Consider the following 288,358-nt stretch of genomic DNA (forward strand, 5'->3'; position numbering starts at 1 on the left):
GTGCCCATGTTCTTCTGTTTTGTTTCTTAAATTTCATATATGAGTGAAATCATACAGCATTTTTCTTTCTCTGACTTATTTCGCTTAGTATAACACACTTCTAGCTCCATCTTGTTCACTTTTGAAGGATAATTTCACTGCATGGATTCTAGTGTTTTTTTTTTTTATATATATAGTTTAAACATTTCACTCCAGTCTCTTCTTATTTGCATATTTTTATTTACAAGAAATCTGCTGTAATTCTTATCCTTGTTCCCCTATAGGTAAGGTGTTTTTACCTCTGGCTTTTTTTTTTTTTTAAGATTGTATTTTTATTTATTCATGAGAGACACAGAGAGAGAGGCAGAGACAGGCAGAGGGAGAAGCAGGCTCCATGCAGGGAGCCCCACATGGGACTTGATCCTGGAGACCCAGGGCTGAAGGCGGCACTAAACCACTGAGCCACTGGGCTGCCCTTACCTCTGGCTTTTAAAAAGACTTTATCTTTTGGGGTGCCTGGCTGGTTCAGTGGGTGGAGCATGTGACTCTTAATCCTGGGGTTGTAAGTCTGAGCCACATTTTGGGGGGTGATTCTTTTTTTATTTTTTTTGGGGGGGTGATTCTTAAAAATAAAATATTTTGTTTTAAGTTTTTTTAAATTGATTGATTATTTATTTTAGAGAGAAAGAGCACACATGCAAGTAAGGGGAGGGGTAGAAGAAGACGGAGAGGCAGAGAATCCCAAGCAGATTCTGGCCTAAGTACAGAGTCTGATGTAAGACTCAGTCTCACGACCTTGAGATCATGACCTGAGCCAAAACCAAGAGTTGGTTATTTAACCCTACTGAACCATCCAGGTGTCCCCAAAATAAAATCTTTTAAAAAAAAGATTGCATGTTTTTCCTTGGTTTTCTGCAATCTGAATGATATGCCTAAGCATTGTGGTATTTCTCTTGCTTAGTGTGTTCTCTGATCTTCCTGGATCTGTGATTTGGTGCCTATTTTAATTTTTAAAGGTTTTCAGTTACAATTACTTCAAAAATTTCCCTGCTTTCTCACTTTTTCCTCTTTCTGATAATCCAATTATGCACCTTTTGAAATTGTCCCACAGTTCTTAGATATTCTTATCTGTTTTTTTTTTTTTTTTAAGATTTTATTCATTCATTCATGAGAGACAGAGAGGCAGAGACACAGGCAGAGGGAGAAGCAGCCTCCATGCAGGGAGCTGGACTTGGGACTGGATCCTGGGCCCCCAAGACCCCGACCCGGGGTTAAGGCGGCGCTAAACCACTGAGCCACCAGGGCTGCTCTAATCTGTTGTTTTTGTTTTTGTTTTCTTCATTCTTTTTTTTTTCTTCTGTATTTCGGTTTGGAAAATTCTATTGCCTTATGTTTGCATTCACTAATTCTTCCCTCAGCTGTGTCAACTCTATTCATCATCACTTAGAAGGCATTTTTCATGTCTGTTATAATGTTGTTTTTTTTAATAAATTTATTTTTTATTGGTGTTCAATTTACCAACATACAGAATAACACCCAGTGCTCATCCCGTCAAGAGCCCCCCCCAGTGCCCATCACCCAGTCACCCCCACCCCCCACCCTCTTCCCCCCCTAGTTCGTTTCCCAGAGTTAGGAGTCTTTATGTCCTGTCTCCTTTCTGATATTTCCCACACATTTCTTCTCCCTTCCCTTATATTCCCTTTCACTATTATTTATATTCCCCAAATGAATGAGACCATATAATGTTTGTCCTTCTCCAATTGACTTACTTCACTCAGCATAATACCCTCCAGTTCCATCCACGTTGAAGCAAATGGTGGGTATTTGTCATTTCTAATGGCTGAGTAATATTCCATTGTATACATAAACCACATCATCTTTATCCATTCATCTTTCGATGGACACCGAGGCTCCTTCCAGAGTTTGGCTATTGTGGCCATTGCTGCTATAAACATCGGGGTGCAGGTGTCCCGGCATTTCATTGCATCTGTATCTTTGGGGTAAATCCCCAGCAGTGCAATTGCTGGGTCATAGGGCAGGTCTATTTTTAACTCTTTGAGGAACCTTCACACAGTTTTCCAGAGTGGCTGCACCAGTTCACATTCCCACCAACAGTGTTTTGATTTCTATCATTTCCTTTTGCTTGGAGTTTCCATCTTTTGCTTACATTGGCCATCTGTTCCTACAATTGTCTTTTTCTATTAGAGCTTTTAACAAGTTAATCATAATTATCTTAAATTCCTTGTCTGATGATTCCAACATCTGTATCAAGTGTGAGTTTGGTTCTGATGATTTGTCTCTTCAGACTGCTTTTTTCTTGACTTTTTCCATGCCTTGTAATTTTTGTTGAAAACGGAACATGATGTACTGGGTGACAGGAACTGAGGTAAATAGGCCTTTAGTGTGATGATTGATGCTAGTTTGGCTAGGGTTATGTTGTGTTAAATGTTTGCTGCAGTTAACAGGACCAGAGGCTTCAAATTCCTCTAGTGTCCTTGTTTGTCTTTCCCCTGTTTCTTGTGAGATTCCCTAGCACTCTTACTCAAAGAGAACCTATGTTTTGCAGCAATTTTAATTGTTTTATTGGAGCCCTATTTATGTGGTGGTGTGTTGTGGTGAAGAGTGTTTTCTAATGTTCCAGTTAAATATAGGCCTATGTCTTGGGCTGTGTACCTCCAACTGTATTTCTAGTGATGTAGCTCCCTCACCTCCACCCCAGCTCATACTCCTTTCCTCAGCTGTAGGGTTCTCAATCTATTCCCTCAAAGTGCTAAACCTTTTTAGCCTGTCTTCCCTCATTATGTGAGACAAGAAAGCTGGAGGGGGCTGGAGTGGGAGGAATTCGCTCTGGTAGCTTGGATAAACTCTAGAAATTCTTTTCTTTGGAGAGTAGGCCTTTGTTATGAAGAAGGCTCTGGGCATATTTCACAGTGATTACTCTTTTCCTTTTCCTACCAGTGCTGAGGGGGGCAGATATTTCTTGGATTTTCACCCTGTGTTGGGGCTCCTGGCAGTAAAGCCCATGAAAGTGTGGGAGCCCCACTAAGACTGTAGTCCCCAGGAGCTTCTCCCTCTCTAGTTCGTCCACAATCAGCATCCCATGATCCATCATAATTACTATTACATGTTCCTACCAGCTTTTTAAAAAAATATTTTATTTATTAATTCATGAGAGACACACAGAGAAAGAGGCAGAGACACAGGCAGAGGGAGAAACAGGCTCCATGCAGGGAGCCTGACGTGGGACTTGATCCTGGGTCTCCAGGATCACACCCCAGGTGAAAGGTGGCACTAAACCACTGGGCCACAGGTACTGCCCTGTTCCTACCAGTTTTTAACTCTTAGCATCTTCTGCTCTAGCCAAGCACATCTTGGCTATGTCTCTTTGGATGAGGTGGCATTTTGTTCTGCAATGTCGGTTTTCAGACATGTCCAGAAATCATTGATTTTTAGTCTATCCAGCTTTTTCTTGTCATAAGGACAGAAGTGATAACTTTTGTGCTCTTTACACATTGGAACTGAAAGCAAAAGTCCCAAATCTCCTTTTATAATCAGACTTACATAATATCCCACTATGATTAGTGGACCAGAGTAGTTTGTTTTGGATCTGCAATATTTAACATTGTCTTAAACCAGGTTCCAGTAACCGCCCAAAGTCTGGGTATTTTCCTTTTCTTGGAGTATTATTCAGTATTCTCCAGAGAAACAGAATCAAATATATATAAGGAACAAATTCAGCTGTCAGAGGGTTTCAGTGAAAGTTGGGGGTTCAAGATAATCAAATTCAATCCAAACTACCAGAATGTTCCTGTTCTAAATTAAGATTTGGTTTTTAATTAATCCCAAACTTTCACATGTGAGACATGATAAAGCTGTGAATTCAATTTGTATGATAATTGGGCAATCCACAGGATCAGACATTGGGTCTGAGTTGTAAATACCTTCTCCCTGCAGCTAAAGAAGTTAAGAGATTCTTTTAGAGTGGTGAAGCTCTCTAGTTCTCTGAACTATCATTTTATCCTATAAATCTCCAGGGCATCTGGAAGCCATAAGCGCTCCCTATAGTGCTTGTAGATATCATTCCCACCACAATGGTCTAACCCAGCAACTATTTGGTCTAGCAAAGACCTGCCTTCAATAGGCACTTAATTTCCCATTGATAATTTAATTGTTTCCATTTCACAGCTAAGACCATCATGATCTAATTTTCCACTAGTGACAGTGTTATCATTTACTTTAAATAGAACCAGGTCAGATAGCTAATCTCAAATTCCAATCTTTGGGGATCAGTTTCCTAAAGCAACTTTTTGGCCTCAGTTGCAGTCTCTGTTAAGGTTTATTTCGAAAACGTTGAGCGTTTCAAGCAGAGGAGGATTAAAATGCCAGGAATAGGTGCATATAAAACCACTGCAAGGACTAGAAGAACAAAAAATAGAGTAGATAGACCACCATTACCTTCAGGTAAACCACTGAAGTTCTAGTCTAGGACAATGAGAAATTCCTGATGGCTCCTATGTTAGAAAACCAAAAGACATTTCCATTGAATGACATAGCTGCCCTGTTGTACCAACATGGGTGGCTGGTAAGAAAGCACTTCATGTCTGCTACCACTCATGCATCCATCTGCTGCTGCCAGGGAAATAAGAAACTGATTTCTGCTTTATTCCATTTTCTAGTTCTCATACAAGTCTATCTTGTTGACAGAAGATTAATAACATCCAGAACCCTGGAGCCAAAAGAATCTGGGAATTATAGTGCTCTGGCTTCCAGTCTCTGTGACACACAGACTGTATAGAAAGGAATATGGATAAATGCAGATCTCTGCCCCATGGCATCGCAAACTGATGGTATCTCCCAACTTTTATGAAGGCTGTAATTTCCTTTTTTTAAAATTATTATTTATTTATGATAGTCATACAGAGAGAGAGAGAGAGGCAGAGACATAGGCAGAGGGAGAAGCAGGCTCCATGCACTGGGAGCCCGACGTGGGATTCGATCCCGGGTCTCCAGGATCGTGCCCTGGGCCAAAGGCAGGCGCCAAACCGCCGCGCCACCCAGGGATCCCAAGGCTGTAATTTCCATTCCAAATGAATGAAAAACTGCTCAGAGACATCTAACCCCAGCCCTTCTGGCTCACTACCTGCTCCTGCCTGCCATACACACACATTTTGCTTACTGTTTTGTTTTATACTTTCCTGTCTCTCTGCCTAGTCTATGTGCCTGTCAGGTACAGAATCCAGAAATGTGCAGAGGATAATTGAAGGGGGAAGCTTAGAGGGAGAGAGAGCGAAAAAAAAAAAAAAAGATTCTACTTATCTGTAGTCTAAGTAATGCTCTGATGACTTCTGTCCTGTGCTCTTCCGCATATTAGAACAATCACAATTTTGAAAATTCATTTTTTTTAAGGATCTTATTTTTAAGTAATCTCTACTCCCAGTGCTGGTTAGAATTTACAACCCCCAGATCAAGAGTTACATGCTGTACAGAGTGAGCTAGCCAGGGGCCCGAAAGTTCTTTGATTTATTTATCTATTTTAGAGAGAAAGAGAGAGTATGAGGGAGGGAGGGGCAGAGGGAGAGGGAGAGAGGAACTTTAGCTGACTCAGCACTCAGCACCTGAGGGGCTCAACCTTACCACCCTGAGATCAGATCTGAGCCCAAACCAAGAGTTGGCCGCTTAACTGCGCCGCCCAGGCGTCCCTAGAAAGTGCATTCTTGATAAAAATCTCAAGAGATAGTTGGAGAGCTTAGATGTACACAATTTTACAACTAGGATGATAGTACAAAATATATACCTCAGTATCTTTTGCGTTTCCTCCCTCTCCACATATCTATGGGGAGAGAGAAAGAAAGAGAAGTGATTCAAACCTACTGTTAGGGCAATTCTTTCAACATAGTATTTCTTTATCCCAGCTGAGATGAGAAAACTGAAGCTTAGGTTGACTAACTGCCCACAATCATAACTATAAAAAAATCCACCTACCCATCTTGGCTTTCATGAAATATGACCGGGAATGATACCCTAAAGTCAATGAATGGAGACTAATTATTTGAGCCTGGCTTCCCTGTCAAATCATCTTCCATCGCAGTGGAGCCACGCGGCCCCTTCGCCCGCAGCTGTGCAGCGGGATCCCGCGCCCGCGCGGCGCCCGACCTCGGGCCCGAGCGCAAGGATCGCCCGGGTCTGCGCATCAGCGGGAGAGCGAGCGGGGAGGGGCGCTGAGCACCGCGGGGCTGGGCCGCGAGCGGGGCTCCGCCGAGGGCCGGGGGCGGGGCGGGACGGGGCGGGCAGGGCACACCCCGCCCCCGCCCGTCCGTCCACTCCCATTGGCCGCGCCTCCCTGGCCCCATCCCACCGCCCGCCCGCAGGGCAGCGCTTAAAGTGTGCGGAGCAGGTGCCGCCCGAGGAGCCACAACTTTGCGCGCGTGTCCCGGCGGGGCGCTGCCCGCGCGTCTGTCCCGCTGGTCGTGCGCCCCGAAGGGGCTCCAGGCCGAAGGCAGCCGCCCCCGAGGACTCGGACCCGCAGAGGCCGAGAGCGCGGTGACCCGCCCGGGCCGGGGCCGGTGGCCGCGACCATGCAGACGTGCGCCAGGGCCTGGGGGCTGCGCGTGGGCTGCGGGGTCGGGGGCGGGGGCGGGGGCGGCCGCCGCCTGGCTGCGGGGGCCGGTCCGCGCTGGGGGCCGCGGGCCCGAGACAGCAGCGGCCGCGGCGGGGACAGCAGCAGGGCTGGGGACTCGCGTCTCCTCGAGCGCCTCCTGCCCCGACACGACCACTTCGCTCGGAGGCACATCGGCCCTGGGGACAAAGACCAGAGGGAGATGCTACAGGCCCTGGGGCTGGCGGTAAGGACCCCGCGCGGCCCGGTTCCTGCGGGCGCGGCCTCCCGACCCGGCGGGAGCTGAGCGGCGCGGCGCGGCGCGTGGGACCCGCGCTCGGGTCTGGGGCCCTGCGTGGACGCGAGCCCGCGAGTTCGGTGCCCGCGCCCCCGCCTTCTCTCTCTCACCCGTTTACTTTCTCCGTCCGCTCTTCGCGCCTCAGAACCTTGTTTTTCAACCCAACTTGCCCTCCTGACGAACCCTAACTTTGCACAAGGAGGACCTCCTGGTGTAGCCGATTCTCTCCGGTTGCTGAAATCCAGCCTGGAGTGGTCGAATCACTAACCCAGTTCATTTGCTTTCCTCCAAGTGATCTCTGGCTTGCTTAGAGTTCCTTTCTTTTTAGAGGAAACCCTAATTAGGCGATTTAAATGAGGTTCCCACAAGCCTTAGTCGATGCAAAAACGCAGAAGTGACTCTTTTAACTCAGAAGCACTTTCCTCGTCCGTTAGTGTTCATGGGTTTATGTTTAATTTTAGAGCATCGATGAATTGATTGAGAAGACGGTCCCGGCCAGCATCCGCTTGAAGAGACCCTTAAAAATGGAAGACCCCGTTTGTAAGTTGCCGGGAGGGTTCCCTTGGAATTCGCTTGCTCTGGCCTATTTGTCTTACATGGTTTCTGAAAATCCAACTCCGGGTTACGATTGCCCAGGACTGGGAATACGTTTATTAAAATGAAACAGCGGCGTGTACCTCAAGGGGCGGGAGAGGATGGAATGCATAGTTCGTGGAGCAGTCAGGTCTGTAGCCCACGTTGGAGTCCGTGCCTCACCTTCGGAGGTTTTTATCCAGGGGCCAGCAAACTTCCCCGCAGAGGCAGTGCACAAAGGTGCGTGCTGGAGTCCCGCTTCCCGGGCGTCCATCCCAGGCCACGGTTCTCACATCCTTTGGGTTGAGAGGTGTCCTCACTTCTGTTCAAGTCAGGATACCCTGAAGGGAAAAAGGAATTGCCTGTGATTATACAACTGCGGAAATGACAAAAATGGGAGGAGATGCAGACATGTGGTCTCCCAGCCCAAGGTTCTTTATAGGACGACAGCTTCAGATTCTTTTTCTTTTTAAAAAGATTTTATTTATTTGACACAGAGAGAGAGCGAGAGAGAGAGAGAGAGAGAGAGAGAGAGAGAGAGAGAATAAACAGGGGAGCTGCAGGCAGAGGGAGAGGGGCATGCAGGCTCCTTGCTGAGCAAGGAGCTCCATGCAGGGCTCCATCCCGGGACTCTGGATTCATTACCTGAGCGCAAGGCAGACACTTAACCTGAGCCACCCAGGCACCCCTTCAAATCGTTTTTTTATTTCACATCCAATTTTTTCATTATTTATATCTAGTGTAAGGCAGCAGTACTCTTGAAATTCAAGTGATTTTTATAAAGAAATGTGCAAATAAGATCCATGCTTGGTTAAAAAAGCTTATTTACAGAATTAGAATTTTGTTTTACATTTAAATATTTTTGATAGTCTGAAGACTGACTTTCAGAGCTATTTTTATGTGAGCACTTGACTTCCATGGGCTTAGGCAAGAATCTACATGTCAAAGGCTCAGTCAGGCAGAGCTGAAGAGCAGTCTCTAAACCGGAAAGAATTCTCTTGGGAGGTTATCTGGTTTTGAATCATAGAGGTACTGTCTCTTTTTTTTGGAGTCAGGTGAAGAGAAGGGACTTTGTTTTAGGTTTTAGGAAAAAAAGAATAGATAGATGGCAAAATTTAATTTTTTTTAAGGTTTTATTTACTTGAGAGAGCAGGAGAATGCAAATGCATGAGAGGGAGGTGAGAGAGCAGCAGACTCTGCTCTGAGTACAGACTAGGGGTTTGATCCCACCAACCTGAGATCGTGATCTGAGCAGAGTTCCGACGCTTAACCCACAGAGCCACCGACCTGCCCCTCAACTTGTTTACTTTATTTTTTTTTCAACTTGTTTACTTTAAAACAAAATAACGTTTGCGGCACTTGAGTGGCTCAGAGGGTTAAGCGTTGGACTCTTGATTTCTGCTCAGTATATGATCTCAGGGTGGTGAGATGGAGCTGATGAGATTGACCCCACGTCAGGCTCCCATGCTGAGTATGGAGTGTGTTTTAAGATTTTCCTGCTCCTTCTGCCCCACCTCCTTCCCCCAAATAATAAAGTAGACAACTTGAGGTATGAAGCCAGTCTAGCTCTAGCTCAAGCTGGCTAGTGCAACTCAAGCTATGATGAGGACTGTATGCCTGGTTGGTTTCAAATCTGAACTATTTTTCCTGATGGCAGGGACCTTGCCTTTAGAAGAAAAGCTGCACATTTTGTTCATTTGAACTGATTGAGACCTAGGGATAGCTGGAAGCCTTACCTATTTCAAATTTTAGGAAATCATATTCCTGATTTTGCTGGATGTTTAAAAAGTAAAGAGTTGTATATGTGCATATATACATTAAAAATATATATATTTATGTATTTCTAAAGGGGAAGGGCAGATGGAGAGGGAGGGAGAAACTCAAGCAGATTCCCCATCACAGGGCTTGATCTCACAACCCTGGGACCACAACCTGAGTGGAAATCAAGAGTTGGTCACTTAAAACAGCAGTGCCACCTAGAGACCCCATGATTTGTATATTTTTAAAGCAAGTCTTAGCTAATGCCTTTCTGAGATTTTCAAAGTCAGAAAATATTTAGGTCAGCCCTTTTTTTACAGTAAACTCTAAGATGTTCTTTAAGAGCATTAGAGCCTAGGAATCCTGTCAAAGTTGTCTATCTAAAAAAAAGTTCAGCTAGTAATTTCCAGCTGAATAATGTGAACATCGGGGGATTCCATTTCTCCTCCTTTTTCTCAGTGGAAGCAGGCTCCTGATAAGAAATTTGTAACTTACCTGTAAACCTTAACCCAGTGGCTTCTGTGAGATTTGTTTTGGGCCTGGTTCCATCTGGTTATTCTGAGGTGACTCAAAGAAATATTGTAGTCAGGAGGCTCCCCCACCCCCAGCCCTGCTACTTCCTTGCCTGGAAGTGGACTGGCTCTTCAACAAAGCTGGCTTCTTAGAAGAGTGAGCTCTGGTTGGAGGCCGACACAGACTGCATCAGAAAGGCATCAAAGTTTTATTCTGATGTGTGCATATGTCATAGCTAATGAATGTTCCACATGGGGAGAGCAAATTGGTCCATGTAACTTCCAGAAGTAGCAATTCCTTTTAATAGTGGAGCAGCAGGGGAGGATCCCTGGGTGGCTCAGCGGTTTAGTGCCTGCCTTTGGCCCAGGGCATGATCCTGGAGTCCCGAGACTAGTCCCAGGTCAGGCTCCCAGCATGGAGCCTGCTTCTCCCTCCTCCTGTGTCTCTGCCTCTCTCTCTCTCTCTCTCAATCTGTGTCTATCATAAAAAAATAAAAAAAATAGTGGAGCAGCATTATCCAAATGGTTTAATGTTGAACGCCTGTGTTCTATTGTAGTCGGAGAGATATTCTTGACCCATTATGTGTTCACTGTATATACAGGAAACTAGGATGAGCTAGTTATGAGTCTTAAATGCCCTCATTGCTGAATAAAAAGAAGACAGAGCTGTATACACCATGGAGATACTTGGGTTGTTCTTAAACATACTAATGTCGAACATTTATGAAGTGCTTACCATGTACTGGGCACTTTAAAAAAAAGTGCTTTTCATGGGTTAATTTTGTCCTTAGTACAACCCTAGTAGGTAAGTACGATTATCTGTTTTAAAGCTAAGGATACCATGGCATACGGAGGATATGTGGAGGATATGTCGTAACTGGTAGTGGAGACAATTCTCCCAGTTCCGGTCCACCCTCCCAACTACTAGCCTAAGCCACAGTTCATTGTTTACAGATATGCACAAATCTAATCATACAAGGCTCCCCCCTGCCATTTGCCAACTGCTCTGTTGGCAAATGTGGTGGCATATTGAGAGTGCAATTGTGGGAACACTCAGGGCACTGCCAAGGAGAGGCAAGGGGTGACAGGTGCAGGACTCTGGGTGGGTATTGAAGGATGAATAGTGATGCTCTGCTGAACAAGGCTGGGGCGGGGGGAGGCTGCTGCAGGCAGAGGGACCATCATGTACAAGACAACAGTGGCTTGAGAGAATCAAGGAAGTACAGTTGATTCATCTGTCCTGAGGATGCTCCCCTCGCCTTAGACATTTAAGTGCCTTGAAAGAATACCTTGATTATCAGTTGTTCTCAGTAAATCATGCTTCAAAGAAACAAGGAAAGCTACTCAATTCAAACCTGTTCAAGTGAGTCCACCATCCCTCACCCACATTCACACATAAAGAGAAAAAGAATGGAAAGGATAAATGTCAATGGGAGGATTCATTTTCCTGGGTGGGCCATGATGGATGATTTTACCTTCTTTTTATTAGATTGCTTTTTCTAGATTTTCTACAATATAACTATATTTTGTAATTACTATCAAACTTAAAAGTACTTTATGAACCAAGCCAATCACTTTTAGCTATGGTATATGCTTTTCAAGTGAAGTCATCTCAAGGTAACCAGACTGTATTAGCTCATAACTTCACAGAAGCTGCAGGATTTAAAGTTTACTAAAAATTGCACTTGCTTGTGAGAATGCTTAGGAAGAGAAAGGAGAAACTAACCCCTCTAATGTTCACATTATTCAACCAGAACCAAGCAGCTGAACTGTCGCAATGAGACTTTGATGGACTTGTGGGAAGTTAATGTTCTAAGCCACATCATTAAGAGTGGTATTTAATAAATGTTAATGGAGGGGTGTTGTGTGATGCAGGTGGTGACTGTCACCTAAGTGTGATTGGGCACTGACCTCCGGGACACCTAAACAGAACAGCTGTTTACCCGGCGGTGAATGTCAGGTGTCTTTCAGAGGGATGATACCAATCATCAGGTTTTGCCTATAGAATCCTGAGTTTGTGACAAGGCTCTCCCTTGGCCTATTCCTGATCAAATTCCCAGCTTATGTGAATTCATTCATCTTTAGGATAATACCAATGGATTTTCCTTATATTTCTGGTGGAAATAAATGAAGGCTAACCAAATGAAAAAAGCAAAGGCTATTTATTCTGAACTTGTTATATCAAGGGAGTCAAACTTTTGTTTTGGCAGAGGAATGGGAAAGGCTTATAGTAAAATAAAGGAAAGGCTTCAGGTATGTCCATGTTGGGGGCTATTGGCATGTAGAAGATGTAAGGGAGCAAGTAGAAACAGGGGAACCTGTGTGGTTTGGTTAAGGATGCATATTTGGCTTTGTATGGTTGGTTCTACATTGGAAGCCAAGACTAAATTTCAGGAAGCTGTCAGTTATTAATCAAGTCCTAGCCAATAGTTTTGGGCCAATTATTACATAAGTTAATGTGCAGTTTGCTGGGTTGTCACCAAAGATAGCAATTTGGCTTTCTGCAGGTCTAATGTATAGTAAGCTGGCTTCTGGTGGTGTTTGTTTTAGAAAAGGTGTTGGTTTTTGGAGTAGGTTGCTGCAGGTTGTGGGTAAAAGTTATGTGGTGATATATGGTCTATCCATTGTCTGTTTGTACGTTCAGTCTCAATAGAATCTGTCTGGTCATTATATTTTTGTCATTGATTCTTGTTAGGCAGGCAGCTGCTGATCTGAGCGATACTTTGGACAATCGGTCTATTGCCTAAATTGCTAAATGTTCATTGGTCATCCTAGTAGATGCAAAACACTGTGACAAAAACGTGAATATACATTGTTAGCATCTTCAAGGAGCTTACATCTTACCTTAATATAAATTATGCCAGAAAGTTAGTCCCAGGTGCCATGAGAAGAACTATGAATAAAATACCGTGAGTGCTCAGAAATGTGAAGTTTGATAGAGAAATAGCATTTCTGAAACAACTTGAAGAGCAAAATGCAATATCTTTCCAGACTGTTTTTGGTGTATATATGTGTTATATAAGGAAAATGCAAAGAAATAAAGGCAATATCTTCACTGAGAACAAAGGCAAATGCAACATGGCAAGCACAATCAGGGAAGTATTTTAATATTGCAGTCTCATTGATGGAATCTTATCAGAATATGAATGTATGTTCCAGTTCAAATACCACTAAGCAATTCTTCAACTGGGTATTCTACAAATTTAAAGCAATCTGACACTATCTACCTGGAGATACCATCAGATCCTTTAGGTTCCAGGAAACTGTTCCTTCTTTAGATGCCAATCCCAAGTCTACCTGTGCTTCTGACCAATAAGCTATATTTTGGATGTTACCACAACCCCTTCCTTGATTTTGATTATTTTGCTAGAGGAGCTCACAGAACTCAGATCAATATATTTGATCCATATATTTATCAGTTTTTTTAAAAAAGATTTTATTTATTCATGAGAGACACACACAGAGAGAGAGAGAGAGAAGCAGAGACACAGGCAGAGGGAGAAGCAGACTCCATGCAGGGAGCCTGACATGGGACTCGACCCCGGGTCTCCAGTATCACACCCCGGGGCTGAAGGCAGGCGCTAAACCACTGGGCCACTGGGGCTGCCTTATCAGTTTGTTTTGTTTTTTTTTTTTTAATTTTTATTTATGATAGGCACACAGTGAGAGAGAGAGGCAGAGACATAGGCAGAGGGAGAAGCAGGCTCCATGCACCGGGAGCCCAACGTGGGATTTGATCCCGGGTCTCCAGGATCGTGCCCTGGGCCAAAGGCAGGCGCTAAACCACTGCGCCACCCAGGGATCCCTATCAGTTTGTTTTAAAGGGTATTGTAAAAGATACAGATGAACCTCCAGATGAAGAAGTACATAGGGCAAGCTCTGTAAGGGTTTTGAACACAGGAACTTCTTTCCCTGTGGAACTTGGGGCTCATCAGCCTTCCGGCATGTGGATGCAGTAGTTGTTCCAGAAACCCATGGAATCTTGTTAAGAGTTTTTATAATAGAGTTTAATATGTAGCCTCCCACCCCTAACCCTCTCCTTCCCAGAAATCTGTGGGTGAGGCCAAGAAAGTTCCAACCCTCATATTGGTTTTTCTTGGTCTTTCTAGCCAGCCCCATCCTGAGGCTATGTGAGGATACCACCCTAAATCACTTTTATAGTGTGTTCAAAAGGGCTCTTAAAAAAGATTATGTATTTATTTATTTGTGAGAGAGCTTAAGGGGGAGGGAGGGGCAGACGGAGAGGAAGAAGCAGACTCCTCACTGATCAGGGAGCCCAACCTGGAACAACAAGATTCCAGGACCCTGTATCTGTGACCTCAGCCTAAGGCAGACGCTTCACCAACTAAGCCACCCAGGCGCCCCTCAAAAGGGCTTCTTAGGAATAACAAAAGAATCCTGTTACTCAAGAAATTCCAAAGACAAAGACCATGTATATATTTTTTTTTATTATGCCACAGGGATATTTCAGTTAAATGTTGGAGGTATATCCTGATAGAAGTGGAGTAATGCACCCTAACATTAATTTTAAAAGAGGTACATCCTAAAGTAAATTATCAATTTTTTCCCTTTTTAAAATTAGAATACAAACTGAAATCTCAGTCTTTGTAAGTTTTTATTTTTAGTATTAAAATGTTTTGGGGGCACCTGGGTGGCTCAGTCGGTTAACTGTCCAGCTCTTGATTTTGGCTCAAATCATGATCTCAGGGTTGTAAGATTGAGCCCCATACTAGGCTCTGCTCAGTGTGGAGTCTGCTTGTGATTCTCTCTCTCCCACTCCTCCTGCTCTCTCTCTCAAATAAATCTTTTAAGAGTAAAACAATATGTTTTGGACTTCCATATTTTCTGACATAAAGGATACAAACATGTAAACTTACAGTGATGAAAGGCCAAATAAAATAGGTCCCGTGACTGGGACAAAGAACATAAAATGTAAAAACAACTTTTTTCCTCTTTATCTTGCTAATGGATCATGGAATTCATCCAGTATCATCAAATATATTTTATATATATGAAGTTCTTGAATATTATTTTAAAAACTGACTTTTTGGGGGGCCTCAGAGGGAAGCTATTATATCCATTAACTCTTGCTGCATAAGAACTTAACTGCAAAACCCCGTGGCTTAAAACAACCAAGAACATTTGTTAATCCTCATGGTTCCTGTGGGTCAGGAATCCAGGAGCAGTCCATCTGGATGGTTCTGGCTCAGCATTTTTCATAATATGTGTTCACACTGGAGGATATTCATCTGGGGCTGGAGGGGCCATGTCTCCAGTGGTTCTCGCAGTTCCGCTGACAGTTTGGTGCTGGCTGTTAGTGGGAGTGCTTAGTAGCTCCTCACATGGGCCTCTCCACGAGCCACTTACGTGTCCCCACGTGGCAGCTGGATTCCCTGAGTCAGTGATTCAAGAGAAGCTTGATTCAAGTGATTTAAGGCAGAAGCTATCCTTTTTATGACCTACCCTTGGAATTTCTCTAGCATCACGTAACACCACTTTCTATTGATTAGAGAGTCATTAAAGTCTGGCCTGAATTCAAAGGAAGAGGAATTAACTTTCACTTAAAAATGTTTTTAATTTGAGTTAAGTTGGCATACAATGTTACATTAGCTTCAGGTGTACAAGTTGATACGTTCAGCTACCTCACCACAAATGTAACTACCATCTGTCACCATATAATGCTGTTACTATGTTGTGCCTTTTATTCTTGTGGCTTATTCTGCAACTGGAAGCCTATCTCCCACTCCCCTTACCCATTTTGCCCATTTCCCCACCCTCCCTACTCTCTGGCAACCATCAATCAAATTCTCTCTATTTATAGCTCTGATTCAAATTTTTGTTTTGTTTTTTAGATTCCACTTTATGAATGGAATCATAGGGTATTTGTCTTTCTCAGTCTGACTTTCACTTAGTATAATATATCCAAAATATATAAAGAACTTCTACAACTCAACATTAGAAAATCTGATTAATTAGTGGGTACATGACCTGAATATACAGTTTTCCAAAGAAGATATGCAAATGGCCAACAGACACTTGAAAAGATGTTCATCATCCTTAATCAAAGGGGAAGTGCAAATCAAAACCACAGTGAGATATCACGTTACACTTGTCAGAATGGCTAAAATAAAAAAAAATAAGTGTTGAAGATGTGTAGAAAAAGTACAGTGTTGTTGGGAATGCAAATTGGTACAACTTCTGTGGAAAGCAGAATGGAGTTTCCAAAAAAAATTTAAGAAATAGCGTGTGATCCAATAATTGAACTACTGGATATTTAACCAAAGAAAATGAAAACACTAATTTCAAAAAGATGTATGCGCCTCTGTTTATTGTAGCATTATTTTTAATAGCTAAGATGGAAGCAACCTGTGTTCATGGATAGAAAAATGAATAAGGAAGTTGTGATATGTATGTATACACACATGCATACATGGTAGAGTGTTACAGAGAGGCATGAGAGAAGGGTGAGGTGAGATCATACCATTTATAACCATGTGGTTGGACCTAGAGGATATTATGCTGAGTTTCCAACTTTTGAAAGGAGGATTGTAAAGAAATTTGCAGATGTATTTTTTTACTAGACTTACTTTTTTAAACCAGTTTTAGGTTCACAAAATTTAAATATAAGCTAGAGAATTCCCACGTATCTCCTTCCCCCAGAAAGCTTCCCCCATTATCAATAAATCTACCCCCCCCCCAGTGATACATTTGTGACAACTGCTGAATGTCCCTTGACGCATCAACACCCAATGTTCATAGTATACATTAAGGATCACTCTTGGTGGTGTCCATTCTGTGGATTTGGAGAAATGTATAAATGGATACATGTATCCATCTCTATAGAGTATCATAGAAATAGTTTCACTGCCCTAAAAACATCTTGCATTTTTTTCCACTGCAGACATTTTTAAAATTACCACATTCATCCAATTTGCACATACTTCTTATCTTTTTTAAACAACAGAAGTTTTTTTTTTTTTAATTTTTATTTATTTATGATAGTCACACACAGAGAGAGAGAGAGAGGCAGGGACATAGGCAGAGGGAGAAGCAGGCTCCATGCACCGGGAGCCCGACGTGGGACTCGATCCCGGAGACGCGCCCTAGGCAGGCGCCAAACCCGCTGCGCCACCCAGGGATCCCTTATCTTAAATTATAATGAATTTTATCTAGCTTTTAAAAATATTCAGTGCTATCAATGAAATCAATCATTGTATCATACATATAGTGTTACTTCTAAGGAGTACAAAGGCACACAGAACCATTTGCCCTACACAGTAAATGTGCCAGCCTACTCACATTTGTTAGCAATGAGTTAAAAGGTACTATCATCAAATCTATTTCTACAGCTTCCTCCATCTGCTTCCCTTTTTCATTTACTGAGAAGCTTCTATTGGAGATAAGATACTGTTTCAGGCACCGAAGAAAGAGTCAAGAGTAAAGGAAGATAAAGATGATTCTTGACTATAGGTTATAACTAATAGGGAAATAGATATTGAATAGCAATAAGGCCTGTAAGTAGGATGAATGCTTTGGCTGAGGTTGAGGCATGAGCAGAGGCATGGAAGTGTAGAAATACATGGTTATTTCAGTGATATGACCATGTGTGTAGAACATCAGTCTGCAGAAAGGCTCATCAAACAAGATATGGAGGTCTCAGGGCCATAATAAGGGGTTTGTTTTTCTCTGTAGTGAGAAGACACTAACAGTTTTTTTTAAAAAAGATTTTATTTATTCATGAGAGACACACAGAGCAGGCTCTATCTATGCAGGGAGCTCGATGTGGGACTTGATCCCAGAACTCCAGGGTCATGCCCTGAGCCTAAGGCAGATGCTCAACCAATGTGCCACCCAGGCATCCCGAAACTAACAGTTATTACAGAAGGAAATGACATGATTGTCCTTTGCAGAGTGCCTCTGTGATCAGAGGCAAGGAGACCAGCTGGAGATTGTTGGAGAGTTTAGAGGTGAGATGTTAAATGTTCATTAGTTCAGGTCCACCCGGAAGTACTCATCAGGATGATATAGATAGGCAAGAAACTGAGAGTGGGAACAGGAGAAGGCATGGGGAGTCTTTAGATTGCAATGGAGGTCTTACCCTGGTGGAAAGGGAGAAAGAGAAGGAGAGGAATGGCTAGGAAAATCTTAAGACTGTGAGCACAAATCTAAAGTTTTGGTCAGTTCAAATGGGAGTCTTTGAGCCAAAGTTAGCCAGGAAGGGTCCCACATCTTGCAAGGATGGGTCTGCATATTAGTTCTCTTGCTGTTCATAGTAATTGGCTGGGAGCAGCCTCTGGAGATTGTGGTTTTAGTTAAAAATGCTGATTGATCCAGAGGGGCAGCGAGTTAGCTGTCAGTTTCTAGGCTGAGTGTCTCAAGGTAATGGTAATATCATTAGCAGAGTGAACAAGGAGGAGCAGAAGGTCCTGGAAGAAGGAGAAATTGTGATTGTTGTTTGAGTAGAATTGTTTGAGGTGTTCATGGAATATGCATTTGAAAATGTTGAAGCAATAGGGGGAAATAATGAGTCTAGAGCTCAAGAGAAATGAGAGAGTGCCAGATTTAGTAAGTCTTCTGAATGAATTCATAGGAGTGAGATGTCCTAAGGATGGAATATGGGGAGGAAAGCAGAAGTCAGGATGTTGGGAAAGAGCATGTAAAAAGAGGCAGAGCTGTCTGAAGTGAAGTGTAGAGGCTAGAGGATAAGTTTTCAGGCAGGGTGTTACGGACTCTACTAGCATATCCTGAACCTTTCTTAGGCTTAAGAGGGAATAAAGTCCACTTGAGGATATAAGGACATTCTGAAGCAAGAATTGTTGAGAGGTTGCCTGTCTGATGATCTGAGTGAGAGACAGGAGGTGTGAGACGGGACAGTAGAGAAAAGTAGGTAAGTTCCAGAACAGCTATTGTGAGCATCCAAGTACTGAGAATGTAGTATTTTTACTAAAAAAAAAAAAAAGTTTTTACAAAAATGCAGACAGTTTTAGTAAGGATTCTCAATGCCTAGATCATTAATATACTGATTAAACAATGAAGAAATAAAATTTCTAAAATTCTGAAATTATTGCATTAATTAATGCATGTGTTATTTCACAGAACTTGTGTAATAGCTGAGTTTTCATTTATAAATGTTTCTCTGAAGCCCATACTTTTAGCGATGCAGTTGAACTAAATGTGAGAACAGTTTGTACATTGCTTTGTTATCATGAGATTCTGTGATGGGTGATTATTGTGACTATTGAGCTAGCCATATGTGGGAGTTGAGGTGAGTTTTCATCCTAACACCTTGATTCACTTGTATTTTCTGAGCGCCTACTATGTGCCTAGCAACTTGCTATGCCCCTGCTCACAAAGAGATTATAATTTAATGGATGTGATTCTGGGTTGGATTTAATACTTTCTCCCTATGCTTATTCCAATCTAAAAAATTATCTCTTTGCTGCAATCATGTTAAATTGAGTTGGGCTTGTAGAACATATCCTTCCCTTCTTGTTTTTGCTCTGCTGGCTATAACAATGTCCCCACAGGGCAGAAAGAGGAAAAACATACTCCAGGACTTCCACCCTGATTCTCATTTCAGACTAATCATTTGTCATAATTATATAGGTAAACTGCTCTTCCAGATAAATATGAATTGCAATATTTCTCTGTACATTTCTTTTAAAAATGTTCATAGATGAAATGAAGAGAGGTGGTAGAGGAGGGCTCCCACAGAAAGTAGTGTGACCCAAGACCAAGGGGAAAATAAGAAACATGATACCTCTTGTCCCCATTTCTCCACTGTGAGATGTTATTTTGGTTTTCTTACAGCTGATATTCAGATCTTGAACCTGTATTTCTTTTGAGTGAACAGGAAGAGCTGTAGGGACTGCTCACTTCTTATGGAGATGAGTGACCAAGGAGCCATCACAAACACAAATTGGACATGTCTCAGCTCTGTTTGGCTTTGGAGGTGCCCACTGGAGGACTTTAACCCCTGGTGGGGGGTAGTGAGGGGCTAGGTGCAATGGGGTATTAACCGAGCAAGAGCATGGGGAAGACCCTGGCAGGATTAGGGCCAGATGGATCAGAGCCCCAGGTCAGGCCTGCATGGTCCAGTCCCAACCATGTCTTGTCACATAGGATGGGAGCCCCTCTACTAGTCTCGAAGAGGTTCCTATTCAAAGAGTTTTCATGTCACTATTCTACACTACACAGAGCTTACAGATTGGTTTACCCTTTTGGAATGAAGAAATTCTATGATTGCAGACTTGGTTACAGGTTGTGAAACTGTCCTTTGTTGGGGGAGGAAATTTGACAAATAAGAGGGAATAGGGCCTATGGGCTGGGTAAGTGGGTTTAAGTCTGGCTGTTACAGGGCAGGGAGAGGGGTGCTGCAAATGATTAGGTGATACTACAGAAAGGCTACACATAAGGATGGAATTTGTATGCAAATTCCAGGTTCCACTCAGAAAAATCAGAAAATTTCCTGACAAATGCTCTATCATTCATGGCCTGTTTATCTTGATTGAGATCCTTAGCTCCACCCCATGGTTTTCGGAGCAGCTTTGAAGTCTAGGAGCTGCAGGTTGGCAAGAAAAATATGCTAAGGCAGTCTCTGTCCTAAACATTCTGGCCCCGGCTTTCCCCTTCAGCCTCTGGCAGAAAAAGAGCTTTCTGGACGAATTCAAATATGATTGTGTTGGTTTTCAGTCCTGATGATTTCCTTGGAGATATAGAAAAAAGCAAAACTTCATCTCCTCCTATCAGTTTCTGAGAATCATTCCAGAGATATTCTGTTAATATATAACATTCATATGTATTTTTTTTTTTAATTTAAGATTTTAAAGATTTATTTGACAGAGAGCATGAGTGGGGTGGAGGGAGAAGCAGGCTCCCCAATACAGAAGCAAGCCCAACGCGGGGCTCAATCCCAGGACAATCCCAGGTCCGTGGGATCATGACCTGCACCAAAGGCAGACATTAACTCGCTGAGCCACCCAGGAGCCCCTATTCTTTTTTAAAAATATAAATGGCAGAGGGGATCCCTGGATGGCTCAGCGGTTTGGTGCCTGCCTTTGGCCCAGGGCACGATCCTGGAGTCCCGGGATCGAGTCCTGCATCAGGCCCCTTGCATGGAGCCTGCTTCTCCCTCTGCCTGTGTCTCTGCTTCTCTCTCTGTCTATCATGAATAAATAAAACCTTTAAAAATATATATATAAATGGCAGAATCATATATATTTTCTGTGGAGACTTAGACCTAATAATTTTAGGTTACCAAAAAATAAAAACAAAGCATGAATAAATTTTTCACATAATCAACACAAAAAGTAATCATGGGGTTATGTGTTAGGAATAATAGTTTATTTATTTTTTTAAAGGATTTTATTTACTCATGAGAATACACAGAGAGGAGAGAGAGAAGCAGAGACAGGCAGAGGGAGAAGCAGGCTCCATGCAGGGAGCCTGATGTGGGACTCGATCCCGGGTCTCCAGGATCACACCCTGGGCTGCAGGCAGCACTAAACTGCTGAGCCACCCGGGCTGCCCAGAAATAATAGTTTGAAGGTGGGGAACAGGTATGCATACATATGTGTTTAGTATAGCAGGAATATTGACCCATACAGCCTATCTATTCTAATGACATTTTTCCAGTTCTTGGTCAAAATTCACATACACAGAAAATTAAAACCCATGGATGCCTGGGTGGTTCAGTGGTTGAGTATCTGTCTTCGGCTCAGGGTGTGGTCCCAGGGTTCTGGGATTGAGTCCCACGTCGGGCTCCCTGAATGGAGCCTGCTTCTCTCTGCTTTGTCTCTGTCTCTCTCCATGTCTCTCATGAATAAACAAATAAAATCTTAATAAAAAAAATTAAACCCTGGCCTAGGTTGCATTGATATTTAATAGCTAAATTGGCTTATTCCTGTTAACAAGTATTTATTTGGTGTAGTGGTTGGTACAAAGACCTGATTTTTTTTATTTATTTTTTTTATTATAAATTAATTTTTATTGGTGTTCAATTTACCAACATACAGAATAACACCCAGTGCTCATCCCGTCAAGTGTCCCCCTCCGTGCCCGTCACCCATTCACCCCCACCCTCCTCCCCTTCCACCACCCCTAGTTCATTTCCCAGAGTTAGAAGTCTTTATGTTCTGTGTCCCTTTCTGATATTTCTCACACATTTCTTCTCCCTTCCCTTATATTCCCTTTCACTATTATTCATATTCCCCAAATGAATGAGAACATACACTGTCCTTCTCCGGTTACTGTGGCCAAGTTAAGTGCTGGTGACAAGGGAGTTGCTATTGGAAAGTCTCTTATGTGGAATTAGGTAGGGAGAAAGTGTTCATTCTGAATTCTGCGAAGAGGAACAGCGTGAGATCCACCTGTGAATTCTTAGATAGTGATGCTGAGGCCACTGAACTCTGTTTTTGGTACATTAGAACCAGGGCATTCATTATGCAATGCTCAGAGGCGGAGGAATAAACAAGGTCAGAAGCAGGCATTTACTCTGTAAGAAAAGAACTTATTGCTTGATAGAATTCCTGAAGGAACTGCTTGAGGACTTCTGTGGCTGGGGGTGCACAATAATGCGCAGTGTCTGACTGGCTGCCCTGTGAGGCTGTAGACAAGCATTTGGAGAATGACACATTGTCTCCAAGTGTTTCTTCATGGGCACTCCCTTTCTTTTTGTCTCATTTCTGCCCTGGTTAGTTTCAGGGCCATGCATGGTAAGGAAGACAGTTACTGGAATTGGGCCTCTTTACAGGAGGAAGCTGTTTTTGTCAGGTTGGAAGAGTGTGAGGAATGTGCAGAGCTGTGGGATTTGCTCAGGAGGAAATGGGAAGCATTTCAGAAACATGGCCAAGATGACTCTTACTCTTGATGACTCAGGAGTACCCATTATTAGCTTGGTGTACAGAGGACTGCTCATTTGTTTAACTCCCTTTGTTCCCAAAATAAGGTAAATAAGAAAAGGTCAAGCTTGAGAATCAAGGCTTGTTGGTCCTATTTCTGTCACAAACGGTATTCTCCTCATATGTGTTGTTTTATGTCCAAATTTCCCTTATTTTATAAGGACACCACTGAATTAGGACTTGCCCTAATATAGCATGAGTTCATCCTAACTTGATCTGATCATTTAAACCCTATTTCCAAATAAGACCACATTCACAGGTACTGGGGGTTAGGACTTCAACATATTTTTTTTTTTTTTAGAGGACACAATTCAATTCACAACACTCCTTTGTCTGTCTCCTCCTGGACTAATATACTAGCTTCTTACCATACCTCCCTGTTTCCAGGATCTCCCTTCTGACCTAGTGACAGTATCAATAGAATTACCTTTCTACAATGCAGAAAAGATCGTATTATTCAGTGCTCTATTATTTCTAAAGCTTGAACTCTTAATTTGACAGATAAGCCCTTCACAGACCATTCTCATTTGGGAGCTAGACCTTTAGTCCTCATGACATGCTGTGGAATAGGGGTCTGTCTCTTTTGCACAGGATCTTAACTGAAGCTGGCCTTGCTGATCATGTGCCTGCCTGGTACTGCAAGTCAATCCCAACTCCCAATGGGCTTCTCAATCACCCTATCCTGAGAAGACTTTGGGAAGTGATTGGATTTCTTGCATTATTGCTTCTAAGGATGGTGTACTGCATATCTCAGATATTGGTTTATTGAGCTTCCACTTATATTTCCTAAACTTTCAATGGAAGAAGGTAAGATCATCATAAGGCAGTTGGATGATATTTACTCATGCTTCTGATACGTACAAAACTATCTTCTCTTTCCTTAACCTGGCCTGGCAAAATGACCCATCTCTTGTGAATTTATTTCTTGTGAAAGTACGCGGAGTGGGAGGGTGGGACAGAGGATAAGTGTTTTCACTGAGGATAAAGAAGAGTTAATGAGAGTAATACTCACATAGAATGCAGTAGGGTTAAAACAAAGTAAAGCATCCTCTTAGCCAGTTTGCCATTTGAGACTGCTGTATATAGATTTTTCTCTGATATAATAGCAATAAAATCAGACAATTCTAACATTTAAGTGACGAAGTCCCTGAGAAGATCTTAAAGGATCCAGACATTTGTCCAAGCTGTTAAATTTTTAGCAGCATGATATATCTATATGCCGAGGCATAGAGAATGAACCATGCATAGTCATTTATATCAGAAACTATCTTTCAGCATATGTGCTATACCTGTAGCAGGTCTGTACCTGGCCCAGTGGGGGAAGTATAGAATCTGGAGTTAGACTAGGTTGTAACCATTCAATTTAAAGCTATGTAGCCTTAAGCAAGTGATCCTGTTCATGTCTCATTCCTAAGCTGCATGAAAAGCATTTGGTACAATTCCAGGCAAAGAGTAATGCTCAAATGTCAGATTTGGTTGTTATTATATGAATGACCCCAAATAGGTCTCATCTGTGTCTAAGAACTTTTATGATTCCTTCTTAATTATCAGAGTGTCCTAATGGGAATGCTGGTTAACACTGCATCATTTATAACAACTGATACTTTACACTGTTGAGTGAATGGCTTTTTATAAGTAACCACAAAGGAAGTGACACAAAGGAAGAAGCATTAATTAGAAGAGATTTAGAGGAAAATATAGGTCTTGTGTTTAAGACTTACACCAATATTGGTATAAGGCAATTTAGAAGGGAAAACAATAGAAAGGAGGCAGAATTTTTTTTTTTAAGATTTTACTTATTTATGAGAGAGGGAGAGAGAGAGAGAGAGAGTGCAAGGGGAGGAGCAGAGTGAGAGGGATGAGCAAACTCTGCTGAGTGCAGAGTCCTACATAGGGCTCAATCTCACAACAATGAGATCAACACCTGAGCTGAAATCAAGAGTCAGATGCTCAGCCAAGAGAAGCAGAATTTTTATTTGTAAATACCACTGAAATGTAAAGGGAACAAAAGAAACTCAGAATGAGGCAAGTATTAAAATTGGGCATTTGTAACAAAGCCAAAAAAAGAAGAGCCAAAAAAAATTGAGGAACCAAACTTGAGGGATAATTGAATGCTGTTTGGGGATTTTTGAGAGTTGCTGGGGGATTCATTATATTTTCCATATAGCTGTTTTCAAATATATTCAAACAAAACAGTGATCTTAAACTCTAATTAGAGCTCTCTTTTAAGATTGTTTTCTGTCTGTAATATTTCTCTCTTTCTTATCAGGTGAAAATGAAATCCTTACAACACTACATGCCATTTCCAGCAAAAACCAGATCTGGAGATCGTATATGGGCATGGGCTATTATAACTGCTTTGTGCCGCAGACGATCTTGAGGAACTTACTGGAGAATGCAGGATGGTAATGTATTACTCAATTGAAAGCAGGAGTACTTTGTTTTGATTTGCATGATTCTCCCATTTTCCTATACCCTCTTCCCCCTTAGAGTGTCAGAACTTCTATATTGACAGGTATACTCCCGTGTTGTCTCTAACCTCCAGGAACCTACCTGGCTTTCTCTGGCTTGGGAAATTTCCTTATTCAAATGTAGAGGAAATGTAAAATTTCTTTCCACTTAAATTTCCATAAACAATTTTAGAGCTCTAAAATGTGGATACTGGTAATCTCGTCCTTTATTCTGTCTTTGTAAGCATATTGAGCAAAATGTTAACTTGTAGGTGGGCATATTCAAGGCTTTATTCTTTGGAGACCCTGGAGTTTTAAGGCTCTTTCTTTTCTTTTTCTTTCTTTCTTCTCTCTTTCTCTCAACTATGTCTGAGCTTGGTCAGTGAGTCATAATCTTGGTCCACTGTCTTCTCAGGATTTTAGGAGTATCCTTTACCTGGTTCTCCCCACCTCCTACCCCATATTCTGGGTACATGACCAACTGAAAAAGCAGATGTAGGGTCAGGTAAATGGAGATTAAAACATCAGCTTTATTACTTAGCACTTTGTAGAACGAAAATATACGTATTCTGTGAACAGTCTCTTCTAGAAACAGTAAAAGAAGGGGCTAAGCTGCACATACTCAGTTGCTTCTTCTCTTCTCACCTCACCAATCAGGAAACTCATTCCTAGTCTTCTAGGTGTGTGTGTTCTCATCTCTGCCCACTCTGGCTGCTACCGTTTGCACAACCTTGAAAGTGTTTCTCTAGTACTTAAGGAAAACCCCCAAGTGTACTTCCATGCTGTTTTGCTATTTTCCATTGCAGCTGGCTGTGTGATAGAATAAAACAGGTTCACCTCTCAATACTAAACAAGAAAAGACATTGGATATTTTTGACAGGGAGAGGTCATAGCTCCAAAGGTGCCTGAGAGCAGACCAGGCCATCTGCTCCTTCTGCACACTGGGAAATATTGTCTGGTTATAGAGGATGAAAGATGGGGACTCCTGGACCTTTCTTTTTTCTTGTTTTTGGATCAGTGACATTATATACACCAACATCTTTAAATTGAAACTTTATTTCAGTTGATGACTTAGTCTCAAAAGGAATGTGTACACTTATTTCTAGCATAGAAATGGAATGGGGAGGCAATGATAATTCCTAGATGACTTCTTTTTTCAGTTAGTTGGTGTAAGAAACAACTTTTTTTTTTTCTTTTAGCTATGCAGGAATGGATAACAAATATGCAGATGCAATTTATTTGGTCCATAAGTACAGTATAGTTGTCTTTGAGTTTTACAAAACATCAAATATAAATAACCTGAAACTGTAACAGTACACAGAAATTGAGTGCTTACACAGATATACCAGGCAGTATAAGCTGAAAAATTGAGTAAATTAACATTGTTTTATGTTAATATACACAGTGTCAGTTAATTTATCTATCTAAGATTTTATTTATTTGGGATGCTTGGGTGGCTTAGAGGTTAAGTGCCTGCCTTTGGCTCAGGGCATGATCCTGGAAACCCAGGATCGAGTCCCATATTGGGCTCCCTGTGTGGAGCCTGCTTCTCCCTCTGCCTATGTCTCTGCCTCTCTCTCTCTCTGTGTGTGTGTCTCTCATGAATACATAAATAAAATCTTTATTTTAGAGATTGGCAGCATGAGTGGGGGAGGGGCAGAGACAGACCAGGAGAGAGGATACCAAGCCAACTCTGCTGAGCACAGAGCCCCACATGAGGCTCCATCCCAGGACCTTGAGATCATGACCTAAGCCAAAATTGAGTTGGACGCTCAATCAACTGAGCCATCCAGGCACCCTAGCGCCAGTTAACATTTAAAAACAAGTTTTGGGGAGGCCTGGGTGGCTCAGCGGTTTAGCGCCTGCCTTCAGCCCAGGGCGTGATCCTGGAAACCCAGGATCGAGTCCCACATCAGGCTCCCTGCATAGAGCCTGCTTCTCCCTCTGCCTGTGTCTCTGCCTCTCTCTCTCTCTGTGTCTCTCATGAATAAGTAAACAAAATCTTTAAAAAAATAATAATAATAAAATAAAACAAGCCTTAATGCATACCACTTGCTATAAGAAGTAACTTAAAAAAAAAAGAAGTAACTTTAATTTCTAGTACAACCAATATTATGTGAGGACAGAATAAGCAATTGCCTCTGTAATTCAAAGGTAATTATAGCAAGATTTAAGATCCTTTCAGGTTAGCATATATAAAAAAATCAACCTTAGTAAAGGGGAGGTAAGCTTGTCTATGGGAAGTCATAAATTGCCCCCACACAAGCTTTTGAAATGCCCAAGTACATCATCCACAGTAATAAATCTTAAAGAGATGCCAAACAGTTTGCTGAAATATTTTATTTAATAAATTTTGTTAGATTTAATTTTAATTCTGTGATGAGAATTCTTATTTTCATATAATTGCTTTATAAGAAGCTCTCCAGTTGTCATCCTAAGACAGGCTATTGAGACATCCATTAGTCCATTTTTTTACCTTAAAAACAGAAATATGAAAAAAGAAAACAAAAAAAAAACCCCAGAAATATGTAAAGTACTTGGAAGAACTCAAAAGCTGCCAAAACTATTTACTATTTTGTTCTAATTAACACCTGAAGATAGGGCCCTCTCAGCCTCTGTGGGACGGTAGGAGCCTTACTTCTATGAGTACTAGTTACGAGCACTAGTTAGCAAATGCAGATGAGTTTCATACTCCTTCCTGATTTGTGTAATTTTTCATTTCCCTGAGTCCACTGAGCTGCTCACCCCTCCCTCTCCCTTCTTGCTCATTCTCTCCTTAAAACATCTAGCCACCTCTAATATACACACATACACACATATACACACCCGAATATGCAGACTCAACTAAGAATACAAACTTTTTGACAATTTTGGCATTTTTAAAAGTAAACCCGATACCTCACTTAATCTTTGCACAAAGTATTCTTAGTACCAGGAATAAACCGCTGTGGCAACTAATAACATGTGAGCTTATATTCACTTACTCTCACACCACCGATAAAGCATAATTGGTATTCCGTGTTTTTGAGTCTCTGAGGAGTAGAAGTTGTGTTTGGCTGTCAATACAGCCTGTAGTTTGGCCGTCAAGTCCAGACCTGTAGTTCTGAGGCTAAGGCAGAAGTTAACCTGGATGGATGGGAAGCACAGCACCTTTGCATCTTTTTCTGCTTTTGAATAATGCAAAGTAGTCCTGGTTAACCAGAGTGCTTTGTCCTAGATGACATTGCTCATGTCCCATCATTACAGAATTCAGATCTGTTGGCCTAACCACGCCTGCCTTGCCATCCCTGGCCAGAGCTTTTAGTTTCAATATATTCCATTTCTTCATTAGTAAGAGAACAGGAAAGAGCCACCGAAGAACTAGCTTTTGTTTTATTTTTTTTTTTTCTTTTGGTATATGTTCAAATGTATTTGCATTGCTGAGGCTTCTTTTCCACTGTGTTATTGATACAAGTTTGAATGGTTGAGCTCCAAGTTTGATTTCAAAAGCCTTTCTCCTTACAAAATAAGCCTCAAAAGTACATGAATGAGCTGCAGCATTTCAGCTGTCTGAATACTGGCCAGCAGTCTTCACTCTTGGTGGCCATAGAGAATATTCACCATATTGCTTCCTGGCTGTGAGTGGATGTGTTAATTTACTTTAGGAACTGCCAGTATTTTGGGAGGGGAAACAATGTTTTTGCTTTTTGGTTCTGGTTTTTGGGCGCATTTTAAATATTGTTCCTTTCCATTCACTGAAAGCTGATTTGAACCAGAGGGTAATATTGTACCTCACCAGCTCTGATAGGGAGGGCTGTGCACATGAGGGTGAGATTTCACAGTATCACCCTTCTGAATGGTTTCCATAGAGACGGAACCAACAAATTCCGGTGACGTGAGGTGAAAATAAATAGACAACATAGCTTCAAAAGAATACAAACATTGGGGCTCTTACAAGAAAATTCACATCAGATCCAGAATTTTATTTTGTGGGGTCCACTGTTACAAATATTTGACTGCTAAATAACAGTAGTCACTAATATAAAAAGACTTATATTTTCTTTGTGGCTATTTCTGTTTTGTGTAACTTTGGCACTGAGATTAAAATGAGAGAATCTCGTGAATGTTTGTCCTACTGCACTACCTCTTTCTCTCTCAATCCCACAAAATCAGCCCAAAGTCATAGAAAATAGTGATTATTTTGGAATAAATGTTAATGACATGTTGAATATGTCAAACATCATGTTTGAGCCAGACAAAATACCTTTTTGGATGTGTAGATGCTTTAAAATATATATTAAAATACATTTAGAAACAAATGAATTCAGTTAAATAGTCAGTTGAAATATAGAAAATGTAGGGTTGCCTGGCTGGCTCAGTGGGCATGTGATTCTTGATCTTTTTTTTTGTTGTTGTTGTTTATTTTTTTATGATAGTCACAGAGAGTGAGAGAGGCAGAGACACAGGCAGAGGGAGAAGCAGGCTCCATGCACTGGGAGCCTGATGTGGGATTCGATCCTGGGTCTCCAGGATCGCGCCCTGGGCCAAAGGCAGGCGCCAAACTGCTGCGCCACCCAGGGATCCCGATTCTTGATCTTGATGTTGTGAATTTGAGTCCCATATTGGGTGTAGAGAATATTTAAAAATAAAATCTTTAATTTAAATAAGTAATAGAGAAAATGTAGATCACAGACACATTTTCTTAATCACCACATGTTGCCTAATTGAGGCAACTAAATGCATGTATGACAGCAGGCCCTGTGTTAACATTTTTCTTCTGAAATGAGGGTTTATTAGTGTCCTTGGGCCTCAGACTCACTGGCCTGAGGTTTTTAATAGATGCTTGTTAAGACCTTTAATATCTGTTGTTTTAGTTGTGTAGAAAATGTATAGATTATAAAACAAGTTCACAGGTAAAAGAAGTGGGATCATATATTCATTTTTGCAAGAAAACAGTTATAAAAATCTATCCTTAGTAGGGCTAATTAGGATCAGTCTAAGTTTGGGCTTATGAAAGTGTTGAGCAAGGTGAGAAAGGCTGAGCAAGGGAAGAGAATATTAAATCTCAAATTTGTTATCAAAGGAACAGTGTGGTCTCAGGTATGGAGGACTGTGCTTGGGAGGTTAGGGTTTTTTTTCCTGCAGGTAATAGGGTGCCATCTCCATTTAAGCAGGGAAGTCAAATACTAAACACATCTGCACCATAGATATTCAGTATGTTCCTATTTTAAGCATAGCTCTAACTAGGGCAGTAAGGCAACAAAGAAAAAGCAGTGGACAGGACACTCGGGTGGCTCAGTGGTTTGGCGCCTGCCTTTGGCCCAGGGTGTGATCCTGGAGTCCCAGGATCAAGTCCCATGTCGGGCTCCCTGCATGGAGCCTGCTTCTCCCTCTGCCTGTGTCTCTGTCTGTCTCTTTGTTTCTCTCTCATGAATAAAAAAAAAAAAAAAGCAGTGGAAATGGGACATTGGAAGGAAGACTAATGGGAATTGATCATTATTTGGGCTCAAAAAACCTCAGTTTCTACCTTGTGAATTGGCAGAATACCTTTTGATAAGGAATAAGAATATTCAGGAAGAGAAACTAGTTTGGGGATCTAGGTGGAGGAAGAATAGTAAGTAAAATGATTTAATTTTACTTTAACCACATAATTTTAATTTAACCACATAATAATTAAAATTGTGTTGTTGGGCAGCCCGGATGGTGCAGCAGTTTAGCGCCACCTGCAGCCCAGGGTGTGATCCTGGAGACCTGGGATTGAGTCCATCAGGTTCCCTGCATGGAGCCTGCTTCTCCCTCTGCCTGTGTCTCTGCCTCTCCCTCTCTCTCTCTCTCAATAAATAAAATCTTTAAAAAAAATAAAAAATAAAAAAATTTGTGTTGTTGAACAATATTAAAGTTACTAGAAATTGTCCATGGCATAATGTTAACAAAATCAGGCAAAAAACTTTACATCGAGTATAAGATTATTTTAAATATGAATATGAGTGTGATGTAGAAAAGAGTAAGTTAATTAGCTCATTTGTGGTAATCATCTAACAAAATATGTACACAAATCATTATATTGTACACTTTTTATTTTTTAAGTAGGCTCCATACCCAAAGTGGGACTTGAACTCACCACCCTGAGACAAGAGTCAGATGCTCTACTGAGGAAGCCACCCAGGTGCCCCTGTACACTTTAAATATATACAGTTTTGTTGATTATCTCAGTAAAGCTGGAGGAAAAAAAAGAATTATAAAGTCACAAATCAACAAGGGACAGACAGCACAACAGAAAGATGGGTAGCATACTTGAGTGTGCCTGTCATAAAATAGAAAAAAGAAAAAAACATTGGAAAGAAATGCATGGGGGCGCCTGGGTGGCTCATCAGTCAAGCATCTGCTTTGGGCTCAGGTCATGATCTCAGAGTCCTGGGATCCAGCCCCATGTCATGCTCCCTGCACAGCTCCCTCCGCTTCTCCTGCTTGTGTTTTCTTGCTCTGTCAAATAAATAAATATAATCTTTACATATAAAAAAAGAAATACATGTAAATCATAATTGTTATCTTGGAGTTTAGGAAAAATAGGTGATTTTATTTTCTCGACAGTTATGTGTTTTCCAACTTTTTACAATAAACTAGTGTAAGATAATCAGCAAAAATGGCTAAAAATAAGTTCCTGACACAGAAAATGGTTAATAAATGGTAGCTGAGGTCTTTTACCATTAAGAATACAATAAAAATAGAAAGTAAAATTACTGTTAATTGTACCACCCAGGGAAAAACTATTTACACTTTGTTTCATTTGTTTTTACAAATTTACAAAAATGGGGTCATGGTATTTTACACTATATTTTTAAAAAATATATATCCAGAGCATCTCCATGTCAGGAATTATTCGTTTATACATCGTTTTCAATAAATGCAGTATTATGCATGCATAACTTCTATTTAATCATTCTCTTTTCAGTGGACACTTGGTTTTGTTGCTCTTTTTTGTTATTCATTTTTCAATATTCAGTGTTGTGATGAATTCTTTGGAGCACTGCTCTTTCTATTCCTATTGTATATTCTATGTCTAAGGGTATGCTGAATATTCCCCATTCATTGGATGGACTAGCTAATAAGCATATGCTTGTGTGCATGTGCAAGTTTGTGTGTCTCTGTGTAAAATAACGACTGAGTAAAATCAAAGTTTCATGTTAACCAGGCAATCTAAGCATGTCTTTCTGGTGTCAGGCTATGCTGTATGTGAAAGTCTTATCTGATGTGAGGTTACAGTTGCTCCTTGTCTATGCCTTTTGTGTGACTCCATTTCTATTTGGATTCCTTTTCTACTTTGTCTTTAACATGTATTGTGTGCCTCATTCATTCCAGTTCATCACCCACTTAGAATTTGGCAAATTGATTTACAGTTGCTAAGTCAAGCTGTTCAAGGAGTTAACTGAAGCAAAAAGTGTCTGCTCTACACACACACACACACACACACAATTATACATATACAAGTTTTGGGAAAATTATTTCAAAGAATGTACTGCTTAGTAAGGCATGTTCCCCCACCCATTCCCCCTCCAACATATGAAGTATTGATTTCAAACCTTTCAAAAAAAGAAATAAAGTATGGAAATAGCCTGCATATGATTACTAGAGCAAGAGAGAAAGGATAGGGCTTGAAAAAAATGGAGGCAGGGGGGAGAGACACAAAAAGCCGACATCTAATACTTTTCTGGCTTAGAAGAACAAAAACAATAGTTAGGAAACAATGTCAATCACAAGGGGGAGCATGACCTAATCGGAAACACTTTGATGGTAGATACAGAATGGATTCATGGTGTAAAGATAAAAGCTGTGTCACAAGCCCTCAGTTACCCTCTATTGTATCACCTTCCTTTCTTTTCTTTAAAATATCACTCTGAAATGATTTTATTTATTGTCTCTTCCCCATAGTACAATATATTCTTGAGATAAGGAACTGTTATTCATTTGCTTATGATGTGTCATCAAGCAGAACCTATCCTAGTTCTTGGCACTTAGTAGGCATGTAGTAATATTTGTAGGACAAGTTAATGAAGGAATGAAAAAAAGGATGAAGGCACCAAGTGGGTTAACTCAAATACTTAAAGAAATATTTTTGGCTAATAACTAGAGGATATAAGATTAAAACTCATGTCTATGCTGCCTTCTAACCATTTGAATCCTTGAATTTTGATATCTATGGAGTTAACTTTTCAGACTTAGTAACTGGTTAGTGAGGATTCTTAATAGACCACTGTTTATTTCCTAGGAGCACGTAGAATTTCTCCTGGTTAGTACAAAACAAAGATCCCCATTAAACAAAAGTTTTGAGTATTAGATAGTAGGTTCTTAGTTGCTTTCCTGTTGTGAATTGTGATTGGGCTAGGCGTTTAGCTAGATGAAAGATAACAGGAAGTAAAGTTTTTGTTTAAATTACCATAGGTAAGCTCAAGTGGATTTTAAGAACCAGCTTACAATAAAATACATAGATATAATAAGGTTATTAAAATAGAAGTGTAAGATTATAAAGTAACTTAAAGAGATAGAAATGTAAGTACTGAATGTGCCCAAACAAAAGATAATATTGTTACAATGGTTTTAAGCTTCCTTACTGATACACAACTCTCCGAGAAGCTTACTTGTTCCCAGTTCTCAAAAAAGGCAAACTCAATTTTCAGGTACTGAATTCCGAAATGAAGACATTTTGTGAACCTTTTTGAATAGTGGACTTAGTTTGGACATGGCCTTTTGTGTCTCTCACAGGATCACCCAGTATACTCCATACCAGCCAGAAGTATCTCAGGGGAGACTGGAGAGTTTACTCAACTACCAGACCATGGTGTGCGACATCACAGGCATGGACATGGCCAATGCATCCCTGCTGGATGAGGCCACAGCAGCTGCAGAGGCAATGCAGCTGTGCCACAGGTGAGAGGCCCCCAGGGTGAAGGACATTCTCTAGTGTGTCCTGTCAGTGCCCAGTGACTCACCTCTTTCACAAAAGCTCACACACACACACACACACACATTCACAAGCACACAGTAGTGTTATACCAGTCAGCTGAGAAAACAAAGTGACCACTTTTTAAAGCCACCATGTTTACCGCGTAACATTACACAAGAAAAACATTTGGGTTGCCTCTTCCATAGTGTTAAGTTCATGGATGTTATAGGAACCGAGATAGTGTCAAGCTCTCTTCCCTCTGTGCCATCTTCAGTGTGAGGCTTTTGTCCTCATGGTCACAAGATGACCGACTGCTGGGGTTCTAACCATGACCTCTGCACCCAGGAAGAAGGAAGGGGGCAGGGTAAAGGGTGGTGCTAGCTAAATAAGTCCTTTTGAAAGAGTTTTTTGGAAACTTCAACTCAGCAAGTTTATGCTTCATTGACCACCCCTACCTACAAGGGACTTGGGGAAATGCAGTTTTTATTGGGTGGGCACATTGCTGCCCTCTACATATTGGGGTTCTGTTACTATCGGTAAAGGGGAGAATGGATATTGGGTAACAACTGGCAATCTGTATTGTAATAGATAAATACCATCTTTTATGAAGTATATTGTATTTAAATGTTTTATACCATAGTTTATGTAACCTCACCACTATTGTTACACACTGACTTCGATACAATCTTTGTTACTGATGCTACTGTTTTACCTCTTTAGAATCAATTTTGTCAAAAGTTTTGATAATTTCCTGAGGATGCATTTCTAGTAGAATAGCTGGGTCAAGGTATCTAGTTAACAACTGCTCTCCAGTTCCTTGAGTTGCTTTGTTCTTTGCTTGTAAGTATGTTTGAGTTCACCTTCCTGGTGGAGTTCTCGTAGATGTCACCCATAAATCTGCCCATGTTCACGTGTGTCTCTGGGGTTTTGTGCCTCTGGCCCTGAACGTCCACGGTACTTTCTTTCTTGGCTTCCAGAGACTTAGGGGTATGCCGTCGGTTCTGGCACCAGTTCCAAAGTGTGCACGGAGGTGCCCCGCACCGACAAACAATTCTTCCACAGCAGTAGGGCTGCCAAGGATTCAACTCAATTCTGACGCAATCTATCTGGACTTGGCGTCAGATTCCAGAGGTTCAGCGTTGTTTGACAAGACCGCCCCGCCCTGCTCTGCCCTGACCCCGTCCTCCAACCGGCTTCAGAGCTGAGGCCAAACTGATTAAACCACTGGCTATGAAATGGATCTCAACCCTTTCCTCTGCCGGGGGTCCTCTAGGTTCCAGCCCTCCCAGCCCGTGCTTGGCTCCCTGCAATGAGATCCCATCCACCAACGGTTCCCAAAAGTCACCTAATTAACATAAAAAAGATATCTTTATATTCTGCACAGTAGGAAGTTTGGGGGGCTATGAGCCAAAAACTGGATGAAGACTCAATATCTATGAAAAAATGTATTTTGGTCATCTGAGTGACTGGATATGTATCTCTTATAAATCACAACATTTCAGGAGTGAGAGCCCCAAGCTTCCTGGCAGGTACAGAAGCTTCCACATTTCCAGCCACATGTGATTCTGCTCCCCGCCCCCAGCCTGGGCCCTGGCCCTTCGTCCTGACCCTGGCTGGACAGCCAAAAGGAATGCCTCTCCCAGCTGTTACGTTCATCTTCTCTCCTTGTCCACCTTATCTCCCCCTGCCTCTCTAAGAGCTCCCACTTCACACTTGGAGAAGCCAAGGCCTTTCTGCTCCGAGGTTCAGGAGTTCTGTCCTCAACTGATTTGAGTTTAATGAGCTACAGCTCTGCAACTGCTTGATTTGCTTCCTCTCTCTTGGTTCTCATACCTTCGGGCCTGCATTTAGTGTGACCCTTAAAAAGCAGCCTTGTGATTTTTTATCTTTAGGAAAATGTTCCTTAAAAAGTAGTGTTTTTGTTGGTGGGAATGTGAACTGGTGCAGCCACTCTGGAAAACTGTGGAGGTTCTTCAAAGAGTTAAAAGTAGAACTACCCTACAACCCAGCAATTGCACTGCTGGGAATTTACCCCAAAGATACAGATGCAATGAAACGCCGGGACACCTGCACCCCAATGTTTATAGCAGCAATGTCCACAATAGCCAAACTGTGGAAGAAGCCTCGGTGTCCATCGAAAGATGAATGGATAAAGAAGATGTGGTCTATGTATACAATGGAGTATTCCTCAGCCATTAGAAATGACAAATACCCACCATTTGCTTCCACGTGGATGGACCTGGAGGGTATTATGCTGAGTGAAGTAAGTCAGTCGGAGAAGGACAAACATATGGTCTCATTCATTAGGGGAATATAAAAAATAGTGAAAGGGAATAAAGGAGAAAGGAGAGAATTGAGTGGGAAATATCAGAGGGAGACAGAACATGAGAGACTCCTAACTCTGGGAAATGAACAAGGGGTGGTGGAAAGGGAGGAGAGCGGGGTATGGGGGTGACTAGGGTGACTGGGCACTGAGGGGGGCACTTGGTGGGATGAGCACTGGGTGTTATGCTATATGTTGGCAAATTGAACTCCAATAATAATAATAAAAAAAAACAGTAGAGAAAAACAAGTGAAAAAATGTAGCAATGTTTTTGTTTCCATCTTAGGTCATTTAGGCTCAGGTGGCTCTTCCAATTTTTTTTAATTCACACTGTGAAGAACATTGTTCTTTGGATAATTAATCATCTTTCTATCTAGCTAACTCTACTTAATCTATTAAGTTTATGTTTATTATAAAAATACCTGTTCAGAGTGGGAAAACAGAATATAATGAAGTGAAACCTGTTTCTCAGTCCTGTTCCACTGAGAAAGCTGTTAACTGGTCATTATATATCTTTCTGGGAAATTAAAATGTATATGTGTTCCCCCCGGCCCCCCTTCTTTTTACCCAGATGTGCTCATAGTACACAACTGTTATGTATCCTGTTAAAAAAAACAAAATTCGACTAAGTATATTTGAAGATCTAATTGGCTTTATTATTAAGTGATTCATAAATTGGGCAGCATTCCATTTAGTAGGTAGAAAGGCTCCCTGAAGAGTTGCACAAAATGAAAGCTTTTTCACAGGAAGGAGGGTGGGGCAAGAACGTGATAAGCAAAAGAAAAAAAGATTTGTTCCAGGCAACATCACCTTCCCTTAGGCGAAAGAGCAGGGGGTCTTATTATGCAGATTACCTCATCTATCCTCTGTTGGTTGGAGAAGGCCCCAGTGACAGATTTCCCCCTTTCTGCTTATCAGAAAATTCCTGACTCACAGGTAAGACTACATTTCTGGAGGACATGAAACTGCAATTAGTTTAGATATTAAGGCTTGGTTTGGTGACTGAGTCTGGCCTAGGAAACACCATTTGGTGCTTATGGTTTTCTTTTTAACAATCTCCATCAATTTTGTTTCCTGAAATCACGAACTTTTAGAAAACTCCCAGGATTTAGATCCTTTAGTAGCTGTGTGGTCCTGCCAATGTCACTTCTCTGAGTACTTTTCATCTATCAAATGAAGATGTTTGGTTTAGATAATCTCTAACTACTTCTTTGGCAGTAACATTCTCATATTTTTATTTCAAGAGTTAGTTTTTTATTTCTACTTGTGTCCAATCAAGTTTTTATTGCTTTGATTTGCTAGAATGTTTTTTAAAAATTTAAGCCGGTTTAAGATTTATTTTGCTAAATGAGGTTGGCATAGTATTAAAAAAAGCAAAATTCAACTGAGTAAATTTGAAGATCTAATTGGCTTTATTCAGTCTCATGAATCGGGCAGCATCCTAACATCCCACCTAGCAAGTAAAGAGGAGTGACAAAGGGCTGCAGAAAGCAAAGGCTTTTCTTTTTTTTTTAAACCTTTGATTTAATTTAATTTTTAAATTCCACTTAGTTAACATACAGTGTAATATTAGTCTTAGGTATAGAATTTAGTGATTCATCACTTAACAGTACCCAGTGCTCATCACAAGTGCCCTCCTTAATCCGCATCTATTTAGCCCCCTTACCACCCACCTTCGGTTTCTTTGTAGTTAGGAGTCTGTTTCCTGGTTTGCCTCTCTTTTAACACTTTCTAGCTTCATACACGTTATTGCAAATGGCAAGATTTCATTGTTTTTTATGGCTGAGTGATATTGATTATATATAATATATAATATATATATCACATCTTTATCCTTTCATCAATGGACATTTGAGCTGTTTCCATAATTTCCATTATTATGTTTCCATAATTTCTATGATTTGGAAATATTGTTGATAATGCTGCTATAAACATCAGGGGTCCATGTACCCCTTTAAATAAGTATTTTTGTATCCTTTGGGTAAATACCTAGTAGTGAAGTTGCTGGATTGTAGAGTAGTTCTGTTTCTAACTTTTTGTGGAAACTCCATGCTGTTTTCCAGAGTTTGCATTCCCACCAACAGTGCAAGAGGGTTCCCCTTTCTCCACATGCTTGCCAAGATCTGTTGTTTCCTGTGGTGTTGATTTTAGCCATTGTGTCAGGTGCGAGGTGATATCTCATTACAGTACTGTTTTGTATTTCCCCTGTGATGAGTGATGTTGAGCATATTTTCATGTGTTTGTTGGCCATCTGGATGGGATGTCTTTGGAAAAATGTCAATTCATGTCTTCTGCCCATTTTTAAACTGAATTATTTGTTTTTTTGGATGTTGAGTTTTACAAGTTCTTTATATATTTTGGATGCTAACCCTTTATCATATAGGTCATTTACAAATATCTTCTCCCATTCAGCAGGTTGCGTTTTAGTTTTGTTGATTATTTCCTTCACTGAGGGGAAGTGCTTTATCCTTATGAAGTCCCAATAGTTCATTTTTGCTTTTGTTTCTGTTGCCTTAGTAAGAAGTTGCTATGGCCAATGTGAAACAGTTTACTGCCTGTGTTCTTGTCTAGGTTTTTTATGGTTTATTTAGAGCAAGGTCACTTTCCTTTGGGTACAAAAATGGTCTTATTAGGTGAATTACCTCATTGGTGCTTATCAGGAAATTCTAGACTGACCAGGTAAGATTATAGTCCTGGGGAAGGTTGAAACTATAATCACATATGTATCAAGCCCTAGTTTGGTCACCTGATCCTAGCCCAAGTGACTATTTTGGGCCTGTGATTTTCTTTTAAACAATGAAAATTGGATTTCAGTAGAATTCTGATCAGTAGAATTAATGACACATTTTTATGCTGTGCTCAGAGTTCCCCTTCACCCTTGATTTGCATTATTAGAAGATGCGTTGATTTCTCTAACGATTATGTTTGAATATGATTTCCTTTTCAACAGACACAACAAGAGGAAGAGATTTTTTGTTGACCCCCGTTGCCACCCACAGACAATAGCTGTCGTCCAGACTCGAGCCAAGTAATTAATTTCATTCATATTTTGAACTCAGGGATAATATCATGCTCATATCTGTTTTTTATCCTTTTTACTTCCAAAGTGCCCAGAAGTGAACCTGGTTTAAATTGAGGTTGTTGAGTTTTACTTTTCCCTCCCACTTTCTTACTGAGATGTTGCTGGGAAGTAAAGTGTGTCAGAATTGAGAGAATACAGAAGTGGCTTTAGTTGCCTTTGCTTTACATTGAGTTACCATGTTTGTTTTCTTTTTGTAAAAATAAAATTTAAAATATTAAAATAATTTCAGCAATGTTTTGGGAAGTTTGAAAAGCAGAGGAAAAAAATGGAATTCTCACACAACTGTTAGCTTTTTGGGTGTAGTACTGCAAACATAGTTTAGGGAATCCATATAAAAACCTAGATGTGGTGGGATGCCTGGGTGGCTCAGTGGTTGAGCACCTGCCTTGGGCTCAGGGCATGATCCTGGAGTCCTGAGATCAAGTCTCCCACATCAGGCTTCCTGCATGGAGCCTGCTTCTCCCTCTGCCTATGTCTCTGCTTCTCTCTCTGTGTCTCTCATGTATAAATAAATAAAGTCTTTAAAAATAAATAAATAAACCCTAGATGTGGTATGATATAGATGAAAGCAAACCTACTATATTTGTTTAGTGCTGTAATCAGATAAACACAGCAAAACTATCACTTGCAAATGTGTTAATTAGCTTTCTTCTTGTGAGAACCAAGCAATATTTCCCATCCGCATAGCACCATTCCTTCAGGAGTGTTGGAGCTGGATGGTTAAGAAAAGAAAGATCTTTGTCTTTGACTTATTGATTGATGGTTTTCCATTCCCTTAATGCTGAACCTTGCTGAAAGTGGTGACTGCCCTGTAGTTGTAGGAATTGGTTCTTTAGTCCTAGGAATCTATGTTCCTGACCCTCTAAGGAGGAAGTTCTGGCTGGAAAAGGGGAATGGGAGTAGTAAGGGTGGGAGACAGAAACAGAAGTCAAACTGTTGGAAGCACTTGAAATGTTAAGCTGTATAACCAATGAAGAATCAGGTGTGAGATGGGTGTGTGTGCATGTGTGTCAGGATGAGGTGGGGGTGGGGGGCAATGAAGGAGGACACAGAATATGATTGCTATTATCACTAAAAATAAATTGTAAGGGATTTTATTTTGTCTTGAAAACCAAAAGCATGATTGCTCTTTGTCTTCTGTCTTTCTAGATACAATGGAGTTCTCATTGAGCTGAAATTGCCCCATGAAATGGACTTCAGTGGGAAAGATGTTAGTGGAGTGCTCTTCCAGTACCCAGATACTGAGGGGAAGGTGGAAGACTTCACAGAACTTGTGGAGAGGGCCCATCAGATGGGGGTAGGCAAATCTCTCCATGTGGGGGTCCACGGAGGTGTGTCCCAACTTTGAATTATGATTCTTTGATGCATCTTAGTTTGTATACCTATATCACCTGGTAAAACTCTCTCCTTTCTGCCTCCTTTTTTCAAGTTTATTCTGTTCATTAATGCCTGGCACATACTAAGCACAATAAATGTTTTTCTAAAGATTTATTTGAGAGAGAGAGAGAGAGCATGAGCAATGGGGAGGGAGGGGCAGAAAGAGAGGGACAAGCAGGCCGTCAGGACCCTGAGATTGTGACCTGAGCTGAAGTCAGATGCTTAACTGACTGAGCCACCCAGGTGCCCCTCAGTCAATATTTTGGAATGAATCAGTGTAAAAATGGAATTCACAGGATATAAAGCAACCTTGTCTGTCTGCTTATATTGGAGATAATTTGCTACATTCTCACTGCTCTCTGAGGAGGGTCACAGCCATGTGCACTTTCTCTCTTGTGTTCTTTCTAGAGTCTGGCCTGCTGTGCTACTGACCTTTTAGCTCTGTGTATCTTGAAGCCTCCTGGAGAGTTTGGGGTAGACATTGCCCTAGGCAGCTCACAGAGATTTGGAGTGCCACTGGGCTATGGTGGACCACATGCAGCCTTCTTTGCTGTTAGAGAAAGCTTGGTGAGGATGATGCCCGGGAGAATGGTGGGGGTAACAAGGTAAAGCAGCTCATGTTTCTGCCCTTTGCCTGTGCTTATTATTTTCCCTGTTCCTTCTTCTGATCACAAAAGTTGTTGATTTTTCTATGAATTTAACTGGGCCATGCACAATAATTTGCAACGTGTTTGTATTGAAGTCATATAAGTGAATTTAATTAGGTTGACGAAAGAGTTAAGAGACGGATCATTTTTTTTTAAAGATTTTATGTATTTATTCATGATAGACAGAGAGAGAGAGAGGCAGAGACACAGGCAGAGGGAGAAGCAGGCTCCGTGCCAGGAGCCCGACGCGGGACTCGATCCCGGGACTCCAGGATTGCGCCCTGGGCCAAAGGCAGGCGCCAAACTGCTGAGCCACCCAGGGATCCCCAAGACGGATCATTTTAAGTGTGTTTTATATCTAGCCACTTTCATTCTCAAGCATTATACCACACAGGTAAAAGATAAGCACAGTGAGAGATGACCACATTTACATTATAATCTACATTACTTCCTAGTGGCCCACCACTTATTTATTCTAGCAATTTCTAAATGTACTTTCTTGAGTGCTTCTCATTTTATTTTATTTTTTATTGGAGTTCAATTTACCAACATACAGCATAACACCCAGTGCTCATCCCGTCAAGTGCCCCCCTCAGTGCCCATCACCCAGTCACCCACCCCCCACCTCCCCTTCCAACACCCCTTGTTCGTTTCCCAGAGTTAGGAGTCTCATGTTCTGTCTTCCTCACTGATATTTCCACTCATTTTATCTCCTTTCCCCTGAGTGCTTCTCATTTATATGCTTCCTCAGATTAGGAATTTAAGATGAATGTCATGATTATTACTCAGTTAATTTAGATCTTTTAGACCTTCCATAGAAGTTGGACTTAGTAGCCTAAGTGAAGAGTCAATATTAGTGAATGATGTGAATTTTTCAAATGCAGCTTAACACATAATATAATGAGGTACCTCACTTTTTAGTGTAAAACTAAGTTTTTTCAAGTATTCTTATTCATTTATTTTAGTGATGTGACTTCACCAGGCAAGATGAGGCAGTTTTCTTTTTTCTTTTTTAGATTTTTATTTGTTTATTCATGAAAGACATGGAGAGAGGCAGGGACACAGGCAGAGGGAGAAGCAGGCTCCATGCAAGGAGTCCGATATGGGATTCAATCCTGGGACTCCAGGATCACGCCCTGAGCCGAAGGCAGGCACTAAACTGCTGAGCCACCTAGGAATCCCGAGGCAGAGTTTTCTAATTAAAAATAATTTGATATATTACTTATTGTTTGCTAATTTTTATATTGAACTTCTTATCTTTCTGAAAAATGGACCCCATAGCTTGATGAAATAAAAAATAAGACTGCTAAATATTTTGATTATCCAAATTCTTTTTTTTAAAAAAAGTTTTATTTATTTGAGAGAGAGAGAACAAGTAGGAGGAGCAGAGGAAGGGGGAGAGAGAATCTCAGAGTCCCATTCTGAGCTTGGAGTACAACTCGGGGTTTGATCCCAGAACCCTGAGATCACAACCTGAGTTGAAACCAAGAGTTAGTTGCTTAATTGACTGCTCCACCCAGGTGTTCCTCTCCAAATTCTTAATTGTATTAGGAAAGAGGGAAAAAAATTTCTTAGAGACAAGTAGTAAGATTATTAACACTCATTTTATAGGTTCTTATTTAAATTCCAGTTAACATTCAGTGTAATACTATTTTCAGGTGTACAATGTAGTGATTCAACACATTCCTTTTCTTTGTGCAGTATAGTTGCTTTAGATTCCACTGCACAAGTTATTCGTTTGTCACATATTTCCCTCTTTCCTGTGTCTGCCAAGTAGCTCATAGTGAAATTTAATTCTCCCTAAATTTAATTTTAAATTGAATCAACCATTCACCATCATTATATTAGTTTGAGTAATTCCTGGGAAGTTTCCTTTCAAGGTTGCTCGTCTTACTGTGTATATCTCAGTTCCTCCGTCAAAGTACATACTAAAAATTAGTAGTCCTATTCAGAAGAGGATGGCTTGGGAATTGTTTCTTTCTTTCTTTTTTTCTTTTTTTAAAGATTTCATTTATTTATTCATGAGAGACATAGAGAGAGAGAGAGGCAGAGACACAGGCAGAGGGAGAAGCAGGCTCCATGCTGGGAGCCCGATGTGGGACTTGATCCTGGGACTCTGGGATCACTCCCTGGGCCTAAGGCAGACACTCAACTGCTGAGCCACCCGGTTGTCCTGGGAATTGTTTGTTTATGGCCCTGCAGCCTCATAGCTTTGCTGGATTCCCTTCAAACTGGGAAGGAAAGAAACAGGTTCATTTGTGACCACCCTTGGTGCTATGATTATTATGTGTGTTAACTAGATGTTTTATTCTTGGGCCAGAGATGCCACTGGGAAAGAAGTGTATCGTCTTGCTCTTCAAACCAGGGAACAACACATCCGGAGAGACAAGGCTACCAGCAACATCTGTACAGCTCAGGTACATCACATGCCTGCTCTCCCCACCGAATGCCTTATAATCTATAGCAATGAGCTCATGGATTCACTCAATTGTCTTTTTGTCTGTTCCCCACTTACTGACACTGTGTACACCAGAAATGGTGTGATCTTATTGGTAGAGAAGCCCTGTGGTCTTGTCAGGACCAAAATATAATGTATTTTCCTGGATCTCTGTGTGTGGATGTACTTCATACTTCAGTGTCTGTAGCATTCTTGGCCATAGGGCAGGTCCATTATGGGTGGTGGGTGATTTGGCACCTTAGGGCTGAAATGGAAGCCCTGTAGGAATGTGGTGAGGAAGGCAATATGACTATGCTTGAGATATGACCAAGATTGACAAGTTGGTGGTGGTTGTGGGATACTCTTACTGGGGACTCAGGACAGTCATTCCTGAAATGGATGGAATAAAAGGGAAGCCTCCCAAGTTCCTCATAATCTTGGAAGTTGCCCAGGGCTCATGTCCGAGTGAGCAGTGTTTGAGACACAGCCAGTTTCCAGGCTTAGGCAGAGGACTGTTCCTGAGCATCCAGTCCATTCTAGGTCCATGTTTTCTATTCAGGGTGAGAGAAAGAGATCTGACCAACACCTCAGTGGGCAATACAGTGCTTTTTTTCTCTCAGAGCATTGGCTCAAAGCACCACCACCAAGTTTTAGAAAGACTCCTCAGGGGCAGTAGATAAAGTCTTCTTTTAGGTGGTTCTATAGCCATGGGTCTATGGACTGATTTCTTCAATACTGAAGAAATACTGATTTCTTCAATATCTATAGGTTCAATAGATAATACAATAAAGAATACAATCTTTATTGTATTATCTGTTGCCTCAAGAAGGTGTCTGCTTCTTTTCAGCAAAGAGCTCTTCTATTATCACAGGAAGGGACCAGATTTCAAGAGCTTTTCCTATGTTGACAGCAAATTGAACTTTATTTGATGCTATTTCTTTCTGTAGTTTACCCTTTATTTGTTGAATTTTTTTGTTCAAACAGCAATCAGCTGTCTTGCCCTTTCTGCTCATGTTCTTCCAAAAGATGTCGATCTGGTTATAAGTGTGTTATAGGGTTTTCTGTTTCAGTGTTTGAAGTTAATTTTGTAGATGAACTTGGGCTGAATTAAGGTATCTTTTTCAGCAATTATTAAAGTGATGTTTGCCCCGGAAATAGCCCAACTCAGTCTTCTCCATTGTTTTTTAAACATTTATTTACTAATTTTAGGGAATGATTGAGGGGAGGATAGAGAATTGCAAGTGGACTTATGAGTGTGAAGCCTGATTGGGGGCTCAATCCCAGGACCCTGAGATCACAACCTGAGCTGAAAGCAAATCAGATGCTTAACTGACTATGCCACCCAAAGCCCCTGTCTTTCTTCTGTATTTTTATTTTCTTATTCTGGATTGCTTCCAGCTACACATTGTCTATTTCATGTTGTGAGTTCTTTAAAGCAATTGCTCATAACTCCATTGTTATTCTCTATAAGCATGTAATTAATCATTTTTGTTAGGAGATGACTGATCTTTTGAGGTGCTTCTTAAGCACTCTGACTTTAACTCCAGCCTTCTGCTTCTTATAGCAACTGCTCCATGTTCCCAGGGCTGCCCCTTTCCTCTTGAGCATGCATACTAGGCTCCACACTGGACTTTTCTTAGTTTTGCATCATTGGTTGCACAGAGCATTAAAAAAAAAAAAATCTCTGAATGTGTGTTATTGAATTCTTTAAAAAAATTCTGTGAACTTGTGATATTTCACAGATCCCTGAATTTGCATCATATCCTGTTTTTCTTTTTTTTTTTTAATATTTATTTATTCATGAGAGACACAGACTGAGAGAAAGAGAGGCAGAGATGTAGGCAGAGGGAGAAGCAGGCTCCTCACAAGGAGCCTGATGTGAGACTCAATCCTGGATACTGGGATCATGACCTGAGCTGAAGGCAAGAGCCCAACCGCTGAGCCACCCAGGCGTCCCATATCCTATTCCTTGTATTTTCTTATTTCTTAGGTACTACCACAAGCAGTCTTTTCATTAGCTTTTTCTAAAGTCCGGTGTGTTGAGGTATAATTTATAATTTACATTTCATTAACTCTTTCACTGAGATAAGATTTGCCCATTTAAAGTATGCAGTTCAGTGGTTTTTACTATTTTTATGAAGTGCTGCAATGATTACTAGCTTTTCAATTTCATCATCCCCAAAAGAAACCTGTTCCCATGAAGCAATCATTCCCCATCCTTCTCCCCTCCCTGCAGCCTCTGGGAACCACTAACTACTTTCTTTCTATATGTATTTGCCATTCCGGGCATTTCATATAAATGGGATTTTACAATATATGGCCTCTTGTGCCTGGCTTCTTTCACTTAGCATAACGATTTCAAGGTTCATTCTTATTGTAGTATGAATCCGTGCTTCTTTTTTTTTTAATTTTTATTTTCCGTGCTTCTTTTTTTAAAGGCTGAATAATATCCCATTGTATGGACATACTACTTTTTGTTTATCCATTCATCAAGTGATGGATATTTGGGTTGTTTCCACTTTTAGGTACCTTGAATAAAGCCACTACACACATTCATGTACAAGATTTTGTGAGTCGATATGTTTTCAGTTCTCTTAGGCATATACCTAGGAGTAGAATTACTGGGCCATATTATGAACCTACACTGAGGTAGTTTTGAGGAACTTCCAGAGTGTTTTGCAAAGTGGCTTAATTTTGTATTTCTTCCACAAGTGTTACGAGGGTTGTAATTTCTTTCTCATATTTTAACCAATGCTTGTTATTGCCTGTCTTTTCAGCTATAGCCATCCTAGTGAGTTTGAAGTGATATTTCATTGTGGTTTTCATATGCATTTCTCTTAAACTAATGTGTTGGGTTTTTTTTTTTTAAAGATTTTATTTATTCATGAGAGACACACACAGAGGCAGAGACACAGGCAGATGGAGAAGCAGGCACCATGCAGGGAGCCTGATGTGGGACTCGATCCCAGGGTCTGGGATCACACCCAGAGCCAAAGGCAGATGCTCAACCACTGAGCCACCCAGGCGTCCCAAAACTAATGGTTTTGAGCAACCTTTAAGCACGAGCTTTTGATTATTTTTTAAAAACTTTTAAGTATACTGATTATATTAAGTTTGTCCAAATTATCTGGGAAATTTGAATTTTCTTGGTCTGTATTTCCTGAAATTTCTTTGGAGTTCTTTTTATTTTTTATTTTTATTTAAGATTTTACTGATTTATTCATGAGAGACAGAGAGAGAGAGAGAGAGAGACCGAGACATAGGTAGAGGCAGCGGGAGGAGCAGGCTCACTGTAGGGAGCCAAATGTGGGACTTGATCCTAGGACATGAGGATCATGACCTGAACCAAAGGTGGACGCTCAGCCATTGGGCCCCCAGGCATCCCTTCTTTGGAATTCTAACATCTTTCTAAGATTTCTAAAAATTGTTTAATATTTGTCATCAAATTGTTGGCCAGTCATTTGATACAGTCTCCTGTTTGTGGAAAAGAATCATCTCTACATTAAAAAGGGACATGAACCACTCTCTACAAGGTTGTTGTGATAAGAGGATTCCAGAGCACTCTGAATATCAGGCCTGAGTTTTTTGTTTCCCAGCAGTAGTTGTAAGCATTTGGATACACAGTGTCATGGATTGTTTGATTTCCCCTCTCCATAGCTGGAAGGTGTGGTGGTGCTTCTGTATTTATTTGTTATACTGAGTCCACAGAGCATCTATACTCTCGGAATTTTGGTCCAAGAAAGTCTATTTTTGTGTTGTTTGAGCCACAGTCAAGAGTCACTTGCTTAACTGAGCCACCCAGGTGCCCCAGGGGTCTTCCTTTCCTCTGCGTTGTCTTTATTGACTGCGGGCTTCACCTTCTAGCATCTTTTGAGAGCTGTTTCTTGTTTTGCAGTGGTTCCTTGGATTCTTTTTGGTAGCCTAGCAGGGAAAATGTGTACCTAACAAAATAGAACCTATATTGAACATCATCCAATTTTAAAGCACTATGTTTTCTGAGATGCCCTTCCTACTCTGGGGTGATTGGCTGGGAAGATGATTTTAACTGACTTAGGACATTAGGAGAAAAGTACCTAGTGGGACAGGAAAATTCAGAAACTAAAATGGTACTGGAGCAGTAAAATGGGAATGGCAGTGGGAGAATAGATTAGACGGGGCAGGAGAGGAATCTGAGACTTGAGTTGGGACCAGTTACCTGGGGGCAGGGATGATACTGCCTGGTTAGAAGATTGCTGATTGGCAGGATGTAGGGTGATAAAGAAGATAAGGGAAGGGATCAAGACAAGCACGAGATGAGCCTCCATCCTTTTTTGCCACATTGTCACTCATTTGGTCTCTAATCATAGCCATCCTCTTTTTATCCTTTTCCCTAACTCAATATGCCATCACAATGAGGCCTTTCCTTGTTCCCCATGCAGGGCTTCCTCACTGAAGCATCCCTGGAACTGTCTGTGCTCCTTACCTCTGAGAGATTCTGGTCGATTCCTTTCTATTTTCTGTTACACAAAAAACACACGCTTCCCTGTAAATGTTTTTGCGAAACCTCAATCCCGTAGTCAAGGGAGATATCTTTACCTGAGAAAGTGACCTTGCTTTGAGCTAGGAATAACCAAGAGGCTCTGATTTTCTCTTTCTAATATAAGTCCTGCCAGTTCATTTTGGTTTTATTCCCTTGTGTCCTGCATTTTCATTTTTGGTAGTCCTTTGCCACACAATCGCCATTCATCCCTTGGTTGGCTGAAATTCAGCTTCTAATGCTGCCCTGAGTTCTTGTGTATTTGAAAATTAACTGTTGCTTTTATCCTTAAAGACCGGTTTAACTGAATATAAAATTCTTGGATCTCATTTTTTTTCCTGACACCTTTATTGCTCCTCTTGTCTTTTCAACATGAAATACTGCTTCTCAATGTTTAATGACAACCCTATCTTCCCCCTTACGTGTGACATGATTATATTGCATGGATGAAACTCCTCCATTATGTGACCAAATCTGAAGGTTTAGTATCGTGACTTCAGGGTATCTTGGATGCTGTGTTTGCTCCTGAGATAGTCAGAGGTTATAAACAATCGTCTACTATCATAGAGAATGCAGGAAATCTGATCATTTTGTTTTGTCTCTGTTTTCAATTTTGACACTTCAAGTGAAAATAATACTCCTCCCCACTAATTGTGTTCAACACATTGTTGAACGTGATTTCTTAATGTTCTTTGTTGTTTTAGGCTCTCTTGGCAAACATGGCTGCCATGTTTGCAATCTACCATGGTTCCCGTGGGCTGGAGCATATTGCTAGGAGGGTACATAATGCCACTTTGATTTTGTCTGAAGGTGAGTCACTTATCTGTTTAATAATTTTGGGACATAACAAGAGTGATAAGCCTGAGTAAGTAAAATAGAAAACTCACTGTATGTCCAATGCTGCATAAAAAAATTGAAAGAAACTTTCTACATTTCTGATACACTAGGCATTAAAAATTTTTATTTATTTATTTTGCATTAAGATTTTTTTTATTTTTTTAAAGATTTTATTTATTTATTGATGACAGACACATGCAGAGAGCGAAGCAGAGACACAGGCAGAGGGAGAAGCAGGCTCCATGCAGGGAGCCCGATGTGAGACTTGATCCCGGGACTCCGGGGTCACACCCTGAGCCAAAGGCAAACGCCCAACCACTGAGCCACCCAGGCTTCCCCTGCATTAAAAATTTTAATATGAAGATATCTTATTTACTCCCTAACCCCTTAAAAAAGGGATGATCACTCAGAAAAATAGGCAAAGGACTTAAATTGTATTTTTATTTTTTTAATGATTTATTTATTTTATTTTAGAGAGACAGAGAGAGAGAACTAGGAGGAGGGGCAGGGGGAGAGGGAGAGAGAATCTTAAGTGCAGAGCCTGACAGAGGGTCGGATCCATCTCATGATCCTGAAGTCACAACCTGAGCTGAAACAAAGTCAAGTGCTTAACTGACTGCATTACCAAGTACCTAAATGTAATTTTAAAAGAAGCAAATATAGAAATAAATGGCAATAAATATGTAAAATTTCAATCTCACTATTAAGGAAGTGTAAATTGAAACAATAGTGTTTCCTCATTACTTTGGTAAAGACAAAAAGAATGCTGATGTTGGTACAAGTTTTATGAGGGCACATAAGCAATACATATCAAAAGCTTTTAAAATGTGCCTGTAGTTTGAATAAATCTGTTTTTTTTTTTAAGATTTTATTTATTTATTCATGAGAGATAGAAACAGAGAGACGCAGAAATATAGGCAGAGGGAGAAGCAGGCTCCATGCAGGGAACCCAATGTGGGACTCAATCCAGGGACTCCAGGATCATGCCACGGGCTGAAGACAGGCACCAAACTGCTGCGACACTCAGGGATCCCCAAAAATTCTAATTCTAGAGATGTATCTAAAGGTAATAATCAGGGAAGGATGTAAAGGGTATTCATTGAAACATTGCTTATAATAAAAAGGAAACATTGTTTATAATACCACAATCTTAGAAACAGTCTAAATGCCTGATACTTGATTAAATCATGTTACGTGTATATATTTGAATTCTATTGACATTAAAAATAATGATGGATATCAATCTGTAGAAAAGCAAGATATTCATTAAGAATTTTTTAAGGTAGGGACGCCTAGGTGGCTCAGCGGTTGGATGCCTGCCTTTGGCTCAGGGTATGATCCTGGAGACCGGGGATCGAGTCCTGCATCGGGCTCCTTGCATGGAGCTTGCTTCTTGCTTTGCCTGGGTCTCTGCCTCTCTCTCTCTCTCTCTCTCTCTCTCTCTCTCTCTGTCTCTTATGAATAAATAAATAAGATCTTTAAAAAAAATACCCTTAGATCATAACCTGAGCCGAAGATAGATGATTAACTGATTGAGCCACCCAGGTGCTCCATGCATCCTGCTATTGCTTTCAGCTCAGGTCATCTCAGGGTCGTGGTATGGAGCCCCACTTCAGGCTGTGCACTCAGCGCAGAGTCCACTGGTCCCCCCTTCCCCCTGCTTGTGCTCTCTCTCTAAAACAAACAAACAAACAAACAAACAAACAAAATCTTTAGAAAAAATTTACCTCTTTATTTCTCTGTAAAATGTCAAGGGCCGAGGAACAGATTTCTATATTGGGGACTGGTGGCTCTCCTATCTTGTCTAGGTCTCAAGCGAGCAGGGCATCAACTCCAGCATGACTTATTCTTTGACACTTTGAAGATTCAGTGTGGCTGCTCAGTGAAGGAGGTCCTGGACCGGGCCACTCAGCGGCAAGTCAATTTTCGGCTCTTTGAGGATGACACAGTAAGTAAAAGTTTTCCATTTTTACAGTACTCTGTAATTTCTTGGGCAGCCCGGGTGACTCAGCGGTTTAGTGCCGCCTTCAGCCCAGGGTTGTGATCCTGGAGACACAGGATCGAGTCCCATGTCGGGCTCCTGGCATGGAGTCTGCTTCTCCCTCTGCCTGTGTTTCTGCCTCTCTCTCTCTGTGTGTGTCTCTCATGAATTTAAAAAAAAAAAAATCTTAAAATTTCTTGACTTGTTAAAAATTTTCTTCTTAAAATCAGTTTTGGAATCTTGGGAACAATCTATACTTTATAAAAAATTTTCATTTCCAACTCATAACATTGTGACTTTCAAATAAAGAATAATTCATTCTTAGTTTTACTTAAGACTGTGATTTCGTGTATGGGACTCTTAGGCACATATTTTGCTCATAATACCCTTCACAATATGACTGATGGTAATGACTATGATAAGTGATAAAGTTAAGGGAAGAAAAGGGTAAATATATCTAGTGTCAATAGATGTGACACTATAGTCAATGTGAGAGTCTAGAAGTGGCTCACAAAACTCTAAATTTTATTAAGTCTGGTACTAATCTAGTCATCTTCACCTAAGGTCCAAACTTGGATATAATGGCACCCAGATATTTTGGAATAACTGGGAGTTTTATCCAGCACCTAACTCCCATTGACCTCTTGGGGTTTCTCCACTGGTGTTGGTGATTAGGGCTAATATTTTCCTTTTATTTCATTTCTATAGCTTGGGATTTCTCTTGATGAAACAGTCAATGAAAAAGATCTGGATGACTTGTTGTGGATCTTTGGCTGTGAGTCATCTGCAGTAAGTATATTAAGAAGATGCGTTTCTGGGGTGCCTGTGTGGCTTAGTTGGTTGAGCATCTGTCTTCAGCTTGAGTCGTGGTCCCGGGCCATGGGATGGAGCCCCAAGTAAGGCTCCCTGCTCAATGGGGAGCCTGCTTCTTCCTCTCTTCCCTGCTTGTGCTTTCTGTCACTTTCTCTGTCTCAAATAAATAAAACCTTAAAAAAAAAAAACATTTCTCATAATGACTGTTTGAGGTATTGTCAAAGATGATTTGGCCTCTTGTGGCTCCAGTGTGACATTGGGTGGCCTGCTATTACAATATATCCCTGACCATCCCTGATAGCTATAGTCACTGCTGTGGGCCCTAGCCAGGCTATGTGGGAGCATTGTTAATGGTATTCAATTGAAACTGTCCATGATACAGAGAATTATGGCCCTGGCATCTTGGTTATGTCTGTTCTGGGAAAATACTTGTTCATGTAACATTTATTGAACACCTTTATTGAGTTTGTGGCATTTATTGAATATTTATTGCGTACGTGGCAGCTACTATACTCGGCCCTGAGGATGGTGCTGAATTAGACATGATTCCTGCCCAATAGAGTTTATAGTCTAATGGGGACTCAGACACTCACAAGATTCAAATCCAAGATGATGATAGATCATATGATAGATGATATCCAAAGATGCTCTGTGAGCACAGAGGAAGGGCTTCTCACCAAGACTTGGAGAAATTGTCCTAAGCTGAGTTCTGAACAATGATGGGTAGGAGTTCTCCAATCTAAGATGGCATAGTTGAGGAACAGGGAGGATAGGGTCAGAGGTGAGACACTGGCAAAATAAACAATAAAAGCTTAGGGACGAAGATTACATGTGAACTAGGGGTAGGCAGTTCAATGTGACTGAGTTCATTTCTAAAACCAATGAAAAACATCAGGGCCACATGAGGAGAAATACTACAGTTCCCTGGGATGAAGATGGAAAGATGGAGCAGTCATTACATACGTAACCAGGGGCAAGATGTTAATCACAACAGTCAGGGCCCGGTGCACAGGAAGCACTCAATGAATATGGTTGAATGGATCAGTGGAAGGAAATGTTTATTATACCAGTGGTTCCAGAGCACTGAATGGTGGCATCCTGGTTGTCAATGTACTCTTTAAGAGAGGACTTGAGTACCAGATAACAGTTGTAAATCATCAATGAGATATCACACTGTATTAAGCCTTAATTAATAAATAGGACTGAATAAGCCATCTTCTCCCTAGAACTCTATTAAATTTAATCACAGGTTCCATGCATTTAAGGGAAATTTATAGAGCACCCACCAAGGGCTCTTGGTAGCTGTACTATCAGCCTGGAGCAGAATTTGCTCCAAGCCATTGTATTTATATATTCTGGATATTAAACCCTTCTTAGATATGATATGCAAACATTTTCTCCTGCTTTGTGGGTTGTTTCTTTTCTTTTTTTTAAAGATTTTATATATTTCTTCATGAGAGGCACAGAGAGAGAGAGAGAGAGAAGAGAGAGAGGCAGAGACACAGGCAGAGGCAGAAGCAGGCTCCATGTAAGGAGCCTGATGTGGGACTTGATCCCGGGTCTCCAGGATCAGGTCCTGGGCTGAAGGCAGTGCTAAACTACTGAGCCACCTGGGTGCCCTTGTGGGTTGTCTCCTTTGATATATAAAAGTTCTTAAATTTAATTGAAGTCCTCCTTATTCACTTTTTCTTTTGTTTCTTATGCTTTTGGTGTCATATTTGAGAATCCAAGATCATGCAGATTTGTCTGTTTTCTTCTTAAGAGTTTTATGGTTTTGGCTTTTAAACGTAGGTCTTTGCTTTGAGTTAGTTTTTGTATATGGTGTAAGGTGAGGGTCCAACTCACTCCTTTGCATGTGGATATCCAGTTTTCTCAGCATTGACTGTTGAAGAGATTGTCCTTTTTGCTCACTGAATGCTCTTGGCACATGTGTTTTATTAGAATTGTTCTCGAAGATAAAAGCAGGGTCAAGTGAGAGTCCCCGCTTGAATGTTGTCATCATTACTTTTTTAAAAAAAGATTTTTCTTTATTTATTTAAGAGAGTGAGTGAGAGAAGGAGCAGGGGGAGGGACAGAAGGAGAAGCAGACTCCTCACTGAGCAGGGAGCCTAAGGTGGGGCTCTATGGGCGAGCTCCATTCTGGGACTCCAGGATCATGACCTGAGCTGAAGGAAGACTCTTAATCAAGAGCCACTCAGACACCCCATCATAACTGTTTTTTAAAAGATTTATTTATTTGATGGGGGAGGGGAGAGTGTGTGAGTCTGTGCAATGCAGGGGGGTGGGGCAGAAGGAGAGAGAAAGAGAGAATCTCAGCCACCCTGCTGAGCACAGTGCTGGAAGTAGGGCTCAATCCCAAGACCCTGAGATTGTGACCTGAGGGGAAGTCAAGATTTGAATGCTTAACTGCCTGAGCTACCCAGGTGCCCCATCATGACTTTTTGATAGCTCTTTAAAATAACTTACTGGAACTTGCTTCATTATTCAAGGAACATGCTGGATAAGTCTTTTGGGGGTGGAATACAATAAAAATTCATTTTTCCTCTGGCAAAGGTTAATAGAATTTAAAAATGTTGCTCTGAAAAATTGCCACAATTCGTGACTCCTGATACTTGTTACCTCACCAGGCCAAATGCTAGGGGGTTGGGCGGTGGTAGTAGATCTCTAGTGCTTTGTTGGGATACGTGCCAACTAGAAGCCTGGATCTCCACATGTGCTTGCAGGCATGCTTCTTGCCATTTAGTCTGTGGTCTCTCCAAATAGGAGCTGGTTGCTGAAAGCATGGGTGAGGAGCAGAGAGGTATTCCAGGAACTGCTTTCAAGAGAACTAGCTCATTCCTCACACATCAAGTGTTCAACAGGTTTGTGTGGCTTGTGTGCGGTGGCTTGGGAGTAGGATATATAGTGGCTGCTTTTTTTTAAAAAAAATTATTTTAAATATTTATTTTAGAGAGAGCGAGTGAGAGAGTGTAAGTTGGGAGAGGGGCAAAGCGAGAGAATCTTAAGAAGACTTCCCACTGAGCACGGAACCTGACATGGGGCTTGATCTCATGACCCATGAGATTCATCACCTGAGCCAAAACCAAGAGTGGGGACTCCATCAACTGAGCCATCCAGGCACCCTAGAGTGTGGCTTCTGGATCCAACTATGATGTGGTTTTGGTTATTGTGGCTCAGCTGTGGCTCACTAATAAAACCATTACCATAAGGATTCCATTCCTGATTTTGGCAAAGCCACCCCCTGGTATGGCTCTGCTCCATTGGCAGTGTAACCCCTAAGCCCACTCGTAAGGAAGAGGGGAGTATGGATGCCTGGTTGCCAGATTGAAGTTCATATCCAGGAACTCAACATCCTCTTCCCACTCTTCTTCCTCTTTTGCCCACAGAAGCTTTTTGTCCTAGTGTATCCCCTGAGATTGGGCGGGTTGGGGGTGAGGGTTCCATGTCCTTCCTTCTGATGCTTTATTGGCATGTTGCCCCTGGCTCACTTTGATCTGTATTTTGAAGGTAGATCTGTGTGTCTTAGCTTTCATCAGGAGGATGTATGTGGACTCTTATCTCATTATAATGCCCCAAATCATGTGTTTTGTGTTTATAGCTATCACTCAGAAACAAACATTGTCCGATATATGAAGAAATTGGAAAACAAAGACATTTCCCTTGTTCACAGCATGATTCCACTGGTAATTGTTATTCCTACTTTATTCCTACTTCGAATCCCATCGCTGGTCCCTTATCTTTGGGTTGCAAAAGACGGATGAAGGGGTGGCTGTGTGGGGGGATAGAGGGTCAAGAGGAAATAACTAACGTGATACATTTTGGATGTCCTTAAAGGGGTCCTGCACCATGAAGCTCAACAGCTCATCTGAACTCACAGTAAGTAAGACACTTCTTAAGAGGGAACTTATGAGGAGCAGTGTTCTAGCTTGTACCTAAGTAGATAACTAGAGAAAGTTACTAGGACTGTGATTTAATAACTACCCGAATAATTCTTTGCCTTACTATTCTTTTTTAAAAAATATTTTATTTATTTGCATGAGAGAAAGAGAGAGAGCACTAGTGGGGCAGGGAGGGGCAGAGGGAGAAGAAGCAGGCTCCCCGCTGAGCAAGTTGCCCAGTGAAGGGCTCTGTCCCAGGACCCTGGGATCATGATCTGAGCCAAAGGCAGATGCTTACCAACTGAGCCACCCATGCATCCCATCTTTACCTTGCTGTTCAATCTTATGAGGAACCCCAATTTTGTTGCAACTTGATCATTTAAATTTATAAGTAAAATTATCTGAAACTAATAATACACTTATGTTAATTGAATTTAAATTTAAAAATTAAAAAATTAAATATATAACATTTATGCTTTCCTGTTGCCCTGTTTATTTATTATAGATTTTATCTTTAAGTACTCTCCACACCCATTGTGGGGCTTGAACTACAAGCCTGAGACCAAGAGTCACATGTCTAGTGACTGAGCCAGCAAGGTGCCACTCCTATCCCCCCTCCTTTTAAGACTGTATCCGTTTATTCATGAGAGACAGAGAGAGAAAGAGAGAGAGAGAGAGAAGAGAGGCAGAGACACAGGCAGAGGGAGAAGCAGGCTCCCTGCAGGGAACCTGATGCCGGACTCAATCCCTGGACCTGGGGATCACAACCTGAGCCAAAGGCAGATGCTCAACCACTGAGCCACCACCCAGGTATCCCTCCTACTCCCCCTTTTAAACCTGGATGTAAAAAGCTTTTAGCAACCTGCAGTTGTTAAGCTCAGTAGAATTTAGAACCTTAAGACTTCTTTCGAGAAATCCACTCACAGTACCAGATGGGTAGAGATTGGAGGTTTTCATTTATTTCTTTTATCAACAGCAGATTTATGTAACCTGCTCTTGTGGTTGCTAAGTAGCTCTACTAGGCTAGGATCCATTTTAGCAAAACTGTCTTTTTCCTTTTTTAAAAAGATTTTATTTATTTATTTATGAGAGGGGCAGAGACATAGGCAGAGGGAGAAGCAGGCTCCATGCAGGGAGCCCGATATGGGACTGGATCCCGGGACTGCAGGATCACTCCCTTAGCCGAAGGCAGTTGCTTAACCACTGAGCCACCCAGGTGTCCCTTTCCTTTTTTCCATAGGATTACTCTGATATGACAAATCATATCAGGCAGAGGATCATTTTATATTGTGATCAGAAGAGTTTTCCCCATTTGCTTTTGTTTGTGTCTTATTCTGTTCGTTGAAGAGAGAATAATATGTGTGCTGTATATGAGTTCAAATAAACTACCTGAAACAACTCATTGGGTTTCATGGATACAAATCTATCTGGGGACTTTTTGTTCCTGAAAAAATAGAAAAAGTTTGCATTTTTGTCTAAGTTCCCTTTCTAGGCCTTTGTGACCCACTTATAAAATGAAGGTAGTAATAGCACTTGGTAAAATTGTGGTGAGATTTAATGAATTAATGTATTTAAAGTGCTTAAAACAGTGCCTGGCACAGAGTCAGCACTTTGTCATCATCATCATTATTAAGTTAGTATTGTTATTACTGTTACAATTGTACATATGCATGTGTTTTCTCCCCTGTTGTTCTTCAGCCTATCACATGGAAAGAATTTGCAAACATCCACCCATTTGTGCCTCTGGACCAAGCTCAAGGCTATCAGCAACTTTTCCGAGAGCTTGAGAAAGACTTGTGTGAACTCACGGGCTATGACCGAATCTCTTTCCAGCCTAACAGGTACGAGATGTCTTCTCTTGTCACTTTAGCTATCTCTTATGGTATAATACCCACCTCAAAACATTGAGGCTTGAAACAATTTTGTATCATTGTGATAGTCGAGTAGACAGTTCAACTTCCCTGGGGTGCATGGCTGGTAGGTCCAAAGTAGCCACATCCACATAGTGGCAAGCTAACGATGGGCTGTTGGCTGGGAGCTCAATTGAGGATGTTGACCCGAGCCTTGTTTCTTGTTCATGTAGACCTCTCCATGTGGTTTCTTGAGCTTTATTCCTCCCTGAATGATGTCTAGGTTCAAAGTGGAGTGTTCCATGGTGGAAGAATGTGGAAGCTGCAGACCTCTTAAGGCTCAGCCTCTGAAGTTTCACAGCATCACTTCAGAGCATTCTATCAATTAAAGCAAGTGACAAGGCCAGACCAGTTTGAATGCAGGAGGGGCACAACACATGGTTGTGATTGTCCAGAGATGTGATTTATTGTGGGCCATCTTTGGAAACTAGTTACTATATCCATCAATGACATAGGACAAGAATCAGAATCCAGCACAAATGTTAACTCCTAACAAGCAACAATGTTTCAGTCCAGTAGGGGCTGGAGAACTATGTACTGGTTTGTTCTGTCACTAACTTTGAAAGTTCCCTGCCTTTCCTCTGGCTTCTGTAAAGTAAGAACTTCTACAAATAGTGGTTTTTATTTATTTATTTATTTATTTATTTTTTTTAATCTTTTTTTTTTTAATTTTATTTATTTATTTATGATAGTCACAGAGAGAGAGAGAGAGGGAGGCAGAGACACAGGCAGAGGGAGAAGCAGGCTCCATGCACAGGGAGCCCGACGTGGGATTCGATCCCGGGTCTCCAGGATCGCGCCCTGGGCCAAAGGCAGGCGCCAAACCGCTGCGCCACCCAGGGATCCCCTGGTTTTTATTTATTTTTAAGCAGAGGGCTCTAGCAACATTTCCTGGATTCTTGTTAAAGGTACAAATGTCTGTGTCCCATTTGAGGCCTACTGATCATAATTTCCAGGGCTTAGGACTAAGAAACTTCATTTATTTTTTAAAAATATTTTATTTATTTATTCAACAGTGGGAGAGAGAGAATACAAGCAAGGGGAGTAGGAGTAGGAGGAGCAGGCTTCCTGCTGAGCAGGGAGCCCAATGCGAGGCTTTATTCTAGGACCCTGGGATCATAACCTGAGCCGAAGGCAGATATTTAGCTGACTGAGCCACCCAGGTGCCCCAAGAAACTTTATTTTTAAAAGCAAAATGGTATACAGCCAATTTCAAATCCATTGGGTTTTTGTGATATGTCTTCATGGGAATAGATCGATGGATAGACAAACTTTTATCAGCATGAGTTCACATTTTAAGTATATTCAGAAGAAGAGTTGCATTTCTGCCACTTTCTTCATCTTCCACTACTCAACGTGTAATTTTCTACCAGCAGCCTCAGCATTGACATTACCCAGGAGCTTGTTTTAGAAATCCAGAGTTTAAGATACAAAAATCAAATACTTTTTTATTCATTTTTATTATTTTTTTAATCAAATGATTTTTTAAGAGCTTTATTTATTTGAGGGGTGGGGAGCAACAGAGAGAATCTTCGAGCAGACTCCTTACCAAGTGAGGAGCCCAATGTGGGGCTTGTGAGATCATGACCTGAGTTACAACCAAGAGTTGGAGGCTTACCTGACTGAGCCACCCAGGTGCTCCAAAAATCAAATAATTTTAAAACAGACATTTATCTTCTCACTCCCTGAAAAAGAAAGTAACCAGATCTTAGATACAATCAAGTCCTACCTCCTGTTTGGCAACATAAACTATACAGCAAAGCCATGCACTTTGTAAAAACAGCGTAGCCTACAAAATATAAACCCTATTGGAAGGGAGCAAATAGCAAATAAGGAAGGAATGACATTCGTGAAAGTCAGGCTTCATACCTTCATTAAAATATCATCATCCAGCACCCCCACCCTCCCTTTTAAGAAAAGAGGAACCTGAGTGAATTATTAATCTGAGGCAATAATACCTTAATTAAATGTTGAAAATGAAGAAACTTCGCCCTCTAGTGATGGCATAGGATCACATCTTCTGTGTCATATGGGAGAGTAATTGTTAGGACTATCTTAACTTTCGTAGCTCAATTTGAGGGCCCAGCCAGGGTCCTGAAAGACTGATCTAAGAATGAGGACGCAATGGTTTCCAATCTTGACTGGAAATTGGACTCATGTTGTGAATTTATAAGAAGATTCTGTTGTCCTGATCACAATCCCAGATTGAATCATAATCTTGATAGGGAAAGACAGGGGTGAGGGAGTCAACACAGGCATGACTAGTTCTTTAAAGCTCCCCAGGTGATCCCAGTTGGGAGGCAAGGTTAGGAACCACTGTCTTCAAAGTTTTTCTGTTGTTTTTCTTAATATACCTAACACTCTTTCTCTGTCCTGCTGAATTCACTCATGACTGGCAGTGAGATTCAGTACCCCATCGCAGTCTTATAGGAGGGAAGGAGATCTTCTGTCAGCGATGCCTTCTCCACTTTTACAGATTCCCAGCTAGAACACTCATTTCCAAGAGTCAATTTGAAAGTGATAGGAGCTGTCTTATAGGAGGGAAGGAGATCTTCTGTCAGCGATGCCTTCTCCACTTTTACAGATTCCCAGCTAGAACACTCATTTCCAAGAGTCAATTTGAAAGTGATAGGAGCTGTGCCGGAAGTTGAGGCTTAGATGAAGGGTATTTCATGTTCTTAATAGGAACTGCTGTGGGAGATGAGGAAATGACCTCTCTTTTGTTGAGAAAATAGACCATGCTTCCAGAAATTAAGGTTTGGGGAAAAGAGGAAGGGATGCACCATATATTCTATATGTAAGGGAGTTTATTTTTATCTTGTTCTAATCCTCTTCGTTTATTTGTGCTAACCTTCTCTCTTCAAGTGAATGATATATCCAGGTTTCATAATGTATATTCTAAGTTATTATTAGTCTACCACAGGGTTATTTATTGTTTAATTCATCTGATTTATTGCTGGATAGTGACCACTCCAATCCAAGGTGCTGATGTAGGCTTCATAATCATTGTAAAGAGAAGTACAAGTTTTCTTGAAAATTTTGTACAAAGGGAGAATTTTCTGTATTATGTCAGCCACTGAAATTATACCTTTTTTTTTTTTAAAGATTTTATTTATTTATTCATGAGAGACACAGAGAGAGAGGCAGAGACACAGGCAGAGGGGGAGAAGCAGGCTCCACGCAGGGAGCCTGATGTGGGACTCGATCCCGGGTCTCCAGCATCCGGCCCTGGGCTGAAGCCAGCGCTAAACCGCTGAGCCACACGGGGTTGCCCTGAAATTATACTTCTTAAGTATGCGGTGCAGTCACAATTATCATTCAGGGACCATTTCCTGGTGTTTTCATTTCTATTTAATTGGAGTCGGTCAGTATGTCTATAGAGTTCTAGAGTCTAGTCACCAGAAAGTTTTGCATCTAAATGTTTCTTTTCCATTTTTGTTATCATATGATATTTAAAAGATAAAGGCAAAATTTTAGTAAGTAGCATTAATAATATTTTGCAACTCTAAATTTTTTTATCGTGGTAAAATACATAGAACATGAAAATTTGTCATTTTAACCATTTTTAAGAGTTCAATAGCATGAAGTACATTGACATTGTTTTACAGCCATCAATACCATTCATCTCCATAACTTTCTGCCTTCCCAAATCAAAGCTCTGTATTGATTAAATAATAACTCCTCATTTTTCTCTTAACCCAGTGCCTGACAATCGTGATTTTATTTTCTGTGGCTATTAACTTGACTACTCTAGGTATGTTATTTAGGTGGAATTATATGTGTCCTTTTGTATCTGGTTTATTCCCCTTAGCATAATGACTTTATCCATGTTGTAGCATGTGTCAACATTCCCTTTTTAAGGCTGAATAATATTCCACAGTATGCGTGGGCCACATTGTTTATCTCCTTGCTCATTGATGGACATTTGGGTTTTCCACCTCTTGGCTGTTGTGGATAATGTTGCTGTTAACATTGGTATACAAATACCTGAGTTCCTGGTTTTAATACTTTTGGGTATATACTCAGATGCAACATTGTTGGATGTATGGTAACTTTAATTTTTTGAGGAATGGCCATACTGACTTTGATATATCAATGCAGAGGTATACGTGGGAATAGGTACATGAATAGAAGAACATTTAGTTACTTTAGTACTTTTTGTCCTATGCTTTTTTTTTCTATTTTTATTTTTCTCCTCCCAAGTACTTTTGCTTTTTTAGATTATTAATCTTTTTAACCATGATACATGTTAATATATAATGTAAAAATAAGTTATTTTTATTGTGGGAACATGCATATTATGACACAAGTAAACACAGTGTAAGATGCTTGCAGGTTCATTTCTCCCCTGTGTCTCCTGATCTCAGAGGATTTCTCCATCAGCCAGTGGCATGATGAAGCTGGCTTTGACACTTGCCCTGGGGCTGGAGGCAAACCACTACTGCCTCAGTCTTAGCAGCAACATAGAACTCAAACATAAAGTGAGAAAGTCTTGCAACAAAGGGCAATGAACCCAGCTCTGCAGAATAGAATAATATTTAACACCATGTAGATTCGGAACACAGCTCTCTGGTTCTGAGATGACTATGTAGGAGAGCTACAGTTGTCAGGCATGAACTTGAGTGTTTCTGCACATGGCCCTGACTGCTCCATCTTGTTTGGATTTCTGGGCCCTTCATACTGTCTTCTAATCCAGTACAGTTCTACATTATGCTCATGGAAGGCTCTTGTTCTTTCTCTAATAGTTCCTGCCTAGATATAGACTGCCATAGGACCTTTCTCTTCAGTGGATTTTTTTTTTTCTGAAAGGGAATTCAGCAGCTCAGAGGAAAGATTAGCACCCAGGATATTGAGACCTCTACACGGCTTCTTCCTTAGTCTTGATGTGGGTTTCTCTCCCATAAAGCAAGAAAGCAAATGCAATGTTATTGATCTGATTGAGGTTAAGTTGAGGAATGACCAATAATTACAGTTGATAAGGGATTTAGTATGATAAATTCTGGCATGAAATTTTTCACTTGTGGCTAAACTTTTACATGATCTATTTCCTAGGAGTGTTAGATTCTAAAGGTGTTTAAAAGACTTGAAACAAAAATGTCAAGCAACTTGTCCCCATTTCTCCTGTTTATTTGCTCCATCTACAAACCTGGGGAGCATTTCCAGTTTAGTGAAGAAAATAACTATGCCCAGCATGACTTGTTTTGACTTATTTCTCCATAACACTATGACACTCTTAAAATCATTCAGCAGCTCACAAATACACTCCAGGAATTGCTCGTTTAGAATTATGATGTAATGTTTAAGGCAGACAGAAGCAGTAATTAACACCTTCCACGGATATCCAAAGTGAAAGACAAGCCAGAATTATTATTAGCTCCTTGGTATGTAAGAGTAAGGAAGTTGTTTTTGTCTTTAAAAACAGCAAACTATGATCTTGAAAGTAGATTGAGCTGTCAGTTGCTTTCCCAGAATCTCCTCTTGGAAGGTTCTTAAACAAACATGGTGCAATCTATGGATCTCAAACTTCATCGCGCATGAGAATCACCTGGGTGGCTGGTTAAATTGCTAAGCTTCACTGCCAGAGTTTCTGATTCAGTAAGTCTGGGTTGGGGCCTGAGAACTTGCATTTCTAACAAATTTCTGGATGATGTTAATATGCTGGTTTTGCTACCATACGGTGAAAACCACTCGGGTTGCCGGTATTCAGAGTCCTGGCTGCTTATTAGAATTAGTTGGGGGTGGGGGGAAGGATTGGGAGCCTTTGAAGAATATTGATACTCTCCTTACCCCACAAACTAGTTGCATCAGAATTTCCTCTCGTGTGGGGGGAGTTGAGGAATCAGGGTTTTAATAACCTCCTTAGGTGACTCTGATGTGCGTCATTGGGTTGGAGAGTATGTTGCCCGGAAGAAACACCAAAAGAGGAAGGTTTAGTTAGAGGACTAATATCTCCTAGTGGACTGAGCTTTGAAAGTGCCCTTTGAAGACTAAGTCACTACCATCATTTGCCCATCAGGCAGTTTACAGTTCACCATAAGGAGAATCAAACGCCTGATAGTTGCCACGTCACACACTCCCTTTCTTGACCTCATGATTGATGTTACTGTTAGCTCTATAATGACTCATATTATTAATAATCTCTGATAATGCTTTCCTACTGAGCTTGGTGCAGCTTCACAACCCTCCCCTCAGAGAACTCTGGGAGGCCAAATAGCAGAGACCCTCTTTGGTTAAAAACTGATTTCCTAAAGAAGCACTCAGAACACCAGGAAGAAGAAAAAGAAGGGTGAAGGATGAAGAGAACCATCTTTGGCGACATAGAATGCAGTGAGGTGGAGGACCTCACCTTCCTCAATTTCCTTAACTCTCTAAAGTGTATTTCGATTTTTGCAGTTTGTAAGACTTTTGTAAGCAGCCATTCTTAACACTTGATGACACATGCAGGATTTTCTGATTCATTACTTGAGAACTTGACATTTCTATCAGGTTCCCAGGTGACGCCAATGCTTTGTTTGGGAACTTGGAATTTGAGAACGGCTACTTTAAGATACTATTCAGCTATCAGAATGGTTAGAACAGCTGGATCTATTCAGATGTTTTTTAACCAGAATTAGAAGGTTAAATATAGAATTCAGTTTATGTCAAATTAGATGCAGAATAGTAAGAACATTCCAGAATGATATGTTGAGAGGTTTTTATTATAAGCTCATTGGAATGGAGATCCAGATAGTGTTTGGGTACTCAAGGTAAGCAACAGAATTATATTGATGAAAATCCCACTGCTTCCTAGGTATGTGTATTGGAAAACTGTCATTCACCCTGTTTATTCCATTCATAAGATAGGAATCAGTACCATTTTTTGTTTTCTAAGTTTCTTTTTCTGGGAGTGTCTTATGATGTTGCCATGGACTAAAGTGGGTCATTTTGACCCAGTAGCTGTATTGCATCTTACTAGGATCAGTTTTTTTTTTTTTTTTTTTTTTATAGGATCAGTTTTACCATGTCAGTTTCTTAGCTAATGTTTCACTTGGATTACTTGGTCACTTCCTGAGCACTTGATGGTGGTATTTTTAAAATAGTGTCGGGACGACTGAGTTGCTCAGTGCCTTTGGCTCAAGGTGTGATCCTGAAGACCCGGGATCGAGTCCCACATTGGGCTCCCTGCAGGGCGCCTGCTTCTCCTGCCCGTGTCTATGCCTCTCTCTCTCTCTCCCTCTCTCTCTCTCTCCCTCTCTCTCTGTCTCTTGTGAGTAAATAAATAAAATCTTTTTTTTTAATAAATAAAATCTTAAAGTAAAAATAAAAATTTGTTCCAAAGATCTAAAAATTTAACCCTTCTAGATAGAACTAAGTTGTAGTACTTATTCTAATCTCTTTGAACAGGATTCTTAGTAAAGGTAAAATGATAATGTTTGACGTTTATTGTGTCCTTAAACTCTTGTTTAGTATTGCAAAGAGCTGAACTATCACCCTGACTCTGTCATGTCATCTTAAAATTCCCTCTTTCCCCATTCCCCTTTTTGATAAATTCACAGTGAGTACCTGCCTGATATTGCACTTAGGATGCTACACTGATACTAATAGAATCTCGGTAAAATCGTTCCAAAACTGTTGAATCGCATCAACTGTATCTTATTTTTACCTTGTGGGACATTGCACTTGTTCTAGCTTCTTCTAGTCTATAGAATGAGTCTGGGTTTTGGAGGAAGTAGTCTGCTAGATTTCACTTGTTATGTGTTAAGCAGTATAATATATAGCAGTTCTTTCATCAGCCTAAATAAATGCCATGATTGGAGGACCTTCTTTTTCTAAGACACTTCAAACTTATACTCACTTGGTGCTTCTGTGGGTCTAAGGCTCCCCACCCACTGGTATCCTTCTTTCTGTGGCCAGGTCTGCAGATCCAGGCCACCAACAACTTCAATTTAAATAGATGTCAGAAAACCACTATCCTTGGGGCTGTTCCACATGTGGGAATTTTCCACATGTAGACTCTCACTCTGGGTTATGGAGTCAAGCAGCTACTTTTCATATTTTTCCAACAACAGGTGGCACTTATAATGACCCTTTAAAAAAATTTATTCATTTGACAAGAGAGAGAAAGAGTAGCAGGCAGAGGGAGAAGCAGCCTCCCCACTAAGCAGAGATCCCCATGCAGGGCTCATCCAGGACCCCAGGACCGTGGGATCATGACCAGAGCCAAAGGCAGTTGCTTAACTGACTGAGACACCCAGGTGCCCCAATTCCCCTTATTTTATTTTATTATTTTTTCCCCTTATTTTAATAGAACCCCAGTAATAAGACTTCCGTGGCCTTTAGAACGTACCTTTTTTTGTACTTAGGAGTTGCCACATCCAGCATTTGTGATCAAGTCTTTAGCATATTACCTTTCTCTTAGATTACTGGCTCATAGTTCCAGTCTCTCTCATTCCTGGTCTGAACATTTTGACTGGCTTTCCAATGAAACAAGATGAGCAAAAGTTGTGAGAAAAATACAGGGCCATTTTTTGAGGACCCTTCTTATGGGGGAAGGGATTTCAGTGTTGCCTGCCTGGGCTGAAGATGGGAACTCAATGTTGAGCAAATTTGCTTTGTATTTATAGTAGAGCTACTCCATGCAGAGTACTGTTCTATATATTCTGAGACCTAGATCTCAAGCTTACGCTCTGAGATAAGACAGGCACACAAAGTAAATGTGAGCTCTACAGTCATTTTCAAGGTACATACACGTATAAGATTGTATTAACAGAATAGTGAGCAGAATACCACGACGGCATATGGGTACAATTTATTATCCCTATTTTAGAGATGAGAGCACAGAGGTACAGAGAGGCTAAGTAACTAGTAGTGTGGGTGGTTTGCTGAAGCATGTTCATTTTTCTGCTCCCAGAATAAAAACATGTGACCTACCACTGTTTTCTTTCTTTTTTCTTTTTTTTTTAAAGATTTTTATTTATTTACTCATAAGAGAGAGAGAGGCAGAAACACAGGCAGAGAGAGAAGCAGGCTCCATGTAGGGAGCTTGATGTGGAACTCGATCCTCGGACTTCAGGATCACTCCCCAGGCTGAAGGCAGCACTAAACCATTGAGCCACCCGGGCTGCCCAGTTGCTTACATTTTTAATGCTCAGCTATTCACTGAAACTTTTTTGTTAGGAATTTTTTTTCCTGCCAAAGGCAGGCATTAAACCACTGAACCACCCAGGGATCCTCCCTGCCACTGTTTATCTAAAGCCAGGAAAATGGAAGACTGGTGTCTGCCTCTCTCCTGGAAGAGAGCAGAGGCAGAGCTCGCTTGGTGTAAGCAAGGAGGAACTGGGTGCCCCGGGTCTTACAGGGACAGGTCTACTTTTATGTGTAGCTAAACCTCTTCATTCTGTCAGTCAGACAAGGGTTCTGTGAAGGAAAACCACGGCTTGGAATCCTTGGGGAAGCATGGGAAGTATGAGCCTCCTTGAAAGGTCAACTTGTGCTGACGTCTGAACCTGCCACTGGTGACCATGGCGTCCTGTCATCCTCAGACTTCAGCTTTTTCATGTGCAAAATGGGGGCAATGGTATCTGCCTCATGGGGATATTGGGAGGATTAAATAAGATGATGAATATGCTTGGTGGCAGCCACCACAAGGCCTACAGTTTCCCTGTGTTTCCTCTGTGCAGAGTGCCTGGTAAATAGGTAGTGCTTAATTAACAGCGGTTTATACTTATTACTATTACTTAGCTCATCGGCCCTATTTTATTGCTCTGCAATCACCACTTTCCTTCTCTTTCTCCAACCACACTCTAAGCTCTTCACCTCTAGATGTTTTCCTATTCTCTGCCCTCTCCTAAGCCCTCAATTCTGCTGTCTCCTGATACCAGATCATCCGTGTCCCCACAATAATTTGCAAACATTTCAGATCCAGCTGGTTTTGTCCTAGCGTTCCCTCAAATTCCAGTGCTCAAAATTGTAGTTTTTGGTTTAGAAATGAAAGTTTATCTAGTTTATTCGTAAGCCTTGTGCTTATAGAGTATGATCTCAATATTGCAGGGTGATTAGAAAGGATGAAATGCCAAAATCATTAGGCCTTCTACAGAGTTAAAGAATGGTATAATTTTGCGAAATAGTGGAAATATGCGTTTTGAATAGGATTTAAAAAACTATTACTCACTTCGTTTCCTTCCTGCAGAGATTACTGAGAACATTAAGTAACAGTTTATGATTGACTGACTCAGCATCACTCACTGGACTGTTTGTCATTAACTGTGCTCTAGAAGTGGTGCCTTCAAGGACTGCTTAGTTGGGTATGGCCAGCCTCTAGCAGCCACCTTCTTGTGCCTGAGAAGTCTCACCCAGGAGACTGACTAATGGGAATGTTGCCACATTCAAAGTGCATAGTTCCTTTGGAGTAATCTGATCACTGACTAAAAACGTGGTGGTATTAAGAAATTGTGGTTTTTGGTGTAATGATTGGAGTTATATATTTTTTTAAAGATTTTATTTATTTTAGACAGAAAGAGCGTGCACTTACATGTGGAGGGGAGGGGTAGAGGGAGAGAGAAACCCAAGCAGACTCTTCTCTGGGGATCTTAAGCACCTCATCTTCATTCCCTGTTGTAATCTCTAACTTTTGAGTGTTGTAGACTCTTCCTTTTGGACTTAACTCTTTTTTTTTAAGATTTATTTTTTGAGAGAGAACACAGAGAGGCAGGGAGCAAGAGTCTAAAGCAGACTCCCCACTGAGCATGGATCCCAATGTGGGGCTTGATCTCACGACCCTGAGATCAGACCTAAGCCCAAAACAAGAGTTGGACGGACACTCAATCAACTGTCCCACCCAGGAGCCCTTGTAGTTATATTTAAAAATAATTTTTATATTTAAAAAATACACACTGAAGTTTGAATTGATAAAATGATATGGTATTTGAATTTTGCCTCAAAATAACATAGTTTGGGGCACCTGGCTGGCTTAGTCTGTAGAACATGCAACTCTTGATCTCAGGGTTGTAAGTTCAAGCCCAATGTTGGGCATGGAGCCTACTTAAATAATAATCTAGTTCCGATTGGGGGGTAGTGAGGGAAACGGTTAGGAAAAAACCTGAGAATTGTTCAAGCTGAGTGATAGGTACATGGCAGTTCCTTATATTCTTCTATTTCTGTATACTTTTGCAATTTTCTACAATAGGAATGAATTCTTAGGTGCATAGTCCTAAGCGAGGCTTGAAAGGCTCATCTCTGAGTAGCAGTGTGTGAACTTTAGTACACAAAGTGCCATTCTGTGGTTGTTTGAGTCCTTTTAGGCTTGTGCAGATCCTAGGTGAGCTTTCCATGGTGTTGGGTAGTGTTTTTGTGTCTGTCACATGTTGAACGTGTGCCCAATGAATACTGAATGAGTAAATGAAAGCAAAGACACTCAAAGCCCTGATGCTTCTCCTTCTTATCTTTGCAGCGGAGCCCAAGGGGAATATGCTGGGCTGGCCACTATCCGAGCTTACCTCGATGGGAAAGGAGAGGGACACAGGACAGTGAGTATGGACACATAGTGTGGTTGCTCACCACCAGGTGGCAGTGGGTCTAACTCAGCATCCCTTTGTTTTGTGGTACACTCCCTTCTTAAAGGCAGGGAACAGGTAATCAAGAAACAGATTTCTTTGAACTGGCCATTACAGTCCTTGCCCCCAAGATATTTCACTGGACCATCTTAAGGGAGACCATTTGGAGATTAAAGGTTTTTGTTCAAACCGAGTCTTTAAAAGTTGGCCAGTTTTTAGATTCTTCATAGTAAAATACAGGCAACTAGCCACGATTAATCTTTTGGTTGTAATAAAACCAGAAATGGACTGAGATTGGGCCACCACCTACTGTACCTCATTTACTTGGGCAGCATGAATGAGCCTGACACATTTTTCTCTAACTCTCTTGGGAGCAAAGGAAGGAAAAGACAGGAATATTACCATTTCAGGTCTCCTTTCCCTGGTTCAGCCCTGGCCTTAGGCCTGGGCAAAGGACAGAGACCAACCTTTAATTGTTCTGTAACTCTTACTGTGACTAGGCACAGTTCTCATTTCTGTATACTCAAAAAATATTTATCAAGGGGTACCTGGCTGGCTTAGGTGTGTAGAGCATGTGACTCTTAATCTCAGTATCAGGAGTTCGAGCCCCATGTTGGGTATCGATATTACTTTTAAAAAGTAGAGGAAGAGGAGAGAGTGAGAGACAATCCCAAGCAAGGCTCCAGGGCCAGCATGGAGCCCAATGTGGGGCTGGATCCAACCACCCCAAGATCATGATCTGAGCTGAAATCAAGAATTGGACACTTAACTGACTGAGCCATCCAGGTGCCCCATAAATTTTAATAAAATATTTACGGAGTAATTAAATTCCCTTCCGAGGACTGTCATCTCTAAGCAGCAAAAGAGGAAGTGGAACAGAGTTCATGGTTCTGCTTCAATTTTTGCTTTAGGCATGAGAGTCTATCTCCAGGGTCCAAACTGCTCATCTGTGCCCGTATAGGGACCATCAGGTGCTAATAGGCTTAACTGGGTTCCACTAATCCCTAGACTCAGGGTTTCTAGCAGTTATCTGACATAGGTTTCAAAGTATGGTAAAAGACAGTATGGTTCTGAAGTCTTCATTTTGGTGATGATTAACACTAAACTAGAACTTCCACTGAGCTGTGGACTGGAGTTCTTAGAGGGAGCAGTGGGTAGGGGTTGGGAGCAGGACAAAAGTGATAGGTCATCCCACGAGAGTTAGAGAAAAATGTGCCAGGCTCATTCTGGCTGCCCCAGTAAGTGAGATACAGTAGGTGGTGGCCCAATCTCAATACATTTCTGCTTTTCATTAAAACTAGAAGTGGGATCCCTGGGTGGCTCAGCGGTTTAGCACCTGCCTTTGGCCCAGGGTGTGATCCCGGAGTCCCAGGATTGAGTCCCATCACAGGCTCTCCTTGAGGAGACTGCTTATCCCTCTGCCTATGTCTCTGCCCCTCTCTCTATTTCTTTCATGAATAAATAAAATCTTTAAAAATAAAAAAACAACTAGAAGATTATTTATGGCTAGTTGCCTGTATTTTGCACCGAAGAATCTAAAAGCTGTTTCACTTCCCTTTCAAATAAGGAGGAAAAAACAATTTTTTTCTTCCCCTTCTCCTGTGTCTATCCTGATTCCACACGTGTATTTTTCCCAGGCCTTTATCCTAGTTAAGGAGTAGAATTGATTTTTAAAGAATTTTGAAAAAGAGATCACTCACTAGTTGAATAATTATTCAGTACTGGTCACATACAATGTACTATGTGTGACCTTCCAGAGTTAAATCAGGTCATAAATCAGACACACGTAGTCCCTGACACACCAACTTGGTTTTTTAGTGGTTTTGAATTCTTTAATTTTCTAAGGAAAGGTTCGTTTAGAACTAGAATTATTCTCTGGACTTCAGGCTCAGTCAGCACTGTCATAGTATCAGAAGGGAAACACTGAAAGTCCTCTTGTCCAGGGAAAGGATGCCAGGTGACTGACATTAAAAGTCCCCTTTATGTTTTTCTTCTTTGGCTTCCTCGTACTGAGGTAGCTCTTGGAATTCTTCCTTGTTCTACTCTTACCCACAAGTTATCTGGGGATCCTGGGAAGGGATCCGTTCATCCTGTGTGAGCATCTCCACATTGCCTCCTTTGCCTCATGCCCTACCTGCCCAGAGGCCTTAGAGAGAGGTGGCCTCTGAGATCTACACTGTGGTACTTCTGGAAGGCCAGTGATGAGCTAATAACAAAGGGCCAGTTAACATCCAGGTTTTGTCCACTCTGATACTTCCCACCCCTCATTGTTTCTTAGTTCTCCAGCAGGACTGACCAAAGCAGCTTGGTCTGTGAATGTCCAGGAATTGGGGACCAAAGCAGAAAGGTCAAGGAGAAAAGATTTTGAAAGAACTTTTGACTGGACCTGGGCAGAGTTCTCCTGACTCATGGATCTTTTCTTGTTCCATTTCCTTCTCTAGGTTTTCTAGCCCTCTCTTCTCTCTGTCCCCCAGTGTGTGATGTTTCTTCACTGACCATTGTCCACACTGCCATCATCAGTGTCCTTGTTCTGTTCTGAAGGACAGAGGGAAGCTAGGACACAGCAGTTGGGGGAGGGCTGAGGGAGAGAGAGGCAGAGAAGGCCACCCAGGCTGTGAGCTTGTAGAAATACAGAACCCTTAAGTTTTGAAATGTTGGGATCCTTTCTAGATTAAAGATTTTAATTAAAGCCAACGTTTTCAGTTGGAGAAGAAAATGAGTTATTGCTCAAATAATCAGGGAGGATTTTTCCACATCAGAGAAGTCGAAGGCAGCTGTTCCTGCACAATAGACTCTAATGGGATCCAGTAAAATATACCCTTTTTTGAAAAGGAGTGTAGGGAAATCATGTACAATAGAACCTCCCAGATTCCTTATGCTTCTCTTATTTCAAGCTGCTTTGGTCAGTTATTTTCACATTTGTCTTAGGTTAAATTTCAGACGTTGCTAAAATGCAATAGCCACTGATTGATTTACTACATTAATTTGGGAGAATACAAATTTATTTATTTATTTATTTATTTTTATTTTTATTTTACAAATTTATTTAACAAATACTTACCAGGCACTGTCTTCCACCCTACATAATTAATAATTCAATTTGCTAGTCAAATAGTAACTCAGATTGCTGATCAGAGATGAAAATAAGCTCTAGAAAACACCAAAACCCACTCCTGCCTGCTAATTGTGTATGGGAATATTTTTCTCTTCCCAACTGCCTGAGACAAAGTAGTAGCCTTTGGTTGTTAGATTTTATTAGTAGTAAAAAATTTATTTCCCTTGTAAAGGAGCACTCATTAATACTTTGTCTGTTGAACACAGACTCATCCAGCAAGTGTTGGAGGATGAGCTGTGGGTTGAGTCTACGCTGGGTACATTGGGGAGTTGGAAAAATAGAGCATCTACCTAAACGGGCATGAATGCATGAAAGAGGATTGTTTTATATAAACTAAAGAATCAAATCTGAGTCCTATTATTTCCCTGACCTTTGTGACCCCACAATTTTAAAGTGAGGAAAGATTAACATTAAAAAATTTCCCCCCAAATTATTAAAGTTCCTTACTTCCAGACAGAAAACCAGAAGTGTATAATAGCAACATATATATGAGTCATGATCAAAACCTTATATTTTTTCTTTCTGCTGCCTTATATTAGGATATGTATTAGTTTCCTGTGGTTGCTGTAACAAATTCTCACAAACTTCGTGGCTTGAAAAAACAAAAATTATTTTCTCCGTTTCAGAGTCCAGGAGTCTGAAATTAGTTTCCCTTGGCTAAAATCAAGGTGTTGGCAAGGCTGGCTCCTTCTGGAGGATCCAGGAGAGAATCTGATTCTTTGCCTCTCTGGAGGCTTCCTGTATTCGTTGGCTTTGGGTCCCTTCCTGCCATAATTCTATCCTCTTCTTCATTCATGAAATTTTCTACTTACTTTGTAGTCAAACCTCCTTCTGCCTCCCTCTGCTAAGAATACTGGGGGATATATTTAGAACCCAACTGATAATCCAGATTTCAAGATCCTTAATTTCTCATTTCAAGAGCCTGAATTTAATCAAGTTACAAAATCCTTTTTGCTATAACGTGACATCCACAGACTCTGGGGATTAGCATGTGGACTTTTGGGGGGCCCATTTTTCAGTGTACCCGAGGATGGTTGACATTTTGTCTTGAATTTTTTTACTTCAGCAGAACTTCCCTGGTATAAATTCTTAACGTAGGCTTTGTATCAATATTTTATATTCATTAAAATTTTTAAATTTGAATATAGTTGAATATATTCATTTTTAATATTTGCCTTTTCCTTCTTGATCAGTGTTCTGCCCAGAAGGGATCCTTTTATCCAAAGGTCGTGTGGGAGAATAAAAATACTTTATGGGAAAGGACAAGTGACTTTGGTTTTGAGAAATTAAAGAAATTCAATACAATAGGGAAGCATTTTTTTTATTTTTTTAAAGATTATTTATTCATTTATAGAGACACACAGAGAGATACAATAGGGAAGCATTTATTTTTTTATTTTTTTAAAGATTATTTATTTATTTATAGAGACACACAGAGAGAGAAGAGAGAGAGGCGTAGAGACACAGGCAGAGGGAGAAGCAGGCACTATGCAGGGAGCCTGATGTGGGACTCCAGGATCACACCCTAGGCTGCAGGCGGCGCTAAACCGCTGCAGCCACCGGGGCTGCTCAATAGGGAAGCATTTAAAGTAGAAAAAGGATTTGAGGACAACACTGAATAACCAGCGTGAGATCAGTCACAGTTCCAAAGAGGCACAAGCTTTCTGTCAACAGAAGAGTGACAGCTTGCCTTTGTGTGCACACGTGTTTCCTTGAGTAGACAACTTTGCTGTTTTGGAGGAAATAGCTGTTAGCGAAGGTTTCCCTTCGCAAGCCCATTTCTATAATGCCCTAATGCCCATCCATTTCTCTCCAAGGGGTTGCAGCACTACTGGCCCTGGGATTCAGAAGAAGGAGGATTATTTTCAGGGTGATCATTGCTTTTCTCCTTGTTGTTTTCTGTTGGTAGAAACTCTGTGATGCATTTTCCTGTAGTGCAGCATCATCAGATCTACCAGAGCATGTGTGTTTGCTTGTGTTCACGTGATTTGTAGGAGGACATAAATGATTTAAATCTGGGAATTCTAAAATTGTACCCACCATCCACCTTCTGCAAAAATTCAGCTCATCTTTAAATGCTAGCTTAGGCTGTGGCTCTTGAAACATTTCCCTTTACCTCTTCTACTGAAGTGACACCCCCTTATTCTGAATTCCTGTGGCACCTGTTTATACATTTGCCAGCATTGTTGAACACAGGGCAGGGGTTGACTGGTTTTCATGTTCACTTTGATTCTTGTGGCAACTAACAATTCATTGCACAGAGTAAGCATCCAGTAAACGTAATTGATGTATCAGCACTGAAAGGCCTTGGACTTAAGTCTACCATCATCATCTCCCCTGGACCTTGGCAATGCCAAGCCAGAGCACTGAAGCTGTGATGTGGGCACTTGGGTCCTAGCGTTTAATTTCTAACTTTGTGTTCTTTTTTTTTTTTTGTTTTGTTTTAAGATTTTCTTTTCATTTATTCATGAGAGACACACAGAGAGAGGCAGAGACGAAGGCTGAGGGAGAAGCAGGCTCCCTCTGGGGAGCCTAATGCGGGACTTGATCCCAGGACCCCGGGATCAGGACCTGAGCCAAAGGCAGAGATGCTCAGCCACTAAGCCACCTAAGTGCCTCATAACCTCATGTTCTTATAAGATGCTTTCTACATATTATAGCTGAGGCAGGGTCAGAATAAGCCTGGGTCTGGTTTTTGGTGTGCTGAGTTGAGGGAGGAGAGTACTAATTAATACACAAGTCTTTAAATAGTAATATTTGTGGTTTCAATATTTGTTTTTTTTTTTTTTAAATTTTTATTTATTTATGATAGGCACACAGTGAGAGAGAGAGAGAGAGGCAGAGACACAGGCAGAGGGAGAAGCAGGCTCCATCCACCGGGAGCCCGACGTGGGACTCGATCCCGGGTCTCCAGGATCGCGCCCCGGGCCATAGGCAGGCGCCAAACCGCTGCGCCACCCAGGGATCCCCATATTTGTGGTTTCAAATGCAGAGTCCTCTTTTGGATGTTGTTTTATGATACAGTAATAATGAAATTGTTACAGATTTTAAGGTTTAATAATCAGTTTAAATAGAGCACGTGGTGCCTATTTAATCTGTGCTCCAAGCATGTTGTAGGACTTTTCTGCCATGGATAACATGGTGATAGTTTTTTCTCCTTCCTTTCATTCCATTCCTAAGGTTTGCCTCATTCCAAAATCAGCACATGGGACCAATCCTGCAAGTGCCCACATGGCAGGCATGAAGATTCAGCCTGTGGAGGTGGATAAATATGGGAATATCGACACAGCTCACCTCAAGGCCATGGTACCCATCTTCCACTAAACAGATGGGCGAGGTCTGGGTTGGGAAAAGATGGTGGGGAGAAGGGACTGGATAGTTTAGATCAATATTGTCTTGCTTTGCATTCTAATGGAAAGACTGCACTTTCCCCTCTAAATGGGTCTGGGGAAAATGGCATAAATGAAAACCTAACCATCTCTATTAGAAAAATAAAAAGCAACAGTCACATTTTTGGTCCATAATAAAACCGAACATAGTCTACTTCCTTCACTAACAGGCAGAAGGTCTTTTAAACTGCAATCCCATCCTCTTAATGCATATGTAAGAAACTAAATGAATTATTCATGGGTAGTAAGGATACCCGTTGCAGCGCCTGCCTGCCTCCTCCTTCCTGCCCAGCCGTTCCGTTCCCTTCTTCCCCCCATTAATAATAAAACTGGCAGTCACAGTTATTATCGATCTTTGTGGTGGGAATTAAAACATAAATGTAGATTTTGCAAATGGATGTGACTGTCCCAGCCATCACCTGCCAAATTTCGGACCACATGCCACCCTCCTTCCTGCAACACCAACCCCCATTCCCAACCTCACAACCTCCAGGAGGAGGTTGCCTAGCAACTGTATCTGCCTTCCACTGGTGGACTGGAGGCTGCATCTTAAGAGGGAAGGAAATCGGTTGAATAGCAATGTGATTTTCGTTGGGATTACTAGGCATGGAGTCCAAGAACTTCATGTAACTACCTTCAAAGGAAGGTGAAAACCCACAGCACTGCTCATCTCTCTCATCCATCTCCACCCTTCCAGAGCCCCATGAAGGTTTTACTAATAGATATCCTGGGACAGTAGTTGTAATTGTTAAGTTTCCCCAATATAGGATATGACCTTTAAAAAATGGTTTTTTTTTTTTTTCGCTTCCACATGAGTATGCTCTGACTCACTGGCCAGAAAAACAGGAACGTGCCTCTTATGTTTGCTTTCTGTGAAAAGGAAACGTAAGGAAGATTTCTTTTTACCAGAGCAGAACACTCCTTTATGGGAATTCTAATTTCAACAGAATGAGAGGGAAATGGAATAGGGGTGGGTTTGGCAAGATGAGCAGAGAGAGATTAACTGTGAGAACAGACATATCTGGAACCAAAAAGATCTAAAATAATTATTGAAAAAATAAATAAATAAATAAATAAAATAATTATTGATTTGACTAAAACCAAAGGAAAACCTTGGGGAGTTGAGTCTAAAATACTCCAAAATCTTCCTAATAGTCTTTTAGGTCTTGATCATGGAGACTTAGCCTGAATGGGATTTTGTTATTTCTTGGAATGACTTAAGAAAGTAATGGCAGTTAATCTTTATTGTCATCATATCTTGAGATAATTCCAGAAATGAAAAGACCAAGACTTCATCTTTCCCAATCCTTTAAAGAAAAACAAAGGGGTTTGCCAATAAAGACATTTCCTCCTTTGTCTCCCTCTGCTCTTTTCTTATCTTACAGGTGGATAAACACAAGGAGAACCTGGCAGCAATCATGATTACATATCCATCCACCAATGGAGTGTTTGAAGAGAACATTGGTGATGTGTGTGACCTGATCCACCAAAATGGGGGACAAGTCTATCTAGATGGGGCAAATATGAACGCACAGGTAGGCAATGCAAGAGGGACTTCCTGAAACAATGGTTAAGTCAAAAAAAGATTTTTTCCTCTGACTTCTAGACAGTGTCTTAAACATGATACTGAATTCAAACTGGTGGTTGACTTTTTTTATTGCCAATTTCAAGCAAAGTACTGCAATTTCACTGAGATTAGATTTGATGGAAGTGATGGAGCGGTTGGGGGAGTAAGTAAAGAGATTGACAGGAAGCAGGGAATGAGAACTGTGTCCTCAGTTTGTCAGAGGTTATGATCTTTCTCAAGGTGCTACCAGTAAGAAAGTTACCTGACTGACTCCCTTCCTAAGGGATCTCAGACCCAAGTTCTGGTCACTGGATTTTGGTCCCCCACAACATGGCATGACAATGGATAAGGCTTTAATCTGGCTTCGACTTGCTAAGTGTATAGTGGCTGAATAGTTCAGTCCTTGAAGGGCGAATCCTGATTATGTGTATATGTGTATATGTGTGTGTGTGTGTAAGAGACAGAGAGACAGAGAAGAGAGAGAGGAGAGAGGGAGAAGGTTCTGTGTAATGCACACCACTGAGCGAATGCTGTAGGGGCTATTGGAGTAGAAGAGGTCATCATCTTTCAGAGTTTTCCTCACTTCTTGGTCATTGTTGTTGTGGTTATGATTGTGGGTTGTTTTTGTTTTTTTGTTTGTTTGGTTTTACTTTACCATTTCAAATTCTTTCTTCTTTATTTCTTTCTGATTCCCTTTTTAAGTGTGGTTCAGAGATTGTTTATTGCTTCAATAGCATTAATGCACTCTTCATCTTTGACCATGTTGAAAATTAGCCCTAATGCCAAAGTGGCAGGAATGCCTGTTGAATGTTGTGGCTGGTATTAAGTTGGCCTCAGGAAAACTATCAGCCTTCCTTCCTTTTCCTTGGCTCAGCATCCCCTCAGCTACCCAAAGTGCATGATACTCAAAGCTAACCATGCAACGGGTGGTGCCATTGCTGGGGTAAAAATAATCTGTTTTTGCAGCAAGGAGGTACTTCCCTTTCTTTCGCTCAGTGTGCTTCCTCTCCTCCCTCTTGTGGTGGAAAATTAGGAATTGAGGATATACTCAAATCTGTATTTTAAAAACTAAATTAGGCTAAATGGTCAGTTGCTGTTTCCATAGAAACCATAAACCAGGCTGCCTATGGGATGCAAGGTTTTGACTGCAGAACTTGGCCAGAATTGAGAACATTTCTGTGAAGAACTCTGAATGCCTTTTCTCTGAGGGAAGAGACTGCAGCAAACAGCATGGCTGCCTTTCTAGAGCACCCTTTCAAGCTCTTGACTTTTGATTTTGGCTCTTTCCCTTTATGGTAGGTGGGAATCTGTCGTCCTGGAGATTTTGGGTCTGATGTCTCACACCTAAATCTTCACAAGACCTTCTGCATTCCCCACGGAGGAGGCGGCCCTGGCATGGGGCCCATCGGCGTGTGAGTTCTGGGCTGCTTGTTTCAGAAAGGTTTTAGAGACTGAGGATGAAAGAATGACCCCAAAATCGCTGTTCCTCTCATCAAGGTCTTCAAGTGTCATGGACACCTTCAATCTAGTATGCCAGTGGGGGCTGGGAGAGAAGCAGTGAGGGTGATTCAGGGAATGTCCAAAGAAGAGCATAAGTAGATTTTACTAACCACAGTGCTTGACTGGCCACACTAAGCTCCCAGTCGTGCAGTTTTGTTAACAGAGCAATGAATAGGGTCTTTTTTTCTGGAGCATTATGGATCTGAACTGGATTATTAGTACCTACAGGGACCTCTTAGACTTGAACTTAGATTGCCAAGCAGCCCTTTTTTTTTTCTTTTTTCTCTTTTTCTTTTCCTTTCCTTCCCTTCCCTTCCCTTCCCTTCCCTTCCCTTCCCTTTCCTTTCCTTTCTTTCTTTCTTTCTTTCTTTCTTTCTTTCTTTCTTTCTTTCTTTCTTTCTTTCTTTCTTTCTTTCTAAAAAAGAAATCAGCTGATGGTTACATTGAAAGTGAATTATCTATGACCAACAAAACAAATTCATAGGAGAAAAGTGCTTGCCAAGGACTGGGGAACAGGGACGTGGGTAGGGTGAAGTTGGTAAAGGGTACAAACTTTAAGCTATAAGATGTCTAACATGGTGATTCTAGTTGATAATACTGTATTGTATACTTGAAATTGCTAAGAGAATAGAACTTTAACTGTTCTGAAGGAAGGAAGGAAGGAAGAAGAAGGAAGGAAGGAAGGAAGGAAGGAAGGAAGGAATTGGATGTAAAATGTTGAACATTTTGCAGCCTGGATTCTTATTATATCTGAGATAAGTAAGGAGGAAACAAACCTCATTACTAGAAATAATTGGATGAGGTCAGAATAACACTAAAGTAATATTTTGTAGTTGCTGATAACTTTTTACACTGTGAAGTTGAATCATCTTCTGAAAACGATGCTGAACAGCCATTTCTTAAGTTTCTTCAGTTTTCCAAAAATGAACCAAAGGGGTCCAGTCTTCAGGATCCTGGGAGGCTGGCCCTCTTGCTTTTTTTTTTTCGCTTTTCTTTTTGATTATTATTTATAGCAAGTAGGGGCGCCTCAGTACCTCAGCTGTGGGGGAGGTGGGTGAGTGATGTTCACATGCTGGCCTTAGATATATATAGGCCCATGGGCCTCCTTCTTACCAGCATTGTCTATCCCTTAGTTGTCTTGGGAAGGAATGTGGGGGTGTGGGGCTGGGAGGTCTCCATATCTTGGTGAGTCCATGCATTGCAAGGTATTTCATGGCTGCCTATCTCTGCCAAATCCTCTGCCATAGTTCTAGGGTGAGCCACTGGGACACTGATGGCTGGTGAAGAGGAGGGAAGGAATACTTCCTGAACATATATTTCTTAGCAGGTGTCAATCCTTTAGTTCCTCTGCTAGGAATAGAGCTTTCTGGGAGGACTCAGCCCTTGCCTGTTTGGTTGGTCTGGATCTTTTTTATATCTTCTGAATTTGCATTTAAAAATAACAGGAAGAAGCATCTTGCCCCTTTCCTGCCCAATCATCCCATCGTTTCGGTAAAGCCAAGTGAGGATGACCGGCCTGTGGGTACTGTCAGTGCAGCCCCATGGGGCTCCAGTTCCATCTTGCCCATTTCATGGGCCTATATTAAGGTGAGGCCTGTGTCTATGTTAGGTGGGCAAGGGATGTGATATGTGGGTGGAAAACTAAGACTGCATACTTTCTCCTTAAAAATGAAGAAATCCAGGGGTGCCTAGGTGGCTCAGTCAGTTAAGCATCTGACTCTTGATCTCAGGGTCTGAGATTGATCCCATCAGACTCTCTGCTCAACTCAGAGTCTGCTACAAATTTTCTCTCTGGCTGACCCTGCCTCTTTCCCCTTACTTTCTTAAATAAAGAAACAAATAAATAAAATAAAATCTTTAAAAAAAAAAAAAAGAAACCCATGATCTGAGATGTGGTTCAGTGAAGATTATTGACTTAGGTGGAAGAAATCTTAAAGAGATCAGTTAACTTTATTTCATCTCTTCTTCGTGATGCTATTTCCTTTGCGTTCTCATAGTGGGTTTAACATCACAGAAACTGAGATGCCAGATATATTTTTCCATGAGTCATATGGATGTTCTGGGTATGTCATTTAGTTTCCTGTAGGATTTGGATAGCTTTTTGTAGGTAAAAAACATATACTAATTATTACACTTGGTTGAGATTCTGGGATAAATTTTAGGAAATAAATCTCACTCTGCTTTATATTTTGTAGGAACATGGAGGATAAGATTAAAAAGTAGCAGAAATTTTGCTTATGTGGTAGTTTCCCAAAGCTCTTTGCCCTTTAGAGCCTGTGGAACTGTAACTCTCCAGGGTAATTACACTTTGTTAGAGAACGGCTTTCGTTTCTTTGTGTTTCTCCAAAAAACTCTAGGGCCAGAGTTTCTTCAATGCAGCTCTTGTTCAAACTGGCCTGCCTACCTCCTGGGCTGACAAGACCGTGCATTGGATAGGAACACTTGTTCAGCAGCTAATTAGGGCAGCTTTCCCAAACTGGCTTCCCTCCTTAAAAGAACGTGGCTTCTGGTGAAACAAGACTCCACAACTCAGCTATGCAAATCATGTTGGAGGTTCTCTGGGGCTGGCTGTTATTTTTAAACAGTGTGGCATTTATGATTCTTAATGAAAACTTTCTGGGAGGCTGGAACAACAATTCTGTACCTCAGAGACTAAAACCTAAAACAATACTTGAGTTGTTTTACAAATAGTAACAACAAAAACTATCATAATCAAGGTCTGCTTCTTTGCAATTAGAATCTTATTCCCAGGTTCCTTTCAGTCCTTAGATTGTATAAACTTGGATTATTTGTTATGGATGTATTTGGGTTAGAGATTATTTCCCACATACAGAAAATAAATGCCCCAAAGCTGGTTTGGCCATATGCCAGGAATACCAGACGGAACCTCAGTTAGGGAGCCTGGGTGGCTCAGTCAGTTAAGTATTTGCCTTCAGTTTAGGTCATGGTTGTAGAGTCCCAGGATCAAGCCCTGCATCTGGCTCCCTGTTCAGCAGGGAGTCTACTTCTCCCTCTGACCCTCCCCCACTTCTCACGTTCATTCTCTCTCTAATAAATAAATGAAATCTAAAAAAAGAAATGAAATAGGTTTTAAACTACCCCTCTGACCTTGACCCCTTTCTTTATTTCAGGCTGTTGTTACTGGTCACTTGGGCTCTAGAATTACCTTTTTTCCCTGCTGCAGTCCATCTCGGACACTCCCTAGAGGGCTGCAAGATTTCCCCTAAGAGCTCAAGTTATCTTCTGGTTTCCTTTTTTGCCTTTACTGCTCAGTCTTAGTAGCCTACACAGAATCCTTAAGGGATTCTTCCCAAAGTGCACATGCCTAGGCCCCATCCCAGAGAGAATCACACTCAGCATATGAGGGGTAGGGCTTGGGCCATCAAACTTTCCAAGTGACTCTGATGCATGAGTTAAGAGCCACTGGCTGGCTAAACCCATTCCAAGTTCTTCATAGCAGAGGTTCAAGGCTTGCACAAGGTCACACAGCCCACCAGCCTCTACAGTAATCCCTGGACTGCTCTTGTACAGCTGGGTTTTTGCCATTCATCTCACCTGGAGCACCTTCCCTTTTCTTTTTGCCTCTCAAATTCTACCCATTCTTAGATTTTTTTTTTTAAGATTTTATTTCTTTGAGAGAGAGCGAGTATGAGCAGGGGGAACAGCAGGCAGAGGGAGAGGGAGAAGCAGACTCCCCGCTGAGCAGGGAGCCTGATGATGGGGCTCCATCCCAGGACCTTTGGATCATGACCTGACCCAAAGGCAGACGCTCAACCAACTGAGCCACCCAGGTGCCCCCATTTTTAGATTTCCACTCAAGTTCTAACTCTTACTCTGGGAACCTTTCTTTGTCTAGCTTGGCAAGATATGTCCTCTCCTTACTTTGTACTTTGGTGTCCCTGTTTCATTTGGTGCTTTCTCACTTGTTTTATACTAGTTATTAATACATACCCAGCTTCCATCATACATGAAGTATTCTGGGAGGAAAGTAGTAGGCAGTAAAAATAGGTGCAATCCTGATTTTAAGCTCCTTGTCGGTGATAATGTTTACTCTATATAAACACAGGGATTTAGAAACTACCAGAAAAGCGCAAGATTAAACCTGGCAGTTGTCAAACATATAAATAACCCTAACTATGGACAACCAGAAGACAAATTATACAAAATTGATTTAGTGGGGATTTTGGTCAAGATCCCTGGAGATTCCTGGCAATTATCAAGACATCTCAAATTTATAGTAAACAAACAAAATCTCCCCCCAAAACAGAATCTAAGATTCTTTTTCCTCTTTAGATTAGTCAGCAGCCAATTTTGACCTATTTTAAGCTTTGTTACTTTGTTCCTTGTTGTTACTTTGTTACTACTTCGTTATTTTTATAAGAAATATAAAGTTAAGTTCAGAGGAGAAAACCAAAATTTATTTCAGTCTTAGAGAAGACTGGCAAACCTCCTTGTTGGGATTTTATACCCATCTATAATCCACAGTGATGGTGGGCTGATTCCCTTTATGGGTGGGATTACTTGGGGTCTGTCCACTGGGTTTACCTGTTCTATGGTTGATGGCTCTTTTTCTTCCTGTGGCAGATGATGGGAGGCAAGGGCCTTAAACAGGCCACAGAAATTGCTATATTAAATGCCAACTACATGGCCAAGCGATTAGAAAAACACTACAGAATCCTTTTCCGCGGTGCAAGAGGCAAGTATCATCCTTAGTTTACCATCACCTTGGGTGTTTTGGGGCCAAGTTTGACCTAGTAGATGTGGTTTTCTGCAGTGGGTAGGAAACTTCTGTGTCTTAGCATATACTACAGAAAAGCATTGATTTTTTTTTTTTAAAGATATAACTTCCATTTATATGCACACAGCCCAGGTCAACAAGGAGCCACACCACTGGGAGACATATACATAAATATTGCAGGCTCATTACCTCACAAAGTGCTACGCAAATTCCTCCAGAAGAGTAGAGTAATTCAGAATAGGCAGAAGGACAGAATAATTGGGAGATCCTTCTGGGAGGAGCCATTCACGATGAGCATGGAAGACAGAGGGGCAGACCCCAGTAAACAGAGATACTGGAGCAAGCCAGGATTGTCGTGGTGGAGGCTTTGGGTGGTTGATGGATGGGATAGGAGGAGGGAGAGCACATGAAGAACTAAGCTGGAGAGGCAGCTTAGGGCCTTGAAGATCTTGGAAGGCTCTCAACTTTACCCTTGAACCAGATGACAGCCACAAAAGGTTTTCTTGAGCAGGGGAATGACTGGATCAAGAAAATGTTAGTCATTAAGGAAATGTCAGGGGATGAACATCCTGCTAGAAGTAGAATCAGTAGGACTCAGTTACTGATTATTTGAGTGTGAAGAGAAATTCTATGTCATTCCCTTATGTTTATAATAGAGGTATAATAGTAGGAATAAGAGAAGGGGGAACACAGTCACCCTGGAAGTGATGGGAGTGGTTGGAGCCAGACTTGCAGACATTTGGCTAGGGGCACAGAATCTAAGAGCAGACTCTTAGAAATGGTGAAACCTAAGAAAAGAGTTTGGAGAAGCTAGAGCACAACCCCTCCAGCAGATAGCTGTATTGAAAGGCATGAGCAGAAAAGGGGTACCTGGTGAGGGAGGGCCCCATGCTTGAGGCAGCTTTACAGCCCCTGCAGCATTTGTCACAGTGCCCCTCCATAGTAAAGCCCCTGTGTGTCCTGTCAGTTGCTGTTCTACAGGCCTTTCCTCCTCCCGGAAGCCTCCTTTTCCTGGCAGAGAGAATTACTCCCTCTTGTTGGCTCCCTCCTCTTCTGAGGATTTCTCCCAGTCCGTTTATTATCTGGCTCTGTCCATCAGACCTCGAACTCCTGCCAGTGGAGACTGTGCCTGCTTCTTTTCTCCAGCACCTCTACCTGTTGGTCAGGCTTGGTCCACCATAAATGTGTGGGGTGTTACGCAAAAGGGGGAGACAGACTGGTCTTATGAAAGTCCTAAAAAGAACTTTGGTTTTAACAATTAAGAACACTTTGGTCACCTTTGAAAGAATCAGGGTAAAAATGGTAAGACAGATGCAAAATGGGAATGAGCTGAGAAGTGGACTGAGGTTGGGGACAAGACAGGAGAGGCGTTTATGGTTTGGCGGAGTTTGGTAGTGAAGGCAGGGGGACAGGTAGGTGGGAGCTGCTCCAGGAAGATGCAGTTTTGTTTTGAAATAAGAACATGATTTTGAACTGCCAGAGAACAGGCTTTGAAGAGGGAGAGTGAAGCTAAAATAGAGGGAATAATAGATGGGAGAACAGTCATCCTGGAGGTGATGGCAGGGGGTGTCTGTAAGAGCCGGGCAGACACGCAGCAGGCTTGCTGTGGGCGCAGGACTGGGGCACAGGGGCAGATGGGGACGTGGGGATGGGGGCAGAGAGGCAGCAGGCAGTAAGCAGCATGGGCCGCAGGAAGACGGCTTCTCTTTGGCTCTTTGTTTCTCCAGCTCAGGCGGAGAACACCCCTACCTCTGTGATCTTTAATTTAAAGTCTGGTCTTGCCTTAAACACATGCATCCAAAGGCGTGGTTCTGGAGTTTGAAAATAGAAAAGCGCTCAATAACCAGAAGCTCTGGTTAGGAATGCTCCCCAGAGATTAGGAAAGAAAGTTGTGGGCAATATGTCTCTAAGCAACACAATAAAAATGCTTCTGAAGTGGGTATTAAAGAATCTACAAGAACAACTAATTCATTCATTCAAATATAGCTCTTGCCCTGTGAAATGCGTCCTGCTTCTGTGTCGGCCTTCAGGATTAGTTTAAGTGCTTGTTTTGTCTGGTTATATAAGTAATGTCTATATGCTCAACATGGAAAATTTGGAAAATAAAAACCATGAGGGAGGAAATGTAAATGATTCAGGGTTGCATCCAGCAGACATAACCACTACTACTATTTTGCTGTATTTCTTCTCACCTTACTTCTATTTTTTAATTTTTAAAATTTTAGTTATTTATTTATGCGAGACACACACACACAGAGAGGTAAAGACACAGGCAGAGGGAGAAGCAGGCTCCATGCATGGAGCTCGATGCGGGACTCTGTCCTGGGACCCCAGGATCACACCCTGGACCAAAGGCGGCACCAAACCGCTGAGCCACCGGGGCTCCCCTTATCTTACTTTTAGACCATTGAGATCATATTACAAACGCAGTTTGTATCCTGTTTTTTAACTTTATCTTATATTGTGATTATATGCCCATATCATTAAATGTCTTTTGAAAGTAGCTACATTGATTGTATTGTATGGATATACCAGGATTTAGGTAATTCTATAATGTTTCCCCCCTAGTTGTTTGCTTTGCATTTGTAACACTTGCAACAAATAGCTCTTATTTAGATGTTTAAAAAACATTTCTGATTATTTCCTGAGGTTAAAGCTGTAGAACAGAAATTGTCTCAGAGTGTGAATACATTTAAGTTCTTGGTCGTGTGGCCTGTTTGTCCCCACAGAAACTCACCAATGTATTACACGCTAATAGGATATGAAGTGACTATCACACCAGGGCCTAGTGAACACCAAATGCAAGTCTAAAAAATAATACCAACCCAAAACAAATGTCTTTGCCATTCTGGTGGCTGAAAAGCGATCTTTTTGCTTTAATTGACAAGGTTTATGTTTCTTCCCCCCCCCCCCCCTTTTTTTTACGGTATTTGAAATTTACTTCATTTGAAAACTTTGAGACAATTCATATACCATACAAATCACCCTCTTTAAATGTGCGATTCACTGATTTTTAGTGTGTTCACAAAGTTGTGCAATGCAAAATTTAGTTTTTTAAAGCAAAAATGCGTGTGATCTGGACCACAGGGGTTTGGTGGCAGTCCAGCAGAAAGGAAAGTGAACAAGCAAGCCTTTCTCAGGTGCCTACCGTGTACTTAGCATTTGAGTGACTGCTTTAAGCAGAGACTCTCTCAGTCCTAGGGGATTTGCAGCACAAAATGTTAGATGCAGTTTCCATTTGTTTTGACATTTTATCCCAGGATCAAATAATGAATCGTATTTCTAATCTCATGCAGAGATATATTGGTATTACAGACTTTATTACCCCATCCCAAAGTTCATGAAATAAAAAACTGTCTCGTGTTTGGTCTGGTAAACATATTCATTATATAATTTGAAGCTGAGTGTTCTAGGGCCTAATGAAGTATTAGCACTACACCTCCTTATGGCCCCAAATAGAAATGTTCTTAATAAACACATTGTATTCTGAAATGTCTAATGACAATATTAAAAGACGATTATTCATCTTAATCATATTTACTAGCTCTATATAAGACTTTGGAATTATAAATGACTATGAGGAAATAATTTTAATGAACTCGAGGCTTCCCTTTATGAACCATTTCTTTGAGAGATTTGAAAATACCAGCTAAAGTACTGAGACTTATGGTTTTGTGAAACAAGGAAGTAGCAGGCAAGAATTGGGATGGGGAAAAAGCAGTAGGATTTAGGATGAGGACAGAAAGGAATTACTTCAGGTAAGATTGTACCTTTTTGTTTTAATGGCAAACTCTTATTTATTGAAAGACATCCAGTTGAGAATTTTTTTTTTTTTAAGATGATGAATTAAAAAATTCACAGATGCTTACTTTTGTGGGAGGCCAAGCTCACTGTTTGATCTAAATGGAGTTCCTGTCAGTGGAGTAAGCAACTTTGTTAGTACCCTGATATTTTATTTAAATTTTAATTTCCTAAGTGCCTATCAGTTTTGGGCCTTAGACAGACCTAGTGTTGCCTGGAAATTCCAGTTCCTGAATTGGTTTCCCAGTGACCTTTATGGTCAGACATGGGCCTCGGCGGCTGGGCCTTCACATCTTCAACCAGGATGCGACCTTCCTGAGGCCAGAGGGCCCCCCACCTGACCTCATTACTGGGGAAACATTCAGTTTTGTTCTATTAGTTATGGTTCCTGGATTGCAACTGAAAAGCTTGACAAAGTACTGATTGCCCGCCTACCTAAGCTTTGTAGAGTGATTGCCAGTGAGTTCCATTTATCTTTAGGCAGTCACTCTAAGGATGTGGAGCAGGAGGGAAGATGTTCCAAGTTTAGAGCCAAGCCTCTTTTATTTTGCTTTGCCATCATGCCACCCCTCCCCTCCTTGTTCCTTTGACTTGGTACCTTTGCAGACTTTCAGCTATAGTCATGGTTAGGTCCAGCAGGAACACCTACTCAGAGGAAATTAACACTTGTGCTGATCAGTTTATATAATTTCGACTTCAGATTGTCTTGACTCACCATATTGCAATAGAAGGTTTGTGTATCTTTTCTCCTTAAAAAGCACAAAGATGAACATCTTGGGATCTGGCCTGTAACAGCCACCAAGTGTCAATTTCACCCCTTTGAAGGCTCAAGTACAGAAAGACAGAAATATGCTGAAATTCCACCATTTTCATTTGAACACATTAGGATATGGATTTAGAAAAGAACATCTGCACCTCATTTTGAAAATGGAGCTCTTCCCAAACCGCCTGGCTTGGGTGGGGTGGGGGGTTGCAGACGCTGGCTTTGTGTTAGCAGTGCCGAACTGGGTTCCGCGTGACTGAACTTCTCCTTGGAAGACTGCCCTCTGCCTACCAGCAAGAGTGACTCCTTTCCTCTGTCATGGGTCCCTCTCCTCTGCCCCTCCTAGATGCCCACTGAGCATCGTTCAGAGCAGTGAGCTTCATTAGCCTTCTTTCTTATGTCACCATCACAGTGGTGGGGTGGATGCTCAGAGAAGAAAGGTCAAAAGTTGTGGCTGGGCTTCCAAAATGGGGTAGGGATAATTGGGTATGTAGGATTCCTAGATTTAATTGATCTCACCATTCCCACCCCCCAATGCCCATATTCCAAGTGGTCATTCCTTTTAGGTACCTTTCCCCTCTGACTTGACTTAGCTGTGAATACAACTTTCTACATTTGAATCCCACTCCTTACAAGTGTATCCCATCATTGTTAGAAAGAATATTTTAAAAATATTCAGTGACAGTATATTTAAAGCTTCAGGTTCTCATGCTTTTATTTTCTAACAAAACTAGTCCTTATCTATTCATTGCAACATAAGAGCAGAAGAGTCATAGGTGGTCTAGGGCTCTTACTGACTGGAGCTATTCTTCTCAGGCCTGAGGAATTATATCTGCTCCACGTATCTGTAAGTAGATTCAGTGTTTGCTGAGAATTAGGAAAGTGGGTTAAGAAGGAGTACATTAGGGGTCCCTGGGTGGCGCAGCAGTTTGGCGCCTGCCTTTGGCCCCGGGCGCGATTCTGGAGACCCGGGATCGAGTCCCACGTCGGGCTCCCGGTGCATGGAGCCTGCTTCTCCGTCTGCCTATGTCTCTGCCTCTCTCTCTCTCTGTGTCTCTCATGAATAAATAAATAAAATCTTAAAAAAAAAAAGTACATTATTGTCTCATGAGCAGATATTTTCCTAGAAGGAAATTCATCAGTTGTGTGGGCCATGTAATTTGGAAGGCCTCCAGAAATGTTGTTCTATTTATGAAAATGCTGACTCAGTTGATGGTTTATTTCTGCTGATGGGTGGGTGGTCAAATAGCTCATGCTGGGGAGATAGCTGCATGGGCCTAGACAGGCAATCAGTTTACCAACTAGAATAAAGTGAACTGACTCCCAGAGACTTTGGCTTCATCCGCTTCTTCCATTTTGTGGTGTGGTGTTTGACAGCCTCCATTTCTAATTCTCAGTTTGAAGCCTGAAACCAAAACCTCAAAAGCCCTTTTGAAGAATCACATCCAGTTATGTAGGTGCCTTAGAGATATATGTTTTCTATATATTTACATACATGCAGATGGAAGTTATTTGATTCAGGGGGCAGAGTTACTAAAAATGGTATCAATGGATCTTTAGCTCTAGAAATAATTTGTAATTAAAAGGTCAGGCCTGTGATGATATGTTGGAAGTGTTGGAAGGAGATTTTATAACCTCAGAGTAGAAATAATTTTATCCCCAAGAATCTCTAGGCAAATGTTGTTCGAGCATTGTATTGGCAGTAAAGTCCCATCTCCCATCAGCCTCTCAGCACTAAGGGTTGGGCACATTGGCGTGACATCTTAAAAACATTTTTATTTTTACGATTATTTTTACATTTTATAATTATTAATAAAGTAGATGACATCTTTGTTGCCAAGTATAAATTTGCCAAGTAATCACTGATATGTGTTCATTTGCATGGGTAAAACAAGCTGATGCTAATCTTGAGCTGAAACAATTTTCCAGGTTACGTGGCTCATGAATTTATTTTGGATACAAGACCCTTTAAAAAGTCTGCAAATATTGAAGCTGTGGATGTGGCCAAGAGGCTTCAGGATTATGGTGAGTGACCTTGTGGGAGCAACTCCTTTTTAGGGCAACCCAGGTTGTTGACATTCATGCAGCTGCCCATTCTGGCTATGGGCCACTTCCTCAAGGCACAAACCAGATGTGCAGCCACCATAGTAAACTGATCCATAGCCTAAATGATGAGCCCAGGGTTCTACACGACCTTCAAAATGATAGAGAAAAGAACTTTCCCTGTGACTGCATTGGTAATCCCTTTAGAAAGTTATTAAATCATACATCTTGAATCCATCGCCATCCAAGAAGTCTTTGTAATTTACAGATTTAAAAATCCCAAAGAAAATGATTGCTGTCTCCTGTGTTTTTCTTTTTTTTTCTACATTTTTCATGAATTTTAATTCCATTACAGTTAACATACAGTATTTGTTAGTTTCAGGTGTGCAATATACTGATTAAATAGTTCCATCCATTACTCAGAACTCATCATGATAAGTGTACTTTTTGATTCCCAGCACCTATTTCATGCATCTGACACCCACCTCCCCTCTGGTAACCATCAGTTTGTTCTCTGAAGTCTGTTTTTGGGTTTGCTTCTCCTCCTTCCCCACTCTTAGTTCATTTGTTTCTTAAATTCCACATATGGTTGAAATCATATGATATTCTTTTTCCTACTGTTGTGCTTACCATTATACTCTGTAGCTCCATCCATATTGTTGCAAATGGCAAGATTTTATTTTATTTTTTTTTATGGTGGACAAATACTCCACATACAACATCTTTATCCATCCATAAGTTGGTGGACATTTGGGCTTTTGCCATTATTTGGCTATTGTCAACCATGCTGCTGTAAACACTGAGGCACATGTATCCCTTTGAATCAGTAGTATTGTGTCCTTTGGGTAAAACACCTAATAGTACAATTACTGGATTGTAGGGTAGCTCTATTTTTAACTTTGAGGAACCTCCATACTGTCTTTCAGAGTGGCTGCACCAGTTTGCAGTCTCACCATCAGTGCAAGAGGGCTCCTTTTTATGCACATTCTTGCCAACACTTGTTGTTTCCTGTGTTTTTGAGTTTAGCCGTTGTGATGGGGTATGAGTGATATCTTGTAGTTTTGATTTGCATTTCCCTGATGACGAGTGATGCTAAGCATCTTTTCATACGTCTGTTGGCCACCTGGATTTCTTTTTTGGAGAAATGTCTGTTCATGTCTTCTGCCTACTTTTAATTGGATTATTTGGGTTTGTGGGTTTTTGTTTTCATTGTCTTGCCTATGTTTCTGGTATATTCTTACTCCTGTTCTTTGATGAAATGAGTTGATATAATGGTGAAAGAAGTAGAGCAGGTAGCCTTGGAGAAGTGTTAGAGACGAAAGGCATTTGAGTTTTATAATCACCTCAGACATGGGGCATGGCTGTTTCAGCTGTTTTTATAGATGTAGGAATAGGCACATGTTGGTTTCATAAAGACCGTGTAATTTTCCTGGGAGAATTTAGAAAGATGCAGGACCCTTCATGGATTCGTGGATATTCATTCAGCTCAGTCCTTATTGAAATCCATGTTTTAGTGACATTATCACTAATATCAAAGGCCCTTCAATTATCAGAAAGACTAAGGTAGGGAGAACTTTGTCTTTCAGTGGGTGGAATTCTATCTGAATTTTAATAATTTGGGTAACTTCTTTTAATAAGGAAAGTGTAAGGTTCAATAATTTAATAGTTTTACTACTGTATCACAATGGGAGTTCCACATGTGGGACTCACTCATCTCCTTAATGCAAGGTCTGATTATGCAGAATTATACTGATAAAAAATGGGAAACCTAGAAAAAGTTTTCATTGATGAAATTAGCAATTATCCCTTCAAAATCTCTTGGTTGTTTCTGTAACCTGACTCAGCCTCCTGGCTAATGGCTGAATGATGGCAGATTCAGGCAGGCTATAGCTTCACTTGAGATGTGTTGTCTGCCTCACATTTGATGGCAGCAGCAGCATTTGCAAGGGAGGGAGGGGGTGGGTGAGGAGGGAGTTGTAATTGAAGTTATGACTCAGTATTTCCAAGTCTTGGTCTATCTCCAACTTTGACATGATTCTGATGTTTGATAGAGTGATTGCCACACTTGGCTTAAGTCTAGAATTGTACAGGTGCCTAGCACTTAGTAAGCACCTCAGAACTTATAGTGAGAGAATGGGTTACCTGGCTGGCTATTCGAGGAACATGTGACTTTTGATATTAGAGTCAAGAGTTCAAGCTCAGGGTCAAGAGTTTGAGCTACACGTTGGATGTAGAAATTACTTAAATAAAACTTTTTAAAAAACTGAGAGAATGAATGAATGGCTAAGTAAAAAAATAAATAAACAGCAATTGAGAATGACAACACAGATTCTTAATCACACCTACTGAATCAGTTTCCAGGGGAGAAGCCTTAGTAACCTGTATAATTAACAAGCATCCAGTGGATGTGGGGCACATTAGGTTTAGGGCAGAGGTTTACAAACTTAGCAAGTGATTAGAGTCACCTGGGGAGTTTTTAAGACTCCTAGGTTTCTGAGCCTTACTTTGGACTTCCTGAATCAGGGTGAAGATTCAAGAATCAGTCTTCCCAAGACAATTCTGATGGTTTCAGATATGCGAACCACTATAGCAGAATATGTTGGGCTGAATTTTCTCACATGAAATTGAGGTTGGACTTAATGGGTAATGAGATTAGCTTGTTTTTTTTTTTTTAAAATCCCTTTCTGGTTTGAGTCCCATAGTTAATATGTATTGGTCAAAACTTACTAAATGATAAGTTTAAGATTTGTGCATTTTTCTGTATGTGAATTTTATCACAAATACATGTGAACAGATAATGAAATTCTAGTTAATGATACGCATGCTAAAGTATTTAAGGGAGAAGTTACTGATGACTGAAATGCATCAAAAATCATATGGATGGATGAGTAGATATGTGATTAATCAAACAACATCATTGTAGAATCTAGGTGAGAGGTAATATGGGTGTTTATTCTTTCAACTTACTATTTGAAATTATAACATGTTTAGGAGACAATCCCTTAGCATGCAGGCATGACCCTAAAGCACCCCATGTGATTTACACAGATTAGAATTTGGGAACTATTTAAACTTAGCTAACAGATATATCAAATTTGGGGCTCTTCGTCATCTTACAGTTAGTTTCACAGAAAAATGGTAAAAAAATGTGAAAAGTTCGTTTATGGCTTTTGTCCAGAAAATCTCTCTTGAGCATGTGTCTTGTTGATTCATCTCACATATGAGAACTTTTGGAAACAAATATCTTCAGCCTGTAATCAGTATAAAGACAAAGACTTTCCATGTACTAGCCAAGCCTCAGTTTCCTCTGTAAAATGGGGATAGTAACACTTACTTTAGGCTTATGGTTGCTATCTCATTATTTAACTTTTGATAGACTATGATTTAATTTCTCTTAATTGCAAATAATAAGCATTATAGAGAGATTCTGAAACAAAATTAAAGTGAAATAAAAATCCCATTCTCATATTTTGGTTATAACCCAAGTTAAAATTTTAGCATTTATTCTTCAAGGTGTCTTCCCTCTTAAGATATATGTGCATAAACACTTTGTCAATTTTTTTTAATAAAAATGGGATGTCATTATATAGTTTGCTTTTTTCACTTAATATTTTTAAATGTTTACCCAATTTAGCAAATATAAATTTAGATATTTTTGAATGGCCACATATCTATTGTATACTTACCCTGTAAAACTTCCTAAACTGATTCTCCATTGTTTGATGTTAGTTTATTTCCTAAGTTTTTTTCTTGCATAAACAGTACTGAAATGAATCCATGCATATAAAATCCATAAATGTATAATTTGCAGATATGATCACATTTATCCAGTGATTTCCTTAGGATAAATTATGAAGTGGGAGGGTTTCTTCTTCCAAATCAGGGAGGTCAAATTTAGTGACACAAGTTCCCCTATCTCCTTTGCAGGATTTCATGCCCCTACCATGTCCTGGCCCGTGGCAGGGACTCTCATGGTTGAACCCACTGAGTCAGAAGACAAGGCAGAGCTGGATAGATTCTGTGACGCCATGATCAGCATTCGTCAGGAAATCGCAGACATCGAGGAGGGCCGCATTGACCCCAGGATCAATCCACTGAAGGTGCGTAGGCACTGGTACTTTATCCAGAATGTCCCACAGAGAAGATTGGATATGAACAGTGTGCCAGGAACCCCCTGAACTCCTATCAGAAAATGGTATTATTCTTGCCTAGAATAAGACCATTCTTCTGAAAAGATAAATTCATTACTTGCAAATTTAAATCTTCTTGAATATCATAGTAGCAGTTACTCAAGTATAATGTGGATGTTTTGCTATATGTTTTAATTTTGTTTATGTAGTTCTTTTTTAAAAGATTTTATTCGACAGAGAAAAAGAGCAGGAGCAGGGTGGGGGAGCAGGCTCCCCACTTAGCAGGGAGTACAATGTGGGGTTCTATCCTAGGACCCTGCGATCATGACCTGAGCTGATGGCAGATGCTTAACTGACTGGGCCACCCAGGGCTCCTGTGTAATTGTTTTGTCATTATGGGAGGTATACCTCCCACAGGTACCCAACTCGCTGCCAAAGGAGGGAGCAGAGGCTGAAGAACTCTATCTAGCTGAGGAAGTCTTATTCTATATCTGTTTGATGCACTCTCGTGGATTATTTACCTCACAGAGTCTGGATAAACACAAGCTCTTGTATTGGAGCAGTTATCTCTTAGAACAACTAATTGGTACTTGGCTTTTTGCAATGTTATGGCTTATTTTGGAGAAAATCCAAAACATGTTTGTTATATACCTCCTTGTGAGCTGTAAGTCTCTTGTTAGGTCCAGACATTATTAAGCTGAGGGAATCATGAATTGAATATACTGTGACTGGTTATACTACTATGGCCAAGCCAGAGAACAAGTCTGAAATGCTGGGGGAAGCTCAGGCAAGTTCCAAAGTGCCCAGCGGAGGGTGGAGTACAGGGGCCAATGGCTGGTAGGAGAAGGCATCTTGTTTATTATTATTTCTCTTTTCTGTGAATACTGCTGATTCATTAAAGATTTAGGCTATTTTTTAAAAATGGCAATAGATATCTAAAGAAGATAATACTGAGTTACAAAAACAAGTGGAGAATAATAGAGGATGATGGTAAGATTCTAAAATGTGCCAGTTATGCTATAATCTGTCTATGATATATACAATAATAGTATTAAAACACAGTAAGCATGGTGAACACCAAATTCAAGATACTGGGTATCACTGGGGAGTAGGGTAAAAGTTGGGATGGAGGGGATATATTGGCAGCTTCAACTGTGACTGCAATGTTTGTTTTATTTTTTTAAAAAAGATTTATTTATTGTGAGGGAGAAGGTGAGCACAGTGGGGGCAGGGCAGAGGGAGAATCTCAAGCCGACTCCTCGCTAAGTGAGGACAACACAGGACTCAATCCCAGGGCCCTGAGATCGTGACCTGAGCCAAAACCAAGAGTCAGACATTTAAATGAGCTGTCCAGGCGCTTCTCTGCAATGTTTATTTTAAAAGGTCAAGCAAATATGACAATGTTGATTTATCTTGGTTGGGTGATAGATGTGCAAATATTACTGTGACTTTCTGATATTTTAAGTATTTCACAATAAAACGTTTCATATCACAATCACTTTCACCCTCAAATTGAAATAAAACAAAGCAGTGGCCCTCAGTCCCTGGGCTTCCATCAGCTCATAGGTTGAAACAAAGCACAGGAATAGGCAGTGCTCTACTCTGATCCCTTTCCATTTGTGTGTCTGTCCCAGATGTCTCCACATTCCCTGACCTGCGTCACATCCTCCCGTTGGGATCGGCCTTACTCCAGAGAGGTGGCTGCATTCCCACTTGTAAGTTCTCTGAACCCGAATGTGCCGGCGGCTCTTGTGTTCACGTGCGTACGAAGGGCCATCACCTACCTGATGGGGCCCCTATCCTTGCAGCCTCATTATAGTAACTTTATGTGGGACACCTTTTTAAACAATAACAACAAAAAAAAAGATTTTATTTGAGTGAGTGTGAGTGTGTGAGTCGGGGGAGGAGCAGAGCCAGAGGGACAAGCAGACTCCGTACTAATTGAGGAGCCCAGCATGGGGCTCAGTCTCCTGACCCCGAGATCATCACCTGAGCTGAAGTGAAGAGTTGGACGCTTACCTGTGTGACCAAGGTGCCCCTCTGTGGGATACTTTCTTTTTTATTTCTTTTTCTTTTTTAAAGATTTATTTATTTATTCATGAGAGACACACACAGAGAGAGGCAGAGACACAGGCCGAGGGAGAAGCAGGCTCCATGCAGGGAGCCCGTTGTGGGACTTGATCCCGGGACTCCGGGATCATGCTGTGGGCCGAAGGCGGGCGCCCAACTGCGGAGCCACCCAGGTGTCCCTGTTGGATGCTTTCTTAATTGGGTCATGACACGTGATGCAGAGCATAGGAATTGACTTTCAGAGCTCTGAGGTCAGAATGTCAGCCACAAGTTTGAGAATCAGCTGGGTACAAGTAGAGGAAGACCAATTTAGAGTCCTCGTTAAATTTCTACTATCATCCAACAGGGAAATAGCCCCAAATGCACCAAATAGAGTCTTCCTTTCCTTTCTGATTCTTACATTTTAAAAAAAGTGCTCGTTAGTCTGTTTGGCAGAGTGGAGCCAAGGGTCAAAAGTTGGATTTTGGGGGACAATAATAAAGGGGTGGCTTTTAGCTTTTCTTTTTTTTAAAAAAGATTTATTTATTCACGAGGCTGGGGGGGTGGTAGAGACACAGGCAGAGGGAGAAGAAGGCTCCATGCAGGAAGCCTTATGCGGGACTCGATCCCAGGACTCCAGGATCACACCCTGGGCCAAAGGCAGGCGCTAAACTGCTGAGCCACCCAGGCGTCCCATTTTTTATTTTTTTGTATTGGAATATGGTTGACACACAATGTTATTAGTTGCAGGTGTACCCTATAGTGATTTGACAACTCGATACATTCTGCTATGCTTACCACAAGTGTAGCTACCATTTGTCACCACAAAAAGTGCTACTATAATAATATTGACTATATTTCCTGTGTTGTACCCTTTATCCTCCTGGCTTACTCATTCCATACCTAGAAGTGTGTACCTCCCACTCCCCTTCACCCATTTTCCCCATCCCCCACACCCCTCCTGGCAACTATCAGTTCTCTGTATTTATGGGTTTCTTTTTCTAATTTTTAGATACCATATGTAAGTGAAATCATATGGTATTTGTCTTTCTCTGATGTATTTCACTTAGCACAATACTCTCTAGGTCCATCCATGTTGTAAAGAGCAAGATCTCATTTTTTTTCCCATGGCTGAGTAATATTCCTGTGTGTGTACACGTGTATGTACATACGTGTGTGTATATACATATACATACACAACATCTTTATCACTTCATTTATTGATGGACACTTGGGTTGGTTCCCTATTTTAGCTACCATAAATAATGCTGCAATAAAAATAGGAGTGTGGGTTTTACATTATACTTTTTGGAACTTACTAGGCTGTGGGGACATCACTGCAAGCTCCTCTTTCCCCAAGAGAAATGTTTCAGAATACCCCAGAACATTTCCATCTTTTGTCCCTTGCAGCCCTTTGTGAAACCAGAGAACAAATTCTGGCCAACCATTGCCCGGATTGATGACATCTATGGAGATCAACACCTGGTTTGCACCTGCCCACCCATGGAAGTTTATGAGTCCCCATTTTCTGAACAGAAGAGGGCCTCTTCTTAGTCCTGAACCCCTAAGTTCAAGTGACTGACTTGATGTCTTTCTCTGGAGCATTTGACAACTATATAATTTTCCATCCCAGACTCAAATTGGGTTTTATATACTGTGTATATTTTTGTAATCTCTGTCAAGGTAATTGTAAATACCATTAGCATAGTGAGTGGAAACTCACTGTTGGAAGACTGATTTGTCTCAGTGCCTGCTTCCATATGTAGCAGTTGATGTTCAAGTTGCCTTGATTGGGAGCCATTTAGTTTTTTGCATAGAAAATTTTGGGTGTGCTAAGAAGTTGAGACATAATAGAGGTTATATCGTAGACTCCGACAGATTCTTGTTCCAAATAAGTCCTTGTGGACTGTGCCATCTGTGAGGAATCCCAGGGCAAATGTTTACATTTTGTATACACTGAAGAAAATTTTTCTCTAATTTGCCTAATCTGTAATAGCATTTCTGAGTGTTTTTCTTTTCCCTTTGTGTTTTTTTCTTTTATTTGCAATTATTAGTATTCTAATAAAAGCAGTTCAGTTTGAAGAATGTCTTCTTGGTCCATTTTTCAATTTTATTTCCATATGCCCTAGGTTCAGAGGTATTCGAAGGGCAATGAGAATATCCAACCCAATAGCCATTTTCACATTATCAGTTTTGTCTAGCAGCTTTTCTCATTATACACTAAGTCCAGAGATAAGCCACAGTCTAATGTTCCTTCAGTCTTCCTGTTCTGCCTCCCTTTGTATACCGTCTTCACCCTCATCATCTTAAGATGGCTGCTGCATATTGACAACACATAATCATTCTAGATAGAAGAAAGGGAGAAAAACAAGAGACAAAAGGCAGATTTTTTTTTAAAGATTTATTTATTTATTCATGAGAGACACAGAGGGGAGAGAGAGAGAGGCAGAGACACAGGCGGAGGGAGAAGCAGGCTCCATGCAGGGAGCTTGACCTGGGACTGGATCACAGGTCTCCAGGATCAGGCCCTGGGCTGGAGGTGGCGCTAAACCACTGAGCCACCTGGGCTGCCCCAAAAGGTAGATTCCATCCATATTGACTTCTTTTGAAATGAGTTTCCACAGATTCCACCCAGTAATTTCTGCTTGCTTTTATCTGGTCAATTGTTTTACATTGCCAGTTCTAGGTAGTATAAGGTCTTTTACCTGGGTATGTTAGTGCCCCAAAGAAAATCAGGAGTTAGATAAGTAAAAAAGGGGAAAATGGTTGTCAGGTAGGCAACTAGCATGCCTGCCACAAAATAACTTTTCCCTAGAAATAGCAAATGCTTCAGATTTTGTTCCCTGATTGTGAGCACTTGTATGATTCCTGATTACTTGGTTCTTTGCATGGCTGCTCACTCAATCAACTGATAGTCATCTGGAGAAAGGTCTTAGTGCTGTATTGAGTACTCTGCAAGTGGTCCACGTATTCTCACACTTAAAATGTATGTAGAACAATTTCAGCCTAAGCATTAGAGAAGTGATGGGATCCATGGTTTCTTTTTTACATTATAATTAGTTAATATTTATTGAGTTCTTCTTGGGGGTCAGGTACTATTCTAAGTGTTTAAGGTGTATTATCTCATTGGAACCTCACAACTGTCCACTTTTACACATGAGGGTATGGAGAGATGCCTAAGGTCACACAGCTGATTAGAGGGAGAGCTTGAATTTGAACCCAGGTTGCACAACTCCAGTGACAGCTGGTCAAAACAGGTTATTACACTGCCATAGTCTCTATATAGCTGGTGACTCTGCCCTTCCTGAGGTGGAAACCAGGGTCTCAACACAGACTAGCCATCAGGCTTTTCTTTTTATCAGACCGTAAAGTATGTCAGAGGCAAATGCAGGTGATCAAATATTCAAATTGTACTTCACTGTTACATCAATCATATGTTCACCTGATGTTTGTGCCCATGTTTCCCACCTCTGGGTCTTTGCCCATGTGATGTCCTCCATGTGGAGTACTCTCCACTGCTACCTTTGCTTTACTGGCTCCTGTTTGTTCTTCATTTTAGCATTTCCTCAAGGAGGTCTTCCACACATCTGTGAAACATGCTATTATTTTGGCACTCAGCTTGTTTTCCTTTACCCTTAGCACAATTAGTAATTACTCCCTTTACTTGGCTTTTTTCTCACTAGGCTGAGTTGCTTGAGAGCAGGCACTATATCTCACTCATCATTGGATTTCCACGGCTGAGCCAGGATCTTCCACATTGTATTGCTCAACAGCAATAAACGGGAATAAAGGAATGATCTTTTATCTTAAAAAAGGGACACTGTCAGAGAAACCAGTGTTTCCAATGTGTGCTGAGAGTAAAGTACAAAATGCCAGGCCTTAAAGCAAGGCTTTGTATAGGATCCTCTCCCGCCTCCTACCTCATTTTTATTGTGGTAAAGTATACATAAGTTACCATTTTAAATTACTCCATTCAGTAGCATTAAGTACTTAAACAATGTTGTGTAGAATTTTTTTAAGTTTTGGAGATGAGGATCCATGGTGGACATGTGCATACTTCATATAAATGGGGCATTCCCATCTGCCTTCTCCAGCCCTAGACAGGCCACTGTTGGAGCCATCATTGCCTTGCCGCTGTGTAGGATAGAGGGCAAGGGCCCAGGAGGAGAAGCAACCAGCTCTTTGGCTCTCTGATCTGTAGGCTTACTCTTTTTTTTTTTTTTTTAAAGATTTTATTTATTCATGAGAGACACACACACATACAGAGAGAGAGAGAGAGACAGGCAGAGAGAGAAGCTCCATGCAGGGAGCCCAATGTGGGACTTGATGTGGAACTCAATCCGGGATCTCCAGCATCAGGCCCTGGGCGGGAGGCAGGCGCTAAGCCACTGAGCCACCCAGGAATCCCCATGGTAGGCTTAGTTTTACCAGCATTGCATCAAGGATCAAGGAAGTTTTTTTTTTTTTTTTTTGAGTTCAAAATTGGTTTTTAGCAATAAAGCTGATTAGCAAATAGTGTTTTAGTTAAGGCCAGGAGGGCTTGCTCTCCAGTTTTGTCCCTCTGATGCTTGGCCAATCTAAACTTGGGATATTCACTCAAGGAAAAAATTTTAGTCCGTAGAGCAGATGCACCAGTGCAGAACTGCTGCCCTATGCTGATCCCAGGTGAACAGGAAAGATTCAAAGGCGGGGGGAGGGGTCTCCCCAGTGCCAGTGGAGTGACCGGGATGAACGGATGTCATCAATTGTCTCCCCTATGGAGAGCAGTGAGAAATAGGCCAGGAGGGAGGAGTGTCACATTACCTGAGGTCATTCCATGAAGAAAACAAAATCCAGGAAGCAGGAGTTAGTGCTCAACACACAGTATACCACTCTTCTATATCTGTTTATAAAAGGGTAGTGAGGAGGGATAGCAATCAGAGTATGTGTTCTGGAGTCAGATCCCAGCTTCCCCATCTTAGACATATGACCCTGGAGAAGATAAATGGCATCTCTCAGGCTCCGTCTTCTTACCTGTAAAATGATATTACCTACCTCTCCTAGGTGAAGTTTCAATATATTGCTCCAAACAGTACCTGACACAAAGTTAGTTAGCTCTTATTCTCCTCTTCACTTAGGATCTTGTGTCTTTACTGTAAATCCCTGCACTCCCTGCTCCAGAAATGGAGCTCTGATCCCCATTTGGCCTATCTTGCATTCAGATCCATTTCCTTTCCTTTCCATTCCTAAGCACCTCTGGACAGCCGGAGAAAGTAGAAGGAACACAGGCTATGACTATGTACAGATTTGGATTAAATTCCCAGTATGCCAATTATTTTGAGACAATAAGGAAATTCACTTATTTTTTTGCACTTCAGTTTGTTAGGGTGTAAAATAGCAATAATGAAGTACTTTATCAGGCTTGTTGTAAGGATTAAATGAGGTAATACAAAATGAGCACTCAGCATGGTGTCTGGCACCCAGAAATCACGAACTTATTTTGCAAATCCTGACTGAGCCATTTTGTGCCAGGCACCATTTATTTTTTTTAAGGTTTTATTTATATATTCATGAGACACACACACAGAGAAAGGCAGAGACACAGGCAGAGGGAGAAGCAGGCTCCATGCAGGGAGCCCGACATGGGACTTGATCCCAGATCTCCAGGATCACGCCCTGGGCTGAAGGCAGCACTAAACCGCTGAGCCACCTGGGCTGCCTGCCAGGCACCATTCTAACTGATACCTCTAATCATGGAGCTTCAATGCTAGATGGACAGACAACACATCAAGACATCAATGTTAAATATTCTTTACTTTTTTTTCAATATTCTTCAGAAAACAAATCAAATGGTATGTGTGTGGGATTTGGAGCCCTTTTACATTGGGTAAGTGGGGAAGGATTCTCTGAGGATGTGATTTTTAGGCTAAAATCTGAACAAGAAAAGAAGCCAGATGTGGGGAAAGGGTAAGGGGAGTGTTCAGGAACAGCAAGAAGCATGTTTGAAGCATATTAGTATCTCCATTGCTGCATTTGGTTATTTTCATATGTAAAAAGTTTTAAGAATACCTGGGAAATATGGAGGGGAGAGAGATGAAGAATAAAAGCTCAGGTTGGTTAGAGGTGTGGGACTCCTAGGAGTTAGGAATGGTGAAGACGTGTTTTTAGCCTAGAGTCAAAAACACAGGGACTGAAAATACAGTTCAGAGCAGAAAGGGACCCTGACTCAGGTGAAGGACTTTGAGGAAAAAGAAACAGAGAAAAGAAATGGGGTGGGTGGAGGTCCTTGGGTCAGGAAGAGGAGGAAGGATCTGTAATGGAGGACAGGCAGGCAGAGAGTAGGATAGAAAGTGGGAGAAAGATGCAGGAAGGAAGTGGGAGAGGAGGTAGAGAAGGGCCTCTAGTATGGATGGAGAGAAGGAAAGGAATAAGACGTGGAAAGAGAAAGAACATTATCAGCTCAATGACCAGACAGAAGAAAGAGTCAGGAAGTGGCATAGGAGAGATGGGAGAAGGTTGTCCACAGTGGAAGTAAGAAAAGGGAGTCAAGAGGATGAGAAATAAGGCACAGGTCAGGAAGTGAGAGAGAACTCCATCAAATTAGAAAGAGGACAGAGAACAAGAAGAGAATGGGGAAAGGGGAAGGTTAAAAAGTATGCTGAGTGCAAAAGTCTGTGAGGGGCATAGGTCAACAGCAGGGTGGCCTCTTAGTAAAGAGGTAGAGGGAGAAGCCCAGGATTGGAAGGGAAAGATACATGAAAGGGGAGGACCCTGAGAGAAGAAAGAAGGGAAGTCTTTTTTGGAAACCAATGAGGTCTAAACTTGAGGCCAGAGGTAGGGAAGTGGGAGTCAGGGAAAGGAATGCCCTGCATTCCCTAGAATGTCTGCAAAATTGAAAACTGAGCCGATTGCAGTGAAGCCCTGAGGATAGGGCTTCCCAGGACCATTGCAGTAACCCAGAATGGGAGGCTGAAGTGCTGGAAGACCCACTTACTTTACCCTGCCAAACTCTAACCACCCAGTTTTGTATACGTTGTTCCTTTCATTTAGAGCTTTTCCCATAGCTCCTCCCCACCTCTCATACATACAACTCACTGGGGATGGAGATAAGTCTCTGATATTAAGGAAGTTACAGTTCATGATCTCAGATCACCCGTCTCAAAATTTGGAAAGATGTAGTTATTTTGGGACAGGGGATGGACTCTCATGCCTGGGACTGGCAAGGGATACTTTTTCCATAAAAGCAGTTTTGCTAAATTATGGTTTAATAGGCTTTTATATGCGAATCTGGGAACTTACTCCTTTTCTCTGTATCATTTCTTCCACAGGAAATGTTTGCACAAATTCATACAAATGAGATTTTTTGCCTTTTCAACCTACATCATATCAAACATCATGGCCATCATTCTTATACAAATTCAGTTCTAAAATGCATGTTGGAGATTGCCTGTAGTTTCTTCTAAGTTGAATAGAATTGATGGAGGGTTGAAAAAAATCAACTACATTTTTTTTTTTTTAGTGGACCTATATATAGGACTCTTGGGGAGTCTGGATCTCTTTTAAAGTAGAGGCCTAGGGTTTTCAGAACCAATGGAAGAGAAACTGTAGTGTGCTTTTGATCTGTTTGTTGCACTGTGCTGTAACTTTACCAATAAAAGTGTTATCATTCAGGGTGTGGCATATCTACAATACACTTCTGAAGATCATTTGAGGGATCCCTGGGTGGCGCAGCAGTTTGGCGCCTGAAGATCATTTGAGGGATCCCTGGGTGGCGCAGCGGTTTGGCGCCTGCCTTTGGCCCAGGGCGCGATCCTGGAGACCCGGGATCAAATCCCACATCGGGCTCCTGGTGCATGGAGCCTGCTTCTCCCTCTGCCTGTGTCTCTGCCTCTTTCTCTCTCTCTCTATCATAAATAAAATAAAATAAAGACTTTATGAAGATCATTTGAAAAAAAAAAAAAAAACAAAAAACCTTGGTGAGACTCTGAAGATTTAAGTGCTCTAAATAACAGCCAAAGTCATAAATTTTCAGAAAAAAGAGTGTAATCCAACCTTTTAGGATGATGTCAGTCATCCTAAAAATATGCAGACTATCCCCCAACAGTGCTGCCACTGGGAACTTGATCCAGAACTGCTACTCACTGCGGTAGGAGCAGCCAAAGTAGAAATTAGATGCAAACAGATCCTTTCTTTAAAGTCTGGGCATAAAGAATGGAAAGAAAAAAAATAATTTGCTTACGTTCAAGATATTCTATCCAATGTGAACTACAGAGGAATATTAAAGTTCCCCAAAATAGAAGAACTAGATGTTTTTATTGGTTAAAGAAGTTGCTTCAAATGCATTCCAAAAGACAATGAGGAAAATACTTTCCATGGAAGGAGACAGCTGGGTAGGCTGTTAAATAAACTTGCAAATAGCAAAGGATTGAGTATAGTATGTGGTGACAGCCATTTTGAGAGGGAGAGGGTGGATTGTGAAGGGTTAGCACTATTTCTGTATTGTGTCAAAAAGACTTTATTTAGCCTGGGGCAGTACTTGCCATTCAGAAAATTGCTGTTAATCTGAAGTCTAATGCTTCTAAAAGAGGCAGTTTTGGGAGGAGAGGCTGAAAGGTGTCACAGTTAAACAGGCTCACCACAGTTCTTAGGACAATTTCATTATTTCCTAGAAATTAGTTGCTGTTAATGAAATCCATGGTTTTTAGAGTATGAAAATGAGAAGAGGCTCTAAAAGAAGTATGCACCATGCAATAACCACTTGGATAGTTTTAGATGAAATTCAGTTAGGTTGCACATGAATTCTCTTATTTATTTTAGAGAGAGAGAGAAAGAGAGTGAGCAGGGGGAGGGTGGGAGGGAGGAGAAGCAGACTCCCTACTGAGCTGAAGCTCAATGTAGGGCTTGATCTAGGGACTCCTGGTTTCATGACTTGAGCCAAAGGCAGATGCTTAACTTCTTAACCAACTGAGCCACCCAGGTGCCCCTTACATGAGTCCAAACCTAGTTTTCAAAGGGCAAAGATATATAAATTAAAAGTAAATAGTGCAGTAAATAACACAGTGAAGCAGGAAAAAGTAGTAGAAAGTAACACATAGCCTTGTGTTTAAATTTTATCTGCTGCTGACTCCCTGTGACTTAGGGTGAATAACTCGCTGAAATCACTACCTTGTCTGTAAAATGGACATAATGCTATTTACCTCACAAAGTGTGTATGAGAAGTGAAATAATGTATGAAAAATGCTGACAGCACTCTTCTTTTGGGACACAAGTTCCACAGATGTGAAAAAAAGTACTTGGTGAGACTCTGAAAATTTCAGTGCTTTAAATAAACAGCCAAATGGATCCCTGCTCCCATTGGATATGTTGGTAAAATACTCTTCTTCCCCCAATTAAAACAGAACAAAACAAAACAAAAAACAGGAAAACAAAACTGGTTAGCAAGGAGGAAATGGAAACCTCCAGGTGGCAGAAATGAAGAGGGAACCCATAGGGCTTGAGATCAGCTGGGCCATGGAGAAGGCTAGACTAGATGTGTGTCATAGGATTGGGATTTCACTGATGCCAGGGAATGAATGTTAGGAATTAAGGAGCATTTATAATAGATAGTATGGAGCAGAAATGGGGCATGTTCAGAACTGGGGAAGCCTTATTCCAATATGAGGACTGAAATATCAGTATCTGCTAGCCCAAGGTCATAGCAGGAAATAAGCTTTCCATACCAGACCACGGGTGGAAACAAGGATTCAGTGATATGTAACAAATGGTTCAGTTTCAGGAAGCCTATAAGGGCCCCAGAGGAAACAATCTAAAAATTTCTCCAAAGGAAGTGACTGCACACAGAAACAACCCATAAAGAAAACCCTCTGAGAAGAAAATGCCACAGAAGATGAGCTCATAAATTTACAAAACAATAAAATTCATTGTTAAGCACCAACAAATGGCAGAATTCTTTTTTTTTTTAATGGCAGAATTCTTAAGGAAACAGAAATGAAAGAAAACAACTTTGAAATAAATATATTTCAAATGCTCAGAGAAAATGGAAAGACTAAAATCCATAAACGAGAATAGGAGATCATGAAATGAAAACAGATAAACTTGAAAACAAAATTAGAAGAAAATAGTTAAGATATAACTTATTTAGATGATAAACAGTAAGTTAGACCAAAAAGGAAAATTCAGTGAGTTAAAGATATGAGAAATCACCTAGAACATAGCACAGAGAGGGTAAAGAGATGAAAAATACAAGAAGTGTTAAGGTAAAGCAGATCAAGAAGGTGACAGAGGAAACAGGAAAAGTACAATGTTTTTAGAAGAAAGTAAAAAATTGCCAGAATAAAGACATGCATTCCCAATTTAAAGGTATTCAATGAGTTCCAATACAAGCAAATATAAACTAATCCATACACCTAGATGGATTTCAGTGAAATTCAGACGCTATTAGAGAGGCTATATCCTTCAAAGAAATGACAATCAAATTGACATCCAACTGTTTTCGGCAACAAGAGATGTCAGAACGCAATGGAATGTCTATAAGATGGTGAAGAAAGATAACTAGCAACCAAGATCTAAACCAAACCAATTTTTCTTTCTAACAATGTGAAAAGTAAAGACATTTTCAGACATGGAAAGATTGAGAATATTTACTGAAAATGGACATTCTCTAGAAGGTCTATGGTACAAAAACATTTTTAAGTATTCAACAAGAAATAGTGAGCAAAGAAATAGACAAAACTTGCCAGTAAATCAGTAAGTTACACATTTAAAAAACAGCTCAGGTTTTAAAAAGTTCTAACGAAAATAATAAAACATTAACATGGAAAACAGATCAGAAGAGGTATTTGAAGTGTAATAAAAATAGGGCAAGATACTTATTCAGGAAAGAACAGAGACAATGGCTATTTTATAAATATTCATATGCTCTAAAGTATACAGGTATGTTAAAAGTTTAAGAATGAGAACAAAATTGGGATGGCTGGATGACTCAGTCGGTTGAACATCCGACTCTTGACTTCAGCTCAGGTCATGATCTCAGGGTCCTGGGATGGAGCCCTGTTTTGGGCTTCCTCCATGTGAGGAGTCTGCTTGTCTCCTGCTCACTCTGCCCCTCCCTCTGTTCTCTCTTTCAAATAAAAATAAATAAAAAGGAATGAGTAAAAAATAAAAACTGATTTAATAAGTGAATAACTTTTAGTCAGTGCAAGGGGAAGAAGGCAGGTTCAAACCGTCTTTGATAAGGTAAGGACAAGAAGGAAAGGCAAGAAAGGAATTATATCTACCCTTTTCATAATAAAGATAAATAGAAAACAAAGTGCAACGAGAGGGGTAAGTTTAAATATTTCAGTATCACGCTGAATTTATTTTTAAAAAAGAAAACTATCCCAAAGCATAAAGTTGATGAAAAAGCAAATTGCAGAATACATACAATATAGCATTTACATAAAACTTGACATTTGAAATACTCCATTTTATGAATACATATACATGAACACATAATAAAAAGTAAACTGAGAAAGCATCACTAAATTCAGGGTGATTTCCCGGGTGGAGGAGGGGAATATGGGCAGGATGACCAATGAAAGTTGTCAACTTCATTTTTAATATTTTGTTCTTTAACTTATTTAAAACAAGTATGTTAACAATGATTGATACTGAATAGTCTATATGCAAGGTGTCTGTTACAGTTTGTCATTTTCTTTGTATTTTAAAAATAAGCAGGTAGGGGCACCTGGGTGGCTCAGTCAAAACCAGTCACTTCTGGTTTTGGTTCAGGTATGATCTCAGGTTCCTAAGACTGAGTCCTAGGTTGGACATTGGACTTTGCACTCAGTAGGGACTCTGCTTCTTTCCCTCTGCTCTTCCCCCAATGAGTTTGCTCTAATAAATATATCTTTAAAAAAAAGAAAAAAAGAAAAAAAAAAACCCTAACAAGCATAGAACATGGCACAGTTCTTTCCTTTCCCTGACTCGAGTGTGTTTTATAAATTAAAAGGACATTATCTTCTTTGTTGGTCTGTTTGGAAAATTTTAATATTTCTTGGTATAGTGTCTGATACATAAATGCTTAATAAATGTCAGGTTCCTCTCAAATGAGTCCCTTTAATGTTAAATGTGTTTTGGTTTCTTAGTAGAAAAAAATTCGGTTTTGAAAGGCTACTTGGAGGACTTCAAGTTTCACACAAGATGAAAGAAGTATATCCCACTCTATCCCGGCTGCTAAATATAACTAAAAACCCTGGATGAAACATGCAAAGCAACAATCAAAAGACTGAAAGGTGGAAAAATGAAGGTAGCTTGCCTAGGCAGTATGGAACTTAAGGAGTGATCTGGCAATAAGTTTCCTGGGGTTTTTCTTTTGCCTTTTTATATTCTTTTAGTTTGGGTAGAAGGGAAGTCTACAACCTAAAAACATCTGCTGCCCCAACACCCTCCTGCTGCCCCCACACCCCCAAAAATGTGCTCTCAAAAAAGGCCAAAGGAATGGGAAAAGGGTGACCTATAGGAAAAACTCATTTGATTTTACCTGTCCCACTCCTGGTGAACACCCAGCCCCTCAGTCACTAATGTGGCCAGGCCTATGGGAAGGAGCCTTGCAGACCATCCCTGCCCTACCCTGAATGACCAGCTGCAAAGAGGCAGCATCTTGACCATCTCAGTTGGTGATTGAGGGAGGATTACAGAGAGAAGGGAGCTGGAGAAAGGGTTCCTTTAAATCTGTATATGAAGTCTTGGGGAGTTCCTCAAGCAGAGCATACATAAAATTGACCATAATCAATACAGCAAACTGGACTATGAGTGGACTATTGCCCAGGTTTCAGATTGGCTGCTAGGTACAAGTGGATACAAACCAGAATAGCAATGCAGAAGCTTAGAAAATTAAACTGACGAACTCACATAAGTGAGACAGGATATGCATTCTGAACCTAAATGGTTTGACTGTCTCATAAAATAGAAGATTTAAATAGGGATAAGAGTTTCATAATACTCAAGTGTCCAGGATACAATGCAAAATTACTCATCAAGAACCAGAAAAATCCCAATTTGAACAGGAGATAATACAGAAGACCCAAACATAAATTTTAGAACTAAAAAATATAATGACAGAGTAAAACAAAACACAAAACTTACTGATTGGCTTAGTAGTAGAATGTAGATGACAGAGGAAAGAATTAGTGAACCTGAAGACAGATCATTAAAAATTATCTAATCTGAACACAGAATATAAGTGGAGTAAAACAAACAGTTTCAGAGACTTGTGGGACAATAGCAAAAGAAGTATCATTTATGTTACTGTAGTTCCAGAAGAAGAGTACAGAGCTGAAACCCTATTGGAAGAAATAATGGCTAGAAACTTTCTAAATTTGACAGAAAGTGAACCCAAAGCAAGATAAACCCAAAGAAACTTATGCTCAACTGTATCATAGTCAAATTTCCTAAAGTTAAAGACAAATCTTGAAAGAGGCTGGAGAAAAACAACACATTACCCACAAGGTAATGCAATATGAATCAACAGATTTTTTACCAGAAACCATGAAGGCCAGAAGAAAACGGCAAGATATTTTCAAGTGCTAGAAATGCTAATCAGAATTCCATATCCTGTGAAAATCTCTCTCAGGAGTAAAAGTGAAATAGACATTCTTGGATGAAGGAAAATAAAGAGAAGGTGTCATCAGATGATCTGATCTATAAGAATTCTATAGTAAGTTCTTCATGCATAAGGGAAATAACAGAAAAGTGGAAAATTAAGCTTGGAAAGAACAATGTAAGGGGAAAATATCTGGGTAAATGTGATAAACAATGTTCCTCTAGAGTTTTAAAAGTTGTTTAACCCTAGAAACATTACCCATGAAATAAAAGATTCATAAATTAGACTTAATCAAAATTATAACCGTTTTCTCTGAGAAACACTTTTTTTTTAAATTTATTCATGAGACAGAGAGAGAGAGAGGCAGAGACCTAGGCATAGGGAGAAACAGGGTCCTCGCAGGGAGCCTGATACAGAACTCGATCCCAGGACCCCAGGATCACGACCTGAGACAAAGGCAGATGCTCAACCACTGAGACACCCATGATTTCCTCTGAGAAACATTGTTACGAATGAAAACATAAGTCACAGACTGGGAAGAAGTATTTTACAAATTACATATTTGACAAAAGACTCAGAATATATTAAGAATTCTAAACAAACAGCAGAGACAATCCAGTTAGAAAACAGGCAAAATGCTTAGACACTTCATGAATATACAGGATGGCAAATAAGCACATGAAAGACTGATTGATTAAATCATTAGCCATTAGGGAGATGTAAAATAAAGCCATGATGAGATACTCCGACACATCTATTAGAATGGCTAAAAAAATTGACAATAACAAGTACTGACAAGAACATAGAGCAACTGGATTCTCTCAGGAATAAAAAACGGTACAGCTGGAAACCTGTTTAGCAGGTTTTTTTTTTTTTCTTTAAGAATTATTTATTTATTCAGGAGAGACACAGGCAGAGGGAGAAGCAGTCTCCTCATAGGGAGCCCGATGTAGGATAGATCCTGGGACTCCAGGATCATGCCCTGAGCTGAAAGCAGACGCTCAACTGCTGAGCCACCCAGGCATCACTGTTTAGCAGTTTCTTATAAAGTGAAACATACATGTATCATACAACCCAGAACTGTGCTGCCAGGAACGTATCCTAGAGAAATGAAAACTTACATTTATATATATTTTTTTTTGTTTTTTATAGGCAAAAACTAGAAACAACCCAAAAGTCCTTTGATCAGTTAATAGAAGATAAAACTAAATACTACTCAGTAATATGAAGCTATTGATTTATGCAATGACTTCATACTATGGGGAAAAATGCCAATCTCAGAAAGTTACATACTGTATATTTCTATTTACTTAACATTCTTGAAATGACAAGATTATATTTATGGAGAACAGATTAATGGTGGTCAAGAGTTAGGTTTAATGGGAGGGTGTGAATATTTAGCGGGTAGCATGAAGCAATTTTTTTGGTAATGATGGAACACTGAAGTATATTTATTGTGACCGTTACATCTGTATACATATATAGACAAGTCTCTATAGATTTGTCTAAATGAGTTCAGGTCAAAACTAGTGAAATTTGAGTAAGATATAGTTAATATTATTGTATCGGTGTCAAATTCCTGGTTTTGAAAGCTTATTATGGTTATATAAAATGCTATCATTGAGGTAAAGCTAAGTGAAGAGTACAGAACTGTACCACTATTGGAACTTATCAGTGTATAATTAATTTAAAATAAAAAGTGAAAGTGAGTTTGGAGTATTATACTCTATAAAACTGAAGTATTTTATAAGGACTTATAGATTTGTTAAGATCATATGTGTTTGTGAGAATTTTTGGTAGAGAAATATCTGGGACCCAAATTAAAACAGTATATGTAGGGGAAAATAGGTAACTTTAGTGACGGCTACAAATTAGCTCAAAAACTCATGCAAATTTTACTGATTTCTTATTAGACACCAATTAGGCAAATTCTGAGTAAAGCATCTCAGCAACATAGTCCATGATCTTCCACACAAACAGAATGAACAATGGATGTATGTGAGAAATAAAGCATACCTCAAACTTTTCCTAGTGTCTGGTAGAGATCTAATTAGAAGTTGCTTGGAGACCATTTCCAGGCAAAATATTCATGGGATTGCTATGCTTTCCACCAGTATCATTTCTCATCATGGAAATTCACCAGAGATTTTAAAAAATACCTGTAATTTCTCAAGGAGAGAATGTTATTAAGTTAAATTCTTGGGTATGAATGAAAGAATACTTTTAGAAACAGAATGAATTCAAGGTTAGGTCATTAGAGATTTATTTATATTTATTTATTTATTTATATTTTTAAGTAGGCTTCATGTCCAGCGCAGAGCCCAAGGTGGGGCTCAAACTCATGACTGAGATCAAGATCTGAGCTGAGATCCTGGCTAACGCTTAACCAACTGGGCCACCCAGGCACTCCAGTCATTAAAGACTTAAAAATTTATATATATATATATATAGATATGAGAGAGAGAGAGAGAGAGAGAGAGAGAGAGAGAGAGAGAGAGAGAGATAGTTTGGAGAGGAGAGGCAGAGGGAAACACAAGCAGATTCCCTGCCAAGCATGGAGCCCAACTTGGTGCTGATCCCATACAGGTCACTAGAAACCTTAATGGAGTCTATCAATATGATCTTACCCAAACTGGAACACTTTATTTTTTTAAAAAGATTTGTTTAGAGAGTGTTTGAGAGCTAGTATGTGGGTGGGGAAGGGGCAGAGGTAGAGGTAGAGAATCTCAAGCAGACTTCCTGCTGAGTGTGGAGCCTAAGGTGCACCTTGATCCCACGACCCTGAGATCTTGACCTGAGCAGAAATCAAGAGTTGGACACTTAACTGAGCCACCCAGGCAGCCCTCAACTGGGGCACATTATTTTTAGATTTTATTTAAATTCTAGTTAACATATAGGGTATTATTAGTTTGGGAGATAGCATTTTATGATTCATCAGTTGCATATAATACCCAGTGCTCATCACATCAAGTGCTCTCCTTAGGCCCATCACCCAATTACCCCATTCCTCCAGCCACCCTGTTTGTTTCCTATAGTTATGAGTCTTTTATGGTTTGCCTCCCTGTTTTCATCTTATTTTCCCTTCCTGTATGTTCATCTTTTTTTGTTTCTTAAATTCCACAAGTGAAATTGTATTTTTCCACTAACTTATTTTGCTTATGCATAATACCCTCTAGTTCAATCCACATTGTTGCAAATGGCAAGATTTGATTTTTGATATGTGTATATATATGCATATACTGTGTGTGTATATATATATATATTTGATTTAAATGTGTTTACACATATATGTATATACACACATCCCCACACACATCTTCTTCATCCATTCATCTGTCAGTGGACATCTGTGCTCTTTCCATAATTTGGCTATTGTGGACATTGCTGCTATAAACATTGAGGTGCAGGTGCCCCTCTAAATCACAATTCTTGTAGCCTTTGGATAAATATCTAGTAAGACAATTGCTGGATCATAGGATATTTCTACTTTTAGCTTTGAGGATCCTCCATATTTTCCAGAGTGGCTGCACCAGTTTACATTCCCACCAATAGTGCCAAGAAGGTTGTTCCCCTTTTCCTACATCCTCATCAATACCTATTGTTTCTTGTGTCAATTTTAGCTATTTTGACAGGTGTGAGGTGATGTCTCATTGTAGTTTTTATTTGCACTTCCCTAATAAACAGTGATGCTGAGTTTTCATGCGTTTCTTAGCCATTTGTAGATCTTTGGAGAAATGTCTGTTCATGTCTTATGCCCATTTCTTGAGTGGATTTTTTTTTTGGGGGGGTGTTGAGTTTGATAAGCTCTAGGATTTTAGATACTAGCCTTTTATCTGATAAGTCATTTGCAAATATCTTTTCTCATTCTGTAAGTTGCCTTTTAGTTTTGTTGACTTTTTCCTTTGCTATGCAAAAGCTTTTTTATCCTGATGAAGTCCCAATAGTTCATTTTTGCTTTTGTTTCCCTTACCTCTGGAGATGGAAGTTGCTCTGGTCAAGGTCAAAGAGATTGCTGCCTGTATTCTGTAGGATTTTGATGGATTTCTGTCTTACATTTAGGTCATCCATTTTGAATTAATTTTTGTGTATGGTGGAAGAGTGATCCAGGGGCACCTGAGTGGCTCAACTGGGGGAGAATCTTTTTTTTTTTTTTTAAGATTTTATTTATTCATTCATGAGAGACACAGAGAGAGGGAGAGGGGGAGGCAGAGAGAGAAGCAGGCTCCATGCAGGGAGCCCAATATGGGACTCGATCCCCGGTCCCCAGGATCATGGGGCCAAAGGCAGGGGCTTAACTGCTGAGCCACCCAGGGATCCCAGAGAATCTACTTCTAAGCTCCCTCCTGTAGCTTTAGGATCTTACTGGCTGTTGGTCTGAGACAAAGTCTCTTGCCATATGGGCCTCTCCATAAGGTAGCTCAAAACATAGGTAGCTTCTCTGAGTGAATAAAGTGGAAAACACATTAATTTTAACCTAACTTTTGAAGTGACATCCTATCACTTTGGCTACATCCTATTCATTTACCAGAGTAAGTCCAGGGGTGCTCTATGCTCAGTGTGGAGTTTGCTTAAGACTCTTTCCCCTCCTCCCACCATGCTCCCTCTAAAATAAATAAATCTTAAAAAAAAATAAGTCCAGCTCACACTCAATGGGAAGAGATTACTACAGGAATGAAGATGAGGTGCTGGAGATCATTGGGGACCATCTTAGAGGTTGCCTACCACACCACAGCCAATTTATCAATAGCTTGTACTCAACTGATTTAGATTAATAAAATTTAATTTGAACACAGTGGAAGTTCTAGTTCCAAATTATTAAAAAGCCACTTAAAAAGTTCAATTCCTTGGGGCATGTGGCTGGCTCAGTTGGTTAAGCCTCTGCCTTCAGCTCAGATCATGATCCCAGTATCCTGTGATGGAGTCCCATGTCAGACTGCCTGCTCAGTGGGGAATCTGCTTCTCCCTCCCCCTGCTTTTGTGCTCTTGCTTGCTTGTTCTCCCTCCCTCTCGAATAAAATCTTTGTTTTTTTTTTTTTAAGATTTTATTTATTGATTCATGAGACACACACACAGAGAGGCAGAGACACAGGCAGAGGGAGAAGCAGGCTCCATGCAGGGAGCCCGACGCGGGACTCGATCCCGGGTCTCTAGGACTATGCCCTGGACTGAAGGTGGTGCTAAACCGCTGAGCCACCCAGGCTGCCCAGAAAATGTCTGTTTTAAAATATAAAATGAGGAACACCTGAGTGGCTCAGTAGTTGAGCATCTGCCTTCAGTTCAGGGCTGAGTTCCACATCAGGCGTCCTGTGAGGAGCCTACTTCTCCCTCTGCCTATGTCTCTCTGGTCTCTCTCTCTCTCATGAATAAGTAAATAAAATCTTAAAAAAATATATGTATATATATATGAAATACTCTGTGATTAATTCTTAAAAATATGCACTATTAGCCAAATGTAAATAAATGAAGCAAGATGAGCTATTTTTCTGGTCATAAAATATTTATTAAGGTATACTTTAGGGAATATAGTGAATATAAAATTTAGGGTCACAATATGAAGCAATTTCAGTCCTCTCAAAAGTCAGCCCAGCCCTCAATGCTCTGCAGATGTAAAACCACTGGTGAGACTCACTAAAAGCAGTTTGACTAGTACAGAATAGGCTTTCATGAAATTTACAACTAGAGCATCTGAATACCTCTTGTAAGTGCAAAACCACACCACATTACACTAATGCAGCAACAATGCATTCATATTGTTCTCATTAGTCATTAGTAGTCAACTTGCATAAAACACCAGAAAAAAGCACAATGGCGCTCACAAAATGGGCTAAAAAAATGAACCTGTCCTTGCAAAACACATTGTAATGGAAGAAGACATTAAAAATGTATTATGCACAATACAGAAGCTGCGTTCCAAAGATCTTGAGTGTCATTTCCTTTTCTGTAAAATCAAATTACACGAACCAGGCACAACTAATATTTGGGAGGCAGTGCGTAGCTAAAATTTCATTTAACTAATTACTCAATGATTTAAAAAATCCCCATAAGTCTTTTCTGTCCTGAGGTAGTTGCAAAATAAATCATAACTTGGGTATCAACTAGAGCTGAGGCTTTGACTTCTTACTCATTTAAAACTAGTTGTTACTGACAGGAACTACCTTTTGATATTTAAAAGACAGTTGAGAAATGGGCCTCTTACTACACAAACAACATAATGGCTATGTAGGAAAGAGGATTAGCTGCTTCAGAACGTGAGAGATATGGTCCACCATTGAGCTTCCACCCTCCCCGCTCCCCCCAACCATTTTAGATTCCTTATTGTCCAAAAAGCCATCAAGAGCAACACAGTAGAAGTAGACAAATCATCGTCCTTTGCTGTAGCCAGGGAAGAAAAGGTCAAGTAGAGTCTGCAGAATCTCATTGGGAATCATGAGATAATTCTGGCCCAGATCATGTCGGCAAGCAGGGCAGGAGAAAACTTGAGCCTTAAAGGAGCGCTGTAAGCAATCCTAAGGCAAAACCAAAAACACAAGAACATACCCAATTTCATCAGAGTAATAGTATGTAGAAAAGTCGATGATTTATACTTTTAAATAGGAACTAGAAACTTAGGATAAATCTGCACTGTGAAAACTTGTCTACAGACACAGATTCAAGTTCTACTTCTAGCACACATTGTGAGACTTTTGGTAAATGACCAACTTTTGTGTGCTTTCATTTTTCCTCATCCAATGAGTGTTAGAATTCGTGTATGGTTTCCACTACCTTTATCTTCCAGGTTGGATTTTAATCCTGTTCTTTCATGATAGAACACCTAAAAAAAATTTAGGATTCCCTTGCTCAGAACTAAGTTATACATTTCATCAAATCACCAACGTAGAACGTGTCTTCCAGAATATATAGGTCAGGCACAAACATGTATGTGGAGGGTTTATTACTTCCATTTTACTAAAGAAACTAAAGTTCAGAAGTTAGGTCAGGGCACATAACCACTGAGCTGTAGAGCAGGACTCCATCCGTGGTTTGAATAAAACTCAGTTTTTCCCTTCACACCACACTAATAATATAATGTTCAACTCCTCTGGGCATGCTGCCAGACAGCATCTGTTTTAGATTCCATTAAGTGGATGCAATTATTTCAGTTTGTATTATAATATAGGAAACCTATATAAGCTATAACGTAAAAAACAGCAATGACACCACACTTTCTTCTCCATTTCAACCTCTTCTCAATAACTAGAAACATGATAACATACCCCAACTATACATATTTGACTATTACTGCAGAACTAAAACAAATATTGCCACCAAAATGTAATGAATTAATTCTTAACTGACAAGGTTACACAACTGTTCTGCTGCACAGAAATATGCTTTACATGCTAAAAACATGTTTGGGGGTTAGTGTATGCTTTCTCGTCCTAACAAGGGAAAATGAGAAAGAAATCTACTTACTTTACAGACATTATGGAGGCAGTCTGTTGTCACTGGCTGGTAAACTAGCTCCTGGCAGCAGACACACATAAAAGATTGTTCCAATTTTTTCAGAAAATTCTAGAATGATACCCAAGGGGAAGAAAAAAGGGTTAGCATTTCATAAAATAGTATTAAGATTTTAAGTAATTAGGGAAAAAATGTCTTTGTCACCATAATACATTTTCTATTAAAAAAATGATGGTAACCATAAGCAAACATATAAAATAAAATTGAAGAAACTCTATTCATTCTATTAAGATATACACTTAGTTTTAAACCTTAGAATTGGATTGGAAAAGGTGCAAAGTCAAAATATACAGCATTAAAAAGTGAACGTTCCCCTTAAACCTCACATTCCAGAGATGACTATTATCCCCTTTAAAACAATCGACATATGTTAACAGACTGGAATTTAAATAAAAACCTGAAAAAAAAAAAAAAAAGAAACAACCCAATCATGGACAGCTTGTCTCAAAGTCAGCACATACAGATCTTTTTTCAAAAAACGCTGGTATATTCTAGTATGTGAACATATATTATTTATTCAGTCTTTTGCTGTTATCATACTTCAATATATATTTTTTAAGATTTTATTTATTCATTCATGAGAGACACAGAGAGAGAGAGAGAGAGAGGCAGAGACACAAGCAGAGGGAGAAGCAGGCTCCATGCAGGGAACCCGACGTGGGACTTGATCCCGGGTCTTCAGGATTGCGCCCTGGGCTGAAGGCAGCACTAAATCACTGAGCCACCTGGGATGCCCTACTTTAATATTTTTTAAGCTAAAAAAATAAAAGTACTAATACTCTGTATCTAATGCTTTGTGAAGAATCAACATTTATTTTCATAGGATTATCTTCTGTGGTATTTTGCCTCAAATATTAAAAAATCCCATATTTTCCTAATGCCAATCTTTATTCAAACTGGGACTAAATTATAAAGTCTAGTAGAGCCATCTTGGGGCCCCTGGGTGGCATAGTTGGTTTCAGTTCAGGTTATCATCTCAGGGTCTTGAGCTCAAGCCCCATATCAGGCTCTGAGCACATCAAGAAGTCTGCTAAAGCTTCTCTCTCCCTCTGTCCCACCCTGTGGCTCGCCCATGTGCTCACGCTCTCTCTCTCAAATAAATCTTTTTTTTTTTTAAAGATTTTATTCATTTATTCATGAGAGACACACACACACGGAGAAGCAGAGACAAAGGCAGAGGGAGAAGCAGGCTCCATGCAAGGAGCCTGACGTGGGACTAGATCCTGGGATGCCAGGATCACGCCCTGAACCGAAGGCAGGCGCCAAACCGCTGAGCCACCCAGGGATCCCCCCAAATAAATAAATCTTAAAAAAAAAAAAAAGTCAGAGCCATCTAAAGCAAAGATGATCAAATGGGTAGGTACTTTTATGCTCATCAAAAGCCATTACTGTTCCGTTTTACCCAATTGTTTCTTTTAAACTAGAATGCTAAGTAGTTTTTTTGAATAGTCACATGCTAATCTTCCATTCAGTTATTTTGGGTAGTACAAGAATATATATTTTAAGATTTTATCTATTTATTCATGAGAAGGGGAGGGGAGAGGGAGAGAGGGAGAGAGGGAGGGAGAGAGAGAGAGAGAGAGAGAGAGAGAGAGAGACAGGCAGAGAAACAGGCAGAGAGAGAAGCAGGTTCCACACAGGGAGCCTGATGTGGGACTCAATATCGGGACTCCAGAATCACACCCTGGGCCGAAGGCAGGCGCTAAACTGCTGAGCCACTCAGGGATCCCCACAAGAATATATTTTAGGTCTGTTTTTTTGGTCAATAAAAAAGCAGAATGTCCAAGAATTTCTGGCAAAAATTAAATCAAAGATCTCATTTCGAAGTTTTACCTTGGAACTTATTGATGAACACTATATAAATTATCAACAAAGTATTACACAACACACTGAAAGAATATACCATTTAGAGGAGATATGGAAAAAACTCAAACTTTAATACCAGGTACCCTTGTCCGTGACACACTACTTTGTTAATGACTGATAATTTCTCTGGTATCTCCATGATATCTCTAACATGTATTACAAATATTATGAGTTCCTATAATGTGTCAAGTACTCATCTGTGTAGTGGTGATAAAAATGCAAAGTCTGTATTTTCATGGAACTTTATATACCTTTCAGCAAGCAGACGAAAAAAATCAATTTCAGATTGTAGTAACTGAGCAAACAAAGCAAATTAAAGCATGAGTAAAGAGTGGCTGTTTCTGAAAGGGTAGTCAGGGAAGGCTTCTCTGAGGACTAGTATTTTGCAGAGACTTACAGGAATGAAGGAGTGAGCCACAAGAAGGTGTAGAGAAGCAGAATAGGTATAATGGCTTAGGAGCAGGAACAGGTATTTATATAGCACAGAGGTCATTGTAGCTCAAGCAGTTTTGGCCTGAGAGGGTAGCATATAAAATATATGCATTTATTTAAAAGTCACCATTAGCTAATACTTGAAGTTTCCTGGTTTAATGGATGTGTTCCTGGTTATAAAATCATAAAATCTACCCACGACAATAGTATATAAACATCCAGAATAACTACTAGTAGCAAGGTCACAATCATCTCAGGCAGTTAAGATCCTGCCAATAGTGGACAGCCTACCGAATATTTTGTCTTTTTTTGGTGGTTTGAAAACTGTCAACTGGTGACTATTTCATAGAAAAATAACACTGAAAGAGTTGACAAGTGTTGATTTGCATACGTTTGCCAAGTCTCACAGGATACAATTACTTCAATTTTTTTTAACTGATAAACAAGATATACATATTAAAAGTCTCACACTAAAGCCCGAATACACATGTCCAATCCAGTCAACAGATGTGCCAAAGAACTTCCTTCCCAGTACACTTATGTGGCCTTTTCCTTCACCTATATCTACTACTTTGTCTCCTGCCTACAAAAGAGCTGGAACTCACCTGAGTTATCCCTAACCAGCTGTATCCTCTCCAATCAGAATAATTAGACTATGATCAACAACTGTTGGCTGTATCTTGCTTTCTCTAAGTGAAAATGACTTACCAGAATCAGATTCTCATTATGCCTGGGTCTCTTGGCTAAAAGCAAGTTAACACTTCACATAGAACTAAATTAATTTCCTTCTGTCCTCCAAGCATGTAAGCCTCATTTACCAAGAATAACCCAACATTTCACTTTTATAAGTAAAGGAAATGATGACTCCAATATAAATCTAAAGAGTATTTGAAGGGTACGTGCCTGGGTAGCTCAGTCAGTCAAGCATCTGACTCTAGATGTCAGCTCAGGTCATGATCTCAGGGTTGTGAGACTTGAGCCCGCATCAGGCTCCCCCTACTGGCTGTGGAGCCTACTTAAGATTCTATCTCTCTATCCTCACAACAACCATGGTGCTCTCCTTTAAAAAAAAAAAAAAAAAGTATTTGATATATCTCTAAAAGCTTAAAAATTAGGGGCACTGGCTGGCTGCCTCAGTCTGTAGAGCATGAGCCTCTTGATCTTGGTGTTGTGAGTTGAGCCCCATGTTAGAGGTAGAGATTACTCAGAAATAAATACATACATAAAATAAAAATAAATAAAATAAAATGAATAAATAGGGGCACCTGGCTAAATCTGGCTCAGTTGGTAGAGCATGTGACTCTTGATCTTGGGTTTTTTGTTTTTTTGTTTTTAAAGATTTTATTTATTTATTCATGAGAGACACAGACAGGCAGAGGGAGAAGCAGGCTCCTCAAGGAGACCCTGATGTGAGACTCTGGGATCACGCCCTGAACTGAAGGCAGATGCTTAATGCTTACCTGCTGAGCCACCCAGGCATCCCAATCTTGGGGTTCTGAGTTTAAGCCCCATGCTGGGTATAGAGATTGCTTAAAAGTAAAATCTTAAAAAAAGCATATATTTTATATGAATATATAAATATATATTTAAAATGAATATACAAATGTTTAAAAATTGTACCAGGGAACGTTCTTCCTTAATATTGGTGACTATTTCTCAAATAAAAAGCAACACAAAAACAGAGTTCTCTCTAAATTTAGACAGAGGGAGAACTAACCCCATTTCAGACACATGAGAAGTTCTGTATTGCACAGACAGAAATAAAGGGAACACTGGAAAGAAATTACTAGAAGATGACAGAATAAAAATTCAAGAGGCTAAAGCTCACTCACAATAGTTGCACAGAGGGAACAAACCCAGAAAAGTAACTATATTACACCTAGCAACGGGTTGCTATCTAATAAAATGGAATATTCCAACTTCGAGCATAATTAAAGACATAATAAAAGTGAACCAAGAAGGAATAGACAATTCACATTTGAAAATTCCAGCTTCTAGGATTTGATAAGCATTTGCATAATACTGCTTAACAAAACAAAATCCACACATCAATTTTAATTTCTTTTCACTTTAAAATTTCATGACTACCAAAAAGTGGGAAAAAAATCCAAAACATATAAAGTATTTAAATAAATCAACATTATTTTTTTGTTTTTTGTTACTACCAGGTTAAGCATGTGAATTGCTTAAGACTTACACCATAAGATAACTTTGAACTACAGCAAAAAATTTCCTGATGAGTTTTAAATTAAGTGTGCTATACAAACTTAAAATTCTTCCCATGAAAGGTGCCTTCAACATAAATGATTAGGTTCAGGCACAGAGAGGTCAAATCAACAAACTAAGAGGCCTAAAATCAATTAAAAAGCATTTAAAAGTTTTACTTTGGATTATTTCTGAAAGGTAGTGGCCCTGGATGAGATGATTACATAAAAACAGAGTTTTGACTGACTTGTAAGGATATTAATTTTCACTATTTGTTAATATTACATTATTAAAAAAACCTTTACATACTGGACCTTCCACAAGAGATGCAAGCACTTCATCCCATAGCTTCTGGTTTTGGTGATCTTCTCTAATTAGATGCTGTTGTTGAGGGGTTAGTTGGAAAGCCTCAACTGCTTCTGCTGAATCTGATGTTTTTAACACTTTGGAGGCACTTGGACAATCACCTAAATTTATTTAAAAATACATAAGCAGACTTATGAGTGGTTCCAAGCAGAACTATGAGATCAAAGAGTTAACTGGCACCAGTAATGTTTAATTTCTTATGAGTTTCTCAATTTATTGTCTTAATATTTTTACCAGTAACTATGTTTTACAGTATTTACGTTCATAATCATTACCTACCATCTGTAGATGGCCTTTTCGAGGCCTCACTGGCCTGCTTCTTTGACTGTCCTTTAGTCTTCTTCCCTTCCTTATCTGAAGGGTAACCTACTGGATACTGAGGGGGGGGGAAAAGTACAATATAGATTTAAGCTTCACAGAGAACGGGGTGGTTTCTAGATGCTGCTGAGAAATTAAAAAGGGGAGGGGTAGGAGTATATTTTTCCTAAACTGACTTTATATATAGGAAACAGACATTTAAAGGACAGAAGACCATCAATATCCCCAATTCAGTGTAAGACCATGTAGTTTTGACTGTTAAGATATTCCATTTCATAAAATAATGATCTTAGTTTCAGCTCTAAAAGAAACACAAGTTTTCAGCAGATTTGCCTAAGTGGCTTAAAAAGTTTAAGAATCTAGATATAAAGTGAAGAGATTAACCAGAGAGCACAGGATAGTCCTCATACAGATGGTATTACACTCAGTTGTGGATCCAATCTTTAAAAAAGAAAACAACTCCCACCCTCCCAACATTAAGGGCCAAATTTCTTATCTCCCAAAATAAGAGGGGAAATGGGGCTTTTAAAAGACCTAAAGCCACTAAATTACTGAATTCTTTATCAGCTAAAGGTCAGATTTTAAGGAATAAATTCTACCTATTTGTGTTTTATTGGATACCCGTTTTTTTTTGGGGGGGGGGAGGACATGCTTTGTAGATAACCCTGATATTTAAAGGTTAACATGTTTCAGGCCCCATCAACATTAACTTATCACAGTAGATGGGCTTACATGCTTCTGCTTACAGTTTCACATCTAACCTTTCTAGAACATTGCTCTGCTGAACAATGAATCTAAAAAAATCTTTTGAAAATGGATTTAATAAGTTATAAAAAGAATTATTTTGGCAGTTATTTTAGCAGCTGATGGGTCTCATTTAATTAATGAAACAATTCTACAAGTTTAAAAAGAAAACAAAGACAGACAGACTTGCACTAGAAAACACACACTCACCTGCCTGGGTGGTCAGACACTTGCCCATAGTTCAGCCCCTACACATGCAGTGTGGGCAGAGCCAAGGGAAATGAAAAGCTGGTAGTCTTTACAGGAAGCACAACAATGGGGAATGATGGAGGATGAACTCAAACCATGCTCTGAAGTCAGTGTCAGGGACAGTCTAGGGTGCATAGGCAGTGGATGGGGAATGTAGCCATACCATCCATTATGCACACAAAACCAACAAAGTCTTATATGGGTTAACAGCTGAACATGGGCAAAGGGGAAAAAAAAGGCAAAGCACTAAAGGTGGTGACAGGACAGGGAAGCAGCTTTGAGGGGGAAGAGAAAAAAAGGGGTGAGGAAAAGTGAGAAGGGTAGGAAGCAGACCACTCTTTCAAGCCACCTCCCCGTTCCCCTACCAGAAACATACCCCGTGCCCTCTAGAATACATGTCCCTTCTTAAGGCCTCCTTTATGTAAATTTTATGTACCCCATCTCCATCATTCTTCAAGTCATTTCCAAATTGAATTGGAAATATTTTACTTTTCATTAAAGGCCCAGGTTTTCCCAAGCACAATGGTTGGTCTTAGGGGAGTCTTGACACCGAGAATGCTACCTTTTTACTTGTTTTCCTCCTGCATACTTGCATGATTTCATTCCTCACCCCTTACAGTCTACTGATTGATTGCTGTGAGTTGTATCCAGTGTTAAGGCACAAAGATACTACAGAGGTATGCGTTTTTGTGAACATACAAGTAGCCTAGACAAATGTAATCTAACCTGTAAACGTAGACAAAGTCTCCTTGACCGTTCTATTCCTTCTGAGGTCCAAGGAGCAGGTTCAACATCATCTCTTCTTAAAAGGTAGCGCCAAACCAAGAATCCATGGCTTGATGAAATCTCTGGCCAGTATTTCACCACCTAAATCATAGTATTTTGTAGTTTGAGATTTAATATTTAAGCTTATTCATAATGTATTATTAGTTTACACTTGACTGAACTAAATGCAACTTCAAAAGATACTTGCTTTGCTATAGGAATAGTAAATAAAAGATTTTTTTCAAAGCACTAAAACATTGCTTTGACTTTATTTCCTAATTAAGATAGTTTCCATTTAAGTACACATTGCTATAAATTTGAAATATTAACAGGATTATGCTTACTAATAGAATCTTGCATAACAGTAGATAAAAATGGTGGCAGTAAATGCTTCTGTTTTTTAAACAAAGAAAACAACCTATTTTACAAACTGTAACATGCTTGGCTTTGAAATCTATTACAATTAAAATAATTATAAAGATGTAAAGAATCAGTATCTACAATGGCCACATTATGCAAATAGTTTTATCATAGAGAATATATACTTGTAACCCCAAATTTAATTCTGCCCTTATAGATTTCAAATAAGCATTAAGGGAAAAGCATCAAAGTTAGGAGGCTCACTTTGTGCATCTGTTACATTTCTAGAAAAAGTAGAAATACCAACTAAGGTGATCTACCGTTTCCTTTAGCCCACCCCAGTAGAGTAGTTCCCCATGGCAACCCTGTCTTGAAAGCCCAGGAAGAATGACGAACAAGATGTCATGCCAGATAGAGCACCTTATAAATGCCATCATATCTGTTGCCTTCTTCAGGAGCATATTTGCTGATCTTCCTCCCTTTAAAACTGCGTATCACTCTGACTGGCTTACCAGCTCTCCAATTCCGAGACTCTGCTCCAATTTTATCATCCAATGGAGCATCACAGTTTAGGGCCAATGCCCTAAAAAATAAAACAAAGTCTTTATACCAAGTAATCTTTAAGTATATAATCACATTATTAGCTCAATTAAAAGGTGAATTATGCCTTACCTGATGGTTAAGATTCTATGATTCTTTCCATATTATTCCAGATAATAGGATTATGCTTTCCCCCACCAGCAGAGAAGACAAATCAGTTTTCTGATGTCACCCCCAAGCCAGGGGATTGGTTCTCAGATAGCCTGTAGGGTTCTTCTGAAAGTAATAACATCTGTGCCACGTATAATAGAAAACAACTAGAAATACATGGAATTTTTTAAAAATAACGTTTGTTGAGGGAAGGGAGAAAGTTGGAAAACTAAAGCAAGTGATTGTTGTAGTATTTATTTTTGATAAGGGAGTGAGGTAAATTGCTGGAATAATGTAGAAAGAAATTCAGGAAAATAAATTTGTCAGCAAGGTACAAATGACCTTTCTAAGTCTACTTTCCACATTCCAGACGAGAGAGATTCCTTAATGTTTAGAAGCTATTAAAGAACAAATTTAATATGAGAGTATCGTTTAAAAAGACTTTCAGTAAAAAGTTTAAATAAAACTGAAGCATTCAAATGCCTGTATTAAGTCATGACGATAAAGATTTTTGGCTCCTCCAGATCACTATTTTTACAATGACACATGAACAAGGAGGAACACTGAGGGCGAAGCGCCTGATTTATTTGAAGCTTCCTTAGTATGTGTACTCACTTAGTAATTAATCAGTAAGGTTATGTTAGAAGACCTTTCTTGGGAGAACTTAGTCCTGCCAAAAAACAAAAACAGCAACAACAACAACAACAACAACAAAAAAAAAAACCCAAAAACAAAACAAAACAAAAAAAAAAAAACCCACCAAACTAGAATCTATTTAAAATTTTCTTCTTCTCAGATATCTACTTCCTAACTTCAGTGAAAAGAAACTACTGAGAACATATAAGATTAAAATACACACACACACACCCCGAATTTGGTAAATTCAGATATGATACAAAGTACTTTTTCAAGATATAATTCTTTTTATGAAGGCTAAAAAAAAAAAAAAATAAAAATAAAAAAAAATACAAAAAACAAAAAAAAAAACAAACCAAAAAAACCACAAAAAAAGGCCTCATGACCAAATGTCTAATCTACTCAAATCTCTTGATCAGTTATATTGTTAAAGTAAATGTTTTGTTAAAAAAAAAAAAAAAGAAGTCTTATTAAATGTGGTCAAATAAAGTTTACCAAGCTATCATTTTCATCTCAAAGGGAGATCCATTAAAATCTCTCAGAGGTAGAAGAAAATGTAGCCAACCTTCTAGGGCTAGTATTCCATCTTATTAATGTAATACCTATTAAGATATACATGCTTCATCTCAAAGAGCTAGGAAAAGGACAAATACTCTTTTGATATTAATGAGGGGAATACTTTGGTGCTTACAGGCACCTTCATTCAGAATGATTGTCACCGCTAACTGGCATAAATAACTCACTTCTAGCTTCACATAAGTATGTGAAGAATCCAGGAAGATCAAACTAGGTGAAACAAGGCTTTTTCATAACTCTACAGTTCAATCAATTGCTTGTAACTGCCCTGATAAAGGAAGGACAGGTTACCTTGCTGCCCTCTTCAGTTTCATAAATGAAAGAGCTGAGAAGAAATAGGAACAAACTTTCAAAGCAAGAAGCAGGTGCCAAACTACTTTTTAGTGGAGAAGCAAAAATGAACTTGACCATATATTAGGAAAGAGTATAATATGTGTCAGAACTAAGGGTCTTTCATTTCAGTTTTCATGTTTATAAAAAATACAGGTATCCTTGCCCAGAGGTCTTTACAATCACAATGTGTACTCAAAGCTTTTCATGTATTAACTTACTGAATGGATGTCAGAGTCCCTACGATAAGTCAATCCTAAATGGTTTGGAGTTAGTATTTTATATTTACTACCTTCCTTTCAATATAAATATTTTTACTACTTGTCAATTATTTCCTAATAAGATTATATAACATACGGTACACAGGGTTATACTTGATTCTTTAAAAGCTTGGAAAATATTTACCATGTATATTACAAGTACAGGTAGTTAGTAAACAAACTTCATTCAAGCAAAATAATTATTAAAAGATAAATATAATTTTCAGATTTGACAACTTGAAAAAGCCCCTTTGCAAATTCAAGCCCTTTTGCACTTTCACTGACAAAAATACATCAAAATATCTCTAATTACTTTCAAGATCATTCCTACTGAAGAGCTGCTATTTTGCTAGAAAAAGACTAGCTAGGGACTGGATTCCTGCCTCAGGAATGTTTTCACCAGCAAATCTGACCTGTCTCCTCTGCTGGTTCAGTTAAATAATCCTACTGTCAGAAATAATATAGAAGGAAGACATAAAAAACAGACTGTATATAATTTGGTATGCAACAAATTCTTGAAATCATACTGGCATATTCTTTACTTCACACGGTAATCGGAAATTAAGGGCACACTACTTAAAACCGAGTGATTTAGACTCAAGAAAGAAAAATACTCATTTTTACTCAATAATCCATAAAACACCTTTAACAATAGGATATAGAAATGTGAACTTTATGAAATTGATCAAAAAATTATCAATATGACAAGTTATAGTATGGTCATTGCTATATGATGATTTGGTTCACTTTATTATTGCTACTAGCATGCATATAAAAACATTTTGAAGTCATTTTTTTTGTTTCCATGAAGCTGGAATATCATTAATACTCCTATAGAACAAAGTTGCACAAGGTGGCTCTTTTCGTAATGCTTTATGAGTATTTACTTAGAAAAGGTCACTTTTATAACTAAGCATTCTCTTTTATAACACTTAAAAGACAGTATTATAAATTCTAAAAGCACCCTGAGCGTGGTTCTGATTAAGTTATCTGATGTGGCTCCCAAAAATAAACGTATTTCACTAGTGAGTTTCCTTTAAAAAGAAGTTTATTACTTTAAAAGATAAATCTGTGTTGAGTAAAACATAACTTTGACCTATGGGGTAGTAGATATGCCACCTTGTCCTCAATTTCAGTTATTAAGGTTCCCTTCCTTCAAATGTTTTAACATGTTTTCAAATACAAAGCACATATATTAAGACTTGGAATTATGTCATTTAAAAAACAGTATGAAGACATAAGTTAGAATGCTTACATAAAATTATATAATAAGGTAATGGGATTTTAAATTTAGATCTTTTAACTCTTAATTTAAGATTCTCCCCTACAGTCTAACTTACAAATTATATTACTATAATCAAACTTTTATACAAAGCCCAAATAGTCTTTACAAACTCTAATAAAGAGTACCTGTTCATGTTTGTTAATGTTTGATCAGCCGACGGTGCACCGATTCTTTTATTACCAGCAAGATTTTTACCACCACTCCCAGTATATGTGAATTCATCACCTCGGTCCTACAGGAAAAGATTTTCAACATTAAGATACCTAAACCCAAGTATATTCTTGCCGATTCTCATTTTACAGTGAGAACATCTGGTCAGGATGTTATGAATTTACACATTCTCTCAAGGTATGTTGAGAGATATTTGCCAAAGTATCTCAAATGCAGCTGTGTATGTAGTATATCTTCAAGTTATATACACTTGATCATTTTAAAGTTAGAACTTCCAGTACCTCCAAATGTGGCCATTCTTATATATATAATTGAATAATCTCTAGAATGTTACAAAATAAGATCTTACGGATTAGGAATATTGTTTCATTTAATTCAATGTATTAAACATCAATACTATCTTATAGGTTTTTATAGACTACCATTTTAGTAAATACTTCATATCTGATTTCCTGTCAGCAATCTATGCCATACTCAAGTTTGCTGTTAAACTTCCAAATTAAGAAAAAAAAAAAAAACTTCAAAATTAAAATCCTAACAGCATAGTAAATTCCCACATTTCATACTGTATAGGTTCACTCAAATTACCTTCAAGTGAAATAACTGCCTATCATTATAAAGAACGTTGGAAAAGAATTAAAAAAGTAAAATTTGTATAAAGTGTCTACTCAATATGAGAAAAAAAAACGTGCCAAAGGAAGTAGATCTTACATAAACTAGGACAAATACCTCTGTGATAGCTACAAATTTATATTGATATTACTAAGTCTATTTGATTCAGTACTCAAAATGCGTTAAGAGTAAGAGTATACACAAATTAACTCTACTAACATCAAAATAGTGGTTTTTTTTTTTCTGATTACAGTTGATGCACATTGTTAGTCTAGGTGTATAACATGGTGATACAAGTGCATATATTCAATATGCTATGCTCACCACAAATATAGCTACTGTCACCGTACTGTGCTATTACAATACCACTGACTGTACTTGTTATGCTGTGCCTTGTATTCCAGTTATAGAAAGAGGACCTCCTACTACTCCTCTTCACCCATTTCCCCCACCCAATAGTGCTTCTTCTTCATTTCAAGATTTTATTAGGCTGAACTTAAGATAACAGAATTTTCCCTAAGTCCTTGTCTATAATAAAGGTCAATTATTTTGCATCTTTTTTTCCTTTGGATTAAGTCATAACTAAAATCTCATGTTTTTTTTTTTTTTTTGTAAGATTTTATTTATTCATGAGAGACACACACGCAGAGAGAGAGAGAGAGACACACACACACACAGGCAGAGGGAGAAGCAGGCTCCATGCAGGGAGCCCAACGTGGGACTCGATCCCGGGACTCCGGGATCACACCCTGGGCCAAAGGCGGCACTAAACCGCTGACCCACCCAGGCTGCCCAAATCTCATTCTCATGGTTTTAAAAATGTTTTTATCTATCCAAAGTCTTGACTTCACTTTTTATTCATCTAATATTGAAGACTACATTTTAAAGACTAAGGCATTAAGGAATTTCATATTTAGTGTGTATTCCATTTGAAGGAAACCTGATAAACTACAAGCCCAGAACACTTCTTAATCAGAAACAGTCTTCCAAATGGTATCTGGATGGACTTCACAAAGTTCATATTCATAACCCTGTCAACTTACACTTGTTGTAGCTATAAAGGAAAAGGTACTGTGACTAGGAGAGCAACCTAAGCTCAGTAGTGTTTAAAACGAAAGAACAAAAATGAAAGTTTCTGATATTGTTTTCAAAACACAAATAATCAAGTAAGGGTACTTAAAATTCTATGTCATTAACTCATCTATACTTCAATCATCATACTGACAGAAACCCTTAATTATTAGGGGAAAAAAGAATTGTTGGACTGTCGGAGCTCAGCCAATATATTAGTTCAGATTAATTTCCCTAAGGAAAAATGATCAGCCCAAATTTGTTACTTATTCTAGTCCATGCTCCACAAAGTTGTATTTCCAGATAAGCAATCTTCTTTAGGCTATAGCCTAAAGAAGATTGCTTATCTGGAAATACCTCATCACATAAGAAGACATCAGCTATTAGGAGATATACTATATTGCCCCAGAGTGACTCAATTTCCCAACCTCGACTCTTCTCTCAAGTTGTAAAGTAGCTGCCTAACACAGTAAGGTGGATGCTCCCATTCCTGTCATTACCTTTATCAAGCAAAAGACCTTTATCTCAATCTTCTCACTACCTGTGACCTAAGACTCTAAGGTAAATATCCTAAAGCATAGTTAAGATCATTAAACTTTTCCCAGACACCTTTAATGATTCCTTAATTCAAAGCTATCTAGAATACAGTTTTAATCTCTGCCAGTTTCTCTCCTAATATCCCTTATGTTTGGGACGCCTGGGTGGCTCAGTGGTTGAGTGTTTGCCTTCAGCTCAGGGCGTCATTCCGGGGTCTTGGGATTGAGTCCCAGATCTGGCTCCCTCCAGGGAGTATGCTTTTCCCTCTGCCTGCATCTCTGCCTCTCTTTCTCTGTGTCTCTCATGAATAAATATATATTAAAAAAAATATGCCTGTTTGCAAAACTGGATACTACCACTACTACTGATAACAACACCCACCTAGCATTTACTCTGTGTCTGTGTGAAGTTAGGCTAAGCATTATACACATGATTCTTTTAATATTCACATTAACCCTATGAAGTAAGTAATTTTTAATTTCCCTCTGCCTTATTTTATAGATGAGGCAGAGGTTCATTAACTTGGATAAGGTCATTTAAAACTAGTAAGAGATGGCACCAGGACACAAACCCAAAGAGTTTGGTTTCAGAATCTGTTCCTGATCACTGAGCAAACTACTTCTCAGGACAATTGTAAAAGGCAGATCATCTTTCTGGGTCCTCATTCCTCATGTGAGGTCACCCTAACAAAGGGCAACTAAAACTAGCATTTGATTGTCAAATTACTAGACTAAAATATTAACTAGTTTATCAACAGGTATTCAGTAGTTTCACTTCCATTTATCTGAACAGAACAAGGATCATGGGCTCCATGAATGTTATACTAATGGTTTCAAAACAAATTTTTTTCTCAAATGAGAAAAATTTATTCACATTTCCTTCTCCTATTTCTGTAGATATGACCTGCCTGCACTAAGAGATCAAAAGATTGAAATTGCTTATAAAATATATTAACATCTCCAGATACATGTTAGCTGGCAATCTAAGCCCATGTGTTTTAGTTCCAAAATGAATTACCGTTACATTATTTGACAGTTAATTGCTTAAGACACATAATTAAAAGCTCAACAGTACTTTTCTCTACAAATGTTTAATGTTTGACTAGTAACTATATTCAAAAGATAAGGAAAACGGGAATAATAACCATCCCAATTCAACTTAGTACTTGTTTTTACTTCCACCTGTTTATATTTTGTATATTAAGATAAGCTTCTGCTACAGACAATACAATTGTTTGAATCCTTGTTATATACTAATTCTACATAAATTACCTCATTTAATATCAAGAATTCTGATATAAAATGGTGATACTATTTTTTTCTATTTTACACAACGGGGAAACTGAGGTTTACTGGAGTAAAACAATTAGGCCAAGGTCTCACACACAAATGTCAGAGCCCATATCAAACACAACTGACTCGATGCTAAAATCATGTTGAAAAGATCCCACTTTTAGTTGGCTTGTCTCCTTAAAAAGCCTTAAAAAAAAATTGAGTGCCAACTGTAAAAAAACATACGACATCCTTGTATTTCTGAAAAATACAGCTTAAAAATATGCATGTTAAATGAGTACTCAAATAATTACCTTGCATATTTCCATCTTCAGTTTCCTTTGCCATGCTAATGTAAATATACTGCCAAATCTGCCTGTCAGAAAAATGGCAAACTTTTCTACCTTTGTCTGAAAACATATATCTTAGCCTCTACATAGTTGCTTTAATTCATCATTATAATATACCATTGAAACAAACCAACGAAACAGACTGTGAGAAAATACCTGCAAACTACATATTCAAATAATACCAGAAAAAAATCTAAATATGTCTCAATCAGAAAATGGGCAAGATAAAAATATATCACCAAAGAGGCTATACACATAGCAAAAAAGCAAATCATGTCCATCATCACCAGCCATTAGGGAATTATCAACTAAAACCACAATGAGATCTCACTACATATCTATCAGAATGGCTAAAGTAAAATAAAGCAACAACACTGAATGAGGGCAAGAATGCAGAGAAACTGGATCACTTACAAAACAGCTAATAGGAATGTAAAGTGGTACAGTGCTCTAGAAAACAATTTGGCAGTTTCTTAAAATACTGAACATTCAACTACCTTATAACCCCATAATGCACTTCTAGGCATTTATCAGAGAAATGAAGACTTATATTTATTAAAAAACCTGTACCCAAATGTTTATTGCAGTTATTTGTAAAACTCAGAAACTGGAACAATCTGAATGCTCTTCAAAGAGTGGTTAAACAAATTGTGGCAGACCTATAGCATGGAATACTACTCAGCAATAAAAAAGAATAAACTATTAATATATGCCACAATTTGAGAATTGTACTGAGTGAAAAGTGCCATTCCCAAAGGTCATACACTATATGATTCCACTTATAAAAATTTTTTAAAAGATTTTGAGAGAGAGAGAGAGAGAGAGAGAGAGAAAGAAAGAATATGTGCACCCGAGTGAGGGAGGGGACGGGGCCGAGGGTGAGGGAGACTAAGAATCTCAACCAGACTCTCCACTCAGTGCAGAGCCCCACTCAGGGCTCCTCCCCCCCATGGCCCTGAGGATCATGACCCAAGTGGAAATCAAGAGTTAGATACTTAACTGAGTCACCCATGTGCTCCTCTACTTATAAAAATTTTTGAAGTAACAAAATTATAGAAATGGAGAACAGATTAGTGGTTGTCAGGGGTTAAGGAGAGTTTAAGGGAGGGCAGATATAGTACATGTGGCTATCAAAGGGCAACATGAGGGACACGTGTAGTAAGGGAAATTTTCAGTGACCTGAAATGTATTAATGTCAATATCCTGTCGTGATATTGTACTACAGTTTAGCAAGATGTCACCACTGGGGGTGAAATGGGTAAAGGGCACCTCTGTAATATTTATAATGCTACATGCCAATCTACAATATCCCAAAATAAGTTTAAGATGAACTCTACAGAGAATGTATTTTCATTGCCACAGTTACCACAAATGTAAATAAATCAGAACATATAAAGATTAAAGACTGCCAATTGATTTATCTTGTAATTTTTTTAAAAATTATTTTTATTTATTTTTAAAGATTTTATTCATTTATTCATGAGAGAGAGAGAGAGAGAGAGAGAGAGAGAGAGAGAGGAGGGAGGGAGGGGCAGGGACACAGGCAGAGGGAGAGCAGGCTCCATGCAAGGAGCCTGATGTGGAACTCGATCCCAGGATTCCAGGATCACGCCCTGGGCCAAAGGCAGACACCAAACTGATGAGCCACCAGGGATCCCATTATCCTGTAATTTCTATAGAAGTGACCACTTCAACATAAAAACTATGCTAAAAATAAAGATGGGATTTGATATATGCGAGAAAAAGCTTCTGCATTTTACTGAAGGATCAGGACAAGTTCTAAAGAACAAACTGTATCATGACTTACTACTTCATCTGCAAATCCACCAGCAAGGACAAGAGAATAAGCCCCATCGTTACTTCGACCATGAATTCCACCAACATGTGGCCGATGGACACCTGCTTCGCTCACCTATGAAATAAAGAGAGTCTCAAAATACGTTTGAATAGTAGCTATATTTACAAAATGTTTTCACATGTATTCTTGGAGCCTAAGAGCCTCCAACTAAGAACTGAATGTCATTTACAGTTCTTTTCTGCTCACCAATCTTATTTTTTCCCCAACCTATATCCCTTAGGTACTAGGCTGATGACCTTAAAACTGCTCAGACCCAATATCGAGTTTCAAAATAATTATTAAATAATTATCATTTAATGTCTACTGGTCAATACAGCAAAACATGGATAAAATAGAATTTGTTATCAGTGGTCCAGATGCCTTCCTATCTTATTTCTTCTCCTAATTATGGCACTGCTCGCTAGCCACATCAGAAGGCCAAGAATCATTTTCTTTTTTTTTGTGAGAGAGAGTTCATATAAGTGGGGGAAGGGGAGAGGGAGAGACAGAATCTTAAGCAGGGGCTCAGTCTCATGACCCTGAGATGATGAACTGAGTCAAAATCAAGTAATAGGATGCTTAACTGAGGATCCTGAGCAGCCCAGTCATCCCAGGCAACAGTCATTTTAGCCTCATTCTTCTCTACTATTCTTCAAACCTATTTTGGTCACAAATACTGCTGATTCAATCTCCTAAATCTCTCAAATACATCTTTTTCTACTCAACTGCTGTAATCTTAGTTTGAGTCATATAAACATCATTTTTCATTGCCTCCAGTTTTTCCCTTCAAACCCCATTCTACCCATTACAAACAGAAGGACACTTTGAAGAACAAATCTGCTTTTTAATATTCAACTGCTTAAATCATAATTAAATGGTCGTATTGTATAGTAAGCCCCAAGTATTACATATTACCTTCTCTCAGTCTGGCTCCTATCTACTTTCTCAGCCTTAACTCTTATCCCAGCTTTTCCTTCATAGAACATATATGTTTGAGCCAAAACTATGCCATGTTACACACACATGCTTCCTAATATGTAAAATGTATTCATGCTATTCTATTACTCCACTGGCCTACTGCTTCTTCCCACGTATCTTCAATTTTGGTTCACTAAAACAGTGTCACTTTGTGTACTTCAAAATCCCTGAGATAAGTATTAGAATTATTTATCATATTATTGTTCTTAGAGAAAAAGAAACTGAAATCCAAGCCTGCATAGTGGGGTTGGGAAAGACATACATTAGAAGCCAATGAGAGCTAATAAAAGCATTAGAACCCAAGTTTAGACCTTGAAAACACCAGGTACTCCAGAAGACAGGACCACTTGATTCCCAACCTCACCAACTCTGATGAAAATAAATCTAACTCTTCCCCATTTCCTAAATGGCAAATCCATCTTTGTAGTTGTGCTCAGGCCAACAACCTTAAACTCATCTAAGACTGTATCAATAGAGCTTTTAGAGTTTGGGAATAAATTAGTAACAAGGATACAAAAAAATGAAGCAAACAAACAAGGCAATTAAGAATATACTAAGTGTACTTTTTATTCTATTTATATTTCTTTGTAGTTTTTTTTTTTTTACTGTATTTAAAGAGCTAAAGTCATACTATAAAACATGCTTATGGATTTAGCCAAAATTATAACCATTGCAAGGATGGGAAAACAAAGAATGTGTTCAACTAAATGCTCATCTTCCATAGAAAAAAGTTCATAAACTAAAATATGAAGACAAAAGCAGTAGAAACAAGCTATTTAAAGTGGTTATCTTTGAAACAAAAAGATGAAAAACTTTTAAGTTCTCTATAATGATAAAACCATTCTAAACAAGAAGTTAGAAATGAATACAATAGAGCCTTCAAGATGAAGAGATAAGTAATTTTATCCTTGGGTTATCTGGTCACTTCCTCTGATCAATAACTTAACATTCATTCAAAAGGATAAGCCCCAGGCAAACACCTGAAGCAAGCTTTCTTGAATTTCAATGATATTAAATGAGAACTTACATAAAGAAAAAAAATTTAATATTTTCAAATATTAAATTCTTAGCAAAAAAAAAAAATCCTCTAGAAAGCTTAACAATAATGTTAACTTTCAGAACGTTAAAACTAAGTGATGAAAAGGCATAGGTGATGCCTAATTCCATAATGTATGGCCCTCTGTCTTAAAGTATAAGGAAGAGCTTACACATCCTATAGAGAATCTTTCATTCTAACACTATTTAGTCCACTTCTAATCAATAGATACTGACAATGCTACAGTTTTAACTATCTCCAACTTCACCCTTTCAAAAAGCCAATATAAAACATACCTGAACTCTAAATCTCCATGTCGATCCAACAGGAATCCCAGGAATAGGTCCATAATGATTAGAAGGAACAATAGTACATTCTCTAGTGCGACCAACACAGGCCATTCCCTACAAGTTAACAAATAAGCTGTTTGAGAAACTAGTTATGTCAAATATTAAAGCTCTTAGTTCCCATAAAATGAGAATAAAATAGAAACCTACTGATACAATTAACATAACAGTTATAGCAAAAGTAAGCAATACAGTAATTTATTAATCTTTTTGAGATAGAAAATGTAATTTATATCACTACTACTGTTGGTATTGAAACGTTATAACTTGCATTATAGTTATAAACGTTACAACTAGGAGGAAAAGGAGAATTTCTTCTTTACCCTGCCCCAGTCTCTCCGGCTTTCAGTACTAGCTGATGGCATCTTTGCTTTCTTTTTACTCATCTTGAGTCCTTCACCAGCCTTTACAACCTCACTGGAATCAGTTTTACAGGAAGGACAATACCTTTAAAAGAAAAAGGAATTTTGATAATACCATATTATTAAAGCAATGACAGAATGGCCTTTCTAGGTCAGAACAAATTTTAAGATGTAATACTTGGTGCATATCACAGATCTTCAGGTGGCATTTAAATATTAAACTTTTCAAAATATTTACATGGTTAAGCTAGCAGGAAAAAAACCCCAAACCAAAACCTTATCATTCCTTTAAAGAATGTAAAAGATTATTCAAAAGCCAAAGCTGTCCAACTCAAATAGTACTATAAACTCTGATCTTATCATTAACCTGGAGAATAGAATTTATTCATTTGAAGTTCCTAATTATTAATACAGAAGTAGCAAGAATAGATGATCCTAGACTGAATATTTAATGATGCAAATGAATTGGTTATATCTCCATCTAAAACGGTTATTAAAACTCTCAAAGTCAAAAATGTATAATCTATCAGATGTAATATACAGGATCCAAGGATGCTTGTTTATATTAGCCGTATCTCTAGGTTCTATTTTAATTCCTATACTTTTTGTCTTTTAGCCTATTTCCAGTTGGTCACATTACTATAATTTATCATTATGAGCTACCTTAAATCATTCCTAAAAAGCAAAGTATAAATAAGTCTGTAGAATCAGATGAAGCTGCCTATATCACCAAGGAATGCAAACTTGAACAAAGATCAACTGGCCACTGCCCCCCTCATTAATCGTTAATGTGCCTATGCTTTCCATTTTAATTATTTTTCCATATAGTCTCTAGAGCAAAAAAGACATCTATGCCCACCAGTAATTCTGACTGCTTAATTACAAAATATTTTGTTTAGTACTAGAGGAAAGAAAACCTAATTCTGTCCCTGATTCTAAGAAAATTAATTAGGTTGTAATATATAGATGCAAAATCAAGGCAAAAAATTAAAATACAGGAGAAGGTAATAAATATTAAGTAAAACCCCTTCTAATTGGGAAATCAGGAGGCTTCAAAAAATTAATTTGTTCTTAAGACTAGATTTTACCCAATGTGCTAACCTCTAAAACTATAATTTCATCAGTGCGTGTAGGGGCAAAGCAGATACCATTTCTGGTGAGAAAATCAGTTCAGAGGTTGAACATGTGAACAACTGGATTTGGAGAAATAAAAAAAGATATATCAGGCACCATTTTGGTGCTGGGGATAACTGATCAGAATGTTTGTACAGAATAAAGAAAACTAGTACATATAGTGAAACAATTTCAGAAAGTTCTATAAAGGAGATACATCAGGGTTATGTGGGTGCTAAGAGTGATTAGAAATGGTATGTGTTATTATTTTTTTGTATATTTTTTTAATTGGAGTTCGATTTGCCAACACACAGTATAACACCCAGTGCTCGTCCGGTATGTGTCTTTAGATAGAGTAGTTTGAGGTGCTATTACAGTTAAGACCAAAGGAAATCAGTCCTATGAAGAAGCCAGGGAGTGCATTATGGGCAAAAAGACATCATCAAGTAGAAAAGTCCTGAGAATGGTATGCTTGAAAAACATAAAGGTGGGTGGGTCTGAAGTTTAGCAAAATAAACTGCACAGAAATAAGCAATGAGGTTATACAGCAGGCAGGGCCAAGTCTGAAGAAAACCTAAGCACATGCCATCTCAGTGCAAGAGGAAGACATGAGGGGGTTTTAGAGAGAGGAGTAACCTGATTCAGGACTTAATAAGATCGTGCTGCTGCTATGGGAGAAAGTATAGCTGGTAAAGCAATGCATAGTCAGGCATTTATTATGCAGTTTCAGGGAAGTGCTGGTTTGGACTGAAGGGGGAGAGTGGAGAAAGAGGACAGAGAACTGACAAGACCTACTCATGTATTAGATGTAGAATACATGAGGAGGATGAAGAGAGAATCAAACATGAAGTTTAGCTTTTCAGCCTGAGTAAGTAGATAATTACAGCATTTACTGAAGACTGAGGAAGAAGCAGGATTTTAGGGGATGTGTTTTATGGAAATCAAGATCTCCACTTGGACTAATCTTGTGATGCCCATGAAGTACACAGTTGAATGAATACAGGAATAAAGAGCTCAGGGAAGATTAGATACAAGGATCTTGAAAAATTTAAAACCTTGTTAGCTTGATATTTAAAGTCTCATGACTGGAGGAGGTCATCCAGGGAACAAGCACGGAGACAAAAAGCCAAGTGAGTAGTGCTATGGAAAACTCAAATCTGATAGGAGAAAACAGATGAAGGAGGACAGGCCAAGTGAGTATGATGAAAATTAGGTCATATGGTATCATACAACCTATAAACACAGGGAGCTGAGAAGTACAAGTAACAAAAGGACCTAGAAGTGACCACTGGATCTGGCAACACAGAAAGTGTCTTGAAGGCTAACATAAATACAGTGTAGCTGTGGAAGGAAAGTCCAACTGGAGAGCCAAGGTATGAATGGGAAGAGAGGAAGTAGAAATCAATGCAGAGAGCTCTTCAGAAGCTTTGCCATAAAAGGAAGCAAAGAAATGGGATGAAGAGAAGAGGGTCTGTGTGTTTGGAATACAATAGATTCCAGGATACTAAGGAGAATGACCCACTAATGGCAATTTGAGAACTACAGTAGTGAAGTTCCTGAAAATGTAAAATTATGGAACTGTGAGAGCAGGTAGAGGAGTTTACACTGTAAAGAAGAACAACTATCCTAAACAGAAATAAAAAGTAAAATATATGAGACTTTAGAGGAAATATAATTACAGTTTATAGATGGTAAAATTCAATCGATGACCATGCAAGGTAGAGGTAGGGAATGAAAGGACTGAGTTATATGCCTTCCCTTCTCCCACCCTTACAGCCTCTGTGGTAATACAGTAACCACCTTCCCAGCAGGTGGGGAGAGGCCAAAGGAATGAAAACAATCTATTCTTCACAGTCATACCAGCTACCCAATTGTGAGGTTATTACAGGCACACCTCATTTTATGGCACTTCACAGATACTGTGTTTGTTTTTTTATATATATAAATTGAAGTGCACACAATGTAGTGAGCACTGGGTACTACATGACTGATGAATCAATCACTGAATTCTACCTCTGAAACTAATAATACATCATATGTTAACTGAATTTAAATTTAAAAATTAAAATTAAAAAGTATAAAAGAAAGGAAAATAATAAAATAACTGGGGGGGTAGAGGGGACCCCCCCCACAAAGGTTTTCCCAGTTGAAGTCATAATTAAGTGAGAACCTGAAGGATAAATATCATCCTGAAGGTTAAGCAAAGATGAAAATGCTTCCAAGAGAAAATGTGTCAAGTGTAAAAGCCCAGAGGAGAGAAAGAATACAACTTACTTAAGGAGCTGAAAGATATTTAATCTGGCCAGAGTATAGAACATTTGGGAAAATGAAAGAGGAAAATGACTAGAAATACATCTGGAGAAATCAACTAAAAAAGTATGCAAGGCCCTGTAGGGCGACATAAAGCCTCTAAAGTAAAGGAGTTTATGGCAATCTGATTTGCATTTTTGAAAGAATACAGACTCATTATTAGAAGAAGGACTGCAAGGATTGAAAAATGGAGCTACAGACCAGTTCACAAGCTGTTGTAATAACCAAATAAAGTTGTCAATGCCAAGTAACCACTGGCTATAAAAGTTTTCAGATCTTTAACACACATCATATATCTTCAGAAATTTCCTTTTGGTGGTTCAAATACATATTTCACATTCAATTCTTAACACAGTAACAACAACAAAAAACCCTGATGATCATACCAGTACTCCTCTTCAGGGACCTTATCCAAAGGTGGATTCAGGCAGTAAATATGATAGGCCATGTTACATTCATCACATAGAAGCTGCATGTTGGGTTCCTGTTTTCCACCACATATATGACAGGAGCAAGAACGGCAGTTCTTATTTGGATCTCCACCACAAATGTCACACTCAGGATCATTTTTCCCTATTAATAAAATTGTAACAAGCCCAGTCTTAAGATAATTTTTACATCTATGAATCTTATAAAGAAAAACACATAAAATAGCAGACAGCTTTTTTAATGAATAGGGAAAAACTACAAAGAATAATCAAGAGTGAGACTTTAAGAATAAATGCCTGAGCTTCATTCTATACTTGTATACTCTTGCCTTTAAAATTTGTGTTGACTCGACTGAAAGTTCCAGGGGCAATGCAGTGAACTCACCAGGGCACCAAAAGGTATCTTTAAATTTCACGGGAATACAACATTCTGTGGAGCAAAGTTGTTTGGGTCAAACTATTTAATAAATGGAACTATTAAATACCATGTATTCTCCTCAGACCTAAACCTTTCCTTGAGTGGGCTAACCTAGGAGGAGGAGGACCGATTTTGTTAAGAGTAAGCAAGCCCATTTCGAATCCCATTCAAGCTATGCCCCCAACACACTTTTTAGGAGTAACAGAAATAGCATTTCTAAACTCAGTTGATTTTTATCTTATTTGTCAACTGATTCAAACTCTGGCAAGTGAGAGGTGTAGCATTTATTGCCCCCCCCCAAACTATCTAAATACAAACACCTTTGTCAAAGTGTTCCCTTGAAATTCTAAAATATACATATGCACATGAAAAATTTTCATGTTTGCAATACCAAAAATCAAATTTAAATGTCTAAAGAGAAATGGCTGGAAAGATTTTATTAAAAATAAGATAAGTTTACAAGAACTGTAACACAGAGGTAATCAGATATCTAAAATTCAAAAAGGGAACTGCAGAAATTTTATTTTTAATACACAAAGATGAATTATGTAGATAATGGAAGATGTCTACAATGATATACATTGCTAGGGTGATTACATCCTAGGAGTCTTATATTTAAATTACTATTGTTCTAGATTTTGAATTTCTGACAAATGTACACAATACATTTATAAGGAAATTTACCATATTTGAGCTGATCTGGCATATATGTGAGAAATGGGGAATCATATGGGGGGAAAAAAAGAGGGGGAGGGGAAAGGCATGGATTTCAGTACTCTCTTTGAATGGTCACTGCTATTCTTGCTAATGAATGGCAGATGATAACTCTGTTTCATTTCCACTAAGGGAGCCATGATAACATATAAGTAATGGATGCATAAGAGATCTACAAACATGCCTTTGACGTGTAGATTTCTGGTATGGAGAGTGATGTGATCAAAGACAGTCTGGCTGTGGCTTTGAAATGATTTCTTTACATACAAGTTTAAAGTTGTGGCTATTCTGTAATTAGTATTAGGCAGAGGAGAGATATGGACAATGAGAGAGAGCAGAATACATGCAGATGTAGCTGAGAGAGAACAAAGACAAAATAACCCTCATCTATCTTGGTTTTCTATTGTGTTTTACTGAGAATGACTAAGTCACATTACATTGGTTTACTCAGGGACACCAGGGTGGCTCAGTTGGTTAAGCATCTGACTCTTGATTTCAGCTCAGGTCATGATCTCTGGGTTGTGAGATGAAGCCCTGCTTCAGGCTCCAGGCTCAGGGGGGAGTCTGCTTGAGAAATTCTCTTTCTCTGCCCTTACCACACCCCTGCACTCTAAAAAATAAAATAAATAAGTTTAAAAAAAAAAGAAAAAGAAAAAAAGAAATAGGTGTACTTAAGTTACCTTTACTTCTAGGATATAATCATACAAGTCCTCATACAGAGTATGCCTGAAGGTTCTTAATTCAAATCTAGATATATCAGCGCTGCAGTCTCAAAAAAAAATATTGTCTTGCTGTAATCTTGCAAGGTTAAACAAAAGGCTTTAGTTGGGAGTATTTTTCTAAAGTAATACTAAGATATTGAGGCTTGTGGCTGGCTCAGTTGGTAGAGCATGCGACTTTTGATCTTGGGGTTGTAAGTTTGAGCCCCATGTTGTCTGTAGAGATTACTTTAAAAAAATCTTTAAAAAATTAAATATACTAGATATTGACATATGGCACAAAGCCAATAAATTGCTTCCCACAAAAAATCCAGAATTAACAGAGTATGAGACAGTAATCTATTTGGAAAGATAGTGATTGAACCATGACTTAAGATCCAGAATCTAGTCTGTTATCAACTAGCTACAGGATATTAAGCAAATACAATATGTACAATGAAAAGGTAGGGCTACATTCTAATATTCTTACAATTGTTTAAACTTCATTTATTACCTCCTAGAAATTTAAGGCTCAACAATCCATTACTGTCAGTCAGATTCTATCTACTCATATAAAATAGGTCTCATTATGAAAAATCAATCTTAGGTAGTCACAAAATTACCAAATGGGTTATTTGGATAGAATCTACAATCAAGGAACCAAGAAAATGTCAATAAAATGCCGAGAAAATATTTTTTTGAAAACAAATTTTGCCATTTGAGAAAATTCCATTAAATCCATTAAACCAAAATGGATCTTACATCAAAATTATTGTCTTGAAAATGTTTGTATGATCTACAAGTTTTATATTTTCTCAAAAGTTATTTCCTGGGTGGTTAAAATACCAACCAAATACAACATATGTACTCTAAATCCACAAGAAAAATCCATACTTAAAAACTTTCCATCTGCCAACGACAGGGGATGAGCTCCAGGTTTCTCGATCTTAAATATTTCATTTACGAATCTTATCTGGCAGTCATTTAGTTTTCCTTCAGAACCCCTGTTTAAAAAAAGAAGAAAAGTTAAATTTTGCCAGCAAAATCTAAGCCATATACAAACAATTAAGAGTCATTTGGGAAACCCACTGAACTTTGTTGATTTAAAATTGGGATTGTAGCTATTCTAAATCACTTTGAGCTATTGTTTCCAATGGCAGGAAAAGTCCAACAGTGATTAGTTACTATTCAAAGTTAAGTGTGATTTTAGTGTAATATTAGGAAAAAAGTTACAGACTTCACCAAGATTATCTGGCTTGAATTGGTTATGTAGTAAATTTAAACACTAGATGAAATGATTATCAACCAAAATAAAAGATTTCTTTACAACATATTTCTAGTAAATATAGTCTCTGGGTAAAAAGAGGACATTAAAATGAAAAGTCCTTCAGATACTAAGTCATATTCAATATTTTGTATTGAATTTACACCTGCTTGCATATGCTTCTTCAAAGTTTCCTGCTATTATTATGGATATTATATATAGATTTCTCCTTTTACTCTGTCAACTTTGGTTATAGATTTAGGATTTTTTTTTAAGATTTTATTTATTTATTCGAGAGAGAGAGAGAGAGAGAGAGAGAGGCAGAGACACAGGCAGAAGGAGAAGCAGGCTCCACGCAGGGAACCCAACATGGGACTCAATCTCGGGTCTCCAGGACAGGCCCCTGGGCCCAAGGCGGTGCCAAACTGCTGAGCCACCCAGGCTGCCCTAGATTTAGGATTCTTAAATCATCTTATGAAATGTCTCTACCTCTAGAAATGCATTCTGTATCACAAGTGTACTTTTTTGGGGGTTAGAATGTGCTTGGTGAACTTTTACATATTTTCACATGCAACACTTTTAAAACTTTTAATGTCAAATATTCACAAATGCAGACAACTGCATAAATGTATATAGCTTAATCAGTTATAAGGTATACATCCTGTAGTCACCAACCATGAGGAGACAGAACAGTTTACCGCAGAAGCCCTTGACAAGCTCCCTCTCAATATCAATCTCTTTTATTCCAGGAGTTATATTTACCTTAATTTTCCTCAGTCTTACCACCTGTCTTCCTAAGCATATCATATAGCTTTGCCTGTGTTTTAGAGACTATCAATTACCCACATTAGCTTTTTCTTTACAACCTGAAGAACCATCACCATTTGTCCTATAGAGTTCCCTCTATATTTTATCTGACAGTCAAGTCTTATCTTGATTTTGGTATTTGCATTCCCAAAGCATAATTTAAGTAGATTTTTTTTGATATTTGTATTTTCAGTAAATTGATAGCTGTATCCAGAGTAGAGGTTGAAAACCCTGTTCCACTGCCTGTTTTTTAAATAAAGTTTTACTGCAGTACAGCTACACCTAACTCACTTATGTATTCTCTATGGTTGGTTTTGTGCTACAATGGCAGAGTTGAGTAGTTGTGACAGTGGAGACCATTTGGCTGTCAAAGGTTAAAACTACTATCTGGCCCTTTTTGCCAATCCTTGCATTTAGAAATGTTTCATCAAATCCAGGTTCATGTTTTGGTGATTTATAGGTCTATTCTATTAGGAAGCACCCAGTTTATTTAGTTGTCTTTTCCTATGATGACAGCAGCTATCTATACTCAATGCTAAGATTAATTCACCGGGGTTTAAAGTGTTGATGTTCCAGTTCTAGCATTCCTTTCTCATTTATTTGCTAAAATTCCATAAAAGGAAACTTGACCCCATCAATTATTTGGTGACTCAGTGATACATCATATAAAAAATATGGATTAAGTGCTTTCTTTGGCAACTTTAATAAACAGCCTCTAATGTCCTATATAGGTGACCAATGAGTTTCTTTTATATTACTAAGAATTCACATACATACTTGAGGTGCTTCAATCCAACATAGTTATCTTCTTTGTTGATGTTCCAACTATCTTTGACCAATAGGAACTTCCAGTTGACTCCCAATCTTTCTAACAACTTAGCAGCCTGTGGGTTTCCATGTTATCCCTAAGACAAGATGTGCCAAGTTCATCTTGCACATTTTCTGTCTCTACCCTGGAGTCCTATCTATAAGGAAGCCCAGTTTCTTTTGGGTGGAAATAATATTTCAAAATACTTCAGGCACTAGAAAAACTTAGTGCAACTGGGCTGATCACTTTGAGGTGGACAGAGCTACAAAATTTAAACATATACAGGAATATAAGTACAAAATACTTCATGAGTTCACACAAATATTTTGTTCAAATTCAGGACCAAAGGGCAAATATACTTTTTAAAAAACAGTTATGTCTCTGTTTCTCCTTTCTCCCCCATTAGAAAAAAGTAGTTATCAAAAACACCAGGGATGTCTAAATTAGAATGCTACAAATACTTTGCCTTATCCTACATTACACACAGGACATTCTTACCAGTTGTCATGATTACTGAAAACAGTTTTAAATTCTCTTGTGTATTTCTGCCATCTTACAGTTGTATCTATGATGTCAGATCATATAATCCTTACATACTATACTTTCTCCTTTATATACCTCCTTTAGTCCTAACTTCTAAATGTAAAAATATTTTTTAATGTTTGTCACTACTCTTTAGGTCAAATTTTCTTCAATTATCCTAATGGCCTGAAGCTAATTCTCTAGAACATTCCCCAGGAAGTGTCCATGAGAACAGCTCCCCTAGTTCTTCCAAGTTAATAATGGGGTCTCCAGCCTTTATTCTGCAGGCCAGTTTAGCTACACTTAAAATCCTTGGTTCATCTTTTCTCGACTCATGCATGTCTTTCTGGGAGACTCTCCTTAAAAGGAATGAGGATTAACATCTTTTTTTTCCCCCTTTTCTTCTAACTTAATATAATTTTAAAAAGGCGTTGATGTCAAATTACATATCTCTTGAACCCTTAGAGGGTATAATTTCACTTAGCTCTACTAGTTCACAGCTACCAAGTCCCATAGAACTCACTTTCTTTAATTGTTATTTTTTTGAGGTGTATTCAAAACCATAATGTATATAAGTGTATATATATATAAGTGTATATATGGCTATATACACTTGCCAATATTCACTTAAAATATTACATATTGCTTCATGTAAATTATGCCCCAAATTATTTTTTTAAAAAAAGGTACTATGGAAGCTTACTTCTTGAAATCTCCTAGCTCTATTCTCCTTCCCTATTTTTAACTAAATCTTTTTTCTTTTGTCTTCATTGTCCCTATTCTAGTCAATTTGGATTGCATTTCCAGTAGTTTTTCTGTATGGGGCTTTGTCCTGAATAGTTTTAGCTAGGTTATTTTGAGAGCTCGCTGGACTCTAATCCTTTCAAAATCTTACTGCACACTGCTTGTACTCATCTAAACTGGTGTGCATACCCCTTTTAGCTTTAGTCTTTGCTGTCACATAACGAGTCATCCTAAAACTAGCAGCTTAAGACAAAAATTACCTCATAGTTTCTGTGAATTGGGTATTTGGGAGTAGCACAGCTGGGTAGTTCTCGCTCAAGATCTTGCACAAAGTTTCAGTCACGCTGTTGACCAGAGTTGCGATATCTAGATCTAAAGGCTCAAATAGGGCAAGACCACCAGGATGTATGAATCCTCACAACACGGCAGCTGGCTTCCCCAAAAGAAATGATCTGGGAGAGCCCAAAATGGAAGCTTCAATGTTTTTATAACTGAATCTTGGAAGTGGTAAACCAACACTTCTGCCATATTCTACTGGTCACAAGAATAACCCTAAAGAAAGATGTGGGAGGGTACGGTGTGAATATTTGAAGTAGGAATCACTGGGGGTCATCTTGAGAGATGGCCACCATAGTTGCTCTTCTCAAAACCGTTTGCTCAACTAGTTTTATTATTTCAGAGTTCTTGGGTCCAGCATATATCCTATAGTTACCCTTTCCTACCTCTTGCACAGGTACTGATACAACATTGGTCTTGTAGTTTTCAGCTTTATCCCACCAGCTATTTTGATGTTTGTAGGGGATACTATAAATACCCTGAATGGTTAAAGATGTTGCCCATGAGGTTTGGATTAGATATTTTAGTTGCCCTATATGTTTGCATAGGGACATTCAGGGAGATTAAAAACCTATGCTGTTGTCATCTACCTGGAATTCCATCTATCCTTGTAATTTTAACTTGTGCGACTTCATATTTTAAGGAGTCTTTTGTATAAATAGCATATGAGTTTTTTTTTGTTTTAATCCTGTTGATTTTTGTGTTTACCAGTAATATCTAGCTCACATTTAGTTAATATAAATGGCTGACATCTGGGTTTATTTCTACTCTTTTGCTATGTTTTCTATTTTACCTACCCTTTTGTTTCTTTTACTCTTAACTGCCTGCTTTTTTTTTTAATTTTTTTAAATTTATTTACGATAGTCATACAGAGAGAGAGAGGCAGAGACAGGCAGAGGGAGAAGCAGGCTCCATGCACCGGGAGCCTGACGTGGGATTCGATCCCAGGTCTCCAGGATCGCACCCTGGGCCAAAGGCAGGCGCCAAACCGCTGCGCCACCCAGGGATCCCCTAACTGCCTGCTTTTTGATTAGTCCATTTCACCCTATTAATTTGTTAATAGCTTAATATTTACATAATTTTAATGACTAAAATTTTAATAATTTTATTAATATATTTTAATTTAGTGGTTCTTAGAGAGAATATACCATGTAAATAAACCCTAGAAATCAATCTAAGTTTAATTTCACTACTTCCTTGAGGTCAGAATTTCATAGCTTCATTTTTCAACCCCCATCTTTTGCATGGTTGTCATGCATTTTATTCTACACAAACTTTACTACTGTTGTGAATAGTCTTGTCTGTACTTACTCATATAGTTATCCTTCCTCTGTTCTTTCATTCCTTCCTGTATTTCTATGTTTCTGAGATCACCTTCCTTCTGTCTACAGAACTCTTGAGTATTTTAGGGCAAGTCTGTTGGTACTGAATTCTTAGGTATGGTTTGATTACCAAAAAATGAAGCCAAGATAGAAATTTCTAATGAAAACAGGTAACATCTCTGAGTTTTTTTTAGCAGTGTTTCAGATGCTGTTCCATTGTGTTCTATAGCTTATATTATTTCTAATAAAAACAAAAGGAACATGAGCTGAGTTTTCATCTTTAGTTTTCAGCAGCATTATTGCAATATGCCGCTGTGTTTTCTTTGTATTTATCCTGCTTAGGGTTCACAGGACTTCAATCTGTGCTAAAAGCTGGAAATTTCAAAAGTAGGATGATTTTCAAATATCGTTTCACCCTTCTCTTCTTCAGGAACTACAAACAGATGTAATGCGTATCTTTCACCAGGTCCCATACGTTCAACAGTTTTTTCTGTTGTTTCTCCTAGTTTTTTCCAGGTTTCACAATTTGGATATTTTTCACTAACTTGCCTTTGAGTTCACTACTATCTTCTACTGTTAAGCCAATTTAATGAAGTCTTACTTTCAGATATTGTATTTTTTAGTTCTAGAGTGATTTCACAGATTCCATGTGATTACAGATTCCAATTCTCAGTTGAAATTCATCTTCTCATCTATTTTCTGGAGCATATTAATCATAATTATTCTAAAACTCCTGTCTGGTAACTTGGGTTATCAAGATTTTTTTTTTTTTTTTTTTTAAGGATTTTATTTGAGAGAGAGAGAGAAAGCACAAGTGGGCAGAGGGAGAGGGAGAAACAGACTCCTTGCTGAGCAGGGAACCTAACTCTGAGCCTCAATCCCAGGACCCTGGGATCATGACCTGAGCAGAAGGCAGACGCTTGATGACTGAGCCACCCAGGTGCCCCAAGATAAGCTTCATTTTTATTGTTGGTTTTTCTTCTAGTTTTTGATTATGTAGACCTGTCGTCTTTTGGAAGCATGTTTTTGGCTTCATGGCAGGATGAATATAAAGAAAACACAATGGCATATTGCGAATAATGCTGCTGAAAAACAATAAAAACAAAGAGAATATGAACTAAGTTTTCACCAGAAACAATGTAAACTAGAATACAATGGAACAACATCTGAAAACACAAAAAATTCTTTAGAAATACATTTCTAATGAAAACAGTTTGCAAAAAAAAAAAAAAGAAGAAGAAGCCAAGATAAAGATGTTACCAAACCAAACTTAAAATTCAATATTATAAATATAAAACATTCAGATGTTTCTATGCCATAGGAGGGAACAATCTTCCTTCTACTGGGGAGATAATATGGTGTTTCAACATCTTCATCAGCAACCACGCTGAGGCAAGGCTTGTTTACAGTCTTGGTAAGGCTTAGTCTACACAGCCACAGTTTTCAACTAAGAGCCTTTTTTGTATACTCTGTGGGACCATTCCAACCACCAGTGATCCCAAAATCCATGTTTGCTTTCTAAGACTGCTGAAAATTCCACTATCCTGTTTACCTAAATTTTTAGCCTCCCTGCTCAGCAAAATGCCAGTATTCAGCAAAAGTCATGTGAAGAAAACAGGTCATCCCAATTAACTGCCCAAAGCTCTGATTTCTGTCTCTACCATGCCCCTAGTTGCTTTAAACTACATCTGCTCTGCATCCATTACTAGCAAAGTTCCCAGGGCAAAAAGCAACTATAAAAACCAACTAACTGGCTTCTAAAGTTCTTTCCATTCCAGAGTCCTAGGCCCTGTAGTTCTCCTTGCCTCTCTGTTGCCTTCAAACAGATGATAATGATATTCAATCTGGATCTTCTGCAAAAATGCTAATCACTGCCAGCTATTCCATTCTACCTGGAAACACAAACCTTCCATGTACTTCATTAGGTGCTTCAATAAATATCAAAAAAAGTTTCAAAACTAGAATCACTTGTTCACTTATTCACCTATCATTTTAGTTGAATGATTACCACATCCATTTCCTTTGCACAAAGCTGATGAAGCCCTAAGTCAAACACAAAAAAAATTTCCTTCAAGAAATACTATGAATCTAATAAACTGACAACTGTAAAATGCATTATTTTATGTACTACCAAAAAAGAAACTGGCCTGCAATGGGGTAGTCTAAGAAGAACTCCCAAAGTTGGTACTCTAAACGGAAGCCAATGATAATTTTATGAAATTGTAAGAAAGAAAGAAGTTTGGAATGAGGGGTCTAAGAAGGACCTCCAAATAAAGCTAGAATACTATATGGCTCTTGCTCTTCTCACAGTTTAAGATAAGTAAATAAACTACCTTCCTGGTAGAGATAGAAAATAAACAGGTCAAAACAAATACGCCCCCCCCCCAAATGTCTATTTCAATGTTATCACTGGGTACAAGGAGAAAAAGTATCCCAAAAATTGAACTACAAGTTTTGCAGATATGAATTCATACTACCTGTGTGGTCTAAAGAAGCTCAAGCAGAGAATTTTAAGTTAGATGGTACTTGAGGTGCCTAGCAGAAGCAAACTCAAATCTCTGAAAGAACCCAACCTCAGGTGGCTCAGGGCATGATCCTAGGATGGCATCGTGCATTGGGCTCCCCATAGAGAGCCTGCTTCTCCCTCTGTGCCTCTCATAAATAAATAAAATCTTAAAAAACAAAAAACAAAACCAAAAACCCAACCTCAGTTCAATAGTAATTTTAAGATACATTTTGACATGTTAAAAAACAAAAACCAAAACACAAAATCTATCTCAGATTCTGTGAAACACTCTATTTACTGAATACTCATTATAACTAGTGCCTAGAACAGGGCCTGGCACACAACAGCTAACAAAAATCAGGGCATTAACATTTCAGTGGTATTACAGGCAGAATTATGGGTGCCAGAAATGTCTATGTCCTAAGTACGGAAACATGCGAATATTATGTTACACGGCAGAAGGGACTTTGTAGACATGATTAAGTTAATGACCTTGGGGGACGCCTGGGTGGCTCAGTGGTTGAGCATCTGCCTTTAGCTCAGGGCATGATCCCAGGTCCCAGGATCGAGTCCCACACTGGGCTCCCTGCAGAGTCTGCTTCTCTCTCTCATGAATAAATACATCTTAAAAAAAAAAAGTTAATGACCTTGGAATAGGATTATGCATGTAGGCCCAAGATAATTATAAGGGAACTTAAAAAGTAGGAGAGTCAGATATGTAATGTTAAAAAGGGAGGAAGTGGACCATGGGCCAAGGAATTGAGGTACAGCCTCTAAAATCTGAAAAAGTCCAGGAAACAGATTCTCCTTTTGAGTCCCCAAAAAGTAACATCTCTTCTGACACTTTTAGCCTAGCAAAATTCGCACAAGACTTCTGACTTACAAAACTATAAAATAAGTACTACTGTTTAAACCACTAAGTTTGTGGTAATTTATTGCAGCAAGAATAGGAAACACTACAAGTAGGCTAAGAGAGACCAATGTTAGGTGATAATCAATGCCATAAAGAAAAAAAAAGAGTTAAGGAGACAATTCAAGGAATCTATGCTTGGTATGTGCATATATAATTTTATACATCAAGAAAGATGTTTTTTAAAGTGATGTCTGAACAAAGAACTGAGACAAGAGAGAGCAAACCAAATGAGTATCTATGCAGAGAACAAGCAGAGAAATGCAAAGGCTCTGAAGCAGACACAAGCTTATCTACGTGATTAGGTATCACGCGCAGCCAATCTGGTTAAAATACAGTGAGCTTTGATTTATAATTTGATAATGGACATCAGAATTGTGCTGTATAAGAATGTTAAAAATATCACTAAAGAGATTTGATGATAAATGAGTATAGATAAAATTTAGTAAATAAAACCTTATAAAAAAAGGACACTGAATTTTTTTTTAAAAAAAGGACACTGAAAATAAAGTACATCTATAGTTTTAGTTTAAGCTTTAAATTATTTTCTTGTTAAGGTGTACATGTGAATTATTTTCTTGTTAAGGAATTCAAATTCTTATAAATATCTAAACTAGTCTAACTTCATATGGTATTAAATGCAATATGCATCACAATAGTAACTGAACAAAGCATTCTGAAAAATGGATTTAAACTCCAAATTTTTGTTCTGAATTTTCCTCAAAGCTAAAATAGAAACAGAAAATAATACTAAATAGAATTTGATCACTAGACAGGTTAAGCATATTCAGTTTTTGGTACTCACAAATTAAAAATAGAAATGAGCATGAACTTTAACTCCAAGTTCCCTTATCAAATATCCGAGGCCGATTAAAAACCATGTCCTGTATTTACTTCTTACTTTGCACTTTCAATATAGTAGAGAATGTATCCAAGCTGAAGGTTAGTTATCTGTAAAAGCCTAATAAAACTTGTAAGCCTCTGATGGGGCAGATTAAAAAGGCACAAACTAAACTCAGGAATAAAAAAGAGAACATCACAATAAAGACTGCATATTAAAAGATGAAGTTAAATAAACTTATGACAATAAATAAAATTTAGGTAAAATCAAGTTCCTAAAAAATAAAGTTTTATTTTAAGAAACAGATCATTTGAATCGCCCTGTCATCATTACAGAAATTAAATCAATCATAAAAATCCTTCCCACAGGGCAGCTCGGGTGGCTCATCGGTTTAGCGCCTACCTTCAGCCCAGGGCGTGATCCTGGAGACCGGGGATGGAGTCCCACGTCAGGCTCCCTGTGTGGAGCCTGCTTCTCCCTCTGCCTGGGTCTCTGCCTCTCTCTCTCTCTCTCTCTCTCTCTCTCTCTCTCTCTCTCTCTCATGAATAAATAAATAAAATCTTAAAAAAAAAAAAAAAAAGAATCCTTCTCACAAGAAAACTCAGCCCAAGAGCGCTTTTACTGTGTAGCTCTACCAGTTAAGAGGACACAAAACCTCACCAGAAGACAGAGACAGAATATTCATTCTATGTATTTTAATTATTTTTAAAAATCCGAGTAATTTGTGAAGGACAGCTAGATAGGAAAACTAACATGCAAATTTAACTCATTAACACAAATGCAAAAACCCCACAGGAAATTCTGTCAAAGCAAATCAGGACAGTATATCCCCAAAATGCCCATGTCAAATACTATAGTTATTGGTGAAATTTTGAAGTTTATTTCTTAGAGATAAGGGAGAAACATCTTTCAACAATGTAGTAAAGGGCAGCTGGTAAATAAAAAAAAAAAATCAAAAGAAAAGACAAAAATGTTGCAGTTAAAAGATGCTTATTATAAAAATTCCAAAAAAGAACTACATGTAAATTAAAACTAGTAAATCTAGTAAGACTACTAGATCCAAGATCAAAGGTTACTTATGGGGCACCTGGGTGGCTCAGTTGGTTGGGCAGCTGCCTTGGGCTCAGGTTGTGATGATGGGGTCCTGGGATTGAGCCCACAGTCAGGTTCCCTGATTAGCAGGGAGTCTCCTCCTCTTTCTCACTCTGCCCCACCCCTCTCATGCAGAGAGCAAATAAATAAAATATTTAAAAACAAATCAATAAACACAAAGGTTACTTATATATGAGTAACAGAAACAACAAAAAGAAAAATAGTATTTATAGGAACAAGTAGTACCTAAAGTAAAGATAACAGAGTCATAAGATCAGATCTCTGGTGAGTATTAAATAAAATTCTACCATATAATTGCCATCACTCTATTTTGAACCTACAAAAACATTTTATACGGTTCAAGCTAATAAAAATATGATAAAAATACATTAAAGACCTAAATAAATGGAGAAAAAAAGCACATTCCTGGATTAGAGTCATCACAATACGTATTAAATTCCCAATGGTTTTTATATTTAAATTACCATGATGACTTGGAAAGTTCAAATGAAAGCACACAGACCTAAGAAAACAGAACTACTGAAGACCAAGGAACAAAGCCCTGTTCTGTCATTATCATTAAAATGTGGAACTGCTATTAGGATACACAAAATAGACCAGTGCTACAGAAGAGAAATCAGATAGATGCATCATATATACATACTTGATATGAAGTGATATTAAAGACCAGTGAAGGAAAAATGGGCTTTTTAGTAAGTGATGCTAGGAAAAATAATTATCCATACATATCAAGGTAAGTCAACTCCTTACCTCAAAACCTACTTCAAATGGATTAAAGACCTACCAAAGAAAGGCAAAACCACAAAGCTTTTTAAAATACTAATGGAGTATACTTAATGCATTTTGGGTAGGAAAGTTTGTTCCCAGCCCACTCCATGTTTTACTGAGATATAACTGGCATATGCTGTGCAAGTTTAAGGTGTACAACATAATGGTATGATAGATGTATACACTGACAAATGATTACCACAAAAAGTTAACTTCCATAACCTGAGATAGTTATAATTTCTTTTTGTAATGAGAACTTTTAAGACCTACTCTTAGCAAATACATAATATAGCTAACTATAGTCACCATGCTGTACATTATGTCCCTGGAACTGTAAGTTTGTGCCTTTTGACCACCTTCACCCATTTCCCCCACCTCCTACTCAAACTCCAAAAGGTTTAAGTCACAGAATGCAGAAGCATCAGGTGGAATAATCTGATAAACTACTTAAAATTAAGACTATTATTCAAAACATGAGAAAAAGCTTAAAAGTGAATTTTTTCTCTACACATAACTGAAATGGTCAAGTCTCCACAATCAGAACTCCTAAAAAAAAAAAAAAGTCAGTAATACAGACTAACAAAACATTAATGTCTGGAACAGGGTCCTTTACAAAAGATATCTAAATTGCCAATAAACATAAGGCTATCAATCTCATTAGTTGTCAAGGAAATGCAAATCAAAACCATAATGACATACTATTTTATTATACAGCCCCCTGCCTAGCAAAAATTCAAGTCTGACAAAGTGTGAGGAGAATGCAGAGCAATGGGACCTCTAATATTGCTGTAGATGTGTAATCTGATACAGCCACTTAAATATTTGGGTCACATCTATTCAAGTCAAAGATAGGCAGGTTCTACAACCTAGCAATTCTACTTCTAGGCAAGATACACTCTACAAAAACTAATGCACATAAGCACCAGAACACAGTAGGATGTTACAACAGCACAGTTTGTAACAACCCCAAACTATCAACAGCAGAATACATTTAGACCTTCATTCTGATTATTCACCCCCTCTTTCCAGTAAAGACAAAATATTTCTAATCATGAAAAAAAAAATCATATCCATAGCCACATGCCACACTTGCTCCTTTTTAGCTCTTATGTTCCTAACATTTGCTTCATCTCAGATTTGTTATACTATATCCATTGTTTAACATATATTCCATATTATCTGATCCAATTATATATCTATCCAATATATACTATATACAACATAATAATCCTGTTAATCAGAATGTGACAAGAATGTGAGTGTGGCTGCTTCATATATAGACATATACATACACACCCACACACCTGCCAGAGTAATTCTAGAATCACTAATGCTCCACAAAAATGTACTAAGAATTCGTTTCAAAAAAAAGAGCAAAGCACAAAATACATATACGACATTGTTTGAATATTATGAATATTATAAGAACTAGAAACAGTTTAACAAACTTTAAAAAAATTAGTGATTATTCATCCAATGAACTCTATTCAAAAGAACTAGACATAGATAGTGGTAATTTTTTCCTATGAGTAAAAAAGTACATGTGAAACAATGCACAGTACACTTCGTCACTTGAGGGAAACACCAAAATATTTCTTAAAGAATTAATGATGGAAATAGTGAAGCAGTTTGGCATTTGGGTAACATTTTACATTTTGAATTCTCTTTATTAAGCTTGTTAAATTCTGTAAACTGAAGAAAATTACTGTGAAGGAAAATTTCAGCTAGTCTTACAAGTACAGCAGAGAGCTGGTAAGGTTGATATTCACTATTTCACCAACATAGATTTTCATACAACCACAGCTATTGAATGCTTTTGTATATTACCTTTAAGAATCCTGTGAGGTAAACAAGGATTTCTCAAATATTCAATTATTTCCATGATGCTTTCAAATAATATCTCCAGCCTTAAAGTAGTGATGGACATTTAAGGGACATTCCCAATAAAAAAGAAAAAAAATCTCAATTTATATTAAAAGGTTCTCCTTTAGTATATAAATTTCTAACTTGCATAGATTTTTTCCCTAAAGAACATTTGTGTAATACCTAAAAATTATATTCACTGATTACTTCAGTAGCTAAAGGGCATAGTGTAAGTAATCTTACCCTAAGATAATATTCACACGAAGTTCTTTTTTGGTCCTTGAGATTGTCTTCAATGCAGTAATTTCTGCATCAAACCAAAATCCTCTATTACCAGGATTTTCTACAGAGTAATTAACCATTACCACATCACCGACATTTAGTTCATTCCATTTCAAATTGGTTCTAGCTCGTGGTCGAAGATCTTTGACATTTATTTCTACAGTGCCACTTTCTGGATATCTGAGGAAAGAAAAAGAGAAGAATCAGAGAATGCTGTTTATGATTACTACCAAAGACTAGAAGTATACACAACATATATTTTTTCATGATTTTAACTGCCAAAATAAACAGTTCTTGCTAACATTTTAGTAAGACATTCTTTGCCAGCTTGAGGGGTACAGGCTGGGGTAGGTAAAAAACCCCAAGCTCTTCTGCTCCATTTTCTTAACCTAAGCTTAAAAATTACTTTAACAGGACTAGACACTGAACTGTTCTTGAACTTGGGAGTCAGTTCACAGTGATCAGCTGTTTGTTTTACATATAATAAAAACATGAACTTAGTACATTTCAGTATGTTTCAACAGCCTCCATTTTTCCAGGAGGCGGCAAAATTCTAGTTCTTACATGTAGCCTAGTAATGCCCCCCCCCCCAAAACAATGGAACCATGTGAAATAATTCTAGCAGGATCTTGACTCTGTGCTTCTTTAAGCTTAACTTAAACTGAAACCTTATCTGAACCCAAACCTTTAGAAGTTTCCTGAATTTTAGGCCTAACTTCTGGTATCAACAAGCCAAAGACAGCAATGTAACAGTCCACATTGGATCCTAAAAAATTAAGACCGGTCACCTTTATGTATTGCTTGGTAGTAGGGAAACAAAGAGAGGAGCAGGAGTAGTGTCTGGTTCCTACTCTTGGAAAGCTCAATCTGTTGGGGTAGGCCAAACTACTATAATGGTGTTTCTTAAGGTATGGGCCCCAGACCAGCAATCAACATCACCTAGGAAGATGTTACAAATGCAAACTCTTGGGCTCCACTTTGGATCTAATGAGTCAGATAATCTGGGAATAAGACCCAACAATTGATTTTCATAAATCCTGTCAGTAATTGAAAAGTACATTCAAGTTTGATAAACCTAGTGTGAATAAGTATCATATCCTAGTGTGACAGTATCAAGGTAGAAACTAAGAGAAAAGACCATTAACCCTTAACTGAGAGGCCTGCTCAAAATTTAAGTGGGCCCGAAGTCGGAAGCAACTCTAACAGGGAAAGCCTTGGCCCTTCTGAAGAAACCAAGTACTATGCAGCAAGTCTAGGACTCTCACAGTATACCCAACTCATTTGGAGTAAATGGGTATAAATTCTGGGTGGGATCTTTAGTTAATCATCCAATTTAACAGAATCTCTTCATTTTTTAGCTAATTGAAAAAAAATCTCAGGATTAGCAAAGGATGTCAGAGTGGATCTTGTCCATTTGCCTTCTTAGTGCCATAATTCCCTTTTACAAGCTTTCCAAATAAGCATGTAACCTCTGCTTGGACAGTGATAAGAGGGCAGTTTTAATCCTAAGAAACGCCATTCTATCTTCATAAATACTCTGACATAGCAAAGAGAAGATACTTGACACTGGATCAAACATAAGCTTTGGAACTCATTTTATGCCTAAGTTCCATGAAGAAATCTACACTCTGTCCACAAAAGACCTAATACTGGACAGTCTAAATGCCCCTGCCACCCTCAATATTTTTTTTTAAAGATTTATTTATTCATGACAGAGAGAGAGAGAGGCAGAGACACAGGCAGAGGGAGAAGCAGGCTCCATGCAGGAGGCCTGATGTGGGACTCGATCCCGGGTCTCCAGGATCACACCCCGGGCCGAAGGCGGTGCTAAACCTCTGAGCCATCAGGGCTGCCCTCAATATTCTCTTAAAACAGATTTCCTTCAACTTCTATAAAAAGGTTTTGAGTCCTTTATCATCCTGGTATCTTCACTGGCTGGGTTTAAATTCCCATTTTGGCTTATTAATGAGTATCCTTGGGAAAACTATCTTTATAAACCTCCATCATGTGTAAAATGTACCTTAATGACAACTGTATCACACGTGGTTGTTTCAAGAACTAAAAGGAGAAGACTTGTTAAGTGCTTAAAACAGTACATAATGGGTTAAACATCAGTTAATATTTTGTCATTATCCCACAGAAATAATCCTAAAGAAACTGACAAGTACAAAAATCACGTCTATGGTTCTGTTCTTCTCCCATTTCAATCTCATTTTCTACGGTCAAACCTAAATTGGGAAGTCTCTAGCCTAACACTTGGGGTTTATACACTTAACGTTGTTTCATTCTGGTTTGGTCACAAAAATAACCAACATTTCTCCTCATCTGTAAAATGAAGTTAGATTACTTCTTTTTTTTTTTTAAGGACTTCTCTAATTTTGAAGTTTGTGAATTTGTTTCCTGCTTCAATATTCTTAAAACCACATAGGATAGAAAACTTTTTAAAGGGAGATTCTTTTCTCAGCCATAATGTGAAAATTATATTTTGACATTATGACATTATGTATTTCTGTATTTTTAATAGAGTAAGAAAGCATATTTCAATGGCAAAAAACCTCCACAAAACTCTATTTGCCTAAGTTTGTCAAAACTAGATACCAAGGAAATATTTTAAACAAAGTAGAAATCTTGACCCAAGTCTCAAAATTGTATATAAAAATCATGTTCATCAGAGATAAGGCAAAATAAATCAACCTTTACATCAGAGCAAGAGAATTTAAGCTATATATGCCCTGGAAATAAATTTGTAAAATTTCATAACGTAATTATATTTACATATACTCTGTATGTATAAACTAGTCTATAAGAGGTAACTCATGAAAATGAAGCATATGTTTCCTAATTCCAGCCAAAAATATGTTAAGTCAATGCATTGTATAAAAACAAACATGGAAGGAGTACATAAAACTCTTACCAAAGTCAAGAACATGCCAAGTGCTCAAATATCATTACTCTTTTCCTGGGCATCTTTATCTACAGACATCTTAACACACATAGAATGGGAATACAAAGCTCCACTATAACCCCTTTCCTTCAGATTCATATATCCAACTACATTCCTAACAGATATTCCTCCTTATGCTGTGCCTTTTAACACTTCTTTAACACTAAACTATAACCCCTTAATGAAGGCCTGCATTTCTCTAAGCCTACCTGACATAAAAGCATAACATAGCTCCATCTTTAGGATCACATCTTAAATCTACATCACACTTTTGCTGAAGTCTAAGACACAGACCTACTTAAAAGTATTTTGTGAAGTTTGATAATTGTCTGTTCATAAATTGAGGGAAAACAAGTATTCTCATACCGTTGATGGGAATACAAAGTAGTACCAACCCCCTGTAGAGAGGAATTTAGCAATAGCCAGCAAAATTTCCTATGTTTACCTTTTGATCCGGGAATTCCATTTCTAGGAATCCATCCCAAACATTAAACAAAAATCCCCTTGGAGGGACACATACACAAATCTATTTATAGCTATATTATCTGTAACAGGACTACAAACAATCAAATGTCTATAGTAGAAAACCACTTGAAATAGCATATGGTAGAATTATATAATGGAATATTATGCTCATTAAAAAGGCACAGAATACCCACAATGGAGTTATATGGAGAGATATGGAGATAAAAAGCAAGATGTTGTGTTCATAGTGTGCTACTTCCTAGTGTGTGTGTAAATACAAATATATATTTGTATACATACACATACAGATGTGAATATACACAATTATGTTTTTAAAAACAGAAGGATAAACCAAAACTAATAATAGTTACCATAAAAAAAGAGATAGAAAAAACCATGACGACATTCTATTTCTCTTCATGTATCTTGCATGGAGATTTACCTACAGAAACATGCAATACTTTTTGTAATTACAAAGCAAAACTTAAAAAATCTAAGAAACCCCTAAAAATCAGAAGCATAGTGACTTAACTACATAGGGACAAACCATTACAAGTGACTTAAAAACACTAGGTTAACAATACATCCCAAGTAGGGTTATTTTCTAAGGACCCAAAGTAAAAAAGCCACCTTTTCAGTAATCATATTGTTTGCAATGTAACTACTGCCTAGTCTGAAACTACAATGAGTAGGATAAGGCAAATCGATGTTATTAGGAACTATGATTTTTGAGAAAAAAATAAATGGAAGATTAAAGAGATTAAATTATCACTCAATTTCATTGGAAGTATCAATATAAACCTATGGTATATTTAAGTATTTCCTGGTTGGGTCCAATGAGAAGACCTAGAAACATGACTAAACAAGTATCTATGAGCAGCCCAAATTATGTGCTCTAAATACCATCTCTAAGAAGAACTAGAGTTCCGTGAAGAAATGGCTGAATCCATGTCTGTGCAGGAAATAGAAGGGCTCAGGACATCTTGCTATACCTGAATGCAAAGAAGCCCCCAAGAACAGTAATGTCAAGTTCAACTTGAAGGAGCCTCCACAGGCCAGAGATGGGACAATTTGGGCACCAAGAACTTTAAAACATGTGTTAAAAATCTATTAGTTCAAAATAATGGATCTAGGTAAAGATTAATGGCTGTCAAACCATTAAAAGCTAATAGCATATTTCACAAGAAGCAGGTATTATGTGCCTTCCCATATTACACAATATGTAAACACCGTCTCTCAACTAGTCTTATCAAATAAAGAATTTGAATGCAATCAAACCTCTAGATAGAAGTATAAGCTTTCAGGAAACTAACATTAACAGAGGAAAAGTTAAATACTACTATGGGGATGTAATCAATAAAGCCCAGACTCTGGGAAAACTGAATAAACTGTCACTTGCCTTGTATAGATAAACTTTTTCCCTCTTTGCTGATTTAAGTCTCAACTTACAGATTTTACTCATCTATTAAAAGCAATGGGTAGATCTTGGTTTTGATCCTTATTTGGACAACTTGAATATATTTTTTGAAAAGACAAGCCTATGGACAGGTTATTTGATATTTATGAATCATTAAGAATTTTATGCGGGATTTGTTTGTTAGGATCTCTAAAACCATCTCCAGGCTCAGTGATTTACTTGGGAAACTCAAAGGGCTCTTTTTCATAGGACAGCATGTGGTTATTTTCACAGCTATGACTTACTACAGTGAAAGGATACAAAACAAAAAACAGCAAAGGAAAAAGGTGCATAGAGTAAAAATCAGAGGAAACCAAGTACAAGCTCAGAATCCTCTCCCAGGAGTCACACAAAATATGTTTAAATCCTCCAGCAACAAATTTTGACAACATATGTGAAATATTATCTACCAGGGATGTTCAGTAAAGAATACATGGTTTTTATTAGGGGGTGACCACATATGCACTCCTCAAAGCAGGTGTTCAGCATAAACCATACTGTTTGCAGGTCAGGTACAGTGAGTGGTTTTTTTTTTTTTTAAGTCAAGAAATGATGAGAATCTTCCTGAAAGGTAAGTTCGCAAACATGAGCCAAAGGTCCACTGTGCAGACTTTTCAAAGAAAATCAGCCGGAGATCTGAAATGTTCTTTTCTTACATACTTTAGAAAAAGAGTCCTTTTGGCTATTTTGTCAGTTGAATGCTCTGAAAGGTTATGATGAAGGTGAACCTATAAAAGATAGGGAGAAAGAGTAGGACTAGGTAGCAAAAGCCCTTAGACTATGTTCGTCTGCCACTTTGAAAGAAGAAAGGAGAGCTGGGCAAGAAAAGCATCAGACTGTGGTACAACTCTGACGAAGTCTTGACCAGTCCAATGGTGAGCTCCAGTACAGAAACTGACCATAGGGATCCCACAGTGGGCAGAAATGGCCAGGCCACACTTGCTCACTGGTTGGAGGATGCCAGGAAAGTGTGGTCTTGGCTCAAACACTGTGGCAAGTCTCCAAAGAGCTGTTGCTAAAAGTTTTCAGCTAATTGTATTCATTCCTTGCAGGTGGTCAAGTTTTGTTTTTTTTTTTTTCCCCTTTCCTTGAAGGGAGGAGGAGTGCACCCACCATAGCTACTTAGGCCATTTACTGGTTGAAATGAGCTAAGGTTTGGGACTTGCTTCAAAATAATCCAGCGGTGCTTGGGGATGCTGGTTTAAACAAGACTGGCCAGTAATTCATAATGGTTGAAGCTAGGATGGATTCATTATACTGTTCTCTCAACCTCTGAATAAATTTAAAGCTTTCTATAATAATAGTGTTTTGTAGTTCAAGTTAAAATCCAAACAAAAGGCTCATCCCTTTTCAGTTTTCCCATATATGTACAAAATTCAGAAAGTTAACACTCAAGCCTTACAATGAGGACAAGCAGTCTCCTGCCCCAGCCCACCATATTCTTGGCTCGTATTCCCCGAATGCAACCATTTTCAATTGTTAGCTATTGCTTTTATTTACATCTGTATTTTAAAGTAACACACTTATACTTTGTATTTTACTTTATTATTCTACCCATCCCTCATGTACAGTTCATTTGTCTCCATTCTCCTCTTCCTTTTAATTGGTAACACATGGCCCTGCTTTAAGTGTTCACATATTAACAACAACTCTTAGGATAGAAGTGCTATTCTACCTCCCATTTTGCAGATGAAGCACAGGTTTTTATTGGAAAGGAGGACCAGAGACATGATTCAAACTGATTATCTGGCTCTAAACCCATATTCCTGCAAGGACAAACTTTTTCCTGCTCTTACGCACATTATACAAACTTCATAAACTTTTTTTTTGGGGGGGGGGTTTACAGTTAAAAAAATGGTGATTAAGTAGAAATCACAGGTAAATAAAAAGTATGCTTTAATTAATACCTGTCCTTTCTTCCACAGCTTTGATTTCCATTGAATGCTTAACTGTTCTGCATCATTATTTTATCTCCATTCTGCCATGGTTGTTAAACTCCAAGGCATCCAGACATTTCAGGCATTCAACCAATCTTTTGGGCTTCAAAACATCTTTTAGAGACCACATTCTAATCTGGACAGCTTGCTCTGTAGACCTAGACCTTTCCACAGCTTCATGCTGGGATCTCCTTCCATTATTTCCTGTTTTCCTGAATGCCACTGTCTCCCTCTTTCTTGGTTTAAAATCTGAGTAGGGTAGGAGTGATTAAAATGATCTTGCATATAAATTAATCAATCCTTTTGTTCTCAGTTTTATTCCATAAAGGCCTGAGCCTACCAAAGGTTCTTCAATGCCAGTTCAGTTGTTTGTTGTTGGCTTTTCATCCTTAGGTTCCAGTTTTCTCTGGCCTGCTAAGTTATGTATCATTTACCCATTAGCTTCTTACCTTCCAAGTCTGTTGCTTTCTTTTTTGTGTCTTTTACTCCTATCCCATTTTTTATCCTTGGGGGTTTATGCATTGATTCTTTTACTGTCTTCTAGAAGGGTTTAAGAATGAGTGGAGACAGGCATCTTAATCTGCCATGTTTAAGTGAAAGTCTTTGTATTCACTTTTAGTTTCACTTCTTACTTACTATGTACCTCCTACGTTCCAGCCATAGTAATCTATCTACCCTCAGGTAACCCTGTTATTTCCTACTTTTTATCCTTGGAATAATTGGAATTAAATTTTTTAGAATTGGAATTAAAATCTTAAAATTAAATTGGAATTAAAAATTTTAGAGTACTACTCTGCTATTCTCCTTCAAGAATATAGAAGTTATCTCCTCTGCTTAGAGCCCTGGGTACTCTCAAAGCAAGGGGTGCATGTTTCTATCACAGTTAAACTATAAAACAGCAAGTTTTCATTGAGGAACAGGTACTATGTTCACACTTTGATGTGGCTAGGATATACCAAGGCCTACAAATGTTTTGGAAGCACATAACTCATTAAATAGAAAAGTCTTTTAAATAGCTAAGGCTGGGATCCCTGGGTGGCGCAGCGGTTTGGCGCCTGCCTTTGGCCCAGGGCGCGATCCTGGAGACCCAGGATCGAATCCCACGTCGGGCTCCCGGTGCATGGAGCCTGCTTCTCCCTCTGCCTGTGTCTCTGCCTGCCTCTCTCTCTCTCTCTCTCTCTCTCTCTCTCTCTGTGACTATCATTAAAAAAAAAAAGAGCTAAGGCTTTTAATCAACTATAATAAACTATGACCACTTGGGATGTCTGGGTGGCTCAGGGTTGAGCATCTGCCTTTGGCTCGGGTCGTGATCCTGGGGTCCTGGGATTGAGTCCCACTTTAGGCTCCCTGCATAGAGCCTGCTTCTCCCTCTGCCTATGCCTCTGTCTCTCTCTCATCTCTCATGAATAAATAAAATCTTAAAAAAAAAAAAAACTATGACTACTAGATTTCAAAAAGATTCTCTTAATTTTGTTGTATCTCCTCTTCATCCTTGAGCTAGATAGTTAAATAGGATCACAGAATTCAATGAAGAGCTAAATAAGGACTTTTTAGATTGTTCTTGATCTTCTTAAAAACAAAAAACCCGGGATCCCTGGGTGGCGCAGCGGTTTGGCGCCTGCCTTTGGCCCAGGGCGCGATCCTGGAGACCTGGGATCGAATCCCACATCAGGCTCCCAGTGGAGCCTGCTTCTCCCTCTGCCTGTGTCTCTGACTCTCTCTCTCTCTCCTCTCTCTCTCTGCTCGACTATCATAAAAAAAAACAACAAAAAAAACAACCCTGTAGTCAGTTCAACTCTTAATTATGCCAGTACTCAATTTAAGTATAGGCAGTCCCCATAGTATTCTCCCCGCTTCCTCTGAGGTCCGATGTATGGCTGAAGACAACCTCTGCAAATGGGTCCAAGCAACTAACTTCTTTCACAGCATTTGTACTAAGCAAAACTGTGTAGACTATTTGAAATATCTCGCGAAGTGCTAGAACCTTGACCAACTTCTAAAACAGACCTCAAGGTAACCTCAAACTGAAACACAGAGGAAGGAATCTAACAAGGCCTACTTTACCTATATGGTGCTAAGGGCCAATTCTATAACCCATGAAGTATGAAGCTAGGGTCCTTCTTTCTCTTGTACTACATGACTTCCTATTCTCAGAACTGAAAGTCAAGGTTATTTTAATATAAATTATTCTAGTGAGCTACTTTACTTTGCATCCTTTAGAGTTTGGACCACTCAGATAAGCCTTAATCTCCAAGCTTATTGTTGATTCACTCTATAGTACACTTGCAACTAATAACATTGTATGTTAACTATATTGGAATTAAAATTTTTAAAAACCCCTAAGCTTAAGTTTTCTCAGTAACATTTTCATCACTAAAAATATTTGGATATCTTTCAGAGCTATCCTTTGGAGTACATGCTTTTGATTATTCTCATCTATGTGACATCTTAGCAAAAGCCAACTGTTTTCAATCGACAAAACTATCAATCATCAAGTACAGCCTGGGTAGTTAAATTTCAGGGAAATTAAGCATTCCTCAAAAATAGGTTTAACATAAATAGTAAGCTACATTTCCTTGGATGTCTTGCAGGCTAACACTAATATTAGACTCAAACTGTATTAAGCATAGTAATATCACTGAAACCTTCCTGCAAAACATGGCTTCCTGGAGCTAATATGCTTAAATAAGAACACCATTCACCTAGAGGCATGTTCTAATTTAGCAAATTTTTAATGTTATACTACGTTCAAAAAGCATTTATTCTAATAGATAACACTGCTAAGTTTCACATCTTAAATGTAAAGCATACTCACAGACAATTTATAACTGCTTGAAGTAGGGCTTTACATATTACATGGAAATCTCATTTGTATAACCCATTAACAATGGTAGACAACCATTTTAGTAATGTAAACAACATAATTATGCGAAGAAATACCTATGCCAAAGATAAAACTCTATTTAGGAATACTTACCAGCTTGGTTTTATTAATAAATGAAATGTAGAAAATTTGATTCTATTACTGGGTACTTTAAGGTTATTAGGAAAAAAAAATAGGTCAAGTAGATATTTACAGATGAGGAAGTCAAAGCTGTAAGAGTTCAAACAAAACAAAAAACTTACCAATAAACCTAGAATCAAACCAAATTCTGATTCTAATGCCTGTACTGTAAAAGAATTACCATTCTAAATACTTAACAGATCTCTGGAGGGTACCTATTTGAAAAGCAGATTCCTGGGCCCTACTGCAGGCTCACTCTAAGCTGAAGTAGAGGTTTGGTGTCCCTCTGGAATCTACATTTTAAATACCTTTCCCCAGAGCATCTGCTGACCAACCTTCTGAGAAACACTAACATAAAGGGATGATATACAAATTTGAAAAGGTGAAATTAACCTGAAAAGTCATTCTTCTAAGCACTAAGTGATCTTAGAATAAAATACAAGAGCAACGATAAAGTCAGAGACCTAACTTCTTATGCCCTCCTTTTGATTATAATCTATTCAGAATGTGGCATGTCAGAGAACGTTGGAGGAAATATTTGAAGTCTTTGATAAATATATTAGTAATAGTCAAGTACTAATGGGGCAGACCAGTTGCTGCACATGAGTTCTAAAACTAAACCTCTCATTCTTGCTCTCTATACTTAAAAATAATCAACAGTACACTGATTTGATTAAAGAAAAATCTCCTACTTTCCCTCCCATCAAAAACCAGAAATTCTATTTTGACATTGCTTTTAAAGTATTTCTGGGAGTCCTTCAGAAATAGATCACTACACATCAATCCAGTCAAGTAAATCAGTTTTGTTAGTTTACAAAAAAACTACTTTAATCTAAAAATACCACTTGATTCAGAATTGGCTGACTTCTATATGCAATAATTAAGGCTACTCAAAGACATGCAACACAGGCTGAGAATAGCTTGAAAAATCTTAAAGGATGCTGAAAGCAATGACAACATTATACTAAGATACTTGCCAGATTAGCTTTTAATTATAGCCTAGCATAAGTTACCTTCCAAGTCCTAAATGATGCTATGACATTTCCATTTGATCTCAATGCCCTGGTAGAACCCTGACACTGTTAAAAGCAGCTTAACCTATTTGATTTAAAAAGTCTTAACACTGGGATGCCTGGGTGACTCAGTGGTTGAGTGCCTCCCTTTGGCTCAGGGATGATCCCCAGGTCCTGGGATAGAGTCCCACATCAGGAGCCTGCTTCTCCCTCTGCCTGTGTCTCTGCCTCTCTCTGTGTCTCTCATGAATAAATAAATAAAATCTTAAAAAAAAAGTCGTAACACTAACGAACTACGGATTCTCCCCACAGAAAAGGGGCACACAGGCATGTATGGACAAGTAAAGAACCTTTGGTTCAAGGTATCTGTTCTGCTAAAGCCATCATTAACTGCAGAGAGAAAAAAAATTAATTATGTAAACCACCTTATATGCTAAAGATATTTTACTATATTTTATAAGCATGCTTCTCTCAAAATTATAGTATGGTAGAATGGTTGCAAGTATGTGCTTTCATGAACTGGGGTCTACCACTTACTAGCTGACCACCATCAGGCAAGTTAGAACCTCTAAATCTCAGTTCTTTCCACTTAACACATAAAAAAAGTACCTACACTTCACTGAGTTTTTATGAGGATTACATAAAACAATCTAGGTAAAGTACTTGCTAAAATAACACTCTCAGGCACTGTACAAGAGGATTATTAAGCTACTATACTTTAAAAATACTTTGGAATTATTAAAAGTCAAAACAAAAAAGAACATTTGTTTCTGAGGTAAACTGACATTTCTATTTTAAATGGGAACACCACAGAGCATGAAAACTCTGAGCAACCATTTACTCATGTTTAAAGATTTCAACTTTGCCTACCTACAGACAATAATTACTCATTCTTAACATACGATATAGAAATAAGGGGTGCCTGGCTGGCTCAGTTGGTGGAACACATGACTTGGATCTCAAGGTTTGAGCCTCATGTTGGGTGTAGAGCTTCCTTAAAAATAACCCCCACTAACATTTTCCTTCTTAACATATACATATTTCCTTATTCAAACTGGTAGGTATTTTCTGGCTTACTTTTCTCTTTAAAGAAATCAGCTACAATTTGGAAATCAAGATCTCTACATTAAACTACTAAGTTTAATAAAGCAATTAAGAAAGCAAATCACTTAAGAAAGAAAGAAAGAAAGAAAGAAAGAAAGAAAGAAAGAAAGAAAGAAAGAAAGAAAGAAAGAAAGAAGAAAGCAAATCACTTGGGGCACCTGGGTGGCTCAGTGAGCTAATAGTCGGACTCTTGGTTTTGGCTCAGGTCATGATCTCATGGTCGTGGAATCAAGCCCCAAGTCAGGCTCCACACTTAGTATGGAGTCTGCCTCAGATTCTTTTTCCCTTTCCCAGCCCTTCTGTCCTTCCCCACTCATATTCTCAGATGCTCTCACACTCTCTTCTCTAAAAAATAAAATCTTAAAGAAAAAAAAAAAAAGATCAAATCATCAACAAGAATATTCCCAAATTCACTTGTTTAACAGGCAATAAGACTAAAGGTGCACTGTGAACCTTAAAAGCAAGAACATATCAGGGTAGATTTTTGAGATCTAGTTTAACCCTAGGTCAAATTCAGAAAGTTCTTAGAAGGTTCTACTGTATAATTAAGAGCCCAACTTAACAGGAAAACCAGGATTAGTCTCAGAACAAAGCATTATATTTACCCTCCACTCAAGAATTTACCAACACATCATAATAGATCAGTTTCCCATGAATACATTATGGACATTGCTTTCTATGCAAAGTTAGTACAGATAATTTACTGCATAGTGAAACAGAGTTCTCCTTTCAAAGTTACATATAGATGATTTAGCTTGACTGAAATATCTCATTAAGAAACTTAATCCTAATAATTTTGTCTATATGAAGACAAAATGGAAAACAAACTACAAACCACCCAGACATGTGCAAAATAGGATGAACACTCAGATTTCTTAGCTATTACATATCACCTTTGACCTTTAATAAACTATCAAACTGACATATCAATCCCCTTTCTCCATATTGCTCTTTAGTAGCCGGTGTCTGTCAATGGTCTTTGGCCCAGCCTTAACAGCTATTATCAATGAGTGGTTTGCAAACATGAATGTGCAGCAGATTCACCCAGAGGACTTATTAAAAACAGATTGCTGGGCTACTCTAAGATTGATTCATTGTATATGGAGTGAGCCCCAAAACCTACATTTCTAAACAAATGATGCTGATGCTGCTGGCTAAGGAATACACTTTACAGAGAACCACTAGTCGAAGGGCAGTGGTTCTCAACCATGGCTGCATGTTAGAATCACACAGGGGAACTTCTGTAAATTCCAATGCCTGAGAGTCTCTCAGAACAATCATACCAGAAGTTCTAGAGCTAAGTTCTAGATAACTAATGTATACCCAGGGCTGAGAACCACTTGTCTAGTTAATTAAAATAAATCTAAACCAAATCCATTGAGAATAGATATTGCTTAATACAAAAACAGGGTAAGATTTTTTTAGCCCTCATCTGCTGATAAGGCAGCCAAATAAGGAATCAAGATTAAATTCATTATGGTGGCCTCAGTTGCTTACATACTAAGGGTTAAACTCAACAGAAGTTTCATGTATGCTGTCTGCTTTAAATCCTAGGCAAAGTCTAAGTAAGGTAAGTCTGTAAGTCGTACAAAATGGTTGACTTTTGAAGGCAACAGAAATGTAGGTTACTCTCAATCCCATGTACCATGTTTAGGCTGAGTGGCAATACTGCATATTGGTTAACTCTTGGCTCTGGAGTCAGAGCGTTCATAGATGTTACCTTTGGCAAGTTACATAATTAAGCCTTGGTACCTTTATTTGGGAGTTAATGAAATGAACACTGTAGTTAATGCTAAAGATCATATTAGCATCCACGTAAGAAGTTAGCTCAGAGTCTGGTACCTAAGATATAACATAATCGAAATGGCTGTAAGCTATGCCATACACATGCTACCTAGAAACATTAACCTACCAGAAATACTAAAATTATTGTCCTTCCCAAGTCTACTTCTTCCCCTTCAGTCAACATCAGGGTGCTTATAAGATTATATTCACACCCTTGTGAATTTATTTTTAAAGATTTTATTTATTTGTTCAGGGGAGAGAGAGAGAGACAGACAGACAGACAGACAGACACTGGCAGAGGGAGAAGCAGGCTCCATGCAGGGAGCCTAACCTGGGACTAGATCCCGGGACTCCAAGATCATGCCCCGGGGCCAAAGGAAGGTGCCAAACTGCTGAGCCACTCAGGGATCCCCACGCCCTTGTGAATTTAGATGTTCAGGACTGTTAATAGTGTTAAACTTTGAATACCTTACCTACAGAGAGTACAGTTAATGGAAATACAGCTTTTAGAAAGCTATAGAAGTATACAGTACAAGCTTACTATGAAATAAGGGAAAATTTCATGTTCCCTCTCTGGACTGCTAAACCGTTTCATGATTTATAATTGCAATTACTCTGACAAATGCTTATTTCTGAATCTTCTTCCCCCTTTTTTGTCCAAAATACCACAAAAAATACATTTTCCTCAGACATAGTCTCCCCAGTAATCATGGCTTTGGGAGGAAAAATGGTAGCTTTCCTCACAGCCATTCTGTACATTCCTGTTAACTGGGTACTTTTAAAAAACTTTGAGGATTTCAGAATCCCTTGGAATCTAAATCTTTTAAGTATAAATTTAATGCCAACTCCTTTCCTCTCAAGTACTTACAAGGATGGTTGAGTTCTACAAATACAAAGCCCTTGGTAAGACAAGGGTGACAACAGATAAGTGGTACAGAACAGCAATTAGGAACTCCCCTTTTACCCCCCCACAAATATCTACTTCGTACCATGCACTCCGATGTTAACCCACACGTCTGCTTTATATTATTTGCAGTAAGAAGTGAATCATAAAGCTAACAAGACTAATCTAGGCCTTATGATTCAACTACAAAATCTTCCACTAGAATGCCCTCAATAATTCAGTCTGTGTTTTAAAGAATCTATGGAAAAGGGAACATTACAAATAGTAAAACTCTTAAATCTTAAAATATTGGACAGCCCAGGTGGCTCAGCGGTTTAGCGCCACCTTCAGCCAGGGGCCTGATCTTGGAGGCCCCAGACTGAGTCCCATGTTGGGCTCCCTGCACGGAGCCTGCTTCTCCCTCTGCCTGTGTCTCTGTCTCTCTCTCTCTCTCTCATGAATAAATATTTTTTAAAAAATCTTAACATTTCAAATAAATCTCTTAACATGTTTATGGATTTATAATGTTTTAATCTTTAATTTTTGAAAGGAAAAATGAAGATTAGGGAAAAAAAATCATTTATGTTGTAGAACCATGTCCACCACTATATTTTATTTGGCTTTTTGGGGTTCTCTGATCCAATGTACCTCCTTGCCGTGGCGAAATGACAGCTTTCTCAATCACACTACTATACACAGAGGTTTGCAGATATGATTAATTAAGCAGATTACTTTCAATTTACTCTACAGGAGAGAAATGAGGTTAGTTCACTGAGGGATATGACAACACTCAATTAGTATCAAAAATGGAATGGGATGGTAGCCTAATAAGTACTTAGCGCCTATTTAAGTAAGCTTAAGTACAAAAAACCCGAGGACTTCTGTCGCAGAAGTTATACTAAGTTAGGGGTCACTCAAACTTTATAAGTTCTCTTTGCAATGTAGCATCTCTACTAATTCTCTGTTTATATGGCTGAAAATCGCCAATGCTTGTACCGTTCAGGGCAGACCATTCTCTATCTTCCAAGATTTGATTGGTTTGAACTTTAGATTATCCTAAATTTACCATTTATGTTGTATAGAACTTTCTCCTATACAGAACTTTTAAAATGTGAAAGCTATAATGATCCGTGTCTTTTCAAGCTAAATACTTGGGTCCTTCAGTCATTTTTCATAATTTTACATTTTGGGTTCTATTCTGAAGATGTGCTAGGTCCTGTTGGTATTCTTAAAGCATGAGAGATGGAAAACAATATTCCAAGTAGGGAATAACCAGCTCAGTACAACAGTAACATCACCCTGCTTATTCTAGCTATCTTTATAAAATATCCTTACAGTGTAATTATTTGATAGCCACATTCTATTGACTCACTTGGAGCTTACTACTCCAAAACAAAACAAAAAACAAAAAACAAAAAGACATCCCCCAAAACAAAAAAAACCCCACAAAAAACAAAAACTATCAAATCCCAACAGCACTCCTCAATGCATCATCCATCAAGAAATCAAGAACTTAAACTTATCAAGTTCTTGAGAAAATCATTAACTTACTGAAATCAATAAGTACTTTACTGGAGTTTTTAACTTAGTTTTCCAATAACCATGAGGAACAAACTAACAGAATTTGTTATCATATCCATATTGGGTCATGATTCTTTCTGGGTGGATACACAGCCTTCTGTTACTTGAGACTCTTAACCAAAAGCTCATCTATGTTATACTTTGTTTTATATATATATTTTTCTTTTCTTAAATATGTGAATGACATTATCTACCACTTAAGTTTTTGTCATATTTCTCAAAGATAGTTCAGCTATCCTATCTAAGTTGCCAGCAGTGAAACATGTAAAATTACATGTAATTATATATCACATAAAAGTATTTAGGACAATTTTAGTCTTCTCATGCATGTTGGATTTAGACTTTTACTAACATTTATTCTAATTAAGACTAAGTTCTCCTTCCAAAAAACAAACAAACCCCCCAAAAACCAGTCAAATAAATGCTAAGGTATAGGGATTTGTGCCCTAATGTTACACCAAACTCAGGCCTATCCCTTGGGAAGTCTTAGTCCAAACCAAGAGTCCCCCCAAATTTAAAAATTTAGTAAGCCTTAGTTCACTTAGTGTTTAAAGCTTATTACACTATTTCCATACTGTGCCATTCTGTATATTTGCCAAATAACTCTTCTTCTATATTTTAAGAAATAAAACTCAAGGCAAATCAAGAACTTTACTTGTTGATAACACATATGGTAAGCAAAAGTCATTTTTGGATCTTGAACCTTATACTCAATAAAAGATTTGGTAGCCTAATATTTTCTATACATATTAAGGTTATCACTTGAGTGATTACCCAAGTTCATTTAGTATGTTGAAAAAATACTAAACCTGCCCCAATGGTAACTTTTATACTAAGATATTGAAAACAGGTTAAAAAAATCAAACTTAGAATCTTGGCCCTCAAGGCAAGTTCTTAATACCGTTTTCATAAGAACATTTAAAAACATTTCATTGGATGAGGGAAGAAAAGGGAGTGACTGCCGGGTATGAGGCTTTTTATGGGGAGGGGATAAAAATGTTCTACAACTGGTTTGTGGTAATGCACAATCCTGTGAATACACTAAGAACAGTGAACCGTACCCTTTAAAAGAGTAAAGTGTGAGTTTTCTCAATAAGCTATTTGAAAAACATTTCAATCTCATCCCAATAGCTCTACATGTTATAACATACCAAAAAAAAAAAAAAAAAACAAAACAAAATAAAACCCCAGAACAAAACAAAACCCAGAAAACTACATCATAAAGAAAGAGACCAAGAAACTCTTTACATACTAAATTAAACCAGGCATTAGGATACCAAGAACAAACCACTTAGGAGCCAGGGATGACTGAACATTAAGAAGTCCTTATTATAACCACTAAACAAAGGGTAACAGACCGAAAATGACCTCTAAAAGATTTCTTCAGACTTATTTGAAAACAATCTTGACATGGAAATCTCTGCCTCTATAAACAATAATATGAATGAAGTCCTCAATAACATGAGCACTTACTCATCATACTCGATATGATAAATAACGTCTTCATCAGCAGCAACAGAGTCTGAATTAGACGTAGAGGGTACACTGTCCAATTTATTTGTGTTCTCTTTGGAATTATGATTTACATTTCCATTAGTCCTTTTACAAGAACTGCCATTCTTCAGTGGAGTTTTGCCACGTGAATGTCCATCAGAAGCTCTAGTAACACTACGTATACGGGCTTCAAACCAAGCACCAAGGCCGACATCTCTGGCATCCACCAATTCATTTACCTAAAAAAAGTTTAAAATTAGTTAATGAAGCTTAATTTCATTTATTGCTTCAAAAACCATACTACAACTCAAGTTATTCTGAGCGTTATCATGGTTAACAACATTTGCAGCTATTCCCGTTTAAGGTAATTAGAAATATTAGATCAAAACTATTCTTTTTGGATTATACTGTCAAATCTGTTATTTACTATTACGAAAATTAACTTTCCTTCCAATTTTCAATAAAATAGGTATTTTCTTTATTCCTTGCCTGGGTCTACATCACACTTTTAAAAATATCATTCTTATGTGTTATTCCAAGTGTTATTCTAGTAAGTTATTAAATAAGAATGTCACTTAGTGAAAAGTCAAGACTTCATAGTATTGTGGCTGTTGCTGATTTGCTTCATCAATTTCTTCTGAATCCTAGAGATAACTTATAGTCAGTCTAACAGAAAACAGTTAAGTATTAGAAAAAACTTGATGGGGGAATTATACATGTATAAAGTAAAAGAATCTAGCGAACCCATCTATTCAAAATGGAGTAAGTTCTATCACCAGTTAATAACGCACTAGGAAATGCACTACTTAGTACCTCAAAGAAGAAAACAGAAGACAGAGCTGTAAGACACAGAACAGATGAATGCAAGTCTAGTGGATGATCCAGAACTAAAAAACGCAATCTGATAAAAGGAAAACAGTACATTAGAAAACACATATATCAGAAGAGTTACAATATGGAAGCTGGTTAAATAAAACACACACACACACACACACACACACACACACACACACACACACACACACAAAACCTCTCCTAAAAAAATCTGAGGAAATTGGTCAAGCCTTTAGGTCAGGGCTCTTTCAAGAGCAATAACCAAGAGACATCCCTTAAGTTTTTTCCATTTTTTTAAGCCCCTAAAAAAAAAAAAAAAGACATTAGTGTCTTTTTTGTCACAGGATGATCATCTAATTAAGCTCGTTCTTCCTGAGGGTATTAGAGACCACTTAAGGTATCCAATAGAATTCTGACAGATGGTATAGCTTGGGGCTGGGGTGGGGGCTTATATTAAAAGTTAAATACCCATATATTATGCAAGGCGTTCTTTAGGCTTGTCTAACTCTTACAAGCTTAATAATTCCTCTTTTACAGGATAAGAAAACAAAAAGCTCTGACAAGTTAACTTGCTCCAAATGAAAGCTAATGAAATGTAAAGCTAGAATCTGCAGACATAGACCTTGAAGCTTGTTTTTCCTACTGTATTAGGAAGCTTGATGAAAAGATGACAAGATAGGTAAGCAGGACTCCAAAGGTTAAGTTAGGTTAAGTGATGAAATAAGGTTTTAAAAGGTAAAAAAGGTTTCAAACCACCAAGCTAACACAGAAGGTAGACTACAGACAAAATAAAAAATTATTAATGATCACTGCAGATGAGGTACAATATCTGACCAAAAGCACTATAAATAAATGAACATGACAGCAAATAAAAAGCCTGAAGCCATAACAACGTTTGACATGAGAAGAGTTTAGTAGGAGAGAAAAAGATGTAAAGATCAACCAGACTAGACAAAGAATCAGAGATGAAACACAATATACATCACATAAACTACTCTATGCATTAAATGGACACAGGTGCTTTCCTTTCTTAATAGTCACTGATAAATTTAAAGACATACTTTCTTACAGGCAACATTAGCTAAAACAAAAAATAATCAATGTTAAGGTCAATCATACTTGGGAGAATAAACTGAGACTTCTCTCTCATAGCAAATCAAAATTTAAGGGTTTATGTAGCACTACACAATTATTATAGCAGAGAATGGGGCATAGAGTTGATACTGATATAGCTAATAGAAACATAAGGCAATCTGAAAAATCTCCCATTTCTTATTTATCCCACAAAAAAGAAATTACTATCTCATAAACACAGGGCATTCTTTAAGTAGAATCTTAGATTTATAACCATAAACAAGAACTATAAATTCTCCATTTAGTTAACCACTCATGTCAATGCATAAAAACCAGGTGGAAAAAAAAAAGTTTCTAAATTGAAAAGTAAGGATTTTGCACATTACATAGACATGGTGAATTAGGTCAGATTTGAATGGGCTGAAATGCATGCAAGAGATTAAAGATCCTAGCCACAGCAATTAGACAACAAAAAGAAATAAAAGGCATCCAAATTGATAAGAAGTAAAATTCTTTTTTGCAGATGACATTCTATATAAAGAAAACCTGAAAGACTCTACCAAATAACTGTTAGAAGCAATAAGTAAATTCACAGTAAAGTCACAAGACACAAAAATCAATGTACAGAAATCTGTTGCATTTCTAATACACTAATAATGAAGCAGCAGAAAGGGAAATTAAGAAAGCAATCCCATTTACAATTGCACCAAAAACAGTAAGATTACCTAGGAACAAACTTAACCGAAGAGGTGAAAGACCTATACTCTGAAAACTCTGGTGAAAGACATTAAGGATGACACAAAGAAATGGGAAGACATGCTAATGGATTGGAAAAATATTGTTAGAATGTCTATACTACCCAAAGCAATCTACACATTCAATGTAATCTCTATCAAAATATCAACATCATTTTTCACAGAGCTAGAACAAACAATCCTAAAGTTTGTATGGAACCACAAAAGACTTCAAGTAGGCAAAGCAATCTTGAAAAGGAAAAACAAAGCTGGAGGTATCACAATTCCAGATTTCAAGTTCTACTACAAAGTGGTAGTAATTAAAACAGTATCGTACTGATACAAAAAGACACCTAGATCAATGGAATAGAAAACTCAGAAATAAACCCACAATTACATGGTCAATTAATCTTCAACAAAGGAGGGATAAATGTCCAGTGGAAAAAGTCTGTCTTCAACAAATGATGTTTGAAGAACTGGACAGCCACATGGAAAGGAATAAAACTGGACCACTTTCTGTCACCATACACAACAATAAACTCAAAATGGATGAAAGACCTAATTGTGAGACCTGAAGCCATGAAAAACCTAGAACAAGAGCATAGGCAGTAATGTCTTTGATGTTAGCTGTTGCAACCTCTTTCTAAATATGCCTAAGAGAAACAAAAGCAAAAATAAACTATTGGGACTACATCAAGTTAAGAAGCTTCTGCACAGCAAAGGAAAACAACAAAACTCAAAGGCAACCTGTATGGGAGAAGATATTTGCAAGTAACATACAATAAAGGTTTAGTATCCAAAATCTATAAAAATCTGATACAATGCAATATCCCAAATCCTAACAATCTAGTTAAAAAAAATAGGCAGAGGACATGAATAGAATGTCTGCAAAGAGAAATACAGATGGCCAATAGACCCATGAAAAGATGCTCAACATCACTCATCATCAGGGGAATGCAAATCAAAACTACAAGAAGACACCACTTCACACCCGTCAGAATGGCTAAAATCAAAACCACAAGCAGCACCAAATATTGGCGAGGACACGGAGGAAAAAGAACCCTCTTGCACTGTTGGTGCAAATGCAAACTGGTGCAGCCACCGTGGAAAACAGTACAGTTTCCTCAAAAAGTTAAAATAGAACTACCCTATGAAAGTATTCACACTACTGGGAATTTACCTGAAGAATACAAAAACACTAAATTTGAAAGACTTTATGCACCCCTGTTTATAGCAGCTTTACAACAGCCAAATTATAGAAGCAACCCAAGTGTTCATTGATAAGCAAGTGGATAAAGAGGTACAGGTGTGTACACATGCACATACACACGCACATGATGGAATACTATTCAGCCATAAAAAGACTGAAATCTTGCCATTTGCAACAGCATGGATAGAGCTAGACTGTATTATGCTAAATGAAATAAGTAAGTTAGAGAAATACTGTATGATTCCACTCATGTGGAATTTAAGAAAATAAAGGGGGGAAAATCACAAAATAGACTATTGCACAACTGAAGCTAATAGAACTGTTAATTACACTGAAAATAAAATAAAAACTTTAAAAAAATCTAAATCTCTATATTTAATAAGTAAATTAATTTTAAAATAAAAATCATCCTACCACCATAGGGCATGGGTTGGAGGGTTGGCTCACTGACAAGCTGTTTCCTGTCTCTTTCTAGAAAGAGGTAGCCTAACCTTGGCCAGCAAGTACCTCCCTCGAAGATGTCAAATCATAAGAGATAAAGGAAAACAAATTAACGGGGGAGGAGTGTTTGAGCTGAAGTCATGAGATAAAGTTAAAAACAGACCCAATCACATAAATGTTAGCTGAAAAGCTAGACTTATTCATATAAAGAATATTTAGAGAAGAATATTCCATATTCAAGTAGGTGATATGAAATAAAAGGTATGGGAGGCAAGAAAAAAAATCATTAAAAAAATGAAATGCCAACAAATACTGGAGAACTTACTATATCAGGCATACTTCTAAGCACTTTATATGTTCCATTTAAAACACACCAGCTCTCTCATTTAAGAACCAGCTCCTAACTTAGTTAAAAAACAAATAAAACACACACACACACCCCTACAAAAAACCCCGCACAGCTTTGCAGATAAACCTAGGTTTAGGTTTGTGTTTATCCATCTACCAGATATAACCCTGAATAAATTAACCTGTCTCAGCCTCGATTTCTTTATAAAATAACATACTTTCCTGTGTATTAAGAGATTAGGTGACTAAATCCACATGATGCGCCAATGAAACAACTGTCTCCTTCCACTAAGTATCAACATGTCCAATTTTAAGACTCATTAAATCTCAGTATAGTCTTAATACCGTGGTCTTCTTTTTAAGCATTCTTTTTTTTTTTTTTTTTTTATTTACGATAGTCATACAGAGAGAGAGAGAGGCAGAGACACAGGCAGAGGGAGAAGCAGGCTCCATGCACCGGGAGCCTGATGTGGGATTCCATCCCGGGTCTCCAGGATCGCGCCCTGGGCGAAAGGCAGGCGCCAAACCGCTGCGCCACCCAGGGATCCCAATACCGTGGTCTTCTTAGTAAAGATATTAGCAATTTACTTGATGTATATTATCTACTTTATTTTTAAAGATTTTATTTGAGGGGGGGGAAGGGCAGAGGGAAAGTGAGAAAACAGACTCCTCACTGAGCAGGGAGCCCCTATGGGGGGGCTCAATCCAAGGCCTCTGAGATCATGACCTAAGCTGAAGGCAGATGATTAACCGTTGGGGCCAACCACGGGCCCCTATTACCTCTTTTAATACCTATAATACAAAGTCATTCTTATTTTCCAATGAGGCACAGAAGGAAATACACTAGTCCTCAGGAGATACACAGCTAGAAGTGGGAACCAAGCCGATAAAGATTTTTCTGACTCTGAACAGGATCTCTCATTTTAACATGTTTTTTTTCTAAAATTTACAAATCAAACTACAATGTGGTTCCGTTTACATAAATTTCAGAAAGAAAATAGGGGATGCACACATAGGTTAAAGGTTATTAAGAGGCTGTTAAAGGGTAATGATAGGATCAAGTTAATAAAAAGTGAAGAAATGACTGCTACAGAAGTTTGGATATTAGTTACAACTAGGGAGGAAGGAATAATAAGAGAGGAGAGCCCATGAGAAGTTCCTGGGGTACTGCTTTGTATTTCCCAATCTGGTGGTATTTGCAGACACTGACTTCCTATTTCACTAAGCTCTACTTTTTTGTATTGTTTGTTTCCTAATCAAAAAGGTTCAAAATCAAGAAGCAAAGTTGTACTGTATATAAAAGCTAGGAGATACTAAAATATCCATGATTTTTACTTAATTATTGAGAAGTTTCCCCTTTCCATTATTTCCTATAATCAATATTAGAATATATGTAAAACTTTAACAATGCCACACACTTACCTGAACTCTAAAAGCTTTATTATCCTAATATAGCTTTATTATCCTCATTCTAGAGTTTAGGCCAAGAGGACAGTCATTTCAACAGGAGGATCTACTGTGAGTTATCCCAAACTTCCGGTCCAAAAACCAGAATTAGCTCTATTTAGGTATCAAAAGTCCACCTTGTTTGAGAAAATTATTTCCCAGAGATCATGGAAACAGATGGACCTAGCCTCTGTACAATCTTCCACAGGTTCTCCGAGTGTGATAATGATTTATCGGACTTCTTACAACATATAAAAAGAGGTCTAATACTGACCAAATGTCATGTAGTTATCAAATATGGCAAAGCAAGAATGATGGCGGACAAAAACTTCAGATTAAAATTCTATCTTCATGTATTACATTTAAATGTTTATCTATGCCAGTTTTGAGAAATACTGACTTGAAAATTCACTCTTTGTATCCACTTACTTGAGGTCCAAGGAAAATTTTAGGCAAAAAGGAAAAGCCCCAAATCTGTTTGCTCATCCATAAAGCAATTTTAATTATAGAAAGCCCTATGTCTATAAAAGGAAACTCTTTATAAAGTACAAGCGACATAAGTGGGAATTCAAGATAAAGGCAAAAAACTTCTCCCAATTTTAGTGATCTAGAACAATTTAATTTTGATATACTATTCATAGACTTACTCAAAGGATAATATTCAAAACAAATCAATTTGAAAGTAGCAGCTTCTAAGTGTTTTCAGGTTAGCCAAATTTAAGTTTTAATAGCTAGTAAGAGTCTGTGAAAGCAGGGAGTAATATTTATCCTTCCATCTCTAATATCTAGAATATATACTATACAACCAAATATTCATCCAATGAATGAATTATCCAGAAGTAAGCACTTCTAGGTTTAAAAAAAGTGAAAATTTCAAATAACTATGACAATTACTGAGCTTCATCAAAAAAGCAAATAAATCTGCTAGCCTCTTCAACTAGTAAGTTAAATGCAGCTCTGACTAAACATTATAAACAACAGTATACCCTTTTGAGAGTTTAAGTTCTAGCTTCCATGTGTATTTCTAAATGAGGAAAGGAAGACAATATAAACTACATTTATACAACTGGGAAGAAGCTGAATTGGAATCTGAAAGCAAGTCTGATGACAAAAGTGGATTTCTTAACCTCTGTGCTATATATTAATATAAGAGTTGTTTAAAAAGTGCGATATTAGTAACTGGTAAGTCAGTAGAGCATGTGACTTGATCTCAGAGTTGTGAGTTCAAGCCCCACATTGGATGCAGAGCTTACTTTAAAAACAAAATAACATAGGAGCACTTGGACAGCTCAGTCAGCTAAGTGCCTAACTCTTGATCTCAGCTTGAATCTTCGTCTCAGGATCATTACTTCAGGCCTGTATTGAGCTCCACAATGGGCATGGAGCCTACTTAACAAAACAAAACAAAACCAAAACCACCAACAAAACAAAAAACCCATCCTGTGTCCTATGAATATAATTCTCTTTAAAAAGAAACAAAAACTGGGCACCTGGTTGGCACAGTCAGTTAAGCATCTGCCTTAGGTCCTGATTTGCGGGTCCTGGGATCAAGCCTTGCATTGGGCTCCCTGTTCAGCAGGAAGTCTGCTTCTCTTGCTGCCCCCTCCCCACCCGCCTGGGGCTCATAGTCTCTCTGTGTCTTAAAACAACAAAATATATATATTAAAAAAGTTAGTTACTAGAAGTATTGACAGTCAAAGTACTAACACAAGAAAAGCACAGATATGCTGAGAGAAGTAGTTTCGCATAATACTCTTTTGAATTAGGTTGGAGACATGGCAGGGTACTGATGAATATGCTCAACAGAATTTTTTTTTAATAGCTATGTGAGAGAGAGAGCGTGCGCATGTGCAGGTGCCCAGGAGCAGGAGGTAGGGGAGAGAGGGGGAGAGGCAGAAAAATCTCATACGGATTCTGCGCTGAGTACAGAGCATGACGCAGGGCCTGAGATCATGACCCTGAGCCAAAACAGAATCAGACTGCCTAACTGACTGAGCCACCCAGGCACCCCTGCTCAACAGAAAGAATTTAAGTTAACTAGAACTGCTTAACCTTAAGCTCAGACCTAACTGATACATATATAAGCTGGCCCTCTTTGAAAACAAATTCAGGCCTTCACTGCCCAAAACATTAAGTCAGAAGTAGCAGCTTCTGAACTATTGCCATTAACCAAAAAGTTAAAATAATGTAAGCTTAATATACAGATGACTACGTACTTATAGACCATCGAGGTACAGGGGTTCTTATACATACATACATATACCTCCTCAGTTTGTCAGCTGAGAGCCCTAAAAGCAACAATATTCCAGTAGCAAGGAGCATACTTAGACCCTAGAAGAATCAAGGCTCTTTGAAGAAACATTGATTCCAGGTCTGGGGCAAAAAATAACTAAGATGGGCCAGGTGCATCTTCTAGTGCCAGAAAGAAAGAAGTGCTTTAACATAAGCAAACAAACAAAAAAAAACCGTCACAGAGAACACATATCCCTACTGATGTGAATGACTAACTGAATAAATGGGGGAAAAGAGATAAGTCTCCCATGTAGAATTCCTAATACATTTTTAAATAAGGAAGTAGAGTTTGTAACTATCCTACCTCCTTAAGTGTGGGCTATATATACAGACTTCATCTAAAAATACAGTATGGAAAAGGGGTAGGGGAAGAGTAACTTCACAGTAAAGAAACTCGACAAATGCCACCTCATCAGCCAAGTGATTAAGGCTCTCAACAGTGTAAGTTCCTACTAATATAAAAACCTAAGGTATAATTAGCAAATAGAATGTTGGTAGTTTGTGCCCTAGATAGAACGTGATAAAAACAGCACTTTACTTCTGTGGTCTTCCTCCAAAAAATATGTAAACAAGATGAATACTAATAGAAGGGTATTCTACAAAGTATCTGACCAGTATTCCTAGAAACTGTCAAGGTGTTCAAAAACAAAGTCAGTCTGAAAAACTGTCACAGCCAAGAGGAACCTAAGAGGATTCAACAACTATTTAGTATAGTACTAATGTAAATATAATGTGGTATCCTAGATGGGATTCTGGAATAGAAAAAGGATGTTAGATAAAAGCTAAACAGTTATGGTTAATTTTTTTATAACTCATTAATGTAAAGTGTTAGTTAACAGGACAAACCAGGCATGGGATATATGGACACTGTAGTATCTTCCCAATTATGCTATAAATCTAAAACTGTTCTAAAACAATTTTTTTTTTTAGAAAACAACGTAGAAAATACTGCTTACTCAGAAGGATGAAATCAACAGGTGATGTAGACAATATGGAAAGTAGGCATTCAATATTAAGAATTCTAAATTTTGGCTACATAAAAAGCATTGTTTTAATTGATGTAAGTCTTGCCCATATTACGTAAATTTACTCCCAGACTTTACATTTTGGAATTGTAAATTTCTTTTACTAAATGATTGGAGCAAGGAACACTATTAGTATTTAAAAAGCCACCTTACTGATTGCTCATAATACTCTAATATGTTTATCTTAGTCTTTCCAGATATTAATAACTTTGCCTACTCCAATATTTACACTTTGTTGTTCTCCTATCATGTAGAAAGATATTAAGTAACAGCATTAACTGGCTTCCCTGCCTGGCTCCTATCTTTAATGGGAATGCTTCTGGCTTTTCCCCACCATTAAGCATGATGCCGGGTAGAATTTAAAATATTCATCTATTCCATCTGTTCCACTTACAAAGATTTTTTTTTTAAATTAGAAATGGATTTTTAGAGATTAGATTTGTTTTCTTTGGTTACCACAATGATTACATTAATATTACTATATTTGGGGTTGGGTGAAATGCGTGAAGGGGGTTGACTGTGTGATAATGCATGATAACTAGACTTGTGGTGGTGATCATCTTGTAGTGTGTCAAATTATAAAGTTATAATCCTGAATTTTAGAAGGCAAATGATAAAGCTATATACCTGAAACTTCTATTTAAAAAAATCCAAATAATGAACTATCTCACTTCTTGACATACCATCCTTGATCAAGGTATTATGTTCTTTTAACATACAGTCATAATTTTATTTGCTAAATAGAACTTTGGTTTTACATCACTACATAGTGATATCGGTGTGCTTTTTGTTATATTTGAGTATCAGTGTTAAAAAGCAATGGGAAACTTTTTAAAGCTGTGAATCAATTTAGATAATATAATTATTCTTCAGAGCTTTAAGATAATCCATCAGTATAGTCATCTAGTCCAGAGACTTCTGAGATACAGCTCTTGACCAGTTTTCTTGATTCTATATATATGGAATTCTATCTTTCCTTAGATAAAAAATTATCTCTATTTGCATTTTCTTAAACAATTTACTTCAGCTACTAATTTTTTTATTTTTAGCCTGAAAAATTGAGTCCCAATTTGTCCTAAATGGTAAGAATTAAGAAAAAAGTTTTAAGAATAGGAGAGGATGAAGCAAAACTTTCATTATTTCTACAAAATTTATTAGAATTTGAGAAAGTTGGCAGATATAAGGGTCAATAAATGTATCAAGTACATTTCTCTATGTAGGCAAACAAATCACAATTTTAAAAGATAACTACTTATAAGAGTATTAAAAACGCATCCACTAGAAATAAGATATGTAGAGAAAACTGATAAAGAGATCAAAGATCTAAGTTAGTGGAGACATCTATTCTGTCCATGAATGGACTCAATGCTGTAAAGTTGTCAATTCTCCAAGCTATTTTATAGATATAATCCCCACCAAATCCTCTATTACTTATCTTTAGAGTTTGACAAACTAATTCTAAAATTCTTTACATACAAGTGTTAAAAGCCAAACACCAAGACACACTTAAATAGGAATAGATTTGGGAGATGTGGGATAGGGAGATAACAGTTTACTAGGCTACAGTATTCAGAACAGCAAAAGCAGAGACACACACGCAGACCCACAGAACAGAGTAGAGAACAATTTGGCAGTATCCTGTGAGTGAACCAGCACTTTGGATTTCTAGGTAAAAATTCCTAAAGAAATTCTACAACAGTGTACCAGGTTATACAAAGAAGGTTCAAAACACCTGAAACTGGGAAAAGCCTAAATTTACCTATTAATCATGGATTAAATGTGGCATGTTAATAGAATAGTGAAAAAATAAAATACAACTATATGCATGAGAATCAAAGCTGATAAAAAGAGTTCTGTTATAAAAAACTTCAAATACAGGAAAAGCAAAAAAAATTTTAAGAGATAACAGAAGTAGTAACACTAAAACAAAAAAGATCAGAATAGTCAGAATAAGTAGTTTACCCCTTAAAGAGAGAGGGAGACATGTTGTGGTAGTGGCACACACAGGCTTTAGAAAGGAACTGATATTATTCAACTTAATCTCAGTGGAATTACACAGGTTTTTGCTTTATATTCTTTAGGCTGTACTTACACATTTTATATACTTATCTACATACTGCACAATTTTTAAAGACTAGTTTTAAAAGTTAGCGTATCAACAGCTCAGTCTTTACTTTGAAATGGCAATCAATCTTCACTTATTTGCAACATCCTAAAGAACAGACATCTGTATTCTCACAACTATCAAGTCTAAAGACAACATACCTTATACAGCCCAATGCCAGGATCAATAAGAAATTCACAAGTTGATGTAGACGGCTGACTAGAAGGTCCCACCCTTGGGGTTTTCTTTACTTTAGGTGGACTACTAGAACAGGGTTTGGCCTGTACATCAGTCTGTTTAGATGTGCTAGGAAGATCAGGGTCTGGGCGAACTAGTAGCTGAATTATGTCATTCAGTCCAACATCATAGTCAAATAAAGTATATCCATTTTCCAACTGGAAAAAAAGGATAAAAAAAAAAGATTAAAATGCTTCTCTTAAAACTTGATCTTTCTACATCTTTAGTTACTCAAATGTCCTAGCCAAATTATAAAATTCATAGCAATGCAATTTAGTGACCTTGAAACCATTCCTATTACTTTATGGCCTCTAACAGTAGTACCTTCTCAGGACTTAAGTATATTTTTAAGAATCATTCCTTATTATCTATCAGGAACATGGATAGCCACTGAAACCAAAAATATATCACTGCTTATGTGACTTCAACATGGAGGCAGAAAAACTCTAGATTTCTCACCAAGTTTTATTTAAATTAACAGTACCTGAGTCCACTGTTAAGAAAGGTGAATTTTGAAGGTGAGTGGTTTTATGACCTTGTGTTCATAAAGACATTAACAATTTTAGATTCTGAAGCACTGTAGTTTTTTTTTTTAATAAAGCAGAAAAAAAAATTAAAGCAGCAGTAATTACAATTCTTGTTCATGCTATTCCACTTGCCTAAAGTTCTCTAATTCTATCCATTTGTAAAGGCTGTCAAGTTGTATCATGAAAAGTCTTCCAGGATGAAGAATGAATAAAATTATCTTGCAACTTACCCATATTTTGGCAAAGTCTCTGCAATGGATTAAATTGTGACAACCCCTCCCTCAATCATACTAAAATGCAAATCCCAAATATCTTAGTATGTGAGTATCTGGAAATATGGTCTTTACAGCAGTAATCAAGTTAAAATTAGGTCATATTGGGTGGGCCATAATCCACTGTAATGGACATCCTTATGAAAAGTTTAAATTTGGATCACAGAAGATGTAATGGTAGCCACATGACTAGAGCAATGCATTTACAAACCAAGGAATTTACAAAGGATTGTGAGCAACACTAGAAGCTGAAATAAACAAGGAAGGATTCTCTACTAGAACCTTCAGAGAGAACATAATCCTACTGATACTTTTGACTTCAGACTCAGTCCCTGGAAACAGGGAGACAATAAATTTCTACTGTTTTAAGCCACTTAGATTTTGGTCCTTTGTTACAGAAACCCCCAAAACTAATAACTAATAGTCTCCATTTCGCTTCTTTGTAAAATTCAGTTTGGCTATGTTACAATACAGTAAGAAAAACCAAACTCCCTCCACCCCCCAAAAAAGAATGAAGAAAACCAAACTCTATGAAGATTAAAACTATCATTTCCCCAGAAACATTACCAATTTAATCATGGTTCATTTTCCTTCTTTATAATACCTGTCACCATCCTCAATTCCCTAACACAATAAGGCTATATTTCCAAAATCCACCAAAGGGAAGAATGCATTGGTCCTTAAATGATAAATTTACTAATATACACATAAATTATTTTAATTCAAGTGGTCCCAAAACACATCTAGCACAATCCTGCATGTAGATATTCACAATTTTAACTACAAAAGGGAGCGAAGGCTTCAAAAATTTCCCAGTGGGGGTTAGAGATTGTCTTTTAATAAGGTAAGCAATAGTAACAAAAAACAAAACACAACAACTCCCCACCCCCTTGCAATCCTGAACTCCTGGAGAAAAACTCAAGAAGCAAAAAAAAACTATACATTCACATTTCCATTTTTACATTCTCCAATACCCCTTTCCCCCAAAAAGATAAGAACTCATGCTGAAACAGTTGAAAAAGTACAGCTTAATTAAACATACAACTGTTGTATATTATGAGTGTTCAAAGTAGAAAAAAAAAATTTGCAGTACAGAGCATGTAAAACAAAAAACCCAGTATACAACATGCAAATTAACTGGAAGGACAGTCCCCAAAATGATGAAAAGCACTTAAGGTGGTAAAATAATTGGAAATTCAAAGTGCTTCCACAAACAATTTTCCATTGAAATCTAAGGCACAAGAGTCAAAAGAACAATGGGAAGGGACATTTTTATAATCAAGCCCTCTGACAAGTTTCTATTAAGTGATTGGTCAAAATAACAAACTGCTTAAATGGTATTTGGTTTGAAAGGAAGAGCAATGTCTTAAGTCAGTAAAACACTAAGCATATCAAGACATGAGGCCCTATCACAGAAGTTAGGCCCACATTAATGTGTAACTTTTCCTTCCATTATTCCTGCTTGCTAGGAGAGCCACTTTTACCCAGATTATCTACTCCTTCCCTAATTCATAGGTATTCTTTTGTTTTCCTAAAACAGTGACTACTATCCATTGCATAGTAATTTCCATACAGCCAGGCTTTTGTGAAGAACTTTGGAATCAGTTGTTACATGAAAAGTAGTAAAGTTCTCCCAAACTTAATGAAAATGTAGACTGGAAGTTATTATCACTTATACACCAAGCGGAGAAGGGTGGAGTCATTTAGGAATTACAAACACCAGTGAGTTTCAGGCACGTAACTATAGTCCATCAATGTCTCACAGCTGAAAATGTTTGGGAACTGCCATCCCAGAAGATGGGAGTGCAGTATTTAAAATACTAGAGAGGCAAGAAAGGCCCTAGAGTTTTTGTTTTTTGTTTGTTTGTTTGTTTGTTTTGCCAGACTGCTGTCCTGAATCTGTACTGGGTTTAAGTAAGAAATTCCAGGTAACAGGAAGAACTGCAACAGTTATGCAAAGTAAAACTAGGAACAAATACTAGTACTGGCAATAGCTGAGAAGGCAGTGGGAGAACTCATTCCCAAGGGGTTACTAATGATGCCCTCTACCTGTATCCCTTAACAACTTTCATTTATCTTTCACATCATACATATATATACACACATATATAGGTATGTATATACATATATAAAACATTGATATGACACACTCTCTCCCCTTTAAATAGGCCAACACTTTTACTTTGTATTCCATGTAAAAACAAAGAGTCCAGGGGCAAGAGTACTACTCAGTTTTCCTTCAGCTCTGGTTCATGTCCCACCTACAATGGTATAAACAAAAGAATGAGAGGAGGTGATAGAATCCTTTCAAAGTAGGAAAAGCTCTGGATTCTCAAAATACTTAAAGATCTATCAATGTAACTCTTCCTTAAAGACCTGATCTCAGGAAGCATTCTCAACCTCCCAGAGTAATATAGCAAGTGAGGTTACCCTACTCTAACCAGAACTTAGAGCCCTGAATTGCTGCCCTCTATTCCTACCTTCAAAAGGAGTCAATTACAGAATTCCTCTGCTTCTCAAATTTAATTTGCATAGAGATCACCTAGGGACCTTGTTGAAAAATATGGATTCTACTTCAAAAGGTGTGAGGCTCCTAGGTGAAGCTAATGCTTCAGGTCCTGTTGATTCAGGGACCATACTTTGCATGTTAAGAAATTAAGTGATCAACTATTCTTCAACATCCATTTTCAAACTCTGGTGGTCATCAGAATCTCCCATGGGGGCCTTGTTAAATGCAACCACTTGCAATTCTGAGATGGGCTGTGCACCTATAACAAATATCCTCAAGTGATTCTGATATATACCAAAGACTAAAAGCAGTAGACCTAACATAAAACGGGTGCGGAATAAGGGGGAAAGGGTACCATTTACATCACACTGTAAATTCGTTTTTATGATATTTTTCACTATGTGGCAGTAAAGGGGTACCTTACTCAAATAAGCACAAAGGCATTTTAGAGGCTAGGGGCAGCCCTGTGATACCAATCGCCAGTAGTTACCTACTACTCTGTTCATGGACTGTGAACTCCAAAGAATAAGAGAATGGAGGTAATAATCATTGCCATGGCTACTCCTCAGCTCACAAAGTAGACACAGCTGAAGCAGTGTCCTCCTTTCGTCTTCACCTCAATGGGGGCACCAAAGGCCCATTCCTCATCCCTACTGGTTTACCGAGCTGAAGAAATCAAAGTAGTGAATTATCAACTGTTCTGGGGGAAAAAGTACAAAAGGGTAATTATCCTCAACAGTTTTTCCCGGAATGAGCTTCCTGGTTTACTGGAAGTCTACTTTGTTGATCTGAATTTAACTCAATTTGTACTTTTTCCTCAAGACAGCCAGGTGCAGGTTTTTTTGTTTGTTTGTTTTTCCCCCCAAAATACTTAATAATTAGACTTTAGGAGTGTTTCCCAGGAATACATCCTCATGCTTCATTTCATTCTCTGGTGCTGAAGTCACCAAAGTATCCTAGCAATTTATGTAGTATTATCTCTAGCTGGAAAAAAAAATTCAGAAGATCCAATTACGTAATTTTTATCTTTGACCAAAAGAAAAAAAAAAAAAAAGGTATCAGTCACTGGAGGTGTAGTAACAAAGCTAGGTAGTATTTAACACATAATGATTTCAAAAGCAAAGTCTACAACTAAATTGAACACCTGTTTTTACAAGTCAAACAGTAAAGGATCAATAGAAAACAGCTCCAAACACCTATCAGAGATGCCATCACGTATTTAAAAAATTAATCTCTGGCTCTTTCTCGCTCAGTGTAATCTTGTTACTCTGACATTTCTGGGCAGTTTTTGAAGCCAAGCCCATGAAGGGAAGAAAAATATTCCTTTCAAATCCTTTGTGGCTATAGGAAAACACTACTTCCACCAAATCAAAGAGCTACATCTATTCCAAACCACAGAAGTGAAGCCAAACTATCCAACTGGAGAACGCCACCTTTTGGGGGGGGGGGGCGGGGGTGAGGTGGAGAGACAAAAATCGGGTGGGCTTGGGTCTCTAGGTATAGATTTGTGGGATAAGAAAAATCTTCAATGGGCCAGAGTATGGCCATACCATACAAGTACCAGAGACACCCACAGACACCCTCAGTGCCAAAACCACTTTCAGCCTTCAAGTATGTACTGCTGGCTATGCTCCAGTTGCTGTTTTAAAAGCTTGTCTGAAGGGGACGTCAGAAGGTGAGAAGCAAAAAGAGCAACACAGTCTTTCATACTCCTCTCCACTCGGAATAGCCCCCCCTGCCTGTACCTGGGAGTTTAAACCCTATCCCGAGTTACATCAGTAGCTCCCTCCTCCAGCCCAAGTCTCTAATCTTCAAGACGGATTCCAATTCTAGGAGAGGAGGGGAGTGAGGGAGGGGAGCCAAAAGTTTTAGACACCCTTCGAACCTTCAGGGCGTTCAAATACCTTCACAGTGAAGAAGCAGAACTGGGGTTCTCGTGCCTAAGAGGAAGCCATCTGCACGCTTCCGCCCTACTTGGGAGCCGGGAGCGCGGACGGGCCACGGAAGCAGTGCGAGCCGTTAGCCGGGTCAGCGCCGCCGGGCGCTGCAGCCGTCGGCCCCCCCCCCCCCCGCGGGCACCGAGGCATGGCCGCCAGAGCCCGCCGCCCCCGGGAGCCCCGACCCCGCTAAGCGCGGGAAGCGAAGGAGCCCAGGCGTCCGGCGGGCTGTGCCGACGACGGGAAGGTCTCGCGCTCTGGGCGCCCCCGCCTGACCCCACGGGTCGCACCTGCACTGTGGGGCTGGTGGGACCCCGCTGCGCCCCCTCGGCGGGCCCTGGGCCTGCGCTCTGAACCTCGTGGGCTACCCACCCCGAGCGGAGCCGGGTGCTCTCGAGGCGCGCGGCGCACCAAGCCCTCGGGCCCGCCCAGCCCTCGCCCCGCGCTTCCCGGGGGCGCGGGGGGCGCCTCACCTGCTTGCCCCGGTAGAAGAGGCGCTGGCACTCGGGCCTCACGTCGAACAGCGCCCACACCCGCTCGCGCAGCTCTTCAATCGTGGCTTTGCGAGACACGTCCTCAATGGTGCGCGTCTGGGAACCGTCGATGGTGCGCACCTGAATCCACATCCTGGCGCCGGGAGCGGGGCTGGCCCGGCTTTGTCTCCCCCGGCGCTCCGGACGCCGCGCCCCGCCCGGCCCGCTTCCCCGGCGGCTCCGGCTCTCCGCGGGCGGCGGGCGGCGGGCGGCGGGCGCGAGCGCGCACCCGTGAGGGAAACCGACCGGACGCCGGGCCCTACAGGCAGCGGCGACCCTCAACCGCGCGCCCGCCCGGCGGGGCTGAGAAGGAAAGGAAACCGGAACCAGTCGCAGGGGCCGCCACTACCGCAGCCCCCGCCTCACAGGAAGAAGCCTTGTCTGTGCAGCGCCGACTGTTTACTTATAGAGCTCCAGCACCCACATGGAGGTCACGGCGCCAACCCGGATCTCGCGAGATGGGCGCCAGGCTCCGCCTTAAGAGGAAGCGGCGGGGGGCGGGGGTGTGCGGGGGAGGGAAGGCTCGGGACCCGAGCGCGGGGAGTTGGGGGGCGGGCACGGGGGAGCAGGGCTGCGGAGGGCTGTTCCTCGCCGCTCGGCCGGCGCCCGGGCCTGGTTACGCCTTCTGCCTCCCGCCGTCGCGCAGCTACAAAGCCCACCCGCGGGTTCCCGTCGGAGTCCTGGTTTGGGGACCCAGGGGGCGAGCGGCTCCGGAGACCTAGCGGGGACGGTTTCTTTGGTCCCAAACACACGCAAAATAAGCCGGTCTGGCGTGCGCCTGTGCGATCCTTACAAAGGGGTGCGGGCGGCGCGGCCTGCGTTTCCGAGAGGGCGCCGGGGTTAGGGAGCCGCTCCAGGCGCTCGGCCGGACACGGCCCGCCCAGCGGGGCCCGCCGCCCGGGGGGAGGGGGGGGAACCCAGGACCTTCCCGCCGGCCCGAGCGCCGCGTTCGCGCCGAAACCTGCTTCCTGGGTCTCCCGCGGCTGGGCCCGCTGGGCCGGCTGGGCCGGCTGGGCCCGGGTGGGGGCTTCGGGCCGCCGGCGGCGCCCTCTCCGACCCGGCGCGCTCGCACCTGGACCTTAGGCCGCAGGGGTGTCGGGTTGCCGCCGCAGGGCCGCTCGCCAGAACCGGGCGTCCCTGTTTGCGGGCCTTCCTTGCTAGTGCGCCTTTGACCCGAGGGATCCAAGGGTCGTGGAAAACACTCGTAAAGGACGCAGCTCCACACCTCAGAAGAAAAGGCTCCAGAGATCTTACCAGGAATAGATGCTCAGAAATAAGCCCAAAGTAGCATTACCTAACAGTAGGTTTATTTAAAATGAAAATGTCCCGGGGCGCCAGGCTGCCTCTGTGGGTTTGGGGCCGCTCTGCTGAGGTCATGACTCCAGAGTCCTGGGAGGGAGCCTCCACCGGGCTCCCTGCTGGATATGGGCAGCCCGCTCTTCCCTCTCCACCGCTTGTGCTCTCACACACTCTGTCCCAAATAAAATCTTTAAAGAAAAATGAAAATGTCTTCCTAAGAAGGAAGAGAACATGTGAAAGTAGAAATATAGAGAAAGATATAGATATAAAGTAATGTATATAATAAAATTTGGACTTTATACTTGTCAAAATCCGCAACTTAAATATTGGCTGGTGCTAATTATTACCCTAAAGGTAGCGCAGCAATTTTTTGTAATAACCAATTCAAATAAGTCTGGCAAAGTCCAGAGGTAACATAAAAAAAGAATGGCCCAACATGCAAGAGACAAAAAATGGAATACATACACATATTTTGGGTTTCTGCCCTTGATGAAAATTTTACATTCACTTATATCCTCCAAATATAATTCATCTTGCCTGCTCCTCTTTTAAGTACAGCAAATACTGAATATTCATTACATGTGTAAATGAGGTGATGGAGATATGTAAAGCACACTTCTAACCTGCCCCAATAAGGAATAGCTATTTGCTATTATAAGAATGTGCTATACCCTTGTGCAGACATGTTAAGAGTTTAATTCCCTGCATATAGAGAATTTACAACCTACTTTAGTTAAGATGTAGAAAAGATGAAATACTAAAGAATCCTTTAGCACTAAGTAGTTGTCAGTTTACACAGTAATTAGTAATGAAAGAAGGGAGACTAGAATGATCTGGAAGTGTAAGGATAGGGGGACAACTTGACCTGAGTTCCATGGTATATTGTAATGGGGGCAGCGTTTAAATGTTCAGCTCATAGACTGAGATAGATCTGAATTATAACCTCAGTTTTGATGTTTATTTAAAATATGATCTTGGACTCGTTATCTGTTTTAATTTCCTTGGTGTAAATGGTGTCTATAACATTTAGTGAGTGTATAGTGCTTAGCATAGCATAGCGCTCATGTGTTGGTAGGATACAAAAAATTATTTTCATGCTATTGTTATGGAGGGGATTTACTTAAGCAGAGAATGCTCAAAGAGAAGAGAGTGCTTACACACAGACAGAAGGTATGCATTTTTACAGGTCAGAAGAGATTGCATGTCAGAGAAAGGTTGACTAGATAGTGTAAAGATTAGTATTCAAAGCAGTAGATTTTGCAGGCCCCAGGGAGAAACTAAAATTTTTAAGGAGTCCACTGATGCCATTAAATATGCATTTGGAAAGATAACGGAATGTTGAAGGATACTTTAGGGAAAAACTAAAGGACTGGTAAGAAAGTTTAGTGAAGAGGCAACTGTGTCAGTTTCAGTGAAATTTTGTGGCAGTGGATAAGAGAAGAAAGAGCAGATTCCAGAATATTCCAGAAAATCAAGCCTACCAGACTTGTAAGATGTGTGAATGTGAGAAATGTGAAATGTGAAATGCTGAGATTAATTTCTGAGTTTCTAGTTTGGGAGAAAAATGGATGTCTTGGATAGATGGTGATTCTCTTAAACTAGATGGGGATGTATAACAGACCATTGGAAATATAAGTCCAAAGTTTTGAAGGGAAGTAGAAAAGTTCTGAAAGAGGAACTAGTTAAAACCTTCTGTATTCATTCTCATGAGGGGATTTATCCTCGTTAAGGTGGTAAACTCAGTGGGGGGGAGACAGTCAAAATTGGTATCTACTTGGACTGTACAGGATTTGTGTTAATCTAGTCAATATAGATCCCCAAGGATCCACAGGACAGGACTTAGAGGTGTGAGATTCAGGAAAGATATATTGTTCTGGGGAGACCCAATTAATTACTTCTTGAAACATAAGCTTATGTGTGTTGTAAGTTACTTAGGATATAAAGAAGTAATTGCAAATGTGATTCTATATGTAGTAAAACACACTCTTCTGAGTTTCTCTGCACAGTACATATTGTAACTAAGTCTTCCCCTCTTTGCCTACAAGCTTTTATCTGCTTAGGAAGTGGTGCAGTTGAAAAAGCAAGACAAAAGTTCTCTGACAAAAAACAAAATATCAGACTGTTCTGACATAACATGCCTTATTATCACACAAGTAACTGAAACAACTTGGATGTGAACAAAGAGGAACTTTTTACATGGATACAAAGCAAATACTAAAATTTATGCCATCAGTCATGACTCAATATTTGTTCAAGTCAAAACAGAAAGTTTGATTTTTGAACTGATTATTCTAGCTAGACTCCTCACACCACAGAATATCTCCAGTTTTCTCACCTAATGTCCTAAAATCCAGAACTTTTGTGTATTTTAAAGAGGGGATTTTTAATTTGCTCCCTGAAGCTGAGTCTCACCTTTTCACCAGCACCTCTATGTTGGTGGTCTTCCTTTTGTTCCATCAGAGCCACTCTACCTGTTTGCTGTCCTGGGTTAAGGAATATATCAATGGAGTCAGTGCTCTCAGGTTTCCAGTTGAATCTGGCCAGTGGGGAGGAAGCACAAATAGGAAACTAAAAGAGTTAGGTCAGTATATTTATTCCACTGGCTTTCTCCCCGAAAGTTCACCTTTAGCTGTCTGTTGCCTTCCTGAGAAGTCACTACTACTCTTAAAGTAGCCTAGTCTACGTGACTCGCTCTTCCCTGTTTTGATAATCTTTCTCTTGTTGCTTTGGGTCTACAGATCATAATAGTTCTACAGTCCTAGATTCATGCATATTCCTTCCATTCCCTGTAGTATGGCCCACACCCTGCCAGTTGGTCCCTTGCTGTGTGTGTCTATGTGTGTGTGTGTGTGTGTGTGTGTGCGCACGTGCGTGCGTGCCATTAAAGTATCTTAACTGAAGGTTTTGTTCCAATCTCTAGTGCTATTTCTAAATAAACTATATGTAATGAAAATTTCCATTGACTAAAAAACACTTCATATTGTGGCTCATTACTTAAATTAGCTATATTTTAAAGGGTATTCTCCTTTTTAATAGAATCACAGATTTTTACTGTGGACATCTGTTTTAGAGATCATTCTGGTCCACCTCCTTTTTAACAAATAGGAAAATGATGTGAACAAGGATATGTAATCAATGAATGACAGTGTTCGAGCTTAGAACCCCCCCCACCTCGTGTCCTTCCTCTTTAGCCAATGTTCTTTACCCTTCAGCTTTCCCTCTTTTGTTTATCTCAAGGCTTCTCCGTTCACTTTGTCCAGAGAATAATCATTGTCCTTCAGATAGAAGCGGGGGTCTGAGATTCTCACTAAAGATTTACATTTTTAAAAAATATTTTATTGGGATCCCTGGGTGGCGCAGCGGTTTGGCGCCTGCCTTTGGCCCAGGGCGCGGTCCTGGGGACCCGGGATCGAGTCCCACATCGGGCTCCCGGTGCATGGAGCCTGCTTCTCCCTCTGCCTGTGTCTCTGCCTCTCTCTCTCTGTGTGACTATCATAAATAAATAATAAAAAAATTAAAAAATATTTTATTTATTAATTCATGAGAGACACACACACAGAGAGGCAGAGACACAGGCAGAGGGTGAAGCAGGCTCCATGCAGAGAGACGGATGTGGGATTCGATTTTGGAACTCCAGGATCGTGCTCTGAGCTCAAGGCAGACACTCAACCCCTGAGCCACCCAGGCATCCCAAGATTTACAATTTATCCATGCTTTCAGTCACATGCTTTCTCTTGCCTTCTAAAAAAATGTTTTAAAAAGATTTTTAAGTTATCTCTACACCCAACATAGGACTCAAACTCAAAATGCTGAGATTAAGAATTGCATGCTCTACCAACTGAGACAGACAGTCAGGCACCCCTCCTGCCTTCTAGAATTGGTCCTCATCTCTTTCTTTGGATCAGTTCAGCTTAGATTTCCCCACTGAAGGTAGGTAAGGCTCTACTTTCTGACGATGGGGTCAGTTCTAGTTACAACTTGCTCTGTGAAACAAATTTTAGAGGTTTAAAATCACAACAGCGACTTTACCATCTCCTGCAGTTTCTGTAGCACAGGAGTTCTGAATTGTCTCAGTTGGAAAGCTGGAGTTCTGGCTCAGAATTTATTATGCTATTGTAATCAGATACAGCTAAAACTGGAAGAATGGAGATTAGAGCAATTGGGAACTAACCAGGCATCTCTCCCTGGGAAGTCTTAGGACTTCTCTGTGGACTTCTGTCTGTGGGTAGTTTGGGCTTTCTTACAGTGTGGCTGCCCTAGAATAGTCAGGGTTCTTACATGGTAGCTGAAGACTTCAAGTGAGCAAAGTATAAGCTGCATCACTTTTTATGGCTTTGTTTGAAAGTCATATAGTAGCACCTCTACCATACTCTTTTGACCAAAACATTATAAAAGTTCATCCAGTGTCTGGGGGAGGGGATGGATACCCGACCTCTTGATGGGAGAGGTGTCAAAAATCATAAGAAAAGCATATGGGATGGAAGATATTGTTGCAGCCATTTTGGGGAAATAGAAACTTCTATATCTTCTTCATTTAATTTTTTCCATCTATTTTTTTGTGTGTAACCAAAGAGTTTTTAAATTATGACATACATCAGTCATACAAAAAAGGTATAGAGAATAATATAATAAACGCTTTTGTATTTACCACCTTGCTTTAGAAATAAAGCATTTCAAGTAGTTAAAACTCTGCTTACATTCTCTCCCTTTTCCAAAGAAAGAAACATTGTCTTGAACTGGATATTTATTATTGTCATGCCCATCTTTATACTTTTAATGCATGTATCTCTAAAAAATGGTAAATTTGAGGTCCTTTTAAGGTTTATATGACATGATTCTTTATAATATTGAAACATGTTTTAACTCATTATTTTTCTGAGATTTATTAATCTATAGCTCTAGTGCAAACTCTATTAAAGGTTCAGATGGGGAATATGTTAAGTTTTGTGGATAGATGATGCTTTGCAACTTTTCATCCTGCAGTTGTAATACAAAAGCATATGTAATAGTGTGCCTGTGTTCTGATAAGACTTTATTTATGAAAATAGGTGGCAGAGTGCAGAATTGCTGACCCCATAGTTAATATAAAAATTATAACACTACAGATATCTTGAGTTCCCTAAAAGTTACTTTAGGTTATAACCCATCTCCAATTCCATCCTTATCGTAATCCTTTCCTTAAGAAATTCTGAGCAACACCAGCTTAGCAATGAAATTGGCAGATCTGCTAAATTTTGATTTGTGGAAAGTCTATTGGATGCTAGTTTTCACCTTTTATTCTTAAGGGTAAAGGTCAGTAAACTACTGTCTTTAAGCCCCTCTAGCCACCTACTTTTAAATGTGGCCAGGCTCTTTCTTACCATGTCTTTTGTGCCTAGAAAATTTCAACTCGGGAACCGCCATCTTTCAGTAATTTGCCAAAATGACCAACACAAAGGGAAAGAGGAGAGGTACCCGCTATATGTTCTCTAAGCCTTTTAGAAAACATGGAGTTGTTCCTTTGGCCACATATATGCGAATCTATAAGAAAGGTGATATTGTGGACATCAAGGGAATGGGCACTGTTCAAAAAGGAATGCCCCACAAATGTTACCATGGCAAAACTGGAAGGGTCTACAATGGTACTCAGCATGCTGTTGGCATTGTTGTAAACAAACAAGTTAAGGGCAAGATTCTTGCCAAGAGAATTAATGTCCGCATTGAGCATATTAAACACTCAAAGAGCTGAGGTAGCTTCCTGAAGCGTGTGAAGGAAAATGATCAGAAAAAGAAGGAAGCCAAAGAGAAAGGTACTTGGGTCCTACTGAAGCGCCAGCCTGCCCCACCCAGAGAAGCACACTTTGTGAGAACCAAAGGAAAGGAGCCTGAACTGCTGGAACCCATTCCCTATGAATTCATGGCATGATGACTGTAAAGAAAATAAAAGACCTCAGGATTGTAAAAAAAAAAAAAAAAAACAAAAAAATATCAACTCATATGTCATGGTTTCCCTCAAATGCCACTTCCTCCAGGCTGCCTTTCTTGATATTCCCCAGTTGAAGGAAATGCTTCTCCTGTATTTTCATACTTAGTTCATGTCTCTACTAACACTTAACTCAAAGCTGTAATTATTTGTTTGCATGGCTGTCTTTCCCCATTAAATTTTTTATTTCCTAGAGGGCAGGGACTTAGTCTACCTTTGTTTCCAATACAAAAGTCAGTGCTTAGTAACTGTATACTCAATAAGGAGTTGTTGAAGGATGGATGGGTGGGAGGGAAGAACTGGAGTCTATTTGGATGTCTAATAGGAACAAGAAACAAATTTGCATAATCTGCAAGCCTCTAAAGGTGGCAATACATCTTTCTTCATCATTCTATCTCACCTCACCTTACAGCATTTCTTCATGCCCTCCTGCCTCATCTTTTCAGGCAGATAGATAAATCATGTATTCTTTTATATAGATAATTATAATTTTTGTGTAGAAAAAAATTTGCTGTACCTTTTCTTATATTCTAAAATCCCAAATTCTAACAGGTTGAACACCTTTAAAACTATCATTTATGAAGAAGGATAAGAAAATTGGAGTAATAAAAAATAGGTTTTTGTCTAGACTACTACAGAGGAAAAAATAAAGTGTTTCAATTTCGCTAATATAGTATTTGGTTTGCTATTAGGATTACTGCCTATGAAGGGGAAAAGTTATTAATGTAAAAACTTTCCAAAGAAAGGTGCTTTCCTCCATTTTCCAATTGAAAACACATGTTTACATTATTTTGCTGATTTGCATGAGCAAGAAATCCTTTATAACTGATCCATATCTATTTAGCAATTAGTTTGTTTAATGCAGGTTTAATGAAAGTGTGTAGCATGATGGAAAGTATATGGGCTCTAGCATCAGAGACCTGAATTTGACTCTGCAATCTGCTAATTGCCAGAGTCATAGCATTGGGCAATTTACTTAATTTCTCCAAGCCTTGATTTCTGTATCTGGAAATAGAGTGCCACAAGAACGAAATGAGACAAAATCTCTTTGTATAGGCACTTTTTTTTTTAAGATCTTATTTGTTCATGAGAGACACAGAGGCAGACACACAGGCAGAGGGAGAAGCAGGCTCTTTGCAGGGAGCCTGACATGGGACTTGTTCCCAGGACTCCAGCATCATGCTCTGAGCTGAAGACAGATGCTCAACCGCTGAGCCACTCAGGTGTCCCTGTATACGCACTTGATAATGGTTACTTTCCTCTGTTTTGTCACATTATTTAAATGCATTTTGTCAATAGAATTTATTCTGTTTTTCAAATGATTCTGTTGGTGATTTGAGACAATAAAGAATTTGGATTGGGAAGCAGCGTTGTCGTTTATAGTCCATTTTATGGATTTGGTTTTATGAGTTTGAAGAAACTCTAATAGGGTTCAAGTCAGCATAACATGGAGATGAATTATGAAGTGCTAACTTCTGCTTGGCAGATTTATGTATATCTAAATTATTTTTGTGTTTCATTAGTTCATCAAGCAAATGATAATATTTATGAGGCACTTTAAGAAGCTTTCTATCCCTTTTTTTTTATTGGAGTTCAATTTGCCAACATATAGCTTAACACCCAGTGCTCATCCTGTCAAGTGCCCCCCTCACTTTCTATCCTCTTATGAAGTCCCAGAGGATTTCCAAAACTCAGAAAGATCCACTGTTTGCCTTCTCTCTGCTCACTCTCAGATTCCAAGTTTAAAATCTAAAACATAACTTTGGGGCAGCCTGGGTGGCTCAGCGGTTTAGTGCTGCCTTCAGCCCAGGGTGTGATCCTGGAGACCCGGGACTGAGTCCCACGTCAGGCTCCCTGCATGGAGCCTGCTTCTTCCTCTGCCTGTGTCTCTACCTCTCTCTCTCTTTGCTTCTCATGAATAAATAAATACAATATTTAAAAAATAAAGTAAAACAACTTTCTAAAGCTAAAAGAAAAAAATCACAATACAATTGCAAAAATATTTACAGTGATATAATAGTCTCATTTTCTTTCTGGTACCTAAAATGATATTTACACTGTGCAAATAAGACAAATACATCTATGTACTCCCTATAAAATTGTACTGTTAGCATTTCATTTTATAAAGTTTCCATACAGTGAGGAAATTTTGTTATCCCTTTAGGTTGTTGAAAGAGAATTTTTAACAAACTGTAGAAATGATCCCTAAAAGTATAGTCTTTGAAAGAGAATTTTTTAAAAATTTTGTTTATATATTCATGAGAGACACACAGAGAGAGGCAGAGACATAGGCAGAGAGAGAAGCAGGCTCCACGCAGGGAGCCCGATGTGGGACTAGATCCCGGGATTCCAAGATCACACCCTGGGTCAAAGACAGGACTGTTAAGCCACCCAGGCATCCCAAAAGAGAATTTTTAAAGGATATTTAGCCTACATATTTTCTTTTACAAACTACCATGGAGATTTTTTTATTATGAACATTGATATAACTTATAAACTACAAAGAATTTTAGGAAAGACTACATTAGACTAGGAGGTAGCAGGGACTAGTTTGAGCAAATCAGTTTTTCTTGGCTACCAATTTCCTATCTCTAAATTGTAATGAGCAAGAAAAGTAGTATTGGGTTAGAATAAATTACTAGTAATTAGCTGGTAGTGAGGTGGCTGATAGCTCCAGAGTCAACTCTGTGAGGCAATACTCCGTTTTCTCAACTGAGAAACTTATGGTAAGAATAAATGAGATATCATATGTAAGTACTTAACCTACAATTCAGTAAATGCTGAGTACCATTATCAGCAGCAACACCTATTGGCAGGACTCAGAAGCAATTTTGTTTGAGTTTTTCATAAAGATAATTAAGAATTTTTTTTAATCAAGTGCTTGTACTATACTTTCTGTATTTGTTAGATTTTGCTGCATAGCAAGCCACCTCAAAACTCAGAGGCTTAAAGAAATAGCCATTTATTTAATTATTCTATGTTTTAACAATTTGGCCTAGGTTCATGATAGCGAAAGCTGATCTAGAATGTCCTCACCTGAAGTAATCTGTTGCTGCACCATATGAGTCTAGCATGGGCTTGTTCACATGGGCTTTTTTTTTTTTTTTTTTTTTACCACCAATAAACAAGGATTTATTTGGAAATTTCCAACCTGCCAGAAGTGGCACTTGCCAAGCCCTGGGGTCCACCCTCCTACCAAGCTCCAAAGGGCAACAACAGTCCTCCCCACCTCCCCCCTCACACCCCCTGCCCTCCACCATGTGGAGCACACACCCGTGTACCTCAGGCCGTGCCAGAGAACTGGAGTCCCCTCTGAGGAGGCTCCACCACCTTGGGCTCAAGAGCTAGGGTGACAGCCCTCTGGCATCCAAGGAGATGATGGCGGCCAGAGCCGCTTGCATAGATTGAGGAAAGAAAATACGGAAGGAGGCACCAAACAGGACTCCCTGAAAACCCCAACTTACCCCTGTACAAAAAAGTGGCTCCCGCATAGAAAAACCTGCAGGGTTCTAAGAAAATCAATGGAAGCCATAAGACCTCTTGAGGCCTAGGCCTAGAATTGGCACAATGTCAATTTATCAGATTTTATTGACCAAAGCAAGTAACAAGGCCAGCACAAATTCAAGGAGAGGGAAAATTGACTCCCCTTCTTAAGAGGAGGAACTGCAAAGACTAATTGCAAAGGGATAGGGAGGAGAATAATCATGGGCATTTTTGTAATTAATCTAAAACACCATCTCCAGGAAACCTGGGTGGCTCAGCGGTTGAGCGTCTGCCTTCCGCTCAGGTCATGATCTCGGGGTCCAGAATCGAGTCCCACATCAGGCTCCCTGCATGGAGCCTGCTTCTGCCTCTGCCTATGTCTCTGCCTCTCTCTGTCTCTTGTGAATAAATAAATAAATCTTTAAAAAAAATAAAAAAAATACAGCACCATCTCCTACTAATCCTAGAGGTAATAGATTATCCATTGGTGATCTTATATGGCATTAGTAAACTTGTTACTCTATTTCTCATAATCCTCAATCTCTCAGTCTAACCCTACATTGCTAGTATAAATGTGCTTCATGTATTTGCTGGTTCAAGCCGAATTTTTTGTCATATGGCCAGTTGATGCTGGTAAACTTTGATCTACCTCAAATTTGTGACCCAGTATCATTTTATCTAGTCGCAGCAAGGGCAAAATTATATTCTTTCTTGAGTGACCCCTCAGAACATATTATGATGCAATCTGAAAGACCTGAGGAATCATTGTCTTGTTTTATAGCCATAGCAATAAAAAATGTTTTTTGTGAATATCACAACAATGTTTAGTTTCTTAAAACTTACTGCAAATACCAGGAAAATGGACTAAAAATAAAGGCTGACAAAGCTGAGCTTTAGCAAGAATAAAGAGCAATTGGGACTTTCATACCTTACAAAATGGGAATGGGAAGTGAACCAAATTTGAAACCTGGGCAGTTTCTACATACCTACCCTAGGAACAATTCTACTCATAAGCATATATGCTATAGAAATTAATGCATATGTCCAGTAATATATGTAAAACAATATACTTTTACTTTTAGTGCTTTTATATATTTTATTTAATATTTTATTTATTTATTCATGATAGAGAAGAGAGAGAGAGAGAGAGAGAGAGAGGCAGAGACACAGGCAGAGGGAGAAGCAGGCTCCATGACAGGAGCCCGACGCGGGACTCTATCCCGGTACTCCAGGACCACGCCCTGGGCCAAAAGCAGGCGCTGAACCGCTGAGCCACCTAGGAATCCCCCAGTTATATATAGTTTAAAAGATTTTATTTATTTATTCATGAGAGACACAGAGAAGCAGAGACATAGGCAGAGGGAGAGACGAGCTCCCCATGGGGAGCCTGATGTGGAACTCAATCCCAGGGCCCCTGGGATCTCGACCTGAACCAAAGGCAGATGCTCAACAGCTGAGCCACCCAGGCGCCCCTGCTTTTAGTTATAATAGCTCCAAGTTGGAAACCACCTAAATATCTATAAATACGAGAAAGAACAAATTGTACTATATTTACATCATGAAATACTACACAGCAATAAAAAAATGGGCTACTAATATATGCCACAACATGAACCAATCTTAGCCCTCTTCCCTCTCCCTCAGCCCCTCTCCTCCCTCAGCCCTTCTCCCCCTCCCTCAGCCCTTCTGCCTCTCTCTCAGTCCCTCTCCTCTCCCTCAGTCCCTCTCCTCCTTCAGCCCTTCTCCCTCTCCCTCGCCTCTCTCCCTCTCCTTCAGCCACTCTGCTCTCCCTCAGCACCTTTCTCTCTCTCTCTCCCTCAGCACCTCTCCCTCTCCCTCAGCACCTTTCTCTCTCTCCCTCTCTCACATCCTCTCCCTCTCCCTCAGCCCCTCTGCCTCTCCCTCAGGCCCTCACCCCCTCCCTCAGCCCCTCTCCCTCTCTCAGCCCTTCTCCCTCTCTCTCAGCCACTCTCCTTCTCCCTCAGCACCTTTCCTTTCCCCCAAGTCCCTTACCCTCTTCCTCAGCCCCTCTCCCCCTCCCTCAGTCCCCTCCTCCCTCAGCCCCTTTCCCTCTCCCTCAGCCCCTTTCCCTCTCCCTCAGCCCCTCTCCCCCTCCCTCAGCCCCTCAGCCCCTCTCCCTCTCCTTCAGCCACTCTCCTCTCCCTCAGCCCCTCTCCCTTTCCCTCAGCACCTTTCCTCTCCCTCAGCCCCTCTCCTCTCCCTCAGCCTCCTCTCCCTCTCCCTCAGCACCTCTTCTCTCCCTTAGCTCCTCTCCTCCCTCAGCACCCTCCTAGCCCCTCTCCTTCTGCCTCAGCCCCTCTCCCTCAGCCCCTCTCCCTCTCCCTGTCCCTTCTTAGTCCTTTTTGTTTCTTCTGCCCTTCCCCCACTCTTGCTCTCTCTTTCTCACTAATAAATAAATGCATAAATAAGTATAATCTTTAAGAAAAAAAGCAAAAATAATAAGCAAAAATACTTTTGCATTTAGCTTTCTGATTCATGAAATTATGGGAACAGATAGAAACTAAGAACAAATTTTGGAAGTAGACTTAAAATATATTACTTGAGGATTTAATTTTTTCTGAATTATTCATAGATCAATGGGGGGAAAGTCATGGATTAGAAATGAATGTGGTGACATTGTGGATACTTTCAGCAACTTTATCTAAAGTCAGCAAAAAGGCTACCTACTTTTAATTGTCAAAAATGTCAAAAGAAACTCAAGGAAAGTAAGTGCAATTGAGGCAGAGGCATGCCCTTGTCATTTTTTGTATTCAGTAACTTCAAAGCAACTCTTTAAATATTACTTGAAAAAAATTTTTTTTAAGATTTTATGTATTTATTCATGAGAGACACAGAGAGAGAGGCAGAGACATAGGCAGAGGGAGAAGCAGGCTCCATGCAGGACTCCAATGCAGGACTCCATCCCAGGGCCCTGGGATCATGACCTGGACCAAAGGCTGATGCTCAACCACTGAGCCACCCAGGCATCCCCAGAAAATTTTATATTTTCCATAGTCTTGGAATGTAAGTAGAAACAGAATATATGCCCCTGAATATCTTCTTTGAATGTGAAAGTCCAATCAGACCAATACTAGGACTAGTATGATTTTCCTCTGTCATTTCTGGCTCAGTCCCAATCCATACATAGTGATTAAGATGGTAACTCTGAATGTTGCCCAGTTTTGGAGCAGTAAATTCTACCATGGTGTGTAGTCAGTCATTAAAGCATCTAGACCCACATAGTCATTGTATTTGCTATTTGCTATTGTGTATAGAACCAGTTTATTATTTTTTTTCTGTTAAATTATCTGCAAGATTCCTGAAATATTTTTTTTTCTATTCTCATTGGTAGACATTTGTTTGTGGGTTACAAATACTTGGTGAATGCTTCAGATGTTGGATTAGTTTGCTAGGGTTGCCATAATAAGATACCAAAAACTGCGTGGCTTAAACAACAGAAATTTGTTTTCTCAGAGTTTGTAGGATGGAAGTCCAAGTTCAAGGTATCAGCAGGTGTGATATCTCCTGAGGCCTCTGTTTGTGGCTTGTAGATGGTCACCTAGTTGTTCTGTCTTCACGTGGTCTTTTCTCTGTGCATGTGCATACCTGGTGTCTTTCCCTCTTATAAGAATGTTGGTCATATTGAATTAGGGTCCCACTCATATCACCTATTTTACCTTAATTATTTCTTTAAAGGCTCCATCTCCAAATACAATTATATTGGGGGTTAAGACTTTAACATTTGAATTTGGGGGGAAGGGGACACAATTCGGTTTGTGGGATATTGCCACACTCACGATCTTGAAATTCTATCATTATCCACTTTCCTTTTAAGATGACAACTCACTGCTCATTATAAGCAACAAAATACCTTAAGTAAAGGATTAATTATTTAATAATAATTAATTATTAATTATTATTGGAGAAACCCTTGGAACTAACTTAGGAATTTTAAAATTTATTTCAGCCAGGTAGAACCTCAGATTGCTAAGACCTGAATGAATTATAACCACATGTTGGATATTCTTAGAAAATTCAGTTATCTGTTAATAAAATCACTGACAAATAAATGACAACTGTGAGAAAGAATACATGGATCTGATCTTTTTTACTTTGCAAATTTAAGAGAATCTAGATTTTTTTCAGTTTTTTCCTTTTTAAAAAATATTTATTTAAACAATGGAATACTACTCAGCCATCAAAAAGTGAAATTTTATCATTTGCAACAATGTGGATGGAACTAGAGGATATTATCAATCAAAGAAAGACAATTATCACATGATCTCGTTATATGTGAAATTAAAGGAACAGAGGATCATGGGGAAGAGAGGAAAAAATAAAATAAGACAAACTCAGAAAGGGAGAGAAACCATAGGAGACTCTTAATCATAGGAAACAAACTAGGGTCGCTAGAGGGGAGGAAGGTGGGGAGACGGAGTAGTGGGTGATGGGTATAAGGAGACGTGTTGTAATGAACTCTGGGTATCATATAAGACTAATGAATCACTGACCTCTAGTTCTGAAACTGACAATACCTTATTAATTAATTGAATTTAAATTAAAAAAATCAGTGAAACTAAAGAAAAAAATTTATTTATTTGAGAGAGACAGAGACAGAGTGAGCGAGCAGGGGTGGGGGCAAGGGGCAGAGGGAGAAAGAAAATCCTCAAGCATACTCTCCACTAAGTGCCTTAGTGTGCAGCCTGTCCCAGTACTTGATCGTCACAATCTCATCCAAAATCAAGAGTTGGCCATTTTACCAACTGAGCCAACCAGGCACCCCCAAAGCTGTTTCCTTTTAACGAATCATATTACATCCTAAAATAGGCAAAGTAAAGAGTTTTGCTTCCTAAAACTAAATAGTTAAGATGCAACATTATCCTTAAAAAAGCAAAGAACCCCAAAATGTAAATTAATATGTTCTAAAGATATGTAGTGAGAAAAGAGCGAGCTTTGTATCTATAACATAAAGAGATAGAAGTGATATGTATGTTTTGTGTTAAGAATAGCTATTCCTTCTAGAAAAAGAGGAAAGAGTACTGAGATAAATCATTTTGAAAAATGATTGTTGTTCTGATTTGGCTTTCTTACTTTTAAAATAAACATGGTGTGAATACAAGAAAAGAAGCCTGTGGTTTTTCTGCAAATCTGGAGAAGCTCTTGTGTGTTGGCAAGTTTTGATGGCTTGTTCTCAGAGAAATTCTTCCTATTTTCAAAGTCCAAACCCTTAATTAGAGTTTAAAATATGATATTATGGTCACATAAAGTTATAGATATGAAAGACATTTTAAATTTACTTTTAAAATTAAAGTTAGAAAAATTTACAATCTGTTTCTTTCCCAAGAACCTATAGCCACAGGTTTTATCCACTGCAAATATCTTAATTTTTCCTTGAAATTCCAGGTAAGATTTTTTTGTCTTTCTGCTTAATGATGTTTTTTTTTTTAATGATGTTTTCTGAAATAAATGTCTATATACCTGTATGCCTAATTTTAGTAGTTTCTAGAATGGCTTATGAAAATAAAAATGGAAAAAGATTTCTTCCCCTCTGGCATTGGTAAATAAATACCCTTCAATGATACAAAGTAGTGATAAAAATCTATTGCAATACCCACAGAACCCCATTATGGTATGTTGCTTTCTAAACATTGTAGTAACTTGCTTTTTAGGAGAAAATTTAGAGAACATTTTTGTAATTTCTATTGAGGTCCAGAAAGATAAATGTGGTGTTAAGAAGTCAAAGAATCAGAATTGGTCAATTTTAAAACATCAATTATTGTCTTTCTGAGCCCCAAACCTTTTCATTTGTCTTTTGTTATCTTTAATACCTAGGCAATATATATACATTGTAGAAATTAGGGAAACTTACTTGAATTTCTACCATCTTCTAGAGCAAAGCATTGTGAATTTTTTAATATAAATACTCTAGATATTTTTCCATGTGTATGTAACTTTTGCTTAACACTTAACAGAATAACCTGAACAATGTTTCCTTGTTACTACAAGTAGATTTTGGTATTTTTGATGGTTCTGCATAATATTCCACTGAATGGATAACATGTTTAACAAACTCCCATTGAAGGATATTTGGGAAGCCTCTAAGTTTTGCTAGTGTAATCAAAGCCTACATGAACACACACACAGACACACACAAACATGTCTATAGCTATATCTATATATTTATCTATTCCTATCCATTTTTATGATAAGTGATAAATGATATTTCTTTAGAATAAGTTCCTAGATATATTTTTCAGGATTAAAGAGTCTGCATATTTTGATAGATAGAAGCCCTCTTAATCAAAGAAATAAAAACTGGTAAATGCCCTATTAATCAAAATAAGTGGCTAAAGAGAAGAATCATAAAAATATTATACATATATACACACACAGAGACATACACACATATACATATAAAATGTATATACACATACACATATCTTAAGCATTTTATTTTTACTTAAAAAATATACATGCATATGCATCCACTAATTTAGATGAACTTAGAACTTCTTTTTAGGACTAAGGAATTTATTGTTGTTGTTGACAATGGACCCATGATTAAAGTTCTATGTAATCTTTCTTGAATGAATGACATCTGCAATGAATTGCTTAGGCTTTTTAGTTTCCTTTTTTTTAAGGTAGAGTAAGACCTGAAATAATGTATGCTCCTTCTCCAATCTTTTGCTCCTAATTTGACATTTGTGTGTGTGTGTGATGTGCGTTTAGAATCTATCCAAAGCATTCAAATTAGTTTTTCCTGAATCATTTCTTTTTCTTTTCTTTTACATAATACTGATTAAATAATATAATTACAAACCAAGTACAATCAACATAAAAGTATTTTTTAAAAACCAAACTACTGACTCTTTTTTTTAATTTTTATTTATTTCTGATAGTCACAGAGAGAGAGAGAGAGAGAGACGCAGAGACACAGGCAGAGGGAGAAGCAGGCTCCATGCACAGGGAGCCCGACGTGGGATTCGATCCCGGGTCTCCAGGATCGTGCCCTGGGCCAAAGGCAGGCACCAAACCGCTGCGCCACCCAGGGATCCCACTACTGACTCTTGATAAGCAGAAAATTCAAAATGTGAAGAGCAGATCAAAGAGTAGTCTACTCATATAAAGGACTCAATGGGTCCTGGCCAGCAGTGTGTTTTATAGAAACAATAGAGTGTCAGTTTATCTGATAATTTAGTTAACTCAGAGTTGGTTGAGAGAGTTACTACTAAACTGCTTTCCAGTAAAGTATCACTGACTTTCAGCAAGATATGAAAGTGCTTATCTGCTTCCACTCTAGTTCTCAAACTTCAGTGCCCATAGGAATCATTCAGTTTGTTAAAAATGCAGATTCCTAAAAATATAAAAATAAATAAATAAAAATGCAGATTCATGACACACCATTCTAATAGATTCTGATTTGGGGCAAGTTGAAGAAATCTGCAAAATATCAACCTAGGTGATCAGGTCAAAATATTTAACTCAAATATGAGATTCTATGATTTTCATTAACCCACAGTCTTCTAACAAAATTTGATTAAAGTAACAAAATTACCCACTTAGGTAATTTTGGAGAGATAACTTTTAGGGAAATAATTCTCTTGGTCCAGCTTTTCTGTAACTTTTAGGGTCTTTGAAACTTTTAGAGAGATAACTTTTAGGAAAAGAATTCTCTTGGTCTAGAAAGATAACATGTAGGAAAAGAATTCTTTTGGTCCAGCTTTTCTATTATAGAGATTTTGACAATCTAAACATTCAGAGTTATTTCTGAAAAATTTAAACTAGATATTTGAAAAATCTAAATGCCTCTTAGCAGTAGGGAATAGATCCTCTAACACACACCAGATAAGATTTTTCAAAGTTGGATTAGGATTAAGAGATGACTCAGATTCTTTTTTTTTTAATTTTTAAATTTGAGTATAGTTGACATACAATATTATATTAATTTCAAGTGTACAACATAGTGATTGAACTTCTCTATATGTTATGCTATGCTTATCACAAGTGTAACTGTCACCATACAATGCTATTACAATATCATTGACTGTATTCCTTATGCTGTGATTTATTCATTCCATAACTGGAAGCCTGTATCTTCCACCCCTTCCCCAATTTGCTCATCACCCCTATCCTCACTCTCTCTAGCAAGCATCAGTTTGTTCTCTATATTTATAGGTCTGATTCTGCTTTTTGTTTGTTTATTCATTTGTTTATTTATTTATTTATAATTTTTAGATCTTATATGTATTTATTCATGAGAGACACAGAGAGAGGAAGAGACAGAGACAGAGGCAGAGGGAGAAACAGGCTCCCCGTAGGAAGCCCATTGTGGGACTCAGTCCCAGGATCCCAGAATCAAGACCTGAGCCAAAGGCAGACACTCAACCACTGAACTACCCAGGTATCCCTGTTTTGTTTTTTAGATTCCACATATGAATGAATTCATATGGCATTTGTCTTTCTCAGTCTGACTTACCTCACTTAGCATAATACCCTCTAGAGCCATCCATATTATCACAAATAGCATGATCTCATCCTTTTTCAGGACTGTGTATTACTGTGTTTTATATCTATATCTATATATCCATATTTATATCTATCTCACATCTTTCTTCTTTATCTATTCGTCGATTGATGGATACTTAGGTTGTTTCCACATCTTGTCTATTGTAAATAATGCTCAATAAACATAAAGGTGCATATATCTTTTCAAATTAATATTTTTGCTTTCTTTTTTTTTCTAAGGATTTTATTTATTTATTTGACAGAGAGAAAGAGAGTACAAGCAGGGGAAAGGGCAGAAGCAGGCTCCTCACTGAGTAGGGAGCCCCATGTGATGCTGGGATCATGACCTGAGCTGAAGGCAGATACTTAACCGACTGAACCACCCAGGTGTCCTCTGTTTCTGCCTTTTTTTTTTTTTAAGGTAAATACCCAGTAATGGAATTATTGGATCATATGGTATTTCAATTTTAATTTTTTGAGGAGCCTCTGTACTATTTTCCACAGTGGCTGTACCAATATACATTCCCACCAATAGTGCATGGGCATTTTTTTTTCTCCACATCCTCACCAACACTTAATATTTCTTTTTGATTTTAGCCATTATGACAGATGTGGTAACTCAGATTCTTGCCTATATATATTTAATATATACATTAAACAATTTCATAGGGGCAACCTCTACCTTAGTTTTTACCCAGGTCACTTTGACATTAAATGGAATTTAAATAAGCTTCCAGCCAGGTAATGAAAGAATTTGTTCTCTGAAAATCATGTCTCTCGTAAGCCAATGATGTTAAAACCTGAATTTATTTTTTTTAAAGAAAGGTTTTTTTTAATTTTTATTTATTTATTTATGATAGTCACAGAGAGAGAGAGAGAGAGGCAGAGACACAGGCAGAGGGAGAAGCAGGCTCCATGCACAGGGAGCCCGACGTGGGATTCGATCCCGGGTCTCCAGGATCGCGCCCTGGGCCAAAGGCAGGCACCAAACCGCTGCGCCACCCAGGGATCCCAAAACCTGAATTTATAATAAGTAAGTAATGCCCATCATCTTCTAAAACAACAACAACAAAATATTCATTTTGGGGGGAATAGAAAACCACAGTTAATTTATTAACATTTTTTAAAAAGATGTTATTTATTTGAGAAAGAGAGCGAGTGGAAAAGAGAGCATGAGGGCAGAAGGGGGATGGCAAGGGGAAGGGCAGAGAGAGAGAGAGGGAGAAACAGACTCCCAGCTGAGCAAGGAGCCTGAAGCTGGGCTTGCTCCCAGTACCCCAGGATCATGATCTGAGCGGAAGGCAGATGCTTAACTGATTGAGCCACCCAGGCACCCTTTTATTAACACTTTTATTATTATTTTTTCTGTTTTTTTAATTAATTTTTTTTAATAAATTAGTTTTTTATTGGTGTTCAATTCACCAATATACAGAATAACACACAGTGCTCATCCGGTCAAGTGTCCTCCTCAGTGCCAGTCACCCACTCACCCCCCCCCCCCCCGCCCTCCTCCCCTTCCACCACCACTAGTTCGTTTCCCAGAGTTAGGAGTCTTTATGTTCTGTCTCTCTTTCTGATATTTCCCACACATTTCTTCTCCATTACCTTCTATTCCCTTTCACTATTATTTATATTCCCCAAATGAATGAGAACATACACTGTTTGTCCTTCTCCGATTGACTTACTTCACTCAGCATAATACCCTCCAGTTCCATCCACGTTGAAGCAAATGGTGGGTATTTGTCGTTTCTAATGGCTGAGTAATATTCCATTGTATACATAAACCACATCTTCTTTATCCATTCATCTTTCGATGGACACCGAGGCTCCTTCCACAGTTTGGCTATTGTGGACATGGCTGCTAGAAACATCGGGGTGCAGGTGTCCTGGCATTTCATTGCATCTGTATCTTTGGGGTCAATCCCCAACAGTGCAATTGCTGGGTCGTAGGGCAGGCCTATTTTTAACTCTTTGAGGAATCTCCACACAGTTTTCCAGAGTGGCTGCACCAGTTCACATTCCCACCAACAGTGCAAGAGGGTTCCCTTTTCTCCGCTTCCTCTCCAACATTTGTTGTTTCCTGCCTTGTTAATATTCACCATTCTCATTGGTGTGAGGTGGTATCTCATTGTGGTTTTGATTTGTATTTCCCTGATGGCAAGTGATGCGGAGCGTTTTCTCATGTGCATGTTGGCCATGTCTATGTCTTCCTCTGTGAGATTTCTGTTCATGTCTTTTGCCCATTTCATGATTGGATTGTTTGTTTCTTTGCTGTTGAGTTTAATAAGTTCTTTATAGATCTTGGATACTAGCCCTTTATCTGATATGTCATTTGTCTCTATCTTCTCCCATTCTGTAGGTTGTCTTTTAGTTTTGTTGACTGTATCCTTTGCTGTGCAAAAGCCCTATAAAAATACCATGGACTTTCTTCAGAGAGTTAGAACAAATTATTTTAAGATTTGTGTGGAATCAGAAAAGACCCCGAATAACCAGGGGAATTTTAAAAAAGAAAACCAGAGCTGGGGGCATCACAATGCCAGATTTCAGGTTGTACTACAAAGCTGTGGTCATCAAGACAGTGTGGTACTGGCACAAAAACAGACACATAGATCAATGGAACAGAATAGAGAACCCAGAAGTGGACCCTGAACTTTATGGTCAACTAATATTCGATAAAGGAGGAAAGACTATCCATTGGAAGAAAGACAGTCTCTTCAATAAATGGTGCTGGGAAAATTGGACATCCACATGCAGAAGAATGAGACTAGACCACTCTCTTGCACCATACACAAAGATAAACTCAAAATGGATGAAAGATCTAAATGTGAGACAAGATTCCATCAAAATCCTAGAGAAGAACACAGGCAACACCCTTTTTGAACTTGGCCATAGTAACTTCTTGCAAGATACATCCACGAAGGCAAAAGAAACAAAAGCAAAAATGAACTATTGGGACTTCATCAAGATAAGAAGCTATTAACACTTTTAAAGGTTTAAGGACTTCATTAATCTTGACTAAATTACAGTGTAGCTACTTAGTGCCTTGCAGAGAAGAGGGAGTGAGGGGATTTTTATCTTTTTATTTTTTATTTTTTTGCTATTTTTTCAGGGTTGAGAAGTGATATTCAGCTGCACAAGGAAGATGATTTTCATACTGGAATGAATATTTCTGAATTTTTCTTGCCAACCTAGGGCCCTAGAACACTGAGTTAGCCTGGAGAGCCAGGGCTAGTGTGATGGAGTCAATGGATATCAGGAAGAGAATGCCCAGAGGTCAGGGAATAGTTGAAATTTGAAGAGGCTATCTGTGGCTCTAGGAAGCTGAAGCAAGAGTCTTATTTTAAGGTGCTTGAGGCTTTCATCTATGAGTCAGGCAGGAAGTGTTAAAGGCCTCAGCTTTCTCAGAGAAGTTAGGGCGTAAACATAGGTGAGCATCAGGCTGAAAGTCCAGGGCTCCACTGATCCATTCAGCTCCACAATTTCCATGGTTCTTGGCTGCTTATCACAGTAACTCTAGGGCCTTGTCTGATCCAACTGGAACCAGTGGATGTCCAGAGGGAACGTGGAAGTGTAGGGGCATTAGTGTTATATAGGTGACCATGACTAAAGGGAGATAGGAAACAGGAAGAAATCAGCAGATGAATTGCCCTCCCTTTCTAACAGAAGATTTCAAGATGGAGAGGCTTCATATGGCTTCTTCTAGAGAGGTCCTGTGAAACTGAGCAGTCCATTGTGGGCTTATGAAGCTATGGCCAGTTTAGTAATGCACTATTGTGTTTGCTTTCTCTCCCTACCTGAATGAATTCTTTTTTTTTTTTCACTCTTGCTTTCCTGAGATTTATACTCTTCATTAAGACATTAGCACAGGCTCTTTATTTTATTTTATTTTATTTTATTTTATTTTATTTTATTTTATTTTATTTTATTTTCTTAGGAAATCAAGGCTAAGAAAATGGATTCTGGGATTATCCCTAAAAAGAAAACTCTCAGGATGGAATTTTGGAGTTGGGTTACCTACTTGAATAAAGGCAATAGAGACCTCACTGCTGATGGTAAGTGGGACAATAATGACTCCTGGCAGTGAAATCACAATTTATGAAGTTTTACCTGTGGTTAGTTGGGAGGAGATGCAAGGTAGAAGGCAAGACATTCTGAGATCATTATGTGGAAAATAATAATTGTAAGAATTGTGACTGTTTTTGACCGCAGTGGAAGTATTTTAAAAAGATAATGATACTTTCCTCAGCTGCCACTAAGGTGCTCAGTCCTTCTGAAGCAGCTAAGTCTGCATTGAGGTCTTTACTTTATCTGGCAGCTAGCACTGAGCCTGGCAGTGCCCTTCAGCATTCACTTGTACATGGCCTCTGTCTAGAAGCTTGCCTGCAACTTCTCAGCCCTCATTGTGCATGACGATGAGGTGTCATGGAAGATAAGATCAATGCCCTCATTAAAGCAGCAGGTGTAAATGTTGAATCTTTCTGGCCAGGCTTGTTTGCAAAGGCCCTGGCCAATGTCAACATCAGGAGCCTTATCTACAATGAAGGGGCTGGTGGACTTGACCCAGCAACTGGTTCTGTACCAGCAGGAGGTTGGTCCTGCTCCCTCCCCCACTGCTGCCCTAGCTGAGGAGAAGAAAGTAGAAGCCAAAAAAGAAGAATCAGAAGAGACTGATGATGACATGGGGTTTGTTTTTTTGTTTTGTTTTATTTTGTTCGTTTTTTACTAAACCTCTTCGGTAAACTGTTGAATAAATAGCTGAACTCTAGGTGGCTTAGTCCGTTAAGCCTGGGATCAAACCCTGCATCTGGGTCCCTGCTCAGCAGAGAATCTGCTTCTCTTTGTGCCCCTCCCCAAGCTTGTGCACGCGCTCTCTCGTTCTCTATCTCTTAAATAAATAAATAAAATCTTAAAAAAAAAGAACAGAACTCTCAAAAAAATGGGGGCACTTCGGGGCTCAGTCAGTTGAGTGACTAACTCTTGATTTTGGCTCAGGTCAGGGGTTTGAGCTCCAAGTTGGGCTCCGTGCTGGGCATGAAGCCTGCTTAAGATTTTCTTTCTCTTTCCCTCTCCCTCTCTGGTCCTTCCCCCCACTTCCCTCTCTAGAAAGAAAAGAAAAAAGAAAAGAAAAGAAAAGGAAAGAGAAAAGAAAATAAAAAAAGAAAAGAAAAGAAAAGAAAAAAAAAGAAAATGATATACTCAGGGCAGCTAGTGGCGTACTTAAGGGATCCTCTGAAAACCAGAGGTGTCAAAGGCAGTCTGGCCTCAGGGTAGACTGGGTTGAAAATCAGATCCAGATTCTAATTATAAGGACAGTAGAGAGGTAAAGGGAATTAAATTTGTAGCTTCCATGTATACATACTATATTAAAACCAGGACCCAGATGGGGAAGAGGGCACAAAAGATCTGGGATAAGGATACTTCAATGGATAAATCTAAGAACACTGAACTAAAAAAATTCCCTGGAATATTCCTGGGCCAGTGGAATCTACTTGTTTCCCTTGCCAAAGGAAAATACCTTCCCCTTTCCTAGAGTCCATACAGTGGCCTCACCCAAAGCAGGCACCTAACAAGATGATACTTGTTCTCTTTAAAAGCTGATCTTGGGACACCTAGGTGGCGCAGGGGTTGAGCATCTGCCTTCGGCTCAGGGCATGATCCTGGAGTTCCGGAATCGAGTCCTGCATCGGGCTCCTTGCAGGGAGTCTACTTCTCTGTCTGCCTATGTCGCTGCCTCTCTCTCTGTGTATCTCATGAATAAATAAATAAAATCTTAAAAAAAAATAAAAATAAAAGCTGCATCTGCCACAACTCATTGCCTCCAGGCCAACAGCCAGGATCATGTTTCAGCACAGCCTGAGAAGAAAGGTACAGTCCCTGCTTAGGGAAGAAATAGACTACCTATTAAACAAATGACATAATCTGGCCATTATGTATCATGGGAATAATGGAATTCCCATGAATAAGGGAATATGTATAGAAGTAGATTTTTGAGGATATCTGATTGGGGGGCCATAATCCTGGATAGGGGAGAATTCACAGGTATGGGAGTATCTTGTATGACTCAGGATTCAGTGTTCCAGGACCCAGAGTTGCTCTAAACACACTCACTGTCAGGTTGGCTCCTTGAAACTTGGCCATGATAATGGCCTAGAGTATGTGAGATGAATTTACTAGTTGTCTTGGCGTTATTTTGAGCAATGAAGACCATATGGATTAGGGAAGCAGGAATGTTAGAATGGATTTACTACGTACAACCTGAGGACCTCTCACTGATTCTAAGTTCCCAGGAAGGACTCAGAGCTCCCTCCTATCTTGAAGGCAATAGGAAATATGCTAGTGCTGGGTATAGCAGTTTCTTTAGGAAGCTTAGTGATCCTGCTCTCTCAGACGATGACTGAAGATGTGGTGTGGAAATTAGGCTGTCTAATATAAATGAGGACAATGAGATTCCAGAATGACAGAGACCTTTGGCAGGACTTAATTCTCAGAGGCAAGATGGCCATAATTAATGCAATGGGCATCAAAATTAGAGTAGCAGTTTGAGTGCCTTGATCTACATGAATCTAGTGATTTTAGGGGCAAGATGCATGGAGAACTAATCAGGCATTGCCTGATTTGGATAACAGAAAATTGAGAGCTGGAAACTGACATCAGCGGTACAAGTAAAAATCACCCAGTTTCTAGAACTAAATAGACGCAGAGTCCATTGACTCAAGGGGAGATCAGGTTTCCTTGAGGAAGAACCTAGCAATGCCGCTAGAGTACATTTGACAAATATTCTTCTGATCCTTCCTGAAGGGGATCTTTGGTTATTTGTGAGTATGCCAGGGGAAAGGGAAATAACCAGGCTTTTCAAATCTGTTATATATGAGATCTGAACTGGCACTGGCATTAACATTAAGAGTCCCAAAATACCATCCTCTCTTCCAGTTAGAATGGGAGTTATGGTAGCCAGATGATAAATGGAGTATTAGCACAAGTCCAATGCACAATAGTATCAATGAGTCCGCAGACCTGCTCTGAGTTATTCTCTACATATATTCTAGTTATTCCTTGAATATATAAATGGAATAGCTATCAGCTGGAACAGGTATCAGGACTCTTACATAGGTTTCTTGTAACTGTGTGGGTTAGGGGCCATTATTTTCAGAAAGGCCAAGTGAGAGTGCCAGAAACTGACTGCTCACTCAGTAAAAAATGTAAATTATAAATAATGCCTTATCCCAGAAGGGATTGCAATGATTAGCACCACTACCAGACTTGAAGTATGTGGGGTTGTGGTCCCCATTGTATTTCCTTTCAATTCACCTCTTCACTCTCTTAAAACTGTGGGATATTGGTGGATGATGGTGGACCACCATACATCCAGTGTAGTGACTGTCTCAGTCATAGCTCGTAGGCAGGATATGGTTATCTTAACAGAAGCACATTAATTTATTCTCTGGTGTTTGCCATGTGGGTGTTGGTTTAATGAATGTGTGTCTTCCAATCCTCATCCATAGGGAGTATCAAAATGTTTGCCTAAAAAAAAAAATCTGTTTGCCTTTATAGGGTAGGAACAACATGGAGTTAATTGTCCCTGGGGCAAACTTTTACTTATGGGAAAGGGGAGATGAAAAAAAAACTGAAAGAGGGATGCCTGGGTGGCTCAGCGTTTGAGTGTCTGCCTTTGGCTCAAGGCGTGATCCTGGAGTCCCGGGATCAAGTCCCACATCAGGCTCCCTGGGATCAAGTCCCACATCAGGCTCCCTGCATGCGGAGCCTGCTTCTTCCTCTGCCTATGTCTCTGCCTCTCTCTCTCTCTCTCTCTCTCTCTCTGTGTATGTGTCTCTCAAGAATAAATAAATAAAATCTAAAAAAAAAAAACAAAACAACAAACAAACCCTGAAAGATAAATTGCCTGTCTTCCAAAGATTCCAAGATGCAGCAATTCCAAAATGCCTTTTCAAAGATATCCCACTTTACCAAAGAATTTAAGTCTCTTTTATAAGTATGACCAGCTCAGTAAATACACAAAAGATTATATTATCTTTTTGTCCTTCCTTGCCTCATTTACATTTTCCCTTTGTTACTTGCCTCTCTGGGACTGAATCTCCAAGGAAGAAATAGAATTTTGCTTCATGTTTTTTTCTAAGAATCTGAGCTAAGAAAATGGCTCTCCACACTCTACTTACCCAACACCAACTAGATGAACTTAGAAAAGGAAACATAAATGTGTAGGTAAGCACATGTTAGTTTTGAAAAACAGCTGCTCTCCATTATTTCTATGAAAATCAGTGGAGAAGATGAAATAAGATTCTAATAGATTGCTTAAAAATTAACTACAGATCGTATTTAAAGATATTTACACAATAAAGGGGCACCTGGGTGGCTCAGTGGGCTAAGCGACTTGACTCTTGATTTTGGCTCAGGTCATGATCTCAAAGTCCTGAGATGGAGCCCTGTGTCAGGCTCTGAATTCAGAGGGAAAACAGCTTGGGATTCTCTCTCTCCCTCTCCCTCTGCCCCAGCCCTGCTCTCTCTCTAAAATAAATAAATAGATCTTAAAAAAATATTTGCAAAATAGAAATATAAATTATATTTACCTCTGTAATAACTGGCCAGACTAGACTATAAATTAACTTACTATTCATTAATATCGCTTGGAGCTATAAACCTTCTGAATAGCTGTATAGCATCTCATCATTTTTACTTACATTTATCATTTAGTTCATGTCAGCAAGCCAGTATCTATAAACAACTGTTTTAGATTGTAAGTACTGAATGTTCTAATCTCTGCACCAGAATCCAAGTATGATTGACATTCTGATTTGGAAAATATTTTAAGGAGACAGTTTTGACCATCAATAATAAAAGTTGTGTTGTAGCATTAGTTTCCAGTGAACTTATGAAGTGCTGAACTTAATCCTCAGACTTAGGCATTGAGTTTATTGGAAGACTAGGAGCAAATTCCTGAAGTTTTATCAAAAGAGATAAGAATAAAGGTGTCTTGAGGGGAACTTGAGTTCTGAGTTTCCCTGCCTTTCTGGTTTAATAAAGCCTTAATGAGTTGATCTTCAGGGAATAATTTCAAAGGCACTGCTTTTAATTTAATCCTTTTTTTTTTTGTGGGAAGATCTAACCAAACATGTTATTTAATAATTTTTTTCGATGTCATTGTACTCTACGATATGCTGTGTACCACAGGTTCTACAGATGTACACACCAGTGGGAGTGGCTGCCTTAGGAGGGTACACCTGGGGAAGAGGTCCTTGCAGACTCTTGCAGGCTTGATGCTGTTTGGACAAAGCTTTCTGTGGTCCCAGCAATTCCATATGTAATTTAGAAGGGTGGGAGATACTGGGTCTTCATAGGTACATCCCTTGACCTGTGGACCTCATTCCATAGGGTGGAGCATGGATGAAGGAAGGCTAAATGGGCCACTATAAATGACAGGATTTGGGGCAGGGCCTGGGTCTATGGGTAATATGGAAAGTTGGCATGTTTAAGGAACAAAAGGACTGGTGAAGCTGGAAGGAGGTAAAAATGAAAGGCTGTGGTAACAGGATGAGATTGATGAGATAAACCTTGAAGATCATAAGGCATTTAGAATTTTATATGCTTCTTTGCCAGTCAGACTGCATTAGGTCTGCAGAGCCCTCAGTAAGAACTGATTAGGACATTGTCTGAGGCTTATCTGCAAAACTTTGGGACAGTAGACCTTCTGAACGAAAGCTTGAGATCTCAGATAGTCTGTGGTGAAGCAGAGGTCAAAGTAGACCAGAGTATTCAGATGCAGCTAAGGTAATATCATAGCTCTGAGAAAAGAACTTATTCATAATATTATTCACTATGTATATCTCAGGGCCTATAACTAGAAGCAAGGCCAATTTTAACTCACCTATGAGCTGGGTAGGAGATAGAAAGTGAAAATTTGCTATGAAGCTGACAAATGTTTGTTTCATGTTGTCTTGGTTTCACTTTACAAACATCCTGAGGTTCTTTACAGCAGTGCCCTTGGACCTTTCTTTTTTTTCTGTCTTCCTGTAAACTGAACCCCTGTTTGCCTGAATCTCAAATCCTGGTTCTGCAATTCCAGCCTTTGGCCTTAGATTAAGTATTAGCTTTTTGTCTTGCCAGCTTTCCAAAGTAAGCTTTCCCTAACAGAGCCTGACTTAGCTGGCCTGTCTGACCTCCTGGTGCCACATGGCAACCACTGTTCCAGTTCTGACCACTTGCAATCTAACTTCTGCCCTAGCTAGAATAACCTCTGCCTCCAGCAAGGAGAAATTAAGCATTTTGTTATGAACCACTGAATTCAGAGCACCTGCTCAGTTGCCCTGGCAACAAGGCAGTGGCTCCGCTTTTCTTTAGTCCCTGGGGTTGGAGGATATGACACTACAGAAGGAAAATTGAGAGCCCTAAGGACAGGTTCCTGTTGGGTCTACCCAGGTAGAGGTAGGGATGCAGATACAGACTGCTTTCACAGACTGGGGCTAGCAGTTGCTGTAGGCAGCTAGGCCTGTCTCTGTTTACCCATCCAGAGGAAATGTAGAGACAGTTTAGCAGAAATCTCAGAAATTAAGTAGTCAATGATTCACTGAATATCCAGAGCTTTGGTTGGGAATTAGAGGAAGGGGGTGGTGCTGGTGGGTGCAAACTGATTTCATTTCTAATATCCTAAAAAGATGTGGACAGTGATAGTTTTGCTCCTGAAGCCCAAAAACCATGTCCAGAGGGGGAATAGGAAGGTCCACGCATAAGAACTGATAGATATTGCTTATCTGCTAGGAGGAAGAATTGACACCTCTAGAGCTTTATGGGCCATCCTGGAGGAAATGAGGTGGGGTGATCCAAACTTCCACCATAATTTAGCCACAGCCTCAAGAAAGGATTATGTAATAAGCTTGCTCAGGACACCAGGCTTGAGCCTTTATATATATATATATATATATATATATATATATATATATATATATTATAATTTATTTTAATTTTAATTTTTTATTTTTTTGAGCCTTTCAATATTAACAAGCCTCTGGACAAGGCTGGAAATGGGACTAGCACACACTATGCCTCTCTTTCTTTCTCTCTCTCTCTTCTCTCTCAGTAGTAGCAGGGCTACTTTCCCAAGATGTGTGCATGTGTGTATGCACATGTGTGTACATGTGCCTACTTGTCCCCATCTGTTTGCCAGCTCCCCCAAGCAGGGCACCTATATCCCTGTCATACATCATGCCTATTTTTATGCAGATTGCATTATTCCTATTCTACTTCTAAAAGATACTTGCTTAAAGATCATCTATTGCACAAAAAGTATAGATTAATTTTAAGGCAATTAAAATGTTATTGGCAATTAATATTCAGGAACACCTCCTCCAGCAAGTGCTCCCCCTCATACAGAGGAAAATCAAAATCAAAAGAGGAAACTTTGGGGAATGTTTTGTATATGATACTTGCACTATGAAGATGTTCCTGGACAATCCTTGGTAACAATGACTAATGTTTAACAGTGGTGGCAGGACTTCTGCCCTTTGGGAGGCAGCAGATAGCTGAGAGCCTGAATCTGAGTCAGATGCACCTGGATTCAAATGTTCACTCTGCCTTTTACAAGCTGCAGAGACTTGGGCAAGTTTCTTATCTGCCTTAATTTTTTTCACTTATGAAATTTCTTCCTGTAAGGGACTTTGATGAGGATTAAAGAAGATAATAGATGTAAAGTTCTTAGCACAGCATTCAGATAAATGCATGACATGAAGGTTTACAGGACTTTATCACTGTGCTCATGCTTATGAATGCTCTTTAAATATTTGCAGGGCATTTCTTCTTTTTTCTTCCTTTTTAAAAAGAGATGTGCCAAGATATTATTTCTTTAAAAAGAACAATACATAAAATTCTATAATTCAAAATGATTATGTATAATACCAAAATGACTGCTAGGAAAAACCTAGAGCAATGCCCCTTCAGGAGAAGGAGGTACTTAAGTCTATTCATTATATTTCTAAATTCTTTACAGTTCCTTGTCTCCACCATTCTATTTGCTGATTTGCAAGCTGGTTATTTATGTAGAGTCTGGGCTATCAATATTAGACAGTATCCTGAATTAGTTTAAAAAAGTTTCTTGATACTCTACCACTCCAACACCTCAATATAGAAATCAGGTGGGTTTTTTTTTTCATATAACAACTGTCAAAGAACTGTTTGTCCAAATGATTTGCTTTACTGAAGACTAAATGGATTGTTACTATTTTATCACAAAGCAAACAACCAGTTTTCATTGTTATTGATTATAATGAAAACAATACTCTTAACATCTGTGCCTACAAACCACAAACTTTAAAAATACATATTTTGCAAATGTTTTTTCTTTCCATAATATCATTTTAGAACCGCTACAGTTATTACACAGCTATAAAAATCTTTTGAATAATTCTGATAATTATGAATTGAGCTATATATGCAAAACAAGTCAGCCTTTGCCTTCTAAAACTGTAAGTAGGCTGTGGTTCTTTTAGGAAGCACTTTAACCCCAAGCACAGGTCAACTAGCCTTACTCATCACCACTGTTTCAGACACATAGTTACTTTTGAAAAAAATATATATAGCTAGATTTGACAGGCAGATTAGATAGGTCACAGATGCAAACATATATATGCATATGGGTGATCTCTTGGTAGAATATACAGACATGCATCCCGCTGAAATGTTCATTTTTATATTAAATAATAAAGAACTAAGGGACATAAAACTTGTTAGGTTGCCTTATGCCTACCTACATATGTAGGGAAGAGATGATTAAATCCAGCTCCTCAGGCTTTGAAATACAAGATTGAGATGTCATGGCCACTAACTGAACTTGATCAGTAATATTTGATTTGCATGCTGAAGATCCAGGACAAACACCTTCAAACTCCCAAGTTAACAACCATCTGAGCTAGAGATAAAGAAAGGAGGGTCTCCCCAGATGTAAACTGACACTGTAAGGAATCTATATTGCAATAAAAAATAATTTAATTTAGCAATTAAAAAGTGATCTGAGTTAAAAATGACAACAAGGAATATTTCATTTGCTTATATCTCTTTATAGAAGGAGGCTGTTACAAAGCAAGAGAAAGGAATCAGTGGTTCAAAAACAGTAAATTGTGTTCTCTTTCAAAACAACAAAATTTAATGCTAAAGCAGTTATAATCAAAAGCTGTACAGCATTTGTTGGAAAACATTTTTCCACTAATATGGTTTAGTTCTGGCACTTATAGCAATAATTGAATTACAAATGATAAAAATGGCATCAGTGGATATGTATTTACAAAAAAATTGTTACAAAAGGCAACTATATACTAAATGTCACAATCTGTGTAGAGATGACACCACATCCTCAGCCTGAAAAAAATACTGAATGACAGTTTCAATCTCATTTGACAGAAATAAATTCACAAGCAAAATGCTTTCAGGAAAAGTTCAAGAAAGACATAACAGGACTTTGGCATGGTTTAAGACTGTGAAAGTTTAAACAATCACCACTAAGGTGAAGAATTTCCATCAGTTTAACATCACCACCACCGCCAAGCCTTCTAAAACTTCCTCTCAAGAAACAGGACAGATTTGAAAATGAACCGAAGGAATTTAGGAATGGGGTGTACAGAGAGTAAGAAAAAATGGGAGGAAAAGCAGTGAAAAAACTTTTTTGAAAAAAAAATCCTTCTAATCTCAAAACATATTTTCTAATCCTCGGAAAAGGGTATGGCTACTTTTGGATCTTGCCTCCAAATCTTCCTGGACAATTGCAATTCACAAAATGTAATCATATGTATGACCTCTTGCCTTAAAACTGCATTTCCATCTGATTGGTGTTAGTTTTCTTTTTAAAATGCATTTGAAAAAAATGCATTTGATCCATTCCATGGTTAACAGGATTTATATTTGTGTTTTGTCCTCATAGATGCCATTAAAATCGGGAGGAAGTCCAGGTTTGTGGCCGGTGTTAATCTGAATTGCAGAAGAAGTTTTAGTAATATCTTTGCTGTTTGCAGAAGCTATAGCTTGTGGAGTGGAGAGTTCATAGCTCGAATTGGCAGCTGGGGAGGAATCTGACCCTTGAAATTCATGAACCTTCATGTGCTTGTACAAAAGGCTCAGTCTGTATATAGGACTTGTGGCACAGTTTGCGGATATAAGGCTTGTCTGAGGCGTGCAAATGCATGTACTTCTTGCCGTCACTGCGGTTGGCAAAGTGTCTGTCACAGCCTTCACATTCACATTTGAAAGATTTCTTACTTGTGTGAGTGCTCTTGTGGATCTTGAGGTTCTTAGAGTGGGCAAAGATCTTCCTCCAGCCTGGAGAAGGGGCATGGGAAGTGCTCTGGCCCCTATACAGTTGAATGTGGTTGCCCAGTTTGTACTTTGCCTTGTCCTTGTGAGGCCACTCTTCCCAGTAGCAGACATGGTTGTTCTGCTCCAGGCCCCCCACATGCTCCATGGTGACATGTGTCACCAGCTCCTGCATGATGCTGAAAGTCCTGTCACAGCTTTTCTTGGGTTAGTTCAGCTGAGTCTCCTGGATCCACAAGCATGACACTGCAGGACATTTCTTATATGTAAACATGTTAATTACAAAATTATCATATGAAAAAGCCTGTTTCATCTGTTGCTATTTCAAATTATGGGGTTTCTTTTCCCTTAGAAAAACAATTTGCAAACAGGAGTATTTCCATGTACTAGAAGTTGATTGCATTGTTTTGCTAAGCTCCCCCCCCCCCCCGCAAGGATAAATATGATTTGGTGGCTAGCTTGCATATAAACAATGAGCTATAGCTCACATAGTAATGGGATCTTTTCAGAGCTAATTAAACTTTTAATTTCACTAAGAAGATTGCATGAGTTGTTTTCTCCCTGCCCTCCTTCCCTTATACACACACACACACACACACACACACACACGCATCCACACATGTATGTATGTATACACACTCACAGTTAAACTAAAGCAGCTAAAATAAAATACACTTTAATAACCTGAATTTAGATAACTTAATTTTCTGAGCTTCAGTAAAGCAATGCACTTTAATCAGATATACTTTAGTAGTTTTCAGGATCAAACGGCCCAAGAAGGGATGCTTGGGTGGCTCAGTGGTTGAGCATCTGCCTTTGGCTCAGGTTGTGATCTCAGAGTCCCAAGATGGAGTCCCACATTGAGATCCCTGCAGGGAGTCTGCTTCTCCTCTATGTCTCTGCCTTGCTCATGAATAAATAAATGAAATCTAAAAAAACAAAAAAACAAAATTATATTGTATGTGAATTATATCTTAATATAACTTTTTTTAAAAGACTCTCTTATGGCTTCATTATGTAGCTTTCTGATAATTCTAGCTTAATCCAAAAATAAAATTTAGAGACTCTATAGCAGTGTTTCTTAACTGGGATTAATTTTGCCCCCAAAGTACATTTAAAAATATCTGGAGACACTTTTGTTTGTCACAAATTGGGGGACAGGAAATTCTACTGGCTTCTTGTGGGTAAAGGACAATGATGACATCCTGCAATGCACAGGACAGTCTCCTGCAAGAAAGAATTGTCTGCTCCAAACTACCAACTGCTGAGGTTGAGAAATCCAGACTTAGAGAAACAAAAGGGCAATATGTCACTGACATCATTCCCTATAACCATTACTTCTGACAAGTAGCTTAAACAAAAAGCCAGAAAATATTAGCTCATGTATGTATGTACAAGGTATAAGGAATAAATGGTCTAGAGGTCTGGTTGCCATGTAGAAAATAGTACAAGAAAGTACATTACTATGGTCTAGAAGAATTACCTTTTAGAGTAGTAGATAGTAGGCCTTAAATGTTAAGTCCCTTCCATCAGTCTAATAGTCTAAAAATCAGTGAGCCCATAGCTCTAGGTTTCTCTAACCTGGAAGATCCCTTTCTTTAATAGGTATGTCCTCAGGAAGAACCGGGAGGCACCAGAAGCCTGAAACCATTCCTTTACTTGTTTCTCTCTCACATATGTTAATTATACTTCTTGTTGGCCGACTTAATATTAAATCACAGTGAAAGCATCTGAAAACAAATTAATAAACCTATCTAACTAAAAAAAACCCCAAATGCCCAAGGAAACTAAAATTAAATTACCTTCAAATTTTTGCTTGTTCCCTTACATTTCTAAGCAAGTGAGATGCTAACACCTTTGCTTTTGACTCTACAGGAATCAATGGATGTGTTAGTCAGTAGCCTCAGAGTCCTTCAAGACCTAGCTAGAAAAAAGGAAACATATTTCTTTCTTTCTTCTTTTTTGAAATATATTTCTTGATCTTTATAATGATCAAAAGGCAATACAAGAAAGTTTTCAAGCAAAAAGAACCTACAATCTTTCCTTGTCCTCTGAATCTATCTTCCTCCCTCATTTGAATGTTGAATAGGCAATCATCATGTCAGAATGACAGAATTCCAGTGGCTCATTTGAAGTAAGTTATGTGGAATTCAGGATGCATTTTCTATAGAAACCATGTTATGGTTAGCTATGTTTAACCCATAATGCTCTGAAGTAGAGAGCCAATGGAAATAATAGGACTTGGCCATATGATGAATGATATTTTTACAGGGAAATGTGTTCAGCGGTCCAACAAAGGATGCCAGGAATGGGAGACTCTTCCCTCTCTCATTATTCCCCACTTTTGAGTCTCTGTCACGTAGGGCAGGGAATCTTCCTAGGAGATGAGTAGAAGATGAGTAATGAGGTATAGAGCTGGAGGCTTTCTTTTTTTTCTTTTTTTTTTTAATTTTTACTTATTTATGATAGTCACACAGGGAGAGAGAGAGAGAGGCAGAGACACAGGCAGAGGGAGAAGCAGGCTCCATGCACTGGGAGCCTGATGTGTGGGATTCGATCCCAGGTCTCCAGGATCGCACCCTGGGCCAAAGGCAGGCGCCAAACCGCTGCGCCACCCAGGGATCCTGAGCTGGAGGCTTTCAAAGTTTGGGGACAGGGGAACAATGTGCTGTAAGAAACTGAGAATTTTCCCTTGCTCAGCTTCAGAGCAGTTTCTTTTTTTTCCCTTTCTTTTCAACCACTGACCCTAATAATTGATCCTCCTATTTTCCCTCCATTGCACAAATAATCTCTTCCTTCAGAGAAAGATTTCTTCCTGCTTATTTTGGATCAGAATAAGGAGCTCCCTCTACTTCCCTGGTCCTGAACCAAATACATAAACTTTTCAAATACTCCATAGAGTTAACAACAACAAAAAATTCCCCCTGGACCCTTTTCAGTATTGCATATAGGTTCTACAAGTTAAGAGTAAAACCCTAGTTAATTATAAGTCTTTTTCCACTTAAGGAACTGTTGAAGTGAGGTTTAGCCATGTATCAGGGGGAATCATAGATAGGCTTTAATGATAAACATTTCATCAACACGTGGCTGATGGAGGTTTAAGATGAAGAGCATGACAGTGGGATTTGCATGGTGCAAAATAGAATAAAATAGCAGTAGTAGTAGTAGTGCCCCCTAGCGTCAAAGAGAAGCTGTGAAGTAGGGAGATGGCTGGAAGAACAGGCATATTACAGTTTCTATTCTGTTGGTCCAAATCCACTTCTGCAGGAGCCCTCTATGCTTGATTTGGCTGCTGAGAGACTTCTTAAAGGCAATTCAAGAGACAACATCCAGAAATTAAGTCACAGCTAAGACACCATCAAAAGGGACCAGAGAGTGAGGTGAAACCCAAGTGGCAGGCAATGAGATAGGACAGTGGGAGAAATTAGGCCAAAGCAAGAGATTCCTGATGGGGCCTGGGGAGACTCCCAGTGGGGAGTGATATAAGCACTTGCCTTTCTAGGCCTCTCAAGCTCTAGGAGGGAAGGAAACTTCTGAAAGCACAGAGTGAACTTGTATATCATTCCACAGATCACCACCAATCTTGCTTGGGCTAAGGGCAAGAATGATGACATAGAAAGGAGAAGCCTTTAAAGAATTCTGGAGGTCAACATCTGAGCAAGTGAAGCAAGCAGAAGTAAAAGACACAAGGCTTAACAGCCAGGCATATGGCAGAGTTTGTTACTGACTGCCTACATGCCCTTAAGCTTTTAGTGGCTTCAGATGACTCCTTGGTTTGGACTTAGTTTGTTTTTCTGAATCTGGCTACTTTGATCTTTTGTTGAGGTTGATACTTGTCATCACCTGACTCTGTTCTATGTATAGACAGGTTTCACTTATTGCTCAAGCCCTGTCTCCTTCCTGTCCTATGGAATTTGATGAGACATGAGGAGGACCCAGTCAGCTCCTGGACTTTCTTCCCTGCTATCATTTATTGAGCACTTACTGTGTCCCAGACACTACATATGATGCTGGGGGTATAATAACGAACAGAATGGACAAGAATCTCTTTCCTTATGGAATTTATATTCTAGTAGAAAATGTATACAATAAACAACATAAATAGCAAAAATATATGATTTATATATTCTAAAGCCAGAGATGGAGATATGGTGGTTAAAACTGTGCATAGGGTGGCCAAAAGGGATGACTTTTGAATAAAAATGAAGGAGACTGTACTAATCTGGTAGGCCTATCATAAAAATATACCACAGACTGGGCTGCTCAAATAGCAGATACTTATTTTCTCACAGTTCTGGAGGTTGGAAATCCAAGAGCAAGATGCTGGTTGAGTTGGTTTCTGGTGAGACCTCTTTACCTGGCTTGCAGATGGCTTTGTCTCTTACTAGCTGTAGATTTTAGAGAAAATTACTTTACCTCTTTAAGTTGTGGTTTCCTTATCTGTAAAATTGGGACAATAAAAATCCTACATCAAGGGACTACAGTGAGGATTAAATCAATTAAAGCATGAAATACATTAGAATAGTTTCTGGTGCAAAATAAGTTGCATAGAGATGTTAACTCTTATTATTATAAATGTTTGACTTTTTGATATTTGTAAATGACATATATGATAAAGGGTTAGTGTCCAAAATCTATAAAGAACTTATCAAACTCAACACCCAAAAAACAAATAATCCAGTTAAGAAATGGGCAGAAGACATGAATAGACACTTTTCCAAAGAAGACATGGCTAACAGACACATGAAAAGATGCTCCACATCACTCATCATCAGGGAAATGCAAATCAAAACCATGATGAGATACCACTTCACAACTGTCAGAATGGCTAAAATTAACAACACAAGAAACAACAGATGTTGATGAGGATGTGGAGAAAGGCGAACCCTCTTGCGCTGTTGGTGGGAATGCAACCTGGTGCAGCCACTTTGGAGAAGAGTATGGGGGTTCCTTAAAAAGTTAAATATAGAACTACCCTACAATCCAGCATTGGCACTACTAGGTATTTACCCAAAGGATATAAAAATACAGATTTGAAAGGATACATGCACTCTGATGTTTACAGCAGCATTACCAAAAATAGCCGAACGATGGAGCTAGCCTAAATGTCCATCAACTGAGGAGTAGATGAAGAAGATGAACAGATTTTATATATACACACACAATAAAAAATGAAATATTACCATTTCAATGGCATGGATGGTGCTAGACTTGTATTATGCCAGTCAGAGAATGACAAATACCATATGATCTCACTCATATGTGGAATTTAAGGAAAAGAACAGATGATCAGATAGGAAGAGGAAAAAGAGAAAAAAGGAGAGAGGGAAACAAAACATAAGAGACTCTTAAAAATAGAGAACAAACTGAGGGTTTATGGAGGGAGGGAGGTGGGAGGTGAGTTAGATGGGTGATGAATATTAAAGAGGGCACTTGCTGTGAGGAGCACTGAATGTTGTATGTAAGTGAGGAATCACTGAATTCTACTCCTGAAACCAATATTGAACTGTATGTTCACTGACTAAAATTTAAATTAAAAAAATAATGTTTGTCTTCTTGGCAACTATACACACTGCAAACTAGACAGTCTTTAGTGACTTCAAGTGTGTGAGTTGCCCATCACCTGTCCCGTAACATTCAGACAGGCTTATCAGGCTTTCATAGACAACACAGAATCAGATATCAAAGGAAAAACTAAATAAAAAAGAGTCCATTGGGAAAAGACAAGAGCCATTTGATGGGAACACTTGGTTTGAATACCAAATCCACTGGGTTAGAGATAGCTCAAAGTTTGGAATGCCAAAGGTTTGGGGTCAGACAAGGTGGGGCAGAGTTCAGAGGAAGAGAGTTCAGAGTGTCAGCAAGCCAGCAATAAGGGAAAGGATGTCCAGAATGTTTGATGCAAATGTTTGCTCCACACCCCTTAACTCTCCACCCAATCCCATCAGGAGAGCTCCATGAAAGACCTTGACCAGGGTCTAGGGTATGCTCGCAGTGGATGGTTGATTTCCACTACCATTTTTTCTGGCTCTATATCTTTTCTATGGTTTTAAGCATAGAGGGAGCCAAAGTAACAACCAGCATGTGGCTAATACTTCTATGTGCTCCGGCTTCCCAGCCAGGTTTTTGGGGCTGGGAGATTAAATATGAAGATGGATAAAGGTCCAGATGCACCACCAGGTCCAGCAAGGATCAATGGAAGGCAAGATAAATATGCAGAGAGGGGAATAATGAGATATGAGATTTCATAGGATATAACAATTTTGAATATGCTAAGAAAGGTACCTTCCAGTTTTGTTCAGGGTTGAGTAGAACAGATGTTCTATCTCCAGTGCTGCCTTAACCTAATGGTGTATTTAAAGGTATTTTATACCTCTCCATTGGTAGTCTGTGGCTTTTCTAGGTGCCAACCACTACTATGTTACCAATGATCAGTAATTTGGAAATATGGGGTAAATAACGGTCTGGAAACTCTAACAACTATGGAATGGTATATGTTGGGTGGTGGAGCAATGCAATAAATTATTATATGAGATTTTTGTGGTAGTAAGGGATGTTGACCAGCCAAGTTTTTTGTAAGAAATATATATAGGCTGGCATGGAGGCACAGTGCCCTTTGCTTGTGTTTGTGGAGCTTTGGGGGACCATTTTGTAGGGCAGCTTTGTATTGCCTGGTTTTGTTGTATAATAAAGAATTTGGCTGGTCCTTATCCCAGACTCCTTGGAGAAGGTCTCTATACCCTTGGAGTTTCCTGAGTGATAGAAGTATCTTTGTTGTTTATGGTAGGTCCCTGGATAATTTTAGAATGGGGACTGGCTATGTTGGAAAGATCCACTTATGTGTCTCGAGGTTTGTGGATTTGAGCCACACAATATCAGCCTAATCCCTGACCCTCTGGAGATGGAAAGGAGGCCAGAGATTGAATTCAGTCATGTGGCCTGTGATTCAATCAATCACACACCTATGTAATGAAACCTCAGTAAAAACTCTGGATACCTGAAGCTCAGGTGAATTTCCTAGGTCAGTAATCCATACATTAATGTGCCGGGATGGTGATACGAGTTCTGAGTATGAGGAAGCTTCAGGTTTCATGCCAGATCTAATTCTATGTGTCTTTTCATTTGGCCAGTCCTAATTTGTGCCCTTTATAATAAAACTATAATTTTAAGTATGGAGCTTTCTTGGGTTCTGTGACTCATTTCAGTGAATTATAGAATTTGAAAGGGTAGCAAGAACCCCTGAAGGGTTGTGGCCAGTTGGTCAGAAGTATGTGTGCCCTGGGTTACAATACAAGTTTCTAGGTCAATATTAGGATATTTGAAGCCATTTTTTCAAGTTAAAACATAACAAAATGAGAAAGAGAGGCTAAGAATGATGTGAAATCAGGCTAATTAGGAAGGAATCAGTTTCACCAGCGCTTTTCATAAAGCAGTCATATCCTCTGGTAAATAGCTATGCTTGATCTTACATTGTGTGGTGAATGCATGGGTGTTTGTCATGTTATAATTTAATTTTCTCCCATATGAATGTAAGCTCCGTGAAGGCAAGGATTTTTTTTTGTCTGTTTTGTTCACTGCTGAATCCTTAGCACTTAAACTGTGTCTGGCACACAGTAGGTGCTCAATATTTATTGAATAAGCAAATAAACTCATAATTAAAGAAACATGTTAGGAGCAAAGATTCCTCCTCTTCCAGGAAGGTGACCAGGTACCAGTATCTTCCTAGTTTTCCCAGTGGTTCCAAAGACTGCCCATCTGACCCATAACTCTCCAAGTGGTAATAATAACTGATTTCTGTTACCTTAAAAACCCAGGTGACTCTTTTCTGGCATGGATACACACTTGAGGAGTATTAGAGAAGATTTCTGTGTTGGTTGTTTTGGCCTCACAGCCCAGCTCATACTCACTTCTTTGAGATTGTGGATTGCCATCAGCCTTAGCTAAGGGGTGAGTCTAGGTAGTCATGTGGCAGTTCTCAGCACATCTGCTCTCATCTTTCAGTAGATTACCTTCTGTGTTTGGATATGTTCCAAAAACAAAAGCAGGAACAGAGTTTACATTTATATGACTGAACAGACCAGTTCCTATCTGATTGACTCTTTTTATCTCTTAGTTCTAATGTTCTAAAAAGAAAGTTGAGCTCAGCCAAGTCTATGAATTGTTCCTCTGAGGTAGGTAACCATTTCTTGTCCATTGGCTTCAAGTTACTGGGAGTAGGAGAGAGGGAAGAGGAGAGTCTTCTTGGAGAGCTGGCACTATGTTGGATGCATTGCTTTTGATGCCATGGGTCTGATGCTGGGTAGCCAGGACTGAGGTAGAGGTGATCAAAACCTTCAATTTCCAGAAGAATCCACTTCTCTTCTTGAGATGCTCAATTATTTAAATAGTAATAGAAATTAACAGGGAATTAACTTTTAAATTACCTGGTGAACTCTCAGGAACTGCTAGACGTATTTTACTGTTTTAGGGACCTACTTAGTAATCTTTGAGAGGTTATCAAGAGGTATAATAATGTGCTTATACTAGCTTACCATTATCTGTAAGGCATTCTTCCACTCTTCCCTTGGCTTATGTGAGTGAGGCTCCGGACACTGGAAGTTATGGCATCACTGAGTTTCCCACCAAGTATTTAGTTAGCAGGAATGGGGCATGGTCTCAGATGGTGACTGCATTGAGGCTCCATTATTTTTTTTTTTAAAGATTTATTTGAGACAGAGAGGATGGGGAGGGGCAGAGGGAGAAAATCTTCAAGCAGACTCTCTGCTGAGCATAGAGCTCAACATGAAGCTGAACCTCACTACCCATGAGATCACAACCTGAGCAGAAACAGAGAGTTGGGTGTTTAACTGACTGAGCCACCCAGGTGCCCCAGGCCCAGTAGTTTTGATAGAATGGCACTCATTCTTTTTTCTAACACTGGAGTTCATGAGCAAGAATTATACTTTCATAGCACAGATACAACTGACCTCATACTCTAGCGTAATCAACACATGGCACCATCTTCTTCATGGGTAGAACCATCAAGCACATTGCCTACCATTATCAGAACACCTACAAAGTTCTGGGCCAGTGGCTACTGCTGCCTCTCTGCAGTATATGAAAGCCGTGAGAGTAGGTATGTGATATAGTTTTTGTCAAATCTGGAGCTTAGAAGTAGCCTCCAGAAGTTGCTGGTGAATTTCTCTGGAAGTGATGCTAGCAATATGCTGGGGTATGTATGATGATAATATACAAGGGCTTGATATTCTACTCCCATCCTTCCAATTGCATGTGGAGTATCATCTGTGAGAGTTAGAACTTTCAACCCTTGTCTCTACCTTCTACCCCAACTTCTACACTCATATAGGCAATGGAAGATCAAGAAAACTGAGAGCCTCAGGGAGTTTTATTACAATATCCCTCCCAACCAGTGGTTCTTAGGAGTTGAGCCAGACCTAGGAATGGGCATCTTTGAGGGTACACATATTCCATACACTAGTGGAAATTGCATCTCAAAGTGGTGAGGTTAAAGTTAAATAGACTGGAACTGGGTTACAAGATCCAAATAGGGCTAGATGAACAGAAGGATCAAATTATGAAGATAGACCACAGAATGAGAAGAATGAGAGGAAGCAATGCATAAGAAGAGTAGAAGCAAGTAGAAAAGAGGAAGTCTGGAGGAAACGGTTAATCCAGTATCCACATGTTCATGGAGGCATTTTATTTGATGTCCATGACAATTGTTGCAGGTATGCTGAGATCCAATAGAAGAGCCAAAGCAAAACAAACGTGCAGCTCCTGCCTTGCTAGTATTAACTCTTTAATTCTACATTCTTATCAACTTGCAAATCTATCCATCCCTCTCTTTTTTGCAGTTGTTTCCTAAGTCAGAGATTCTACCTCTTAAATACTCCTCAATCTATTTCCATAGAGACCAGAGTGGAAGATGGCGGAAGAGTAGGGTCCCCAAGTCACCTGTCTCCACCAACTTACCTAGATAACTTTCAAACCATCCTGAACACCTACGTATTTGGCCTGAGACTTAAAGAGAGAAGAGCTGGAACACTACAGAGGGAAGAGTTTGTACTTCTAACAAGGTAGGAAGACGGAAAAAATAAAAATAAGAAAGAATCCAGTGGGGGAGGGGCCCCGCGAGGAGCCGGGCTAAGGCTGGGGGGCGGGAGCCCCCAGGACGGAAAGCCCAGTCCTGGAGAATCAGGAACTTTACCAATCTTCCCGGACGGAAAGGGGCTCGCAGAACTCGGGCAGGATCTCAGGGTGGGCAGTGGAGCCTCCAGCCTCCCGGGGTCACTGACAGAGGACGTGCGCCCGGGGGAGGGCGCCCCACACCCCGCGGGCCGAGCGCGGTGAAGGGCTGGAGCGCCCGGCGGGGCCTCGGGGAGCAGCCGGTCGGTCAGGCGGGGGCTCCGGGCGGAGGGGCTGCGCCCTGCTGCCTTCGGGAGCCGCGGCCCCGGGAGCGACCCCGGCAGCGCAGGCCCCGGAGCCCAGGATCCTGCGCTCCCCCCGGGACAGGGGGGCGGGGAGGGCCCAGGACAGCGGGGACGCTCCTGCCACCGCCGCCGGGCACCCCCGGAGCATCCAGGCCAGTGCGGACGGGGAGCTGCGGTCCGTACTGCGGGAGCTGACGCCAGGGCTGGGGACCGGGCCGCCGCCAGTGGGGTTGTCCCTCCTGGTGTCCCCCTGCGCCTGGGAGGGGCGGGGCCGCCAGGGGACAGGGGCCTCACGGGGTCAACAGCTCCACTGAGCCGTGCACCTGGCAGGGGTGGGGCAGCTCCCCCAGGTGCACACACCTGAGAACCGGCACAGCAGGCCCCTCCCCCAGAAGACCAGCTGGAAGGACGCGGGAAGAGCAAGTTCTCGACCCAGCAGCGCTGGAAAGCTCCAGGGGAGGTTGAGGGATTTATAGTATATAGAACCAGAGGGTACCCCTCTTCTTTGTTTGTTTGTTTGTTTTGTTTTTCGTTCTTTGTTTTTTCTTTCCCTTTTTTCCTCTTTTCCTTCCTTTTACCAGTACAACTTGTTTTTAGCCACTCTGCACTGAGCAAAATGACTAGAAAGAAGAACTCACCACAAAAGAAAGAATCAGAAACAGTCCTCTCTCCCACAGAGTTACAGAATTTGGATTACAATTCGATGTCAGAAAGTCAATTCAGAAGCACAATTATAAAGCTACTGGTGGCTCTGGAAAAAAGCATAAAGGATTCAAGAGACTTCATGACTGCAGAATTTAGATCTAATCAGGCCGAAAGTAAAAATCAATTCAATGAGATGCAATCCAAACTGGAGGTCCTAACGACGAGGGTTAACGAGGTAGAAGAAGGAGTGAGTGACCTAGAAGACAAGTTGATGTCAAGGAAGGAAGCTGAGGAAAAAGGAGAAAAACAATTAAAAGATCATGAAGAATGGTTAAGGGAAATAAACGACAGCCTCAGAAGGAAAAATCTATGTTTAATTAGGGCTTGGGAAGGCACCGAAAAGGACAGAGGACCAGAAAGTGTATTTGAACAAATCATAGTTGAGAACTCCTCTAACTTGGGGAGAGAAACAGGCATTCAGATCAAGGAGATAGAGATTCTGCCCCCCCCAAAAAAATCAGTAAAAACCATTCAACACCTCAACATTTAATAGTGAAACTTGCAAATTCCAAAGATAGAGACCAGAGTGATCTAAAACACATTTGATTTGAGTACCTTTAATACCTTTCTATATCCTACAGAATACTTTCTGAGAGCATATTAGACTCTTCTCTTGCCCATGCTATTTCTCTACCCTCATCTCTCTCTAGACCCAATGACTTACTGGTATTTCCTGAAGCATGCCATTCTATTACATTCCTACATGACTTAGTTTCTCTGGATATTGCCTGGAGTATTCTACTCTTGTCTGGTAAATTCCAGCTAGTATCCTCTGACTTTCTGCCTCTCTGAATTCCTTTCTGACCTATCAAGGCAGAGTTGAAACTACTTTCTTCATAGACTTTCTCTATTGTAGCGCCCAATGCAGAGTCATAGTGATTTGAAAATTTGTTTCTAGAGAGCATAGACTATGTCTAATTTCTGTGCCTTCAGAGCCTGACATATGGTAGTCTTAAATTATCTTTGAATAGGGAAGCAAAATGCTTTGTTTAAAAGTAGGGGGAGGGGGATCCCTGGGTGGCGCAGCACTTTGGCACCTGCCTTTGGCCCAGGGTGTGATCCTGGAGACCCGGGATCGAATCCCACATCGGGCTCCCGGTGCATGGAGCCTGCTTCTCCCTCTGCCTATGTCTCTGCCTCTCTCTCTCTCTCTGTGACCATCATAAATAAATTTAAAAAAATTAAAAAAAAATAAAAGTAGGAGGAGGGCAGCCTGGGTGGCTCAGCGGCTTAGTGCTGCCATCAGCCCAGGGCATGAACCTGGAGACTCCGGATCGAGGCCACATAAGGCTCCCTGCATGGAACCTGCTTCTCCCTCTGCCTGTGTCTGCCTCTCTCTCAATCTGTCTCTCTCATGAATAAATAAATAAAATCTTAAAAAAAAGAAGTTGAAGAAACTTGTCAACATGTTGTTGATAACCTCTTTGATCCAAGATTTGATGTCTGAAGTAGGTGATATTAATTCCTTCATTAATTCAAGTGTTTTTTGAACATCTACCCTAAGCCAGGCATGGGAATACAATGATGAATAAAAAGAGATATGTTCTTTACTTCTCTTAGGGAGTTGAATATTTATTGGGGGAAACTGTTCATTTGCTTGAATTATTAAATAAAATAGAACATATTTTGGGTTTGGTCCATGATGTCAGTCTGAGATTTTCCCTAACACAAAGTTTTCTGCAGTATAAGGTCAAAGCCTTTGCCTGTTGGGCTACTTTAACTTTATGTATGCCACAAGTCTGTCTTTCGTTCTTCAGCACAGAAAAACCATTTTGGCTTATGGACACTACAAACTAAGAAACCACCATGTAGAACAGGTGAACATCTTGTTTTAATCGAAGCAAAGTTTGTGTTTGGATATCCATGGAGGGTTGAGATACACGAAAGTGCCTTTACAGTTTACCTAATGCATTTGCTGTGTTTTTGGTTTTGCTTATAGGAAAATCAAAGGAATAGGGAAGCATTCAAGAATCAACAAAACAGGATCACCTTCTTAGATTGGAGGGACTACCTTTAGGTAGTGACGTGTTATAATATATATATGCCCAAGCAAATAGAAGTTTTATCCAGAAGGATAGTGTAGTGATACATTTCACTTACCAACTTTAGTGTAAAACAACAGGGTACAAGATGTTGGGTTCTCTATCCCAACAGCAGCAAATGCCTATGTACAAATGGGAATTACTTTTCTCAAAACTGAACTCTGTCCATTTCCTCAATTAACTTTACAAGGGTGGTTTAGTTGCTTGTTTTTGATGGGCAGGGTAGCAATTGTGATGAGAAAAGGGGGTTCTTGCACTGGTTAGGTGGCCAGGCAAGGTTACCAAGGGGCTCATTCTGGCTCCAGAAAGGGCAGCAAATCATGCCCACTGCCTGCAACCAGATCATCTCCACTCCTCAGAACTTGATCAAGTCTACTTCATTGGATTGGGTCATTCCCACTCCGGGAAAGTGGGAGTGGGTCATCCCTACTGCCTGAAGCCAGGAGATCGTCCCCACTCCCAGCTGAAGAAGGCAGGCAGTCACTGCCGAGCTCTCTTCCACCAGCAACTCTGGATTTGATCGCTCCCATCAGACCTTCAAAGGATCTGAATGTGGCTGACTTCTTCATGTCCCCAAGCTTCCTGCAAACGGCAGAGCCCATGGTGGACAGGGCAGCTGGCGTCTTTTGTTTCATGTAAACATCGGACACTTGAACGTTGTGCCAGCTCTTGGACGGATTCTGCCTTAGTGGCACCAAGGCTACGAGGTCCAGCTTCCTTTGGAGCTCTGTGCAACGCCTTTCTTTGGCTGCCAGAGTGTGGCGTAGGGTTACAATTTCCTCCTCCAATTTAGTGAGCTCGGATTTGAGCTCCTTTCGTGCAGCCCCTGGGAGATCCTCTGCTTCCGCAGTCTGGCAGGATTCAGGGGCGCTCGCTGAAGTCTCTGTCGTGGTGCCCGGCATAGACTGGGAAAGATCTTCATGAAGAGAGTCCAGGTCCAGTTCCTGGTACAGAAAGTTGAACTGGTGGCCAGCGTAGAGAGAATCTCGGCCAGCAGAGTGGAAATCCAAACCTGTGGGGTCCGACTCCCGGCTGGTGTAAAAGGACTCGGGGAGGGATGAATCCATATGGTAGTGGGTGGGCGGGTCTCCTCGGTGGGCCTCAAGTCACTGACATGCAGGGGAGATGCGTCGGCTCAGTGCATCCACTTCTGGGTGGAGGGAGGGAGTGGGCGGGCAGGGGCAGGGCAGGCCCTGGGAGCTCAGGGCGCTAGGCGGGGTTTCCGGGTTGAAGGAACCCTGGACTCCCCCGAAATGACTGCACGCTCCTGGTGGTGTTTCCACGTCACAATGAACATGTGAGGTGGTCAGTGCGCAGATTATTATCAGAGAAGAGAGGTATTTTTCCTTTTGCCACAGTCCAGGATAGATCTCCACCTTCGAACAAAGTCTGGCTTCCTTTACAGACCTCTTTGCACCACCCCAGACTTGGCCAAACTCTTGAAAATCAGTTGAACCCTTTGTACGAACAGAAATTTATTTAAAAAGCCCAATACAGAAAACAAATGAAAACTGCCCAGTAGTCGGGGCACAGAGTTTAGAACTCCTAAATTCCTTTTTCCCTTCCCTGGCTACCAAAGAGCCTGAGAAACTCCTAGGACTTCTCATAAAGTGGATTTGAAGGCTCCTCATAATCTTGAGTCTAGGTGATGATGAACATGCATGCTCCTGTGGCGTGAAGTATCAACGGTGCCAGAGGCTTCGGATAATGAAACTCAGAAAAGGAGTCTGACCAGTCATAGTTGCCTGTTATTTTTAGGAGGAGAGAGAAGGAGAACAAGTACATCTCTAATTGTTGTGGCAATTTTAAGCTTAATAAAAGCAAAGACTACTATACTCAGAATTTAGGAGAAGAGAAATAAGACATATGCACATGGACAGTGTGTGGGTTTTTAATATTGCAGTTGCTTTTTTTTTCTTCCCAATCAGCCACTTATTTCTGAAAGCATGTCTGCCCACACACATGGCTATCAGATGTGGGAAATAGTCTGCAAAGTAAAGTCATAGTTGGATAGTGTCTGTCTGGATATAAAACTACCATATCCCTTATTTCCAGTCAGAGCTTATAATTCATACAGTGGAAAAATCAGGACTTTAATCCAGTGAGGGCAGGTGATCACCTATCACTTAGTCCATTGCTAGGCTGCCCATTCCCAGGGAATAGCCTTGAGCAAGCTTTAGGTTCTAGTGATTTTATTGGAGATTCTGGTAGTTACTGCAAGCATGATCTTATGGTACATGATGTGATCCTTAGCAAATTCCAGCATTTGCCATACACATGCCCTATGTAGCTACAGTGAAGCATCTAGCTGGGCATCCAAACTAACTTAAGCCTTTTGGGTTTATATTAAATAACTCTTTCACATAACTTAGTAGTGTTAATTACATCTTGCTCTGAAGTGTGTACTTCTTTAGATTAAAAAAAAATGAGGATTGTTCTTGTTGAAAGCACGGAAGTTTGGCTATGGGTATAAAGGCCTGAAAAGGGCAGCAAGGACTGCCTAAAAAGTGTTTTGTTTGGGGCACCTGGGTGGCTCAATGGTTGAGTGTCTGCCTTTGACTCAGGTTGTGATCCGGGGGTCCTGGGATGGAGTCCTGCATTAGGCTCCTGTCAGGCAGCCTGCTTCTCCCTCGCCAATTTCTCTGCTTCTCCGCCTGTGTCCCTCATGAATAAAAAAATAAAATCTTTAAAAAAATGTTTTATTCCACAGAGTGAACTTTTCCTCCATTGCCTGCAGAAACACTAGTGGTTTCAGGAATGCTCTCTTTGAACTGGAACTCTTTCAAAACTGAGGATGAAAGTTAAAGAACACCCTGAATTAAGCTAAATAACATGAAACACACATTGTCCATTCAAAGTTAAGATTCCAAATGACCAGATTTGAGAGTGGGAAGTATCAGTGAGGGTGACAGAACATGAGAGACACCTAACTCTGGGAAATGAACAAGGGGTGGTGGAAAGAGACGTGGGCAGAGGGTTGGGGTGACTGGGTGATGGGCACTGAGGGGGGGCACTTAATGGGATGACCACTGGGTGTTATGCTTTATGTTGGCAAATTGAACTCCAATAAAAAATATACAAAAAAAAACCCACAAAAAACCCCCAAATGACCAGATTTGAATTTGCGTTTGATTATCCTTCTTTAACTATTTCAGCTACCAGCTTCACTGCCTGTTCTTTTTCTATGCTTCCATGCCCTTCAGTTCAAAGAATGAAATCTCTTGTTAAACTTTGATTCTTGTAAGTAGTGTAATGATCCAAAACAAAACATGGCCTCTGGAAGGGGGCCTCCTAGCTAGCTAGCATTGTTCTGACATCATGAATAGACCTACCTGTGCAAATAAGTAACACAATAGACAATCCATTTTATTAGGCTTATGTATAACCATATACAAAACATTTATTTTTTGAAAACATAGATCTGTCTAATGAAATTTCAATTAATTTACAGTGATTCTAACCAATTGTTTGAATAAACTATCCTATTAAGTTGTAAAATATTGAACTATTGCCCCGTGGTTTTAGAATCTTACATCTCTAGTTTAGACAGTGAAATAATATTTTATTTTATTTTATTTTATTTTATTTTATTTTATTTTATTTTATTTTATTTTATTTATTTTATTTTATTTTATTTTATTTTATTTATTTTATTTTATTTTATTATTGGAGCTCAATTTGCCAACATATAGCATAACACCCAGTGCTCATCCTATCAAATGCTCCCCTCAGTGCCTGTCACCCAGTCACCCCCACCCCCCGCCCACCTCCCTTTCCACCACCCCTGTTCCTTTCCCAGAGTTAGGAGTCTCTCATGTTCAGACAGTGAAATAATTTATATCACATAGAAAGGTTCACAAAGTTGTTAATCTGAAGCTGAAAGCTTATTGATGCTATTTAGGTACTAAAAACAGCCAAAATATTTGTTTCAGTAACCTATGAAGAAAGCGTTTGAGAATTATTTTCAATCCTATAACAGTTTACTATCTTTTATTTCCAAGGAAAACATTATTGACCGGTTTTTATTTTATTTTTCGTTTTTTATTTTTTATAGTTTTTTTTAAAATAATAAATTTATTTTTTATTGGTGTTCAATTTGCCAACTGCAGAATAACACCCAGTGCTCACCCCATCAAGTGCCCCTCTCAGTGCCTGTCACCCATTCACCCCCACACCCCTGCCCTCCTCCCCTTCCACCACCCCTAGTTCATTTCCCAGAGTTAGGAGTCTTCATGTTCTGTCTCCCTTTCTGATATTTCCCACACATTTCTTCTCCCTTCCCTTTTATTCCCTTTCACTATTATTTATATTCCCCAAATGAATGAGACCATATAATGTTTGTCCTTCTCCGATTGACTTACTTCACTCAGCATAATACCCTCCAGTTCCATCCACGTTGAAGCAAATGGTGGGTATTTGTCATTTCTAATGGCTGAGTAATATTTCATTGTATACACAGACCACATCTTCTTTATCCATTCATCTTTCGATGGACACCAAGGCTCCTTCCACAGTTTGGCTATTGTAGACATTGCTGCTATAAACATCGGGGTGCAGGTGTCCCGGCGTTTCATTTCATCTGTATCTTTGGGGTAAATCCCCAGCAGTGCAATTGCTGGGTCGTAGGGCAGGTCTATGTGAACTGGTGCAGCCACTCTGGAAAACTGTGTGGAGGTTCCTCAAATAGTTAAAAATAGACCTGCCCTATTGACCGGTTTTTAGTAAAGAATAAATGTTAATTATTTCTCTAGTAAGAGTGATGAATTTATTTATCAGTCCTTCTTAAACATAAAGGTAAATGGTACAACAAAAATGATGTTTTTTTCACCCTACTACTGTTTAGTAGTTTGTATGTTATGATTTATAAATAAATTATTGAAACCTGAATGTAAAAGCAAAGCCATAGCCTTCACCAGGTCTGGATTGTTTGGGATAAAAGAAGTGAGATTGTACTAACTGATACTTGAGTCTAGAAATGACTAGAGACTTGTACCAATGCCAGCAGTTTTAATCGTTGGAATTCTTTTGTTATAAAGGATCAATATAGAGCTTCCTGATTACACCAACTTGTTTTTTTTTTATAAATTAATTTTTATTGGTGTTCAATTTACCAACATACAGAATAACACCCAGTGCTCATCCCGTCAAGTGTCCCCCTCCGTGCCCGTCACCCATTCACCCCCACCCCCCACCCTCCTCCCCTTCCACCACCCCTAGTTCATTTCCCAGAGTTAGAAGTCTTTATGATCTGTGTCCCTTTCTGATATCTCCCACACATTTCTTCTCCCTTCCCTTATATTCCCACTTGTAAAATAATCCACATTGGTGGTTAAGATTGCTTCTGAAGAACTGACAATTCACTCTGCTGGCCAATCAATTGCGCTGTTAGATTTAACCATAGTGAGTTCTCTAGGGCTTGTTTCTGATACTGCAGAACTTCTACCATGAACATTTTGTTAATTTTAGTTGAATACCAGGAATAATGTTTAAATATTTAATTAAGCCTGAAAATAAGGCATGTAGTTGAAACCCTAAGCCAGTCAGAATGTATCAAGACTAGGAAGAGAAAATTGGTAGTTGGACCTTTCTTGTGAAAAGCCAGAATAGTATGTTTGATTTCAGTTTGGAAGTTATTTTCACTACTATCTCTTATCATTACCCAGTTCCATCAATAATATATGCAGTGTGTCACCACCCCCCAACAGAGATTTTCTCCATATGACCTGGAATATTTTCTGCAGTTTACAGCTGCAAGCATTATTACTACCAATACTTATATTTCAGTTGTTGAGTTTGTCTTCATTTTGGATGACATTTCCTTTCAGCAGCCCTTCTACATGGACTAATTAGCTTTAAAAATACTAGCTATATTATAGAATAGGATTTTCCTTTCTGAAGCCCAAACATACAGTCAGGATATTAAGTTGGAGTTACTGTTATTCACTCTCTTTGATGGTGTATAGAGTTGTGGCAGGAATCCCCACAGGAATGAAATTAAAATTTAGAATCTGTTCTCCTTCCCACAGCTGCCTATTTTCATGAGATGATATGTATAGGGTGAATGGGCTTGTTAGCAATTTTGTCATACAGATCCCAGAAGAAGAGAAATGACAGGGAGATGGAGAGGTGGAGATAAGAAAAGGAAAATGATCAAAAGATGTAGAACTTTCCATAGATTAAAAACAAAAATTCTTCTGGTTGGAAACATAAAGATATTAGGTGTATATATAAAGGCCTACAGAATGTAGCAGGTGCTCCTTAAACACTGTATTTTGTTCTAGAGAATAAACTTTTCCTTTGATGCTTGCAGAAATGCTAGTGTTTCAGGAATTCTCAGACTTTGAACCAGAACCTGCCCTCTTGGTTTAGGATGAAGGGCAAAGAAGGCTAGGAACTAAGCTTAATAAAAGGCAGAATGGGCAAACTTTAGAGGGAATTTCACAGTGTAGGATGTTCTCATTTCCCTTTTTTCATTTGGATGAGGAAAGTGTGGGGCTACTGATTCTCCCTTCCTAGAAGTTTGACTTTTGTTTTCTTTTTACATGTTGGAAAATAGCATGGTGGAAGATAAATACTGGGGCAACAGTGGGGAGTCGTCTAGGAAAGAAAGTGGGCAAAGCTGGTATGTGAGCCAGAGAAGATTTGGTCAGTTATGGGCTGGTAGATATAGATTGTTTGTGTTTTGTGAAGGGACTGAGGGCTTGGCGTGTTGTTGTAGTTACAATCTAGAAGTTCAGAGGATGCCTTAAAAGAGAGCAGGAGACTGTAAAAAGACAAGATTGGGACTTGCTTCTCACAATCACCCTCCTCCCCAACCAACACACTTTCTGGATTACATGCAATTCCAACATGTGTAGAGTGCTGCTAGAATACCTGCAGTAGGACCAGACTACTTGATCCTTAACCAAGCAGGAAAATTTATCTGAATAATATTTAGATTTTGTATACCAGGAGATACATCTTTCCTCGTGACTCGGCACAGAGTGGACATCTACAGAGAGGACAGAGTAGAAGTACATGGAAAGGCTAGCCCTGAACATAGAGGACCCCCAGAACTGACTGGGAAGACTTGTGGTTGGGGTGCTGAAGTCCTGAAGCTTGGCACTGACAGTTTTGAACCAGCAAAATGTGGGTGCTGGGGTGGGGGCGTCAATGCAGCTTGACTGATATAACTGCAGATTACAAAGGCCTGGGAATAATCAGGTTATTAATAGAAAACTCATGATTTTTTAAGGTTAGGGTCATTGTGGTGGATTTGCTGTAATACGAAAAACCTAAAGACTGTACTCTATTCCCTGGTTGCTTAGCTATTCTGGTCTTAAAATTGTCACCCCTGCTATGGCAACAGCATAATTACTTTATTTTCTTGATTCTGAGATACAATCAATTGTACATATCCATTTTAATAAGAGGTTTCTAGGGGGAAAACCTACTCTATTAAAGCATACATTGATTTTAAGATGCAATCCTAATTTTAGAAACATTAAAATATCACAAAATGTGCATTTTAGAATTAAAGGAATACAGTAGTAATGCAAAAAGCTACAAACACTAATGGCTCTGCTTGAGTCTTCTACTGGAATTCAGAATGGGCTTTCTTTTATTTGGGGAGAGAGTAGTCTTTTCTGTCTAGAATATCTTTGTTATTAAAAGTTTTTTAAATTCCAGGGGCCCCTGGGTGACACAGTTGATTGGTTGTCCCACTCTTGGTTTCAGCTCAGGTCTTGATCTTAAGGTCCTGAAATCAAGCCTTGAATTGGGCTCCAAGCTCAGCAAGGAGTCTGCTAAAGTTTCTCTCTCCCCCTCCCCCTCCCTGTGAGCTCTTTCTTTCTTTCTTTCTCTCTCTCTCTCTCAAATAAATAGATCTTTTAAAGTTCCAGTATAGTTAAACATATAGTGTCATATTAGTTTCAGGTGTACAATATAGTGATTCAACAATTCCATATATCACCCAGTGCTCATCATGACAAATGCACTCTTTAATCCCCATCACATATTTAACCCTTTCCTCTCCTCCATTGCCTGTCTGGTAACCATCAGTTTGTTCTCTATAGTTGGGAGTCTGTTTGAGTCTGTTACTTGTTTTGAGTGTGTGTGTGTGTGTGTGTGTGTGTGTCTTTTCCTTTGCTCATTTGTTTTGTTTCTTAAATTCAACATATGAATGAAATCATATGGCATTTGTCTTTCTCCTTCTGGTTTATTTCATTATACTCTCTAGCTCCATCCATTGTTGTTGCAAATGGAAGGATTTCAATCTTTTTTACATGGCTGAATAAGAATGGATTTTGGTTTTTACTGGTTCCTCTCTCCTTTCTGAAAGAAAGAACAGAAGGAAATAGCATTTTTTTACATATCTGCTGTAATAAATGGAAGGAAAACTTCCAAACTTTTATACTATCCAGTATCCAGTTTGGACTAGTATAGTCCAAACTTTAATACTCATGAAGATACTAGCCAGTAGGATCTAACAGTACATTAAAAGGATTGTTCATCATGACCAAATGGAATTTATTCCTGGGATACAAGGGTGGTTCAACATTTGCAAATTAATCACCATGATAGAACACATTAATAAAAGACAAGAATCATATGATCCTCTTAATTGATACAGAAAAATCATTTGACAAAATACAGCATCCCTTTATACATCCCTTCTTGATTAAAACTCTTCAATGTAGGGATAGAGGGAAAATACCTCAATATTATAAAAGCCATATACAAAAATCCCAGAGCGAATATTATTCTCAATGGGGAAAATTGAGAACTTCTCCCCTAAGGTCAGGAACATGACAAGGATGTCCACTCTCACCACTGTTGTTCAACATAGTACTAGAAGTCCTAGCCTTAGCAATCAGACAACAAAAAAGAAATAAAAGACTTTCCATTGGCAAAGAAGAAATTAAACTGTCACTCTCACTCTCACCATATACATAATACTGTATATGGAAAATCCAAAAGACTCCACCCACAAAATTGCTATAACTCATATGGCAATTCAGGATTGTGGCAGGATACAAAATCAATGCATAGAAATCAGGTGCATTTTTATATACTAACAATGAGACTTAAAAAAAGAGAAATTAAGAAATTAAGAAATTGACCCTGTATACAATTGCACCAAAAACCAGAAGATACCTAGGTAATAAACCTAACCGATGAGGTAAAGGACCTGTACTCTAAAAACTATAGAACACTTATGAAAGAAATTGAGGAAGCACAAAGAGATGGGGAAACATTTCATGCTCATGCATTGGAAGAATACATATTTTTTCATTAATGTGGTGTATCATGTTGATTGACTTGTGAATATTGAACTACCCTTGTGGTCTAGGAATAAATCCCACTTGATTATAGTGAATGACTCTTTTTTTGTTGTTCTTGTTAATGACTCTTTTAGTGTACTCTTGGATTTGATTTGCTAGTATGTTGTTGAGAATTTTTGGATCCATATTCATCAGGGATATTGGTCTATAATTCTCCTTTTTGGTGGGATCTTGTCTGGTTTTGGAATCAAGGTAATGCTGCCCTTGTAAAACGAATCTGGAAGTTTTCCTTCCATTTTTATTTGTTTGGAAGAGTTTGACAAAAATAAGTTATTAATTTTTCTTTAAATCTCTGGTAAAAATTGCCCTGGAAAGTCATCTGGCCCTGGACTTTTGTTTGTTGGGAGATTTTGATTACTGATTCAATTTCTTTGCTGGTTATGGATCTGCTCAAGTTCTCTATTTCTTCCTGTATCAGTTTTGGTAGTTTGTATGTTTCTAGGATTTTATCCATTTCTTCCAGGTTGGCCAGTTGGTTGGCATGTAATTTTTCCACAATATTCTCTTATGATTGTTTATATTTCTGTGGGGTGTTTGTTGTGACCTCTCCTCTGTCACTCATGACTTTATTTATGCAGGCCATTCATCTCTTGTGATAGTCTTTGTATTTATTTATTTATTTATTTATTTATTTATTTATTTATAATATTTTTTATTGGAGTTTGATTTGCCAACATATAGTATAAAACCCAGTGCTCATCCTGTCAAGTGGCCTCCTCAGTGCCCATCACCCAGTCACCCCATTATCCCGCTCACCTCTCCTTCCACAACCCTTTGTTCATTTCCCAGAGTTATGAGTCTCTCATATTCTGTCTCCCTCACTGATATTTTCATTCATTTTCTCTCCTTTCCCCTTTATTCCCTTTCACTATTTCTTAGATTCTCTGAATGAGTGAAACCATATAATGATTGTCCTTTTCCGATTCACTTCACTCAGCACAATACCCTCCAGTTTCATCCATGTCGAGGCAAACGGTGGGTATTCATCCTTTCTAATGGTGAGTAATATTCCATTGCATATATAGACCAACTCTTTTTTATCCATTCACCTTTCGATGGACACCAAGGCTCCTTCCACAGTTTAGCTATTGTGGACATTGCTGCTATAAACATTGGGGTGCAGGTTTCTCGGCTTTTCACTGTATCTGTTATCTGTATCTTTGGGGTAAATCCTCAGCAGTGCAATTGCTGGGTCGTAGGGCAGTTCCATTTTTAACTCTTTGAGGAACCTCCACACAGTTTTCCAGAGCGGCTGCACCAGTTCACATTCCCACCAACAGTGCAAGAGGGTTCCTCTATCCACATCCTCTCCAACATTTGTTGTTTCCTGCCTTGTTAATTTTCCCCATTCTTACTGGTGTGAGGTGGTATCTCACTGTGGTTTTGATTTGTATTTCCCTGATGGCAAGTGATGCAGAGCATTTTCTCATGTGCATGTTGGCCATGTCTATGTCTTCCTCTGTGAGATTTCTGTTTATGTCTTTTGCCCATTTCATGATTGGATTGTTTGTTTCTTTGCTGTTGAGTTTAATAAGTTCTTTATAGATCTTGGATACTAGCCCTTTATCTGATACGTCATTTGCAAATATCTTCTCTCATTTTGTAGATTGTCTTTTAGTTTTACTGACTGTTTCTTTTGCTGTGCAGAAGCTTTTTATTTTGGTTCAGTCCCAATAATTCGTTTTTGCTTTGTTTTCCTTGGCTTCATAGATGTATCTTGCAAGAAGTTGCTGTGGCCAAGTTCAAAAAGGGTGTTGCCTGTGTTCTCCTCTAGGATTTTGATGGATTTATGTCTTACATTTAGGTCTTTCATCCATTTTGAGTTTATGTTTGTGTATGGTGTAAGAGAATGGTCTAGTTTCATTCTTCTGCACGTGGCTGTCCAATTTTTCCAACACCATTTTTTGAAGAGACTTTTATCATGTGGATAGTCTTTTCTGCTTTGTTGAATATTAGTTGACCATAGAGTTGAAGGCCCATATCTGGGTTCTCTCTTCTGTTCCATTGATCTATGTATCTGTAATGTGCGAGCACACAGTCTTGATGATCACAGCTTTGTGATCTGGCATTGTGATGCCCCCAGCTCTGATTTTCTTTTTTTAATATTCCCCTGGCTATTCAGGGTCTTTTCTGACTCCACACAAATCTTAAGATGATTTGTTCCAACTCTCTGAAGAAAGTCCATGGTATTTTGATAGGGATTGCGTTATATGTGTAAATTGCCCTGGGTAGCATTGACATTTTCACAATATTAATTCTTCTAATCCATGAACATAGAATATTTTTCATCTCTTTGTGTCTTCCTCAATATCTTTCAGAAGTGTCCTGTAGTCTTGAGGGCAAAGATCCTTTACCTCTTTGGTTAGGTTTATTCCTAGGTATCTTATGCTGCTTTTAGGTGCAATTGTAAATGGGATTGATTCCTGAATTTCTCTTTCTTCAGTTTCATTGTTAGTACATACAAATGCCACTGATTTCTGGGGCATTGTTTCCTGCCCCACTGCCGAATTGCTGTATGAGTTCTAGCAATCTTGGGGTGGAGTCTTTTGGGTTTTCTACGTGCAGTATCATGTCATCTGCGAAGAGGGAGAGTTTGACTTCTTCTTTGCCAATCTGAATGCCTTTTTTTTTTTTTTAGAGCATGTGCCAAGTTTATTTATTTTTATTTTTTTTATTGGAGTTCAATTTGCCAACATATAGCATAACACCCAGGGCTCATCCCATCAAGTGCCTCCCTCAGTGCCCGTCACCCAGTCATCCCCACCCCCTGCCCACCTCCCTTTCCACCACCCCTTGTTTGTTTCCCAGAGTTAGGAGTCTCTCATGTTCTGTCTCCCTTTCTGATATTTACCACTCACTTTTTCTCCTTTCCCCTTTATTTCCTTTCACTATTTATTATATTCTCCAAATGAATGAGACCATATAATGTTTGTCCTTCTCCGATTGACTTACTTCACTCAGCATAATACCCTCCAGTTCCATTCACGTCGAAGCAAATGGTGGGTATTTGTCGTTTCTAATGGCTGAGTAATATTCCATTGTATACATAGACCACATCTCTTTATCCATTCATCTTTCGATGGACACTGAGACTCCTTCCACAGTTTGGCTATTGTGGACATTGCTGCTATAAACATCGGGGAGCAGGTGTCCTGGAGTTTCATTTCATCTGTATCTTTGGGGTAAATACTGAGCAGTGCAATTGCTGGGTCGTAGGGAAGATCTATTTTTAACTCTTTGAGGAACCTCCCCACAGTTTTCCAGAGTGGCTGTACCAGTTCACATTCCCACCAACAGTGCAAGAGAGTTCCCCTTTCTCCACATCTTCTCCAACATTTTTTGTTTCCTGCCTTGTTAATTTTCCCCATCCTCACTGGTGTGGGGTGGTATCTCATTGTGGTTTTATTTTTTGTTTTTTTAATTTATTTTTTAAATAAATTTATTTTTTATTGGTGTTCAATTTACCAACATACAGAATAACACCCAGTGCTCATCCCGTCAAGTGCCCATCACCCAGTCACCCCACCCCCCGCCCTCCTCCCCTTCCACCACCCCTAGTTCGTTTCCCAGAGTTAGGAGTCTTTATGTTCTGTTTCCCTTTCTGATATTTCCCACACATTTCTTCTCCCTTACCTTATATTCCCTTTCACTATTATTTATATTCCCCAAATGAATGAGAACATATAATGTTTGTCCTTCTCCGATTGACTTACTTCACTCAGCATAATACCCTCCAGTTCCATCCACGTTGAAGCAAATGGTGGGTATTTGTTGTTTATAATGGCTGAGTAATATTCCATTGTATACATAAACCACATTCTTTATCCATTCATCTTTCGATGGACACCGAGGCTCCTTCCACAGTTTGGCTATTGTGGACATTGCTGCTATAAACATTGGGGTGCAGGTGTCCCAGTGTTTCATTGCATCTGTATCTTTGGGGTAAATCCCCAACAGTGCAATTGCTGGGTCATAGGGCAGGTCTATTTTTAACTCTTTGAGGAACCTCCACACAGTTTTCCAGAGTGGCTGCACCAGTTCACATTCCCACCAACAGTGTAAGAGAGTGTTCCCTTTTCTCTGCATCCTCTCCAACATTTGTTGTTTCCTGCCTTGTTAATTTTCCCCATTCTTACTGGTGTGAGGTGGTATCTCATTGTGGTTTTGATTTGTTTTCCCTGATGGCAAGTGATGCAGAACATTTTCTCATGTGCATGTTGGCCATGTCTATGTCTTCCTCTGTGAGATTTCTGTTCATGTCTTTTGCCCATTTCATGATTGGATTGTTTGTTTCATTGCTGTTGAGTTTAATAAGTTCTTTATAGATCTTGGAAACTAGCCCTTTATCTGATACGTCATTTGCACATATCCTCTCCCATTCTGTAGGTTGTCTTTTAGTTTTGTTGACTGTATCCTTTGCTGTGCAAAAGCTTCTTATCTTGATGAAGTCCCAATAGTTCATTTTTGCTTTTGTTTCTTTTGCCTTCGTGGATGTATCTTGCAAGAAGTTGCTGTGGCCAAGTTCAAAAAGGGTGTTGCCTGTGTTCTCCTCTAGGATTTTGATGGAATCTTGTCTCACATTTAGATCTTTCATCCATTTTGAGTTTATCTTTGTGTATGGTGAAAGAGAGTGGTCTAGTTTCATTCTTCTGCATGTGGATGTCCAATTTTCCCAGCACCATTTATTGAAGAGATTGTCTTTCTTCCAGTGGATCGTCTTTCCTCCTTTATCGAATATTAGTTGACCATAAAGTTCAGGGTCCATTTCTGGGTTCTCTCTTCTGTTCCATTGATCTATGTGTCTGTTTTTGTGCCAGTACCACACAGTCTTGATGACCACAGCTTTGTAGTACAACCTGAAATCTGGCATTGTGATGCCCCCAGATATGGTTTTCTTTTTTAAAATTCCCCTGGCTATTCGGGGTCTTTTCTGACTCCACACAAATCTTAAAATAATTTGTTCTAACTCTCTGAAGAAAGTCCATGGTATTTTGATAGGGATTGTCTTAAACATGTAAATTGCCCTGGGTAACATTGACATTTTCACAATATTAATTCTGCCAATCCATGAGCATGGAATATTTTTCCATCTCTTTGTGTCTTCCTCAATTTCTTTCAGAAGTGTTCTATAGTTTTTAGGGTATAGATCCTTTACCTCTTTGGTTAGGTTTATTCCTAGGTATCTTATGCTTTTGGGTGCAATTCTAAATGGGATTGACTCCTTAATTTCTCTTTCTTCAGTCTCATTGTTAGTGTATAGAAATGCCATTGATTTCTGGGCATTGATTTTGTATCCTGCCACCCTACCAAATTGCTGTATGAGTTCTAGCAATCTTCTAGCAATCTTGGGGTGGAGGCTTTTGGGTTTTCTATGTAGAGTGTCATGTCATCGGCGAAGAGGGAGAGTTTGACTTCTTCTTTGCCAATTCGAATGCCTTTAATGTCTTTTTGTTGTCTGATTGCTGAGGCTAGGACTTCCAGTACTATGTTGAATAGCAGTGGTGAGAGTGGACATCCCTGTCTTGTTCCTGATCTTAGGGGAAAGGCTCCCAGTGCTTCCCCATTGAGAATGATATTTGCTGTGGGCTTTTCCTAGATGACTTTTAAGATGTTGAGGAATGTTCCCTCTATCCCTACACTCTGAAGAGTTTTGATCAGGAATGAATGCAGTGTTTTGTCAAATGCTTTCTCTGCATCTAATGAGAGGATCATATGTTTCTTGGTTTTTCTCTTGCTGATATGATGAATCACATTGATTGTTTACGAGTGTTGAACCAGCCTTGTGTCCCGGGGATAAATCCTACTTGGTCATGGTGAATAATTTTCTTAATGTGTTGTTGGATCCTATTGGCTAGTATCTTGTTGAGAATTTTTGCATCCATGTTCATCAGGGATATTGATCTGTAATTCTCCTTTTTGGTGGGGTCTTTGTCTGGTTTTGGAATTAAGGTGATGCTGGCCTCATAGAAAGAATTTGGAAGTACTCCATCTCTTTCTATCTTTCCAATCAGCTTTAGTAGAATAGGTATGGTTTCTTCTTTAAACGTTTGATAGAATTCCCCTGGGAAGCCATCTGGCCCTGGACTTTTGTGTCTTGGGAGGTTTTTGATGACTGCTTCAATTTCCTCCCTGGTTATTGGCCTATTCAGGTTTTCTATTTCTTCCTGCTCCAGTTTTGGTAGTTTGTGGCTTTCCAGGAATGCGTCCATTTCTTCTAGATTGCCTAATTTATTGGTGTAGAGCTGTTCATAATATGTTTTTAAAATCGTTTGTATTTCCTTGGTGTTGGTAGTGATCTCTCCTTTCTCATTCATGATTTTATTAATTTGAGTCTTCTCTCTCTTCTTTTTAATAAGGCTGGCTAATGGTTTATCTATCTTATTAATTCTTTCAAAGAACCAAGTCCTGGTTCTGTTGATCTGTTCCACAGTTCTTCTGGTCTCGATTTCGTTGAGTTCTGCTCAAATCTTTATTAACTCTCTTCTTCTGCTGGGTGTAGGATCTATTTGTGTTTTTCCTCTAGCTCCTTTATGTGTAAGGTTAGCTTTTGTATTTGAGTTCTTTCCAGTTTTTGAATGGATGCTTGTATTGCGATGTATTTCCCCCTTAGGACTGCTTTTGCTGCATCCCAAAGATTTTGAACGGTTGTATCTTCATTCTTATTAGTTTCCATGAATCTTTTTAATTCTTCCTTAATTTCCTGGTTGACCCTTTCATCTTTTAGCAGGATGGTCCTTAACCTCCACGTGTTTGAGGTCCTTCCAAACTTCTGGTTGTGATTTAGTTCTAATTTCAAGGCATTATGGTCTGAGAATATGCAGGGGACGATCCCAATCTTTTGGTATCGGTTCAGACCCGATTTGTGACCCAGTATGTGGTTATTCTGGAGAAAGTTCCATGTGCACTTGAGAAGAATGTGTATTCAGTTGAGTTTGGATGTAAAGTTATATAGATATCTGTGAAATCCATCTGGTCCAGTGTATCATTTGAAGCTCTTGTTTCTTTGGAGATGTTGTGCTTAGAAGACATATTGAGTATAGAAAGAGCTAGATTGAAGTCACCAAGTATAAGTGTATTATTATCTAAGTATTTCTTCACTTTGCTTATTAATTGATTGATATATTTGGCAGCTCCCACATTCGGGGCATTTATTGAGGATTGTTAAGTCCTGTTGTTGGATAGATCCTTTAAGTATGATATAGTGTCCCTCTTCATCTCTCACTACAGTCTTCGGGGTAAATTTTAGTTTATCTGATATAAGGTGGCTACCCCTGCTTTCTTTTGAGGACCATTTGAATGGCAAATGGTTCTCCAACCTTTTATTTTCAGGCTGTAGGTGTCCTTCTGTCTAAAATGAGTCTCTTGTAGACAGCAAATAGATGGGTCCTGCTTTTTTATCCAGCCTGAAACCCTGCACCTTTTGATGGGGTCATTAAGCCCGTTCATGTTCAGAGTTACTATTGAAAGGTATGAGTTTAGTGTCATCATGATATCTATTCAGTCCCTGTTTTTGTGGATTGTTTCTTTGGACTTCCTCTTTCTTTTACAGAGTCCTCCTTAATATTTCTTGCAGAGTTGGTTTGGTGGTCACATATTCTTTCAGTTTCTGCCTATCTTGGAAGCTCTTTATCTCTCCTTCTATTCTGAAATAGAGCCTTGTTGGATAAAGTATTCTTGGCTGCAGATTCTTCTCATTTGGGACCTGAATATATCCTGCCAGTCCTTTCTGGCATGTCAGATTTCTGTGAAGAGGTCTGCTGTTAATCTAATATTTCTCCCCATGTAAGGTAGGGATCTCTTGTCTCTTGCTGCTTTAAGGATTTTCTCTTTATCTTTGGAATTTGCAAGTTTCACCATTAAATGCTGAGGTGTTGGGTTTTTATTGATTTTAGGGGGAGATCTCTCTATCTCTTGGATGTGAATGCCTGTTTCCCTCCCCAAATTAGGGAAGTTCTCAGGTATGATTTGTTCAAATACATATTCTGGTCCTCTGTCCCTTTTGGCGCCCTCTGGAACCCCAATAAAATGTAGATTTTTTCCTTCTGAGGCTGTCGTTTATTTCCCTTAACCTTTCCTCATGGTTTTTTAATTGTCTTTCCCTTTTTCTCCTCAGCTTCCTTCCTTGCCATCAACTTGTCTTCTAGGTCACTCACTCTTTCTTCTACCTCATTAACCCTTGTCGTTACGACCTCCAGTTTGGATTGCATCTCATTGAATTGATTTTTACTTTCGGCCTGATTAGATCTAAATTCTGCAGTCCTGAAGTCTCTTGAATCTTTTATGCTTTTTTTCCAGAGCCACCAGTAGCTTTATAATTGTGCTTCTGAATTGGCTTTCTGACATCGAATTGTAATCCAAATTCTGTAACTCTGTGGTGGGGAGTACTGTTTCTGATTCCTTCTTTTGTGGTGAGTTCTTCTTTCTAGTCATTTTGCTCAGTGCAGAGTGGCTAAAAATGAGTTGTACTGGAAAAAGGAAGAAAAAAAAAGAGGAAGAAAAAGGACAAACAACAAACAAGCAAAGAAAAATAAGGAGGGGGTACCCTCTGGTTCTATATACTATAAATCCCTCAACCTCCCCTGGAGCTTTCCAGCGCTGCTGGGTCGAGAACTTGCTCTTCCCCCGTCCTTCCAGCTGGTCTTCTGGGGAGGGGCCTGCTGTGCGGGTTCTCAGGTGTGTGCACCTGGGGAGATGCTCCGTCCCTGCCGGTGCCGGGCTCAGTGGGAGCTGTTGACCCCGTGAGGCCCCTGTCCCCTGGCGGCCCCGCCCCTCCCAGGCACACGGTGACACCAGGAGGGACAACCCCACTGGCGGCGGCCCGGTCCCCAGCCCTGGCGTCAGCTCCCGCAGTACCGACCGCAGCTCCCCGTCCGCACTGGCCTGGATGCTCCGGGGGCGCCCGGCGGCGGTGGCAGGAGCGTCCCCACTGTCCTGGGCCCTCCCCGCCCCCCTGTCCCGGGGGGAGCGCAGGATCCTGGGCTCCGGGGCCTGCGCTGCCGGGGTCGCTCCCGGGGCCGCGGCTCCCGAAGGCAGCAGGGCGCAGCCCCCTCCGCCCGGAGCCCCCGCCTGACCGACCGGCTGCTCCCCGAGGCCCCGCCGGGCGCTCCAGCCCTTCACCGCGCTCGGCCCGCGGGGTGTGGGGCGCCCTCCCCCGGGCGCACGTCCTCTGTCAGTGACCCCGGGAGGCTGGAGGCCCCACGGCCCCTCCTGCGGCTCTGCCCGGGCTCCCCGCTCAGCGCCTTTCCCTCCGGGAAGACTCCGGGGCGGATTTCAAGTTCCCGCTTCTCCGGGGCGGGGCCTCCCTGTGCGGAGGCTTCCACCCGGCCTCGGCCAGGCTCCTCGGGGCCTCCCCCACTGGATTCTTTCTTATTTTTATTTTTTCCGTCTTCCTACCTTGTTAGAAGTACAAACCCTTCCCTCTGTAGTGTTCCAGCTGTTCTCTCTTTAAGTCTCAGGCCAAATACGTAGGTGTTCAGGATGGTTTGAAAGTTATCTAGGTAAGTTGGTGGAGACAGGTGACTTGGGGACCCTACTCTTCCGCCATCTTCCACTCTGGTCTCTATGGAAATAGACTGAGGAGTATTTAAGAGGTAGAATCTCTGACTTAGGAAACAACTGCAAAAAAGAGAGGGATGGATAGATTTGCAAGTTGATAAGAATGTAGAATTAAAGAGTTAATACTAGCAAGGCAGGAGCTGCACGTTTGTTTTGCTTTGGCTCTTCTATTGGATCTCAGCATACCTGCAACAATTGTCATGGACATCAAATAAAATGCCTCCATGAACATGTGGATACTGGATTAACCGTTTCCTCCAGACTTCCTCTTTTCTACTTGCTTCTACTCTTCTCATTTATATAACAAATCTATAAATCTTTTTAAAAGTTTTCTACCACCTTTCTCTTTTTCTTCTGCAACCCCTATAATATAAATGTTTGTTTGCTTAATGTTACCTAAGAGATTCTTTAGCCTACCTTCATTTTTAAAAAATTCTTTTTTTTCTTTTTGTTTTGCAGGTTGGGTTCTTTCATCTATCCTGTCTTTCAGATCATTGATCTGTTCTTCTGCATCTGCTAATCTACTGTTGTATATTTCTAGTGTGTTTTTCATTCCAGTTACTGTATTCTTCAACTCTGATTGGTTTCTCTTTGTTTTCTATCTTTTTATTGAAGTTCTCACTGAGTTTACTACTCTTCTCTCTAGTCTGGTGAGTATCTTTATGATCATTGCTTTAAACTCTATCAAACATATTGCTTATCTCCATTTCATTTAGTTCTTTTTCTGAGTTTTTGTCTTATTCTTTCATCTGGAGCATATTTCTCTGTCTCCTTATTTAGCTTGATTTTGTGTTGTTTCTCTGAATTGGGTGGAATAGTTACTTCTCTTAACTTTGAAGGAATAGTCTTATGTATGCTTATCCCCTGTGTAGACTGTGTTTGGTGACTTTTATGGCTGGCTGGAGCTGTGTCTGGTGTGCAATGCATGCTATGGGTCAGTTTGTGCTGGGGCTACCCAGATGGGATAGCCAGAGCTCAGGTGTATATGGGCTGGGGGCAGTTCTGAGGCTCTCTGTGCACAAGGTGCCCTGGCAGGATAACTGAAGCTGAAGTGGGTGCAAGCTGGGGAATCCAAAGACCCGATGTACAGAGGGCACCTTGGGAGGATAGCTGAAGCTGAAGTGTGTTTAAGCTGGGTGTTCCAGGACTCTGTGTGCAGAAGGTGCCCTGGTGGAGCAGCTGAAGCTAAAGTGGGGCACAAACCAGGGGGTTCCAGAGTGCTCTGCACAAGCAGTGCCTTGGTAAGACAGCAGTAGCTAAAGTGGGTGCAGGCTGAGGTGGTCCTAAGGCTCTTTGTTTAAAGGGTTCCTAGGCAAGACAGCAAAAGCTGAAATGGGTGCAAGCTGGGGTGTCCTGATGTGGGACAGCTGGAAACACCCAGAGTGCTGTGCCCTGGGGGTGCCCTACCAAGCTATCTGAAGCCAAAGTGAGCCCTAGAGTGTTCAGGGTGTTTTATGCCTGTATTACTGGGAGGTGATGGCTGGAGCTGTAGTGAGCGCTGTCTGGGGTGTTCCAGTGCACTGTCCTGCAACTGCCTTAGTGGGATGCCTGGGGCTGGTGTGGGCCAGGGGCTCACGGTTCACTGATGCAGTTGGTGGGTTAGGGTGCATAGACCTTGCTCTTATTCATGCTATCGTGGTGGAAGGGGAGCATAAACTGTGGCACCTGCCAGCCTTTCTGACCTGGAGAGAGTTTCAGCAGTTCCTTAACTATTGGCAGGGCTCTAGGCTAGTTCCTTTACAGTCTAGTTGCTCTTTGAAACCAAGGCTTTTTTTTTTTGGCCTCAGGGCATAGGAATCTGCCACCCTGTCTCTTATACTATTCCTACCCACTACAATTTGCAGTATCAGTGGTGGAGGTTCCCGTTGCTACCATGTCTCTGTCTTTCTTACGGTTTTCTTTTGTGAGTAGAAGCTGTTCAGACAGGTCTCAGTTCTTCAGGAGGAATTGCTCTATAAATAGGTGTAGGTTTGGTGTGTCCTTAGAGGACATGAGCTCAGAATCTTCTATGTTGCTGTCTTGGACTGGAACACCTTCAGAAAAATTTTAACAATTTACCCTCTACCAGGAGAATATGAGTTTGTTTCCCTGCATTCTCATTAACACAAGGTGTTATCATTAGTCTTTGTCAGTTTAATAGAAAAAATTACATCTTACAGTTTAAATTTATATTTCTAGATTACTAGTTGAACTTAAAAATAAAAAAGATCTTCATTGAACATTTGTGGCTGTGCTATTTTGTTAAATTCTATGCTCTCATTTGTACCTAGTGCCCTTCAATCCATAGTCCTCTGTTTTACTCTCTCCAGAGAGTAAACTTTTAGTATTTTGTGATGATCTTTGCCATAGTTGCTTTACTAGATCTTAGGGAGAGCTATAAGAGTATCTATCTCCTTAACTAGATTTTTAACCCATGTTAATGTTTTTAGTCCCGTTTCACACCACTACCCACCTCTTCCTACTTCCAGAGATACCTGGTGCTGCCAATTCCCAAGTGGTTATACAATGTAATTTGCTTTTATTCTTGATTTTCTCCACTGGCAGCTTAAGATTTACTTCTCTCAGGTCTTCTGAGTAAGTTACTGTTCTCCCTTGTGCTTCCCATCTTCTTCATTTTTGTGGTCGTTATCTCATCTCCTAATCTTTTTTGTCCTTATAGACTATGCCTTAAAAGTATATAATTCACTCTGCTGTTATTTTACTCTTTATTGGGGGACATGGAGTTTTAACAGGGAAGTCTTGAGTTGAATTTATATCTTGAAGTTGAAAGTGTTTTGCTGGGCCTTGTTAGGTTGGTAAGTACCACACAAATATCTCATAGATTCAGAATGGATATAAAGGATAGCTGTTGAAACCAAAGAGCCTTGTAGATGCTCCAGATCAGTATAAGGAAGGCTCTTTTATTGATGAAAATTCTATTCATGATCTTTTAGAATATCTCTGCACTCACATTTTTAAAGGTACCAAACAGTTGGGTTGTTCATACAAGAAACTTGTGAAGTTGCTTATTTGCATGCAGTCTAATTAATCAGACAGGTACACATTTATTATATTCATAATTCAAGTTAAACCTCTCAGGAAAATTGCAAAATATTTAATAACTGATGATGCATGAGCACAGATAATCAGAATTGTCAGTGGCTGGAATAGGGTCTAGGAGGCCTTCTGCTGGGTCATTTATATGCTGGATCATGCGATGATCTGGGCCATTGGGGAGGCCTAGGAAAGGGCAGAGTGAGGGAAGGGGAATAATTTGAGGCTGAGTGAAGCTCCTATTTGTCAACCGGTATAGAAGTATTTTTATATTTTATGGTAGGTAGATCACAATGGTATATATAATTAATTATCAGCTTTGAGCCTTTCCCTTTCCTCCAACCATGGTGCCCTAATGTGAATTATTTACCCTTTTAAGGATGCTGTAGATGTTACTTTAACCTATGTTTTACCTATTTTGTCTGTCACTTCTTATTTCCTCTACTCAATATCTTTCCCAGCTTTCTGCACATGATGGATCCCATATATTAGATTCAGGCTCTCACTAGTTCTGAGCCAACCCTGAAGATGGTGGTAGTCTAATCAATAACATCAGCAATCTAGCACTTGCTCTCCAACAAGAGCCCTGGCTATCTAGGTAATCCCTGAGTTGTAGCTTTCCCTTCCATCTCTCAATATTGATTTTATTAGTAGGGTGGACTTCTGCCTCAGTTTCCTTCCCCAGTATGCTTGGTACCTGATAACTTTTGGTACATCCTACTTCCTTTGGTTCCCCTCTCCCCAGTCATTTTCTGTTCTCTTGCTGCAAATGGACGGATATAGCCTGAAATCATGATAGAGCTCCCATGGAACTTTGAGGACATCTGTCATCTCGGTGCTGTTCTTTACTCCTGGATTACATTGATACTTGTTCAACTCATAGCCAAGTATTTCTGTGTACTCTGGATGTTATAGTATAGGCTGTCCAGCTGCTCCCACAGGACTATATTTTATACCTTGGATTGAGCAAATTTACCACCCTAAAAAAATAGATGTTATGTTATTAAGGATGGAGGGAAGAATGACTGACAGGTTAGCTATCAAATAGCTTTTGGCACACCATACTACATACTAGCATGGAATGTTCCCAACCCAACAGGCCCTCCAAAATATCTTGTGATGAAGCTTATAGTGGGCAAATGCTACTCAGATACTCAGGGCTTCCAACTGGCTTTTTAGTACTCCTCTCTTAACTATGAGAAGACAGTCAAAGATTATCATATATATGGGGAAAACTACACATGAAGGATACCAAAGCATGTAAACAAAAAATAAGTTGGAGAAGACAGACAATGTTGGGAGAAGAAAAAAGTTTTAAAATTATCAGTATTGTCAGAGAGATAAGAGAATATTATAATCATGAAACAAGAAGAGAATACTATAAAAGTAATATTTAGGGACGCCTGGGTGGCTCAGTGGTTGAGCTTCTGCCTTCAGCTCAGGGTATGATCCCGGGATCTGGGATCGAGTCCCACATTGGGCTCCCTGCAAGGAGCCTGCTTCTCCCGTTGCCTGTGTCTCTGGCTCTCTCTCTGTGTGTCTCTCATGAATAAATAAATAAAACCTTTTAAAAAAAAAGGAATATTTAAAGAATAAAAAAAAAGAACTCATAGAAACGAAAACTATCACAAAAATGGTAAACTCAATAAAAGGATCAGGCAGTGAAATTGAAGACATATTGACTGAATATAGAGCAAAAAAAAAAAAAAGGAAATGAAAAATAAGAGAGAAAATAAAAGAACATTTAGATTTTAGCAGATCTAATGGCTGAATGTTAGAGATTTCAAAAAAGAGAACTGAGAAAGTGAGGGGGAGAAATTTGTCAGTGACATCAGTCAAGAATATTCTTCAGAACCATAGGAATCAGTTTCAACCTAGTTTTATAAGGCACATCATTGTGAAATTCTAGTACTCAAGAGACAAAGAGAAGATTCTATGAACAAGGAGGGGCTGAGACAGAGGAATGTCAAATACAATAGGCTAGGAATCACAGTGGCTTCAGATTTTTTAGAAGCAATACTGGAACCTAGTAGGCAATGGAGCAATGCCTTCAAGATTTATCCTAGAATTCTGTCCCAAACTACTGATCAACTGTGAAGGTAGAATAAAAACATTTAAATATATTTTATCTACAATTCACCCTTCCCTAGAAGTTGCTGGAGGATATGCTCCACCAAAATAAAGAAGAGGAAGACATAGGGCACATGAAATAGATGATACAAATTAGGTCAAAGGAATTCCTGAGATTGATGATGAAGAAATATTCCAGGATGAGAGTTATGCAACAAGGTATTGAAGGCAACTTGTCCAGAATGGAGCATTCAGAAGGCTTATTTAAGAAGAGGCAATTAATAGATTACCTGACACATATGAATGTTTCAAGTCCTGATTCACACTATTTGCAGAGTGGAGGTTAATTCAAACTAGGGAAACAAAATCAAGTCGGAAAGAAAGTCAAAACTGAAAGATAGTTTGAGCAGGATAGGAGATGCATTTATTTATATTAGATTCTTATACATCTCATTTCTACCTCACTTCTTAAGAATAAATGGCCTTTGATGTCAAGGATATTATAATTATGGTGTTATTATCACTTTCCTTTTGTACCAAAAACATTGAGCCCCTAAACCTTAAGTCTTAAAATTGTGTTCATTCTGTCTAGGTAGTTTCCCCAAATGGACTCAACTTTTAAAAAGTATTTTGGCAGCAATCGTGGGGTTTATATAACATGTGAACATCCTGGCAATAATCTCTGCTTTGGTGACTTTAAGTAATGGAATCTTTACTGCAATTGGCAAATGTCTTGTTCTGGCATCTACCTGGTTTATATTGGCCTTGATCTTTTTCTGTGTCTAATATTGATTTGCTCATATCCTTGTATCAATGATTTCATATTGATATTAGCTATTTCTCTGTCTCTCTATTGCAACTACTTCATTTGGTGCATAACGTTCAATAACTAAGTGGAGATGTGTGGTTCTTAAAAAAATTCTCTCTCCAACTCTGTCTCTGTCTCTCTCTTGTGTATTACTCTGAGCTTTCCTACATAGGCAGGATGGTATTAGGGTTCTTACTTTTTTTTTAAAGAGTAGATTCTAGGTTTAAAAAGATAGTTTAGTACATTGTCTTAGCTCAGGCTACTAGAACAAAATATTAAGTGGCTCAAACAGCCAAAGTTCTGGAGGCTGAGAAGTCCAGATCAAAGTGCCAGCAGATTTGATTCTTTTTGAGAGCTATCTTCCTGGTGTGCAGATGACTGTTTTTTCACTGTATTCTCACATGATGGAGAGAAAGCTCTGGTGTCTCTTCTTAGAAGGATGCTAATCCTATCATAAGAACCACACTCATGACCTCATTTAAACCTACTTTCCCAGAGACCCCCACCTCCAAATACCATCATATTGGAGGTTAGGGCTTCAATATATGATTTTGGAGTGGACATAAACATTCAGTACATAACAATGCATAGAAGCCATTACTTTTTTTCTTCCTAATAGCATCATCAAAAATTCTGGTTGCAGTCATTTGTACATGTACTGATTGACTATTTCACATTCACTATTAATAGTGCTTGTTAAACTTCAGTGTATATACAGTTCACCTTGAGAAATTTTGTTAAAATGCAGATGACTCAGATTCTGAAGTAGAGTTTATCCATTACCAACAATCTCTCAGGTAGCGCTGATGTTGCTGGAATAGGACAACACTTTGAGTAGTAAGGATATATGTAACCATATATACTCAGAAGTATTTATTTGGAAAATTGGAAAAGAAAAGATTGGGGCTTTGCTTAAGAAGTTATCAAGCATGGGTACATGCAAACAAATAATTGCTGTGTGATTTGTATTCAGTATAGCTTAATATATTAATCATATTTGGTCTTAGGTAGTATGTTAGATATTATAGATCTTATGCCTGGAAATTACCAGTTGCTTCCATTGGCCTAATTCTCTGTAGAGAGTAGAGACCTGTCATTTGGAGATGGTGATGAGCAAGGATTACCTCCTTTTGGGAGGGACAAATGGAAGGAAGGATAGAGACAGCACAGAGGATGAACAAGTATTAACAAAAATTACTTGCTAAGAGCTCTCCTTGAAAATGTTATTGAAAATTAAGCTAATATTTCTCAAAAATTTAGGGCAGATTATTGAGTTCTATGCCCTAGGGTTCTGATGCAGTAGATCTGGCAGTGAGTGGGGAGGGTAGGCAAAAATGTATATTTTAAACAACCACCTGACATAAACCCAAGGCATTTGGTTCCTGGACCATTATTTTAAAAATCACTATGTTAAAAAGATTAGTAGTAGTCTTAGGAAAAATAAAGCCAGGAAAATACTTAAACAAAGCCAGGAAAATACTTTTCTTTTTGAGTTACTGTAAGAGAGAAACAAAGACATCTCACTGTCAGCAGACAGGTCTATCAAACATCTAACTATAAATTATACAGTCTCAAACCCTGTATCAGTACTCTGATGCAGGACTCATGACCACAATTAATAAGAACATGGAATTTGTAGCTGATAGGAAACTTAGACGCTTTCCACCTTTTTTGGTTGTGACCCATAGGAACAGATACATTTTATATTATATTCCAGAGACATTCACAGACACACTCACATAACATATATGTTATTCACTTCATCAAACAAAACTCTTACAGTCTGTGATGTACTCTCATATTTTTTGGGGGGGGATTACATTTAAATTAAAAAAAATCATGGCCATGACTCACTAAATTGATTGTATGACCACCGTGTTATAAGTTGTCATTTCAGAAACACCAGTCTAGTGTAGTCACTTTATTTTACAAATGAGAAACAGGCTTGGAGAGGTAAAACTTTTTCAAAATCAAACAGCTGTGAATAGTAGAGCTCAGAGCTAGAACTCAAAAATCAGATTTTTAGCCAAAAAACCTGTCTATAATGGCCTACTGTATATTGAAGTGCTTGTCTTAATGCTTTTAGCCTGTTTTCTCTCAGGAAAATAGCCTGTTATCTGTTATATTTCCTATGTAGTTGAAACATTTTGAATGGTACAAATGTCTTTTTCCTAAAGGAACCACTAGATGGTAGTATAAACTCTTCTGATGGTTCACTATTCATTGATCCTAAGGTGAATTCAGATGTTGTTTGTTTATTTATTTATTGTATATTTTTTATTGGAGTTCGATTTGACAGCATATAGCATAACACCCAGTGCTCATCCCATCAAGTGCTCCCCTCAGTGCCTGTCACCCAGTCACTCCATCCTCCTGTCCACCTCCCCTTCCACTACCCCTTGTTCATTTCCCAGAGTTAGGAGTCTTTCATGTTCTGTCACCCTCACTGATATTTCCCACTCATTTTCTCTCCTTTCCCCATAATCCCTTTTGCTATTTTTTTTATATTCCCCATATGAGTGAAAACATATAATGTTGTCCTTCTCAGATTTACTTACTTCACTCAGCATAATACCCTCCAGTTCCATCCACGTCAAAGCAAATGGTGGGTATTCATTCTTTCTAATGGCTGAGTAATATTCCATTGTATACATAGACCACATTTTTATCCATTCATCTTTCGATGGACACCGAGGCTCCTTCCACAGTTTGGCTATTGTGGACATTGCTGCTATAAACATCGGGGTGCAGGTGTCTCAGCTTTTCACTGAATCTGTATCTTGAGGGTAAATCCCCAGTAGTGCAATTACTGGGTCATATGGTAGCTCTATTTTTAACTCTTTGAGGAACCTCCATACAGTTTTCCAGAGTGGCTGCACCAGTTCACATTCCCACCAACAGTGCAAGAGGGTTCCCTTTTCTCCGCATCCTCTCCAACATTTGTGTTTCCTGTCTTGTTAATTTTCACAATTCTCACTGGTGTGGGGTGGTATCTCATTGTGGTTTTGATTTGTAGTTCCCTGATAGCAGGTGATGCAGAGCATTTTCTCATGTGCTTGTTTGCCATGTGTATATCTTCTTTGGTGAAATTTCTGTTCATGTCTTTTGCCCATTTCATGATTGGATTGTTTGTTTCTTTGCTGTTGAATTTAATAAGTTCTTTATAGATCTTGGAAACTAGCCCTTTATCTGATATGTCATTTGCAAATATCTTCTCCCATTCTGTAGGTTGTCTTTTAGTTTTCTTGACTGTTTCTTTTACTGTGCAGAAGCTTTTTATCCTGTTAAGTCCCAATAGTTCATTTTTGCTTTTGTTTCCCTTGCCTTCATGGATGTATCTTGCAAGAAGTTGCTGTGGCCAAGTTCAGAAAGGGTGTTGTCTGTGTCCTCCGCCAGGTTTTTGATGGATTCTTGTCTCACATTTAGGTATTTCATCCATTTTGAGTTTATCTTTGTGTATGGTGAAAGAGAGTGGTCTAGTTTCATTCTTCTGCATGTGGCTGTCCAATTTTCCCAGCACCATTTATTGAAGAGACTGTCCTTTTTCCAGTGGATAGTCTTTCCTGTTTCATTGAATATTAGTTGACCATAGAGTTGAGAGCCTATTTCTGGGTTCTCTATTCTGTTCCATTGATCTATGTATCTGTTTTTGTGCCAGTTCTACACTGTCTTGATGATCACAGCTTTGTAGTATAACTTGAAATCCGGCATTGTGATGCCCCCGTCTCTGGTTTTCTTTTTCAATATTCCCCTGGCTATTCGGGGTCTTTTCTGATTCCACACAAATCTTAAGATGATTTGTTCCAATTCTCTGAAGAAAGTCCATGGTATTTTGATAGGGATTGCATTAAATGTGTAAATTGCCTTGGGTAGCACTGACATTTTCACAATATTAATTCTTCCAATCCATGAGCATGGAATGTTTTTCCATCTCTTTGTGTCTTCCTCAATTTCTTTCAGAAGTGTTCTGTAGTTTTTAGGGCAAAGATCTTTTACCTTTTTGGTTAGGTTTATTCTTAGGTATCTTATGCTGCTTTTGGGTGCAATTGTAAATGGGATTGATTCTTGAATTTCTCTTTCTTCAGTCTCATTGTTAGTGCATACAAATGCCACTGATTTCTGGGCATTGATTTTGTATCCTGCCACACTGCCGAATTGCTGTATGAGTTCTAGCAATCTTGGGGTGGAATCTTTTGGGTTTTCTATGTACAGTATCATATCATCTGTGAAGAGGGAGAGTTTGACTTCTTCTTTGCCAGTTTGAATGCCTTGTATTTCTTTTTGTTGTCTGATTGCTGAGGCTAGGACTTCCAGTACTATGTTGAATAGCAGTGGTGAGAGTGGACATCCCTGTCGTGTTCCTGATTTTAGGGGAAAGGCTCCCAGTGTTTCCCCATTGAGAATGATATTCGCTGTGGGCTTTTCATAGATAGCTTTTAAGGTGCTGAGGAATGTTCCCTCTATCCCCACACTCTGAAGAGTTTTGATCAGGAATGGATGCTATTTTGTCAAATGCTTTCTCTGCATCTAATGAGAGGATCATATGGTTCTTGTTTTTTCTCTTGTTGATGTAATCTATCATGTTGGTTGTTTGCGAGTGTTGAACCAACCTTGCATCCCGGGGTAAATCCCACTTGGTCATGGTGAATAATCTTAATGTACTGTTGGATCCTATTGCCTAGTATCTTGTTGAGAATTTTTGCATCTGTGTTCATCAGGGATATTGGTCTATAATTCTTTTTGGTGAGGTCTTTGTCTGGTTTTGGCATTAAGGTGATGTTGGCCTCATAAAATGAATTTGAAAATATTCCATCCCTTTCTATCCTTTGGAACAGCTTTAGTAGAATAGGTATGGTTTCTTCTTTAAAATTTTGATAGAATTCCCCCGGGAAGCCATCTGGCCCTGGACTTTTGCATCTTGGTAAGTTTTTGATGACTGCTTCAATTTCCTCCCTGGTTATTGTCTTGTTCAGAATTTCTATCTTCCTGTTCCAGTTTTGGTAATTTGTGGGTTTCCAGAAATGCATCCATTTCTTCTAGATTGCCTTATTTATTGGCATATAGCTGCTCATAATATGGTTTTAAAATCATCTGTATTTCCTTGGTATTGGTTGTGATCTCTTCTTCTTAATTCATGATGTTATTAATTTGAGTCTTTTTTCTTTGTATAAGAGTGGCTAATGGTTTATCTACGTCCTTAATTCTTTCAAAGAACCAACTCCTGGTTTTGTTGATCTGTTCTACCATTTTTCTGGTCTCTATTTCATTGAGTTCTGCTCGAATCTTTATTATCTCTCTTCTGCTGGGTGTAGGTTTTATTTGCTGTTCTTCCTCCAGTTCCTTTAGGTGCAAGGTTAGCTTGTGTATTTTAGTTTTTCCAATTTTTTGAGGGATGCTTGTATTGTGATGTATTTTCCTCTCAGGACTGCTTTTGCTATTCCCAAAGAATTTGAACCATTGTATCTTAATTTTCATTAGTCTCCATGAATCTTTTTAATTCTTCTCTTACCTCCTGGTTGATCCATTCATCTTTTAGCAGGATCTTTTAGCAGAAACATGTTGAGTTTCTTACAAATTTCTTCTTGTGATTGAGTTTTAGTTTCAAAGCCTTGTGGTCTGAAAATATGCAGGGGAGAAACCAGTCTTTTGGTATCAGTTGAGACCTGATTTGTGACCGAGTATGTGGTGTATTCTGGAGAAAGTTCCATGTACACTTCAGAAGAATGTGTATTCAGTTGCGTTTGGATGCAAAGTTCTGTATGTATCTGTAGAATCCATCTGGCCCTGTGTACCATTTAAAGCTCTTGTTTCTTTGATGTTGTGCTTAGAATATCTGTCATGTGCAGAAAGTGCCATGTTGAAGTCTCCCACTATTAGTGTATTATTATGTAAGTACCTCTTTACTTTGGTTTTAATTGATTGATATACTTGGCATGCCCCACATTAGAGGAATAAATATTCATGATTGTATTGTTAGGTCTTCTTGTTGGATAGACCTTTTAAGTATGATACAGTGTCCCTCTTCATCTCTTACTACAGTCTTTGGGAGAAACTTTAATTGATCTGATTGAGGATTGCTAGCCCTGCTTTCTTTTGAAGGACGTTTGAATGCTAAATGGTTCTCCACCCTTTCATTTTCAGGCTAGAGGTGTCCTTAGGTCTAAAATGAGTCTCTTGTAGACAGCATATGAATGGGTTTTGCTTTTTTATCCAGTCCAAAAACCTGCGTCTTTTGGTGGGATCATTTAGCCCATTCACATTCAGAATAACTATTGAAAGATATGAATTTAGTGTCACCGTATTACCTATTCAGTCCCTGTTCTTGTGGATTATTTCTTTGGGCTTCCTCTTTCTTTTACAGGGTCTCCCTTAATATTTCTTGCAGAGCTGGTTTGGTGGTCACATATTCTTTCAGTTTCTGCCTATCTTGGAAACTCTTTATCTCTCCTTCTATTCTGTATGAGAGCCTTGCTGGATAAAGTATACTTGGCTGCATGTTCTTCTTGTTTAGTACCCTGAATAGATCATGTCAGCCCTTTCTGGCCTGCAAGGTCTCTGTGCTCTGTGGAGAGGTCTGCTATTAATCTAATATTCCTCCCCATATAATTAGGGATCTCTTGTCTCTTGCTGCTTTAAGGATTTTCTCTTTATCTTTGGAATTTGCAAGTTTCACTATTAAATGTCAAGGTGTTGAATGGTTTTTATTGATTTTTTGGGGGGCCTCTCTATCCCCTTGATCTGAATGCCTGTTCCCCTCCCCAAGTTAGGGAAGTTCTCAGCTATGCTTTGTTCAAATATGCTTTCTGGCAGTCTGTCCCTCTCGGCGCTCTCTGGATCCCCAAGTATACATAGATTTTTTTCTTCTGAGGCTATCATTTATTTCCCTTAACCTTTCCTTGTGGAATTTTAATTGTTTTTCTCCTTTTCCTTCAGCTTCCTTCCTTGCCATCAACTTGCTTCTATGTCACTCACTCTTTCTTCTACCTCATTAACCCTCATTTATGACCTCCAGTTTGGATTGCATCTCATTTAATTTATTTTTAATTTTGGCCTGATTAGATCTAAATTCTGCAGTCATGAAGTCTCTAGAATCCACTATACTTTTTCCCAGAGCCAACAGTAGCTTTATAATTATGCTTCTGAATTGGCTTTCTGACATTGAATTGTAATCCATATTCTGTAATTTGTGGCAGAGAGTACTGTTTCTGATTCTTTTTTTTTTTTTTTTTTTTTGGTGAGTTCTTCCTTCTAGTAATTTTGCTCAGTGCAGAGTGGGCTTATCAGTGTGCTGAGTCAAGAATGTCAACCACGACCTAAGTAAATTTCATCCTAGATGATTCTGCCGAGGTCAGAGACCAGAAATTGAAAACAAAGATCAGAAAAAAATAAAACAAAAGGACCACTAAAGTGAAACACAAATTTTAAAACAAAGCAGTAAAAAGTAAAAGGCCAAGAATCCAAAAGAAGATGAAAAAAAAAAAAAAAAGAAAGAAAAGGAGATGAAAAAAAAAGGGGGGTACTGGAAGATGGTGGTGGTGATGAAGTTGTAGTGGAGGGAGAATGTAGTCTACCTGAGGACTCCTGGAGGGTGATCTTCTTGGTTCTGAGCATATTAAGTTCTGTATGTTAGAAGATGCTCAGTCCCAAATTATATACACCAGCAATACTTGTAGAGAGCCCCACCGTTGACCACCAAAACATAAATGAGATAAAAGAGGGGGGAGAATGGGAATGAAGAGAGAATATAATCTGACAGAATGAACCAGCACGGTATACCACTTGGTTCTGTGTGCAGGCTGATCATGTTTTAGAAAGTATTAACTTCCACCATTGTAGAACAAAATGAGGCAGAAAAAACAAAAAAACACAGAAAAAAGCATATCTTGTATATCTCCCAAAATTAAGTTGAATATGTTGAAGGGAATCTAGAAGTGGAAAATATATCTAAGACCTGTAATTGTAGAAATATGAAAATCAAAAAGGAAGAAATTAAAAAATGAAGGGGTGGTAAAATATTGTGGTTAAGGTGGATAAAGAGAAAAAAATTGGAAATTTATGGTCTCATATAAAAATGAATTGTACTGGAAAAAGGCAAAAAAAAAAAAAAAAAGGAGAGGTACCCTCTGGTTCTATACACTGTAAATTCCTGGACTTCCCCTGGAGCTTTCCAGCGCTGCTGGGTCGAGAACTTGCTCTTCCCCCGTCCTTCCAGCTGGTCTTCTGGGGAGGGACCTGCTGTGCGGGTTCTCAGGTGTGTGCACCTGGGGAGATGCTCCCCCCCCCCCGCTGGTGCCGGGCTCAGTGGGAGCTGTTGACCCCGTGAGGCCCCTGTCCCCTGGCGGCCCCGCCCCTCCCAGGCGCAGGGGGACACCAGGAGGGACAACCCCACTGGCGGCGGCCCGGTCCCCAGCCCTGGCGTCAGCTCCCGCAGTACCGACCGCAGCTCCCCGTCCGCACTGGCCTGGATGCTCCGGGGGCGCCCGGCGGCGGTGGCAGGAGCGTCCCCGCTGTCCTGGGCCCTCCCCGCCCCCCTGTCCCGGGGGGAGCACAGGATCCTGGGCTCCGGGGCCTGCGCTGCCGGGGTCGCTCCCGGGGCCGCGGCTCCCGAAGGCAGCAGGGCGCAGCCCCCTCCGCCCGGAGCCCCCGCCTGACCGACCGGCTGCTCCCCGAGGCCCCGCCGGGCGCTCCAGCCCTTCACCGCGCTCGGCCCGCGGGGTGTGGGGCGCCCTCCCCCGGGCGCACGTCCTCTGTCAGTGACCCCGGGAGGCTGGAGGCCCCACGGCCCCTCCTGCGGCTCTGCCCGGGCTCCCCGCTCAGCGCCTTTCCCTCCGGGAAGACTCCGGGGCGGATTTCAAGTTCCCGCTTCTCCGGGGCGGGGCCTCCCTGTGCGGAGGCTTCCCCCCGGCCTCGGCCCGGCTCCTCGGGGCCTCCCCCACTGGATTCTTTCTTATTTTTATTTTTTCCGTCTTCCTACCTTGTTAGAAGCATAAACTCCTCTCTCTGTTCTTCCAGAGTTCCAGCTCTTCTCTCTTTAAATCTGAAGTCAGATTCGTAGGTGTTCAGGATGGTTTGGAAGTTACCTGTGTGAGTTGGTGGGGCCAGGTGAGGTGAGGACCCCAATCCTCTGCCATCTCGCCCTGCCTCTTGTGGATTCAGATTTCTTTATTTGCATCCTTATTTTACAATGCTTTATGATTGTTATTTATCTGTTGGTAAATGAGCTTTATACTTATCCTGAAGAAACTATTTTATATGATATTACAAGTGAAATACATTTTGTTACTCGGTATTTCTTTTCTTTTTTTTCATCTGTGTAAAAGAGAGACTTAGAAAAACAAACACATATGTACTTCCAGTATCCCCACAAGGGCCCTCTTGTTTTGTATTTAATATATTTTATCTTCCCTATACTCTTATTTTATAGGATGTTAAATAATAATTTTTGTTATTTCTGATATTCCAGATTGAAATTTAGTTTGTTTTAGTTTGGGAAATCACTTTTGTGTCTACCATAAAAGAATAGAAATCTCAAATGATTTTATGTTCTAGTTTTGTTGATCTATTCTACTTTGTTGTTGTTTTTTAATTTCTGTATCATTGATTTCTGCTCTAATATTTATTATTTCTCTTCTCCTGATGTTCTCTCTCCAGCTTCTTATGGTGTAATGTTAGATTGTGTATTTGAGACTCATTTCCTGAGAGAGGCTTGTATTGCTGTATACTGTTCTCTTGGACCATGTTTGCTGCATCCCAAAGGTTTTGAATTGTTGTGTTTTCATTTTCATTTATTTTATGTATTTTTATAATTCTCCTTTAATTTCTTGGTTGACCTATTCATTCTTTAGTAGGATATTCTTTAACCTCTATGTATTTGTGGTCCTTCTGAATATCTTCTTGAGGTTGGCCTCAAGTTTCACAGCATTGTTGTCTGAAACTATACATGGTATGATCTCAGTCCTTTTGTATTGGTTGGGACCTGATTTGTGATGTGGGAGGTGATCTATTCTGGAGAATATTTGAGGTACCCTTGAAAAGAATATGTATTTTGTGCTGCTTTAGGATGAAATGTTCTGAATATATCTGTCAACTCCATCTGGTCCAGTGTATCATTCAAAGTCCTTGTTTCCTTGTTGATCTTCTGCATAGATGATCTATCCATTGTTGTAAGTGAAGTGTTAAAGTCTCCTACTATTATTATACTATTATCAATGAGCTTCTTTAATTTTGTTATCAATTGGTTTATATATTTGGCTGCTGCCAAGTTAAGGGCATAAATATTTACAATTGTTATATCTTCTTGTTGGATAGACCCCTTTATTATGGTATAGTGTCCATCTCTTTTTCCAGTCCTTAGTTTAAAAATCTACTTTGTTTGATGTAAGAGTGGGTACTCCAGCTTTCTTTTGAGGCCCATTAACATGATAAATTGTTCTCTATACCCTCACTTTTAAGCTGAAGGTGTCTTTGGATTAAAATTCATCTCTTGTAAGCAGCATATTGATGGTTCTTGTTTTTTTTTAATCCATTCTGATATCCTATGTCTTTTGATTGGAGCACTTAGTGTATTTACATTCAGAGTAATTATTGAAAGATATGAATTTAGGGCCACTGTATAACCTGTAAAGTTGCTGGTCTTGTAGATTGCCTCTGTTCTTTTCTGATCTTTGTTACTTTTGGTCTCTCTCTCTCTTTACTGAAAGGATCCCCTCTAATATTCCTTGCAGGACTTGGTATAGTGATCACAAATTCCTTTAGTTTTTGTTTGTCTTGGAAACTCTTTATCTCTCCCTTTTATTCTGAATGACAGCCTTGTTGGATAAAGTATTCTTGGGTGCATATTTTCCCCATTTATCACATTGAATATATCATGGGAATCTTTCTGGCCTGCCAAGTCTCTGTGGACAGGTCTCTGCCAGCCTTACGTATTTACCCTTGTAGGTAAGGACCTCTTTTTTTTTAAATTAAAGATTCCATATTATTTATTCATGAGACACACACACACACACACACACAGAGGCAGAGACACAGGCAGAGGGAGAAGCAGGCTCCATGCAGGGAGCCCAAAGTGGGACTCAATCCCAGGACCCTGGGATCACGCCCTGAGCTGAAGGCAGATGCTCAACCACTGAGCCACCCAGGTATCCCAGGTAAGGACCTCTTGTCCCGAGCTGCTTTCAAGACTTTTCTCTTATGTTTATAATTTGCAATCTTCACTATAATATGTTGAAGTGTTTACTTATGCTTGTTGATTTTGAGGGGGGTTCTCTGTGCCTCCTGGACTTGAATGCCTGTTTCCTTCTCCAGGTTAGGGTAGTGCTCAGCTATAATTTTTTCAGATAAGCCTGCCCTTTTTCCTTCTCCTCATCTTTTGGAATGTGGATATTATTTCACTTTTTATAGAATTGTTGAGTTCTCTAAGTCTCCCTTTGCAATTTTTCCCTTTTCAGCTTTTTACTTTCTATCATTTTATCTTCTATATCACTTTTTCAGTCTTCTGCTTCATCTATTCTCATTTTTATGGCCTCCACTTGGGAGTGCATCTCAGTAATTACATTTTTAATTTTGGCCCAACTATATTTTAATTCTTTTATTTCTTCAGTAAGAGAGATTCTAATGTCTTCTATGCTTTTTTCAAGCCCAGATAGTATCTTTTTAATTGTTGTTTTAAATTCTGGTTCAGACATCCTACTTATATCCATATTGATTAAATTCTTGATAGTGAGTACTACCTCCTGTTCCTTCTTCTGGAGTGAATTTCTCCATCTTTTAATTTTGGTCCAGAAAAGAAAGGAAGAAAGAAGAAGGAAAAACCCACTATCACCACCACCACCACAAAAAACTTTAGGAGCTGTTTCTTTTGTATGGTTTATCCACTCTGCTGTTGGGTTTTGGCTTCTCTTTCCCACTGGTCTTTCCTCTACAGAATTCCTCCTTGTTTGTAGTGGGAGGTATTTGACATTTAACTAGGTGTGCCTTGATTCGTTTGTTCAGATAAGCTTGGGAAAAAAAAGACAGAAAAAAACAAGCCTGATCCAAGACAAGAGAAAAAAAAAAAGGAAGAAAAATGCAAACAAATAAAGAAAAAACCTTAAGTGTCATTCCAAAGAATAAAAAAAGAAGGGAAAAAGAATAAGCAAAAAAAGAAAAGAGAAAAAAAAATAAGACTAATCTGAAAAATAAGAAAAGGTAGCAAACTAACGAATGAACAAAAAAATTATAAACCTGATACCAAGAAAAAAAGAGAAATCGAAAAGAAAAAATATATAAAATAAAAGATAAAAAACTAAAAATAAGAAAAAGAAAAAGGAAAATATTTAAAAAGCTAAGAAAGGAAAAAAGAAGGCAGTCTGGTCTTATATCCACCGGAAGCTGATGGTTTGAAGCATTCTTTGTTCAATAGACTTGGTACATGTCAGGGCCTGTGTTATGTTGGTCTTCCCAGGGAGAGGCCTGTGGGGCTGGCTCACAAGCTGCCTTGCCCTTTCATAGATGCCTCTGCCAGGTGTAGAAGGGTGGGTTTTAGGGTAGAGGAGTGCCTCCTCCACTGGAGGCACTGCCTTTGTCTCTGAAGTCTGACTCTACTGGTGAGCATGGGTGGGAATCAGTTTATCAACTATGTATGACGCAGTCTCCTACCCTGTTCTATCTCAGAAAAACAGTTGTACAGAGGCTTGAATCTATTATGGTAGAAAGCAAAAAGCAGCAGCCAGATTATCTTCAGCCTGCCTGTGTCTCTTCTCTCTGTTCACTTCTTCCCAGAAAAGCAGATACAGAGGTTTAAACCTATTGTGGTCTTAACCTCTGTCTCTGCTGTTGAGCTCTGCTCAGTGGCTCCCAGTTGACCTTTGTCCCTAGGGTGGCAAAATACACTCTTCTTAATGTACTTGGGAAGGGCAGCAATCTCTCCCAGTGTGACTCAGGGGATCTTCTCATTGCTGCTTATTGTGTGATCCCTAACCCACTGCATTGTCTCTCCCTCTCTACCTCTCCATGTCTTCACTCCACAAAAACAACTTCCTCCTCTTCGTGGCTCTGCAGTTTTCCTCTCCTCTAGTCCTTGGCTCCAAACTTCACATCTTCCACCTTCACTCCCTCCAACTGTGGAGATTGTTTTCTTAATACTCAGATCATCTTCCTAGTTGTTTAAAATAGTTGGCTGTTGATCTAGCTGTGTTAGAGGGACAAGGCAAGCTCAGGGTCACCCTACTATTCTTGCATCTTAACTCTGCCTGTTGACATATTTCTTTTATCCCTCTTTTTCTTCTCCTACTCAATTCTCCTTAAAAAATTGAATTAAAAAAATGAATTCAAGGATGTGGGAAAGAAAAGAAAGTGTAGGAAATGTGACAGTTAATTTTATATGTCAATTTAGTTGGGCCATGGTGCATAGATATTTGGTCAAACCTTATTCTGGATGTTTTGTGAGATCAACATTTAAATTTTGGGTGATGTTAACATTTAATTTGGTCAATTTTGAGTAAAGCAAATTGCCCTCTATAATATGAGTGGGCAGTCCTTATCTAATCAGAATAAAGCCTTAACAGAACAAAGACTGATCCCTCTCCCCAACCCTTCCCTAAGAAGGAATTTTGCCAATAGGCTACCTTTAGACTCAAACTGCAACTGCTTCTTGAGTCTCCAGCATGCTGGTCTACCTATCATGTTTTGAACTTGCCAAGCCTCCACAATCATGTACAGTTCCTCAAAATAAATATCCCAATCTCTCTCTCTATATATATATACATACATAAATACATATGTATGCATTGTGTATGTGTATATACATACATGTTCACCCTTATTGTACATATATTTATGTATATATATTTGTGTATACATGCACACACATTCATCCTTCTATTTTTTTAGATTTTATTTATTCATTCATGAGAGACAGAGAGAGAGAGAGACAGAGACAGAGACACAGGCAGAGGGAGAACCAGGCTCCATGCAGGGAGCCTGACACAAGACTCGATCCCAGGACCCCAGAATCAGGCCCTGGGCTGAAGGTGGCACTAAACTGCTGAGCTACCCGGGCTGCCCCATCCTTCTATTTTTTCAACAACCCTAACTAAAATAAGAAGTGAAGATAAGATAGGGGAGTTCAGAATGGTTAATCCAGCTTACAAATTAAAAACTCACTTTAAAACAAATGTAAAGACATTTAGAAGAGTACTATTCATTTTCTTATTCCTCTGTCACAAATTCTTCTCTGAAGCTTTGACAAATGCTGACACTAATAATGTTTTCTTTACTAATGTATCTTCAGTGCTTACTGCACTTTTGGCACATTTTAGGCTCTTGGTATTTGTTGAATGAATGAATGGTTAGGAGTCATAATTATATAACAGTGGGAAGGACTAAATGTTCAGTGTCACAGAAGCATGAAAATATATAACACGGTTGGAAATGGTGTAAAGTTGAAGGTATTTGGGGGATAGGATGGCTAGAAATAAATTTTGAAGGGTAGTGCTGAGAATGGAGAATTTATCCCTGTGAGTTAGCAGGGAGCCATCAAGCAATTTTAAGGAAAAATTATATTTATGTTTGCCTCTCAGAATGGTTCCTAGGATTTTCTGAGGTTTTAGCAAAGATGTTTATTTTTACTGTGATTTAGATTGTCTTAAATCCAAAAGTATTTCTTTGCCTCTGCCTGTTTTAAGTCCCACTAGCAAACATATTTGTTCACTGACATAAATTGATAAAAAAGAACATGGGGCTTGGATCAATGCTGAATCCTGAGTTTATCACTTAGAGGTCTTATGATCTTGAACAGCTGCTTTACTTTTCAGCAGCATGATTTTTTTCAACTTTAAGTATTAGCATATCTGAGTGTTGAAAGGTCAAAAGCATCCCCTTAAATAACAGGAACAAGAGGAAAGTCTATCATCTGCTTTCTTTCAACCATAGTGAAGGTTCTAGCTAATGTGATATGGCAATAAAAAAGGAATAAAATGTGTAAAGATTAGAAAATTAGTCAATAAGTAAACCATTAGAATTATTAAGAAAGTTTGGCAAGTCTATTAGGCAAAATATAAATCTACTAAAAAGTGATCTCATTTCTATGCAATAGCAATAGGAAGTATAATTCAACAAAGTTTACAACAGTATTAAGATATATTAAGTTCTTGGAAGCAACCTAACAAGAAGAAACCTAACAAGTTCAAGTACTTTATGACAGAAATTACAAAAGGAACAGATATACTGTGGATCAGGATGTATATTGGTATAACCATTTCGGAATACAAAATTATAATAAAAATACCCCATGATTAATCAGTCTCACTTCAAGAGAAATTCTTGCACATTTGCACTGGGGGACATGTGAAGAAAGTATAGGAATATTCATAGCAGTGCAGTTTGTGATAACAAAAAACAAAACAACTCAATGTCCATTGACAAGTATAAAAGCTTCATTGTACATGAACAGGGAAGAAGCATAGTATGATTATCCCAAGTGTTATAAATTTCATGAACAGCGTCTGCCATACTATCTAACTGAATGATTAAAAATAACACAAATTATTCTTAAGCCCATGAAATGTTAATATGATCCATAGTTCTTTCATTAGGGGTAAAGAATATGGTGTCAACAATCGGCTGTAAGAGAGGAATAATTTGCTGAATTGAACCTCTGCATTCTGGAAAGTCAAGACTGAGTGAATAGAAGAAAAGACTTTAGGGGCACCTGGGTGGCTCATTGGTTGAGGTCTGTTTTTGGCTCAGGGCACGATTGTGGGGTCTGGGATCGAGTACCCCATTGGGCTCTCTGTAAGGAGTCTTCTTCCTCTGCCTATGTCTCTGTCTCTTGTGTCTCTCATGAATGAATGAATAAAATCTTAAAAAAAAAAAAGAAAAAAAAACGACTTTAAAAACAAATTCAACACCAACCCTTAAATTAATTTGGCAGTCTTTAACTTGCATGCTTCCTTTCTATTAATTTCAAAGCTGACTTATACCCTAATAAAATGAGACCACAAACATAATACAGAGGGTGTGATCAGTTGGTTTTGCAATTGTAATAGACTAAATACTTGAACAGATTGCCTTTTCCTCATAGCTAAGCCTACTTGAGTAAGCTGCTCTAGGAGTATTTCACACCCCGTGCATTAAATTATAATGGTTTTCTAGTAAAGGTAAGACAAATGTTTTCTTTCTGTAGCTCACAGTTATGAGCATATTTAACAGTAGCTTAAAAGCCTGATTTTATCAGCATCATTGGAGTATTGAATCCTCTTCATCTTTCTTTGTTCATCACTCAGATAGAACTACTTTTCTGTTTCTTTCAAAAAAAAAAAAAAAAGATGAGACACCTGGATAGCTCAGTGGTTGAGCATCTGCCTTTGGCTCAGGTTCTGATCCTGGAGGCCTGGGATCGAGTGACACATCAGGCTCCTTGTGGGGAGCTTGCTTCTCCCTCTTCCTACGTCTTTGCCTCTCTTTCTGTGTGTCTCTCATGAATAAATAAATAAAAATCGTTAAAAAAGAGGAGAAAGAAAGAAAGAAGAAAGAAAGAAAGAAAGAAAGAAAGAAAGAAAAGAAAAGAAAGAAAGAAGAAAGAAAGAAAGAAAGAAAGAAAGAAAGAAAGAAAGAAAGAAAGAAAGAAAAGAAAGGGAGAAAGTAAGGAAACTGGGGGAAAGAGACACAGGGTGGGGGAGGGGAGTTGTATTTCATAATCTAGGGGAAAAAATACTGCTGACACTTTAGTTTGTCATGTTATGCAAAACAATACCCCAAGAAAACACTGAAAGATTGAAGGAATCAGATACACTTGGCTTCTGGTTCTGGCTGTCAGTTACTGAATAAGCTGTGATGTTAACTAGCTGCTTAATTTTTTTTTTTTAAGAGAGGGAGGGGGAAGAGGCAGAGGGACAGGAAAAGAGAATCTTAAAGCAGGCTCCTCACCTAGCACAGAGCTTGATATGAGGTTCAGTCTCACAACCCTGAGATCACGACCTGAGCTGAAATCAAGAGTCAGATGCTTAACTGACTGAGCCACCCTGGCACCAGCTGCTTAATCTTTTTGAGCCTTGGTTTCTTCATTTGTAAATGTGGCAGAGTAATAGAGCTGCCTTGCAGGATTGTTATGTGAATATGATAGTGCGATGTAAAGCATGTAACCTAGCACATGGTAGATGCACAATAAACCTTAAATTGGAGGACCTTGGGTCCTGAGCTCAGTGATTCATTTCATTTGTCAAAGGTCGCTCTGAAAATGATTTTGTGACAGTCTTTAAAGAGAGACTCCATACTGTCAAGTTTATACTAGAATTTAAAGTATGGTGACCAGCTCTGGAAGATACAATGATGAAATTAGCCTCTCACTGAAAATGAAATTATGTAGTAGCAAGACAATTATGGTACAGATTTTATTCCTGAGAAAAATGCCTCTGAGCTTCAGAGTCCTATATGTATAGGAATTTACTTGGTACCTGCATGTGGACATCTCAATCTCAACTTACCTAAAATGGAGCACTTGCTCCTCCATCCGTGAATATTGGAACTATCCCATGATTCCTTCATCCCTTACTTCTTACCCAGTTCATCTCCAAGTGCTCTTTGAAGCTCCTCCAAATATATCTTCAGTCTGTCTACTCACCCCCATCCCCATGGCCATCACTCTAATCCAAATCATTTTTTGTTAAAATCTGTATTACTGCAAAAGCTTTCCAACTAGTACCTCACCATCTACTCTTATTCCCCTCCAATCCATTGGATCTTGTTATCTTCCTGTTCCAAAATTTTGGTGGATTCCCTTTGCACATCGGATAAATCCAGAATCTTTAACATGACATATTAAGTCCTGAATGATACGTCCTATGCCTAGTTTTTCAGCTTTATCCATCACTATTCCCTCCTTTACTTGTTACATTAGGTTATTGTGGGAACTCAATTTTCCCAGTTTGAGAACTTAGCATTAGTAATGTGGTACACTTGAAAAGACTGTACCAAGACCACCAACATTAATGAAGTCATTAATAGCTGTTTGAAAATAAAATAACATAGAATCAATCAAGAATGGAAATTTAGCATATACTCTAAAAGACATATTTGGACAAAATTTTGTCATAATCATGGAATGAAGGTACAAGTAAGAACACGATAAAGTTAACTTTCCTAGTTGTAGATTACTATGTATCTCAGCAGGAAGATAAAAGCCAAGTAGACACATGGCCTCATGGTTTGTATACCTTGTATGGGAGATAAAGCATGTATACATACAGTGCGAGGAAGAATACCACCAACTTTGTAATGACAATTAGCTAGAGTCATCCACAAATCCTTGAAAAAATAATGGAGATAGCTGAATTTTGAAGGAAGCACAGGAATGACATTGATGGAAAAGAAGCAAGAGGATATTTCAAGCATGTCAAAGAATTGGCTGATAGTGATTGATAATTCAGTTAAAGGAAAAGTGAGGAAGTGAGAGTTCCCAGGACATCCACACTTCTGACCAACTGGCTGCAAATTTAGGATTTCCACTACCCCCTCAGTTTCAGTAACTTGCTAGAAAAACTCACAAAGCTCAGAAAAGTGCTGTATTTTTCATAAAAACTTCATTATAGCAAAAGCCAACCAACAACAACAAAATCAGGAAACCCAATGAAGAAGTGCTTAGGGAGAAGTCTGGAAGGTTTAAAATGCAAAGCTTTCATGTCCTTTCTTGGCACATTCAGGACACATCAGCCTCCCAGGTCATTGATATGTAACAGTTTGCACTGAGTACTGTTCATCAGGGAAATTTACCTGAACTTTTTTTTTTTTTAAGATTTTATTTATTTATTCATGAGAGACACACAGAGAGAGGCAGAGACACAGGCAGAGGGAGAAGCAGGCTCCTCACAGGGAGCCCAATATGAGACTCGATCCTGGAACCGGGATCACAACCTGAGCCAAAGGCAGATGCTCAACCGCTGAGCCACCCAGGCATCCCTTACCTGAACTTTGGTGTCTAAAATTTATTGGGGTTTCATTGCATAGGTATGATTGATTGAACCTTTGGCCAGGAGGTTGAACTTAATCTCTAGTTTACTACCCTTCCTGGAGGTCATGCTGGTATATGTGGCTCAAATCCTCAATCATCTAATCACATGGCTGGTCTTTCTGGTGTGGCCAGCCCCAATCCTGAATCATTTAATTATCATAAACTATCTAGGGGCCCACCATGAGTTACCTCATTAGAATAAACTCTCAAATTTGGTTTGAAGGACCTACCTTGAATAACAAAGACACTCCAATCACTGAGGAAATTTCCAGCGATTTGAAGTGTACCTTTCAGGAACCAGAGACAAAGGTCAGCCAAATCTCCTGTTACTTGTTTATATAAATTTATATGTACATATGCATATTTATGCAAATAAATATATAAATATGTATTTTATACCTCCCATTCATATTTTAGCCATTCTGAAATAAAATCAGGTTTTAAAAATTTTAATAACTTATGAAACTGCTGCTCAGCATTTCAAAGCACAGTGGTTTTCAGAAAACCTTTACAGTTAGGTAGAACTAGCTAGTGGCTCTATTTTCAAAACCGAACTGAGATAAATAGGCTAAACGTGCAATTTCAAAAAGGCAATATCAGAGTTAGTATAAATAGCAAGAAATATAATAGAAGAGTTTCTTTGTAATAGTTTTTTGGTCAAATTGAACAATTTTCTGGAAGCCAAATATGAAATCCTACCCATTGTAGAATATTTTCATAAAACACTTTATACAGTTATCTAAGCACAATATATATTATCTGATTTGGGGCATAAAGAAAATATATAAGGTAAAATGGATTATCATTCATTTTACAAACCAGGTAAGAAAAGCAAAGCTCAGAGTGACTAATGATTTGCTCATGGGACTTAGTACATCCAGTAGTGAACCTTGTTTTTCAGATCTTATGATTGCTTTTATACTATTACAGAACTTTGTGTAAATAAAGATGCTGTTACTGACTTTTCAGTAACATGCCTTTATAAATTTTTCCAAATTTTAATGATGAATTTCTAAAATGTAATCCATTCTGTATTGTTAGATGAATCTCTAAGGTCAGGAGTTTGCATGGATGGCATAAATGAGGTAGAAATTAAGGTGCTGTCATATAATAAAAAATAAATATTTGGTACTTATTCCCAGTTCCTGATACATAGTTCCTAAAAACCTTGTAATATCTGGAACAGTGTGTCCTTTGCAGGCTAATGAGATGACTGGAAGCTGGGGGCCCCTAACTAGCTTCAGATAGCCAGAAACACTGTGAAAAGCATTATCGGAGGGTTGGAATTTTCAGTTCCACTCCTCACCCCCCACCTCTGTGGAGAGGACAGGGACTGGAAATTGAGTTAATTACCAGTGGCCAATGATTTGCCCAATTATGCCTGTGTAATGAAACTTCCATAAAAACAGCTAAATGATGGGTTTTCTAGAGTTTCTGGATTGGTAAATACATTGAGGTACTGAGATGGTAGTGTGCCTAGAGACATGAAAACTTCTTGCCCCTTTCCCCATGCCTTGCCCTATACATCTCTTCTCTTTGACTTCCTAAGTGGTATCCTTTATAATAAACTGGTAATAGCAAATAAAGTGTTTTCTTGAGTTCTGTGATTGTTCTAGTGAATTATTGAATCTGAGGAGGGGGTTATGGGAACTTCCAGATTTATGGAAAGTCATTCAGAAGAACTAGTAATAACCTGGTCTTGTGACTAGCATCTAAAGTGGGGACAGTCTTATAGGACTGAACTCTTAAACCTGTGGAGTCTGAGACTAACTCTGGGTAGTGTCTAGAGAGTTGGTGAATTGGATAGTGTTTGAAAAAACCCATACATTTGATGTCAGAAGTGTTAATAATAACAGTTCAAGTGCAGTTTGTGCCCATGGCGTAGAGAGAAGTTGTGTGGTGTACCTGGAACCTTGGCCTCATTAGTGCCCATAGGGATGACAGTTTCCCTGCAAGGTAAGAGCCCTTAAGTTAACAATTAGAGAAAATCATGAAGCGATCTGGGATGTTAAAGTGTCATATGCTGAGGATCCCTGGGTGACTCAGTGGTTTAGCGCCTGGCTTCGGCCCAGGGCGTGATTCTGGAGTCCTGGGATCAAGTCCTACGTCAGGCTCCCTGTATGAAGCCTGCTTCTCCCTCTGCCTGTGTCTTTACCTCTCTCTGTCTCTCTCTCTCTTTCTCTCTCTCTCTCTCTCTCTCTCTCTCATTCTCATGAATAAATAAATAAAATCTTTAAAAAAGTATCATATGCTGAAAAAGGAGAGTCTAAAAGATGAACTAAGCATTTATCTTCTTTCAATTGAGTTTATTATGGTGCACTGCATTCTTTTAATGAAGATATTGAAAAATAGCTATATTTAGACACTTTATTTATTAGCCTTACATGTTAAAAATAGGTGAGCTGTGCCTCAGAGGAATGATTAGGATATTGATGACAGGAACACTACTCAAAGGAGGAAAGGATAGAAGAAAATGCACAAGAACTCAGAAAGATGAGATGAGCTAGAGACTAGGGACCATTTATGAGTATTAGTTGTCTACCTTGGATACATGTACATATCTCTTCTCTCAACCTGAGTGGGAGACTGCTTTGAATGTGTCTCACGTGGATTCCCCTCCAGGAGAGATCCTTGATGAGACATTCAAAAGAATGTTCCAACTATAGTTATAGTACAATGGTCCCTGTTTAGGGCATGAAAGACTAAGAAACCCTACAGGTAAAGAAAGAGAATATCAGTAGTGATCTGAATTTTAAACTAAGGCTAAGACATGCTTTATTGCTTGGACCAGAGCTGGATCATTCTTACAGATAAAACTCCACCAAATTGTTACTGCTTCCTTCAGATACTTTGCAAAGTAATGAAAGTATAGTTTACTCCATAGGCTACTAGAAAATTGGCTGTGTACTCTGGGAACAATCTATTTTCAGGGAAAATTTTCTAATTAAAACTTGGATATTGAGTCCCCCTTAATTACACTGTTGGTGGGAATGTGAACTGGTGCAGCCACTCTGGAAAACTGTGTGGAGGTTCCTCAAAGAGTTAAAAATAGACCTGTCTTACGACCCAGCAATTGCACTGTTGGGGATTTACCCCAAAGATTCAGATGCAATGAAACGCCAGGACACCTGCACCCCGATGTTTATAGCAGCAATGTCCACAATAGCCAAACTGTGGAAGGAGCCTCGGTGTCCATCGAAAGATGAATGGATAAAGAAGATGTGGTCTATGTATACAATGGAATATTACTCAGCCATTAGAAACGACAAATACCCACCATTTGCTTCGACGTGGATGGAACTGGAGCGTATTATGCTGAGTGAAGTAAGTCAATCGGAGAAGGACAAACATTATATGGTCTCATTCATTTGGGGAATATAAAAAATAGTGAAAGGGAATAGAAGGGAAGGGAGAAGAAATGGGTAGGAAATATCAGAAAGGGAGACAGAACATGAGAGACTCCTAACTCTGGGAAACGAACTAAGGGTGGTGGAAGGGGAGGAGGACGGGGGGTGGGGATGAATGGGTGACGGGCACTGAGGGGGGCACTTGACGGGATGAGCACTGGGTGTTATTCTGTATGTTGGCAAATTGAACACCAATAAAAAATAATTTTATTATTTAAAAAAAGAAGTTTCTCATCAAAAATAAAATAAACTAAAATAAACACACACACACGCAAAATAAAAACTTGGATATGTTTTTTAAACACACACTTAAATCTGATTCTTACAGAAAAGAATGATTCTAGGAATTATTGCTATATAGTCACCAGCTATAGTGAGAATAGATGTATTTTTTCATATATTATTATATTCAGTCAACAAATGTTTTCCCCCTCAGGTTATTGAGATATAATTGACATAAAACATGTAAATTTAAGGTATGCATTGTGATAATTTATCAGAAAAAAGGACAATCATCATATGGTTTCAGTCATATGTGGAATATAAGAAATATTGAGCAAAACAGTGAAAGGGATTATAAGGGAAGGGAGGGGAACTGAGTGGGAAAAATTAGAGAGGGAGACAAACCATAAGAGATTCCTAACTCTGAGAAAAGAAACAAAGGGTTGCAGAAGGGGAGGTGGGTGGGGGGATGGGGTAATTGGGTGATGATGGGCAATGAGGAGGGCCATTGATGGGATCAGCAAATTGAATTTAAATTTTAAAAAATGTAAAAAATAACAAAAAGAAAGATCCAAATAAATAAAATCATCAGTGAAAGAGGAAAGATAATAACCAACACCACAGAAATACAAATATAAGAACATATTATGAGCAACTATATGCCAACAAATTAGGCAATCTTGAAGAAATGGATAAATTCCTAGAAATATAAAAACTACCAAAACTGAAACCGGAAGAAATAGAAAACCCGAACAGACCCATAACCAGCAAGGAACTTGAAGCAATAATAAAAAATCTCCCCCAAAAACAGGAGCCCAAGGGCAGATGGCTTCCCAGGGGAATTCTACCAAACATTTAAAGAAGAATTAACACTTATTCTTCTGAAACTGTTCTAAAAATAGAAATAGGAGGAAAACTTTCAAACTCATTATATGAGGTCAGCATTACCTTGATTCCAAAACCAAATGAAGATCCCACTAAAAGGGAGAATTACAAACCCTTATCCCTGATGAACATGGATGCAAAAATTCTCAACAAGATACTAGCTAATAGGAGCCAACATTATATTAAAAGGATATTCACCACAAACAAGTGGGATTTATTCCTGGGCTGCAGGGATTGTTCAACATCTGCAAATTAATCAATATGATACACGACATTAATAAAAGAAAGAACAAGAACCATATGATCCTCTCAATAGATGCAGAAAAAGCATTTGACAAAGTGTAACATCCATTCATGATTAAAAACCCTCTGCCATGTAGGGATAGAGGGAACATACCAAAATATCACAAATCTATATACAAAAGACCCACAGCAAATATCATTCTCAACAGGGAAAAATTGAGAGCTTTACCCCTAAGGTCAGGAATATGACAAGGATATCCACTCTCACCACCATTGTTCAACATAGTACTGGAAGTCATGACCTCAGCAATCAGGCAACAAAAAGAAATAAAGGCATCCAAATCATAAAGAAGTCAAACCTTCACTCTTTGCAGATGACATGGATACTCTAAGTTGAAAACCCAAAATAATCTACCCCCAAATTACTAGAACTCTACAGGAATTCAGCAAAGTTGCAGGATACAAAATAAATGCACATAAGTCAGTTGCATTTCCATGCACTAACAATGAAGCAGAAGAAAGAGAAATTAAGGAATCAATCCTGTTTACAATTGCGCCAAAAAAACATAAGCTACCTAGGAATAAAACTACAGAGAGAGGTAAAGGATCTGTACACTAAAAACTACAGAACACTTATGAAAGAAGTTGAGGAAGACACAAAGAGATTGGAAAACATTCCATGCTCATGGATTAGAAAAACAAATATTGTTAAAAATGTATGTGCTGACTAAAGCGATCTACACATTTCATACAAACTCTATCAAAATACTATGAATATTTTTCACAGTGCTGGAACAAACAATCCTATAATTTATAGGGACCCAGAAAAGACCCTGAATAGCCATAGGAAAGTTGAAAAAGAAAACCAAAGCTGGTGGCAGCACAATTCGGGACTTCAAGCTGTATTACAAAGCTATAATCGTCAAGACAGTGTGGTATTGGCACAAAAACAGATACATAGATCAATGGAACAGAATAGAGAACCTAACAATGGGCACTCAATTCTATGGTC

General features: G+C 39.2%; 3 protein-coding genes and 3 pseudogenes across 3 annotated transcripts; 3 read left to right on the forward strand and 3 right to left on the reverse strand.

Annotated features, from left to right (window-relative positions):
* Positions 1 to 6,395: 6,395 nt before the first annotated feature.
* GLDC (glycine decarboxylase) lies at positions 6,396 to 98,496 on the forward strand. Its single transcript, XM_055301929.1, has 25 exons — positions 6,396 to 6,821; positions 7,334 to 7,412; positions 24,884 to 25,019; positions 33,804 to 33,968; positions 39,258 to 39,335; positions 40,539 to 40,686; positions 41,175 to 41,371; positions 43,734 to 43,830; positions 49,071 to 49,176; positions 51,012 to 51,151; positions 51,893 to 51,973; positions 54,761 to 54,858; positions 55,596 to 55,680; positions 55,832 to 55,873; positions 57,574 to 57,716; positions 69,214 to 69,289; positions 75,612 to 75,737; positions 77,206 to 77,355; positions 78,687 to 78,799; positions 80,333 to 80,474; positions 83,472 to 83,583; positions 90,119 to 90,214; positions 94,160 to 94,332; positions 95,997 to 96,077; positions 97,822 to 98,496. Exons 1-25 carry the CDS (start codon positions 6,555 to 6,557, stop codon positions 97,963 to 97,965), a joined length of 3,075 nt encoding a protein of 1,024 aa, XP_055157904.1. The 5' UTR covers positions 6,396 to 6,554; the 3' UTR covers positions 97,966 to 98,496.
* A 16,954-nt stretch (positions 98,497 to 115,450) lies between these two features.
* Positions 115,451 to 192,510, reverse strand: UHRF2 (ubiquitin like with PHD and ring finger domains 2). The gene is made up of 16 exons (XM_055302327.1): positions 192,023 to 192,510; positions 186,229 to 186,462; positions 174,539 to 174,798; positions 156,855 to 157,073; positions 143,702 to 143,811; positions 140,936 to 141,122; positions 137,088 to 137,211; positions 136,714 to 136,821; positions 134,374 to 134,478; positions 128,680 to 128,786; positions 125,198 to 125,360; positions 124,379 to 124,519; positions 122,621 to 122,717; positions 122,285 to 122,442; positions 117,425 to 117,523; positions 115,451 to 116,478 (listed from the first exon to the last, which is right to left on the reverse strand). Exons 1-16 carry the CDS (start codon positions 192,173 to 192,175, stop codon positions 116,332 to 116,334), a joined length of 2,412 nt encoding a protein of 803 aa, XP_055158302.1. The 5' UTR covers positions 192,176 to 192,510; the 3' UTR covers positions 115,451 to 116,331.
* A 6,290-nt stretch (positions 192,511 to 198,800) lies between these two features.
* LOC129495161 (60S ribosomal protein L21-like) lies at positions 198,801 to 199,296 on the forward strand (annotated as a pseudogene).
* A 2,175-nt stretch (positions 199,297 to 201,471) lies between these two features.
* On the reverse strand, positions 201,472 to 201,564 carry LOC129495331 (small nucleolar RNA U3; annotated as a pseudogene).
* Positions 201,565 to 215,688: 14,124 nt separating this feature from the next.
* Positions 215,689 to 225,401, forward strand: LOC129494606 (60S acidic ribosomal protein P1-like; annotated as a pseudogene).
* Positions 225,402 to 239,192: 13,791 nt separating this feature from the next.
* Positions 239,193 to 239,882, reverse strand: TPD52L3 (TPD52 like 3). Its single transcript, XM_055301513.1, has one exon. The coding sequence runs from the start codon at positions 239,880 to 239,882 to the stop codon at positions 239,193 to 239,195; it is 690 nt and encodes a 229-aa protein (XP_055157488.1).
* Between the last annotated feature and the right edge of the window lie 48,476 nt (positions 239,883 to 288,358).

This window comes from Nyctereutes procyonoides, unplaced genomic scaffold, assembly GCF_905146905.1.
Source record: "Nyctereutes procyonoides isolate TBG_1078 unplaced genomic scaffold, NYPRO_anot_genome, whole genome shotgun sequence".
Taxonomy (NCBI): domain Eukaryota; kingdom Metazoa; phylum Chordata; class Mammalia; order Carnivora; family Canidae; genus Nyctereutes; species Nyctereutes procyonoides.

Bases quoted from the DNA above. Each gene is read 5' to 3' on its own strand.
- TPD52L3 (XM_055301513.1), bottom strand. From the start codon at position 239,882: ATGGATTCATCCCTCCCCGAGTCCTTTTACACCAGCCGGGAGTCGGAC.
- UHRF2 (XM_055302327.1), bottom strand. From the start codon at position 192,175: ATGTGGATTCAGGTGCGCACCATCGACGGTTCCCAGACGCGCACCATT. The intron at 128,787-134,373 runs GTAAGTCATGAT...CTTTTCCTGTAG, and splicing joins GTGGATTTGCAGATGAAGTA to GACCGAGGTGATGAATTCAC. The intron at 117,524-122,284 runs GTATGTAAAGGT...GTATCATTCTAG, and splicing joins CATCTCTTGTGGAAGGTCCA to AATTTTCTGAAAAAATTGGA.
- GLDC (XM_055301929.1), top strand. From the start codon at position 6,555: ATGCAGACGTGCGCCAGGGCCTGGGGGCTGCGCGTGGGCTGCGGGGTC. The intron at 6,822-7,333 runs GTAAGGACCCCG...GTTTAATTTTAG, and splicing joins TACAGGCCCTGGGGCTGGCG to AGCATCGATGAATTGATTGA. The intron at 80,475-83,471 runs GTGAGGCCTGTG...TTCCTGTGGCAG, and splicing joins TTTCATGGGCCTATATTAAG to ATGATGGGAGGCAAGGGCCT.